General features: G+C 41.1%; 1 protein-coding gene and 1 long non-coding RNA gene across 4 annotated transcripts; one reads left to right on the forward strand and one right to left on the reverse strand.

Moving 5' to 3' along the window:
• Positions 1 to 29,718: 29,718 nt before the first annotated feature.
• Positions 29,719 to 243,074, reverse strand: LOC142099299 (complement factor H-related protein 1-like). 3 transcript variants are annotated; one of them, XM_075182619.1, is made up of 12 exons: positions 242,798 to 243,073; positions 224,404 to 224,592; positions 223,011 to 223,199; positions 201,456 to 201,629; positions 188,041 to 188,220; positions 174,206 to 174,388; positions 163,088 to 163,285; positions 158,018 to 158,197; positions 95,964 to 96,143; positions 67,923 to 68,105; positions 41,683 to 41,880; positions 29,719 to 29,960 (listed from the first exon to the last, which is right to left on the reverse strand). In XM_075182619.1, the coding sequence occupies exons 1-12, from the start codon at positions 242,868 to 242,870 to the stop codon at positions 29,956 to 29,958; spliced, it is 1,932 nt and encodes a 643-aa protein (XP_075038720.1). In that variant the 5' UTR covers positions 242,871 to 243,073; the 3' UTR covers positions 29,719 to 29,955. The 3 variants fall into 3 exon arrangements, with proteins under 3 accessions (XP_075038720.1, XP_075038722.1, XP_075038721.1); XM_075182621.1 differs by lacking the exon at positions 95,964 to 96,143 and having other exon boundaries at positions 242,798 to 243,074; XM_075182620.1 differs by lacking the exon at positions 188,041 to 188,220 and having other exon boundaries at positions 242,798 to 243,071.
• Positions 179,515 to 183,210, forward strand: LOC142099310 (uncharacterized). Its single transcript, XR_012678510.1, has 3 exons — positions 179,515 to 179,587; positions 182,749 to 182,855; positions 183,134 to 183,210. It is a non-coding gene; the product is annotated as an uncharacterized LOC142099310 (long non-coding RNA).
• Positions 243,075 to 243,793: the final 719 nt, after the last annotated feature.

Below are 243,793 nucleotides of genomic sequence, written 5' to 3' on the forward strand. Positions count from 1 at the left end.
AGGTGTTAAAAACTCCCCACTATCACCCCCGGCAACCACCAACCACTCCCAACTGTCACTTCTCCTTCAAGAAATATATAGGTCAGTGTATAACTCTGCCCAGCAGGTGGCGCTGCAGCTTGGTTTTTTTTTCCCACACACGCCACTAGGCATTTATATAGTAGATATATATATATATATATATATATATATATATATTGGGGCCCCCTTAACTTACCTTAAGTCCGAACCCCCTCTCTTCTTTTTTCTGCGCTGAGTCTCTCTGTTATCACGCTCCTCCGTGCTGTGCTTGCAGTGAATGTTGGGCGTGACATCACGCCCAACATTCACTGCGAGGCGGATCGCCAGTTGACGTGACCGCAAGGTAAGTATTTTATTTTTTTGCAGGATTTTTTTTTTCAGTGCTGCCTCGGACGGGCCCCCCTGCCTGCAGGGCCCCTGGGCACCTGGCCATTGTGCCCAATGAAAGAGATGGCCCTGGTTGGAGTAATTATGTTTATCGGGATTCATTGCATGAACTGCAGACTCTAGATGCTTCACTTTCACCTCACCAAACCCCACTCACACGTTAAGACTTAAACTGTCTGTGAAGACACTGACACCATAAATTTGGCATTTAAATATCTAAGTTTATTAAAAACAAGACATGGTGGTGGAGAAATTGCGAGTCAGCTACAACTAATAGCAGTAACCAAACAGTGTATGGCCATCCGACACTAACCATTGGTCTGACTATAATCCTTTACGATTAGCGATTGCTAAATCTGACATCAATGTGACTACCCCTCTTCTGGGGGAAAATGTATCAAGCTTAGAGATGCTCACTGACCCCCGTGAAGTGGTTTTGGTTTTGGTTTTGGATCTGGATTAGCTATCTGTTTTGGTTTTGGCAAAACCACCCTCATGTGTTTTGGTTTTGGTTTTGGATCTGTATTGTTTTTAGAAAAATTGCAAAATATGCTAAAATCACATAATTTTGCTCTTTTTTGATACTACATTATTATTAATCTCACTAACACTAATTTAAAGTCAATTTTGACTACCTCACAGATCACAATGTTATTTTCATACACTTTCAAACAAACATTAAAGCAGTTCTTGCCAGTGATAAGAAAAAGGCCATTGTCATGCCTGGTCATAAGACCAAAAATCAAATTATTGTGCAATTATTTTTATACAAATCCTGACAACAGTTGTCTAGCCACTTGTAGCATTTGTAAAGCCACACTCAGTAGAGGTAGGGACCTTAACCATCTAGGATCCACATCCATGTTACGGTATTTCAATCGAGTTCATGGAAAGCTGTTGGGAAAATCAGAAACTTATGTTAAAAAAATAACAACAAGCAATCCAGCATCATCTACCTCCCTTCTCTCATCTAGATCCCAGCACCTGCAATCTACACCCCAACACCTTCCTCATCAATATCCTCACAATAAATGAGAGTTAGTCCTGCATCCAAGTTGCTAAGGCTAGATGACTCCTCCACTAACCTTGATTACTCTGAAGAATTATTGAGCGTTAGTCCTGCTGCTGGTGCTGCTGGGGGTGGATCTTCAACTCAGAAGACGACTACAAGTAATTTACAACAATTGACTGTAAAACAATCCTTTGCTAGAGGAAGAAAGTAAGAAAGCTGTCAACCAGACAGGATCACAGACATCATGGGTGTCTGTGCTAGTATTAGATCTGCGTACAATATCCACTATTAATGCAGCTGGTGTTCGACAATTACTTGAGGTCTTGTGTCCCCGTTACCAAATTCCATCACGACACCATTTTACTAGAAAAGCTATTCCTCACCTTTACCAGAAGGTTCGTAAAAATGTAATTATTGGGCTACAAAATGCCATTCTACCCACTGTACACTTAACCACAGATATGTGGACAAGCGGAACTGGGCAAACTAAAGATTATATGACTGTGACAGCCCGCTGGGTTGGTGGTTCGCCTTCACCAGCAGGAACAGCAGCAGCATGTACCTAAGTACGTCACATTTTTCAGAAGTAGGCTACTCTGTGTATCAGCAGCTTAACTAAGAGGCATGCAGCTAACAATCTGTTACGAAAACTAAGGGATGTCATTTCAACATGGCTAATCCTGCTTGGACTCTTCTGAGGATATGTAATTTCTGCTAATGCCACCAATATTGTTAGAGCATTACAGCGGGGGGGAATTCTTACACATTTCCTGTTTTGCTCACACAATCAACTTGGTGGTACCGAACTTTTTAAAAAATTACAAGGACTTGCAGGAGATGCTGTCTGTGTCCCGAAAAATTTAGGGTAATTTTCGGGATTCTGCATCAGCATGTAAGAGAATGCAGCAGCTACAGGAACACTAGAATTTTAGGGGGAATGTACTATAGTCCAGTGAAGTAGTCACCTGTGAAAAGAGTGTAATTATACTTTTTGAGAAGCAGCTAGAGAAATTTAAGGATGAAATGAAACTAGGCAAATCCGCTAACTATATTGTAATTATCGATCTAGGACTTATTTTGCTTCACCAGGATCCTAGAGCTATCAACATGTTGTAATGACATCTCCTCCTTCAGTTTCTCTGGTAACTGTTTCTCGAAAAAAAACGTAGCTTTCCCAAGACACCCAGTGGTGATGCAGATGAGTCAGCACAACATTTTGACATTTGCTCTGCTCTAAAAGAATTGCCCAAAAATCGTGACAACTCTGCCATATAATGAACTACAAATTCCATGAAGCAGGCCATTATTGGCAATTACATCAAAGTACACAGACTTCTGTGATGGTGGATTCCATTGGGGATAAATTAGTATTGTTTGAGGAACATGTACACAATGATGAGGGTGAATATGATGACAGTGTAGATTGTGGGTTCTGAAATCTAGCTAAGAGAAAGGAGCTACCTGATGCTGGTATGCCTGGTAATATTTTGGGTAGAATGGCATCTTGCCAATTTTATGTTTTTCTACAGTAAACGTTCACCTTTTTTAGAGAGGTTTTTTTTTCTTTAAAAAAGGTACAAGCTTTTTATTTACATTTTTGCTTCCCTGACTTAAAACCACTATGCAATTGAACATAGGCTGTAGCACATGAGGTAGAGGGATTAGTGTCATCATGACTGAGAATGGAGAGTGACAACAACAATGTCATCCCTCCCGTTTATGACAATACTATGTCACTGGAGACTTTAAAGAAAACTGACAGCCCTATTATTACAATTTCTGTTTCAGTACTGAACCCTGCCACCTCTCCTGTTTCTGAGTTAGCTATGGTGCAGTAAAATGTAACTGTAGATTTAGACCAAGCCAGCCAGCCCTATAATTTCTATTTCAGCAATGACTGTTAGCAATGAAGCTATATATGTTACCTATATAAAGCAGTAGAATTTGCCTGCAAACTCAGAAGACAAGCCTGCTAGCTCTCCTATTTGTATTTCAGCGATGACTCTTAGCAATGGAGCAATCCTCTTTGTATATTACCTATATAACGCAATAGAATTTGCCTGCAAATTCAGAAGACAAGCCTGCTAGCCCTCCTATTTGTATTCCAGCAATGACTCTTAGTAATGGAGCACTACTCTTTGTCTGTTACCTATATAAAGCAATAGAATTTGCCTAAAAATTCAGAAAACAAGCCTGCAAAGACTAGTATTTGCATTTCAGCAATGAGAATTAGCAACGCAGCTCTTCTTTTTGTGTTACCTATATAACACACTTTTTGATTCAGAATGACAAGGTCTTGCATCATTATGACTGACCTTACAAGAAGATACCCCACTGAGTGCAGAACTAGCACTCATAGAGAAAGTTGAAGGCCTAAATCTTTCTTTGCCACTGCGTGTGTAGAATGGCAACTTAACTATGCCTTGATTACAGGTGTTTTTTTCTTGGCGAAGGTAAAAGGTGTTTTTTTACATTTTTGTTTGCCGGACTTAAAAACACTATGTACTTTTACATTGGCTTTACCAGATGACATCAAGGGATTACTATCAACATGACTGGTGGCAGCAGCTGCTTGGTGCTCCTGCTCTTCTGTGTACTGCTGTGAATCCATTTTAATAACACTTTACACTTTTTGGTGCAAATTCAGAAGAAAAGCCTTGAAGGGCTAGTATTTGTATTTCAGCAATGACAATTATCAATGGAGCAATGGAGCTCTTGTCTTTGGGTGTATATAACACCCTACACTTTTTGGTGCAATTTCAGAAAAAAAGCCTGCAAGGACTAGTATATTTGTATTTCAGCAATGACAAATTGAGCAATGGAGCTCTTGTCTTTGGGTGTATATAACACCCTACACTTTTTGGTGCAAATTCAGGAAAAAAAGCCTGCAAGGACTTGTATATTTGTATTTCATCATCCTCATCACCATTTATTTATATAGCGCCACTAATTCCGCAGCGCTGTACAGAGAACTCACTCACATCAGTCCCTGCCCTATTGGGGCTTACAGTCTAAATTCTCTAGCATACTCACAGACAGACACAGACAGACTAGGGTTAGTTTGTTAGCAGCCAATTAACCTACTAGTATGTTTTTGGAGTGTGGGTGGAAACCAGAGTACCCAGAAGAAACCCACGCAAACACAGGGAGAACATACAAACTCCTCACAGATAAGACCATGGTCGGGAATTGAACTCATGACCCCAGTGCTGTAAGGCAGAAGTGCTAACCACTAAGCCACCGTGCTGCCGGTGCTGTATTTTAGCAATGATAATTAGCAATGGAGCTTTCTTTAACACTGCTACCACCCTCCTCTTTAAATTCTGTAAGTTTGCCTACCCAACTGCTCTACACTCTATCCTACCCCTTCTGTATCCCTCTCTCAAATGGCACTACATTGCCGTGGAGAGCGGTATTTATAGATTCCAATACTCGCGAGATCCGAGATCCTGCCACGTCACAATAACGTTTTGCATCGCTTTGGAATCCGAAAAAAAGCGAAAGTACCGAGCCGAGTCAACTCGGTACTCGGATCCCCTAAGTTCGGGTGTGTTCAGTTTCCGAGAAACCGAGCATGAGCATCTCTAATCCAGCTCCAATTTTGAAAATTATGCGATTTTCTCGGGAGAGTTGAAAGTCGTTGATGCATTAACCTGAGATTTGATGTAAAATCGCCAGAGATGTGTTTTTGTCAAAATTACTATTTCAAAAATTTCTAGAGATTGAAGTAATGACTAATTGCTACTCTAGCTACACAAGTATCCAAATGTATGAAGCTGCGATTAAGCGAAGTCTCCCGAGTTTACCCTTAAAAATGCTAGATACAACACGCTGCCTCCTTGCTGCGTGATTAGTAAACACATCACTGTTACACTGGCTGTCTATAGAGCCGCAGGACCTGGCAGCTGTCAAAAGTTAAAAAATAGATAAATGCTGAAAAAAAGTGTGGGGGCCCCCGTTCAAGCACTATTAACCCTAGTGCTGCCTACCTACTGCTGCTTACGCGGAAAATCAGGGAAATATTTTCTTGGGGTCCCCCCAATTTTCATGCAACCAGCACTAGAAAAAACAGTTGGGGTGGTTATAGCAAGGGAAATATGGCAGGGGTCCCCCTGCCATAATGACATACCAACCCCAAGCTATTCAGCACTGGGCTGGATTCCCTAGGGAGTGTGGTCCGCAAAAAAAATAAGTGCGGGCCCCCCCTCTAGGAATAACCAGCCCAGTGCTGAAAGCACTAGGGCTCTATCTACACCCCTGGATGGTGGATGTAGGGTAAAAACAGTGATTAATGTAAAAAAACAAAACAAAAAAAAACGCCATTTAGTTTTGTGGAGCTACAAGTCCCAGCCATATTAGGGTGCCATAAACAGTATGGGCATGCTGATGCTTGTATAACTACCAGCACCAGCATACCCATGGCAACCAGGTCATGCTGGCACTTGGAGAATCACAAGTGCCAACATGGCCTAACACCCATGGCTGGCAGAGGCCTGAAGTTCTACAAACCAAAATGTTAGAAAAAAACAACCACGCCCTCATTAAAACCACACAATTTTAATAAAAAAAAACATAAAAGCAAAACAAAACATAACACAACCTCTTTATTACCACAATAATTTATTAAAGATAATAGATACCAATATATTGATTAATAAGATGTTTTCTTCTTTTGCCTGCAGCTTTTAATCCAAATTTGCACAATGTCCATGCTTGAACTCTTCTTATCTTCAGGTCAAAATGACCCCTATATTTGTAAATCCAAATCCGGAACATGCTTGTTAAAAAAATAAGCCCACTACACAAACGATGTGACCTCTTTGTGTACAGTGTACAAGGAGCCCGACGCTAATGAATATACTACAGCCGTGAGGTCTATTTATACTCTATGGGAATTTCCCAGGCTGTCATGCTCTTGGGTCTAGGCTAACTGGTACAGTTGTGAATGACATGGTTCTGAAGAAAGGTTGGAAATGTATTAACCACTCTATTACTCACTATAATTTGCTTTCTATCTAAGGGGCAGATGTGTCTGGGGTGTGACGTGTTTGGGCTTTTCTACACTAAGTGGGTTTTCTCACAAAGTGTTTGGAAAATGCACAGTTAAACAACACAGCTGGACAAACATTGGACAACATCTGATTACTCCCAGGAATAAGCTAGATATGCTGCAGCCTATCTCTGCACTACTTCCCTAGCTACACAGAACACTGCAAACAGGTATTTCTTTTAACTCCCTTCTCTCTGTGGCCTTTACGCTAAAATCACAATGTTTAAAAAATTTCTTTCACTACTCTACTTTCATGGCTTTATCTTTAGGACTGTATCATCCTTCACCCTTCCTACAACACAAACATTTGACCACATTGCTCCTTCATTACTCCACTCACCCCAAGTTACTACTCATGAACTTTTGTCCTATTTATTTTCCCTGTTGGGAACATCCTCCTCCTCTCACCAGAAAATGCAAGATCACACACTCTACAATCCTCTTACCTATCTTTCTCTCTCTCTACTTCTATTAGCTGGTGATATATCTCCTAATCCCGGTCCCCCACACTCCTCCACTACACATATAGCAGAACACCGCTGAAATCCAGGAAACCTCAAACAATCACCTGTCTCCCTTCTCTTCTAAAGTCCTTTAAATGTATCTTTTGGAATACACTCTCCGTTTGTAACAAACTTACCTCCATACAGGACCTCATTCTGTCAAACAACCTCAACCTTCTGGCAATAACTGAGACATAGAACAAATTTAGTATTATGAAGACCTACAGGCGCTTATGAATATTCTCTATAAAATAGATAGTATAAATAAGAGGAATACTTAAATTGTATGATGATAATCCTCCAATTCTTATTTCTCACAAGTTGTTCATGTAGTCATAGAACAAAGAGAAAAGAGCAACATAGTGTAATATAATTAAACATTTACATGGAACAATGAAGATATGTAGTGATAAATTGAAACAGAAGATCTTCTTTTACATGTAGACACCCCCTTTGGTGGGGTACTCACAAGAATTAGATGAAGTACAAGCCCGTCAAATTGTGATTTTTCTTTCCTTTTCATATAATCTTTATCCATGAGTCAATTCCATTGACATACATCATATATGATTCACCAGCAAAAAACATATAAAAATATATATCTAGTGTGATATTGCTTTTGATAAGATTTATTCATATAATCAAAAGGATAAAACAATAAAACAAAGTATATCTACTCATACCAGATGAACAGAATATTCAGGCAGTTGGTATAATTCCGCAGAGCTTCCAAAATGGTCACAGTGTAGAACTGGGGTCAGGGAACTTTTTGACCTTTTACCCCAAACTATATTTAGATACGCCGATGTTACCCCCTTGATTTAAAAGGATGGAAATCATATATTATTAACTATTGGAATTCAAAATTTTATTGAATCTATTGAAAGTTTCTTTGAAAGCTTCAACTTTTGATACGAGGGCATCCATATTGGGGCATTTTGATTTTAGAGCAATTTGGATACGGTCTTCAGCGTCCAATTGATTTCTCTGCTTTGTTTTTATGTTCGTTAGAGTGGAAAATCCTTGTTCGTAAAGGTAGGTTGTTGCAAAAGGCAGCAACTTTTTGACTGCCTCCTCATGTGCAATGTTGATGCCTTTGCAGCTGTTGACATCCGAAAATATGACAGATCTGCTTTGTTTTCAAATGCAATACGTGCTTCATTATTGCATCAAAGCTCAAGAAGTGCCTCTGCCAACCCTTCTGGTACAACAGCTATTTCACATTTAGAGGGGTCTACAATCCAACTGACAGCATGTGAATCGGCAGCATTACCCCCAGGAATTTCATTTTTACCCCATTTGGGGTAATTTACCCCTGTTCCCTGACCACTGGTGTAGAACAAGCCAGAAGTAAATATCCATTCAATAGAGGAGATATAATAAAAGCATCAGTAAACAAGCTCCAACATGTTTCGACCCAAACTCGTCTTTTTCAAGGTGCATAGTAAACTGATCCCTCCTGTGGGCTATTTATATTCAAACCCTCCAATAAGGGCATTCTATCAATTAAGCTGGTGAAGCATCTTAATGTTCTTATATCTAAAATTCTTAATACAATTCCTCTGATATATAAAAATCATAATGAAAGCACATATTGAGTGTAAAAAAGTAGTTCTTTTGAAAAACAAGAAAAACAACAAAAAAATAAAACAAACATTTCCGAATAAAACGGCGCAATGTCACTTCCGGTTTTCGGACATAGTGACATCATATCCAGTTCAGAGATATTAAACATAAAGTTGTTTACAATAGACTTCGTTACAAAGATGGATTTTCAATCAATAACACATACAGTAAAAACATGTGTAGATCTTACAAAAACTAATACACATTTCAAAAAAGACATACAAAACGGCGTTACATCACTTCCAGTTAACTACATTTTGGGTTTTGTGGTATAGATTTAAATATACATATGTTTATACCTTGGGACTTCTTTATAATTTATAAGAAAACGCAGTGAAAGGTATAAAATAGATGCACAAAACAATTCTTTAAAGTAGAAAGACATAAATCGCGCAACGTCAGTTCTGGTTTTAGAACTTTAGTGATGTCATATCGGGTTTGGCAATATTATGTTTACATAACAAAAAGGATAAATGTCAGTCCATAAAACATCATACAGATATACAGAACATGTACAGAACATTTGCAGACATCTATAGAATACATCAAAACAGCGCTACATCACTTCCGATTTTCGGGTTTACTGACATCACTTCCGGTACTGTAGTACAATGAAAAACTTCTTAGGGGCATATTGTTTACATCAGTTGCCATAGAAATGGGAAAAAAAGAGAAATAAGGTATATATATATATATATAATTAGAAGAAAGAGTAATGGTCTAACATACCCTTTGGTGGGGTACTCACAAGAATTAGATGAAGTACAAGCTCATCAAATTGTGATTTTTCTTTCCTTTTCGTAGAAGCTTTATCCATGAGTCAATTCCATTGACATACATCATATATGATTCACCAGCAAAAAAAAATCTAAAAAAATATATCTAGTGTGATATTGCTTTTGATAAGATTTATTCATATAATCACAAAGATAAAACAATAAAACAAAGTATATCTACTCATACCAGATGAACAGAATATTCAGGCAGTTGGCATAATTCCGCAGAGCAGAGCGTATCTTGGAGCGGGCCTGATGTCGTGGTTCAGGTATATAGATGATATCATCTTTTTTTGGCGTGGAGATAGAGATTCCTTGGATAAATTCTGTTCCCATCTGAGTGATAATGATGGGAATGTTCATCTAACTTTTGATGTTAGTAAAAGTAAAGTTAACTTTTTAGATTTACAAATCTATGTAAACAATGGAGTAGTACAAACTATGGGGTATAAAAAACCTACGGATAGTAATTCATATATTTTCAAGAATAGTGAACATCATGAAACATGGCTAATGGGATTCCATATAGTAAGTTTCTTAGACTTAAACAAAACAGTACTGACCCTAATATCCTGAAAAAACAAATGAATGATATGAAAGAAACTTTCCAGGCGAAAGGCTTCAGTCAACAACATTTAGAGAAAGCAATGGAAAGAACGTTGCAAATGGATAGACGTGACCTATTATACAAAAAAGAAAAGGATAAAGTATTGAATCATCAGGAAAATCAGAAAAACTATGAAACTGCATTTATTACACGATATAATAGCCAATTTGAAGGCATAGAAAAAGTAGTCCGGAAATATTGGCATATATTACAAAAAGATGAAATTCTTCATGAACTACTTCCAAAACAACCGCTCTTCATATACAGAAGAGGCCCTAATATTAGAGATAAATTAGTAAGGGGCACCTGTGAAGGTAACAAAATTAATGGTAAAATTGTAAGCAGAGGCTTTTATAGATGTGGAATGTGTCAAGGTTTTAGGGTAGTAAACTCTAAGACAAGTAAATTTGAGAAACTTGTCATTAACGAACAAGAATACCCTATTAACCATTTTCTTTCCTGCAATTCAAAAAATGTAATATACGTATTGGGATGTAAATGCAGGTTTCATATATGTAGGAAGAACATCAAGACCATTAAAAACCCGTATAAGTGAACATGTAAGAAATATTAAAAAATGTTTAATTACACATTTTGTTTCTCAACACTTTAAAAAAATGCATAATTGTTTACCTTCTGAATTATCTTTTTTTATGGCCATAAACTCTATACAGAGTAACTAGAAAGTTAGAGATATAGATAATTTATTGTCAAGAACAGAAATGTCTTGGATCTATAAACTTGACAGTTTAATACCTAAAGCCTAGGTTCCCAAACTGTGCGCCGCGGCTCCCAGGGGTGCCGCGGCGCTGTCACAGGGGTGCCGTGGACAGGAAGAAGAGGAAGGAAAAAGAAAAACAACTACTTACCAATCCGGCGGCGCCCGGGACCCAGCATCCTCCTCCTTCCTCGTTTCTCACTTGACGTCACGCCCGGCATTCAGTGAGAAACGAGAAAGAAGGAGGATACTGGGTCCCGGGCGCCACCGGATTGGTAAGTAGTTGTTTTTTTCTTCCTGTCCACGGCGGGGGCACAGCGAGGGGCAGATGCTGAGGGGACAGAGAGGGGAGAGGCTGAGGACACAGCGAGGGGCAGAGGCTGAGGGGACAGAGCGGGCAGAGGCAGAGTGGACAGAGTGGGCAGAGGCAGAGGGGACAGAGCGGGCAGAGGCTGAGGGCACAGCGAGGGGCAGAGGCTGAGGGCACAGCGAGGGGCAGAGTCTGAGGGGACAGAGCGGGCAGAGGCTGAGAGGACAGAGCGACTGAGGGGACAGAGCGGGCAGAGGCTGAGGGGACAGAGCGGGCAGAGGCTGAGGGGACAGAGCGGGCAGAGGCTGAGGGCACAGCAAGAGGCAGAGGCTGAGGGGACAGAGCGGGCAGAGGCAGAGGGGACAGAGCGGGCAGAGGCAGAGGGCACAGCGAGGGGCAGAGGCTGAGGGGACAGAGCGGCCAGAGGCTGAGGGGACAGAGCGGGCAGAGGCTGAGGGCATGGTGTGTGTGGATGCAGGGGGCACGGTGTGTGTGGATGCAGGGGGCACGGTGTGTGTGGATACAGGGGGTACGGTGTGTGTGGATGCAGAGGGCACAGAGTGTGTGGATGAAGAGGGGCACTGAGTGTGTGGATGCAGGGGGCACTGAGTGTGTGGATGCAGGGGGCACGGTGTGTGTGGATGCAGAGGGCACAGAGTGTGTGGATGAAGAGGGGCACTGAGTGTGTGGATGCAGGGGCACAGAGTGTGTTAGCTGTAAATTATTCTTTGACAGAAATATAATTGAAAAAAATATACATAAATAAATTCTTTTCCCTTGGATTTATGTGTATTATATTTATATACATCTAAATAAGTATTTCTGTTCTGACCTAAATATTTATTACGTCTTTTTGACTACTTATAAAACGGGACTGCTCTATAATTATTTTGGAGGGGTGCCTTGAAATTTTTTTGGAGACTCTAAGGGTGCCACGAACTGCAAAAGTTTGGGAACCACTGTCCTAAAGGGTTAAACAGGGATTTTGAATTAAAGTGTTTCTTGACATAAATTACCATCTATTGTTATTGTTATTAGATGTTTCACTGTCCCTGTATGATGTTAGACCATTACTCTTTCTTCTAATTATATATATATATATATACCTTATTTCTCTTTTTTTTACCGTTTCTATGGCAACTGATGTAAACAACATGCCCCTAAGAAGTTTTTCATTGTACTACAGTACCGGAAGTGATGTCAGTAAAGTTGAAAATCGGAAGTGATGTAGCGCTGTTTTGATGTATTCTATAGATGTCTGCAAATGTTCTGTACATGTTCTGTATATCTGTAGGATGTTTTATGGACTGACATTTATCCTTTTTGTTATGTAAACATAATATCGCCAAACACGATATGACATCACTAAAGTTCTAAAATCTGAAGTGACGTAGCGTGATTTATGTCTTTCTACTTTAAAGAATTGTTTTGTGCATCTATTTTATACCTTCCACTGCGTTTTCTTATAAATTATAGAGAAGTCCCAAGGTATAAACATATGTATATTTAAATCTATACCACAAAACCCAAAATGTAGTTAACCGGAAGTGATGTAACGCCGTTTTGTATGTCTTTTTTGAAATGTGTATTAGTTTTTGTGAGATCTACACATGTTTTTACTGTATTTATGATGTGTTATTGATTAAAAATCCATCTTTGTAACTAAGTCTATTGTAAACAACTTTATGTTTAATATCTCTGAACCGGATATGATGTCACTATGTCCGAAAACCGGAAGTGACATTGTGCCGTTTTATTCGGAAATGTTTGTTTTATTTTTTTGTTGTTTTTCTTGTTTTTCAAAAGAATTACTTTTTTACACTCAATATGTGCTTTCATTATGATTTTTATATATCAGAGGAATTGTATTAAGAATTTTAGATATAAGAACATTAAGATGCTTCACCAGCTTAATTGATAGAATGCCCTTATTGGAGGGTTTGAATATAAATAGCCCACAGGAGGGATCAGTTTACTATGCACCTTGAAAAAGACCAGTTTGGGTCGAAACATGTTGGAGCTTGTTTACTGATGCTTTCATTATATCTCCTCTATTGAATGGATATTTACTTCTGCCTTGTTCTACACTGTGACCATTTTGGAAGCTCTGCGGAATTATACCAACTGCCTGAATATTCTGTTCATCTGGTATGGGAAGATATACTTTGTTTTATTGTTTTATCTTTGTGAATATATGAATAAATCTTATCAAAAGCAATATCACACTAGATATATTTTTTTATATTTTTTTTTGCTGGTGAATCATATATGATGTATGTCAATAGAATTGACTCATGGATAAAGATTCTATGAAAAGGAAAGAAAAATCACAATTTAACGGGCTTGTACTTCATCTAATTCTTGTGAGTACCCCACCAAAGGGGGTGTGTACATGTAAAAGAAGATCTTCTGTGTCAATTTATCACTACATATCTTCATTGTTCCATGTAAATGTTTGATTATATTACACTATGTTGCTCTTTTCTCTTTGTTCTATGACTACATGAACAACTTGTGAGAAATAAGAATTGGAGGATTATCATCATACAATTTAAGTATTCCTCTTATTTATACTATCTACTTTATAGAGAATATTTATAAGCGCCTGTAGGTCTTCATAATACTAAATTTGTTCTGTGATTTGTTGGGAATTTGTGTATATTCCCTTTGAATTCCAACGGGCAGCTATTAAAAGTGAAGCGCTGTTTGGATCTCACTATTTAAATAACTGAGACATGGCTCACACAGTCAGACACTGCCTCACCAGCAGCCCTTTCACATGGTGGCCTCCATTTCTCCCACACCTTGTGACCTGGAGACAGACAAGGAGATGGGGTTGGACTGCTTCTCTCCCCACAATGCACATTCCCAGTTCTACTAGATGTCCCTTCACTGACATTCATATCTTTTGAAGTACATGCTATCCATATTTTTAACCCATTCTCTATGCATGTTGCTGTGATCTATCACCCCTCTGGAGCGCATCAATTTCTTGAGGATTTCTCTGCATGGCTCACTCACTTCTTATCTTCTGACATCCCCACCATCATCATGGGTAATTTCAACATCAATATTGCTAATCCACTCTCCAATGCTGCTTCTAAACTACTTTCTCCAATCTCCACACTTGACCTCTCCCAGTGGGTTGAATCCTCTACTTATCGGGATCGCCATTGCCTTGATCTTGTTTTCTCTAGACTATGCTTGGTTTCAAATTTCTTTAACACACCTTTCCCCCTCAGATCATCACCTTATCAGATAGATGCTCACTCCTAGTACTTTAACTTCTCTACCATGTCTCCTCATACCAGCAGAAATCTTAACTCTAATATTCTTCAATAGTTTTCCACCTCTCTCCAACATTTTCTTTCCCCAATCTTTACATTCTCCTCCACTGATAGGGCAGTACTTCATTTTCCCCAAACCCTAGCAGCAGCTCTTGATCAAGTGGCTGCAGCGAATATATATACTTTATGTCGACTTTGATGTCAGCTGTGAGGAAACGGGGTGCTACTGGACTGAGAACTTTGTATTCATCACCCGTTTCTCATGGTTTAATGTACTTTTTAATCCTTGGCTCAGTCTAAGTATATACACCAGAGCATCTCTGTATTTTGTGTATTATTATTTCAAGTTATTAGGTATTTTTTGCCCTTGCTATTACCTGCAATATTGTATGTAGTATAAATAAAAAGAATATCGCCTACTGTCAAAAGCAGTCATTTTGCTTGTGTTAGCTAATGTAATTACCATTTGTCTCAAATGTCTATTGTATGAGGTGCAGCTGATATTTGGTTTGTAATAAGAACAATGTCTGAGTTAACTAGTTGGCAGCCCATGTTAATTAGCTAGGTCAACAGGTATTCTGAGAGGTAATGAGGTTAGAACTTCTAAATGATATGCAATGTGCCTCCACAATAATATATTGGCTGAAATAGCATGGGGAAATGTATCAATATGTATCAATATAAATGTTATTGTATCGAAAGGTATCACAGACTTATATTGTGTAACATTGCTGATATAATGTGTCAAAAGTCTTATTGTTTCATGTAAACATGCAGTGTCATTCCTTGATGTACTATTGTAACCCCATGTGTAGTTTATCCAGCCAAAACAGCTAAATGAGTCATGTAATTCTATTGTATAATCAAGATAATAGGGACAGTATGTCTAGCAGCCAAAGTGTTGACTGTGAGACCCCTTCTGTAAGGGGGAGGTTTGAGACATTTGACCCTATTTCCTGTGTATACAGCAAATAATATAGGGAGAGGAGAATGCCAGGGGAGCTATTCTAGTTTGGAGGATCCTGGTGTACAAGACATCAGCGAAAAGGACTCTGGTCCAGGCATCGTGGTGCCGCTGAGGTAAACCCTACCAGGACAGGGTTGGTGTGAGCCTGTAACCCAAGCTGGGCGACACCATAACTTTTGATAATTGGTAGTGGTAATATTGCGGGAGGATAAGACTCTGAAAGAGACTGAGATTATTACTTTGGAGTGCTGACTGCAAGAGGCTGCTGGAGGATACATGCTACCATTTACCCTGTAACTTGTGAACGTCTGGTGGTGTTGTGCTGTCGTAATAAAGTCTTATTTTGGATATATTCTGGTATACCCAAGTGAGTTGAATCCCACAGAGGGTAACTGCCATCCCAGCTAAGGGTGGTATTCTCACATTTGGTGGCAAGCAGTGGGGTTACTCGGCCCGGTGTCGCAAGAACAAGGAAGGCTGCAAAGGACGCAAGCGGTTGCAGTCCAAGAGCCTTGTAGGTACAGCACAGCATGGGCTACACAGCACCCAGAGGAAGCCTATCAGAGGAGTTGCACTAAACGTGAGCCATGAACAAGTATAACCCCCTAAAACTGGATGAACTCTGGGAATTGTGCCCGTCAAGGGAAATTGCCACTACCCAGGATAACTTCAGGCCACAACTAGTGGAAAAACTACGCAGATGGGACCTGTGCCAAATCGATGATGTGGACAGGAAGGAAATAGCAGACATCCCAGCAGTGGAAGCCAACCAAGTTGGAACTTATGCAGAAATCCTGGAAGCCAAGGAGTTGGGTAAGGACCAGGAGCAACCTCGTATATTGGTGCTGAGTGATGGGGATTCATATGTGCAAAACTGTCTGAGGTGGACTTTATTAGGGAAAGTCAGGAGAACTTCCCAGATATAGTGGGGGAATGGTCCAAGGAGATTGGGGTGAGCTACTATACTACCTCACTGCCCGAAGAGCAGGTGCGACTGGAACCCTCAGACTTTGCCCTACTCTTTCAGGAGCAGCCAGTAAGGATTTAGGAGATTGCAGCTACCATACAAACATTCCTTATCCCAGGCCAGTCAGCAGTGCACAGTGGAAGCTATAACTATGGTCAGCTTCATCAAGAGCTGCAGCACGTCCTCGGCTGGAGAAAAGGACTTGAGCTGGTAAAAGCAGGGCTGACTGAAATATTCTCTAAGACACTTTCCTATCCTGGTTCTCATCCTACCAATCTAATCACTTTTTCAGTGTCAATTTCTCTAAATCTACCTCTGCTCCATTTCCTTAATCAGTAGGAGTCCCACGAGGCTCAGTACTAGGTTCTCTACTGTTCTCCATCTATACCTCTTGTCTTGGAAAACTAATAAGCTCTTTTAGATTTCAGTATCATCTCTATGCGGATGATTCCTAAATCTATCTGTCCTCTCCTGATCTCTCACCATTTGTGATGTCCCGCATTACTGACTGTATTTTTGTAATTTCATCTTGGATGTCCTCTCGCCAACTTAAGCTCACTGTTTCAAAAGATTAAATAATATTCCCACCCACCAACAGAAGTTACCTACCTGACATTTCTATTTCTGTTGACAACATTATCATAAATCCGAAAAATACCCCTGATGTGGCGCCAATATAATAGCAATAGAAATAAATAGAATAATGGAAAAACTGAATAAATTTCGAATTCCCAATATTATATAGGACAGAAGACAAGCTGCTGCATCTACCAAGTGGCTGCACCACCAACATGCAGAAACACCAAACAAAAAACGGATGCAGCGCTCAAATCTAACTGTCTCCCAATATGGCCTGGTAAAACATATATAGTAGATCACAAGTGGTCAAATGTATATAATAAACACAATGTTTAATATTGCATAATAAAATCATACATGTAAATACCTGTTAATGCTTACAATAATTGTAATATGGGGAAAGATATGAAAATACTACATCACAGTGCACTGTGACATAGGATAAATAGATGGGTACAAAGACTATATAAAAAACAATAATAAATAATGCTCAAAAAGTCTGAATTATAGAACCACAACGCTACTATTGGAAGTGATATAAGACAGCTGTATACCATGTAGCTTATGTGTGGTCAAAAAATGGTATTTGTAGACATGAGCATTGCTCTACAATTTCCCCAAAAAAATGATGCTGATAATTGCCGTAGTCATCAATCCACATATAGTAGTGAGCTTCTTTCGATAAGTAATAATGTCTATATGGCCATATGTATAACTCCATATGGAGCAAAGATGATCTGGAGCCTCAGCTTCAAATTGGCTTTATAGTATAGATTCACCATGAAAATATATTCCACTTCATACCCCATGAATGGAAAAAGACACATGAATGAAAAAAATATATTGTAGTACTCACTGTCTCTGATTGTAAATATGATGCGTCATTCCACAAACCCGTTTGGTTTACACCATTAGAGAATCGTCTCCTTGAGATCACTGTGTGTCCGATGATTGTAAATTGGAGTCCCGCTCCTCCGTAATGCGGACTAAAATCGTGGGTGAATAATAGTAAAACCTTTTATGCTTAGACGGGATGCTGACACGAATAACTTCAAGCGCTGCATCGAGTGAATAATACTTGTATAATCCACGGTTCACAGCTGTGTGTGTAACCGCCTCACACACATCTTGCTGTGGTGAAAATGAGCTCTGAACAGAAAGAGGGGTATGGGGAAAACATAAAGATCCAACGGAAACAATTGTTTGTCCACTTCCAGATTGGTCCGGTGATATCAACTCCTATGTATGTTAAATAGAGTAGAGCCGGCAATTGTAGCATATAACCAAATAAAAATAAAAATAGCACAATAAGGTTAAAGGTGTAGTGAGAGACCAACTAAATAGTTGACTCTAAGCCTCTAACGCGTTTCATTACGGAACGTAACTTCATCAGAGGGAATAACCATAATCATTAGAGGTTTATAGAAGCCTTTATATACACTGCAGTTTCAATCAACTAGCTGATTAGACTTTATGTAGCACACATTTGTGACGACTCGTGATCAGATCTAGCAGCACACAAATATAATTGTGTGTGCCTGCTTCAAAAAGAGGCAAGTTCTACCAAGGAGGATTTAGACCCAAACAATTATACACCATTACAATGAATCGTGCAAATATAGATCAACGATAAACCAACATAACTTTATTGTTTTCCTTATTGGGAAAATACATATCATGGATTGCAAATGAATAAAGGAAGAAAAATAAAGGAGGAAAAATAAATTGTGATAAAATACATAACATGAAAAAATGATAATAAAATATAAATGAAAATAAAAATAAAAATAAAAAATAAAAATAAAAATATAAAAATAAAAATAGAAATAAAAATGAAAATAAATATAAAAATGAAAATAAAAATAATAATTAAAATAAAATGAAATAAAAAATATTGAATAATAAATAATAATAAGGCAAGGATATAGAAACAAATAAAGTAGAAAAAAATGAAAATAAGAATAATAGTGAATAGGATATTATAATAAAATAATGGGATAATAGAAAACATTAACCCACTCCTTATAAATGACCATATCATTATAACCCTATGATCAGATTATCATACACAAATTATAATAGTATTAATAATCAGAGACAAGATGTAGTATTCAATATTCATCGATAAAATAGACAAGAGAGAAATTGTTATACAGAAATAAAATTCCTACTAGATCATAAAAAGCAGTTTAATTCCATGGATTCATTAAGACCATCTGGATAGATGGAGTTCAATTTATGCATCCAAACAACTTCCTGTTTACAAAGTTTGTTGTATCTATCTCCTCCCCTCTCAGTTGTTTTAACATGTTCCAAACCCAATACCGTGAGACAAGAGGAATCACTATCGTGAACCATTGCAAAATGCCTTGCTACTCCATGATTAAGAAATTTATTTAGAATGTTACGTCTATGTTCAACTATTCTTCTTTTGAGAGGTCTCATAGTCCTTCCAACATATTGAAGGTTGCAACTGCATTGTAGAAGATATATAACATATTCAGTATTACAATTCACAAATCCTATAGTCTTAAAACTATTTTTTGTAATGGAAGAGGAAACTTCCTTAACACTATGTTTTATATATCTACATGTGATGCAGTTCGTTTTAGCACATCTATATGAACCATTAGGTGGTTGTGGTAACCATGTTGAAGTTGAATCAGTATTATCTTTAGCTTTATAAGCTTTTTTTGGGAAACTTGGGGCCAATATGCTTTTAAGGTTACGATTCTTTTTAAATACCACTTTTGGTTTATCTGGAAGAATTGATCCCAAAGTAGGGTCTTGTAGTAAATTGGGATAGTGACTTGAGATAATCTTTTTGATTTTATGAGAAAGATTATTGTATTTAGAAATAAAAGCTATCTCCATAGATTCTGATTTCTTGGGGGGTTTTTCTTCATCATATGCAAGTAAAGAAGTTGTATTTTTTTGTCTAGCTTCTTCTAAGGCAGTGTATAGATTTTGAAGCGGATATCCTCTATCTTTAAAAGAAGTCAGCATAGCTTGAGATTGTTGTTCAAAATCTTCAATAGAAGAACAATTGCGTCTTAAGTACAAAAATTGACTCTTGGGGATGTTTCTCTTCCATGGTTTGTAGTGTGCACTATCAAAATGTAGAAAATTGTTCGTATCTACTTGTTTTTTATAGTTGCGTGAAGCAATCTTGGTTCCATCTATATACAATGTGAGATCCAAAAAATCTATGGACACTCTACTCAAAGTATGAGTGAATTTCAAGTTAAAAGTGTTTGAATTAAGTTGTGAAACAAAATCAATAGCTGACTGATCAGTCCCTTGCCAGACGATAAAAAGATTGTCAATATAACGGCCATAGAAGACCAGGCTCGCCCCAAGATCGCCCCCCCCAGATGCGCTCCTTCTCAAACGCACCCATATATAGGTTGGCGTAACTCGGGGCGAACCTGGTCCCCATGGCCGTCCCCATCAACTGGAGGTAATAAACCCCTTCATACAAAAAATAATTGTGAGTTAAAATATAAGTGCTTGCATCAACGATGAAACCCTGATGACCATCTGTCAAGGTCCCATCATCATTCAATATACTACGGATAGTCTCAATACCTAAATTATGTGGTATGTTAGTGTATAAGGCCTGGACATCCAGCGTGAGGAAACAATATACCTCCTGCCATATGATGTCTTTAATTAAGTGAAGAAGGTGAGAAGAATCCCGTATAAATGAATCCAAAGAACGTACCAAACGTTCTAAAAAATAATCTATGTAAAAGGATAAGTTCGAAGTAAGACACCCAATACCCAAGATGATGGGTCTCCCGGGGGGTGACACCAGTGACTTGTAAATCTTTGGTAGATGGTAATAGATGGGAGTGATAGGAAAAGGAATAAAGAGAAACCTCCATATATCCTTAGTAATAATATTGTGTTCAAGAGCATTGTCCAATATAGATTTTAATAAAGTGTCGGATAATCAAGAGAGGGATTTCTTGCTAAGATTGTATAGAACTCCTTGTCTAAAAGTTGCAGATGCACTTCTTTTCTGTAATCTACAATGTTCTGGGTGACCACACCGCCCCCCTTGTCTGCTGACTTAATAATGATGGAAGAATCTTCCATCAGATCTTTGAGAGCTTTCTTTTCTCCCCTTGATATGTTATGATCATAAATCCCACCCCTCAAGCTCGTTGCCTAGGTGTGATCCGCAACTATCCTTTGTTCCCCACATTGAATCTATATATAAATCATGTTACATACATCTAAAGAACATTTCCAGAATACGCACATATCTCACACAAGACACTGCAAAAACCTTAATTCATGCACACATCATCTCCTGCATCGACTATTGCAATTCCCTTCTTACTGGTCTTCCCCTAAACAGACTCATAACCCTATGATCTATTTTGCATGCAACAGCCAGACTGATTTTCCTTGAAAATTGTTATTTTTCTGCTGATTCACTTTGTCATTCTCTACATTGGTTGGCTGTTTTTTACCAAATCCAATGTAAAATTCTTCTAATAACGTATAAGGTCATCAACAAAAATGCACGAACATACATCTCATCACTGGTCTCAAAATATCTCCCAACTCGACAACTCCATTCTGCACAAGATCTGCGTCTTTCATCCACTCTCATTACATCCTACCATTCTCGGTTACAGGACTTTTTTTGAGCTGGACCCACTCTGTGGAATCCCCCCCCCTCACACATTAAGACTTTCCTCTGATCTACAAACTTTCAAGTTTTCTCTGAAAATCAACCTCTTCAGGCAAGCTTATAATATTCCTCAACCACCTTCTTAACCTCACTAGGCTACCCTATTACAACCCTTTATACACTTCACACAAGATGCCAACCATCTGATCCCAGACCAACATTGCTTTGTGACTGGTTCACATAGCATACAAAACACCTTTTACCCTTTGTAATCTGACTGGCCTGATATGCAGTATATAGATTTAACTTCATGTATCTAACTCCCATTGACCTATAGACTGTAAGCTTGTGAGCAGGGACCTCTTACCTCTTTGTCTGTTTTACCCAGTATTATTTATTACTGTTTGTCCCCAATTGTAAAGCGCTACGGAATTTGCTGGCGCTATATAAATAAATGTTGGTGATGATGAAATGTACTGTAACACCTCATGAAATTTACTTGCAGTCTTCAAAGACTATGTACTCTGTGCTTAACTGCACTACTTTGTATTAGTATTGGTTACCTGTATCTATTGTTCTTAAATGAAGTTAGGTTGTGGGAAAATTGGACAGGGTCTGTTGTGTAGTCTACAGATATAAAGCTGTATTCTACACAGCACCACTTCCTTCTCTCAAACTGTAAGCCCTAGTCACTTGAAAGCCCAGCTACGCTGTAAAATCATGTAAGAAGTTAATTATAGGAGGTTCTCTTTATCAAGAAAGCCACCATCCCTCATTTAGCTAAGTAGGTACCCATTTTTCTGGGAAGAGACAGGTAGAAGTTCTACGTAACTGTGGATCAACAAAGTATCACCCATTTAAGACCAGCGACCAATCCAGATGACTCCGTTATCTAAGACTAACCCGGGAGGTTTAGACATTGTGGTACATTAGCAGGGGCTAGGGGACTGTGGATCAATAAAGTATCAGGCCATTCAGGATGATGACAACTCCATTATCTACCTAGGGGGAGATCAGAGAATGTGGGAAGTTAGCTCCCTAGAAGAGAGGGCTCTGATAGACCCTGGGTTGATCTTGCGCTGGTGCCCTATACGATGACACTGGCTTTAAAATCCTGGTTCCTGACAAAAGGTATGAGTTTATGGCATTTTGGTGTGCTTCAGCAAGAGATACGTATAATTTGTGCATTGTGGAACTGTGGTTTTGGTCCACTACTAACTAGATATTGCTTATTGTGACGAAACGAGAGTGATACGGTAATCATTCTGTTTCTCGTTTCTCACATAAAGTGGATTATAGCAAATACTTTTTATAGCCCGTGCTTTTGTTCCCCAGCTCACCAGACTAAAACTGCATTGTCCAATTACATGTGGTTAAGGGGACATTGTAGTTCAATGTAAATATGTATATTGTATATTGATGACTTGCAGTAATGTTGCTATTCATTGTCTTTAAAGTGAAGCCAGGGGGATTGTGGGTAGGAATCAGGTTGCCATGTGCTGGAGTAGGAAAACTAATTAGTGTCCATTGTTCTCACCAGGCTAGTCCAGACAGGCCATCTAACAGGGGAGGGTCTCTGGAAGGACAGCTTATCTTCACTCCCCTGTCCAACCCCCCCTAGTCCAGCACTGACCAACGGTTAAGTAGAATAGACCCAGGGGTTTGCCCAGGGAGGGGAAAGACTGTGGAAATTAGACCTGTGATATAAGGAACAACTCCAGGGGCGAAGGGTGGTCATTCTGGGATTTCATTCATGAAGGTGCACAATCTAGCTTTTGAGTTGTTGTTCTCTAAGTAGAGTCTATATATGCAGCTGAGAGAAATCCATGGGTCGTGAAGTCTGGACAGCAGGTGACTATAATTCCTTAAGCTAGTGGGGTAAGGGACGGATGATGTGGTAAATCTGCCTGGCATTTATTTACTGTGTGTACATAAGATTCTAGTGTTGTTTGTATGACAATAAATATACTTTTGTATTTTTATAACTGCATTTTGCCTGAGTGACCATACGAATCCTAGAAGGTACTGGTTAGACTTCCCTGGCATAGGAAGGCACCCGTGGGTGGTCAGCCAGCGTGAAGTGGGTAGCATTGGGCCAGATAAACCCGGTATCTTCACATTTTTGGTGGCAAGCAGTGGGGCCACTCAGTCCCAGGTACTCTCTGGGTAGAGCTGCAGGGGAACTGTATTGTGATACATTCCTAGGGCTCTGCAAAGCAGTTAGTACTAGAAACCAGTTACCACATTATCCTGAACTTACTCCTAAAGGCTTTAAGGTAGAAAGTGTCACGAAAAGTGCTGTGGGCTTTAGGCGAGGGAAGATGCCGCCTAAGTGCCGATTTGATAAGGTAAAGCGCACCCCGTCAGAGGAGAGCGGAAGATGGAACCGTGTCTCAAAGAGGGGAAATCACAGTGAGGTGATCCCTGGAAGTAAAATGGGTGTGAGCTCTAGGAACAAGAGAGAAGATCACAGCCCAGTGTTGAAAAAGTTCCCAAAGGAAGGGATGAAGCAGTCCAGTACAACTAGGAGAAAGGTATACTGGGATGAAGGACTGTGGGAGTGTCTGCAGGATGGGGATATGGATGTGTTGCACCACCCCACGACAATGCAGCACATTTTGGATTATTCGGATGAGGAGTACCCAAAGATTATTATGTGGGAAGGAGCCAGTTTACAGGAGAAACTGGAGAACCTGTTGGATGTGTTCCTAATGTTGAAAGAGGAAGCAAGTAATTTCCGGGATGAACCAGAATGGGACGCTTTTACACATGAAGTTATTTGTACTATGCAGAATCTGGCCAAGGGAAAATCCAGTTACAACAATATTCAGCAGTACAAACCAGATGGAAATGGACTATTACAGCACAGGGACATGCCTGATGAATCCCCTGCAAATGTACTAATATAATCTGTCCCATTAGCAGATTATACAGATCCACTAGAGACAATGAGTATGGAGGAGCTGATAGTGGAATGCCAGATCCGGGGTGTACCTTACCTGTACTGCACGCACAGGGATATCCTCAAACGTCTTTTAAAAGATCAGGAGAATCCCATCAATGCCTTCAGTGTTTATAGGATAATGGATGCTCACTTTAGGTCCCCACATACCTCTCTAGGAACAAATGCAATGTCTGCAACTGAGTTTTGAAGAAGCAGAGGATGAGGTATGGCGACAAGGACTTACTGACACTGAAATATGGCTGGATCAGTGTTATCGAGTGAATACTGAAAAATGCCAATTGCAATATCTTTTGTCACACTCTAAAAAAATGGCTGCTCAGTCTGTTAATCAGGGGGAGGTCCATCCCAGTGGATTATACACAGTTGCCCAAGCTACTATCTTGGGGGAGACTGGAGAAGAACTGCTTGGTGAGGATGTTGTACCTCTGACTACTCAGAAAGAATTAGGAGAAATCCTCCCATTTGGTGACTTGGATGGAAAAGAGCTACCAAGTAAGTACCATGTCGTAGCATCTTCTGATAATTTGCCAGTGTTATTGGCACCTGAGACTGTGTCTGATTTAGAACAGAATTACAGAAAAGACCAGTTATCAACCCCTGTTGTGCCTGAAAATGTTTTGTTTAATGAAGTAACGCAGGATACCGTATGTGTGCTCTCCGGGGCAAGTGATGTACAGCTGTACCCAATTGTGACAGAAGAGAATCATAAACTTGCTCAATATATGATCTCAGCAGAAATCCTGATTACAGACTGTGTGACAGAATTATTGGGAGAGGATAATAGAATTGTAATGTCAGGGGCCACTACCATGGGGCCCTGGGAAAACTACTCCTACACCTTTCCCTATGCAGAATTGGCAGATGAGGAGATATTGGCTGAGTTGGTGTCTGAGGGGGCACCAGTACAGCAAGATTCACCAGCCCCACAAGCTTTGATGCATCGCACTCCAGCTCCAAATCTGGCAATCCAGGATCCAATACCAGAGGCCTGCACTGGACCATCCACTCTGGTTTGCTGCCAGGAGGACAAGTCTGTGTCGAATGAGGATTCACACAACCCTGATGCGTCAGAGGCGAGGGAAGTAGTGCAACAGTTGGATGGGGTAGCGAGGGAGGGGAGATGCACACCAACATACTTACAGGGGCACCCACAAGTGTTTTGGGAGGTGGGCAGAGGATTCCCCAGCAGCAAATAATTAATGGAGCCCCCATGTTTGCCTGCTACTGGGCAGTTGTCCCTTGAGTGTGTGGGGGAGGGGGGATTGGATCTTTGCCAGAAAAAACGGACAAGGAGCCAGAAAGTTTGCCTGCCACTTGGCAGTTTTCACTCAAATATGTGGGGGAGGGGAACATGGTCTCCAGAAGCAGAGGACAGGCCAAGGTACTATTTGCAGTTGGGCAATTAAGGGTGGACAAGACTCCCAAGGGATGCTGGACTACAACTCTGCTACCATGGATATGTGCACCGGAGTGGCCCAGTTTTATTGTTGACTCATCTTATGACACAGGGCAGCATAAACCCCCACTCCAGCTGGGTGGGTAGATATGCCTGCAGCCATGGGACCCTGGTGGGAGATTGAGGAACTGTGTACTGCTGTCTACCTTGCCATCAGACCCAGGAGTCACCACAGCAGGCCAGAGACTTTGGACTTGGAAGAAAGGTTTACTTGGGCTAGGGAGCCACTTGGGAACAAGGGCTAAAAAAGTGGGGGGGGGGTGTATGTGACGAAACGAGTATGATACGCTAATCATTCTGTTTCTCGTTTCTCACATAAAGTGGATTATAGCAAATACTTTTTATAGCCCATGCTTTTGTTCCCCAGCTCACCAGACTACAACTGCATTGTCCAATTACATGTGGTTAATGGGACATTGTAGTTCAATGTAAATATGTATATTGTGTATTGTATATTGATGACTTGCACTAAGGTTGCTATTCATTGTCTTTAAAGTGAAACCAGGGGGATTGTGGGTAGGAATCAGGTTGCCATGTGCTGGAGTAGGAAAACTAATTAGTGTCCATTGTTCTCACCAGGCTAGTCCAGACAGGCCATCTAACAGGGGAGGTTCTCTGGAAGGACAGCTTATCTTCACTCCCCTGTCCAACCCCCCCTAGTCCAGCACTGACCAGCGGTTAAGTAGAATAGACCCAGGGATTTGCCCAGGGAGGGGAAAGACTGTGGAAATTAGACCTGTGATATAAGGAACAACTCCAGGGGGGAAGGGTGCAGGGGCGAAAGCAGGATTTAGAAGGGGGGTTTCCGCCCCCCCCCGGAAAAAAAAAATATTGCGAGAGGGAGCTGCTGCGCATGCGCATCAGCTCAATTTCGGCGAGTCTGAATTCTACAGCAGCAGCGGCGCTGTCAAGCAGCATCCGCGGCAGTGCTGTATTATACTAAAATACAGCACTGCCGCGGACGCTTCTTTGACAGCGCCGCGGCTGCTGTATAGTTCCGTTGGTTCGCGGAGGGGAGGGGTTTCTGGAGAACCAGAAACCCCCCTGCGTGCGCCACTGGGGTGGTCATTCTGGGATTTCATTCATGAAGGTGCAAGATCTAGCTTTTAAGTTGTCATTCTCTAAGTAGAGTCTATATATGCAGCTGAGAGAAATCCATGGGTCGTGAAGTCTAGACAGCAGGTGACTATAATTCCTTAAGATAGTGGGGTAAGGGACGGATGATGTTGTAAATCTGCCTGGCATTTATTTACTGTGTGTACATAAGATTCTAGTGTTGTTTGTATGACAATAAATATACTTTTGTATTTTTATAACTGCATTTTGCCTGAGTGACCATACGAATCCTAGAAGGTATTGGGTAGACTTCCCTGGCATAGGAAGGCACCCGTGGGTGGCCAGCCAGCGTGAAGTGGGTAGCATTGGGCCAGATTATCCCGGTATCTTCACACTAATGATAGGATTTCCCGACAGTGTTACAATGGCTTCTATGCCTGCCAAATGTTAGTAGGCCCCATTTAACAGTTGGAACAATGGTATATCTCATTGCCTTAAATTTTTTACTCGGCAAGATTTAAGAATCAGTTTACTGAAAAATCTTACATGACTTCTGTTTTGAAAAATTGTAGTGCATAGAATAAGATATAGTTTGTGTTTTGTTTCTGTCTTCATATAAATGTGGATGATAAATTAATCATGTGGACATCACGGTGGCTAAGTGGTTAGACCTTCTGCCTCACAGCGCTGGGGTCATGAGTTCATTTCCTGACAATGGCCTTATCTGCGTGGAGTTTGTATGTTCTCCCCATGTGGGTTTCCTCCAGGTGCTCCGTTTTTCTCCCACACTCCAAAATCATACTAGTAGGTTAATTAGATGCTATAAAAATTGACTCTAGTCTCTCTCTCTCTCTGTGTATGTTAGACAATTTACACTGTAAGCTCTAATGGGGCAGAGGCTGATGTGCATGAGTTCTCTGTACAGAATCAGTGGCGCTATATAAATAAATGATAATGATGATGATATCATTAATTGTGAAATTTTCCGTTCAAGAATATGGCACATTATAATAGACAAGTTAACCCGTGCATGATACTCATGCATTCTAGTCAAATCAAGCTACTTAAGGTCTTAAAAAGGTTCTTGTCATGCATTTGGGCCTAGCCCAGGCCTCCTCAGGGGAAGAGCGTTACTTCCCGACGCAAGCGGCTTTTTTAATGTGTGTTCATGAGGTAAAATTACCTCACGAAAATGAGTTTGACCCCTCAACTCGTAAATTTAGCCTTTACTACCCATCCCACGGGGGGAAGGGGGAATGATGGAAGTAAACTGACTTGACTATTCTAATTTTTTTTGTCAAATAATGTCAGTATACCAAATTTCAGGTCAATTGGATGAGCCCTTTCTGAGAAAATAGTTTTTTCCACACACACACACACACTAACGCACGCCTCTACACATGTGTGTTCATGAGGTAAAATTACCTCACGAAAATGAGTTTGAGCCCTACCAAATTTCAGCCCTTTTTGAATTTTTTTTCCCACACACACTAAGAATTTAGTAGGTCAGTGTATAACTCCGCCCAGCAGGTGGCGCTGCAACTTGTTTTTTTTTTCACACACACACAGACAGACAGACGCCACTAAGCATTTATATATTAGATTCTGCTATATTTTCCTATCACCTGTATAGTCAATGATGGACTTTAAATTCACCAGTATTTAATAGTTACACAATTAGTAAAGTTCAAATAAAGACACTCAACCTTCCATAAGTTCTAAAAGTGTTGATCTAAAGGAAGGGAAAACAAAAAAATTAAAAATAGTGCGACATTCTTTGTCTATATTTAAACAGATATTAGAGCCAACTGCTGCCCTGACAGACAGCTCTCTTCCTGTGGTCTTCTTTCCATCCACTAGACCTTTACCCATGTATATACTTTTTCCAAGAAAACCTAATACTCTCATGTACCAGATTTATGTGGAACAGTATCAAACAACGGTGGCTTAGTGGTTAGCACTCCTGCCTCACAGCGCTGGGGTCATGAGTTCAATTCCCATCCATGACCTTATCTGTGTGGAGTTTGTATGTTCTTCCTGTGTCTGTGTGGGTTTCTTCCGGGTGCTCTGGTTTCCTCCCACACTCCAAAAACATACTAAGAGGTTAATTGGCTGCTATCAAAATTGAAACAACAATTGCACTACCAAGATTAAGCTTGTAACTTATCTGCTCCTACTCATATTTGTTATAAATGACTGTCTTTTGTGAAACAATGCTGACTCTGACCAAATTATTTTTGCACAATGTATTACAGAATCACATTCTACAGAATGCCTTTAATATTTGTCACGCAACAGATGTCAGACTCAGAAGTCTATAATTTCCTGATACCCATTTGGTTGTTTTTTTCTTAAATATTGGTATTATATCTGCATTCCTTTGTTATTGTGGTATTGATCTCTTTATGAAATAGACTGGTATTTTATGCAAATATAGAGACTATCAATTACTGAGCTTAGTTGTGTTAGCAGTTGTGAAAGGTCATTTTTTTTAAATCATTAAACATTAACTTCCTTTACTAGAGTCCCCAGTTTAATTGTCCCAATTTAGATCTGGAGAGTTGTAAATGCCCATGAATACAACAAAAAATTTTGCTGCGCTTTCAGTTTGTGATAATAATTGCATTTCAGTACAATTCTTTATGTTAGGTTGCTTAAAACAAACCCAAACAGTAATTTGCTGGTCCCTATTTACCATATATATATCCATAAGGTTTCTACATTTTCATAATCTTGACAGAAAACATGAAACAGAAAAGTAATGAATACAATACACAGCAAACATGTTACTTTATATAAGAGCATGACATTTATTTAAACAATTAAGCATTTCACTTTTTTAATAAGGCCATAATCAGTTTGTATTATTACTGTGCATCTATTACAATAAATCATTATATAATTGTCATTTCTGTGGGTCATAACATACTGTATATATATGTTTTGCCAGGAAAGTTGAAAAAATGCAAGGAAGCATCTCTCTGAAAGGTGGTATATTGTGTGTGGTTATCACATCTTCATGCTCATACTGGAAAAGAATGAAGATCATTAAATTATTGTAATATGTTGTAATAAAATGGTAGAAGTAATACATAAAAATGGAAATGAAACCATGCCATTAATTAATACTTGGTTGTCAGAGGAAGAAGTCCAAAGGCGACTGAAGACAATTAAGATAAATAAAGCTCCAGGTCCAGATGGCATACACCCAAGGGTCCTTATGGAGTTAAACTCGGAAATAGCTAGACCGCTATTCTTAATTTTCAGAAATTCAATCTTATCAGGCTCAGTACCAAGGGATTGGCGAATAGCAGATGTGGTGCCGTTGTTTAAAAAGGGGACGAGATCACAACCACAGCATTATAGACCTGTAAGCCTGACATCAATAGTGGGGAAACTACTGGAAGGTATTTTAAGGGATAGTATTCAGGATTACTTGGTACTCCATAAAATTATTAGTGGGAATCAACATGGATTTGTGAGGGATAGGTCATGTCAAACTAATCTAATTAGTTTCTACGAGGAAGTTAGTGGAAACTTAGACCAGGGCAGCACAGTAGATGTGGTCTACTTAGATTTTGCAAAGGCCTTTGATACAGTGTCACACAAGAGGTTGGTTTACAAAATTAGGAAACTGGGTCTAGGAATCAACATTTGTACTTGGATCGAAAACTGGTTAGAGAATAGGGAACAGAGAGTTGTGATAAATGGAACATTTTCTAATTGGTCAAAAGTCTTAAGTGGAGTACCTTAAGGTTCCGTGCTGGGGCCATTCCTTTTTAATATATTCATTAATGACCTTGGTGATGGTTTAGAGAGTAAAGTTTCTATTTTTGCAGATGACACTAAACTCTGTAAGGTAATAAAATCGGAGCAATATGTACCTTCTCTACAGAGGGACTTAAATAAACTGGAGGATTGGGCGGCAAAGATGGAATATGAGGTTTAACACAGATAACTGTAAGGTTATGCATTCAGGGATCAAAAACAAGAATGCAATCTATAAATTAAATGGAATTAATTTAGGAGAATTTATAATGGAAAAGGATTTGGGAGTGCTCATAGACAGTAGACTTAGCAATAGTGCTCAATGTCAAGCAGCAGCTGCAAGGGCAAAATATTGGCATGCATAAAAAGGGGCATAGATGCAAGAGAAGACAGTGAAATTTTGCCACTGTATAAATCGTTGGTAAGACCTCATCTTGAATATGCAGTACAGTTCTGGGCACCACTCTATAAAAAAGATAATCTGGAACTAGAAAGGGTTCAGAGAAGGGCGACAAAATTGATAAAGGGTATGGAGTCATTAAGTTATGAGGAAAGGTTAGCCAGTTTAGGCATGTTTACTTTAGAAAAGAGGCATCTAAGGGGAGATATGATTACTATGTACAAATACATTAGGGGTCAATACAGGGAACTTTCATGAGAACTTTTTATCCCAAGGACTATACACAGGACACGTGGTCACCCCCTAAGTTTAGAGGAGAGGAAATTTCACAACCAGCAAAGGAAGGGGTTCTTTACAGTAAGGGTAGTCAAGATATGGAATTCATTGCCAGGGAATGTTGTGATGGCAGACTCAATAGATATGTTTAAGAAAGGGTTAGACAAATTTTTAGCAGAAAGGTGTATCCAGGGATACGACCGTTAATTAAAATGTAGGATAGTAGTGGATATAGGGTAAAAATAGGACTGCAATATTGAGTCTGGGGGGATTTTCACGATTGAAACAGATTGGCGGTTGCTTACTCTGGATGAATTTCAAATATAAGTGCAGGATCGCAGGAGATCCAAAATAGGTTGAACTTGAAGGACTGGTGTCTTTTTTCAACCTCATCAACTATGTTACTATGGTACTATGTATATTAAGAAAACAATCCCCATTCAATAAACGTATACAAAAAAAACTATATGTATCCTTCAAATCCTACAAATTAACTAACATTATGTAAAAAGTATATTCTAAATACATATTAACGACAATGAAGAAAGGAATATGATGATCAACACATTAAATACTTTCATATATTGTTGTCCGCCTAAACGAACTGCTAAAGGGCGCTGACAAACTTCGACTCTTAAATCTGTACTTTATATTAAGAGTTAAACAATGTATACTTAATAATTAATAAAGGACAAATTACTTGATTATTTGCTGCTCCTTAGAGGGTTTTTTGTGTGACAATCCATTAATACATAAAAACAAAAATGTTTCCAAATTTAAAAAGCACAATCAATCAATATACCAAAATAGGATGCCACCACTTGATAACAATTCAAACATTTTCATTAATAACAAATTTAATAACAAATAAAATTCAGTAAAAGCATATAAAAAAACTCCACATAATAGAACAATTAATGATGTGTGTATCAATGATAAACTTGCAATTCTAAAGTGCTATATTTTCATCCAAGTTTGTAAACAGCACTGTATTTTATTTAACTGCAAGTATTAATTTGAAAGAAAAGGAAAAAAAAATCACAAACGCTTATTTTGTTACCATTAGTAGTGGCTTTAAAGAAGTATATTTATAATGTGGTTTTCAATTAAATAAGTGTTCAGATAGGATACCGTCAATACTTGGAGTAATGAAGTACTAGAATGTGTAGTGACATACTGCATTTGCTCTGTCCATCCTACCGACTCTTATACATGCAGCGTGAAGGCTGTGGAATGAACATAGTGTTCTGTGACAGACATGCCATCATGACACTTGTATAATTCCATGAAGCAGGACTGGGTGGACAGGTGGTGCAGATGTAGTTGGCAGTGTAAACCTGAGATAAGTGAGAAAGAGGAAAGGAGGAATTAAGAAGAGGTGAAAATGTATTGTTAAGTGCAGTTAAAAACAAATGTCAGGGTGAAACCATAGGGAGTGTGATAGCTACTGGGCCTGTCTGTGGAGGGGCCAGGAAATGCAGGGTTGCCACTTCCATCCACTTCCCCCTGAGGCCCCCATTTTGCTCTCAAAAATGTGTTTATAACATTTAACATATAATATACACTTTGAAATACCTAACCCAGTTGTTGTTTACCAACTAGGAACGGTATCAAAACACCAAGGGAGCATGCCTAATATACATGTAGACAGCAATGCCTAATATACACTAGATTAAGTGGCCCAATTAACAAACAGTGAAAAGCCTAAAATTCAGCGAAAATGGGTGTTTATGCCTGATTTAGGGCTTCACCTTACTTAATAAAGTCTTTGAGCGGGTAAAGGCTATTGCCAGGGAAGCCTATTTACCAAGGACAAAGGCAGCGCATGTTCTCCTCCTATCATTATCACCATCTCAGGATTGTGATAGCCAGGGGATTGCACCTGATAAAAATCTATTTAATTATTATTATTATTATTATTATTATGCTTTTTATTGTTATTAAATTATTTAACATTTTTCTATACTTTAAATTTTAGTGAAAATAGAACTGGAAACCCAATATCTGTTTCCATTTGCAATGCACATGTGTTAACCAATGCCATGTCACACATGCACAGAAGGACCCTGTATTGACATGGTGAGCTGTAAAAGTTCTGTTTCCACTGCCAGTCAGTATTGCCAGGTAGCTGAGCATAGCTCAGGTGCCACCGCAAAATATTCTTGTTAAATTGAACAAAAATATTTTCTATTACTGCTGTAAGCAGCAATAGAAAATGTTTCACATTGCAGGGCCTTTATAAATAAACCCCTTAATCACATAACTACTGCCCATACAATTAAAAGGGGAACTAGCCAGGAAATTTTCATAGTTCTATTTATCAGAGATGTTTTGCTCAATATCTATTGCTTCTGATGTAAACTAAACAATCTACCATATTTCATGATCATTTGGTAACTCTGAATAATGTCCTATTGATACTATTGGCATTGTATTGCCCCATGGAAGGCATTATGAGTATAGTACACTAAAAATACTTTTATAAAGGCTTTTTTCTCTCTGTTCTCCTAACTGTGTCCAGTGCTACTAGAAACTGGCAGGGTGTCATTGTGCTCATATTAGCATCCCATTATTATCTCTGCAGGGTATCCAGCTACACAAATATTCAAGATATTGGGTTTTCCATAACCTTCTTCCTTTCCCCCACTTTGTTACTGCACCCCAGCTTTATGCCAAAACTGGACAAACCAGTACCTGTTTTTTGAGAAGAAAAAGGAGAATGTGTGAACAGTGGACATCACCCAAAACTCTGAGTAAAGGGTTGCATGGGTATAAATATTTTAGCAGAAGAAAAAAGAATCTAACTATCATACTCTCATAAATCAGCTTGTCCAGAAGGAAAAAAGAATTAAAGAATTATCTTTTATTAGAAAATTCTATTGTCTGCATAGTGAACTTCAAGGTGCTTGCCTCCTCAAACTAAAATTGTGCCTTGAAGTTCGGAGAAGCAAAAACATCTGGAGGCGTGCTATGTAAAACTCCAACCTCCTACCCTTTTAGTGCTAATTAAATAAACTTTTAGCTTTTGCTCTTAAAATACTGCTCATATTTTGCTTAGATTGAAAATCATGAAAGTGTGGGCACATTGGGACTGTGTTTATTAAAGTTGGCTACTTTGCGCGTGAAGGATTTTATTACACTTGGAATTGCATTTCTCTGCTGAAATGCAATATACAGACTCAAAATGGGTCCCGTTAAGAGTATGAGGTGAAGCTCCAGCAGCTCTGAGCGGAAGCAAAATTCAACTCCATTTTATAAAGTGGAGGCAGCCTAGTTCCCCTCCACACACACATGAACAGCCCTAAAATGTGTCCTCTTTACCCCCATTAAATCCTGTTTCTACAATGTTATGCAAAACAAGGTACACTGGGGCATCTATTCCATATGTTACTCCAAGTCCCTGTCTGCGCAGACTACTGTTCCTCAAAAAATGTCCCTATCTTATTCTACCCTATTCCCCTGGCAGTAATTTCTGTCCATATGTGCAAATGGAAGGACGCAGTGGGTCTAAAAATGCATTTGCACAGCACAGCATCTGAATGGCTCTTCATAAATGACCTCCAGTGCTTTGATATGTGTGACACTTTCTCATGTACTTGAGAGAAAGATAATCAGAGATAGAAAATTGAAAATGTGTAATCATATTATAGATCAAAAACTCTATGAACTTTCACAGACAAGCTCTGAATTTAAATACCAAAACCCCAAAGTAAATTTAATTTATATTGCTATGGCCACGTAGACATACAAACCAAGTAACCCACAAATCTGTAAAGGTGTGAGCTCAAACAAAAGTACCACAACAGACAGTAATTAAGAGACACGCCTGATGCTAGGAGGCACTATGCAAGTAAGAGAGGCAACAAAGGCTGCTATGCTAGGAAGGCAGGCTCAATCTGGGCCACCTAGGTAAAAATCGGAAATGATGCAACAGCTGCTTCATGAAGCTTTTCAGTAGAAGGGAGAGACAGAAACACAATAAGGGAAGCTACCCTACTTATTTCCAAATAATGCTTCATCAGGGATGTGGCCTCCAGAATCTGTTAAGCAGGGCCTGATCAACCACTAGGCTGACCAGGCTGCAGCCTGGGGCGCTGGGTCCCGGGGGGCGCGGCGCTGCGGGTATTTTTTTTTTTTCTTCATTCATTTTTTTTTCTGGGTGGGGGAGGGGGGGGGTCGCCGCAGGGGGGTGGAGGGCTCGACGATCAAAAGCATTGGTGGTCAGTGGTTAGCAACACACAGCCAATCGCCAGGCTGCCTGTTGCTGTGCAGCAGACAGGAAGCAGGACTTCTTCACTTCCTATCTGCTGATCTACAGGTAAGTGAAGGGGGGAACTGCCCTGCATATCTATAGGGAGGGGGGGAACTGCCCTGCATATCTATAGGGAGGGGGGGAACTGCCCTGCATATCTATAGGGAGGGGGGGGAACTGCCCTGCATATCTATAGGGAGGGGAGGGAAACTGCCCTGCATATCTATAGGGAGGGGGGGGAACTGCCCTGCATATCTATAGGGAGGGGGGGAACTGCCCTGCATATCTTTAAGGAGGGGGGGAACTGCCCTGCATATCTATAGGGAGGGGGAAAACTGCCCTGCATATCTATAGGGAGGGGGAACTGCCCTGCATATCTATAGGAAGGGGGGGACTACCCTGCATATCTATGGGGAGGGGGGGAACTACCCTGCATATCTATAGGGAGGGGGGGAACTACACTGCATATCTATAGAGAGGGGGGGAACTACCCTGCATATCTATAGGGAGGAGGAGGGACTACCCTGCACATCTATAGGGAGGGAGAGGGGGGACTGTCATGCATATGTATAGGGAGGGAGAGGGGGACTGTCATACAAATCTATAGGGTGGGAGGGGGGGTGCTGCCATGAAAATCTATAGGGAGGGAGAGAGGTTGATATGTATGAAGGAGGGCAGAGGAGGGGGGCTGATATATGTGACTGGGGGAGTTTTGATGTGACGGGGGGGATAGCTACAGAGTGGAGGTAAGGAAAATAGCTGCAAGGGGGATGGATGCAGGGTGGGAGGTAAAGAAAATGGCTGCAGCAGGGGTTAAGGAAAATGGCTGTGGGGGGGGTTGTGGTTAAGGAAAATGGCTGCAGGGGGTATTTAAAAAATAGAGCAGCTTTGGGGGGCAGAATCTCATGATTGTGTGGTGGTCACATGGGTGGTCTCAGCAATCACTAGAATACTAAATATTAGTGAGATGGGGCTGGTAGAGGTTTGTATTTGATTGACAACAAATATTCAGATATTGCTGATATATGCCTGTCCAATGGGGTACTTTTAGCTGCCCATAATGGAGTGTTTTGTTTTAACTAAAGGGCCTAATCATTCAGGGTCTGCATTATAATAAATTTTTGCATTTTCAAAACAGGACGCCAACTTTCCAGAAGCCAGCGAGAGGATAACAAAGTTGCAAGAGAGAAGAGCAAGAACAAGTAAGAGACAATGGCACAATCTGTCTAAATTTAAATGCTGGAGAATACACCTGAACATTCATATTCAGGAGTGTTCCTATACACCTGTCTTGTCCTACCTCTTCGGGTTGTTCAGCCTTGTCCTGAATCTCTTCCTTTACCTTACCATGAGTTCCACGACGTGTTCTCTAAGAAGGAAGCAGACTCTCTGCCCCCACATCGTAGCTACGACTGCTCCATTGATCTGGTTCCGGATGCCAAGCTTCCTAAGGGAAGGTTATATGCCCTGTCCATTCCTGAGACTATGGCTATGGATGACTATGTGGAGGAAAACCTACGTAAGGAATTCATTCGACCATCTAAATCACCCGTAGGAGTGGGTTTCTTCTTTGTGGCAAAAAAAGATGGGAGCCTCTGCCCGTGCATTGACTACCGGGGTCTGAATGGGATTACCGTGAAGAATACCTACCCGTTGCCGCTCATCTCCGTTCTCTTTGATCAGCTCAAACAAGCTACAATCTTTTTCAAGATTGATCTGAGAGAGGCATATAATTTGGTCCAGATCAAAAAAGGGGATGAGTGGAAGACGGCCTTCAACACTCATTCAGGCCATTATGAATATCGGGTCATGCCCTTCGGCCTATGTATTGCCCCCACAGTGTTCCAAGATTTTATTAACAATGTGTTACGAGAATTTCTGGGAAAGATCATTGTGGTATACCTCGACGACATTCTGATCTATTCCAAGTCAATGGAGCAGCACCGTATTCATGTCAAAAAGGTCCTCCTCCAACTACGCCAGCACTGCCTCTTTGCCAAGCTTGAAAAATGCGAGTTTGAAGTCACCCAGGTCATGCTCTTTGAATACGTCGTCTCTCCTTGTGGTTTCTCAATGGATCCCAGCAAGGTCCAGGCAGTTCTCGATTGGATCCGGCCAAGCAATCTAAAAGCCATTCAGAGGTTTTTAGGATTCGCTAAATATTACAGGCGATTCATCCGGTCATTCTCAGTGTTAGTGGCTCCTATTACTGCCCTTACCCGAAAAGGGGCCGATACTGTTAATTGGACTTCCACTGCCTTGACATCTTTTAAAGCCCTCGAAGAGGCCTTCATCTCCGCACCTGTCCTCCGACACCCCAATCCGGAACTACCTTTGATTATTGAAGTAGACGCCTCTGACGTCGGGGCTGGTGCCATCCTTTCTCAGAAGGATCTCAATGATCAATGTCTGCACCCCTGTGCATTTTTCTCCAGGAAATTTTTCTCTGCAGAAACCCATTATGATGTTGGTAATCGGGAGTTGCTGGCAATCAAGTGGACGTTTTCAAGAGTGGCGTCACTTGCTATAAGGGGCTAACCATGTGATCACAGTGTATACCGACCACAAGAATTTACAATATATCCAATCTGCCAAAATTGTGAATTCCAGACAAGCCCGGTGGGTCCTTTTCTTCTCATGCTTCAACTTCACTATTACCTTCCGGCCCGGATCCAAGAACACTTGTCTCGCAGCTTTTTTTTTTTTTTTTTTTTAAACATATTTTATTAGGGTGATTTTTCAATTTTTCAAAACAGTGTAAAGGTTAAGTTACATTGATCAAACAACAAATACATTGCGAATGAGAAAAACAATGTGAACTTTGTCAATAAAAGCAAAAACCGAGAAAGGGAAAGAAAAGAGAGAGAGAGGGGGACAGGGGGGAGGGAAGGAAAAGGGAAAGGAAAGGAAAAAAATTTAGTATGGTGAGAGGGGGAAGGAGAAGGGGAACCTGACTTGGCATCTAAATGTATTACAGGTAGAACCATATATTGAGCGTCTTCTGACGCTATGTACATTAGTCTCCATTCTAATCAGGCCTTGACTGTTCTGCACCATAGGAGGCGAGCCAAGGATCCCAAATCGCACAAAATTTATTGGGATGGTCATTGAGAATGCTTGTAATTTGTTCACAGCTATAGGTCTGCCAAATTCTGTTGATAATTTCATGCAGCGATGGGGATTCTGAGTGTTTCCAATTTGCTGCTATTGCGCATTTAGCTGCATTGAGTATATGGCCTATAAGCGCCATTGAATATTTGTTAACGCCCGGTATAGGCCTATGCAATAGTGAGTATGAGGGGCAGGGGGGGAGTTTTACTGAGGTGACTCTATCAATTAAATTGTGAATTTTCCGCCAGAATTCCACAAGTCTCGGACAGGACCACCAAATATGTTGGAATGAGCCTTCCTGCCCACATAGTCTCCAGCATTGACTAGAGGAGTCAGGATATATGGCTTTCAAGCGGGTTGGGACCAAATACCATCTATATAAGAGCTTATAAGAGTTCTCTTTGGTACGGACACAGATAGAGCTCTTAGCGACTCGTGACCTGATCTCAGCCCATTCCTCTATCTCCTGTTCAACGCCAAGGTCTTCTTCCCATTTCAGCTCATACCGATCTTTGGCAGGTTGAAAAAATGCCACCATGAAGCTGTAAAAAGTAGAGATTAAACCAGTAAGAAGGGATTTACAGCTGCAAAAAGTTTCTAAAGGTGTAAGTTGGTATTTAAGCGTTGGGATCGATTGATATAAGTGTCTCAACTGAAGGTATTGATAGAAACGGTCATGGGGCATGCCATATCGTCGTTGTAAGTCAGCAAATTCGGGAAATATCCGCATGGCCGTTATGTCAGTAATGAATCTTAGACCTCGTCAGGACCAGTGGTAAAAAGAGGAGTGTTGTTGTCCTGGTGGAAAAGCTGAATTGTTCCACAGTAGAAACATGGCTTCCAAATTTTTTATTAGCTGAAACGTGCGAGTACTGTAGTCCCACATCTGGAGGGAGAAACGGGTGGTGGATAAGAGTAACGGGAGTGGCGGTCTATGTTTGATTGAAATCCAAAGTAATGTATAGGGCGAGAGTAATTGCAAAAAGGTAGCCTCAATGTCTACCCAGAGCCTTGTGAAAGATGGAGAGTGAAATAAAACTAGCTCGGTCAAGTGTGCAGCATTATAGTATTTGGAGATGTTTGGGAGGCCCACCCCTCCTTCTGAATTTCGTCAGAAGAGCGTGCAGGCCCTTACTCGGGGTCACTTGCCTGCCCAAACAAATCTAGTAATTTGCTTCTGGAGGGTCTGTAGCGCAAAAGAGGGTACTCGAACAGGTAGGGTTTGAAACAAATAAAGAATTTGTGGCAAGAGGTTCATTTTTACAGCCGCCATGCGGCCAAGCCAAGAGATATATAGTTTATCCCATTTTTCAAGATCATGTTTGAGTGAGTTTAAAAGCCTGGGGAAGTTAGCTGCATATATCTGATTATAATGGGTCGTTAAGTAAATTCCCAAGTATTTAAGTTTATCTCGTTGCCATCGGAAATTTGTTTGGCTCTTTAGGGTATCTATTAGGTGGGGAGGTAGGTTAAGAGGGAGAATTTCCGATTTGTCCACGTTGATCTTGATTCTGGTCCACTGGAAGGGCTATGGACCGGAGGAATGGTCTTGGGTGCCACACAAACATCTCCATGCTAACAAACTAATTAAGGACTTTTTTAAAAAGTATCCTGGGAAACCTGGTAGTCGGGGTGCATTGACCCCTCCTCAAGGGGGGGTACTGTTAGGAGTTGCGGCTCCCTGACGGGCCACCGCGACTCACTTCCGGTGCCTCGGACGTCCCGGCCGTCTCCATGATGACCGGGACGTCACTTCCGCCCCCCCTGTCCCGGTTGCTCCTGTTCCTTGTTTCCCTGCTCCTGTGCTGTATTCTAGTTTGGATTTCCCGTGTATGACCCCTGGGTTGTTTCTGGACCTTGCTGTATTGCCTGTGACTTCTGACCTCGGCTCGTTATCTGGTATCGCTGTCTGCTGCTGGCCCTTGACCTTTGCTTGGATCTCACACTGCTGTGTACAACTTCACGCTACCCCTGGGTTCTCCCCAGTCAGTGCACATTTCACGACCCTCCGTTCATCTGCAGCCAAGTCTGTCCCCACCAATAGGGGCTCCAGCGAACACCAGACTTCGGAGCAGACTCCGGGTTTTGTCGTACTGACTGGAGGGGTTCCTAACAGTCATGGCAAAGAGGGACCTTGAAATTAATTGCATCTGATCACTCTTCATGACATTTTGCAGTATATGCAAAATGCCATCATTAAAACTGAGGCAGCAGACTATGTGAAAAATAATATTTGTGTCATTCTCAAAACTTTTGACCATGACAGTACAGCTGCTGAACTTCCAATGAGGCATTTCCCACATACCTTATGTGGTTGACTAAGATTCCTGAACATGTACAGTATGCAAATAAATTGTAAAAAGGAAAAAAAAAAATCCACAAATGTAAAAAAACTCGGACCGACTGGTATCTTGCCAGTAGTATTCTCTTCACATGAAAAGGGATGGAACTTTTACTTATAAATTGCCTCCAGGAGATGACCCTCAAAAGAGCAAATGTAGATTAATTTGAAAATGATGTGGGGCAATTGACACACTTACTAGAACACTTGCTCAATAACTAGGTGCAAGTCGCAGAAATATGCTATAAACAGTGGTTGAAGTGAGTCAGTATACGGTGTTATGCCATACCTCCACTTCTCCTACTGCTTTGATTGTAAAACCATCAACTTCCATTCACCACTTACATTTTCTATTCCCCACTTCTAAATTTCCACTTTCACAGCTGGCTATAACCATAAAAAGACATAATATTGCATATTCTTGCACTATAATGTTGAAAGATTCTGTTTACTTGATAGTTACAGCACATGGGTGCTATTTTCACCACGATAGTAAGTATTGTAAGTCTGTGAGACTATTAGTACCTCTTAGTGGTGCAGAAGAATGTTCATGTTTATGCATTTTTTTTTCCCTTTCATTACCTTCTGTCAATGGTACTTGCCTTTTTTGAAGCATTTAGGATACTGCAGCACTCCCTGGTCACACGTTGCTCTCATATTAGTGCCAGGAGGAGAATCATATCCATTTAAACAAGCAAATGAAACTGTGTCACCATGTTCACTGTACAGCTTCCAATTTACTCCATATCGCAGCTGTATATTATTTTGCTTCATGTCGGTTTCCTTTGCAGTACATGGCTCTGAGACAATAACAAAAGTATAGCAGCTTTCAGTTGATTTTTTTTTTTAATTGTAATTTTTAAAACATTATACAAAAACAGACAATTTATCCATTCGATCCCAGGCTGTATTATATCAAGAAATGCAGAGACTTATGGAAACTTTGTGCTGTGTAGTACTTCTTTGATACTTTGATACATCTTTGATTTACGCTGTTATTCCATTTTACATTTGCTCCACAGCGTACAATACACTATACAAAATGCATTCTGGACATAGATAATAGAATAAGGCAGATTGCCCATATACATAAATTATACAATTATCTGTGAATTATAACTGTAATGAAGATATTTCTAAATTCTAACTCACAGCTTATATCTACATTTTAATTAATCGACAGTACACATCGGACCTTAAATACCTTATAATAACTTCTCACAGGGAAATATTTCTAATTATTATTTTCTTAATGGGATTTGGAATACTAGATGAACAATCCCTTTGGTTCAACAAACTATTATTTTTACTAGAGCAATATTGTTGCATCTGTCAAGGTTTACTGTGTTTACGCAAGAGAGTCTTCAGTACCTGAAATGTTTGTTAACCTGTTATTTCATGTAATGTTTATTAGACCTCTGCTATTGATGTCCAATTCACCTGTTCTTTGTCCAAATAATGTGTGTAATTGTGTACATTATTTTTTGTTCCACCTGCATTTGTGACAATAATAAATGGCTACAAGGACATGACTTCAGACACTAATGTATCTATTAGGCTGATTTAGAGTTAGGTGAAAATTTTGTGTAAAAGTGCAGAATTTACAGCTGACCAAACCAGGTTGCACTGCAAGGAGTGCACGGGCAAACTGCTCTATTTTTGCACTACATTTCAGAGTTGGGCTAGGTCATGCCCCCTCTCCTCTCTAAATCACGGTGTGCATATTACATTTCTCCCATGCAGCACAAAACAGTTCAAGTTCAAATTTTGCACCTAATTGCTGTATTTACTACAAACTCTACATTAGCTTCAATAAGTGTAATGTTAATGTTTTACAGAACATTGCAATAGATGTGCACAGAATATTGAACAGTTAATCACCCTTTAAAAGGGTGAGGGAATTGTAATTTAAATCAGTTGATTTAATCAAGCAGGGGGCAAAGACATGGAGTTGAGAAGGGGAGCAAGATAGGATATGGATATGCTAACAGATGTTTTCTTTAAAATGACAACAATGTCTTCTGCATGTGCAAATATTCTTAGAGCTGTATATAATGAATATATGGGTCAGAAAGAGGTAACAAACTTCATATATATATGATTACAAGCAATAAAAAAACCAGAATATTTGTAATGAAATTATTTAGCAGGGGTAATATGTATATATATATATATATATATATATATATATATATACTGGGATGCTCTTGTTTTGGCATAATTGAAAATGCTCTGTTCTTTCACTTATTAACTAACAGCTGTTCACTTATGCTGCACACAATCAAACTAATGGGTTTATTATAAAATAATGAAAAGCCTTAAAGCCAGCGAACACAACAGTTTTCCTCAGATTTATAGCTTCTCCCTATTTATAAAGCCCTTCTTCTGTATGATAACTTTCACTGGCTATCTCCCTGTCTGTCCAGTGAAGCTTCCCATGCAAAGCACAGGGAAGATTAGTTATCATGAACATCAACATGCACAGAGGGACCCGGCTCTTGCCCGGTGAGCGGTAGGACTACTCTTAATGCATCGCTCAGCTGCCCTGGTGACATTTTAATTATAAACTGTGTGCACAATGATTTTCTATAACTGAAAAACAAGTAATCAATTTAGCAGGGTAATGATAAGTAGACCCCTATGTTTAATTGTTATGCTGTGTAGTGAACATAGAGGAACTACAGCTATAAGGATTAACCAATAACATAATTGTGATGAATAAGGCCTAATCATAACTGCAGTGTAAATATGTATATCAAATTAATCCATTGATAAACTGAGCTACTAAGGTGTAAAATGTGAAGTCAGAGGATCTGGTGTGTGTTTATCTGGTTATTTTGCCCACCTCTATGTTAAAAGAGAACAGAACCTCCTACCCCGACCTCGCCCAATGACCTGGCGTCTAAATGACTCCCTTCTTCACAATACGAATATAGTATCTCAGATTAAGACAAGACTGGAGGACTACTTTGAGCTAAATGATCTTCCAGAAGTTTCCAAAGCCACCTTATGGACAGCGCACAAAGCGGTTCTTGAGGGGGCACTTGATCAGCATGGCCTCCAGACACAAAAAAGAACACCTCACCCGAACCAACGAGCTCTCCATCGAACTTCAAACCCTGGAAGCCCAATACAAAGCGGCCCCTGACCCAGCAAACCTGACAGCCCTCCGGGAAACCAGAGATAAACTAAACTTCCTTCTCTCTAAACAAGCGGCCACACGTCTTAAATGGCTCCGTCAGACTTTTTATGAAAAAGGAGACAAAGCTGACAAAATTCTTGCCTCACACCTACGTACAGCTAGAACGCATAGAAATTTTATTGCTCTCCGTGATTCACACAACCAGTTAACTCCCTATCCAGCAGATATTAGGTCAGCATTTCAACACTTTTACACTGCTCTTTATAACCTCCCAGCTCCGGCTTCCTCCCCAACACTGAGAAACCCCTCCGCCCTGATCACTGACTTTCTTGCCAAAGCCAGGTTACCTAAATTATCTCACCAAGCCCTCACACTTCTCAATGAAGAGATCTCGACGGACGAGATCCATCAAGCCATCAAGGGACAAAAAAATGGTAACTCCCCAGGAGTCTAACAGGCAGGTGGTTTTCACCAGGAGCCCCCGCAAGGAGGTATGGTCTTTTGCGGCAGGAAACCTGCAGGTCGCGGTCCTGTGAGTGGGTGAACATCAGAATGGTGTGGAGGAGCCAGACGAAGTGGGTAGAGACTAGAACCCACAGGTATATGGTATGGGAACAGGAACACTAGAGATAAGACTGATGGGCAGCAACAAACAAGGCACTCGGAGAATGGAAGTCCTGTGGTATAACAGGGAAAGAGCAGGAGCTGTCACAATGGTGTATCCAGGAGTGATTGGTAGAGATACTGGAACAGCGGGAGTACAGCACTGGAGTTATGCTGAGCACACACGGGAAAACAGAGGTAGCTTAGGGAAACAGCCAATGAGTCACCAAGGCACTTGCGGCTCACAGTGATAGCGGTTAGAGAACTGGAGCTGTCACGATGAAGTACATCAGAGATGATATAGTAGTACTGGAGCATCAATAGTTCAGTTAACAGGAGACTGAGAGTAAACTGACGTGGTGAAGGTAACTCGTAGTAACAGCTGATGAGTCACAATAGTAGTAATGGCTTTGAGTGGTGGCGGTGAGAGAACTGGAGCTGTCACGGTGAAGTACAGTTGAGATGGTAATACCAGTACTGAAGCAGCAATAGTTCAACACAGCCAGAGACTGAGAGCAGACTGAAGTAGCGGAGGTAACTCGTAGTAACAGCTGATAAGTCACAGGTGTAGTAGCGGCTCTGAGTGGTAGCGATGAGAGAACTGAAGCTGTTGCAATGAAGTACACTGGAGATGGTTGTAGCAGTGCTGGAGCAGCAATAGTTCAACACAGCAGGAGACTGAGAGCAGACTGAAGTAACAGAGGTAACTCGTAGTAACAGCTGATGAGTCACAGGTATAGTAGCGGCTCTGAGTGGTAGCTATAAGAGAACCGGAGCTGTCACGATGAAGTACACTGGAGATGGTAAGAAAGGTACTGGAGCAACGATGGTTCAGCACAGGCCATGAACAGAGAGCAGGCTGAAATAGCAGAGAACCACAAAGAGAACAGGAACCAGAAAAACAGGCTACAGGAAGTGAGCTTGAAGAACAGGCATCAGACAGGTGAATCCAGGAGATTTAAATAGTGCTCCAGGAATGCTCAGCCAATGGCAAGAGGAGGGAGGTCCAGAAGTGCAATAGACTTGCACCTGTGCAGAACTGAATGTAGCTGAATGAATGAAGTTTGTCTGATGCTGGAACATGGCAGCTTCCAGATGAATGAAATGCGGGTAACGAGACAGGTACTATTTGCGGGACCGAATTGTTACACAGGCCCTGACAGCTTCATGGCCGCATACTAAAAGAAATTTTCTGATCTGTTGGCCCCTCATCTCAAATCCCTTTATAACAATACTCTCCAAGGTGACCCTCTCCCATCAGAGATGCTGGAGGCCAAAATTGTAGTTATCCCTAAAGACGGTAAAGACCCGCTCCACTGTGCTAGCTATGGGCCAATCTCTCTCCTCAATCTTGATTTGAAAATTTATGCCAAAATCCTAGCAAACCATCTGAATACTTTCCTCCCTTCTCTGATCCATTATGACCAAGTAGGGTTTATCCCGGGGCGCCAGGCGAGGGACAATACCAGACATGCCATCAACACTATCCATATTGTAAATACCAAGAGATCCCCAACTATTATGCTCTCTCTGGATGCTGAAAAAGCATTTGACAAGATCTATTGGGACTTTATGTAAGCGGCTCTTGAGTCGTTCGGCTTCTCTGGTGACTTCCTCACTGGTGTCCTAGCATTATACACCACCCCTACTGCTAAGGTCCTCATTAATGGCACTCCCTCAGAATCATTCTTCATTTGAAATGGAACACGACAGGGTTGCCCCCTTTCCCCTCTGATATTTGCTTTGATAATTGAACCCCTGGCTTCCCAAATTAGGTCTAATCCTAGCATACAGGGGGTCAAGGTGGGTAATACGAACTCCAAGATCTCTCTCTTTGCAGATGATATCCTCCTATCGCTTATCCAACCGGGGATCTCCTTGCCCAACCTATATGCCATCCTTCAGAACTACAGCAATGTTTCGGGCTACAAGATAAACTACACCAAGTCAGAGGCCATGCTGCTTCACGTCTCCCCTACCGAGCTCCTCCGGACTAACTTTAATTTCAAATGGCAGAACAGGAAGATAAAATACCTGGGTGTTTTCCTCACTTCTCGTTACGACCTCCTCTTCCGTGAGAATTTCCTACAGCTTATCTCCAAGACTCAATCCGATCTGACCTCCTGGAACAGCCTTATTATTTCATGGCTGGGCAGGATCATAACTGTCAAAATGAACATACTCCCCAAATGGCTGTACCTCTTACAAACCTTGCCGGTAGCTGTCCCTGCCTCTTTCCTCACCAACACCCAGAAGGCACTCACCCGCTTTATTTGGAACCATAGACCTCCTAGTATCTCAGCCAATATCTTAAAATGACCAATCCCTGGAGGAGGAAGAGGCCTTCCCGACATCAAATTATACTATTTGGCTTCCCATCTTTCACAAATCGTTTCCTCCTACGGTCCCTCTGGCTCCACTGCATGTAGAATCGGCCCACCTAACCCTGCCCGATCTCTTCTCTCTCTGAGGCGTATCATCCGCTCGTCACCCTGCTGTTAAAGCACTCCCTTCCATCAAATTTGACTCTATGTTCTGGGACTCCAACTTCTCCAAACTAAAACTTTCAACTGCAATATCTCCTTTAACCCCCATCTGGCACAACCCGGTGTTCCCTCCTGGATCTGCCTCTACGACTCACCGTAACTGCTCTATATCAACTAAACTAAAGGAAACCTCCTAAAAAATTTATTATCGTTGGTATTACACTCCCACAAGACTACGTAGAATGTTTCCCTCTTCCTCGCCCTGCTGTTGGCGGGACTGTGGCCAAAGGTGTGCGATGTTTCATATTTGGTGGTCCTGCCCGATGATCACCACCTTCTGGGATTCAGTCCATAGTTTTCTAAATACCCTTTTTGAATCCCCCATCCCGAAAGATCCCTGGATATTTCTTTTATGTTACCCTCTCCAAGACCTGGACAAATTCTCCAAGAAATTAACTGCCCACATCCTGACAGCAGTCAAATGACTCATAGCCCTTAATTGGAAAAATATCTCATCTCCGTCCCTTTTAGCTCTCAAGAGGCAGATTTGGCAGATTTGGCAATCAAGTTTGGGCTCCATGGCTAGCTGTGGAACACACCTTTCCCCTTCAACCCTCCGCGTCCTCCGACCTGACCCATGTGCAATGACCAAATCTCTTCCCGACACGTATTCCCCCCTCCTCTACTATAGGCTCAACACACCCTAATTACCTTCTAAATACTTACCCACAATCCCTTTTGTTCCTACACCCATTTTATATTACTCTTTAAAATGGTAAAAACTGGTCATTTTTTGTCTAAAGGTTCCCTAGTATGCGATATACCACAATTACTGTTGTGACTTTATTGTGTATGTTACACAGTGTTATCGTTTTGCTGTCTGTATTTTCTTGACTGACCACTGAAAATTAAAAATTATTAAAAAAAAAAGAGAACAGAAAAACTTTTAGGGAATGCAAACCAGCTTCAAAGGCCCCTGGGGTGAGACATCTCTTGACATAGGAGAGTTTTCTGATACCTAGCGAGACTTTGGACAGATGGGAGGGAGCTGTTTACAGCTTGTGGTCTTACACAAGGAGACCACGTGATGACTTTCTGTATATTATGTAGATGAAGGAAATACATGAAGGCTATCTATGCAGGTATATAGAAATATGAACTTCAAAGAAAAGGCCTTCATATTTCCTATTTTTGGAAATGTGTGTGCTACTCCAGACTGAGGGGCAGAAAACACACCATGGTTGTGAATTATAGTTACCAGTGGTACCAGGGACCAGCTGTAGTCACATGTCTCTGGGAAAGGTATGTCATATCGTTATAAATTCGTCATGTTTGGTATTTAAATGTGCATGAGATTATGACTGGTCTATTGACACAGGAGTTATGTCTCTGGGATATATCTGAGAAAAGTTAAGACAGGTCAAAAATGTAGGAATAGTTGAACAAACCCTAGGTAACACCCAAGAGACATTTATACCCCCACATCAGCATCCACAATGCTCCTGTGAATGCCGTCCAATTTGATTTTGCCTAAAAACCTGTGTTGTTAAAAGGCCAAATTGTCAGTCTTTTGGGAAATCAATAATTATTGAAACAAATTATTTAGGAGTGGAGAATGCACATAGGCAGTGTAAGGTGAACATTGTATGAGCTGCTCTGTGGGAGGGAGATAACCAGTCTCCTAGGTAGTGATATGGAAGAGGATGATCCACTGAGTGCTCAAGTAGAGCAGGGGGAGGGATAGCAAGTGTATTGTTGCTTGCGTATATGAGCTGGTAAGTGCTCAAAATGGCATATGTCTGATGAGTGACCTAACAGTATGTGGAGAGTAGAAAAGGTGTGATGGCTCTGCTGTGTTTCAAATGAGCAATAAACTTAGGGTTGCGAAGATTGATTGCTGCGATGTCTGTGCTGGTGGCTAACCGTTGGTGGGGGCCAGGATGTACTGAGGTTGGAGACCACTGTTACTGTGGTTCTCTGTGTGTGCAGCGATGGTTTTGCAATTACCTTGGCTGGGTAGTATGTGTGCCTTGAAACTACCGCTGGTGGCGGTGCTGCTGATCCTGTTATGAGCTCTCAGGTGGTGTCCCGATGCTGCTTTACCATACGAGTGCTGTGTGCTTCGTGTCAGCTTCTGATGCTGCCGGGTATCCGAATTGCGCTGGTGACCTCGCATGTGCTGTTGGAGGGTCTCGGACAGAAAATAGGTCTACATAATGAAGTACTGTAGTTCACTTTATTAGCGATATACGAAAACCTTCACTTACAAGAGGTTAGTGAATACAAGGCAGATAAACATAGATTGATGATGTGGAGATATGCTGTGCTCCGACGCATTTCGTCCTGGTCTGGACTTTCTCAAGGAGTTACTGAATGTTTGTAGAAATGGGTGTTATAAAGGTAGGGGAGTCGGTGATTGGATTGGATAGCGGGGAGGTGATTGGCTTACAGAGTAGATAGATCGTATAGATTGTTCAGCTTGATGTGAATATAAAGTGGCCGGGTAACATGTATAACAGATGTATCAGTATGCGGGACATTGTGTGAAACATAGAATGTGACTATAATGGATACAATATTCGGCGATTGTATGGGGCAATATTTGTGGCTTGTGAGTTGCGGGCCATGGATGAAAAGTGAGATGGTGATCGGGCGATATCCTTTTTATTAACAAATAGAAATGAATGAATGAGAAACATAATAAAAAAATATATATAAAATAATAATAATAATAATAATGAAAAAAGGGAGATGTCATATGAGGGCTGTAAAACAGTGTTCCGTAATGAACAATTGAATGGTGTGGACTAAACTCAGATAGTCTCCGTAGCTATTCGTAGGTATTAGTGGATTAGATATTAATATTTTGCAGGCAAAACTAGACCGGTCTATACGGCTTTGGGACCGGTGTGTGGTTGGGAATGCGGCAATAAGATGTAGCTATGTTGGTTGGGTGTGTGGACACATGGATATAGAAGTGGCCATGTGGCATGTTAGGCATAATGTAGTGAAATTGCATATGGGTATAGCCTATGTTCATATTTACGTGGAGGTATGTATGGAATGTGAAAGGAATGATTGTCAAGGGGGAGATGTGATAGCCATGGGGGATATGGAATCGGGATGAGAATGGGAAATGTGGTAGGATATTCTCCATAGAGTGATGGAGAAAATGAACACTAATTGAAGTAGACATGAGCTAATTCAGGATAAATTGTGACAGAATAATGGCAAAAAAGTGACATAAAAATATAAACATAATCAGAAACACAAAAGTAGAAGCATATCATTATTATATCTGATATATCAGAAATACAGTTCATGAACATAATATGCAAAATGTAATGGTATTTGGGGCCTGGATAACGTATGCGTGACCGTACGTGCAGGGAATTTGATTGTGTAGGTTATGGAAATTCGGAGTGTATACCATGTCTATACCCAGAGAGGTGAATTTGAGTGTGGCTTGTTGCTTTGGGCTGCGGATCTGAGTCCTATAGTTGATAGTGAGAGGTATGAGCTCTAGAAGCTGTTGAGGGCTAGGGGGATCGTGGGTGCCGGTCTGTAATTTGTGGGATTGAGGGGCTCATTAGTTGAGTATGGATTTTAGGTCAAAATCAATGTTTAGTCCTCTGGGGGTGAGAGTTCTGAGGTTGTAGATCCAACTTACTTCTTCCCTGTTTATTTGTTTAATGAAATCCCCACCTCTCCATTTTTTTCCAATTTGTTTGATTGCAAGGAATGTGAGGCGCTCGGGATTGGAATTGTGTGTTTTATGGAAATGTTCTGATACACTGTGAAGTAGAAAACCCTTTTTGATGTTGCGGATATGTTCATTTACTCTAACTCTCAGTGTTCTGATAATCCGTCCTTCATATTGTAATTTGCATGTACATGCTAGTATGTAGATGATTTTGTACTGTTGAAGGACAGGAACTCGTTGATTGGGAACTGTTGGGTGGTGACCTGTGATTGGAAGTTTGTTATCGATTTTGTGGATTGGATGTGCATGTTCTTGCATCCCATGCATTGGCCACAATGGAGGAATCCCTTAGTTTCAGAAAGGGTATGTGCAAGTGTTTGCCATAGTTTGTGGGGGGTATGTGATTGCGTACTAGGGTCCTGTTAAGGCTAGGCACTTTCCTGAAAAATACTTTGGGGTTGACGGGTAGAATGTGGTTTAGGATGGGGTCTTTGAGAAAGATGTTCCAATGCTTCCTGATGGCTTTAGTGATTTTATTGGCTGATGTGAAATATTTGGTTAGGAAGTATACTTCTTTGGGGGGGTCCTCTTTGGTTTTCTCTTTATATGTAATGAGGGTGTTCCTGTCTAGTTCCCTGACTTGGATGAAGGCTCTTTCAACCATGTCTATGTCGTATGCTTTGTCAAGAAACTGGTCTTTCATTGTCCTACCTTGTGTGTTATAGTCAATGATGTTCGTGCAGTTTCTGCGTATGCGGGTAAATTGGCCCAGAGGGACACTGGACAGACAATTTGGGTGATAGTGACTAGAGGCTAAGATGTCGCTATTGACGTCTGCCTTCTTATGAAAGTTTCTGGTGGTGATGGAGTTGTTGAGTATAGAAATCTCCAGGTCTAAAAATTTTACTTGTTGTTTACTGGTTTGTGAAGTGAATTTTGTTTTGCTGTCATTATCATTGATGTAGTCCATGAATGTGTTGAGGGAGTTGTTGTCTCCTTTCCAGATGAAGAGTACATCATCGATGTATCTCTTCCAGAGCACCAAGTTTGCACCAAGGACCTCCTTGCTCCAAATGCAATCTTCTTCCCATTTGGCCATAAAGAGGTTGGCATAACTTGCCGTGAACTTGGTGCCCATAGCAGTGCCTCTGTGCTGTAGTTAATGGTTGTCGTTGAACCAGGTTGTCACGACTCTGAATGGTTTTGTAGATCCCTTGCCTCTGTTTATATAGGACTTGCCTAGGAGTGTGGCGTCTAACGGATAGGAGCTATTCACCAGGAATGCCCTCAAGGGAATATGGACTGCGCTGCTCCTATTCCACAGGTCGCGGTCTCCCAGACAAGAACTAACATAGGGTAGTGGAGGCAACACACAATGAAGCTGAGGATGTTGATATCACAGGATTAAAAGTTCAAGGCTCACAGGCTTAAGTAATAGTAGTAATAAAACACTGTAGATAGCTGTAATGCTGCAGAATAATGTATTGACTGATGGTACAATAGAAATGGAGGAATATATATATATAAAACGGCAGATATTGAACACACGGCAATTTGGACACAGGCAAGATGCAGATCACATTATGCTACTTCATAGTTGGTAACTCTTGACAACTGCATGGGATGAGTGAAACAATAAATCAAACGTGAAGATGATAAACGGAGAATGCGTGGATCCAATAACGGAACACATGGCAGATAAATGTGAATCACTGGTCAGCAATAGTCCTGACAGAATGATAACGTAGAACTGCTGATCCGAAGACAGAGATGATTCTACATAGCAGGTGGGTTACAGGTATCACGATAATTCTCAGGATGGAAAAGCAATAATCATTGAACTAGTTGGTTCTACAGGTAATAATCCCAAATGATGAAAATGAACAGAAGACACATCAAACAGTTCGTTACCTAGAAGTAGCAGAGGAACGAAGAGTATCTAAGCCGAGTGTAGAACTACAGATGACAGGTATCCTCAGTAATAAATTTATCAATGAAGAAATAGCGCTGTTGGATCAGCCAAGTAGAAACAGAAACTTGAGCCGTAGAACTAGCTTCAGATGCAGCAGACAACTCACAGAAAAAGTTAAACATGCAGGTAACAGCGGAGAGGAGTATCCGATGAGCCCAGTGTGGAACTGCAAGTGACAGGCACCCTTAGCTGCAGACCATAGTAATTCAGCAGGCAGATTAATCACAGGAAGAGTCTCAATAGAACCCAGCATGGAAGTACAAACGACAGGTGTGCAGGAATGGCCGCAGGTGCAGCAATCAAGTCACAGTGGATGTTCAGCGTGAAGGTTTGACAGCAGCGAGGAGTTTCAGAGGAGACCAGCGTGGAACTACAAGTAACAAATATTCGATCGTAGATAGCTGTGGTCCAGCGAACAGGTAACAGCAGCGAGAAGTTCAGCAGACCAGCGTGGACCTACAAGTATCAGGTACCTCGGCTGTAGACAGCAGCAATCCAGCGAGTGGATAACAGCAGCGAGAAGCCCAGCAGACCAGCATGGAACTACAAGTAAGAGGTACTATGGCTGTAGATTGCAGTAGTCCAGCGAGCAGGTAACAACAGCGAGAAGTTCAGCAGAGGACAAACGGGAGGTCAAGTAATGGCAGCCAGAACCTAATGCAGACTGAGTAACACGAAGAACAGGCAATGAATGAGCCAAGGACCATAGATAGTTTAAATAATACTCCAGAGCCAATGAGAATCGGGAGGAAGGTCCAGAACAAGGTAGCAAGGAACACCTGTGTAAAAGTAGTGTCTCAGAAACAGGAGAAGGCTCAATCACAGTTTCTAGAGGAAAGTCACAGTGCCACCACCTATCTATGGGACCGACGTGTGACACAGGTGTAGTTGTGTGTAAGTATGAATTTGATGCCTTTGAGCATGAAGTCAATTTGGTCTTGGTGTAGTATGCCTTCGAATTGTAGGAAGTGTTGTATGCTGTTTAAACCAATGTTATGTTCAATGATGGTGTATAGTGATGTGACATCGGTGGATGCTAGCCACATGACTTCAGTCCAATCTATGTTTTGTAATGCCTGTATGCCTGTAAGGCTGCAGTTAGGACCGTTGTTTGGTGACATAGTCTTATAGTTAGTGGTCGAGATATTGTGACAAGTTAGATGTGAGTGATCCTATCCCAGATATGATGGGTCTTCCTGGGGGGTTGGTGGGTGGTGGTTTGGTAGATAGTAGAAGACTGGTATAATGGGATGTTGTGTGTTAAGGAAGTTGTATTCCTTGGTGTTGAGGATACCGGTCTCCTTCCTGGATTTTAGTAGATCCGAGAGTTCTTTCTGGAATGTGAGTGTAGGATCTTTGGGGAGTCTGCTGTATGTGGTGGTGTCATCTAGAATGGTTTTTGCTTGCCGTTTATAGTTATGTTTGTTAAGGATGACTAGGCCGCCACCTTTGTCCGCAGGTTTGATGATTATGTGAGTGTTGCTCTTAAGATTGTTGAGTGCCAGTTTCTCTTTCTTAGTGAGATTGGGTTTGTTCCTAGTTGATCTCGTATCCATGGTTTCTAGTTCATCAGTAAGGAACTTTTCGAATGTGTCGGTGAAGCTAGATTTAACCTGAATGTGATAAAATAAGGATTTGGGCTTAAGGTTGGTGTGTATATATTGGTGGTCCGGACACTCGGCAGATCGCAGATCGGACACCCGGCAGAGTCAAGCTGACACAAAGCACACAGCGCTCGTATGGTACAGCAGTTTTGGGACACCACCGGAGAGCCGGTAACAGGATCAGCAGCACCCCCGCCAGTAGTAGTTTCAAGGCGCAGACACTACCCAGCTAAAGTAATTGCAAACCCATCGCTGCACACACAGAGGAACACAGGAACAGCGGTCTCCAACCTCAGTACATCCTGGCACCCACCAGCAGTTAGCCACCAGCACAGACATCGCAGCAATCAATCTTTGCAACCATAAGACTATTGCTCATCTGCAATCTAGCAGAGCCATAACACCTTTACTACCTCTCCACACACCGTTAGGTCACTCATCTGACACATGCCATTTTGAGCACTTACTGGCTTATATACGCAATCATCATTGATAAACTGTCCATCTTCAAGCCAATTTCTCTTGGTGCAGAATATACCACTTATCTGTAGGTTATACTCTGAATTCAATCCCTTTATTTTAAACTGTTTTGCTTATGCATTGTGCATGTATATTAATTGTTTATGAATTGATTTTTTTAACCTGTAACTTAATAAATGATGTCCTTATTGTTCTAAATGAATTCACTGCCTGTTTAGAAGAGATTGCTTGGCTGGGTTAACTCTTTAGAAACCAGTGTGTGGAGTGTTAACTATTTAGCTACCAGAGCACAGAGTGTGCGCAATTGGATAATTAAGTCATAGGTTTGCTACGGGCCGTATACGTAGCTGGTGGCAGTTGCGGAGAAGTGTGGAAGTGTGTGTCTGTGTTGGAAAAGGGACCAGCAATATCTGTAGCCTGAGAGATAGGTGAAAGTGAGGTTTAGGCTGAACTCCTCTATGTTCCCTTACAGTAAGCTTCCAAGTCACGAGTGCGGTTTGTGACATTTACACTATGATGACAATATACAGATGTTAAAAAAGTCAGATACAACGCACAGAGAACATATAAACCCCTTAATGAGTATATGATCATATAAATAAATATCCTGAAAATATATGAGGGGAGGTGCACCCACACAAATTAAAACATTTGAGAGAAACTAAAGAGAAAGCAGAAATTGTGTTTCCAGGGCACTCTTTTATTGTAAGAAAATTATTCCAACATTAAAAAATATATCCTTTATTGGTATGCTTTAAAAACAATTATAGCAAAATATTTAAAAATAAATGATGATTAAGTGATGAGATGATGCACAATATACAGTTTAAAAGGTAGAAAAATTACCCAGCTGGCTCACTGTTCTAATGTTTGTATATATAAATGATATTCCACTCTTTTAAGATTTCATGATCAAGATGTCAGTCCTGTATTCACACTTGGCAGACTATATTAATTCATTCAATCAGTATGCTACTTAGTGTGTTATTTTCATGGACTATAGGCACCATATGGTATTGTTCCAGATTCAATAAGCTGTATAACAACAATTAGTTCCCTTAGTCAAGCTGTCATAAAAATATCTCCATATATTAGCATTCCAGAGATACCTGTAATTTGGATCTCCTAGGCTAAACCAATATAAATGTTGGCCATTATCTTACAATAATAGAATGCTGCTGACAACCTGTATGGTTTCATAACAACCATCCCTACAAGAACACATGATAATTAATGTGGCTTACAATGCACCATCGTAATTTTAGTTAACATCTGGCACTATCCTGATAGACTATGTTTATGTGATTGAGTGTCAGTTCCCTTGAATCCCTTCAGCTGCATTAACTGGCAGAGGTTTGATAATCCTGTTTTCTCAGGAATCACATAATATATTTGTTCTTCACATTAACAAAATCAGGTCATTGGGGCTTTGTGACTGGATCACTATTAAATAACTTTTGGTAAAAATTTATTTAAAGCAAATAGCGCAGGGCACTTATTTATGTAATTGCATTTGCACTTATTTTTTGATATTGTGTATATTGTAAGATAGGAAATCGTTATTTCTGAGACCAGGGGAAGAAATTTGTCTCTTGTCTAAGCTTGGTGTATTGTGATTTGGGGAAGTGGCTTGTTGTGGGTCCTTTTGTTGTTCTGTCGAAATGTGTATTTGGCGACTGTCTGAAGTATTCATGCCAGTCAGACCTTTTGACTTGCTAGTGAGTCTCCTGTCTCTGAAATAAGATCCAGGAAATCACAGCCAGGTTTTTAAGAATTTCAAAGCTAAGTATAAATATTAGTGGCTTTGCAATTTATGTAAATCAATGTTTTGGTAAACGGGGTTACATACTGATTCTAAAAATAGCCTATGTCAGAACTGTGTAAAAGATGAGCTGTGTGAGCATGTAATGTATCGTTCTTCTGATTCTCATCTGACCTGATCACACTGGTATCTCAAACCAGTGTGTGTGAGCAAATAAATCATCTTGCTTCAAAGACCTGCTTGGAACCATCTTCAATATAGTTGTATTCCTGTGATCTACAGATTAGACCCTAAACCTAATCCGTTCTCCGGCTGTCTCTGAAATTTTGGAACCAAGCGATTCCAGTACCACCACTCTGCCTGCTACCCAGCAGCCCTGGTCCATGTGATAGGCCAGGGGGGATCCATTCACAGCAACCCGGATCCATTGTAAGAGGTCCGGAGTAACCAGCCCAGGTACACCAGCAACAAGACACGCTAGCAGCGTCAGTGACCCAGAAGAAACCTGGTTCTGGATGCCGGTATAGGAGTCCAGTGGTGGCAGCATTATAAGCCCCTCCTACTGCGGCAAGAGGGCGCTTTTGGGATAACGAAAGGGAACAGTGGCAAAGTAAGCCCAGCCGGTTCCCAGCAACAACAGACAGGGTAGCATAGGCGGTCCATCCTGTCACAGGCTTATAATACTAACTGCTCATATGATCCAGAATCTAGATAGGTTGAATGTTAATTTGGGGAAAACATTCATAGACAGCGAGTGCAGCGACTGCCATTGCACGTTTTGCTATAGGCTTTAACGAGACAACACGATGGCATGCCTTGATTGGTCTTATATAGTTTAGAACACACCCCCATTGATGACGTCCCCTGCACGGCAATGTGTATTACTTACTGAGACACATTGTCACTCACCGGACTGTGAGTGCCACTTCCCGTGTATTCAGGAACCGTGGCCGTCCGCCATCCTGAGGGTCTGCGTATGTGCAGCCCTTATCAAACCTTCAGTACCTGTTGCTTTTAATTGATTGGATGATCAGACAACCCTCCCTATTTAAACCACCTGTGATCATTACCTGGTTGCCTGATCTTGGAGTCTCATTCCCCATGAGCCTCTGAAGGTGTTTCTGTGTTCCTCGTGTATTCAGCTCCTGCTGATTCCTGTTCACTTCAACTCTCCTGTGTTCATCGTGCCTGCACTCAGCTGATTCCTATCCGCTGCCTCCGTTACTACTACAGAGTTCCTGTTCACTTCAACTCTCCTGTGTTCATCGTGCCTGCACTCAGCTGATTCCTATCCGCTGCCTCCGTTACTACTACAGAGTTCCTGATCGTCTCAACTCTCCTGGGTTTATCGTGTCAGCGCTCCGCTGCCTCCACCTCTACTACTGGATACCAGACAGCCTCAACTCTCCCGTGTTCTTCATGTTTCCAGTTCCACTTACTACTGCTTCCTGAGTATTGCTTCGTTCATTCTGGATTACCTGCCGTGCGCTGCACCAACCTGATTACCGCTTCCACCCTCCAGTGGTCTCTCCTCCTGCCGGCCCTCAGCCGTTCAGGTATCCCTGCACGTCTCTCTGACAGCCTGCTCTCCTGAACCGCGGTATGCATACTTTCCATTGACTTTGCTTGTGTATTGCATATCCATCTGGACTGAGTTGTGATCTCCTCCGGAGCCTCCTATCCACTGAAGCTATTGTTACTATTGACTTTGTTTCCTATTGCCTGGATAGTTATTGTGACTTTGTATACTTAAGCAGTGCTTCTCAGTTATCGTTGTATTGTGGACATCATCGTGGGATCAAGTTCTGTGTGCCCCGTGTATACTCTGCTTTACATTCATCTCCTCGTGCCCCCCCTCACATATATATAGCAGTGGTACAACTTGCTGACGCAGACCACTGACTCCTGTTCCCTGTGACACCAGTTTCAAGTATCCTCTCACATAAGCAGTGGTACAACTTGCTATACGCAGACCACTGACTTCCCTGTTACCTACCTTCACCTGGATTCCATTCCTTCACCTAGACAGCGGTACAACTTTCTATACGCAGACCGCTGACTCTCACTACCTCCTCGTTACTCCTGGACATTCCACCTCACTATAGCAGTGGTACAACTTGCTATACGCAGACCACTGACTTTCCTCACGTTCCCTTGTCCATCTGGTTCCTCGTGTACATTCATCTACTCATTACCAGTTGCTGCTAGTCATAGACTTTCCTCGAGCATTCTCTCACCATCTGCTGTTTCTCCTGTTCCGTTGTCACCCTGCTACCAGAGAACCATATTACCAACTATATTACTCTGGTAAGTCCATCATCTGGTGATATCCTGGGCAAAGACTCCTAGTGCCTGTGACACACATCATCCTTGAGTGACATACAAAACCATGTATGGCGTTCCTAGTCCTGCCCATATTTTGTACTGATTGCAAATCGCTAAAGTAGACAAGATAAATTAATTCTTAATCATGCAAATACCAACTGGTAGTTATTACACCATGACATTGTAAATATATAGCTACCATTGTTCCCGAATGACATCCACATCATATTTGTTACTTGTTATTGATTCAAGGAATGTGAACTTGTGAATACAGCTAATACTAACTTGTTTTAATCTAAGCAGGTGAGTAACAATAATATAGGCTGAAGGTCAGCAGCCAATGAGTCACTAGGAGAATAGGTGCTATGTGGCATACAACGAGAGGACAGAGGCTGTCACTATGAAGTACTCTGGAGATGGTAATGGAAGTACTGGAGCAGCAATAGTTCAACACAGCCAGAGGCTGAAGGCTGACTGGAGTTATGGAGGTAACTCGTAGTAACAGCTGATGAGTCACAGAGAGAGTAGCGGCTCTGAGCGGTAGCGATGAGAGAACTGAAACTCTCACAATGAAGTACACTGGAGATGGTAATAGAGGTACTGGAGCAGCGATAGTTCAAAACGGCCAGAGACTGAGAGCAGGCTGGAGTAGCGGAGGTAACCCGTGGTAACAGCTGATGAGTCACAGGTGTAGTAGCGGCTCTGAGTGGTACCAATGAGAGAACTGAAGCTGTTGCAATGAAGTACACTGGAGATGGTAGTAGCAGTGCTGGAGAAGCAATAGTTCAACACAGCAGGAGACTGAGAGCAGACTGGAACACAGGCAAACCACAAGGAGAACAAGAACCAGAACCACAGGCTGCAGGAAGTGAGCTTGAAGAACAGGCATCAGACAGGTGAATCCAGGAGGTTTAAATAGTGCTCCATAAGTGCTTAGCCAATGAAAAAGAGGGAAGAGGTCCTGAAGTGCAATAGGCATGCACCTGCACAGATCTGAATATAGCTGAATGAACTGGAGTATGTCTGATGCTGGAACATGTCAGTTTCCAGATGAATGGACTGCAGGTAACGAGACAGGTACTATCTGTGGGACCGGAGCATTACAAATTCCCGATAGAAAGCAGGATTATCAAACCTCTGCCAATTAATGCAGTTAAAGGGATTAAAGGGACTTGACACTCAATCACATATTCATAAACATAGTCTATCAGGATAGTGCCACATGTTAACTAACATTATGATGGTGGATTGTAAATCACATTAAATATCATGTGGTCTTGTAGGGATGGTTGTTATGAAACAATACAGGTTGTCAGCAGCATTCTATTATTTTAAGATTATGGCCAACAATTATATTGGTTTAGCCTAGGAGATTCTATTTACACGTATCTCTGGAATGCTAATATAATGGAGATATGAGACCCTGACTAAGGGCGCTAAATGTTTTTATACAGCTTATTGAACCTGGAACAATACCTTAGGGTGCCTATAGTCCACACTAAGTGGGATACCGATTGAAAGAATTAATATAGTCTACCAAGTGTAAATATAGGATTGACATCCTGATCATGAATTCTTAAAAGAGTGGTTTATCATTTATAAATACAAACTTTAGAACAGCGAGTCAGCTGGGTAGTTATTCTACCTTTTTAACTGTATTTTGTGCATCATCTAAGCACTTTATCATAAATTCTTTTTAAATATTTTGCTATAATTGTTTTTAAAGCATACCAATAAAGGATATATTTTTTTAATATTGGATTAATTTTTTTACGATAAAAAAGTGGCATGGAAGCACAATTTCTGCTTTCTCTTTAGTTTCTCTCAAATATACCAATGTTAGTTTGTAGAGATGGTCACTGACCCCCGTGTTTTGGTTTTGGATTCGGTTTTGGAATGGATTACCGTCATGTTTTGGTTTTGGTTTTGGTTTGGCAAAACCGCCATTGCGTGTTTTGGTTTTAGTTTTGGTTTTGTTTGGTTTTGTTTTGCTATTTTGTTGGAAAATCAATGTTTTTGGGCCTAAAATATCCCAATTTAGTGCTACAACTGTTGCATAGATAAGTAATCTAATTGTAGAGGTAATAAATCATCCAAAAAACAGTTTAATTCCTGGTAGGTAGGCCTTCATTTATTCTACACACAAAACAGATTGTCTTCCTCTTCATCTATGCAAATTGGCAATGCAGCCATCGTCTTTGGATGTATATTACACCCTACACTTGTAGTTAAATATGTAAAGAAATGGAAAAAGGCAGTTTGCTTTCTGTCTCTAAAGCCCCCCTCCACTTGTTAAAAAAAACAAAAAATTCAGCCGTTATAGACTGTACAATATTAATTGAAATGGACAAAGCCAGTTTGGTTTCTGGCTCTCTAGGCCCCCCTCCACTTGTCGAAAATACAATAAAATTCAGCCGTTATAGACTGTACAATATTAATTGAAATGGACAAAGCCAGTTTGCTTTCTGTCTCTATAGGCCCCCCTCCACTTGTTTAAAAATACAAAAAATTCAGCCGTTATAGACTGTACAATATTATTTGAAATGGACAAAGCCATTTTCGTTTCTGGCTCTCTAGGCACCCCTCCAATTGTCGAAAATACAAAAAAATTAAGCCGTTATAGACTGTACAATATTAATTGAAATGGACAAAGCCAGTTTAGTTTCTGTCTCTATAGGCCCCCTCCACTTGTCGAAAATACAAAAAAATTCAGCCATTATAGACTGTACAATATTAAGAGAAATGGACAAAGCCAGTTTGAGGTCACTCTGTCTATGACACCCTACCCTTAAGAATAAATTGCCCAAACAGCAGCCTTTCAAGATGGTACGTGAAATGGAAATGCCACAAGTCCCTTTCCTCTTTGGGGGTAGATTGCACCCTACACTTATATAGAAAGTTTTAAAAAGAAAAGAACTGCTGCCACTGGTGCAGGACTTACACAAACAACCTCATCCTCATCAACATCCTCATTAGCGCCCTCGTTGCCTACACAAATCTCCCCCTCATCCTCTTCTAATTCCAAAGTGGCATCTTCAATTTGTGTATCACCGGCTACACTCGGGCTATTAAGGCACACATCAGCAGAATGCTCACGATTAGACATCCCACTGTTGGATGGACTCTCCACAGGGATTGGTGTCATTTGTGAATCAGAGCAAACATTATCCTCTAATGCCTTACTGTTATCTTGCAGCACGGCTTTGACACGTAACAGTAGTTGTGCACCAATTGTAGGCTCTGTAACTTTTTGGGAAATGCCACTAATAGAGAAAGGCGAAGGCCTCATTCTCTCTTTGCCACTGCGTGTGTAGAATGGCATGTTGGCAATTTTTTTTTTATCGGCACTTAACTTTTGCTCAGTAACACTTCTTTTTCGCTTCAACACAGTAAATATTTTTTTTATTTAGTTTTTTGGACTGATTTCGAAACACTCTGTAGTTTGACATCGCCTTGCCCAGATGACGTACTGGGAACACTAACATCAGGACTGGTGACAGAACCTGGTTGCTCATTCTGATCATATGTGAACTGCTTTGAATCCATTCTGAGCGCAAAGCACTTGTAGTGGTAAAAATTATTTGGTAAGATACTGTTGACAAATATGACTTTTGACAGCCAGAAATATTTATGCACAATTATGGGGGACACCCCAAAAGCACTGGGGAGTGCTAAAAATTATTTGGTAGATACTGCTGACTAGGAGTGTGCACCGGCTACTTTTGGGGTTTTGGGTTTTGGGTTCTGATTAGCTTGAGGTTTTGGGTTCTGATTTGTTTTGCCAAAACACCCCACGAAAGGTTTTGGTTCTGATTTTGGGTTCTGATTTTTTTTTAAAAAGCATAAAAAGTGCTAAAATCCATATTCACACCTCACAATATTGTTTTTAGTCCAAAAGGTTGCACCGAGGTAGCTGGATGTCTAAGCTAAGCGACACAAGTGGGCGGCACAAACACGTGGCCCATCTAGGAGTGGCACTGCAGTGGCAGACAGGATGGCAGTTTCAAAAGCTAGGCCCCAAAGAGCACATAATGCCAAAAAAAGAGGTGCAAGATGGAATTGTCCTTGGGCCCTCCCACCCACCCTTATGTTGGTGAAATAGGACATGCGCACATTAACAATTTTTGACTGCAGGAACAGTGAACGTAGTTTAATATTGCAGTAATAATATTTCTGGACTGCAGGAACAGAGAACGTAGTTTAATATTGCAGTAGAAATTCCTTTTTACTGCAGGAACAGTGAACGTAGTTAGATATTGCAGTAGAATTTTTTTTTATTTTTTTTTTTGGACTTTTTTTATAACTCTTTTATAAAAAAAATTTATAATTTTTTTATAATTTTTTTTTATTTTTTTATATTTTTTTATAACAATGGACTTAGCAGGACAGAGCTTTCTCAGCATCTAGTATAAGATACTGGACCAATAGTTTGCACATGTACATTTTACTCTTCCATTTCCCGCTTAGTTATGTGCAAAGTTGCAAATTCATTGCAACACTGATTATCTCCTATTCTTTTTATTTTGTATGGTAGTAATCATCATTAATTCTTAATATATACTGGATAGGTAGATGGCACAATAACACTTCTGGTCTTCAGTTTGCAATTCATAGACTACTAACTAATTGTGTGTGTCTGCGCAAATGGGCATCACCATTTATTTTGCTCAGTACACTGGAGTGCAGTATTTATCTACCTTTTAAATAGGAGGGCTCCATCATTAATATTGCCATGGGCCTCAGCTAGTGTAACAGATAGTGAAGTGTAATGTAATATCTGCAGCATAGCATCCAATTAGCAAGACAATATATGCAGTGTAAGGGCAAACTGAGGCTGGGCTGCTGCAAACTATTACAGAAGTTTATAATCTATTTGATCCTCTGTACACTGAGTATCGACAAATCTTTTGTTAATAAGACCATAGTGCTCTTTTGACTTGCTTATTTCTCATATATATTCAGCTACCTTCAATGATTTGCCACTTAACACAAAAAGTACAACTCTTTTCCCTTCTAACCTACTGTGTTAAATTTCATCTTTCAATTTTTAATGACACATTTGCAAAGTGACATTTCATTCCTTGTGGCTGCTGTAGGGCATACTGAGGCATATGTGACTCTTTCAAAACCTATGCATGCACCCTTATATAAATATCCCACACACAATACAATACAAGCAGTCTTTAAAATAAATTTTTGTCATTATAAACCCAACCTCCCTCTTCCCTGATCTGAGCCCGACTGAAGATGGCGGCGGCAAGCGGGGAATTTATAAAATCCGAGTCTCGCGAGAATCCAACGGCGGGATTTGGAGCTCAGCCTCGCTTTCAGTGTTTCTCCCCGCCGGAAATACCCGAACAGTGCTCGGATCGCCGTCGGATCCGCACTGTTCGGGTGGGCTCGGATTGCGATAATCCGAGCCCGCTCATCTCTACTGCTGACAGATATGACTTTTGACAGCCAGAAATATTTATGCACAATTATGGGGGACACCCCAAAAGCACTGGGGAGTGCTAAAAATTATTTGGTAGATACTGCTGACAGATATGACTTTTGACAGCCAGAAATATTCATGAACAATTATGGGGGGCACCCCAAAAGCACTGGGGAGTGCTAAAAAATATTTGGTAGATACTGCTGACAGATATGACTTTTGACAGCCAGAAATATTTATGCACAATTATGGGGAACACCCCAAAAGCACTGGGGAGTGCTAAAAATTATTTGGTAGATACTGCTGACAGATATGACTTTTGACAGCCAGAAATATTTATGCACAATTATGGGGGACACCCCAAAAGCACTGAGGAGTGCTAAAAATTATTTGGTAGATACTGCTGACAGATATGACTTTTGACAGCCAGAAATATTTATGCACAATTATGGGGGACACCCCAAAAGCACTGAGGAGTGCTAAAAATAATTTGGTAGATACTGCTGACAGATATGACTTTTGACAGCCAGAAATATTTATGCACAATTATGGGGGACACCCCAAAAGCACTGAGGAGTGCTAAAAATGTTTTGGTAGATACTGCTGACAGATATGACTTTTGACAGCCAGCAATATTTATGCACAATTATGGGGGACACCCCAAAAGCACTGAGGAGTGCTACAAAAATATTTGGCAGATACTGCTGACAGATATGACATTTGACAGCCAGCAATATTTATGCACAATTATGGGGGACACCCCAAAAGCACTGAGGAGTGCTAAAAATTATTTGGTAGATACTGCTGACAGATATGACTTTTGACAGCCAGAAATATTTATGCACAATTATGGGGGACACCCCAAAAGCTCTGGGGAATGCTAAAAATTATTTGGTAGATACTGCTGACAGATATGACTTTTGACAGCCAGAAATATTTATGCACAATTATGGGGGACACCCCAAAAGCACTGGGGAATGCTAAAAATTATTTGGTAGATACTGCTGACAGATATGACTTTTGACAGCCAGAAATATTTATACACAATTATGGGGGACACCCCAAAAGCACTGAGGAGTGCTAAAAATTATTTGGTAGATACTGCTGACAGATATGACTTTTGACAGCCAGAAATATTTATGCACAATTATGGGGGACACCCCAAAAGCACTGAGGAGTGCTAAAAATTATTTGGTAGATACTGCTGACAGATAGTAATTTTGACAGCCAGAAATATTTATGCACAATTATGGGGGACACCCCAAAAGCACTGGGGAGTGCCAAATATTGCAAAAATAAAAGCAACCTCTATCCTCTTCTCTTCTCTAGCGATTTTTGTTACAGCAATTGGAATAAGAATATTGTATTCTCTGTCCCTGCTCTAATCAGCCTGTGACTACACCCTGCTCTCTCCCTCTGTCAAATGGCGATGGATTGCTGTGGAGGCGTGTATTTATAATCTTGAAGTATCGCGAGAAATGAGCCACGAGATGACGTCACGATGATGTTCGGCCTCAATTTGGATTCGGAACAGGCGGTACTCGGATACCCAAAGTTCGGGTGGGTTCGGTTCTCGGGGAACCGGACCTGCCCATCTCTATTAGTTTGTCTTGGGTCAATATATATGTGGAATGTCTGTTTGTTGCAGATTTAAATGCTGTGATGTATTTATTTTGTTTGGGGCATATATTTGAAACATGAAAATACTTCCTCCTTTCATTAAATTAGAAGCTGCTGTACCTTAGTTTAGTTTAGTTTGGCTTGTTGTAATTTAATGCAGATTGTTTGCATATCTATATGCTGTGATACATTTGTTTTAGGTATATATTTCTGAAATATGAAAATACTTCCTCCTTTCATTAATTAGCTGGCAGCTGTACCTATGACTTCATCAGCTGATATATATGTTGACTTTGTTTTGCAGATGTATATGCAGTAATGCATTTACTTTTTTCTGGATATACCTTTGAAAAATGGGAACGCTACCTCCTCCCCTTAATTAACTAGCATGTGTGATATACATGCTAATCTTATTGTTTTAATTCTAGTATATGATTCATGACTCCAACAATTTGAATGTTCTCTGATATATTGATTTTAACTTCCTTTTTTAATAGTAACTTTTTAAGACTAACTTTTATTAAGCTTGGACTTTAATTGTACCAGGTGTTGTCACTGAGGCATTATGAGTACCGTTGGTATGTAAGACTCATGTATTTAGTTGTTGTTTGTATGTCCCAAAATATAGTTCTAGGACCGAAACATAAGTATAAAGGACAACATTTTCTTCACCTTAAAATTTTGATGTGGACAAGGTAGACAAAATAAATGCAGACATGAAAACAAAGGGTAGTGGGTGCATCAGTTGTTGCTCTATATATATATAGCAAGCTAATAACCTAATAATGAGATGGGTTTACAGATAATATATATACACTATTGAATAATATGACTTGAAAAAACTAATTTGTGTCACAATTTGAGTAAAAAAAAAAAATATTTTTGTGTATGATTTGATAAAAATAGAACCATTAAAAAAAAATACTCAACTTAATTTGACAAATGAAATTTAATAAGTCCTTATATCAATTATTAAGGTAAGAAGTGCCAACATATTCCAGAAAGCTCTAAATATCAGAAGTCACATACAATCATGACTATTAATGAACAACTGCACAGGAACTAAATGTAACATATGTCCAATGCAACAATATTCAGTATGAGAGTATATACTTCCTGAGGTTAGCAAAGGACGTTGGAGTCATGAACAACTAAAGGAGTGGCAATGATTAGTAAAGATGCTGGATCAAAAAGTATGTTTACTCAAAGAAGATATTATATTGCAGCCACAGTTGGAAAACAAGCAGCAGTTTTGAATAAGTTACCATGGCCAAGATTTACTAAGCTGCGGGTTTGAAAAAGTGGGGATGTTGCCTATAGCAACCAATCAGATTCTAGCTGTCATTTTGTAGAAGGTACTAAATAAATGAAAGCTAGAATCAGATTGGTTGCTATAGGCAACATCCCCACTTTTTCAAACCCGCAGCTTAGTAAATCTAGCCCCATAAGTCTTCAGGGGTTAACTGAGGCTTTGAAAATATAAGAAAATATAAGAGATGAGGGTGAAAGGAGTAACAGTTTGGATGCTTTAGAAATACCAGGATCAGCAGGAAATATTGACTTTCTTGAAAATAAAAGGGAATAAACACAATTATTATAATGTGATTAAATAATAAAGTAATACAAATAATTCACATGATCAACAAATAGTTATCTATCCTGAATTTGGTTGTACTGTACATGGAAGAAGAATGGACAACTATGAACATACCTAGACATACTGGTTTCGTTTCCCACACTCCATTCAGACATGTAACAATTTTGTTTCCTTGAAGTACATAGTAAGCTGGACATGTATATTCCACAGAAGAACCAGATTCATAGTCACTTTTTCTTATATCTTTGGTGTCTCCAAATTGTACTACTGGTGCCGGACCACAGTGCTCGCCAATTCCTAAAAAAAGAAAAAAGAGATATAAGAGTAATCAAGCCAATAAAATATTCCTACTGAAAATATTTCAATAGAAGTTTTAGAGCCAGCAGACAAATATATATATATATAATGATTCGGAGTTATGCCGGACTTCATTTTAGCTATTAGTTATCTCCATACCAGTTTATGAGAAGTGACTGATCTCTCTGTATCCTCTCTTTCATCAATGGGTAATTACTCCTAGCTTAGTTGCACCAGTGTCAGAGCTATATTTAGAAAGTGCATTTTTATTTCAAACTCCACAGTAATCATTCCTACCTTAGTTGCTCCAGTTTCAGAGCTGTATTAAGTAAGTGGATTTGTATTTCTAATGTCATGGTAGGCTGTCCACTCATTGCTTGTTTGTTCAAAACTTTTATTGCTAGTCTTTGCTGGGGGAATTTATTGGGGGGTTTGATTGCAGACACTGATCATATGTGCAGGGGCGCACGCAGGATTGTCAGGATTTCCCCCCTGACCCCAAAAAAATAAAAAAAACCACACACGCGAGAGAGCTGCTGCGCATGCGCCAGCGCAAGGTGGCAGTGATCGGGAGCTGGAATGTGGATCAGTAAAGTTACAGTACCCCATCCCCTGCGGGTGAACTCCGAGCACCCTAAAGGATTTGTGTAGAAATTTTTTATGGAAACGTTTTAAAAGATCAGGAGCATGGACATCTCTAACAGCAATCCAAGAGCATGCTTCGGGTCCATATCCTTACCAAATGGCCAAGAATTGAAGGATACCTCTTGAAATACGTGAGTTGAGAATTTTATTGACCTCATACTGTTTTTGGTCTTGTACAGAGACAGCAGAATGAGCCTTCCTAGAAGAGGAAAACTTGTTAATAGCAAGCAGCTTTAAAAGAGAGATGTGAAAGACATTGGGTATCTTCATGGTGGCAGGCAATTTTAATCTTGATGCCACAGGGATGATGACCTCCAGGATCTTGAAGGGCGCAATGAAATGTGGAGCAAACTTCCTAGAAGGAACTTGAAGTTCATAGTGGACAACCATACTTCATCTCCAGGAGAAAGTAGGGGAACTATCTAATCGCTCTTTCAGTGCTGATTTCTCTGGATCCACCTCTGATCTGCTTCCCTTATCAGTTGGAATACCACAAGGCTCAGTCCTAGGTCCTCTGCTATTCTCTATCTACACCACTTCACTTGGAAAACTAATAAGCTCCTTTGAATTTCAGTATCATGTCTATGCGGATGATACACAAATCTATCTATCCTCTCCTGATCTTTCACCATCTGTGTTGTCTCGCGTTACTGACTGTCTTTCTGCCATTTCATCTTGGGTGTCTTCTCGCCAACTCAAACTCAATCTTTCAAAAACTGAATTAATAAAATTCCCACCCAAAAACAGAAGCCTCCTGCCTGACACTTCTATTTCTGTTGATAACATGACCATAAATCCCACCTCGCAAGCTTGCTGCCTAGGTGTAATCCTTGACTCACAACTATCATTTATTCCCCACATCGACTATACATCTAAATCATGTTACATACATATAAAGAACATTTCAAGAATACGCACATGTCTCACACAAGACACTGCAAAAACCTTAATTCATGCACTCATCATCTCACGCATCAACTATTGAAATTCCCTCCTTACTGGTCTTACTGGTCCTTGACTGGTCAGACTTGAACCCCTACAATCTATTTTGCACGCAGCGGCTAGATTGATTTTCCTTGCAAACCGTTCTTCCTCTGCTGAGCACTGTGTCAGTCTCTACATTGGTTGGCTGTATTTCAACGAATCCAATATAACATTTTTCTACTAACATACAAGGCCGTCAACAAAATTGCACCGACATACATCTCCTCACTTGTCTCAAAATATCTCCCAACTAGACATCTCTGTTCTGCACAAGATCTTCGTCTCTCTTCCTCCCTCATCACATCCTCCCATTCCCGGTGACAGGACTATTTTCGGGCTGCACCCACTTTGTGGAATTCCCTCCCTCGCACAGGAAAACTTTCTTTCAGTCTTCAAACCTTTAAGTGTTCTCTGGAAACCCACCTCTTTAGGCAAGCTTATGGTATTCCTCAACCACCATCTTAATCTCCATAGGTTACCCTACTATCACCCTCTACACAGCTAACACAAGACAATAATCCTCTGACCAACATTGCTCTGTGACTGATCACACAGCCCACTCAATACTTTTACCTTTGCATTCTTCTGTTTCAAACTCCCATTGTCCCATAGATTGTAAGTTTGCGAGCAGTTTTCTCTTATCTCTCTGTCTGTATGTTACCTAGTATTGTTTTATTAATGTTTGTTTCCAATTGTAAAGCGCTATTGAATTTGGTGGCGCTATATAAATAACTGTTGATGATGATGATGAACATGCGAAGGAGGTTTAGGTGCAATGAAAGGGAGATATCAATACTATTCAGTTTATTATTTTTTTAATTGAATTAGAGAAAGCAAATGCAATGATGGCAACGTTTCAAAATCCTTCATTAAGACAGCTCGTTGCAGACTTTGGCCAATATTGATGAAAATTTGAACCGTTGTGAAGGGATCTTTAGAAAATAGACTGCAAATGACTGTAAATGAATGTTACTGCTATAAATGTTAATATAGGAGGAAAAAGAGCTCAAAATGATTTGACCTAATTTTCACAATTTTCAATTAAATCCAGATCCAAAACCAAAACCCTTTGCATAAGTTCAACAAAACCGGTAGGAAAGCCAAAACAAAAAAGTTAGGTTGGAACAGACACCGGTTTTGAAACCGAAACACGAGGGTCAGCGCACAACTCTAATTACTAGCCCTCACATTTCCACCAAATGGTTGAGGAATTTTGGAAGGAGGCAGGAGGCTCTTCTATAATGACAGTGTCAGAATTTGAAACATCAGACAAATAGCACTCATGAATACTCTCTTTAGACTCTACTCAGGATTCTGTGAGTGCCAAGTTGTTCTTCATTCTAAGTATTATTTTCAGGCAGTGATTTGGCTATTTTGGAGGTGATAGTAACAGACCTACACTCTGAGGGAGAAGGTGGTGCATGGGAAGTTAAGGAAGATGCATGAACGTGTTGGCCACTCTCTTTTTGCAATGGCAATTCTGGTACGTATACCAGTACCATCAGAAATGTCGCTCTTAATCTTCCTCCTTACATCAAGAGCTGATGTTTTCTTTGAGATTGAATATGAAAAATTGTGTTTGAATTTCTGAGGACAACTTCTCCTACTTTCTTACCGCATGACCTTTATTACAACTAGAGGTAGTAATGGTAAAAGTACTACTACTGTTAGTACTTGTACTGGGATGCTCCTGATCTGTACACTGATCCATGGTTGCCAAGAGGAGTAATGAATGCTATTTGAACAAATTGAAACTGTAGCTGCCTGCAATCACACACACCATGGCAACTCCCAATGAGATAGGGAAAGGAGGGAATGTCAGCTTACAATTCATATGACACTGCTCCCCAATATACTTCTAATTTAGAAGATTTGTGCTTATTTCTTAACAAACAAATTTTATATTTTTTTGGGGGGTTGTGCTGCTCAAATTCAAAGAAAAGAACACCATGTTTTTTATGGGGTACTGCTGCTCACACTCAAGCACAATATTTTTTGCCCTCTTAATAAAGATGTCACAGCCTACCCCTCACAAAAGCGAAAAAAACTTTAGATTTTAGAAGAAAGAAATATATTGCTTCTTTGGGGGTACTGCTGCTGACAATCAACCATAACACCCTGTTTTTTGCCCTCTTAATAAAGATGTCACTGACACTGAGACTGCCCCTCGCCAAATTTAAAATGACTTTGACTAGAAAAGAGAAATGATCTTCAAATAAATAATTATATTTGTGTTTTGGTGGATGCAGCTCACAGTCAAACCCTGTTTTTTGCCTGCTTCATTAAAGATGTCAATAAAACTGACCCTCACAAGATTGCTTTTTTCACTTTGGATTTTAAATTAAATAAATCACATTGTTTTTTGGGGTGTGCTGCTACCAATAGACAGTAGCCAGTACTCTATCTAAACTAGAGATGGGCGGGCGCGGTTCCCAGAGATTCGAACCCACCCGAACTTTGCCTATCCGAGCCGAGCAGGCTGGGTACTCTCCCGCCCGTTCAGAATCGAAATCGTGGCGTAGTCGGATCTCGTGGCTCGGTTTTCGCAATATTTGAAATGCATAAATACCCTACATAGCAATCCATCGCCATTTGACAGAGGGAGAGCAGGGTTAGGTCACAGGCAGCATTAGAGCAGGAACAGAGCAATTATTGTATACCTTATTCTTTCAACTATTATTGAAATTCTGCTACCAATTCTTATAACGATTGTTAGAGCAGGAAGAGAGGAGAATAGAGGAGATATTTTCTGGAATATTTTGAACTACAAGTGCTTTGGGGTGTGCCATATTCCCAAGTGTGAAACAATAAATTTTCTGGCTGCAAAAATTCATATCTAGCAGCAGTATCTATTGAATATTTTGCACTACAAGTGCTTTGGGGTGTCCCATATTCCCCAGTGTGAAATAATAATTTTTCTGGCTGCAAAAAGTCATATCTAGCAGCACTATCTATTGAATATTTTGTACTACAAGTGCTTTGGGGTGTCCCATATTCCCCAGTGTGAAACACAAATTTTTCTGGCTGCAAAAATTCATATCTAGCAGCATTATCTATAGAATATTTTGCACTACAAGTGCTTTAGACTCATTAAAATGGATTCAAAGCAGTCCACATATGAGCAGGATCAGCAAGCAGGTGCTGGCACCAGTCCTCATGGTAGTGTTCCCAGTATGTCATCTGGTAAAGCGTATGTAAAAGTACATAGTCTTTTTAAATCAGGCCAAAAAACACAAAAAAAAAAATTGTACCGCGTTGAAGCGAAAAAGGAATGTAACTGAGGAAAAGTTAAATGCCGATAAAAAAAAAAATTGCCCACATGCCATTCTACACACGCAGTGGCAAAGAAAGAATGAGGCCTTCGCCTTTCTCTATTAGTGCCAGATCAAAAAATGTTACTGAGCCTTCTTCTTGTACGGTCACTCTTGACCAAGCAAAACCAAGTATTTTGCAGTCCAAAAGTGGTGCACAACTACTGTTACGCGTGAAAACCGTGCTGCAAGAAAACAGTAAGGCAGTAGAGGAAAATATATGCTCAGAATCAGAAATGACACCAATCCCTGAGGAGAGTCCATCCACGAGTGGTATGTGTAATCGTGACCATTCTGATAGTGTACCCATAAAGAAGAGCCCTTTCAGCATTTCTGATGATGTGTGCCTGAACAGCCCGAGTGTAGCTGGTGATACACCAAGTGAGGATGACACTTTGGAATTAGAAGAGGATGAGGGGGAGATTTGGGTAGACGACGAGGGCCTTGATGATGATGCGGTTGATTGTGTAAGTCCTGCACCAGTGGCAGCAGTGTGGCACCAGTGGCAGCAGTTCTGGCACGTGAGGTTCTGGCACCAATTTGTACTTTCCAAACACAAGCAGGGATGACGCAGGTGGCAGGCCACAACAGTTTGACATCTGGGCTGGTTTGAAAGATTTGACCAAAAAATGTGTGACCTTGCCCATAACTCCAACCAATCCTACTATTAACATGCAAAGGATGGTGGAGGGCCTAGAAGGATTTAACTGTATTTTTTCTAATTTGCACTAATAAGGTTTGGGTGTAATATACACCCAAAGACGAGTGCTCAATTTCTAAGAGTCATTGATGAAGAGGAATTAAGCAGGCAAATTCTACTGCATTATATAGGTAACACCCAAAGAGAAGAGCTCTATTGCTCCATTGCTAATTGTAATTGCTGAAATAGAAATAATAGGGCTGACAGTCTTGGTCTAAATCTGCAGTTACATTTTATTGTACCATAGCTCACTCAGAAACAGGAGAGGTGGCAGGGTTCAGTGGTAATCTTTCTCAAACAATACTAATTCATCCCCACTGGAATCCAGCATCTTAGAAGTCTGTGTAGTATGATGTAATTGCTGATAATGGCCTTCCAAATGGAATTAGTAGTTCATTTTAGGCCATAGCTGTCATGATTTTTGGGCAATTCTTTTAGAGCAGAGCAAATATCAAAATGTTGTGCGGACTCATCTACATCACCACTGGCAATTTTTTTTCCAACAAGCAGTTGCCAGAGAAACTGAAGAAGATGTCCTTGCAAGATCTTGGATCCTGGCGAAGCAAATTAAGTATTTAATCTACAATTTAAATATAGTTAGCACATTTACTTTGTTTTATTTCATACGTTAAATTTCTGTAGCTCTTTGTCAAAATGTATTATTAAGGCAATCACTTGACTCAAGCTAACCGTGTCTGCACTTTCTTCACAGGTGACTACTTCGCTGGACTAAAGTACATTCCCCTCAAATGCTAGTCTTCTTGCAGCTGCTGCATTCTCCTACAAGCTGTTATAGAAACCAGAAATTGATCCTAAATTTTTCGGGACACAAACAGCATCTCCTGCATGTCATTTTTTAAAAGTTCTGTAACATCAAGTTGATTGTGTGAGCAAAACAGGAAATGTGTTGGAATTGCACCCCGCTGTAATGCTTGAACAATATTGGTGTCGTTATCAGAAATTACATATCTTCAGGAGAGTCCAAGCAGGAATAGCCATGTTTCAATGACATCCCTTAGTTTTTGGAACAGATTGTCAGCTATATGCCTTTTAGTGAAGTCTCTGATACACAGAGTAGCCTACTTCTGAAAAATGTGACGTACCTGGGTACATGCTGCTGCTATCCCTGCTGGTGTGTCACTCACCGGACCGTGAGTGCCTCTTCCCGGACATTTAGGAACCGTGGCCGTCCTCCATCCTGAGGGTCTGCGCATGCGCAGCCCTTTCCTATACTTCAGTGTATGTTCCTTTAACTTAATTGGCAGATCAGGCAACCTCCCTATATTAAGCACCTGTGGTCAACACCACGTTGCCTGATCTTGGAGTCTCATTCCCTATGAGTCTCTGAAGGTGTTCCTGTATTCCTCGTGTTTTCAGCGCTGCTGATTCCTGTGGTTTCCAAACCACTTCTACCTCTGTGGTTTCCAAACCACTTCTACTACTGTGGTTCCCATACCACTTCTACCATCAACTGTATCATCGTGACTGTTTGCTGATTCCTATCCGCTGCCTCCGTGCACTACAGTCTTCCAAACCACTTCAACGCTATTACTTATCATTGTGACTGTTTGCTGATTCCTATCCGCTGCCTCCGTGCACTTCAGTCCTCTAATCCACATCATCGTTATTATATTTCACTGTGACTGTTTGCTGGTTCCTACCCGCTGCCTCTGTGCACTCCAACCGTTACTTTACATCCACTCACCTGTTCCTCATCAAGTCCGTGAGCTGATTCCTATCCGCTGCCTCCGTGCACTACAAGCCTTCAGCCTGCAACTCGCCTGTGTTCATTATCGGGATTGTTAGCTGATGTCTACCCGCTGCTTCCGTGCACTATAGCCTCCAGCCTACAACTCGCCTGTGTTCATCATCGTGACAAGTTAGCTGATTCCTATCCGCTGCTTCTGTGCACTGCAGTCTCTTCTCAGCTCTCCTGTGTTTCCTCGAGACTGCTGCTCTCATTGCCATTTGCTACTCTCCGTGATCAACAGCTCCTGGTCTACTCTGCTCTTCCGTGTTCCATCGCTACTGACAACTATTGGTTGCTACTGGTTACCTCCGTGTACCGCAGAGCCCTGCTGCTACTGACCGCGCTATCATCCATCTACTGCTGATCCGCTCTCCACGCCTTCACGTGTCCCGCAGGTCTACCCTCCTGTCTGCATTGGATTTATATCTCAGCTACTACTCCTCTGCTGGATCATCTCCACTCTCCTGGGTCCTGCGTGAGTCCAGTTCCACGTGTTATTGGTTCCTGTGGATTCGTGTCCCTGTTGGTCTACTTATCTGTGCGCTGCACCTACTGACCGCTGCCTCAGGTATCCTGGGACTTCTCATCCAGCCGGCCTCCTGCCGCTCAGGTATCCCTGCACTCCTATCTGACTACCTGCTTCTGAACCACGGTATGCATACTTCTCATTGACTGTGCTGGTGTATTGCATATCTTGCTGGACTGTATTGGTTCTCCTGTGGAGTCTGCTATCCGCTGAGTCTATTGCCATCATTGACTGTGTTAACTTGTGCTGGACTACTTCAAGAGACTTCCTATATTTGCAGACCTGTTCAGTCATTTATATATATATTGTGCATGTTACTGTGGATCGTATATAAGGTGCCTGTGTATATCCTGTGTTGCAGTCTCTCCCCGTGCACCTCCTCACATATATATTCAGTGGTACAACTTGCTAGTAGCAGACCACTGATCCCTGTTTCCAGTATCACCTGTTCCAGTATCCTCTCACATAGCAGTGGTACAACTTGCTATCGCAGACCACTGACTCCCCGGATACCTCCACTTGGATTCCATTCCTTCACTCAGACAGCGGTACAACTTGCTATCCGCAGACCGCTGACTCTCATCACCTCCTCGTTTCTGTTGGACATTCCTCCTCACTATAGCAGTGGTACAACTTGCTATCGCAGACCACTGACTACCTTCACGTGTCCTTGTCCTACAGTTCCTCGTGTACTATTACCTCCATATTACCAGTGCTGCTAGTCATAGACTTTCCTGAGCATCTCATCATCTGCTGTTTCCTGTTCCGTGATCACCCAGCTACCAGAGTACCCTATTACCATCTACATTGCTCTGGTAAGCCTACCACCTGGTGATCCCTGGGTAAAGACTCCTAGTGCCCGTGACAGTAAGATCAGGCCATGACAGACCCAGATACGGAACCTACAGCCAAAGAGATGCTGCAGCATCTGGTCAGCCGTGTAGAGCAACAGGATGCCCGCCAACAGCTGTTACTTCAGTGTTATCAATCGTTAACCTCCCAAGGAACATCTGGACAGACAGTGACAGCTACTACTGAGGCTCCTGTGCTTTCCTCCGTTTCCCCAGTGCCATCCCAGGTGTCTACAGCTTCTACGCTTCACGTGCCTACTCCGTCAAAGTACGATGGGGACCCCAAAACTTGTAGGGGTTTCCTTAACCAATGTTCAGTCCATTTTGAGCTCCAACCTCAAAATTTTTCTACCCATCGTTCCAGAGTGGCCTATCTTATCTCTTTGTTTTCTGGACAAGCCCTGGCTTGGGCCTCCCCTCTGTGGGAAAGAAACGACCCAATATTGCAAGATAGTGCCAAATTCATTGCTACATTTCGAAGTGTGTTCGATGAACCAGGTCGTGTGACCTCCGCTGCTTCTAGCATCCTCCGTCTGCGACAAGGATCTCATACAGTAGGACAGTACGTCATTCAATTTAGGATCTTAGCCTCTGAACTTCAGTGGAACACTGAAGCTCTAGTTGCCGCCTTCTGGCAGGGGCTCTCCGATAAAATTAAAGATGCACTGACTACCCAGGAGCTTCCTTCGTCACTTGAAGATCTGATCTCTCTTTGCCATCGTGTTGATATGAGATTTCGTGAAAGAGAGGCTGAGAAAACAACTTCTGCTAAAGCACCTCTTCGTTCTAACCCTCAATTTCGTCCAGTTTCACCCTCTGTGATTCCCATGGAGATAGGACGTTCCAAATTATCTTCAGAGGAGAGGAAACGAAGAGTAAAGAATAGACTCTGTATCTATTGTGCTGATTCCACTCATATGCTCAGCTCTTGCCCTAAGAGATCGGGAAATGCCAGGCCCTAACTAGTTCTGGAGAGGTGAAGTTAGGGTCCCTGGAGTCCTCTCCATCTTCCATGAAATCTAAAGTCTGTGCCTTTGACGTTACGATTTCCTGTGCTTCCAAAACCTTTGAGTCACAGGCATTGATTGATTCCGGAGCAGCAGGAAATTTTATTTCCAAATCATTAGTAAATCAATGGTCCCTACCTATGATTACCTTAAAAACACCCATTACTGTGACGGCTATAGATGGATCACGTCTTATCAACGGTCTCATCACTCAGAGTACGTCTCCAGTAACCCTTCAGATTGGTGCCCTGCATCATGAAGAAATATCGTTTTTAATCCTTCCTGTTACGGCAAGTCCAATTGTCTTAGGCCTTCCATGGCTTCAGTGTCACTCTCCCCAGATTGACTGGCGCACCCCCCAAGTCACGTCTTGGGGGTCTGAATGTCACCATCATTGCCTTTCCCAAGTCATTCCTCTCAAAGTACAGCAATCTTCCATCTCATCTACCTCACCGGGACTCCCTCCTCAATATGCTTCATTTACTGATGTTTTTGATAAAGCTCAGTCTGAACGTCTTCCTCCTCATCGTTCTTGGGATTGTCCGATCGACCTTCTACCTGGCAAGACTCCCCCCAGGGGCCGGGTCTATCCACTCTCGTTACCTGAAACTCAAGCTACATCTGAGTATATACAGGAGAACCTCCAGCGTGGGTTTATTCGACCTTCCACCTCTCCCGCTGGAGCTGGGTTCTTCTTCGTTAAAAAGAAGGATGGATCTTTACGCCCTTGCATAGATTTTCGTGGACTCAATGCCATTACTATCAAGAATCGGTACCCCATTCCGCTGATCACTGAGCTATTCGATCGCATCAAGGGAGCCCGTATCTTTACTAAGTTGGATCTTTGTGGTGCCTACAATTTAATCAGAATCCGTTCCGGTGACGAATGGAAGACAGCGTTTAACACCAGAGACGGGCATTACGAATATCTGGTAATGCCTTTCGGGCTGTGTAATGCCCCCGCTGTTTTTCAAGGTTTCATTAATGAGATCTTCCGGGACTTATTATATGTATGTGTCGTCGTCTACCTGGACGACATATTGATCTTTTCACAGGACCTGCCTTCTCACCACCAACATGTGGCAGAAGTCCTTTCCAGGCTACGGAAAAATTCATTGTTCTGTAAATTAGAAAAATGTTCATTCGAATTACCCCAGATTCCATTCTTGGGGTATATAGTTTCCGGAGTTGGCCTGAAAATGGATCCCGACAAGGTGAATGCTGTACTACATTGGCCCCAGCCAACTACTCTTCGTGCCATCCAGCGTTTTTTAGGTTTTGCCAATTACTATAGACGCTTCATTCAAGACTTTTCTTCCATTGCATCTCCTATTGTGGCCCTGACTAGGAAGGGGGCTAATCCTAAGCAATGGTCACCTGAGGCTCTTCAAGCCTTTCAAATACTAAAAGAGTCCTTCTCTTCGGCTCCAATCCTTCGACAGCCTGATGTGACACTCCCCTTCTTCCTGGAAGTAGATGCCTCTAATGTGGGCTTAGGAGCTATTCTCTCCCAACGCTCGGAACAGCAAAAATTTCATCCTTGTGCCTTCTATTCTCGGGGTCTCCTGCCCGCAGAGAAGAATTATACTATCGGGGACAAGGAGTTACTGGCTATCAAAGCTGCATTAGAGGAATGGAGATACTTATTGGAAGGAGCTCGCCATCCGGTGACGATCTTCACAGATCATAAAAACTTGTCATATCTCCAGTCTGCCCAATGCTTGAACCCTCGTCAAGCAAGATGGTCTCTTTTCTTTCCCCGTTTTGAATTAATAGTAACCTTCAAACCAGCTGCCAAGAACAAAAAAGCTGACGCTTTATCTAGAGCTTTTATGACGTCCTCTGATATAGAAGAGGTTTCCAACCATACCATTCTAGACCCCAAATGTATCTCACTGGCTGCTTCATCCACCAAAACGCTACCATTTGGGAAGACCCTCGTGCCTCCTACTCTAAGGAGGAAAATCCTTTCGTGGTTCCATGCCTCTCGTTTTTCTGGACACGCCGGTGAACACAAGACCTTTGAGATTCTCTCTCGAAGTTACTGGTGGCCTTCAATGAGGAGAGACGTCAAAGAGTTCATTGCTTCCTGTGAGCTATGTTCCCAGTTTAAATCCTCCCGCAGAACTCCAGCAGGGTTGCTGCGACCACTACCCATTCCGTCCAAACCGTGGACCCATATTAGTATGGATTTTGTTACTGACTTACCACCTAGTAAGAATCATAACACTATTTGGGTGGTGGTGGACAGATTTTCGAAGATGGCTCATTACATTCCTCTGGCTGGTTTGCCTTCCTCGTCCATTCTGGCTGAACATTTCATTAAAGAGATCTTCCGTATCCATGGATGTCCGTCTGAGATTGTGTCGGATAGAGGAGTACAATTCGTTTCCAGATTCTGGCGAGCCCTTTGTAAAACCTTGGGCATACGATTAGCACTCTCATCTTCTTACCATCCGCAATCTAACGGACAAACTGAACGTGTCAATCAGGATCTTGAGACTTTTATAAGGATGTTCTCATCAGCCAATCAAGACAACTGGGTAGAGTTGCTCCCTTGGGCTGAATTCGCCCATAACAACATGTATCACGAGTCATCATCCAAAACTCCATTTTTTGTGGTCTACGGTCACCATCCGTCTTTTCCGGAATTTCCTGCCCTCCCGCCCACCCAAGTTCCTGCGGTGGAGATTGCTTGTCAGACCTTTAAAAATATCTGGTCTCAGGTCAAAACCTGTTTAAAGAAGACATCTATCAAATATAAATCTTTCGCAGATAAGAAGAGGCGGGCTATTCCACCACTAAAAATTGAAGATCGTGTCTGGTTATCTACTAGAAACATTCGTTTGAAGGTTCCATCTATGAAATTCGCCCCTCGTTTTATTGGTCCATATAGGATCATTCAAGTAATCAATCCAGTATGTGTGAAACTTCTTCTTCCTAAGAATCTTCGGATTTCCAACGCCTTCCATGTGTCTTTACTCAAACCTCTTATCATCAACCGTTTCTCAACTCCTCCCTCAGCTCCGCAGCCAGTTCAAGTTCATCAGGAGGAGGATTTCGAGATTACTGAGGTATTGGATGCAAAAATTTCGCGAGGAGTCCTCCGTTTCCTCGTTCATTGGAAGGGCTTTGGTCCTGAGGAACGCTCTTGGATCAAAGCTGAAGATCTTAATGCTCCTGCCCTTTTGAAGAAGTTCTACTCCAAAAATCCGGACAAGCCCGGTTCCAGGCGTTCTGTGCCCACCTTTAAAAGGGGGGGTACTGTCACTCACCGGACCGTGAGTGCCTCTTCCCGGACATTTAGGAACCGTGGCCGTCCTCCATCCTGAGGGTCTGCGCATGCGCAGCCCTTTCCTATACTTCAGTGTATGTTCCTTTAACTTAATTGGCAGATCAGGCAACCTCCCTATATTAAGCACCTGTGGTCAACACCACGTTGCCTGATCTTGGAGTCTCATTCCCTATGAGTCTCTGAAGGTGTTCCTGTATTCCTCGTGTTTTCAGCGCTGCTGATTCCTGTGGTTTCCAAACCACTTCTACCTCTGTGGTTTCCAAACCACTTCTACTACTGTGGTTCCCATACCACTTCTACCATCAACTGTATCATCGTGACTGTTAGCTGATTCCTATCCGCTGCCTCCGTGCACTACAGTCTTCCAAACCACTTCAACGCTATTACTTATCATTGTGACTGTTTGCTGATTCCTATCCGCTGCCTCCGTGCACTTCAGTCCTCTAATCCACATCATCGTTATTATATTTCACTGTGACTGTTTGCTGGTTCCTACCCGCTGCCTCTGTGCACTCCAACCGTTACTTTACATCCACTCACCTGTTCCTCATCAAGTCCGTGAGCTGATTCCTATCCGCTGCCTCCGTGCACTACAAGCCTTCAGCCTGCAACTCGCCTGTGTTCATTATCGGGATTGTTAGCTGATGTCTACCCGCTGCTTCCGTGCACTATAGCCTCCAGCCTACAACTCGCCTGTGTTCATCATCGTGACAAGTTAGCTGATTCCTATCCGCTGCTCCTGTGCACTGCAGTCTCTTCTCAGCTCTCCTGTGTTTCCTCGAGACTGCTGCTCTCATTGCCATTTGCTACTCTCCGTGATCAACAGCTCCTGGTCTACTCTGCTCTTCCGTGTTCCATCGCTACTGACAACTATTGGTTGCTACTGGTTACCTCCGTGTACCGCAGAGCCCTGCTGCTGCTGACCGCGCTATCATCCATCTACTGCTGATCCGCTCTCCACGCCTTCACGTGTCCCGCAGGTCTACCCTCCTGTCTGCATTGGATTTATATCTCAGCTACTACTCGTCTGCTGGATCATCTCCACTCTCCTGGGTCCTGCGTGAGTCCAGTTCCACGTGTTATTGGTTCCTGTGGATTCGTGTCCCTGTTGGTCTACTTATCTGTGCGCTGCACCTACTGACCGCTGCCTCAGGTATCCTGGGACTTCTCATCCAGCCGGCCTCCTGCCGCTCAGGTATCCCTGCACTCCTATCTGACTACCTGCTTCTGAACCACGGTATGCATACTTCTCATTGACTGTGCTGGTGTATTGCATATCTTGCTGGACTGTATTGGTTCTCCTGTGGAGTCTGCTATCCGCTGAGTCTATTGCCATCATTGACTGTGTTAACTTGTGCTGGACTACTTCAAGAGACTTCCTATATTTGCAGACCTGTTCAGTCATTTATATATATATTGTGCATGTTACTGTGGATCGTATATAAGGTGCCTGTGTATATCCTGTGTTGCAGTCTCTCCCCGTGCACCTCCTCACATATATATTCAGTGGTACAACTTGCTAGTAGCAGACCACTGATCCCTGTTTCCAGTATCACCTGTTCCAGTATCCTCTCACATAGCAGTGGTACAACTTGCTATCGCAGACCACTGACTCCCCGGATACCTCCACTTGGATTCCATTCCTTCACTCAGACAGCGGTACAACTTGCTATCCGCAGACCGCTGACTCTCATCACCTCCTCGTTTCTGTTGGACATTCCTCCTCACTATAGCAGTGGTACAACTTGCTATCGCAGACCACTGACTACCTTCACGTGTCCTTGTCCTACAGTTCCTCGTGTACTATTACCTCCATATTACCAGTGCTGCTAGTCATAGACTTTCCTGAGCATCTCATCATCTGCTGTTTCCTGTTCCGTGATCACCCAGCTACCAGAGTACCCTATTACCATCTACATTGCTCTGGTAAGCCTACCACCTGGTGATCCCTGGGTAAAGACTCCTAGTGCCCGTGACATGGTGAAGGCGAATGACCAACCCAGTGGGCTGTCAAGGTCATATAATCTTTAGCTTGCCCAGTTCTGCTTGTCCACATATCTGTGGTTAAGTGTACACTGGGTAGAATGCCATTTTGTCGCCCAATAATTAAATTTTTAGGAACTTTCCGGTAGAGGAGAGTAATAACTCTTCTAGTAAAATGGTATAGTGATGATATTTGCTAACAGGGACATAACACCTCAATTAAATGTATTAAACCAACTGTATTAATAGTGGACATTGGACGCAGATCAAATACAAGCATAGTACCCAGGTCGTCTGTGATCCGCTTTGCGACTGGGTGACAGGTTTCATACTTGCTTCCTCTTGCAAAGGACTGTTTAACTGTCAATTGTTGCTTCTGGGGATATTGATGACGAAGGTGTTGGGGGTGTAGATTGCAGGTGCTGGGATGTAGATGAGAGAAGGGAGGTAGATGATGCTGTACTGCTTGTTGATATTTTTTTTAACCCAAGTTTCTGATTTTCCCAACAGCTTTCCATGAACTCGCTGAAAAATGCCGTAACATGGATGAGGCTCCTAGATGGTTAAGGTCCCTACCTCTACCGAATGTGACTTTAAAAACGCTATAAATGGCTAGACAACTGTTGTCAGGATTTGTGTAAAAATAATTCCACACTTAAGAGGTGGATTTTTGGTCTTATGCCCAGGCATGATAATGGCCTTTTTGTTATCACTGGCAAAAACTGCAGCAATTTTTCTTTGGAAGTGTATGAAAATCATATTGTGACCTAGGAGGTGGTCAAAATTGAATGGAAATGACTGGAAATTAGTGTTAGTGAGGTTATTAATAATTTAGGTTCAAAATAATACCTACATTTATTTTAGCCCCAAAAAATTGATTTTTAAACAAAATTGCAAAACAAAACCAAAACCAAAACCAAAATACGCAAGTTCGGTTTTGCCAAAACCAAAACCAAAACCAAAACCCGAAGGTAACCCAGATCCAAAACCAAAACCAAAACACGGGGGTCAGTGACCATCTCTAATCTAAACGTGCTGACAGACTGACATCCAGTGGTCGAAGTGGGAATTTAGAAGTGCTGGTATGGAACACTGAAGTGAATGGCCAGGGTCCTGGAGTCCATCGTGGCCTCTAGAAGTTGTAGGGATGAAATTTTAATTTTAGATTATTTTTAACACTATATAGTTTAATATAAAACATATTAAATGATATAAGGCTATCCGACCTGTGTGCCCCGCCTACTTTTGCACCCACTTCTCCTACATGTCTCTTGTGTTTCTTCAACTTTCCTTAATGTCTCCCCTGTATTTGTTCACCTCTTAGTTATGGCTTCCATGTGTCCAGTCTCCTTTCCCTTATTGGTTTCCTTTGTCTGTCCACACTAACCATCCCATGTAACCCCCTCTCTCATTCCCCATCTTCTCTCCTCTGTGCCTCATACCCTGCTTCTCTCTCTCCCTTATCCTCTGCTCCTGCCTATCTGCACCTGCTCCTGCTTCTAATTTCCCCTCTCACTAGTGATGTGAGGAAAGGAAGTGTTTGTACAAGTATCACCCGCTCCCTGTCGATATTTCTATCTAAAACATAAACAAGATGTATAGATGCAAAAATAACAAATAAATAATGTTTATGAAGTAAATCGCATACTGAGTATCATGTGCTTCTGGAGAGGGCAGAGTGGGGTTGTTTATATATACCGTATCACTAATCGCAGTGTGTCAGGACAACTTGATGCTGAAACCAGCAATCTTAGTTTGTCACAGGTTATATTTTAGAGATGAGAAGCAGAGGTTCATTACATTTCACAGAACACTGTACATTCATTGCAGAGTACTGTATATAAATTAATACAGGATCTAAGTTAGTCTCTGAAATTCTAACATCTGGTAAGGTAAACATAGGTAACACAACAGAGTATCACAAATAGAAGCACAGACGCAGACAGCATATGGCCATTAAAGTGACACTTTAAAAAAAAAATCATCTGCTTCTAATGTGAGCTTTGAGATTTTCATTGTTTTGGCTGTATAATTGGAAATGTAAAAGGAAAATATAAAATTCCACAGGTATTTTTAAAGCATAGTTTCCCTGTTGTATTTACAAATCTTCCTGATATAGGTACATTGTGGTCAGAAATTTAGTACCTGTAGGTTAGGGGGCTCCTTCAGAAGCAGCTTACTGAACTTGCTGTACACACAAGGTGCTATCATAGCGGCACATAACACCCCACTCTGACCACTGCTGACACCCAATCGATCAGCAAACTATTCTAGCTGAACAGTTTACAACCTGAAAGTCACCTTCCTCCCTAAATTCTGTCTGTTCTAAAATGGCAGATGAGAACAGGGAGAGATATCGATCCAGAAATCATTAGAGTTTTGAATTTTGTTTTCTTGGAAATTACTTTTTGCCTCGTTTTCAAATCCAATTTTGGCACAAAGAATCAAGTTGTGTTTTGTTTATAATCAGATCTACAAATCTCGGATCTGTCGGATTAACTGAAGACGAAGTCTCTGCACTCCTCTCTTCATCTCACCTTACAACCTGTTCCCTCGACCCCATACCCTCCCAACTTCTCCGCACCCTCTCCTCCACTACATGTCCGCCTTTATCTTACCTCTTCAACTTGTCTCTTTCCACTGACATATTTACATTCTCCTTTAAACATGTACTCATCTCACTAATTTTAAAGAAACCATCTCTTGATCCAGCCTCTCTCTCCAACTACCGTCCTATTCCCACCCCCCTTTCCCTCCAAACTATTTGATCGATTAGTGTACAAACGCCTGTCTCGCTTTCTCTCCTCTCATTCCACGGTGGCTAAGTGGTTAGCACTTCTGCTTCACAGCACTTGGGTCTTGAGTTCAATTCCCAACCATGGCCTTATCTGTGTGGAGTTGGTATGTTCTCCCCGTGTTTGCGTGGGTTTCCTCCGGGTGCGCCGGTCTCCTCCCACACTCCAAAAACATACTAGTAGGCTAATTGGCTGCTATCAAAATGGACCCTAGTTTCTCTCTCTCTCTGTCTGTGTGTGTATGTTAGAGAATTTAGACTGTAAGCTCCAATGAGGCAGGGATGATGTGAATGAGTTATCTGTACTGCGCTGCAGAATCAGTGGTGCTATATAAATAAATGGTGATGATGAAGATTCTCGACTCTCTGTAATCAGGCTTTCGCCCCCAACATTTCACTGAAACTGTGCTCACAAAAGTGATCAATGATCTACTTACTGCAAAGTCTATGGGTCAGTTCTCTATACTCATTCTCTTGGACTTCTCTACTGCTTTTCACACTGTTTATCACCCTCTTCTACTACACACCCTTCACTCCATTGGCCTTTGTGACACAGTTCATTCCTGGTTCATTTCCTAACTATTGAACCACTCCTTTAGAGTTTCTACCTCTGGCAACTTCTCCTCTCCACTGCCACTCACTGTCTCACTAGGCTCTATACTTGGCCCTTTACTTTTTCATTATACACCTCTTCTTTTGGGGCACTAATTCACACATTCAGCCTCTAATACCACCTCTACGCCGATGACACCCAAATCTATATATCTTCCCTTGACCTCCCCCCTTCTGTACTATCTCCTGTAACAAACAGTCTTTCTGCTATCTCCACATGGATGTCTCAATACTACCTAAAGCTCAACATGTCCAAAACAGAGCTTATTATCTTCCTTCCTGCCAGAGTCTCCACCTGCCCTCAAATCTCCCACACTGTCAATTTCACCACAATTTCTTCAGTCTCCCAAGCCCTCTGCCTTGGTGCCACAATTGACTCCACCCTTTGCTTTATTCCTCACATCCAGACTTTCTCCCATCACTGTTGATTCCACCTTAATAAACATTGCCAGAATATGCCCTTTTCTTACTCCTCTTGCTATCTAGCATTCCTGACACCATATATTCTTCAATTAATCGCAAATGCTGTTACAAGGCTGATCTTCCTCTCTCACCACTCCACATCTGCTGCACCACTTTGCAAATCCTTACGCTGGCTCCCTGCTTCCTCCAGAATCAAATTCAAATTACTCACCCTTACCTACAAACCTCTCAACAATACTACCTCAGCATGCACCTCAAATCTCAAATCAAAATACTCTCCCTCCTGCCTTCTTAGATCTACATCTAACCTTCGCCTTGTCTCATCTCTGGTAACCACCTCTCACTCCCGCCCACAAGACTTCTCCCGTGCTATTCCCCACTTATGGAATTCCCTACCACGCTCATTCAGACTTTCCCACAGCCTTAAAATCTATAGATGCTCTTTGAAAACCCATCTCTTTTTTAGAGGTAACCTGATCCCTGATAACACTAATACACCGTCACAACTGTCCCAATCTCCACTTTTAACCACATTTGCTCCTCTTGTTTCATTTATGCCCTCTTCCACTTAGAATGTAAGATCTCTAATGAGCAGTGTCCTTTATACCCTTAGTTTTCATGTCTGCATTTATTTTGTCTACCTTGTATGTCCCTGTTTTATATATGTATTGTTTTTCCTTTTGTACGGCGCTGCGAAGCACTGTGGCACCTTACAAATCTATGATAATAATAACAATAATAATAATAATTACTCCAAATCTGAACCGCTCATCTCTATTTAAAATAAATATGTTGCCTATTAAAGATTTCATTATTAATTACTTTCAAGAAAAACATTAAAATAGTCCAGATTTGATGAGGTATATTAACCTTGAAATAGTAGACTGGACTTGAAGACATTATAGGAAATAACAATTTTGTATTAATTTAAAATATTTACTGGCAAAAAGTAGATTTCTTTTGAAAAAACCCTCCCCAACTAGAAGCACTGAGACAGACCCATTCTGTGGACGCCCCCATAGTTTGGTTGAAATCGCCCCAGACAAAGCTACACTGGGCCTTTTGTTTGAATCGACACCAGGCTGGGTGGGAGGTGCAGAATTTGTTTGGATTTCACATCTTCTAGGTTGTGAAGGTGGACAGTAATCTCATTATTGAAATTTAATTCTTCTGTACTTATGTACTGCTACTTGGGGTAGTCACTGATGATTCATATTTACTATTTATCTGGAAATATCCCATAAAAATTATATTCTTGTTAATAATGTAATTCATGGCAGTGTTTTTATGCTATATGTGTAGCTCCCTGAGAAAACTTACACTAATGGATAAGTGCCTTATAGAATACATAATACTACACCCATAGGGTGTAGTATTAAATACAAAATAAGTATAAATTGAATCTTGTAGTTTGCTATTGCGTTAATATTCGGAATATATTCAGCATGGGGCTGGTTAAACCTTAAGAAGGGAGTCTGCATATTTTTCAGGTTCGATCACTCCCTAGGGAATCCAGTCCATGCTGACCAGCCTAGAGATGGTTTTCTCTATGGCAAGGCGACCCCATTCTTTGGGTTTCCCTGCTATAGTGCCACCAGACATGGCTGGCATTGCCTAGTGCTGATACTGGTCATTTTGCGGGGTCCCAGCCATGACAGTTTTGCCTGCAAGAGGTAGGGATTGCTATGCCCTTAGTGTATTTAGAGGGGGAACTAAGCCCTTATTGAATTTAGAGGGTGCACTAGGACCTTAGTGTATTTAGGGCACAATGCCCCTTAGGTTTAGTGAGGCGCTAGGCCCTTGAGATTGTTAGGGCACTACATCCTTGAGTTGCTAAGGTACTAGGCCCTTTTGAAAAGCAGGCATAAATCTGTTTTGCTAGTAGGACACCATAGGAAGGGCAAAAGGCCTTTGAAACAGGGAGGCATTCGAGACCCTGTGTGAGTGTGGAGGCACTAGGAACCCTGTGTGAGGGCAGAGGTACCAGGGACCCTGTGTGAGGGCAGAGGCACCAGTGTCCCTGTGTGAGGGTGGAGGCTCCAGGAACCATCTGTGAGAGTGGAGGCACCTAGGACCCTGTGTGAGTGCATAGGCAGGTGGCCTTTCAGTAGGTCCAGAAGGGCACAAAGTGTTGAGTTCCTAAAGGGTGGGCTTGGAGCCCATGGATTCAGGTAGCAGGCAGAGGCCTGCAGTGCAGTAAGGTGTCGGCCGATACTGGTAAATCAGAAGTGTAAAAGGATCCAAGATTCAGGCCCCTATCAAAACCTGTATTGAGGTGAATGGTAGGGGGTCCATCGTGAACAATGTCAAGGCATCTCATAGCTGTCCTTCGGGATCAGGTAAGGACCGAGGGGGGGCTGGGAAAGGAATTGTGGTTTGTGTGATCTTCTCCCATAGCCCCTCTGACATTTTACATAAGCAAGAAAACCATTTTTTTTATTCATGGCCGAAAGGCGCTATGGACACTTGGTGTCTGGTTGAAATGCTTAGGCCTTTGGTCACTTAATTTATTGAACACTGAAGACCTAATGCAAAGTTAAGGTTATACTAGGTTGCATAGCATAATTGTTAGAGTTGTTCACTGACCCCTGTGCATTGATTTTGGTTTTAAATCTGGATTAATTTTGTGTTTTGGCTTGGTTTTGGCAAAACCGCCCTCACATATTTTCATTTTGGTTTTGGTTTTTGTTCTGTATTTTTTTAGAAAAATTGGTAATATATGCAAAAATCACATAATTTTGCTTTTTTTTTGTTCCTACATTATTATTAACCTCAGTAACACTAATTTCCAGTCATTTCCAGACAATTTTGACCACCTCACAGGTCACAATATTATTTTCATCCACTTTCAGACAAAGACTGCCGCGAGCTGACTTGATGCTAAGCGACAGAGTAACAACACAAGCACATGGCAGCTCATAGCACATCTAGGAAACATTGCCACACAGCAGTGGCAGAAAATAAAAGTGGTGCAAAATGGAATTGTCCTTGGCTCACATTCACCCTTATGTAAGATACTGAAAAGGACATGTACAGTTTAACAAACCAAGTACTCCAGCGACAAGGATTGCCACTTTTGTGGCTGACGTGCTTGGTTTGTTTGGGGCCCCCACAAAAAAAGCTACCAGTAGCTTAGCTGCCTTAAACCCAACAGTGCTGTCAATTAACTTTACATTATTAAACCATGTCTGCTCATGCTGCATCTTTAATCTCCTTCTCCTCTGTGGATACCTCCCTCTCATCCCTGAAGAACTGCCAAACTTATGTAGACACAGGAATGGATATTACAACAGGAGTGGCATTACATATGCTTCAGACAAACTGTGACATGGAACATGTGGGCAGCATGGAATCCATCATTTTGGAATTTACTGCATTGAACAGAGATGTAAACCAATATATAGACGCAGTTGAGGAGACCGTACTTAAGTTTAAACGTGACCCACCAGATGAAATCCCGAATTTAAGAGAGCTTGTACACGAGAGATAGAAGAATAATAAAGAGGAGGCCCTGAGGTAGGACAAAAAATTTGTCCAGTTTAGAAAACAGCTAAGAGACCTGATAAAACAAATGGGTGTGTCACCGGCCCCTACAGACAAAGCTTTGGAAGATAAAGACAGGAGATCGCCGTCACCAGGAGCACTCCTATAACACAGTTTGAGATGGTGAACCCCGTGAAAAACAAAGTATGTGGACACACGTATGAAAGAGAAACAATTGAAAGGACAATTGAAAGCAAACTTCAGAAGGGTAAATCCGCCAGTTGTCCAAAGATTGGCAGAATCACTGACATGAGTATATCAGATCTTGTTCCAGACAATGCACTAAAAAGAGCCATTGACATTCAGAGCAAAAATCAAGGTCATCACTGAGTCCCAATCCCAAACAAAATAAAATATAGCTAGGTTCCTTTGACGTAAAGTGCAGATTACAAACACTTTGTGCAATACTGATGAAACAGCAGCGGAGTGGAAGGTTTGAGTAATACATATACATGTCTGGACTGTTTGGGGTTTTTTTTTAGCATAAGTTTCAGATTTTCCCAACAGTTTGCCATGAACTCGCTTCAAATGGCGTAACATGGATGAGGTTCCTAGATGGTTAAGGTCTCTCTACTGACTGTGGCTTTACAAGAGCTACAATGGCTAGACAACTGTTGTCACGATTTTGGTAAAAATAATTCCACACATAAGAGGTGGATTTTTTGGTCTTATGCCCTGGCATGACAATGGCCTTCTTATCACGTGCAAGAACTGCTTCCACTGGTGCATGACTTACACAAACAACATCATCGTCATCAACATCCTCATTAGCATACATGTAGAAAAACGATACATACATATGGCGCTGTCTTCACACACACTGGGAAGAATAATGTATATACATATGGAATCAATGTCCAAGATTCAGTGCTCTGAAATATAAAGGTAGACAACACAACAAGAGCTGATAGTGTAGTATGTTAATCATATATATGATATATATTTTAAAATCACTCCAGCAATACAATGCCCGTGCATGAAGGATAATAGTGCACACAACACCCGTGTTTCCACTCTGATGAGGTCCCCTATAGGGTATGCGCTTACTCAAAAGTGGAAATATTCAAGCCCTCAGAGGATATATCGATGTTTCACTTTTTCCCGATTTCCCGCGGTGGCGTCTTGCACTCAAATATAAAAGGAATGGAAACAATCTGGTGCATTATCTTTTTAATGTATAAAACAATCTAAAACTCCAATTCATATTGCTCGTACCGGAAGGCAGTTAAGACACGCATAGAACAAAGAGGTAGGTATATGCACAGTCCCTCACCACAGTCAGTTCCATATGTCCATGCGTGCTCGCCACGTTCCCGATCACCCAGCAGTTAAAACCAACGCGTTTCGACCTATAAATGGTCTTTTTCAAGGTATAATGTTCCATAATCCCGGCGTCTTTTTTATACCCCTCCGGACACGCCCATTTTTCCAAAACGAGGCTTGATTGTGTGGTTAAAAAGGAAGTCCCGGTTTCCTATTGTCCGGACCCGATCTACGTTTCCATAGTTACTTAACCAACTGTATTACAATTGGGCATTCTTTTTTTGTTTTTCTAGAGTCTGTATCGGAGAACGATCTGGGACTCTCAAATAAATAAAAAATGCACAGAAAAAAGGGGTATAAAAAGGACGCCGGGATTATGGAACATTATACCTTGAAAAAGACCATTTATAGGTCGAAACGCGTTGGTTTTAACTGCTGGGTGATCGGGAACGTGGCGAGCACGCATAGACATATGGAACTGACTGTGGTGAGGGACTGTGCATATACCTATCTCTTTGTTCTATGTGTGTCTTAACTGCCTTCCGGTACGAGCAATATGAATTGGAGTTTTAGATTGTTTTATACATTAAAAAGATAATGCACCAGATTGTTTCCATTCCTTTTATATTTGAGTGCAAGACGCCACAGAGGGAAATCGGGAAAAAGTGAAACATCGATATATCCTCTGAGGGCTTGAATATTTCCACTTTTGAGTAAGCGCATACCCTATAGGGGACCTCATCAGAGTGGAAACACGGGTGTTGTGTGCACTATTATCATTCATGCACGGGCTTTGTATTGCTGGAGTGATTTTACAATATATATCATATATATGTTTAGCATACTACACTATCAGCTCTTGTTGTGTTGTCTACCTTCATATTTCAGAGCACTGAATTTTGGATATTGATTCCATATGTATATACATCATTCTTCCCAGTGTGTGTGAAGACAGCGCCATATGTATGTATCGTTTTTCTACATGTATGCAATTGTGAAGTTTTGGTGAACTTTATTGATACAAGCAGGACGGCATATCTTAGTGAGGCACCATTGACACAGCTCAACATTGTTAAACGTCCTCATTAGCGCCATCGTCAGCTACACAAATATCCCTCTCATCTTGTTGCAATTCTAAAGTGGCATCCTCAATTTGTGTATCACCGACTACAATTGGGCTGCTCATTCACACATATGCATAAATGCTGACAGGAATATTCTTTATACAGATAGCACTCGTGAATAGACTCTCTTCAGGGATTTGTGTCATTTCTGAATCTTAAGATACAATTTCCTCTAATGCCTTACTGTTTTCTTCCAGCCCAGCTTTTACACGTAAAAGTATTTGGACACCACTTTTTGTGTCAGAATGACAAGGTCTTGCTTGGTCATGACTGACCTTACAAGAAGATGCCTCAATTACAGTTGCAGAATTAGCACTCTTAGAGAAAGGCAAAGGCCTGATTCTTTCTTTGCTACTGCGTGTATAGAATGGGATGTTGGCAATTTTATTTTTTTCTGCAGTTAACTTTGCCTGGATTACAGGTCTTTTTTTCTTGACCAAGGTAAATGGTGTTTTATTTACATTTTTTTTTCTCTAGCTCTCTAAACACTAAGCACTTTAATATACGCTTTACAGATGACGTAGAGGGATTACTATCATCATGACTGGTTCCAGACGCTGCTTGGTGCTCCTAATCTTCTGTGTACTGCTGCAAATCCATTTTGATGACACAGTACAATGTGACTGCAGATTTTGAAGAACACTGACAGCCTTATTCCTTATTATTTCTATTTCAGCAATGTCAATTTGCAATGGAGCATGGCACGTAGATTGTAGACGGACAACAACACTGGCAATCAATAACCCACCAAAGGGCTGAGTCCGGCGCTCACAGGAATAAGCAGATCAAGGTAACTATATGAATCAATATTCTATAAAATGGATAATCCCCCCTGCAGCTCATTAAGGGTCTATTGAAATCCTAAAAGATTAAAGAACACCTGGAAAGAAAATGGTGCTGAGGAAAGTAGCCAACAACATACACATAAATATGTATAATAAATAGAACAAAAAATTGAAGAGATTGGTTCATTCACAAATAAAAAATATTTAATACAAAACACTATAAAATAAAATATGTATAAATTATTAAACTAAGAACAATAGACTGATGGTATAGCTACTGCAAAAGAGCTCCCTAACTCAGGAGCACAAATCATGCAGTACAATGCACCCAAAGCCCAATAAGTCCTCTTCTGGGGCCCTCCATAAATTTAGAGAATCCAAAAATCCTCAGATGGAATCATATATATGGAGAAACGATCCCTGCAAATTTATAAGAGTGGAGCTCCAATTAAAAGTCCTCCAAACAAGGGGCTTTAGCAACGTGAAAGCTTAACAAGGCAGTGCTGTTCCCCAACAGGATAGAGAGAAAAGGAAACTTCTTACTGGTAAAAACAAAATCAAACCCTCTGGAGGGAAATAGAAGTAAAGCTCGCAAAATCCCATGATGCAACATTGACATTTTGCCTTGTTTCCAGTTCCGAGGGTGCATGACAGTAGCGAGCTGGCTCTGCTCGGTACTCAGATCTCTGAGCCTGAGCAAATCCAATAATTGCGTATATGTGCCAATGCAGACTTCTGTGTATCTGGCATCTATTTACGACTGGAGAAGCGGAACGGGAGAGGGAAGAAGCTTGCAATTGCAGGCCAAGTACAGTAAGGGCATGATACGTAAATACATATCATGCAGACCTGCAGAAACATGCATACACACATTTTGTATTTTGCAAATACATGCTGATGATGATTACTTGGTGTAAACTAGGCACATATGCTGCTGATGCAGTGCCGGACACATCTCTAGATATGTATGGCTCTGCATATGGGTGGAAAATTCAAATTTGTGTGTTTTTAAAAAAAAATTGCATCCATTTTAGGACCAACACTGCATCAGCTCCTAAGCACTTAGCACATTTTTGCACTTTTTTTGTTTTTGTTTTGTTATGTTAGGTGGGGATGGATGGTTGGACCCATAAGGACCGCCTTCTCTCTAATATTGTTGGAGGCTAACTCTGTAAGGGATGCTGAAGTTTCCTGACCCTGAGGAGAGTTTTGGCTGACCTTAGCTGGTAAGGATCCTGGGGAACAGGATGGGCAACAGGATATTTAACAAAAAATAAACTAAGAGAAAACTGCTGCAATAATATAGAAGGGAAGCGTAGTGGAGATCAGGTTAAGCCAACATATATGAATGTTATGTTGCAGTGAGCTGAGCTACATTCCAAGTCTGCTAACATTACAATCTTAGCTGTACTCAATAGATAGGTAAGTAATTAATAAAACATGTATCAATATGAGGGTGTCTAAAAAGCTTGGTGGGATCAGTACGAACCAAAAAACAGTAGATAAACCCTTTATATATACCTCCCTTTTCATTTTGGTGACTCAAAGATCCCTCTCCTGCTAGCACAGTGGCTAAGTGGTTAGCACTACTGCCTTACAGCACTGGGGTCATGAGTGAAATTCCCAACCATGGCCTTATCTGTGTGTCTGTGTGTGTGTGTGTGTGTGTGTGTGTGTTAGGGAATTTAGACTGCAAGCCCCAATGGGGCAGGCACTGATGTGAGTGAGTTCTCTGTACAGCGCTACGAAATCAGTGGCGCTATATAAATAAATGGTGATGATGATGATGATGATATGCTTTCCCCATAGGATTGAATGGCTAACGCCATTTTCAGACGGGTCATGCTCCAAAAAGCTAAGCTTTAGGAGCTTGATAAATTTAAACAGATTGTGGTCCCCATTGGAAATTATAGGGAGTGCAGTATTATGCAATACTTTGCATAATGCAGGAAATATCTCCAACATCTCCTGCATTAGGCATTTGTTAAATAGCTACTAAACTTAAAAAGACCTAAACCATGCAAAAATATCTGTTTCTGTTTAGTTTAAAACTTGATAAATAGGCCCCCTATATCTTAAAAACATTGATAGCACTTCAGTAATTTATTATCCAGAATTTGATACCCCAGTACATATTCCATTTACAGGAGATCTCAAAGCTATGCAGCAAGGTTCATTCTATACACTGGAAGTTGTATATTAGTTTTTTTAAATGAAGCCAATTAGTACTTTGAAAAGGTATGTCTGATTGATATTACTTACTTCTGCATTCTGGTATATCCTTCCACTGTGTATTCTCACAAACCGCTTCTGGTTTCTTAAATTGTTCCAGAGAATAACCAAATTTACACTCATATAATGCCTTTTCACCAGATGCATACACATTTTTCTTTGTTCTGATATTGGCATTAAGCACTATTGGAGCAGGTCCACAAGATGTAGCTTCAAGTAAAAATGATAAAAACATTTCATAAATATTTTAGATTTTCATCTTCTTTTGTGCTAAATGCATTAAATGTTAGAAGTTAAACTTATATATTAAACTACAGGGCAGCCCAGAAATAGCCACAGGGCAAGGGTGACTCACCCATTGAATACTCAATGAAATGACAAGTCACAAAGGGCTTTAAATTGTTTTTTTTAAAAAAAGTGGAAATGTAGGTCCGCAGCACCAATGCTATTTGTGACATAATTTGCCTATTTTTGCACGAATGTGTCTGTTTAAGAACATAGCTAAATGTGTCAAGATGGTAAAGATCAGTGTCAGACTGGAGCATTAAGGACACATCAGGGGAGTACAATGAATACTGTAAAAACGGTCTGTTCTCCCTATAAGGCATTGTGCTGCTATGGAATTAGTGTTTTCTATAATGTAAAAGATAAAACCAATTGCGCTTTGTACCTTATAAGTGATTTTATTGCCCTCAGTTTAGTTTAGTTGATTACATGTTTCCAACAGTTCATTTATTAACCAGTGTCTGGAAAAAGTGTTTTTATTATACCAGGTGTCGAAGTAAATAATTGGATGAAATAAACCAAATTGATTAATATTGTTTTACTGTGCAATTTCGATTAATACGGCACGTGTTATGATGCAATCGCACGGGTTCATAACACACATTTACATTCGCACTTACACTTGTAAATAATACACATTTATTAAGGTTGCAATCCACATTTATTTATTATTAAAATGTATTAGCTTGTTTATTTATGCATAAATAACACTATAGTAAAGGTATTTATGGTTCAGGTCTTGTAAAAGGTAAAGAGTTTGGTCTCATATTAAAGCTTATTTCACCAGCATTAACTCAGTTTGAACAGAGGTAGCGATCGCATCTAGCGGTCGCAAGATATAAGCAATATGAGATTAATACTCAAAAGTACTTTGTGTGTGGGTTAGTTTGAACTGGTTAATCAGAGGGAAAACGTAGACAACAGTGGGGGGAAGTTGTCCCTCACCCTTTGAAAGGATCAAATGAACTGACCTATGAGCAGCAGGGAACTGGAATATCATTAATCCTGGACCAATGAAGTAAGTGTTATCTGTATAAATAGTGACATCATTAGTGTTTTGTTCTATACTGAAACTGCATATAAGCAAGCTGCTCCCCCTGATAGATCTCTTAGTCTGACTCCAGACAACATGACCATATCTTATGGGCCTGGGCAGGGCCGGATTAAGGGAATGGAGGCCCCTGGGCTAAGGGGCCCTCCATTCCCCGCGAGGCCCCCAATGTGAGCTGTCCGCCGCCCCCCACCCCCCGCGAGGACCCCCCCAAGCACTTACCTGTCAGTGCAGTCCTCCGTCCCGGCGCGCTGTAAGCTCCTTACTGAGGAGATCTCGCGAGAGTTCATGAACTCTCGCGAGATCTCCTCAGTAAGCAGACTACAGCGCGCCGGGACGGAGGACTGCACTGACAGTACTCAGCAGCATCGATCGGGCCGGGGGCGCCCCCGCCCCCGACCGATCAATAATGCTGCTGAGGAGTTTGAAGGGCCCCCTGGATGCCCGAGGCCCCTGGGCTATAGCCCAGTTAGACCTCGGGTTAATCCGGCCCTGGGCCTGGGTGAAGCACTACTTAACATGTAATGTATTCGGTTTATGTTTATACTTTCCTGTTTGATTATAATATTGTGTATTGCTTCATTGTAACATCTTTTATGCATTATGATGGCTTGCTGTAAATCCTGCTATATTTTGCAATTAAATATTGTCATGCACCGTCCCTGCACTCACCAACAGTGCCAGAGACGGACACCTTCCTCTGTCGGCAGCATGGGCAGTTGCTAGGCAGGTGGACGCCGGCCTCTCTCCTCAGGATTGCTGTGTGCATGTGTGTCTGTCTCGAGTCCCCGTTTCCTAGCAATGGAACTCTTCTCTCTACTCCCTGTCAGCAGTCAGCTGTTTGGACCGCCTCCTCCACTGCCACCAATCAGGGATAGGTTACCTCTATTTAAACCTGCCTCTGACACTAGGTAGACGCCAGAGTATCTAGGTTTTCCTTTGCTCTGGCATTCCAGCCTGTTCTCCCTGCTCTCTGACTGATCTCCTGTGTACCGACTCGGCTATCCCTGGTTCTGCTTCTGGATCTCCCTTCGGCCTGATTGCTCCTGCTGTATTTGACCTTTGGCTTGCTGACTCCGAATTGCATTACCCCTTGATACCACGTTTGCCAGTACAGTTTGACATCTGCCTGCATGACCATGTCTGTTCACCATCCACTCTGTTGAAAGCTAACTTGGAGGGCCGCGACCTGCACGTCCCTTGCAGCAAACTCCCTGGCGTGGGTCCCTGGTGAAGACCGTGGGCATGTTTAGACTCCGCGCCTCCTAGCTTTGCAGAGCAAATATCAGCAAGTGGCCTTCAGTCCCTGTGACTCATGACAAATATCTTTGTTCGTTGGAACCACAACAATCGCATTGGACAATGCTTATTTGTAAGCGATAAAATTACTTTATTACAGGTATTCCAGGTAAAAAATAGAAGAAAAAAACCCATAAAAAATAAGCCGAGGAGTGTTTATAGCATTTAGTGAGTATAGAGTGGATTCCTACTCCACGTCAAGTGTCAATTCATACTAAATTGTTCTTACCCTACATTTTTTCTCTGTTAGGTTTAGGACTGTAGAAACCCGGGCCCATTAAATTTTGTGTGTGCAACCACGTAGCTGAGGTGTACTGCCAAAGGGATATGTCCAGCCACCAAACCAAACTGTAGATGAAGTCATTCCTGGAATGCAGGAAACTTGATATTTCTAAAGCTTAAACTCAGTGCAAACATTTTTCAACTATGTAATACTGTATGTTAAAAGGGGTCAATATTTACACCAAACCATTTATACTTATACATGAATGCTAGAGTCCCAAGCCCTCAATTGATCCTTTTCCCTCAGAAATTAAGAGATTTAAACATTTTCTGCCAACTTGATGAAATTGACAACTTATGAACAATATTTTACAGGCAACATAAATATAATGGACACAATGTTCTAATTTTTTCCATATTTTGATACTAGAAAATTAAGGTTCATTTTACAATATGGCTGGCATTTGCCAACTTGTAGGAAAATGGGCCAGCCACTCCTGAAAAATTTGCAAATTTATAATACTATGAAAAGCCTGGTTGTCTCCAAAACACAATAGAACATATGCAATAGATAGCAAAAGAAATGTGCATCATATTGAAAAAACATGGATCTTTTTAGTTTAGCCAAATAATGCTCAGTACTCTCAAATAAAAATCTGAGTACCCTTTGCTGGATCATGAAGTACATAAACATACTATAACATAAACATACTCTAGCATAAAATTTGACATGGGCTTCCAGTCCTAGATTCCATTCATTTATATATATATTTAGCCCACAGACAAAAAACCTTACAGTTACACCTACACACCATCTAAAATGTAAGAAAATTATTGAAACTCTTTCACTCAAACTCCAAAAAGCAATGAAATTATGACAATTAAGGCAGAAGCCTTAATGGTCATGTTCCTTGCTCAGTACAGACATGGTATGTCATCACATCCTGTGGTTAGCTGCAGATTCAGCACTATCGTGGAGTGAGATTGTTGTCCTTCACAACATGGTGGAGCTGCTAATTCACAGATTTGTGTGTTCAATGGAATACACACATGAAGTCTATGCAATTGGAGGTCTGACCTTAAGAATGACAGAAGAAGTCCCCGACAGTCTCCTAACAAATCCCGACCACCAGTAAGAACGGCATCTTGTTTTGATGTCATAATCAATTGCGACCTGTATATCACTATATTTAAAGCGGCAATGGAGCTTGTTATCCGACCTAACTCTTACACTCTTTTCACTGCCACACAATACAGGGGGCACCCTGGTCACCGCCACACAATACAGAGGGCAGACTGGTCACCGCCACACAATACAGAGGGCAGACTGGTCACCACCACACAATACAGAGGACAGTCTTGTGATCACCAGCTTAAGTATTTAAGACCAGATCCAGTTAACATTGCAGCAATAGATCATCAGATCACATGAAAAAACATGTTGCAGGTATTTTGTCAATGAAGAAGAGTACATATAGTCTATTACTTTATATGATAAGGGCATTCAAAGTCTAATATAATATAATATATTAGTTCTGCCATGCTTGAATCAGAGAAATGGCTCTAAACAAAACTCTCCTCCCTCACTACAAACATGAGGTTAGTGAATTCTTGTGCAAGTCTGTTTAATTGCTCAGGATTAGCATATGAAATACTGTGATCTATTACCTATGGAAAGGGAAACTCCGCTCATAAGAAAGGTTTTTGATATCCTGTAACACAAAACAGAAAGGTCCTTTTCCTGCCCTGCTCCCAAGGTGAGATGGCTTAGCTTGTGGAGACTGCAAGCTTAATGCCATGGAGGTCTATATATATGATATGGCCTGGAAAGCAATTTATATTAGAATCTGGCTAGCAGGAAAAATGTAGTTTTAATGGAAATTGAATAGATTGATTGAAGGTGGTTTAATGCAGCTATAATGTTATAATGAAGTTTTGAATAGATTGAATGGAATACAGATAGAGGACCTGATTCATTAAGGAACTTAAATTAAGAAGTTTCTTATTTCAGTCTCCTGGACAAAACCATGTTACAATGCAAGGGGCGAAAATTAGTTTTCTGTTTTGCACATAAGTTAAATACTGACTGTTTTTTCATGTAGCACACAAATACTTGATAGCTTATTTGTAAACTGGAATTTAAAGTTGATATTTGTGTGCTACATGAAAAAACAGTCAGTATCAGTCACTATAGCAGTCACTATACCACCTATTTTAGAAGAGTAAATGAAATCTGTTGATTTTGCGTAAAATGCTGTTACACTTTCATACTGTTTTATAATATATGAATTTTTACAATTACAATGTTAATTAATAATACAACACATTTCAAATGAAGCTGCATCTTGTGTGCACTTTTTTAAGAGATAAGCATATGTTATTAGATGAATGTTGGTCCTTTGGATTTAAAGCAAAATAAGATTATATTTCTTAGGTTAAATCAGAATTACCTTTGCGAGGTTAAGGGTAATAGTCATAAGCAAAGTTATTAAATGGTCATCCATACATTTGCCAGCCTATTAGGGAGATTAGAACCCCATACCCCTCAGATCACCCTTTTACAGTCACCGTATTGATTTTTGTAAAGAAAGTCTCTTTTAACAGGGACCTCAGGACAATGAGGGATTGCAAGGTTTTTTTGTTTTTTTTACCTGGAACCTTTGAAATACACATTGACCTCCAATGTACTTGATAAACTAACAGCAATATATTTTAGGCATAGAATTCCAGGAAAGTTTGTATAAGACAACTGCCATCAGTATACTTCAGCAGAGTTTGCACAATTTACCAAAGGCCATGGTTATCCCACAATTTATAGCCCTATCAATCTGCTTTCAAATGGACAGATTGAGGAAAATTTAAACTGACAAGCAAAGAAGGTCACGTCATAGCCATAGTGGAATACATAAATACAGCTAATCACACTGTATGCTGCCAATTACAACTAAACTGGATCCTATCTTTCACATGCCACCAGTGTCGGACTGGGACATGAAGGGCCCACCGGGGGAAATGCAGCGGTAGGGGCCCACTACAATGGGGTGTGGCCAACTGTAAGAGGGGTTGTAGTCAGTCATTAAAGGGGATGGGGTCAGCCCATGGAGGACAACGTATAGCACCATAGTATGGTCCATAAAAAAAAAGTGGACATTTGCAGTGAGGAGCCGCGACGGACAAGACAGAAGAGAAGAAAGAAGTCACTGCTGAACAGCCTGGCAGCCTCAGATGTCAAAAAGGGGGCGGGGCCTAAATCGCCCCCCCCTACATCGCCCCGGGTACATATAGTCTCTAGATCCGCCCCTGCCATTCATCATATGAAAACCGCAATATAAGGGTATAGACTAAAAATTAATATATCCATGAAGCACTATAGAAACCACTATAGAAACCACAAATTTATTAGCATAAAAATATATGCACATTTAAAATATTACATAAATCGAATCACACTCCCTACACTCTAGACACTGGCAAATAAAAACAGGACTCTAAAAAATGATCTATCCAAAAATGTACAATCAATAATAATCCAATGCCACTACAAAGGACAAAAGCAAAACATTAATATTAAATCATATAGCACAGGGGTTGGCAACGCCCGGCACGCAGCCCCCTGAGTCCTGGCACGCCGGCTGTCTGACTGTTCTAAATGACAGCCGGAGAAGAGCTGAACTGCTGCGCAAGCTCTTCTCCGGCTGTCATTCCTTCCCCGACACTGAACTGCTGCGCAAGCGCAACAGCTCAGCACTTCTCCGGCTGTCATTTATTAAAAATGACAGCCGGAGAAGAGCTGAACTGCTGCGCAGTTCCTCCCAAGCACCTTTGAGGACAGGATCACTGCTAGAAGAGGTAAGTATAAAATTATATAATTTTTTATTAATTTATTAGTGTCCTAAAAAAATTTTTTATGCAATTCTGAGGCCATAAGAGTCAATGAGGCATAAAAGATATTGGGGACATTACTGTGGCATAAAATGTATTGGGGGCAACTGTGGCATACTATGTGTTTCTGGGGCAACTGGCATATTATGTGTTTCTGGGGGCAACTGTGGCATATTATGTGTTTCTGGGGGCAACTGTGGCATACTATGTGTTTCTGGGGCAACTGTGGCATTCTATGTGTTTCTGGGGGCAACTGGCATATTATGTGTTTCTGGGGGCAACTGTGGCATACTATGTGTTTCTGGGGGCAACTGTGGCATATTTTGTGTTTCTGGGGGCAGCTGTGGCATACTATGTATTTATGGGGGCAACTGTGGCAAAGTATGAATTGGGGGCACAACTATGTGGAATACGATGAATTGGGGCCACAATTATGAGGTATGATGTGAACTGGGGCACTACTGTGCAGCATAACATTTTTTTTTGCTGGTCCCTTACTGTTAATATGATATTAGCCTCATAAAATGAGAAATAATTATATATATATAGCCGCCGAGAGGGGAGGGGCGGCTACAAATTGCCTGGGCCTGCTTGGTCCACCGAGCCCCCTCTGGAGACCTAATTTTGAAAAAAAAAATATATTTTAAAAGTACTTTTTTAAAAAAAAATTTTATTGAGTGCAGGGGGATCGGTAGTGGCTAAATCCCCTTCAGCTCAGGTACCTTCAGACACCAGGTCATGTGACTGCAGTGGTCACATGGTACTCGGTGGGCTGCTGGATATCTTCCCATACTGTGCAGTGGAGAATAAGGTAAGAAGAAGGTGTGATGGAGAGGGGCATGTGTCACTAAAGGTGCTGGGCAGAGGGGGGGGCAAGTGTGATTAAAGCATGTGGGCAGAGGGGACATATGTGAGCAAAGCTGCTGAGCAAGGGGGCATGTATGAGTAATGCATTTTTCTGTAAGAGGGTGGCCTGGTGCTTTTCACCTGCTAGACATGCCCCCAATGATGCACTGCCACACCCCCAATTGTACGACCACTCGCATGGGGAAAAAATGTCGGCGGCGCCACAACATTTTTTTAACTATGCTTAACTATAAGGGAGGACCCATGGAGTTGCTGTACTGGGGCCATGAATTTCTCTAGGCAGCTCTGTATGTGTATATATATATATATATATATATATATATATATATATATATATATATATTATACACACACACACACACACACACACACAACTGGCACACCTGGGCTTGACTAGATTATAGCCGGCACTCCGATAGAAAAAGGTTGCCAACCCCTGATATAGCAGATGCAATCCTATAAGGACCTAACTGTCTCAATGTGTTTTATTCTGATTAAGATATGCTTCTATAGGGAATAGAGTCCCAAAATTGATTGAAAACAAATAAACATGGAACATGATATAAACAGTGAATTTGGTACTAGTTTATTAGGAATCCATTCATTGGTCAGCTGCAATAGGATCCTTTTATAGAGGCACTGAAGACATATATCACCATGAAGCCATTCTAATTTATCTCCCTCCCTCCGATGTCACACAGTGAAGAGTTCTAGAGAAGTTTGCACGATTTATTACACTTACTGATTACACGGACTCACACTGCAGTTAGGACCGCAACTTTATGACTACAGGACGCCTGCAACTACAACAGAAGGAGTAATCTGAGATCTGTGTCACTGTGCAGCATTTCTGTCTCGGGAGCAGGAAGTGTTCTCACGTGCTGGCTGTAGGGAGGGATTTATTAGTTTTACAGTCTCCGTTTCATATGTAGACTGACCACAACTCAGTAATTCTCTGCTCCGCCCCACCAACAAAGAGGGCGGAGTTATCAGGCAACAGGGCCTCCCTGGGGATACCCCGGCTACCCGGCAGGCCAGTCCGACACTGCATGCCACACTTCCATACACAATGCCATATACATAGCTACACACACATCTACACACACAGCCATATATATACACACACACAGCCATATACACAGCTACACACACACACACACACAGCCATACACATAGCTACACACACGCACACACACATTTTCACACACATTTTACTCTTTACTTTTTACATTTTACTAAAGCGTTGGTCCAGAGGGTCTCTCTCCAGCCAGGTTCAGCCCAAGGACTGAGAAAGCAGCAAAATACCTTGGGCAGGTGGGTGTGAAATAATCCATTCTTCCTATTCCCACCCCCAGTGTCAGCAGCATGTTTCCTCCAGTGTCTAGCCCCCAGCTCTAACAGCATGAAATGGCAGCCTCTCCTCTGTTCTATTTACTAAGACAGGAGTTGGCCAACCCTACAAAAAGCATACACCAAGCGTTGTGTATGCGCATGGTAAATATACAGTGTTTCCACGATAATAAGACACTGTCTTATTTTGTGGGGGGGCCAAAAAAACTGCATAGGGCTTATTTTCGGGGTAGGGCTTATTTTAATTAACATTGACAGCAATTTCAATAAACAGGTATGTGTGAGCAAAAAACCTGCCTTTATTCAAAAATGGTTATGTCATCTTCTTCAACAACATCATCATAAATGTCCATACCCCGAATTCCGGCCTGGATTTCTTGCGCCTCAATTTCCTGCTGAAGCAGTGGACCTAATCTGTCATGTCCAGCAATATAGCTCTCCTTAAATGAGCATGTCTTGTCCAGGTAGGCTGCTCATAGTGCATTGGCGACACAGCGGTCAGTAATTTTATGCCATGACTTCTTCACCCAAGTCACGACCTCTTGCAGATGGGGCTTCACTAAGTTTCCACGCTGATTTCTTTCCATTCTATTTTTAATGTAGTCATTGACTTCCATGCCCAAATGGTCCTTGAATGGCTTGTTTATTTCAATATCAAGAGTTTGGAGATAGGCAGTCATTCCTGCGGGAATCATTACTTGATCTATTCTTCTCTCTGCAAAGAAGATCATTGTGTCTTTAGCACGGTGAGTGCTGGCTGAATCCCAGACTAGCAGACCTCTTTGGTCACCTCGCAAAACAAGTGGCAGCATTAAATCCAGCCACTTCCTTATAACTGCTTGTGTGCACCAGGCTTTTTCTGTTTCAAGAACGTAAATGCCTGGAACACGTTCAATCTTATCTTTCTTGCCCTTACTGATGATTAGAGGTGTGGCTTTCTTTCCATCCAAATGAATTGTCAAAACAGAGGTAACCCATGCCCTTTCGTAGCCAGTTGGGGGAATGTAAATTGACGTGGTTCCCCTGTGATGAACTGCTGTTTGAGATCCTTGACCCATAAACACTAGAGTTTCATCCATAGCAATCATATTGCAGGTTTGGTATTTAGAAAAGTCGATCCCATCAACAAAGGACTTTAATGCAAGTGCACGTTTAATTACTTCAACATCTTACAGCTTAAACAGTGTTGTTGATCTTTATAGAGACAGTTCATATCGCTGAAAGAAACCGTCCAACCAGTGTCGTGATGCTTTGAATCCTTCTGGGACCATTTCGAACTGTGGTGGCATTGCAAGGGCAAATGCTTGAATATCAGCCCTGCGCACAATGCCTTTGCTCTCCTGTCAGCAATCCATTCACCAATGATGTCTTCCAGCTCAGGATATAAGGGTTGCCGACCTGATCCAGATATGCGCTTCTTAGCTTTTCCCTCATCCACCTGTTGACTGAGGTTATTGTACTCCCCTCGCCATTTTCGGACCATTCGTAGATCCAACATCTTTTTTTTACAGAAAGCTAAAAGATTCTTGCCCTGTGAGTCCTCTACAATTGCTTTCTTATACTCAACGGTATAGCTCTTTCTTTTTGCACTCAAGTCTGGGGATCAAAACAGACAGGATAAGAAATAAAATGATGACCATTATGCTCCCCAGTCCTGCTTTTATTCCCATCATGCCCCTCAGCCTTGCTTTTGTCTCCATCATGCCCCTCAGTCCTGCTTTTATCCCCATCATGCCCCTCAGCCCTGCTTTTATCCCCATCATGCCCCTCAGTCCTGCTTTTATCCCCATCATGCCCCTCAGTCCTGCTTTTTTCCACATCATGCCCCTCAGTCCTGCTTTACAATACTTTACCAGACTTACCGTTTTTCGTTTTTCTTCACTTTCCTCTTTTTCTGTACTCTCCTCCACGGCGCTGCTGTAAATGACGCTGGCACGCATGCCAGCGTCATTCACAGAAAACTAGGGGAGGGTGCGCACTCAATGTGAGACAGTGAGATGCTGCAGCTGTGATTGGATACCACTGTTAAATCTTTAACAGCGGCATCCATTTCATGCGAGGGGTGGAGGGGCGGAGCTGGGGGCATTGTATTGTAGTGCAGGGACCGGGCAATGGGGATTTAGCTAGGGCTTATTTTTGGGGTAGGGCTTATTTTGGACCGTTCGGGGAAAGTAATGGTAGGTCTTATTATCGGGGTAGGTCTTATTATCGGGGAAACACGGTAACAGAAAAGAGGATGCCAGTTTGTGTGGTTAGAGCTAGGGGATAGACAGCTGTTTTCCGCCTGTGAATCGCAGCCTGCAAACATCATGTGGTCCCCAAATACAAGTTCTGGGGCAAACAGGAGGGAGGTGTGTGGGCTGCTGTAAGGAGGGCAGTTATGTTGCTTGCATATTAACTTATTGCTAATACTCTTATTCACTGCATGCCTCATTGGTTTTGGGTACAGTACACAGGTACAAAAGCTAGAGTTAGAGCAACAAACTAAAAAACTAAAATAGTGACAGAAAGTGTGTTTCTTGTTCTGCAGTTAGTATAAAATATCTAGAGTATGTAACCTATGCAAGGGGGTTGGGTGCTCTAAATTCAAAAGGAAAGTAGCATATTCAGTTTAGTGAAAAACAATGTATTAAGGGACATATTTATATAGCACCACACAATATGAAAAATAGTTTTCAATCCTCATCACATAGATAAGGATCTTTAATATGTATCAAAAAAATTTCACAGGGACAGCAGACACGATAAACTGCTGTCTCTGTGAAGTCTAACACTAACCTTTACACTGTGCTTTCTCTTCCGATGATTCCGAAAATCGGAACTTAGCAAACTGCATTATGAAGAAGTAATACATAATAATAATACACTGTTATGGGGACTGCACTGGAAAACGAAAATGAATGCAAAGCAGAAAATATCGTAGATATCTGCTGCAATGCAATGTTAATAAATTTAAATGTTCCTTCGAATTGTGGTGAATCTGTTTTCGAGGATTTTAGATGGTAAAATTGATAAGTAAATAGGCTTCATTGTGATTTATCACACATCTTTCCTGCTAGCTATGTATGAGATCAGTGCAGAACTACAGAGAACTTTTAAATCTCCAACCCCCAGCTCAGTGTATTGAGTAAATTATTATTATTATTATTATTATTAATTTTTATTTATAGGGCGCCACAAAGTATCCGTAGCGCCATACAAGGACAAACAATGGCATAGTACAAGGTGAAACAGCACAGTACAAGTAACAGTAAGCACTATAACTCTGGGGGCTCAGGCACAGCATGAAAGAGAGGGAGGGAGGGGAAAAGTGAGTACAGGCAGGTAACTATGGCCCAAGAGGGTGGGCACGGATGACAGGTTGAGAGTCACGGAGGGGAGCGGAGAGAAGCGAGAGGAGACAGAGGGCAGAGGGACTGAGAGGAGGTGAGCTGAGTAGCTGGAGAGCGCAGTTAAAAGTGATGGAAACAGAAGGTAGGAGAGCCCTGCTCAAAGGAGAGAACAATCTAAAGGAGGGGAAGACAGACAGACACGTGGATGAGACGGAGAGATGGGAGGAAGGGGGAGAAGGGAAGAAGGGATGAGAAAGAGAGGTAGCCGACCGGTGGGAGTTTAGGCATGGGACTGGAAGGCTTTAAGGAAAAGGTGGGTTTTTAATGTTCGTTTGAAAGAGGACAGATTAGGGGAAGTTCTGATGGAGCGGGGGAGCTTATTCCAATGGAGGGGAGCGGCGCGGGAGAAGTCTTGGATACGTGCGTGAGAGGAGGTAATCAGAGGGGAAGAGAGGCGACGATCGTTGGACGATCGCAGTGAGCGGGAGGGAGTGTGAATAGGGATAAGGTTAGAGATGTAGGGAGCAGTGGAGTTGGCGAGGGCCTTGTAAGTCAGAGTGAGGAGCTTGAAAAGGATTCTGTAGGGGAAGGGAAGCCAGTGAAGGGCTTGGTAGAGTGGGGATACAGAGGTGAAACGGCGAGAGAGGAAAATAAGCCTAGCAGCGGCGTTAAGTACAGATCTAAGGGGAGCGAGATGAGAGAGGGGGAGGCAGATAAGGAGAAGGTTGCAGTAGTCCAAGCGGGAGATAATCAGAGAGTGGACGAGAGATTTGGTGGCATCCTGGGAGAGGAAGGGCCGAATGCGGGCAATGTTGCGAAGCTGGAAACGGCAGGATTTGGCGAGAGAGTGAATGTGAGGGGCAAAGGAGAGAGAGGAGTCGAGGATGACACCTAGGCAGCGGAGTTGGGGAACAGGGGAGATAGATGAGTTGTCAACAGTGATGGAGAGGTCAGAGGGGAAGGAGGTACGAGAGGGAGGAAAGACAATGAGCTCAGTTTTAGCAAGATTGAATTTAAGAAATCTAGAGGACATCCAGGAGGAGATAGCAGAGAGGCATGCGGATACCCTGGAAAGAAGGGAGGGAGAGATCAGGAGAGGAAAGGTAGAGTTGAGTGTCATCAGCATAAAGGTGGTACTTGAGGCCGAAGGAGCTGATGAGTGCACCCAGAGAAGAGGTGTATAGTGAGAATAGTAAGGGTCCAAGGACAGAGCCCTGAGGGACCCCGACTGGAAGGGAGGAAGAAGGGGAGAGAGAATCAGAGGTGGAAACAGAGAAGGAACGGTCGGCAAGGTAAGAGGTGAACCAGGAGAGGACGGTACCGGAGAGGCCAATGGACTGAATTAACTGAAGTCACTGAGGGGCTCTGTAACAGCTGTTTCTGACACCGCATGGACCCATTAACCTTTCCAATGTGCGGTGCCAGGGCTAAAAATTTTACTTTGTGCCCTTCACAGCCCCAAAACCCCAGCCATCTTCCCTGTAGCTGGCAAATGTGGCTAATTCCTCCAGCTCAGAGAAGAAATCTGTTAGCCATATGTGTACTCTGAAAAGAGAAGCCACACTGAGTACACCAAGCACACACCCAGGGGCGGGCTGGCCCGGGGGGCAGGGTGGCATTGGCCCCCCGGGCCGCTCGGTCAGGCCGCTATTAGGGCCAGGGGGTAGGCTGGCCGGACGCCCTCCGGCTGCAAAATAGTATGTTTTCCCCCACGGCCGCATCTGATGATCTGATGACATCAGATGCGGCCGTGTCAGCGCACAGGCGGCCGCATCACATGACAGGGGATGCGGCCGCATCATCAATGACCCGGCCGCATCCCTTTTCATGTGATGCGGCCGCCTGTGTGCCCCCCAGCCACGCCTCTCCAAGCCCGCGCCTGCACACACCTCTATTTGACATGTGCAATGCTATGTAATCCCCTATCTTTTCAATGGGATATATTTTACCGAATTGTAAAAAAACTATAACTTTCTCAAATTTGTCACCCCTCTAAGGCACTCCTTAGTCACAATCGATTACCACCAAAACAAACCAGTAGTTTTAAGAAGCCTGTACACTAAGTTACATTCTCCCCAAAAAACAAAAAAATTATGATTGTGCAAAACAGGAAGTGGGAAAGAATGGCGATAGATTATATATATATATATATTTTTATTTATTTTTTGAGCAATCAGGGGAATAGGTACCATCTCCTTGGGTAGATAACAGCGAATAGCAGCAATAGAGTCATACAAGTCCCTTATTTTCGATAAAACTGACCTCAGCCATTTTTATTAAGCACATTCAAATAAACCAAACATTAATAAAAATCCTTGCCTGTCTGGCACTGACTAAACATTCTCCAGTTAGCTCTCTCAAGTGTAGAACCTGTGTCCGAGACACATACCAAACACAATAATATCTGCTCACCACTTGCAGGTACTCTCAGGAGGCATCCAACCTACTACCCAGGTCTGAGAGACTAATTGAAGCAGAGCTACAACCTTTTACAGAGACCACTCAGTTGCAGCTCCTAATTAGACTGCTATGAGCCTGCAGACCAGAAGACCCGGACTGCGCCCACCCTGCTATCTCCATACAAAACACCATTGACCATTAACAGCTTTTCCTGAAGCCAAAACCCTCTTTTGGACAATGCTTCCTATACAGAGAAATTTTTCTGGGTTTAAAAGCATATAAAGGAGACATCCTGGGACATGGATACATGCCATTCATTATCAACCCAGTGACTCTGGGCCTGATTCATTTAGGAAAATAAGGCAAAAAACTGAGTAAGTTTTCTCCTGGACAAAACCATGTTACAATGCAGGGGGTGCAAATTAGTTTATTATTTTGCACATAAGTTAAAGACTGGCTCTATTTTCATGTAGTGCACAAATACTTGATAGCTTTATTTACACATTGAAAATTAAAATTAAAGGTAATCCACGACATGCCCTATACAACTATAAATTTGTCCCCACATTTTAAAATTACCTTCCCCTCCATTGCAACATGGTATTGCCAAGGTGAAAAGATACTCATTTTTTTTGCTTTACTTTCCTTAATGAATCAGGCCCTCTGTCACTATATATGTATGTGTGAGCAGGATATATCACAACAGGAAGATACAACACATGGGTAGCAGGATACAACACGTGGGGGGCCAGGATACAAAACAGAGGGGGTGTAGGATATAACACATGGAGGGTGCAGAATACAACACATGGGCGGACAGGATATAACATAGGCGGGGCAGTACCTGTCTCGCTCTTGCTGTACATGGAGCAGTTGCTAGTGGGGGTATGTGGAGCAGCAGGGCAATAGCGGTGGTTGCTGTGTAACGTAACATCACGTTGTTGGGGCGGTAGTCGGGTCTCTGTGTTGCACTGATAGTGACGTCACTGGAAGCCTACAGTGATATGTCCATCTGTGGCCATTGAAACGGGATCTCCTCACACAGGAGGTCTGCACCTAGACCCCCCCAATATTGATAACTGCCCCCATCCCCTGCTATACTAACATCCACTGTCACCTTGCCCTTAACTGACCCCTGTACCGAGATATACTACTCCTTATACTGGTAATTACCCCCCTATAACGACATCTACTATCTCCTATACCAAGATCTGCCCCCTTTTAAGGAGATCTGAACCCCTATACCAACATCTACTTCATCCTATTCCGAGATCTGCCCCCCTTAACTAGATCTACTACACTTATACAGAGATCTTCACTGTTTATGATCCATATTCATTGTTTTATTCAGATACATAATGTTTTCTCAGCCTCTCACTATTCTGATCACACCCTCTCTAGTTGAATGTGTGAGGAATTAGACACAGCTCTGTTTACTTTAAATTTTCTGCCCCAGCTCAGTGCAGTGAATAAATTAACTGACCTCACTGAAGAGATGGAAAGTTTAAAACAGTCTCTGTCACACCGCTGCTCTGGCACCGCTCTGAGGTATTAAACTGTGAAATGAGAGCGCTGCCAGGGCAAATACTAGCATTTTGTGCCCCCCCTCAGCCCCAAACACTAACCAGACCCCTTGTGGCCCGGAAAATATGGCTAATTTCTCTAGCTCAGAGATAAAAATCTCTTAGCGAGAGGGGTCAGCCATATTTGTACTCGCAAGTGAACCCACTCTGAGTAAACCCAGCACACACCTCTATTTGACATGCACAATGTTTTGAAATTCTGTGAAATCCCCTATCTTTAAAATGTGGCATATTTTACCAAATTGCAAAAAAAGTTTAACTTTCTCAAAGTTGTCACCCTTCAAAGGCACCCTTCAAAGGCACTTCTCAGCCTGAATTGCTTTCTAACAAAAGAAACCCCTTGGGGTAAATGTATTGGTTGAAGAAACCGGAGGTTAATACATTTACCCCCTTGTCTTAAAACGCCCTATACACTAAGTTACGCACTCCCAAGAAAACTGAAAAACTGAGACTTTTTGCAAAACAGGAATTGAAAAAAAACGGTGAGATTTTCAGCTGTAGATTATCCCTAATTTGTCATTTTTTATTCATATTTTCTGAAATTTGGCAAGCGCACCCCTAGATAGTTCTCCATCTGCATGCCAAATTTCAGCTTAATAGCTATAAAACTTTTAAAATTACTAAAAACATTTTATCTGTAATGTGTGCTGTTAGTATTAATATGGGAACTAGCTGAGAACGGAGACAAAAATATACTGACCATGCGCAGACCTTTCATTGCACATGCGAAGTTAAATCAATAGAGCAAAAATGAGGAAGAGGTACATTTTTCCATGGTGATAAAGCCGGGCAGAAGTTATCTCTGCAGGAGATACAATTCGCAGAGTCAGACACTTCTTGGTGGCGCTGTCCTGACGAGATAGAATTGATAACTTGCAGTGATATTATTTTGATTATCAATGAGATAAAAAAATAATAGCATTTATAACACTATGATAATAGGCTAATGTAAGAGAAGGCAGTATTTTGGAAGAGATCTGATTAATGGCTTGCCAACAAATAAGTACCACCTTCTCCAGTTCACAGCCAATCAAATGTAGACCTCTCCAGCCTGGAACATTTCCACACACATTTTCAAACTTCTCCGGACCGATAATTGTCAAAAACAGTGACTGACTATGATTTAAAACTAGAGATGGGCGGGTCCGGTTCCCCGAGAACCGAACCCACCCAAACTATATTGGCAATCCCCAGTGCTTTTAGGGTGTCCCCCATAATTGTGCATAAATATTTCTGGCTGTCAAAATTACTATCTGTCAGCAGTATCTACCAAATACTTTTTAGCACTCCCCAGTGCTTTTGGGGTGTCCCCCATAATTGTGCATAAATATTTCTGGCTGTCAAAATTACTATCTTTTAGCAGTATCTACCAAATAATTTTTAGCACTATAAGTGCTTTGGGCTGAGAATGGATTTAAAGCAGTCCACATATGAGCAGAATGAGCAACCAGGTTCTGTCACCAGATGCAGAAGATGGTTTGAGGATGCACTGGACAGTAGGTGAAAGTACGAGCTGCGGTATGGATGGGGTAAACCAATCCCCTAAATACGTAGAGTGAATAGGATAATCCAACTGCGCTCAATACTGTATGAACAAAGGCAAAAGAAAACAAAAAAAGCAAAACAAAACCAAAACAAAACAAATTGAATAAATTGAAATAAAAATAAAGTGTAATCCAAAGCACATGCAGATATAATGGGAGGGAAACAAAGAAACTGTCACGGTCACAAACAGGAGTACAGCTAGGAGTCACGAATATGGTGAAAACACTCTGTTTATTTGCAGAAAAGTATAAACAGCAGGTAATCGAGAGCAGTAGTAAATACCAGGTGCAAGCTGATGCAGGAAATAATACGAATGTTTAGAAGCCAGCAGGTAAGCAGCTAATGCAGGGAAGCAGGATGTATGAACAGGTTTTAAGCAGGCATGAACCAGAGGAGCAAGGCAGGAGGAAGAATCCACAGGTTGCAACAAGGATATGACATCACAGGATGGGACAACAATAACCAGCCCTGTGTGCTGGGAGTAATAGGTATATAAAGGGAAAAAGAGACCACACCCAGGTGCATGGAATAATTGGAGAACAGAAAAGTTAACCCTTAAAGCACAAGAAATGCACAATAGCAGCACCTCTGGACATCAGAGGTACTGCTGCAAACACATAAAAAGAACAAATACAAATAATAAAGTCCAAAAGATAGGAGCTGCCAGGCGGATCGTGACAGAAACAAATAAAACAAATAAACAAAAAGATCAAAGCAGAAAACAAATGGAAACAGATCAATCAAAGCAACAGGCAAATACAATGAATATGCGATCACCGGCAGACTAAAAGTTGCACTGCGGGTGTCTGGAGATGCTAATGTATAGGGACACTAGTCTGAAGATTGGTTAGAATTTTTCTGTCACCAGTCCTGATATTAGTGTTCCCAGTATGTCATCTGGGCAAGGCGATGTCAAACTACACAGTGTTTCGAAATCAGTCCAAAAACCAAAAACAAACAAAAAATTTACTGTATTGAAGCGACAAAGAAGTGTTGCTGAGCAAAAGTTAAGTGCCAATAATTTTTTTTTTGCCAATATGCCATTCTACACACGCAGTGGCAAAGAGAGAATTAGGCCTTCACCTTTGGCTATTAGTGGCAGATCCCAAAAAGTTACCGAGCCTACAGTTGGTGCACAACTACTGTAACACGTCAAAGCCGAGCTGGAAGATAACAGTAAGGCATTAGAGGATAATGTTTGCTCTGATTCACAAATGACACCAATCCCTGTGGAGAGTCCATCCAACAGTGGTATGTCTAATCGTGAGCATTCTGTTAGTGTACCCATAAAGAAGGGCCCTTTCAGCAGTTCTGCTGATGTGTACCTGAACAGCCCGAGTGTCGCCGGTGATACACAAATTGAGGATGCCACTTTGGAAATAGAAGAGGATGAGGGGGAGATTTGTGGAGGCGACGAGGGCGCTAATGAGGATGTTGATGATTATGATGCAGACAGATACCAAATTGCCTTTCTCAATTTCTATTTATATTCTAGATTATATAACGGCTGAATAGTTTGCTATTTTACTCCTAGTGGAGAGGGGATCTGATGCAGACAGATACCAAACTGCCTTTGTCCATTTCTTTATATATTCGAATTTTTAGTTCTACAGTCTATGCAGGCGGGTTTTTTTTTATTTTACTACAAGTGGATGGGGGGGGTGGGTCTGATGCAGACAGATACCAAACTGCCTTTGTCCATTTCTTTGTATATTCGAATCTCTAGTTCCACAGTCTGTGCAGGCTGCTTTTTTTATATTCAACTACAAGTGGAGGGCGGGGGAGGGGGGGGGCAAAGATAGCCACCAAACTACCGTGGTCCATTTAATTTTACTTTCTAGTTCCACAGTCTGTGCAGGCTGTTTTTTTTATATTCAACTACAAGTGGAGGGTGTAATATACACTCAAAGACGATGGCTACATTGCCAATAATCAAAGATGGAGGAGGTAGACAACCAGGTTTGTCTGTATAATTTGCAGACAAGTGTTCGAATTAAGGACGGCCTACCAGGGATTAAACTGGTTTTTTTTCATCATTTATTAGCTTTAGAATTACCTCACTTATCTAAGAAACTGGTGGAGCACTAAATTAGGTTATTTTAGACCAAAAAAATTGTATTTTTTTCAAAAATAGCAGAACAAAACCAAACAAAACCAAAAGCAAAACACGCAAGGGCGGTTTTGCAAAACCAAAACCAAAACCAAAACATGAAGGTAATCCAGATCCAAAAACAAAAACAAAAACAAAACACGGGGGTCAGTGACCATCTCTCTTTAAAACAATGATTGTATACAACACATGATAAATGAGCATGTTGTAAAAATTAACATTTCCTAAAATGATCTAGTAATGTTAATCTTGTTAACACAATGCTCTGAGTGAGAGCTGTATTAATATTAATATTAAAATCACTGCAGTTTTAGATTCTTAAATTAATGCTTACATTACCTTTTATATTCCATTATGAGGGTCCAACTAAAATGTTCAATCAACTTTAGAGGAAATGTAGTGAAGCATTAATAGAGTGCTGTATTTGTAAATTTCTATTCTGTAATTTGCGGAATTTATAGCCATAACTTGAACTGGGAGGACAGTGTAAAATCATTCTGCTATGTTTTGTGGCTGAGGCAGGGCCGGATTAACGGAATGGAGGCCCCTGGGCTAAGGGGGCCCCCATTCCCCCATGAGGCCCCCCCGTTAGCAGACTGGCCCCCCTGTAAGCTGACCGCCCCCCCCCCTCGTTAGCTGACCGCCCCCTCCAAGCGCTTACCTTCTCCTGTCACTGCAGTCCTCCTTCCGCGGCGCGCTGTAAGCTGCTTACTGAGGAGATCTCGTGACACTCTCGCAAGATTTCCTCAGTAAGGAGATTAATAAGCGCCGGAGAAGGAGGAATACAGTGACAGAGCTCAGCATTGATCGGGCCGGGGGCGCCCCCGCCCCCATCCCGATCAGTAATTCTGCTGAGCTCTGTCAAGGGCCCCCTGGATGCCCGAGGCCCCTGGGCTGTAGCCCAGTTAGACCTCGGGTTAATCCGGCCCTGGGCTGAGGTATAACAAATGAGAACTTTGGGCAGAAAAATAATGATAGGGCAATAGGGGAATTTCATGTGGAATAAAAATGGTAGGAGGAATTCCACAAGGACCATTTAAGATCAAATTCTGCTGGTTGAAATGTGAAATTGTGCATAATACAGAAAGAGGCAAATTTTCTGTAGAATAGTTTTGAAGGCTTCATTAATTTCAATTTATTCTCCTTTTGCATTCTGTTCATAGGTGGTGTAGCTTGGCATACTCCATTACTCTGTTCATTGTTTTAGCAAGATGTTAAACAATCTTTATCACTATATACATTTATAGTGTATATGTACCGGTGAGAAATATTACAGAGGTACACCAGGGGAAATTAGGCAAGCTAGATATTTTTAGTTTCTGATACTTTATATATTAATGTACAACTATATAATTTACAGGTATTTTAAGTATATTAATAAAATTTCCCATACTTTTAAAATCACTGAACTTTTTGGGCCTCATTTAGAGTTGAACGCAATGTGCGTCTAAGACATGCAGGAGGGGGTGTGTGCCACAGCTTGGTAGGGTATTACGAGGGGCATCCCACTCGTAAGACCCTACCGAGCTGCGACCAGATCGTTCAGCTGGCTAACTTCTTGCGCCACCTAATTCCTGCTGCACATTTTTAGCCCTGTTTTTATGTGTGCTGCGTCTGCGCCTTACTATATCCAGGATTTACTTATGGGTCACACCCCCTGTGTCTATATTATACAAGTTCACACCTTCACAATTCCGCGTTCCATTCATTCCCTCGTACTAAGCCGCAAACTGTCGCAAGTATAAATTGCGTCCGAGATGCAGGCAAATATAGTGCTTGCTGCGCATGCGTGAAAGTAGTTCTGTGGTTGATGCGCCTAAAACGGACTTTGCGTCCGACTCTAAATTAGGCCCTATGTGTACCAATTACATTTTCTACATTGTATGAAATCAGCACTAACTGAGGCAAGTTGGAGTTTTCCACCATTTTCCTTCTATGCATTCTGCTGAGCTGCCTCCAGCAAAAGTGAAGTCATTTTTACACTGATAGTTTACATTTTCACCATGCTTGTAGTCAGTCTTTTCCCCTTGAATAACTGCATTTTCAACAGATGGAGCATTTCCACATGACTTATCTGAATAAATAAGGAATACTTTTCACACTCAGGTATTATGAAACCTCTACAAATATATTCAGAATTAGAGTTATGCGGACTTAGGGTTTAATTTCTATTATTTGTGACCACTTTAATATTGTCAATATGTTATTTTTCTTCTTCAAACATGTTCAGGTTATTGAACTTGGGGGATCAGTTAATGAAAGTAATGTAATATTTACATACCTCCCAACATTTTGGTAGACAGCATCAGGACAGGGGGTGTGGTCACAGCACAGTGGGCGTGGTCATGACTTGATGGATGCATGACCACACCCTGGGTGCGTGCCTAGCAGTTTTGAATCGCTAGGCTGCCCCATTCCACGGAACATGATAACTGCTGCTCTGACATGTAGAACATCAGTGAACAGGCAATTCGTTCCTAATTTACCACCTATCGGAACAAAGCTGTCTAACTTAGGATGGTTAGATGTATGTATTTATGCTGCAAAGTAGAGATGGGCGGGCTCGGTTTCCTTGAAACTGAACCCTTCCGAACTTCGGGAATCCGAGTACCGAGCCAAGTCAGCTCGGTACTCTCGCACCTATTCGGATTCCAAAATGAGGCAAAACGTCATTGTGACGTCGTCGGATCTCTGCCACCAGTCCTGATGGTAGTCTTACCTGTATGCCATCTGGTAAAGCCTATGTAAAAGTACATAGTCTTTTGGAGTCAGGGAAAAAAAACACACAAAAAAACACCTTTTAACGTGTTGACGAGAAAAAGAGCTGTTATATAGGAAAAGTTAACTGCTGATAAAAAAAAAAATTGCCAGCATGCCATTCTACACACGCAGTGGCAAAGAAAGAATGAAGCCTTCGCCTTTCTCTGTTAGTGTTACAACAATGATACTGAGGCTTCTTCTTGTAAGGTCACTCTTGACCATGCAAGACCAAGTAATTCGGAGTCCAAAAGTGGTGCACAACTACTGTTACGTGTGAAAGCCGAGCTGGAAGAAAACAGTAAGGCATTAGAGGAAAATGTATGCTCAGGATCAGAAATGACACCAATTCCTGATGAGAGTCCATCCACGAGTGGTATGTGTAATTGTGACCATTCTGATAGTGTACCCATAAAGAAGGTCCCTTTCAGCATTTCTGCTGATGTGTGCCTGAACAGCCCGAGTGTAGCCGGTGATACACCAATTGAGGATGCCACTTTGGAATTGGAAGAGGATGAGGGGGATATTTGTGTAGCCGACTAGGGTGCTAATGAGGATGTTGATGAGGATGAGGTTGTTTGTGTATCTCCTGCACCAGTGAAAGCAGTTCTGGCACGTGACAAGAAGAAGGCCATTGTCATGCCAGGGCACAAGACCAAAAAAGCCACATCTTATAAGTGAAATTATTTCTACCCAAAACCTGACAACAGTTGTATAGCCATTTCTAGTGTATGTAAAGCCACAGTCAGTCAAGGGAGGGACTTTAACCATCTTGGAACCTCATCCATGTTACTCCATTTGACGAGAGTTCATGGTAAGGTGTTGAGAAAAGCTGAAAGCTATGGCAAAAAAATAACAACAAGCACTCCATCATCAGCTAGGACCCTTCTCTCACATACATACCGATCCCTGCAATCTACACCCACAACACCGTCCTCATCAATATCCTCAGTAGCGATTGGAGTTAGCCCTGCGTCCAACTTGGTAAGGCCCGATGACTCCTGCACTATAATTGTTTCCTATGAAGAATTTTTGAGTGTTAGTCTCAATGCTACTGCTGTTGCTGCTGTTGGGGGTGAATCTTCCTCCCATAAGAAGTGAGGTTAGACTCTGCGTGCTTTACCCAAGTCATTCCCTTAATTCAACTTTTGGAAAAGCAACTTGACAAACTGAAGGAGGAGATGAAAGAAAGCAATTCCGCAAAGTATGTTGGCCTTGTAGATCAGTACTTCATTCGCTTCGCAATGATCCAAGAGTTATTAAAATCTTGAAGTTGGATCAGTATGTTTTGGCAACTGTGCTTGATCCAAGGTTTAAGACCTTCATCGATTCTTTGCTTTCAAATGACCGAGATCTGAACAGTTGCAAGGAGTTATTGGTCAGCAAGTTGTCCGCTGAACTGGGCTGTGGCTTGACGACGTCTCCTCCTTCAGTTTCTCAGGCAGCTGCTGCTCTGAAAAAATTGCACTTTCCAAAGAGAAGCAGGGATGACGCCGGTGGCAGATGTTGAAGTTGTATATATAATAATAATAATGTTTATTGTCAGCAACCTGATTTGCAATATTATTATATATTATTGTTATAATACATATTATTATATTGAGGAATTGCTGGTAAAATACTGTGAAAAGGCTAGGAACTATATATTGTGCAAATATCTCTACTGCTAAAGTAGATCCGTGAATGTAATACTGATTCTCTGTAAGCCATTGACCTCTGTGATGACATCATTTTGTGAACACACCCACCATTGTGAAAGTTTTTAAATTGACTTGCACTCAATTGAGTGCAGACACTCTGCTAAAGAATCCTGGTCTGCAGGCTGGTAACTATGTAAGATCTAAAAATGAAGTAAACCTCTTTTTATTGCAAAATCTACGATTGGACTGGACAATATTTATTTATTCTGGAAATTACTTTAACAAGATAGGGGCTCTGATCGGATTTTTCAATCTTTCTGCTATGAACAAACCTTAGCATATCAACAAGAGAGTGGAAAATGGTAAGAAATTGTTTTATTTGTTGAAGAGCTGAAGGCTTGTCCATTAGTTGAAAGTTGCTAAAATGAATTCTGGGACACTGAAGGTAAACTTTTGTCCTGAAATAGCTATTTCAATTGTAGATTTTGCTGTAAAAATGTAAGTTTAAATGTAGTTTTATATGAATTTTCTCATGCTGTCGCAAATCTAATATTAAGTTGGTAATATAAATATAGAAAAATAGGTATCTTATTTAAGCATGCCAATTGAGAAAACTGTACTATTTGATTTAATGTATATTTTCAGGCCTCTGTAAATTTGAAAGTAATGTGTTAAATGTATATTGTTGCATCATACCAATAGCCTGCTGCTTAAAATTTTAGTTTAAGTTAAGTTGGAATTAAAATGGCTGCTGTGTAAAATGCCACATGTGTCGGCCATTTTAAAGTCAAGCATGGTGTTCTTGCAATAATATATTGTATAGTTTATGAAAAACGTTTCCTTTTGTTGACATGTTTGATAAAGATATATATATATATATATATATATATTGTAAAGTATTTTATAGAAATGAGAGGTGGAGTTGTGACAGCATGGAAAAATTCAAAATTGTAGTTAATTAGGAGATTTGTAATAGATTAAGAAACTAAGTAATTTCAAACATTTTTTTTCTGTGTGTAGTTTCAAAGAAGTCTAAAAATGAACTCATAGTTAGCAGGCTTACATTAGAACTTTGCAGACCTGTTTTTAAAATCTAAAAAAATAGGAAAAGTTGTTTTTTTGTAACTTAGAAAGAGAATTATGTTGTCTGTGCAGGGTCAGTACAAATCAAATTGGCAGTTTAAATCTTGTAGTGTTCATTTAAAATTTTAAACTGGCAGTTGGAATCTTAAATGAGTAATCTGCATATCTTTGTTCCTAGTATTCAATAGCATTGTTCTTCATAAAAGGATATGTTTACTGTATAAACAGATACTGCAGACCATTGAATAGGGCCAGACTATTCCTGAGGGGGGTTTCAGAAACTCACAATGGAATGCTTATGAATGAACATATAGCTTGAATACTGCATCTGATTAACATTTGATTAGAAATACTCTTGTATAACTTCTTTTGTTGTTACAAGAGGCCAAGGATTCCAGCTGTGAATTAGTTTATTAAAATACACTTTAAGTAATTACAATATATTTTCATAGATTTGTGTTGTAAGTTGTATAACTATGATTTTGCAAGCATACTAGTGACGATAAATATAAATACGTTTAGAAAGATACTAAAATATTAATGATCAATTATATAAAGTTTTTGGTAGATTATATCCAAGGAATGAACAAATAATAACACGTATGCAAGTGTGAAATAATAGATATAGACATACAGTGAGAGAAAATTTTTATGAAGTCATGTTTAGTCTTAAATTAACAAGCTTTTACTAACATATCTGATAAAAGCATTTTCCAAGATTTTAAATTATTTTACTTAAAAATGTATATATTATTAAGATTTCAGTCTTCTGACTATTTCAATGTTAATGAAGTCCATTTTCTCAGGGAAACATTTCCTTCCACACCTAAGTATTTAACATATGTTTGTGGATGCTTACAAAAGGCTGTGCATATAGATTAAGTTACAAGATATCTTTTGTTTTTCTTTGCTAACTTAATTAACACTAACCTATTCATTCTTTGTTCCCAGGGTTGGATCCAAGGCCAAATGTTAATTTCTTTTCAAAGGAGACAGCCAAAGTTATTTGTTGTTTTTTTAAAACAAGTAATTTAATCTAGTTTGAAACATATAGTTCAAATTGTTATGAAATACTGATTATATTTTATTAATGTTTTTCTCAATTCATTTAGGATACAAAAAAAAATGCTTTGCTTGGATATTACTAGGAAATGAATTGATAAAAGTATACTGGATACTAAATTTGGACATCTTTATGTATCAATAGAATTTATATTTATATTTTTGTCAAATTTAAATAACCACTGATATAAGTACATTTGCTAGAAATAAGTGGATATGAATTAGTGGATATTTATACTTTTTACAGAAATCATTTTTGTTGATCTAGTTAATTTTAAGGTTTAAGCACATAGATTTAAGAAATAACAAATTGTGCAGAGATACAGAATTTGTGATATGTCTGATACATATGAATATATGAGATGTATGAATACAGTATACTAGTGTGATTTTAAAGATATATTGATAGAACTATTACCTGAACAAAGCATATGGGTAAGTGTGTTAATGAGTAAAAGGAAAAGACTATTTGAATAGATATATATTTTGCTATTTAATGAAATTTGGTAGTTTGAAAAAAAAAACAGGTATAGAAAGATGGTGCATATCAGTTGGAAATCACAGTAAAATGTCAAAATTATGTTAATTTTTCTTTGTTTTCTTTTGTTCTCTCTCCTTTCCCTTGAGTAAGTTCCGGATATGTTTTAGAATGAAGCTGCTTATGTCTTTAAATAATTATAAATGTTTTAATGACAGAACCTTTGGTTTATAATTAAATTGGGAATTAAGAATTAAAATTAATCATGTTGTAATAGCCTTCTGTGGTCAATAGGGGCACTCTAACAACTCAACTGGGGTTTGATTTATATGGTTGAGTGAAATTTATTTTAAACCTCCCCTACTGTGGGGATCTGGGGAACTCGATTTATCCACAGAGAGTTGATGAGGTAAGAAAATATCATTCTATACTGTTATTAAATCTTGTGTGGATAAACCGAATTCCTGCTTTGAGAGTCTATCAGAGGTGCTGGTGCTAAAGGGACAGCGGTAATATTGGTATAAATAGTCCTAATGCGATTCTTATATACAGCATTGGTTTGCTTGCTTAGCAAACACATATTGTGTTCCTATATTGCCATGTATTTTTATACAATCGTTTTGATAGCTATTATACATGCATAGTATAATTACTTGTGAAAGCCTCTGAGACATTATTACTATTGTTGGGAACTTTTGATTTTCTGCGCAGAAAAGGTGTATAGTGTGTGATTTTGTAACGTAGATACACTGTTTATTATTCATTGTGCTCAGTTGCTGTCTGACGAGGCGGGTTGCCCAACTGAAGGACGGTATACAGGGCAGGTATACCGAATGCGAAAACTGGGTTTTCGCAAAGCGCTACCAATAGACCACAAGGTTTGCTAATAACTAGTATTAGTAGGCGGTGCGCTCTAACCGCACGACAACCGTTAGTGCGAATTGGTGAAGCAGCTAGGAGGAATTATATTGGAAAGGCTGGTTGATTGTATCGACTTTGTTCTCCCAGTTATAATAAACTGAAAAGATTTTTGCGGTTGAGCCGGGGTATCGAGGAGCTGATACCCCGTGGGGCCCACAGTGATATTTCTGTGTTAGTGGTCCTCGCCAGGTGCGAGAAGAAGCGAGTGGACGCGGCTAGTGGAAATACGTCCACCGGGGCATTAGAGATCTCTAGCGGTGATTGTAGGGGAAAGAACAGAGCATTGCGGTGTGTCTGTGTTCCACAGGGTTGAAATTATTTGGTGGAAGGAACAGAGCATTGCGGTGTATCTGTGTTCCACATAAGAGTATTGTTTGCAGGAAAAAACAGAGCATTGCGGTGCGTCTGTATTCCGAGTAGAAGGTATTGTTCAACATGGGTGCTAAGCAGACGCTAGAGATGGCCGAAGTACTGCCTAAGGAAGGGCCTATAGGTTCAGCGAGGTTTCTTATGTGTAAGAAATATAATGAATAAGCAACGGTTTATTGCGACACATGGGTCAAGATGACCAAGGAGTGTGTTAGGCCTTTTCCAACAATAGAAAGTTTTAATTCAGAGGTACTAAATAATGTTAGAGATAAGGTACGGTTGATTAAACCAACAAAAGTGAGAATTGAAAATGATGACTGTTTAAATCTGTGGCAACTTCAAAGGGGCATGTAGCAGGATAGCATGCAAAGTAGGGATGTGCACCGGCGACTTTTGAGGTCTCGTGTTTTGTGTTTTAGATCCGGATTTTCATTATTTTTGGGGTTCGGATTTGTCTCGCAAAACACTTGACGAAAGGTCTCGGTTCGGATTTAAGGTTTTGGATTCGGATTTTTTTTGAAAAAAACATAAAAAGTTTAAAAATCAAGTTTTTGGGCTTATTTTCACTCCTACGCTATTATTAACCTCAATAACATTCAATAACAAGCATTTCCACTCATTTACAGTGTATTCTGAACACCTCACAATATAGTTATTAGTCCAAAACGTTGCAACGAGGTATCTTTCTGGACGGCGTAGAGGAGTGGGTCACCACAATATATATAATAAGAAAACCATCAACTTGTATGATTCGCACCAATAAATGTACCTGGACTGCGTAGAGGAGTGGGTCACCACAATATATATTAAAAACCCTGAACTTGTATGATTCGCACCAATAAATGTACCTGGACTGCGTAGAGGAGTGGGTCACCACAATATATATTAAAAACCCTGAACTTGTATGATTCACACAAATAAATGTACCTGGACTGCGTAGAGGAGTGGGTCACCACAATATATATATTAAGAAAACCATCAACTTGTATGATTCGCACCAATAAATGTACCTGGACTGCGTAGAGGAGTGGGTCACCACAATATATATATTAAGAAAACCATCAACTTGTATGATTCGCACCAATAAATGTACCTGGACTGCGTAGAGGAGTGGGTCACCACAATATATATAATAAGAAAACCATCAACTTGTATGATTCGCACCAATAAATGTACCTGGACTGCGTAGAGGAGTGGGTCACCACAATATATATATATAAGAAAACCATCAACTTGTATGATTCGCACCAATAAATGTACCTGGACTGCGTAGAGGAGTGGGTCACCACAATATATATTAAAAAACCCTGAACTTGTATGATTCGCACCAATAAATGTACCTGGACTGCATAGAGCAGTGGGTCACCACAATATATATTAAAAACCCTGAACTTGTATGATTCGCACCAATAAATGTGTCACGGGCACTAGGAGTCTTTACCCAGGGATCACCAGGTGGTAAGCTTACCAGAGCAATGTAGATGGTAATAGTGTACTCTGGTAGCAGGGTGATCACGGAACAGGCAATAGTAGATGATGAGATGCTCAGGAAAGTCTATGACTAGCAGCACTGGTAATATGGAGGTAATAATACACGAGGAACTGTATGGACAAGGGCAAGTGGAGGTAGTCAGTGGTCTGCGTTAGCAAGTTGTACCACTGTTATAGTGAGGAGGAATGTCCAACAGAAACGAGGAGGTGATGAGAGTCAGCGGTCTGCGGATAGCAAGTGGTACCGCTGTCTGAGTGAAGGAATGGAATCCAAGTGGAGGTATCCGGGAAGTCAGTGGTCTGCGGTAGCAAGTTGTACCACTGCTATGTGAGAGGAATGGAACAGGTGATACCGGAACAGGAATCAGTGGTCTGCCTTCAGCAAGTTGTACCACTGAAAATATATGTGAGGAGGTGTACGGGGAGAGACTGCAACACAGGATGTACACGGGCACATTAAACACGATCCACAGTAATATGCACAATATATATAAATGACTGAACAGGTCTGCAAATGTAGGAAGTCTCTGAAGTAATCCAGCACAAGGTAACACAGTCAATGATGACAAAAGACTCAGCGGATTGCAGACTCCAGAGGAGAACCAACACAGTCCAGCAAGATATGCAATACACCAGCACAGTCAATGAGAAGTCCCTGGATGTAAGAAGCAGGAGTCTAGTAGGTGCAGCGCACAGGTAAGTAGACCAACAGGGACACGAATCCAATGCTGACAGGAGGGTAGCGACCAGGGGAACCAGGAAGGCGTGGAGAGCGGATCAGCAGTAGATGGACGATAGGACTGGCAGCGGCAGCAGGACTCTGCGGACCCACGGGAGAGATGAGATGAGGCTGAGGTGCACAGGAGCAGCGGATAGGAATCAGCTAGCAGTCACGATGATGAACACAGGCGAGTTGCCAACTGGAGGCTGTAGTGCACGGAGGCAGCGGATAGGAATCAGCTCACAGTCACGATGATGAACACAGGCGAGTTGCCAGCTGGAGGCTGTAGTGCACGGAGGCAGCGGATAGGAATCAGCTCACGGTCACGATGATGAACACAGGCGAGTTGCCAACTGGAGGCTGTAGTGCACGGAGGCAGCGGATAGGAATCAGCTCACAGTCACGATGATGAACACAGGCGAGTTGCCAGCTGGAGGCTGTAGTGCACGGAGGCAGCGGATAGGAATCAGCTCACAGTTACGATGATGAACACAGACGAGTTGCAAGCTGGAGACTGCAGTGCACGGAGGCAGCAGCTAGGAATCAGCTCACAGACTTGATGATGAACAGGTGAGTGGATAAGGAGAGAAGGCTGTAGTGCACGGAGGCAGCGGATAGGAACCAGCAAACAGTCACTATGGAATATAATAGCGTTGAAGTGGTATAGGAGACTGTAGTGCACGGAGGCAGCGGATAGGAATCAGCAAACAGTCACAATGGAATATAATAGCGTTGAAGTGGTATAGGAGACTGTAGTGCACGGAGGCAGCGGATAGGAATCAGCAAACAGTCACAATGGCATATAATAGCGTTGAAGTGGTATAGGAGACTGTAGTGCACGGAGGCAGCGGATAGGAATCAGCAAACAGTCACAATGGAATATAATAGCGTTGAAGTGGTATAGGAGACTGTAGTGCACGGAGGCAGCGGATAGGAATCAGCAAACAGTCACGATGATACAGTTGATGGTAGAAGTGGTATGGGAACCACAGTAGTAGAAGTGGTTAGGAAACCACAGAGGTAGAAGTGGTTTGGAAACCACAGGAATCAGCAGAGCTGAATCCACGAGGAAACACAGGAACACCTTCAGAGGCTCATGGGGAATGAGACTCCAAGATCAGGCAACGTGGTGTTGACCACAGGTGCTTAATATAGGGAGTGTTGCCTGATCTGCAATTGAGTTAAAGGGACATACACTGAAGTATAGGAGAGGGTTGCGCATGCGCAGACCCTCAGGATGGAGGACGACCACGGTTCCTAAAGGTCCGGGAAGAGGCACTCACGGTCCGGTGAGTGACAAAATGTATCTGGACTGCGTAGAGGAGTGGGTCACCACAATATATATAATAAGAAAACCATCAATTTGTATGATTCGCAGCAATAAATGTACCTGGACTGCGTAGAGGAGTGGGTCACCACAATATATATAATAAAAAAACCATCAACTTGTATGATTCGCACCAATAAATGTACCTGGACTGCGTAGAGGAGTGGGTCACCACAATATATATAATAAGAAAACCATCAACTTGTATGAATCGCACCAATAAATGTACCTGGACTGCGTAGAGGAGTGGGTCACCACAATATATATTAAAAACCCTGAACTTGTATGATTCGCACCAATAAATGTACCTGGACTGCGTAGAGGAGTGGGTCACCACAATATATATTAAAAACCTTGAACTTGTATGATTCGCACCAATAAATGTACCTGGACTGCGTAGAGGAGTGGGTCACCACAATATATATTAAAAACCCTGAACTTGTATGATTCGCACCAATAAATGTATCTGGACTGCGTAGAGGAGTGGGTCACCACAATATATATAATAAGAAAACCATCAACTTGTATGATTCGCAGCAATAAATGTACCTGGAGTGCGTAGAGGAGTGGGTCACCACAATATATATAATAAGAAAACCATCAACTTGTATGATTCGCACCAATAAATGTACCTGGACTGCGTAGAGGAGTGGGTCACCACAATATATATATAAGAAAACCATCAACTTGTATGATTCGCACCAATAAATGTACCTGGACTGCGTAGAGGAGTGGGTCACCACAATATATATTAAAAACCCTGAACTTGTATGATTCGCACCAATAAATGTATCTGGACTGCGTAGAGGAGTGGGTCACAACAATATATATAATAAGAAAACCATCAACTTGTATGATTCGCACCAATAAATGTACCTGGACTGCGTAGAGGAGTGGGTCACCACAATATATATATTAAGAAAACCATCAACTTGTATGATTCGCACCAATAAATGTACCTGGACTGCGTAGAGGAGTGGGTCACCACAATATATATAATAAGAAAACCATCAACTTGTATGATTCGCACCAATAAATGTACCTGGACTGCGTAGAGGAGTGGGTCACCACAATATATATATATAAGAAAACCATCAACTTGTATGATTCGCACCAATAAATGTACCTGGACTGCGTAGAGGAGTGGGTCACCACAATATATATTAAAAACCCTGAACTTGTATGATTCGCACCAATAAATGTACCTGGACTGCGTAGAGGAGTGGGTCACCACAATATATATTAAAAACCCTGAACTTGTATGATTCGCACCAATAAATGTATCTGGACTGCGTAGAGGAGTGGGTCACCACAATATATATAATAAGAAAACCATCAACTTGTATGATTCGCAGCAATAAATGTACCTGGACTGCGTAGAGGAGTGGGTCACCACAATATATATAATAAAAAAACCATCAACTTGTATGATTCGCACCAATAAATGTACCTGGACTGCGTAAAGGAGTGGGTCACCACAATATATATAATAAGAAAACCATCAACTTGTATGAATCGCACCAATAAATGTACCTGGACTGCGTAGAGGAGTGGGTCACCACAATATATATTAAAAACCCTGAACTTGTATGATTCGTACCAATAAATGTACCTGGACTGCGTAGAGGAGTGGGTCACCACAATATATATTAAAAACCTTGAACTTGTATGATTCGCACCAATAAATGTACCTGGACTGCGTAGAGGAGTGGGTCACCACAATATATATTAAAAACCCTGAACTTGTATGATTCGCACCAATAAATGTATCTGGACTGCGTAGAGGAGTGGGTCACCACAATATATATAATAAGAAAACCATCAACTTGTATGATTCGCAGCAATAAATGTACCTGGAGTGCGTAGAGGAGTGGGTCACCACAATATATATAATAAGAAAACCATCAACTTGTATGATTCGCACCAATAAATGTACCTGGACTGCGTAGAGGAGTGGGTCACCACAATATATATATAAGAAAACCATCAACTTGTATGATTCGCACCAATAAATGTACCTGGACTGCGTAGAGGAGTGGGTCACCACAATATATATTAAAAACCCTGAACTTGTATGATTCGCACCAATAAATGTATCTGGACTGCGTAGAGGAGTGGGTCACCACAATATATATAATAAGAAAACCATCAACTTGTATGATTCGCAGCAATAAATGTACCTGGACTGCATAGAGGAGTGGGTCACCACAATATATATAATAAGAAAACCATCAACTTGTATGATTCGCACCAATAAATGTACCTGGACTGCGTAGAGGAGTGGGTCACCACAACATATATAATAAGAAAACCATCAACTTGTATGATTCGCAGCAATAAATGTACCTGGACTGCATAGAGGAGTGGGTCACCACAATATATATAATAAGAAAACCATCAACTTGTATGATTCGCACCAATAAATGTACCTGGACTGCGTAGAGGAGTGGGTCACCACAATATATATAATAAGAAAACCATCAACTTGTATGATTCGCAGCAATAAATGTACCTGGACTGCGTAGAGGAGTGGGTCACCACAATATATATTAAAAACCCTTGCGTAGAGGAGTGGGTCACCACAATATATATTAAAAACCCTGAACTTGTATGATTCGCACCAATAAATGTACCTTGACTGCGTAGAGTAGTGGGCACTGGGCGCCACAATAAAAAATATATAGAAAACCTTCAACAGGTCTGAATTACACCCAAAAATAGTATCTGGACTGCATAGAGGACTGGCCACTGGCCACCACAATATAATATATAGAAAACCTTCAACAGGTCTGAATTACACCCAAAAATAGTACCTGGACTGCGTAGAGTATTGGGCACTGGGTACCACAATAAAAAATATATAGAAAACCTTCAACAGGTCTGCATTACACCCAAAAATAGTATCTGGACTGCGTAGAGTAGTGGGGACTGGGCACCACAATAAAAAATATATAGAAAACCTTCAACAGGTCAGAATTACACCCGAAAATAGTATCTGGACTGCATAGAGGACTGGCCACTGGCCACCACAATATAATATATAGAAAACCTTCAACAGGTCAGAATTACACCCAAAAATAGTATCTGGACTGCATAGAGGACTGGCCACTGGCCACCACAATATAATATATAGAAAACCTTCAACAGGTCTGAATTAGACCCAAAAATAGTACCTGGACTGCGTAGAGTAGTGGGCACTGGGCACCACAATAAAAAATATATAGAAAACCTTCAACAGGTCAGAATTACACCCAAAAATAGTATCTGGACTGCATAGAGGACTGGCCACTGGCCACCACAATATAATATATAGAAAACCTTCAACAGGTCAGAATTACACCCAAAAATAGTATCTGGACTGCGTAGAGTAGTGGGCACTGGGCACCACAATAAAATATATAAAAAACCTTCAACAGGTCTGCATTACACTGCACATACGGCTGCTCCTCCATCCTCTCCATCATATACATGTTGTAGTTTCAGCGTGTGAAAACCTCTTGTTTTTGATAATGTCAGTGCATTTTGAATATTTTTCAATTTGCCCCACACCACTAAATGTACTTTATCTATGATACGCATCTATCTATCTTGACTGCGTAGTGTGGTGGCCCCGGTACACAATTTGGTACCGAGGCCACAATATAATTAAAAAACCCTCCACGGGTCAGAATTCCACCAAAAAAGGGTATGGACTGCATAGTGTGGTGGCCCCGGTACACAATTTTGTACCACAATATAATTAAAAAATTGGGCATCAACTGTCACCGTTGTCTAATATCTGATACACCTAAATATGGACTGCACAGTGGAGTGGCCCCGGTAGTAAATTTGGTGCCGGGGCCACAATACCTCCTCCAACTTCCAAGTGTAGTGTTTATAAAGACAGACAGCGTCGAAGTGTTATTAGTTGACTTTCTTAACCCTAAAATTGTCCCTGTTGCAAATATTCGTGCAATGGACAGTTACTTTTTTATTGAAAGACTCAAGCTTTCAAGTGTAGTGTTTATAAAATATAAACAACAATACAGTAGTTTTAGAGCACGTCAATACCTCTTGTTTTAAATTATGACAGGGCATTTTACTTTTGGTTTAATTTCTTGAATTTGTTTAAATTTGGTTTTACTTTTTGAACATGGCAAACGACTGTTGATTGGTCATATAATGCAAAAAAAAAAGTTCCAAGATGGAATTGTCCTTGGGCCCTCACACCCACCCTTATGTTGTTGAAATAGGACATGCACACTTTAACAAACCAATCATTTCAGCGACAGGGCCTACCAAACAACTTTGGCTGAAATGATTGGTTTGTTTGGGCCCCCACACCAAAAAAGCTATTCATCTCTCCCTGTACAGACTAAACAGGCTCTACTGAGGCAAGATGTCGTCCTCATCCTCAACCTCTGATTCCTCTCCCCCTACAGTGTGTACTTCCTCCTCATCACACATTATCAATTCGTCCCCGCTGGACTCCACAACCACAGGTCCCTCTGTAGTATCTGGAGGGCAGTGCTGTACTTCATTGAGGAATTGATTATTCATTTTTATAAACATCATTTTTTCAACGTTATGAGGAAGCAACCTCCTTCGCCGCTCACTGACCAGGTTCCCCGCTGCACTAAAAACTCTTTCCGAGTACACACTGGAGGGGGGACAACTCAGGTAAAATAGAGCCAGTTTGTACAGGGACTTCCAAACTGCCTTTTTAACCTGCCAGTAACAATATGGACTGTCTGACATGTCTACTTGGATGGTGTCAGCAAAGTAATCATCCACAATTTTTTCTATTGTGACAGCATCCAATGCAGCGAGAGTAGACATGTCTGCAATGGTTGGCAGGTCCTTCAGTCCGGACCAGATGTTATCAGCATCCCCGCCAGCGCCTCTTTTGGGAAAACTGAGCTTTTTCCTCGCAGCCATAGATGTGGAAGAAAATGAGGGTGGAGCTGTTGGCATGTCACGGTCCTCTTCAGAGGACAATCTCCTGACCAGCAGGTCTTTGCACCGCTGTAGACTTGTGTCCGCCGGAAACAGAGACACAACATACGCTTTAAACCGAGGATCGAGCACGGTGGCGAGAATGTATTCCTCTGACTTTAAAAGAGTGACCACCCTCGGATCCTGGCAAAGCGTACGAAGGGCTACATCCACAAGAGCTACATGCTTGGTGTAATCGCAATGGCTTACCAGCTCCTCCCTCACTTTCTCCAGCTGCTTCTGCAACAGCCTGATCAGGGGAATGACCTGACTCAAGCTGGCAGTGTCGGAACTGACTTCTCGTGTGGCAAGTTCAAATGGCTGCAGAACCTTGCACAACACGGAAATCAGTCTCCACTGCGCTTGACTGAGGCGCATCCCCACTCCTTTGCCTATGTCGTAGGTGGCTGTGTAGGCTTGAATGACCTTTTGCTGCTCCTCCATCCTCTGCAGCATATAGAGGGTGGAGTTCCAGCGCGTCACAACCTCTTGTTTGAGGTGATGGCAGGGCAGGTTCATGCTTTTTTGATGTGCCTCTAGTCTGCGGTAGGCACTGGCTGAATGCTGAAAGTGTCCAGCAATTTTGCGCGCCACCGCAAGCATCTCCTGCACACCCCTGTCACTCTTGAGGTAATGCTGCACCACCAAATTAATGGTGTGGGCAAAACATGGGACATGCTGGAAATTGCCCATATTTAATGCCCGCACAATGTTACTGGCATTGTCTGACACCACAAATCCCCATGAGAGTCTAAGTGGGGTAAGCCACTGGGAGATAATTTCCCTCAGTTTCTCTAATATGTTGTCAGCGTTGTGCCTCTTATTAAAGCCTGTAATACACAATGTTGCCTGCCTTTGCACGAGCAGCCATTTTGTAGTTGCTGCTACTGATGCAGCTGTTGCTGTTGCTGCGGAAGGGGATGCATCTACCCAGTGGGCTGTCACAGTCATATAGTCCTTCGTTTGCCCAGAACCACTTGTCCACATGTCCGTGGTTAAGTGGACAGTGGGTACAACCGCATTTTTTAGAGCACTGAGGACACTTGATCGTACTTCTCTGTACATTTTTGGTATCGCCTGCCTAGTGAAGTAGAATCTCGACGGGATTTGGTACCGGGGACACAATACCTCCATCAACCCTCTAAATCCCACTCCACTGATGGCGGACACCGGGCGCACGTCTAACACCAACATTGCAGTTACAGCCGCAGTTATACGCTTTGCAATAGGGTGACTACTATTGTATTTTGTGGTCATGGCAAACGACTGTTGGACGGTCAATTGTTTTGTGAAAGACTTAGCGGTCTTACGACTTCCCCTCTGGGAAGATGACCGACTAACAGCAGCAACAGCAGCAGTGGCAGTAGTAGGCGTACCGCTGCAGGATTCCTCGGATGAATCCCGTATTGAGGAGGACTCAGTCTGGCTACTGACTTGGGCTGCAGGACTGAATCTGATGGAGATTGTGGAGGAAGTTGACGAGGAGGGTGTTGCTGGTGTGTATCCAACTGGACCACGGGATTTAGGTGTCCCTGTACCGATGAGGGTCCTAGCCCCAGTTCCTGAACTAACCACTGAACTATGAAGGTTATTCAGGTGACGTATAAGGGAGGATGTTCCTAGATGGGCAAGATCCTTACCCCTGCTTATTTGAGCTTTACATAAGCTACATATGGCCATACATTGGTTGTCTGGATTTGGATAAAAATATTTTCAGACCGAAGAGGTGCATTTTATGGTCTTCTGACCAGGCATGACGATGGGCTTTTTCATCCCATGGACATCAGCTGTTTCCCCCCTGGTGCCTTATTTACAATAACCACATCACCATCCTCATCATCAAGTTCCTCCACAGCGCCAGCTACATCATCAATAGGCTCCTCCCGAGCCACCTCTTCCCGTACAGTGATGGGAAGGTTAGGCTTGACAACCACCAACATCCTTGGACTCGCCTTGGGGATTTGTGATAATTTCTCTTTAGAAGGCAGAGTTGTTTGCTGTTTTGTTGCTGACAGCATAACTCTCTTCAATTTTTTGTAGGGGGGGAGGAGGAGGAGGGCTAAGATCCGTGGGTGAAGCTGAACCACTAGTCATGAACACGGGCCAGGGCCTAAGCCGTTCCTTGCCACTCCGTGTCGTTAATGGCATATTGGCAACTTTACGTTTCTCCTCAGATGATTTTAAGTTTCTCTTTTTGCTACTTTTTCTTAACTTGGGCTTTTTGGATTTTACATGCCCGGTACTACGAGATTGGGCATCGGGCTTGGAAGACGACGTTGATGGCATTTCATCGTCTATGTCATGACTAGTGGCAGCAGCTTCAGCATTAGGAGGAAGTGGGTCTTGATCTTTCCCTACTTTATCCTCCAAATTTTTGGTCTCCATTATATGTAGCACAAGATACTGCAGAATGTGTGAACTTGGTAATATTGCAGTACCAATGGACTTATACTGCTGGATTGGTTTTGCAAATTTGGTTATAATTACTTTTTTTAAAAAAAAAAATATTTTAATATTTTTTATAACTTTTTTTTGATTTTTTAAAAACTAGGGAATAATGGGGAAATAAGTATGCCCTTAGAAGCACAGAGCACAGGACACAGCACCACTGGACTGAACAGGACACAGCACAGGACCCAGCAGCACTACTGAACTCAGCAGGACAGAGCACAGGACACAGCACCACTGGACTGATACTGCAGAATGTGTGAACTTTGTAATATTGCAGTACCACTGGACTTTTACTGCTGAATGTGTGAACTTGGTAATATTGCAGTACCAATGGGCTTATACTGATGGATTGGTTTTGCAAATTTGGTTATAATTATATATTTTTTTTTAATTTTTTATTTTTATTTTTTTTATAACTTTTTTAAAATTTTTAAAAAACTTGGGAATAATGGGGAAATAACTATGCCCTTAGAAGCACAGAGCACAGGACACAGCACCACTGGACTGAACAGGACACAGCACAGGACCCAGGGGCACTACGGAACTCAGCAGGACAGAGCACAGGACACAGCACCACTGGACTGATACTGCAGAATGTGTGAACTTTGTAATATTGCAGTACCACTGGACTTTTACTGCTGAATGTGTGAACTTGGTAATATTGCAGTACCAATGGGCTTATACTGCAGGATTGGTTTTGCAAATTTGGTTATAATTATATATATTTTTTTAATTTTTTATTTTTATTTTTTTTATAACTTTTTTAAAATTTTTAAAAAACTTGGGAATAATGGGGAAATAACTATGCACTTAGAAGCACAGAGCACAGGACACAGCACCACTGGACTGAACAGGACACAGCACAGGACCCAGCAGCACTACGGAACTCAGCAGGACAGAGCACAGAACACAGCACCACTGGACGGATACTGCAGAATGTGTGAACTTTGTAATATTGCAGTACCACTGGACTTTTACTGCTGAATGTGTGAACTTGGTAATATTGCAGTACCAATGGGCTTATACTGCAGGATTGGTTGTGCAAATTTTGTGGTAATTAAAAAAAAAAATTAATTGGTTTTTGGTATTTTTTTAAATAACTTTTTTTTATTTTTTTAAACACAGGGGGATATTGGGGAAATAACTATGCCCTTAGAAGCACAGAGCACAGGACACAGCACCACTGGACTGAACAGGACACAGCACAGGACCCAGCAGCACTACTGAACTCAGCAGGACAGAGCACAGGACACAGCACCACTGGACTGATACTGCAGAATGTGTGAACTTTGTAATATTGCAGTACCACTGGACTTTTACTGCTGAATGTGTGAACTTGGTAATATTGCAGTACCAATGGGCTTATACTGCAGGATTGGTTGTGCAAATTTTGTGGTAATTAAAAAAAAATGTAATTGGTTTTTGGTATTTTTTTAAATAACTTTTTTTTATTATTTTAAACACAGGGGAATATTGGGGAAATAACTATGCCCTTAGAAGCACAGAGCACAGGACACAGCACCACTGGACTGAACAGGACACAGCACAGGACCCAGCAGCACCACTGACCTCAGAAGGACAGAGCACAGGACACAGCACCACTGGACTGAGCACAGCACAGCACAGCACTGAACAGCACGAGATATAGCAGGACAGAGGACCACCTAACACACCCTCCCTCTACCCTGATCAATGCCCGAGTGAAGATGGCGGCGACTAGCGGGGAATTTATAGGATCCGAGTATCGCAAGATCCGACAACGGGATTATGAGTCAGAGCCTCAGTTTCAGATTTGAATTTGGCGCCAATACCCGGATCTGTCTCGGATCCGACTCGGATCGGCAGCGTTCGGGTGGGCTCGGATTTCATAAATCCGAGTGCGCTCATCTCTAATGCAAAGCGAAAGGTAGCGCAGCAAAATGAAGTGAGCGCAAGCTGAAAAGTTTAAACAAAATAAAAAAAAAACTTATATAGATCATATTTGTATTTTAAGTTCACAAAAAAATAAAATAAAATGGTGACTTAAACATAATTGCGTGTTTACATTTTTGGCAGTATGCATCCGCCAATACCCTTGTGCTCCACAGCCAAAGTGGCCGACCAGAGCAGAGGGGAGGAGCAGTGCACGGCTCAGCCCCAAAACTATGGTTGACCATCAGGAAGTTGGCACATCTGGGTTAAGTACACAAAGCATGGCTACAAGTAAAGAGGTGATAACAGTAATTACAATAGTGAATATTACAAAAAAAATTGTAAATGCTAATATGTAGAATCAACTCATGTGAGTTGTAACCTAGAGAAAAAAAAAATGAATGTTTAGAAATATGGCAACATGATGAAATTTAAAACAAAATATAGTTGCGCCAGCGTTTAGTGCATAAGGATTATTTATGAGTTATTGGAAAATTCTTAATGTTAAACTGTTTATAAAACAGATTGTAGGGGAACTGTCATTATCAAATGTTCTGAATATAGTAGGCATGTCCTTGGAAAATGATATTAGTGTAATGTGTAATGGAATAACGTGTATTATGAATTCTCATATTTTCTCTCTATTATATATAAATTTGTTTTCACAGGTCAGCAGCAGAAATCCTTGCTTGGTTGTTTGTTTTTCTCCTCCCCAATAGATATTAGGAGAAAAAGAGGGGGGGTGTGGGTTTGAAAAGTTGTGATAAGAAGATGCTAAAATCTGCGATTTTTGGACGAATGACAAGACTCCATCTTACCTTGCCAAAGATTGACATCATGATGTCACAACAATGAAAGAAAATATTCTCTTAGACATTTTTGACAGGGATAAGATATAGCTTAATTAGGAGTTGTTCAAATCTGTGTTTCACTATCCAGAGGTTAGCCTGGTGTCAGAAGCGAAATAAGGCAGATGTTTTTGTTTTATCTCTGCATAGTGTAATGTGTTGGAAGACATTTTGTATCTTCTCCAATAGTCAAAGATTACCGTGAATCGTAAAAATGTATCTGTATTACCACAACTAATTTCAAAATTGTATTATATGTATATCTATGAGTCAACGATAGTCAACAAAATGCGCACGGACACATTCTGGACAATCCATATTTGCATTAGAAATTATTGAGTAGATATCTGATTGCACCTTTGTCACTTGTGATATTGCACGCACAGATTACTGTCTTTTAGAATTTCTCATCATTTATGTTAGGTGTGGGATTTGTGAAAACGTATGTGTATAGTACAGAAAATTTTTATAGTCTAGTGGTATATATATAAAGAAAAGGATTAATTATGTAGACCTGATCAGGGAAATGTTTTGCTGTATAATAGATTTAGAAAATGTTAAGTAGGTTGTCATATCTTAGGATGTCTTATTACAATTTAGTTCAGAAGGTTATCATTATGTCTTTACATTATGTGATTACATCTGGATTTATACTGGTCATTATATAACATAGTACTGGATACATATATATTGTGAACAGTGTAACTTAGGTGAGGGATAGAAGTAAGATTGTTTAGAGGGGTTAAAGTTAGTTTATTGTTTAATTACCTTAAGAAAAATGTATTGATTTCATTGTTTTAAGAAAGATAGCATACACCTTAGCTTAATGAAGGACAAGGGAACTGTGATCAATTATTGAATATATATATTAGGTACTGCCGTTAGAATTGAGCAAAGTAATGACTGAGCCAAGCTTGGTGTGGCCAGAGGGTTATCTTTTGGTTTTGCACAGCATCATAATCACTTTCAGACCTCTATCTAACTTTCATTATTTTAAAAAAAACTATTTTTGTTTGGGGAAGCAGCCACATGTAATGACATTTTGAACTGTAACAATGAAGTGACTGTCAAATATTTTATTACCATAAGTCAAACAACGGGAAAAAAAAGGGAGTTTGAAGATCCTCTCCCCAGACTTGTGAAACACTGACTGTTACAAGTAGAAATGTACTGTGTTCTGGTTGTGTAATAAAGCAATGGGAATGATATTACCAGGTGTTGAAGACCGCTACCACATTACTGAAGGTTGTGAAAGAGACACTTGGATCCACTCTACCATTTGTAATAGGAACACCAAGCCATCAAAAGACCAAGCAGAAGAGGGAGAAATACTTCCACAGCTTGAGAATGTGTTTCAGGAACTGAAAGATTGATTGGTACAAGAAATACGAATCAGCAAAGAAGAATGAGCCGTATATGGCCGCCACCACGTGTTTTTCTCCTCATTGATTTCTATATGTTCCAGCAACATCTATTTTCAACTACAGAACGGGGGGTTTTGAGAGTGATTCTGAATATGTTGTTAAGGTTTTAAAAAGGTAAAAGGTGAAGTCCAGTTCATTTCTTTGTTCAATCCACAAATTTAAAAGAAATTCATTAGTTTAGAGATTAGATTTGGGATGATATATGGAGCATATCTCACTGGTTGAACAGATGAACAAAAATGGAAATTGATAGAATAATCAATAGTCAAAAAACACACTAGTATAAACATCTGGTACAGTGGAAGGGTCATACTTAGGTTAGGACAAATTGAGTTAAGCACTACATGGTCAAATCAAAGGAAGAATTATTATTATTATTATTATTAATACACTTTTTAAAATTATTGTAGTATTGGGTACTACAAGAGAGTGGACTGTTGAAGTTGTATATATAATAATAATAATGTTTATTGTCAGCAACCTGATTTGCAATATTATTATATATTATTGTTATAATACATATTATTATATTGAGGAATTGCTGGTAAAATACTGTGAAAAGGCTAGGAACTATATATTGTTCAAATATCTCTACTGCTAAAGTAGATCCGTAAATGTAATACTGATTCTCTGTAAGCCATTGACCTCTGTGATGACATCATTTTGTGAACACACCCACCATTGTGAAAGTTTTTAAATTGACTTGCACTCAATTGAGTGCAGACACTCTGCTAAAGAATCCTGGTCTGCAGGCTGGTAACTATGTAAGATCTAAAAATGAAGCAAATCTCTTTTTATTGCATAATCTACGATTGGACTGGACAATATTTATTTATTCTGGAAATTACTTTAACACAGACCACAACAGTTTGACATCTAGGCTGGTTTAAAAGATTTTACCAAAAATGTGTGACCTTGCCCATAACTCCATCCAATCCTACTATTAACATGCAGAGAATTATTTTCAAGAGTTAATTGATATGGAAATGTCAGACAGTCCCTTTACATACTGGGAGGGAAAAACAAGCCATTTGGAAACCTCTGTACAAACTTGCTTTACAATTCCTAAGCTGCCCACCCTCCAGTGTGTATTCAGAAAGAGTATTCAGCACAGTCGGGAACCTTGTCAGTGATCGACGTAGGAGGTTGCTTCCCAAAAATGTGGAAAAGATGATGTTCATAAAAATTAACTACATCTTCCACAAGGAAGGCCTTTATGGCAAATACATCCAAGTACTGACACTTCTCTAATGGCGGATTCCAGCGGAGATAAATTAATAGTCTGTGATGACTAGCAACCAGGGGAATGGTCTCTCCAGCTTAGAGGGTACCAAAGTTACTCAGTGTCCCAGGCAGATTGTGGTGGTAGGGGATTCAATTATTGGTAAGGTAGATAGGGCAATCTGTTACCGGGACCGTGCATGCCGAACAGTGTGTTGTCTCCCAGGTGCTCGGGCTCGGCATATTGCGGATCGGGTGGACAGATTGTTGGGAGGGGCTGGGAATGACCCAGTGGTTTTGGTGCATGTTGGCACCAATGACAAAGTTAGAGGAAGAAGGGGTGTCCTAAAGAATGAAGGGTTTTGGATTCTTAGAGCACTGGGCTGATTTCTCGGTCAGTTGCCATCTTTATTGTCATAATGGATTGCACCTGAATGAGGAGGGGGCAGCAGTGCTAGGGGAGAGGATGGTTAGAAGGTTGGAGGAGATTTTAAGCTAGGCTCTGGGGTGAGGGGCAAGCAAATATTTATGGGATAGACATTGAGGGCCTGAGTCATTAAGGAGAGTAAAGCATAAAAAAGGAGTAACTTTGAATCTGGGCAAAACCATGTTGCATTGGAGGGGGAGGTATATTTTAAATGTAGGCATAGATTTATAGTTGCGGTAGGGCATGTCATAGTTCAACTTTAAATTTCAGTGTGAAAATAAAGCTATCAAGTATTTGTGTGCTAGATGAAAAAACAGCCAGTATTTATCTTATGTGCAAAATAATAAATTCATTTACACCCCTTCGATTGTAACATGGTTTGTCCAATAGAACATTTACTCCTTTTTCTTGCCTTACTTTCTTTAATGGCTCAGGCCCTGAGAGTAGTAGGGAGGAATTTAACAATAGTCAAGGGGGTGGAAGGGGGGGAAAGGGAAGCATAGCCGATAAGGAGAGGCCATTTTTAAAGCAAAAAGAAATACCTAAGGGAGGCAATAGACTTAAGTGTATGTTTGCAAATACAAGAAGCCTGACAGGTAAAATGGGGGAGTTAGAGCTAGTAGCAATGAATGAGCAGTATGATATTATAGGTATTACGGAGACCTGGTGGGATGATACACATGACTGGGCAGTCAACTTGGAAGGCTATTCTCTCTTCAGGAGGGATAGGGTAAATAAAAGGGGAGGAGGAGTATGTCTTTATATTAAGCCAGAATTAAAACCAAGTATTCAGGAAGTTATATATGAGAATATTGTTGATATGATAGAGGCATTGTGGGTGGAAATATCCAGCGGAGGAAAAAGTTCAGAGAAGTTGCTGACAGGGATATGCTATAAACCGCCAGTTATTAGTATGATTGAGGAAGCCCAACTTCTACAGCAAACTGAAAAGGCTACACAACTAGGTCAAATTTTAATTATGGGGGATTTTAATTATCCGGACATTGATTGGAGTACTGAGACCTACGGTACAGCTAGGGGAAATAGTTTTCTGAGCACGCTAAAAGACCATTACATGTCCCAATTAGTAGAGGAACCAACTAGGAACCGGACTATACTGGACCTAGTAATAACAAACAATGTAGACGTAATATCAAATATTCAAGTAAGGGCATACTTGGGAAACAATGATCATAATATGGTCTCATTTGAAATTAGTTTCCAGAGGCAACAGTATAAGGGATCAACTAGGACTTTGAACTTTAGAAAGGCAAATTTCAACATGCTATAGGAGTCTATAAAGAGCATAAACTGGGACAAAGCCTTTAAAGAAAAAAATACGGAAGAAAAGTGGGCTGTCTTTAAAATGTTGTTGGAAACATATACGTATAAGTTCATTCCTATGGGAAATAAATGTAAAAGAATTAAGTCTAAACCAATGTGGCTAAATAAAAAGGTAAGGGAAGAAATGCAAAGGAAGAAGCGTGCATTTAAATTGTTTAAGTCTGAAGGGTCAGAGGAGTCCTTCCGTAGGTACAAGGAATGTAAGAAAACATGCAAAAAGGAAATTAGATTGGCTAAATTAGAAAATAAAAGGCATGTTGCAAAAGAAAGTAAGACAAACCCCAAAAAGTTTTTTAAGTACCGTATATACTCGAGTATAAGCTGAGTTTTTCAGCACATTTTTTGTGCTGAAAAAGCCCCCCCTCGGCTTATACTCGAGTGATGCTCCAGGACAATGAAAAGTCCCTGCTTGAGGTGGCCGGCGGCAGCAGAGTGAGGTGCCGTACTGAGCGCAATGCAGGTTGCAGCAGAGCGGGCAAGGTGGGTGGTGCAGGTGGAGCCTGTGCAGAGTGACCTCTGACATCACGTCACACTGCGCAGAGCCACGTCAGGAACAGCTGAGCTCAGACGCTCTCTCTACTACCTCCGTGGATTACCGTCTTCAGCGTGGAATTAGCGCTGTTGTTTCAAATGGGGATCCCCTTTTCTGTCACCTAGGGTACATCTTAGGAGAACCGCTGGACTTCCCTACCTCTTTGTGGACTATCAAATTTATAAGGTTGGTTTAAGACTGTTCTTACGGGACCTACTACATAGACTTGTTATTAGCAGCTTTCCCGGGCTCAATCACGGAAGTACCCATTGGATACATTATGCCATGCACTGGACATTGGTTTCTTTTATATATAAATTTTAACCTTGTGCCTTATTTATATGGTAGCATTATCACAATTTTATCATAATTCAATTGCATGCCTCATCTTTTGATTGTATTTATCCTCTTATGTTAAATTAAATGTCTGGTCAATTTTTATATCTACATTTGTTTTTCTATTTCTCACCAGTATATAAAAAATTGAGCGCTATCATTATTAAGATTCAGCTACAGTCTAATCCCAAAATCCCCTTGATTTATATTATTATTATTTATTTATTTATGAAATAGCAGCCATCGCCCTCTCTCCTTCATTAGTCTAGCAATCTCTCTTCTTTCAACTAGCCCACATTACACTGTTACATTGTAGTGTGGGGAAGTGATATAGTGTGGGGAGGTAGCACAAGGATATAGGGCATGATTCAGACCTTATCGAGGGGCCAGCATTCAGTTAAGTTATCTTTTTTTATTTTTGAAATTTACCAGTAGCTGCTGCATTTCCCACCCTAGGCTTATACTCGAGTCAATAAGTTTTCCCAGTTTTTTGTGGTAAAATTAGGTGCCTCGACTTATATTCGGGTCGACTTATACTCGAGTATATACGGTATATAAATGGTAAAAGGATTAAAAAAGATAATATAGGACCCCTAAGAAGTGAGATAGGTGAATTGATAAATGATACTAAGGAAAAAGCAGAGGTATTAAACACATTCTTTTATTCAGTATTCACCAGAGAGGAACAAATGGTAGAAGTAATACATAAAAATGGAAATGAAACCATGCCATTAATTAATACTTGGTTGTCAGAGGAAGAAGTCCAAAGGCGACTGAAGAAAATTAAGATAAAAAAAGCTCCAGGTCCAGATGGCATACACCCAAGGGTCCTTATGGAGTTAAACTCGGAAAAAGCTAGACCGCTATTCTTAATTTTCAGAGATTCAATCTCATCAGGCTCAGTACCAAGGGATTGGCGAATAGCAGATGTGGTGCCATTGTTTAAAAAGGGGACGAGATCACAACCAGGGAATCATAGACCTATAAGCCTGACATCAATAGTGGGGAAACTACTGGAAGGTATTTTAAGGGATAGTATTCAGGATTACTTGGTACGCCATACAATTATTAGTGGGAATCAACATGGATTTGTGAGGGATAGGTCATGTCAAACTAATCTAATTAGTTTCTACGAGGAAGTTAGTGGAAACTTAGACCAGGGCAGCACAGTAGATGTGGTCTACTTAGATTTTGCAAAGGCCTTTGATACAGTGCCACACAAGAGGTCGGTTTACAAAATTAGGGAACTGGGTCTAGGAATCAACATTTGTACTTGGATCAAAAACTGGTTAGAGAATAGGGAACAGAGAGTTGTGATAAATGGAACATTTTCTAATTGGTCAAAAGTCTTAAGTGGAGTACCTCAAGGTTCAGTGCTGGGGCCACTCCTTTTTAATATATTCATTAATGACCTTGGTGATGGTTTAGAGAGTAAAGTTTCTATTTTTGCAGATGACACTAAACTCTGTAAGGTAATAAAATCAGAGCAAGATGTAGCTTCTCTACAGAGGGACTTAAATAAACTGGAGGATTGGGCGGCCAAATGGAATATGAAGTTTAACACAGATAAATGTAAGGTTATGCATTCAGGGATCAAAAACAAGAACGCAATCTATAAATGAAATGGAATTAATTTAGAAAAATCTTTAATGGAAAAGGATTTGGGAGTGCTCGTAGACAGTAGACTTAGCAATAGTGCTCAATGTCAAGCAGCAGCTGCAAGGGCAAACAAAGTATTGGCATGCATAAAAAGGGGCATAGATGCAAGGGAAGACAGTATAATTTTGCCACTGTATAAATCGTTGGTAAGACCTCATCTTGAATATGCAGTACAGTTCTGGGCACCACTCTATAAAAAGATAATTTAGAACTAGAAAGGGTTCAGAGAAGGGGGACAAAATTGATAAAGGGTATGGAGTCATTAAGTTATGAGGAAAGGTTAGCCAGTTTAGGCATGTTTACTTTATAAAAGAGGCGTCTAAGGGGAGATATGATTACTATGTACAAATACATTAGGGGTCAATACAGAGAACTTTCATGGGAACTTTTTACCCCAAGGACTATACACAGGACACGTGGTCAGCCCCTAAGGTTAGAGGAGAGGAAATTTCACAACCAGCAAAGGAAGGGGTTCTTTACAGTAAGGGTGGTCAAGATATGGAATTCATTGCCAGGGAAGGTTGTGATGTCATATTTAATAGATATGTTTAAGAAAGGGTTAGACAAATTTTTAGCGGAAAGGTGTATCCAGGGATACGACCGTTAATTAAAATGTAGGATAGTAGTGGATATAGGGTAAAAATAGGACTGCAATATTGAGTCTGGGGGGATTTTCACGATTGAAACAGATTGGCGGTTGCTTACTCTGAATGAATTTCAAATATAAGTGCAGGATCGCAGGAGATCCAAAATAGGTTGAACTTGATGGACAGGTGTCTTTTTTCAACCTCATCAACTATGTTACTATATGTTACTATGATGATGTACACACTGATGAGGGTGAGGATGATGCTGAAGATGATGACGACAACATCTTTTTGAAACTTGTACTATAAGTGTAGGGTGTAATTTACCTCCAAAAAGAAAAGGTGCTTTGGGCATTTCGATTTATCGTACAGTCTTTGCAGGCTGCTTTTTTTTTACTTTCACTGTAAGTGTAGCGTGTAATATACAGTTAGACACCCAACTGGCTTTTTACTTTGAATTTCAGTAGCTCTTTTAAGAGCATTGTCTGGCACCCTGGATTGGTGTGTGTCTGATAAAAGCACACTTCCCGGGGGGGGGGGGGGGGGGGGTCAGCGCTTGTTGACATTTATTAGCTGTAGAATTACCTCGCTTATCCAAGAAACAGGTGAAGTGATCGATCGTATCCATTTATTACCTGTAGATTTAACTCAGTTTTCCAAGAAACACGTGAAGCGCTTGTTGCAATGTTTCCTAGATGTGGTAGGAACTGCCGTGTGTTTGAGTCATTGCTCTGTCGCTTACCATCTAGACAGATCGCTGCGCTATTTCGCTGAAAGTTTATGAAAAGCATATTGTAACCTGTGAGATGGTCAAAATTTTATGGAAATGACTGGAAATTAGTGTTAGTTAGGTTAATAATAATGTAGTGTGACAAGAGCCCGCTACTGCTGAAGCACACGCAAAAAACGTCTTCTTTTTATGCAGCTTTATTGTCAGGATGGTAAAATGTTTTGACACCGAATAAATTTCACAGCAATTCTTGGAGACCCTAAACGCTAGCTAGACATAGACCAGCTTTCTCAAGACCAGCCAGCTTCCCTAGTGTTGGTCTCACTGAACAAATAACACAATCAAGCTTTTATACATGATACTCCTCCCCCAGCCTTAGCTTGATGGGCAGGTGGCACAGCCACCTTCTCTTTAAAAGGAAACACCCATCACTGGCTCTGTTTGCACTAACAGACACATCCTGTCTGTTTGCTGAGAGGAAGGAGCTTTCAAAATCATGTAAGTTAACCAAACTTTAAACTATACATAAGTCCTTACCTGGTTTAATCTCAATCTAGGTGCATAACTGCACCAATGTTTTATTCTGTTTCTATACTTTATCTGCATCTTGTCAGATAAATGCCTCCCTTTGTTACATATCCCTCCCCCTAGCGTCTCCAAGTAGGGGGACGCAGACTTCGCGAGGAGCACATATTTTCGTTACAATGCATCTGTATTCTTGTGCAGAATCCCAGGTTAATGTTCTACTGAGAACTTGAAAGGTTGCAGTGCCAAAAACCAGCGTGTTACCTTGGCATTTACCTCCCGGTTGTTCTGCATCCATCTCAATGGTGCATGGTATGTTATTAAGGTGAACTCTCTGCCTAGGAGATAATAGCGCAGAGCTTCTGTAGCCCATTTTATGGCGAGACATTCTTTCTCCACAGTGGCATATTTTTGTTTCCTTGGAAGCAACTTACGACTTGGGTACAGGACAGGATTTTCTACTCTATTCTTCTCTTGTGACAAGACTGCACCTAAGCCAACACCAGAAGCATCAGTTTGGAGGAAGAACCTCCGGGTAAAATCCGGTGCTTGTAGAACTGGGGAGGAACAAAGAGCTAACCGAAGATCAGACCAGGCGGTTTCTGTAGAGTCAGACCAGGTTAATCCATCTGGACAACTTTTTTTAACATGTCCGTTAGTGGAGCAGCTCTAGTCTCGAAGTGGCTTACAAACCACCTGTAGTAACCTAATAAGCCTAAAAAGGTTCTTAACTGCGACTTTTTTTCTGGTCTTGCCCAATTTTTGACTGCCTCTACTTTATCTAGCTGGGGTTTTACTCGCCCTCGACCAACAACGTACCCCAAATATTTGGCTTCTCTCATGGCTATGGCACATTTCTCTGGGTTAGCTGTTAACCCTGCTGACCTTAATGAAGCTAAGACCGCCTCAACTTTGGCTAAATGTGATCCCCAGTCTGGGGTATAAATCACTATATCATCCAGGTAAGCGGCTGCATAAGCTGTGTGAGGTCGTAGCAATTTATTCATGGCCCTTTGGAAGGTGGCAGGTGCCCCATGCAACCCAAAGGGTAGGACTTTATATTGATAGAGACCATCAGGGGTGGAAAATGCAGTCTTTGGCTTGGCCGTGGAAGTCAGTGGAACTTGCCAATAATCCTTTGTTAGATCAACGGTTGTCAAATAGTTGCTACCAGCAAGATTTTCCACTAGTTCATCCACACGTGGCATAGGATAGGCATCAAACTGCGACATACTGTATTAGGTGCCAAAAGTCTTGCAGAACCTAATTGTCCCATTGGGTTTCGGGACAAGCACAATGGGACTAATCCACTCACTAGTGGACTCTTCAATCACATCTAACTGGAGCATCTTCTCGATCTCCTTTCTCACGTCCACCCGTCTGGCTTCTGGAATACGATACGGCTTCTGCTTTACAATGACTCCTGGTGCAGTGACAGTGTCGTGTACGATTAAAGTAGTGCGCCAAGGAATGGAAGAGAAGACATCCCTGTTCCGGCGAATCATTTCTCCAGTCTGTTGTCTCTGCTGAATGGACAAAGCTGGCTCTATGGGCACTTCAGACTTTTCAATGGCAGTAATCACTACCTGAGGAGAGGTTTCCTCATCATGCCAAGGTTTAAGGAGGTTAACATGATATATTTGCTCCTCCCTTCTCCTACCTAACTGGCGGACTCTGTAATTGACAGGACCGACAGCCTCTAGAACTTCCTATGGACCCTGCCATTGGATGAAAAGTTTGCTTTCCTGGGTAGGAACCAGGACTAGGACCTTGTCCCCAGGCTTGAAAGATCGAACAACAGCACTTTTATCATAACTTTTCCTCTGTCATTCCTGAGCCTCTTTTACATGTTGCTGTGCAATGGGCCCTATCTTTCCTAGCCTCTCATACATTTTGGTCACAAATTGTACCAGATTTGGCTCCCTGGGACCTTGCTGCTCCCACCCTTCTTTTAACATATCCAAGATACCCCTGGGCTGTTTACAAAACAATAACTCAAAGGGACTAAACCCTGTTGAAGCTTGAGGTACCTCACGAATGGCAAACATCAAATAGGGAATAAGAGTGTCCCAATCTTTTTTCTCTTGAGCCACTGCTTTCCTGAGCATGTGCTTTAATGTGCGGTTAAAGCGTTCCACCAAGCCATCTGTTTGTGGATGGTATACAGAGATGTGAAGCGCCATAACCCCTAGCAACTGGCACATGTCCATCATCAGTTTGGTCATGAATGGAGTACCCTGGTCTGTGAGGATTTCTTTGGGTATTCCCAAGCGTGTAAACATCAATACAAGTTTTCTAGCTATGGTGCTGGACTTAATGTTTCATAGGGGAATTGCTTCTGGATACCTAGTTGCATAGTCAAACACCACGAGTATATATTGGTGCCCACGTGCAGATTTTTCCAGTGGCCCCACAAGGTCCATGGCTATCCGTTCAAGAGGAACTTGTACTATTGGATTGGAATGAGAGGTGCCCTGTACATGGGTTTGGGAGACAGGTTCGCTGACAAATGGGACAGGACCGGCAATACTTTTTCACTGCCATGTGTACACCGGGTGTCACTCACCGGACCGTGAGTGCCTCTTCGCTGGTGCGTGGCTCCCTAGCCTTCCTGCCAGCACCTATCTTGAACTGCGGCTGTCCGCCATCCTGATGGACTGCGCATGCGCAGCACCCAAGAACTCTTGTGACTGTTGCTTTTAATCTAATTGGTTGATCAGGCAACTCTCCCTATTTAAGGCACCTGTGCTCATTACCTCATTGCCTGATCTTGAGTCTCATTCCCTGTGAGTCTCTGAAGGTGTCTCCTGTGTTCTACTAGTGTCTTCAGTTTCCTGCTGATTCCTGCTCTACTCATCGCTGGTCTCCATACCCGCTACAGTCTCCTGTGTACTACTAGTGTCTTCAGTTTCCTGTGGATTCCCTGTGCTACTCATCGCTGGTTTCCATACCTGCTACAGTCTCCTGTTTCCTGCCTGTGTCCTCAGCTGGACTCTGATTACCGGTTCTACTCACCTGTGGTTCCTACACTCGTCTCTGCCGTTCAGCGTCTCTGCAGTCCCTGCATTTTCCAGTGGGCAGACTGTTCTTCTGAATAGCGGTATGCCTATTTGTTATTGACTTTCCACGTTTACTCTGCATATCCGCTAGGACAGTGGTTCCCAAACTTTGTGCTACGGCTCCCTGGGGTGCCACTGAGATCTCACAGGGGTGCCGCAGCAAGGGCCGGTGGTAAGCAAGGCGGGGGACTACTTGGTAATTATTTTGGCTTAGGGGTGCCTTGAAAAAATTATTTAGACCCTAGGGGTGCCTCGAAGTAAGAAAGTTTGGGATCCACTGCGCTAGGACAAGTTTCCCTTCTCAGCAGCGGTATCTATACCCGCTATAGACTGTTATTGTTACGCTGCATATCTGTTTGGAACTAACCGTACTACTCAGTCGTTATATGCATAATTGTGATTGACTATCCGTTATTGGCCTGCATATCTGTGCTGAGCAAGTCTCTACCAAGCAGCGCCACACATACCGTTATAGACTCTGCTGGATACGCTGCATATCTGTTCCTCTGTGCTCTCAGTCTCTGCATCCTATTATCCTTTGTATGCCTCCACTCATCGACACCTGTACACATCCTCACCTATTAAGCAGTGGTAAAACTTGCTGTACGCAGACCACTGACTTCCCCGCTACCTACCTGCACCTGGACAAGTCTTCTCACCATAAGCAGTGGTACAACTTGCTGTATGCAGACCACTGACTTCCCCGCTACCTACCTGCACCTGGACAGGTCTTCTCACCATAAGCAGTGGTACAACTTGCTGTACTCAGACCACTGACTTCCCCGCTACCTACCTGCACCTGGACAAGTCTTCTCACCATAAGCAGTGGTACAACTTGCTGTACGCAGACCACTGACTTCCCTGCTACCTCCCTGCATCTGCTCACGTCCATCCTGATCTCCGTGTTCAAATCTGCCTTTCCACAATATCAGCTAGTCGCTGACTCATTGACCAAGATAGCTGCAAGTCACTGACTTTCCTATTCTTTATTGGCATTCTCTCTCCATCTGCTGTGATATATGTTCCACTAGTCACCCTGCTACCAGAGGACCGTTGTGTTAACTTCACCACTCTGGTAAGCCCAGTCATCTGGTGAATTCCTGGGCAAGACTCCTAGTGCCAGTGACACCGGGCCAGTAAAACCTAAGCAGAACTCGTTCCCGTGTTTTATCCTCCCCTAGATGTCCCCCACAGACATGTGTGTGTGCTGCTTTTAACACTAGGGGTACATGGACCTGAGGAGCCATCAATTTTTCTACTTTTTCACCCTGTACAATAGCAACTCTATACAGGAAATTATTTTTGACAATAAAATATGGTATACCTTCTGCAGGCTGGGTGGCTTTCGCTACCCCATTTACCTCAGTCACACTTTTAAGGGCATGTTCCAAAGTGGCATCATTAAGTTGGTCTCGAGCAAAGTCCTGCAGAGGAAACAAAATTGGTATTGCGGACCAGTCCGTATCCTCACTGACAGGCGGGGTGGGCTCATCTGCGACATCATTGTCCAATGCTAGTTTGGACTGTCCATGTTTCCACGCAGGTGGATGCTTTTGTGGAACTCCTGCTATGACTCCCAGGATGCCATTCCAGTTTGGCAGTTTCCAAAGATCGATGTCCAGATGTTGTGGATTCTTAGGCGGTTTTTTTTTAAGACCGGGCTTCCGACCGTTGCATTCACCTTGGGCAACCGACAAGTTATGATTTCGGGTAAGGCAGAGCTGGAAACCAATGAAAGTTCACTCCCCGAGTCAACCAAGGCCAGAACAAGGTTTTGGTTGATTAACACAGTCACCCGGAACAAACAAGGACTTCCTGATGTGGGACTCATGGTAAAACAGCTTGGAAATGCAGGTCCAATATGTGCCACGGAACAGTCCATCACCAGAAATTCAATAATCCGAGAAAGCTAATTCTCCTCAGGCTGCAGCCATTTCTTTAAAACTTTAGAAAGCTCAGCCACTTGCGCTCTGACCGTTTTTTCTTTATAAAAGTGCCATTGGGGATATCGATGGGCTCGGCCTGGCCCAGAAACTCCAATGCGAGCCAATATCTCAGACTTTAGGCACAAATAATCAGAGGCCAGGCCCTAATCTAGATCCATATAAGCTTGTTGAGCTTCACCAGTCAGATATGGCGCCAGCCTCTCAGCCCAATCTTTAGGATGCCATTTTGCCCTTTTTGCAAGTCTCTCAAAGGACACCAGATATGCTTCTATGTCATCACCTGGCGACATTTTCTGGAGAACAGGACCAGGTGGTTCATTTCTGTCATGCCTCACCTGGCTTAACTCTTCCCTTAAGAGCATTGTGTTTTCCACCTGTGCCTCGGCAACTCGTAGCATCTGAGCTTGCTGTTGTTGCTGCGCAGCAGCCACATTCACAAGGGTTCTCAGTACTTCCTCCATGTTGACGTCTGCGCTGGTTGGGTAGTGGAAACTGGCTTCCCGGAGTATCCCACTCCTGACACCACTTGTGGCAAGAGCCCGCTACTGCTGAAGCACACGCGAACAACTTCTTTTTATGCAGCTTTATTGTCAGGATGGTAAAATGTTTTGACACCGTATGAATTTCACAGCAATTCTTGGAGACCCTAAACGATAGCTAGACATAGACCAGCTATCTCAAGTCCAGCCAGCTTCCGCAGCGTTGGTCTCACTGAACAAATAACACAATCAAGCTTTTATACATGATACTCCTCCCCCAGCCTTAGCTTGATGGGCAGGTGACGCAGCCACTATCTCTTTAAAAGGAAACACCCATCACTGGCTCTGTTTGCACTAACAGACACACCCTGTCTGTTTGCTGAGAGGAAGGAGCTTTCAAAATCATTTAAATTAACAAAACTTTAAACTATACATAAGTCTTTACCTGGTTTAATCTCAATCTAGGTGCATAACTGCGCCAATGTTTTATTCTGTTTGTATACTTTCTCTGCATCTTGTCAGATAAATGCCTCCCTTTGTTAGGGTAGGTATAAAATAATACCTAAATTATGGTTTTTTTAGCCCAAAAAATGGAATTTTGTAAAAAATAGCAAAACAAAACCAAACAAAACCAAAACCAAAACATGCAAGGGCAGTTTTGACAAAACCAAAACCCAAAAGGTAATCCAGATCCAAAACCAAAACCAAAGCCAAAACACGTGGGTCAGTGAGCATCGCTACTTTCAGGACCATAAACACTGAAATTATTCTTCACTGCGTTGGACTAAAATATTTATAATTTTTTCCCATGGGGTGTAGAGTAAACGTGGATGGCCTTTCGCTGTTCCTCCATCCACTTAAGCATACAAAGGATGGAATTCCACGCTGTTACCACCTCTTGCTTCAGTTGGTGACAGGGCATATTGTATTATTGTGGTAGCAGCTGCAATCACCTACATGCTGTTGGAGAATGGCGGTAAAGTCCAAAAATTGTTCCAGCCACAGACAGCATCTCCTGCATGTCCCTGTCATCATCCTCATCAGCAGCAGCTAATTGTATAGCGCCAGTAATTGTGTTGCGCTGTACAGAGCAGATGAGAACTACGCATAAACCATTATAAGTTATGTTAGTTATGTAGATAGTTACAAGATATAGTTATAAGTAGGTTAGTTATGTAGATAGTTATAAGATATAGTTATAAGTTATGTTAGAGTTATAAGTTATTTAATTATGTAGATAGTTATAAGATATAGTTATAAGTTATGTTATCTCACATCAGTCCCTACCCCATTCGGAGCTTACAGCCTAAAATCCTAACATATACACACACACACAAATACAGCCAGTTAACCGAGTAGTATGTTTTACAACTGTGGAAGAACACCGCAAAGGCACCGTGCTGCAAGGTCTTGCATTGTCAAGACTGAACTTACAAGAAGATGCCTCAAGGTAAGTTACAGAACTAGCAGTCATACAAAAACGTCTGACTCTTTCCTTGCCACTGCGTGTGTAATGGCATGTTGGCAATTTTTTTTTTTTCTGCAGTTAACTCTGCCTTGATTACAGGTGTTTTTTAATTTACCAAGGAAAATTGTGTCTTTTTACATTTTTGTTTCCCTCACTTTAAAAACACTATGCACCTCAGTCTTTAACATAGGCTTTAGCAGATGACATAGAGGCATTCCTATCATCATGACTGGTGCCAGCAGCTGCTTTGTGCTCCTGATCTGCTCTTGACTGATGTGAATGCATATTGATGGAACAATACAATGTCACTACACTTTAAAGAACACTGCCAGGCCTATTAATAATGCTATGGCCCAATACAATGTGAGTGGAGACTTTGAAAAATAAATTCAAGGCCGATTACTTCTGTTGAAGCACTGATCACTGGCAACTATTTGGGGGTGAGCTCTGGCACAGTCTTTTGGGCAAAGGTATATGAAAATCATATTATGACCTGTGAGGTGCTAAAGATTGACTGGAAATTAGTCTTATTGAGGTTAATAATAATGTAGGTACAAAATAATAGCTAAATTATGTGATTTTCGCCCAAAAAGTGGCAGTTTGTCAAAAAAAGCAAAACAAACCAAAACTAAAACATGCAAGGGCGGTTTTGGCAAAACCAAAACCAAAACCCAAAGATAATCCAGATACAAAACCAAAACCAAAACACGGCGGTCAGTGGGCAAATTAACATTTAGTTATATATATTTTGTGGTTTGAGCCTGTCATGTTGAAAAATTATCTATCCCGGTTTCCATTCTTGCATATGACAAGTTTTTCTAAAAGTGAATCTGGGTGTAAAACCACAGTGGTGTATGTAAAGCGGACCTACCACCTACACAATACTTTACATTAAACATATATCCATATCTCCCAACTTTTCTGTGGATAAAATCAGGACATATTAAAGGGAACTTAGTCACATCACTATGAGGTCACCCATAAATGTAACACAGTCAAGAGATTGATCTTGTCAGTGGCTGAGAACAGAACTTCAACCTTTTCGTGGACTGGTCTATTACTGTACTGTAATCCATCAATCATTTGAACGTTTACAGTTCTGAAGACTCTGCCTCAAAGAACCAGCTATTCAGGAGATTATATTGGTGGACTAAAAAAGAGGCAAGCAGCATTTCTTGGCCACTAAGAGTGATGTGAATCACTAAGTCTAAAAATAACAAACGCAGTGTAATAACACCATTTTAGCAAAGGACAAGGAAGCGGACAGAACATCAACAAAGGAAGAGGTGATTACTCAATCTAATCAGGAGAATCAGCTTACATTCTGCTGATAAAAATGGTTTAGGACAATACTCAATAATACATGTTTGTTCAGAAGGAGACTGCTGTCTGCAGTGGAATACATTGACACGCATTTAAAGGGGAAACCTGAAAGGAAATTAAAGCACCAACTAAAAAACGCACAGGAGCAATGAGGGACATATGACACAGCTAGGACAACATTTCCAAAAAAAGAGATTTGAGCACTGTGCATAAATTTAAAGAACTCCAGAATTCCAGAATAAGCCTCTGCCAAGTCAGGAACAACAACAAGCAGGACTTTGAGTAAGATCAGACTATCCATATTTAGGGGCATATTTATGAAAGCACGGTAGTGCACTATCGTGCACTTACCGTGAAATTAAGCTCCCTGGGTGTCCTCCGGATATTTATGAAAGGTGCATCACAGCAGATATCATGGATATCTGCTGCTTTGCACTCCTCTTCGTTTTTGGGAGCAGTCACCATTCTACAGTATGGTGACTGCTCCCAGCTCAAATCTAACAAGTTCCGAAAAAACATTTTTTTTGGAAACTTGTCTTGATAATGTACGCCAGCTGAAGCTCCGAAGAGCAGAGCTGGACAGCGCATGTGTGGAGGAATCACATGATCCCTCCCTGTCACTCAGCGCTCTCTCTCTGCAACGACAGTTGCAGAGACAGAGAGGGGATCTTTGTGCGCATGTGCAGTTCTTGGAACTGGACATGCGCAATTGAAGAATGAAAAGAACGAGGAGAAGACCCGGAGACAGCGCTTCCGAAGAGGGGGGTAAGTATGATTTTTTACATCACAGAAACAGCAGTTTTTCGGAACTGCTGTTTCTGTGCAGGGTTGTACATAAATGTGAGAAATATTTTAATCCTTGTCATTGCGATAATTATTGAAAACTACTTTTCACTTTATGTGAATATTGATAAATGTGCCCCTTAATCTTTTTCAAGCACTGTTAAGACTAACCAAGAGCTTTGCTTTAGTTATTGTTTTCCATTTTATGGTTTTTATGGAGAGTTTTTGTAGGAATTTATAAACTGACTGTTATATTAAAGACTCTTGGGAAATTGGTACTATTTTTGGTGTATGATTGAAATGATTAGGTCTCTAGAGGAATATTAAAATTCTGGATTTTTAGACCTAATAACAAATTTAAACAGTTACGATAAGTGTACATATCCATTCTGTTTCATTTAGATACCGATTAATGTTCTTATTTCCCTCACTAGACACATTGGTCTTACACAGGGTGTAGCGCTAAGTTTTGAATGACAATATACAATTTAAGAAGGCTGGACATCCTGTATAACTGCTTCAATTTTCAAAAGATAGATTTCATCCTGTTAAGGGCAGTGAGCGCAGATGATTCTTGTCACATGTGATTCTGGTTCCCTCGCTAGTAGTAACATGACATGTGTCATCTTAGTATTGGGCTACTTAGTCCCAGAGGGAGAGGTTATCAACATCTGGAATCTAATCCTGCTTACACTCAAAAAAAGTTCCTGACAAGCATCCCTTGAGACATCATGGTGATAGGATAATACAGTTAATATTTAACAAATGTGATTATCACAATATATGATGCAGTATATGAAGCCACAAAATAAGAGTTCCAAAGACTAATAAAAAGCGTTAGTGCTAGCAAAATATATTATTTTAGGAGAAATGTATTTTGTATTAATTAACAAAGTATAACTTGGATTTCAGTTCTTTTGTTGCATTGGAATATGTATTATTGTATGATATTTAAATAGATGTTTTGTGTTAGCTTAAATATTTGAATACTGTGCATTTTTGCTATAAAGTTATGATAAAAAGAGTCAAAGTTTCTGTTCATTTAACTTTGACCTCGATAGGCACCCGCAAATGTAATAAAAAACTCTTGCAGTCATTGTGGGCCTCTTTTACTAAAAAAACATAAATATTGTTGCATGTAGTATTTTGTGTTACGTTGCTCTGCACATGCCCAGAAATGAACTACACACCAGTTAACACAAGTGTAAATGCAATTCATCTACAAGCACAAAGGATACTTGTGACATTGTACCATTACTTGGACGGAACGTAAAATGCTAAGGGGCGTATGCATATAGTCAACGTACAGTAAGGGCGTACCAAGCTTGAATGCACATAGTAGTGTCCGATTCAAGCTTTGGGGATCTCACAGGTATGTGTGTATTTCTTGTCCTACTTGCACCAGCTACAGGTCAGGTGTCAGTGCAGAGTGATAGTGATGATAGTTACGTATGCATGTTGGAACATGTTTTTGCAATCAAGAGCAACTGTAAAAATGCATTTTATGTACAGTAGACATTAATGACATCATGATAAATGTATTTCATGACAAAAAATGTTTATTCTATTAATGACTACTATTAACAGGTGACAATAAATTAATCCTTTTTTTTTCTGATGGGTCTTTATATTCCACATATGAATTGTACATATAATGAATCATGCCCTGTATGTTTAAAAAAAAGAAACAATAAAGGGTTGAAGCGTTGTAGCATTTGGGTTATAGAACTACCCATCATGCACATGAATATACCAAAGTGCAAACATTGTTGAAAATTCTTGTAAGACAGGAGTGACCTTATAACTCCTCACATACATACAATACTACTTAATTGTGCAATGTGAAAAGCCCAGTCTGTGTCTTCCCCTACTTAGTAGTTCATTTCTCAATAAAGCTATAGAGGAGTTTGTGCGATATGTATTTATAAAGGCAACAGTATGTCATAGCCATGACTCTTGAGCTACCATCCAGGTATGTAGGCATTGTTTCAAGGACCTAAAGCATTGACATTTTTATTATTATGACTAATATTATTAGTAGTAATAGTAGTATATCAACACTTAAACAAAAATTAAGCAAATGATGTATCAAAAAATCCCAGATATGCATTACATTTACATTGTGGCACTAGACAAGAGCTAAACATGAAATAAGAGAGTGATTGTAAATTAAATAGGTGGACGGATAGGTTAAGATATAACACATGTATTCTAGTCTAGTGACCACAATTCCTTTGCTCAGTATGCATTATACAGCCACTATGATGCAAACAAACACTTACTTGTAGCAATACATTTAGGGTATTGTATGCCGTTCCATTCACATTTGGCTTGTAGACCATTTTCTGGAAACATTCCTTCATTGCATTCAAATGCAATAGTTTCTCCAAGTTCAACTACTGTGCTTTTATTGTAATAGATGTTACTGCTAATCATTATTGTTGATTGTAATAAACAAAAACCTGTAAAATGACAAGAGGTTCTAATTAAACTGCAGCACTTAATGCAACAATTTATATGGCAGCAGTGTAAATAGGTCAATGACTTCTAAAAAGCCACAATACATTGAGCCTGATTCTTAAGGAAAGTAAAGCAAAAAAATGAGAAACTTTGTACCTGGCAAAACCATGTTGCAATTCGAGGGGTGAAAATTAGTTTATTATTTTGCACATGAGGAAAACACTGTCTGTTTTTTCATGTAGGACACAAATACTTGATAGCTGTCACTCACCAGACTGTGAGTGCTTCTTCCCGTGTGTTTAGGAACCGTGGCCGCCCACCATCCTGAGGGTCTGCGCATGTGCAGCCCTTTCAAACCTTCAGTACATGTTCCTTTTAGTTAATTGGCTGATCAGGCAACACTCTCTATTTAAAGCACCTGCTGTCTATACCTCGTTGCCTGATCTTGGAGTCTCATTCCCCATGAGCCTCTGAAGGTGTTCCTGTGTTTCCTCGTGTGTTCAGCCCAGCTGATTCCTGTGGTTTCCAGACCACTTCAACTCTCCTGTGGTTTCCAGACCACTTCAACTCTCCTGTGTTTCATCGTGACTGTATTAGCTGATTCCTATCCGCTGCCTCCGTACACTACAGTTATCTACTCACTTCAACTCTCCTGTGTTTCATCGTGACTGTATTAGCTGATTCCTATCCGCTGCCTCCGTGCACTACAGTTATCTACTCATTTCAACTCTCCTGTGTTTCATCGAGACTGCTCCAGCTGATTCCTATCCGCTGCCTCCGTGCTCAACAGTTCCTGCTCATCTCAACTCTCCCGTGTTTCCTCGTGACTGCACCAGCTGATTCCTATCCGCTACCTCCGTGTACCTGCAGTGTCCTGCTTGCCGCTACCCTTCAGTTCTACTCGTGTCTGCAGCCAGCTGATCCGCTCTCCGTGCTTCTACAGTGTTCCTGCCTGTGTCAACTCGCCTGTCTGCATTGGATCACGCTCCGCTGCTGTCTTCTCTGCCATACCGCTTCTACTCTTCAGTGATCTCCAGGTGACCAGTCCTAAATACTACTGCTTCCTGAGTATTGTTCCATCGTTGCTGGTCTACCTACATGTGCGCTGCACCTACTTGGATACCGCTCATACTCCTCAGTGATCTCCAGGTGACCAGTCCTATATACTACTGCTTCCTGAGTATTGTTCCATCGTTGCTGGTCTACCTACCTGTGCGCTGCACCTACTTGGATACCGCTTCCATTTCCCTGGGACTCCGCACCCTGCCGGCCTCCTGCAGCTCAGGTATCTCTGCACTCCTTTCTGACAGCCTGCTCTTCTGAACCACGGTATGCATACTTATCATTGACTGTGCTCGTGTATTGCATACCTTGCTGGACTGAGTTGTTCTTCTCTGAAGTTGCCTATCCACTGAGACTATTGCCATCATTTGACTGTGTTACCTTGTAGTCTGGATAGTTCCTGTGACTTTGTATATTAGTGCAGTGCTGCTCTGTTATTACTACTTTGTGCATATCTTCGTGGGATCAAGTTCAGTGTGCCCGTGTATACTCTGCTTTACATTTGTCTCCCCGTGCTCCTCCTCACATATATATTTCAGTGGTACAACTTGCTAGAGGCAGACCACTGATTCCTGTTTCAGTATCCTTCCATATAGCAGTGGTACAACTTGCTAACGCAGACCACTGACTTCCCGGATACCTCCACATGGATTCCGTTCCCTCACCTAGACAGCGGTACAACTTGCTAATCGCAGACCGCTGACTCTCATCACCTCCTCGTTGCTTCTGGACATTCCTCCTCACTATAGCAGTGGTACAACTTGCTACCGCAGACCACTGACTACCCTCACGTTCCCTTTGTCCATTCAGTTCCTCGTGTACTACTACCTATATATTACCAGTGCTGCTAGTCATAGACTTTCACGAGCATTCTCTACCATTTGCTGTCTCCTGTTCCGTGATCACCCCGCTACCAGAGTACCATATTACCATCTATACTGCTCTGGTAAGTCCATCACCTGGTGATCCCTGGGTAAAGACTCCTAGTGCCCGTGACAATAGCTTTATTTTTACACTGAAATTTAAAGTTGATCTAGGAAATGCCCTGCGCCAATTATAAATCTGTCCCCACATTTTAAATTTACTTCCCCCTTCAATGCAACATGGTTTTGCCAGGGTGAAGAGTTACTATTTTTTTTTGCTTTACTTTCATTAATGAATCAGGCCCATTATTTTTTGTTCTTGTGAAATGCTCCAAATTCTTCTATTAGTTTACTTGAATTTGGAATACAATTTCTAGTCAATCCCTCCTACTCCAGCTCAGGATTTACCTGATGTGTAGCACAAGAAACTTTCATTTTGTGTATTTTTTATATGGGAAGATCCCTTTTGGATGTATAGGTTTAGGTGTTGTAACGACATGGGCACCATCAATTTTAGCAACATTTAAAATGTTATTATTGATGTGACAGAGTGGAAGATACATAGGAAAGTGGTCTGCAGATTATCTCAATATACTAAAATAATATTTCTCTGAGGAAACCAAAATCAATAGACAGACTTGATAGATAAACACATTCCCTACCTCCTAGCAATAGCAAACCTCTCATTTACTAGATATCCAATTAATATATGTGGCATTCCAAAACCATTGCTTGCCTAATAAGTAAAGCGATAAGCGTGGATGCATGAAAATAAAATGCTAACTTGTAGTGCTAGTTCATATTACACATATATACACTAGCGGCATGACAACATACACAAAACATTTTATTTATATTTTCTTCATTACAATGAAATTTATTAGCACCAGGATTGTGCCTACCAGAGATATGTGAATCTATAATGGTTCATTAAAACATAACAACACCTGGGGGTAAATGTATTAAAGTCTGGTTTCTTCAACTCGCCGATTCCCGGTGCGTTGACAGCTAAAATTTAAAGCGGCGCTGGCTTGTAAAGGCAAGTGCTGCCTTTACAAGCCAGCGCCGCTTTAAATTTTAGGTGTCAACTTGCGAATTCCCGGCGAGTTGAAGAAACCGGACTTTAATACATTTACCCCCTGGGGACTTTTTCTTAATCCCCAAACTGGTCCTTTGGTGCAACTTTTGCCAAACAAATTCATTTAGTTCAAATATGAAATTAGCTGCTGACAACATTTCTGATCAAATATTGTATACAGCAGTGTTAAAATTGCAACGTGGAAATGCTCATACACATTTTTTTTTTCATGAAGTGTTTATTTCATATGCATCCACCTATAAATAAGCACCATTATATCTTGCTGGGCAATTATTGAGCACATTTCTGCAGCTAAGCATTATTTGGCATTCTATTACTATTAGTCATGTTACTGTTTATTATTCTTTGGTGTAGCAGGCAGGAGTCAATGTTTAATGTTCAGGTGTAATGCTTTGCATTTTTAGGGTATATTATCAGTTTTTCTTAGGTAGTTTTAGTGAAAATCAAAAAAACCCAAAACATTTCTTTTTTAAAATCTAGCACTATTTTCCTCTCTATACAGTTCAAACTAATTAGGCAAAAATAGTACTTTCTGCTTGAGTGGGCATTTACTTTGCATCCAGATAGAGAAAAAATTGACAGCTCTCCACAATAATGAACTCTCCATCATCTTCATTGACTGGAGTGTCGTGCACAGCTGTAGGCTGGCCATTGATCAGATACAGGGGCACTTGAGTGTCTGTGCTCACCATGGTGATCTGTGCGGCTATTTCTGCAAAATCCTGCAAAAATTCACATTGCAGAAAACTGCAGCTTAGAGAAAGTATGATTACCATAGTCCACAACTGCTGACCTTTCAATGAGGCGTTTCCCACATACATTATATGGTTGCCTATGATTCCTGAACATGTACAATGTGTAAATAAAGTGTAAAAAGGAAAAAAAAATTCCTTGAGTGTAAAATAACTCGGACTGGCTAGTATCTTGCCAGTAATATTCTCTCATATGAAAGTGGTAGAACTAATAGTTATAAATTACCTCCAGGCTATGACCCTCAAAAGAGCAAATGTAGATTAATGTGAAAGGGATCTAGGGCAATTCATACACTTACTAGAACACTTGCTTAATAACTACGTGCAAGTAACAGAAATATGCTATAAATGGGTGGGGTATGGAATAATGAAGGCGATTATTCCGACAAGACTTACCCCAACATGGTCACACCGAACGGCTCCTTCACTGACCAGGATCCAGAACATTATGTCACCACCGACTGCAAGGCATTGCGACGAATGAAGAAGCCGGCGAGAGTTGATGACGTCACGGGTGACGGCGCTAAGTACATTGTCCATGCCCGCATACTTACATTACCCCCTTAGCAGCACCGATAACATCGTCCGCGTCACCAGTGACATCGTTAACTGTCGCCGGCTTCTTCATTCGTCGCGATGCCTTGCAGTCAGTGGTGACATCAGTCGTCCTGGAGCCTGGTCGGTGAAGGAGCCGTTCGTTGTGACCACGTCTTGGTAAGTATTGTTGGGGTAATCAGCATTGATGTGCTGACTACCACCGCTATAAACAGTGATTGAAGTGGCCAGTATATGGTGGTATGCCATGCCATCACTTTCCTTATTGCTTTGATTGTAAAATCATCAACATCCATTCACTTACATTTTCCATACCCCACTTCTAAATTTCCACCTTGACAACTGGCTATAAAAATATAAAAGGCATGATATTTCATATTCTTGCAGTAGACTGTTAAAAGAGTGCTTATTACTTGATAGTTACAGCACATGGGTGCTATTTGCACTAAGGTAGTAAGTATTGTAAATCTGTAAGACTATTGGAACCTCTCAGTGGCACAGGAGCATGTCCATGTTTATGCATTTTTTCCCCTTTCATTACCTTCTGTCAATGGTACTTGCCTTTTTTGAAGCATTTAGGATACTGCAGCACTCCCTGGTCACACGTTGCTCTCATATTAGTGCCAGGAGGAGAATCATATGCATTTAAACAAGCAAATGAAACTGTGTCACCATGTTCACTATACAGCTTCTGATTCCTTCCATATCTCAGCTGTATATTATTTTGCTTCATGTCGGTTTCCTTTACAGCACATGGCTCTGAGACAATAACAAAAGTAGAGCAGCTTTCAGTTGATTTTTTTTTTTTAATTGTAATTTTTAAAACATGATACAAAAACAGACAATTTAGCCATTTGAAATCCGATCCCAGGCTGTATTATATCATGAAATGCAGAGCCCTATGGAAACTCTGTGCTATCTTATACTTATTTGATAATTTAATACTTCTTTGATTTACACTGTAATTCCATTTTACATTTGCTGCACAGCATAAATACACTATACAAATGTATTTTGGACATATATAATAGAATAAGACAGATTGCCCATATACATGAATTATACAATTATCTGTGAATTACATATCTAATGAAGATATTTCTAAATTCTAACTCACAGCTCATATCTACATTATTATTAATGGACAGTATGCATTAGACCTTAAATACCTTATAAAAACTTCCGACAGAGAAATATTTCTAATTATTATTTCCTTCATGGGATTTGCAAATGGACCCCAACAATCCTTTTGGTTCAACAAACTATTATTTTTACCAGACATAAGAGCAGCAGTGTAATCCACAGAATTGAACCAAGCACTTACCATTTTCTCCTGGCTCCTCTACACTGGCAGTGTAGTGACATCATTACTTGCTGGGGGATAAGATTCCACCCTCTAACTAGTACAGTATCCAGAACTATGTCGAGTGGCACCTGGCTCCCTACACTCCATGTAGTCTTATCCCTTCAACATGTTGAAGATGGATGTTGAGCACATGCTGCAAGTCTATGTCATGTCACATTACAAGCCACAGTTGCTCCAGGGGCCCCCAGTAACCGCCCCCCTTATTTACTCCGGGTCTGCTGCAACCTGTGATTTTGCCAATGTACCGTAGGTTCTGTGTATTAACCTGTCTGTTGTTTTATGACGTCGCCGATTTCTTCACTCCCTTACAATGTCTTCTCTCCTTGGACTGTGTTTATTGCTAATTTCTACTGTTCTGTGTTTGCCGATACTGAATAAACCCTGGACTTACCGTCTAACTGTTAAACATCTGCAATCTGTGAACATTTCTTTTATATATTTCTGAATCTACCTGCATCTGTATTGTTGTATCTGTCAAGTTTTCCCGTGTTTACCCAAGAGAGCTTTCAGTTCCTGAGATGTCTGTCAACCTGTTATTTGATGTGATGTTTGTTAGACCTCTGCTGTTGACGTCAAATTCACCTGTTCTTTTTTTAAATAATGTGTGTAATCTTGTACATAATTTTTTGTTGCACCTGCATTTGTGACAATAAGAAATGGCTACAAGGACATGACTTCAGACACTAATGTATATAATAGGCTGATTTAGAGTTAGATGCAAATTTTGTGTAAAAGTTCAGAATTTGCAGCCGACCAAACCATGTTGCACTGCAAGGAGTGCACGGCAAACATTGTGCTGCAGGCAGGACATATCATCTTACATACTGCACACTTTCCGGATTGCTCTATTTTTGCACTACATTACAGATTTGGGCTAGGTCATGCCCCCTCCCAGCTCTAAATCACAGTGTGCATATTACATTTACCCCATGCAGCACAAAGCGGTTTCTCCAAGTACAAATATTGAACCTAATTGCTGGATTTGCTACAAACGCTACATTAGCTCTAACATGTGTAATGTTACTCTTTTCATATGACAGAACAATGCAATAGATTTGCAAAGAATATTGCACAGTTAATCACCCTTAAAAAGGATAAGCTCCAACACTACATTATGAATAAGATAAATTACAAAAATTGCATGGAACACATGGAGACCAGTAGGGACATACCATCAGATACCATACATAGAGGCAAGTCATTAGAGTGTTTTGCCTTTAGTCAAATTGCTGTTTCAAATCCAACAAAAAAAAATCATACAAAATTGTTGATTTAAAAAAAAAATGATCCTTGATAAATAATGCCCTGTGTTAACAAAAAAACAAATGTTAGTTTGTCCTGGTTCGATATACATGGGGAATGTTTCTTTGTTTGCAGATTTATATTCTGTGATGCATGTGTTTTGGGCATATCTTTCGAACATGAAAATACTCCCTCCTTTCACTTATTAACTAACAGCTGATTACTTATGCTGCACATAATCAAACTATTGAGTCTATTTGTCAAATAGAGAAAAGCCTTAAAACCCAGCGAAAATGGGAATCTTCATCGGATTTAGAGCTTCTCCCTATTTATAAAGCCCTTCCTGTGGATAATAGCTTTCAATGTCTGTCTGGCGAAACTTCCCAAGCACAGGGAAGACTATTTCTCATGAACAATTGCATGCACAGAAGGACCCTTCTCTGGCCTGGTAAGCGTTAGGACTGCTGTTAACATTGCTGACCAGTGTTGCTGGGGAGTTGAGCATAGGTCAGCTGACATGGTGACATTTTAATGAAAAATTGTGCAGAGAATGATTTTCTATCATAGCTATAGAAAAAAAAAAATCAATTTAGCAGGTTCTTTATAAGTATGTTTAATTGTTGCGCTGTATGAACCAGTCAATACAATTACTTCTCAACTGGTCTATTGCATTCATTTATGCAATACACTTTATGCTATGATGACAATATACAAGTGTTAGTTTGTCTTAGATCAATATAAATGTGGAATGTCTGTTTGGTTGCAGATTCAAATGCTGTAATGCATTTATTTTGTTTGAGTTAAATTTTGGAAACCTGAAAATATTCTTTCCTTTCATTAAATAACTAGCAGCTAATTAATTATGCTGCTCAATATTAAACTATGCTTTATTATGTATTTATTAGTTAGTTTGTTGCATTTCTTTAATTAAATATAACTTGTATTGCTTTAGTTGCTGGCCTTGATATCATGATGACAATATACAGATTTTAGCTTGGCTTGATTAAAAATAATGTGAATTGTTTGCGTATCTATATGTTGTGATGCATTTGTTTTGAGTATATTCTTGAAATATGAAAATACTTCCTCATTTCAAAAATTAGCTAACATTTGTACTTATAGCTGTATCATACACATTTTAACTTTGTTTGTTTGCAGATTTATATGCAGTAAAGCATTTACTTGATTTTAGATATACTTGTGAAAAATGTGAATGCTACCTCCTCCCCTTAATTAACTGGCATGTGTGATATACATGCTAAACTTATTGCTTTATTTCTACTATGTGATTAATGACTCCAACAATTTGTATGTTCTCTAATGATATCTTGATTTTAACTTCTTTTTTTTAATACTAACTTTTTTATTAAGCTTGGACTTTAATTGTACCAGGTGTTGTCACTGAGGGATTAATGGTACTGTGGGTATGTAATGCCTATGTGCTTAGGTGTTGTTTGTATGTCCTTAAATATAGGTCCAATTAAAGAACTGAAACATCAGAGTAAAGACATTTTTTTCACCTAAAATGTGGGGGTGGACAAGGTAGACAAAATAAATGTAGACACGAAAGCAAAGGGTAGCGAGAGCCCCGCTCATTAAAGAGCGCTAATTCAAATTGGGCACAGCTGATACAAGAGGAGCGAGTGTGGTTCAAAGTATAGATTGGGACAGCTGTGACAGTTGTGAGGGTGCATTAGTGTGGGTAATACATGTGGGAATAGGGTAAGCTAATAATGAGATGGGTTTACAGATTATAAATATAACAACTATCTCATTATATGAATTATAAAAACTAATTGATGTCACAATTTGAGTAAAAAATTTAATATTTTCATGTATGATTGGAAAAAAATAGAACCATTAAAAAAAATACTCAAATTAATTTGTAAACATATATTCAATAAGTGCGTATATTTATTATTTAGGTAAGAAGTGCCAATATATTCCTGTAAAATCTAAATATCAGAAATCACATACAAGCATGACTAATAATGAATAAGTGTACAGGAACAAAATGTAACATTTGTTCAAAGCAACAAAGTTCCATATGAGAGGATTTATACTAACTGAGATTTTAGCAAAGGACGTTGGAGTCATGGACAACTAAAGGAGTGGAAATGATTAGTAAATATGTTGAATTAAAAAGGATGTTTACTCAAAGAAGACATTATATTGCAGCTAAAGTTAGAAAACAAGCAGCTGCTTTGAATAAGATACAATATTTATTTGACAAAGAGTTAAGACTGCACCAAGCTCTCCATTCATCTTCCTCTGATTATAATACCAGTTTGGCTTGAAAATGTATTGTATCTAACGAGGAAGGGTGCACCCGATCATTTTACAAGTACTGATCCAAATTATCAAAAGAGAAAAGAGAATGATCATCTGGGGCACTCAGAATGGAAACAGCATAAACGTATATTTTGTGTTGCTGTGTACTGAAATCATTAAAATTATTCTTTATTAATTAAATTGATTTAAAATTGGTCTAGTAGCGAAATATTAAAAGATGCAATGGATTGAAACACTGAGATTAACAAAAATGCTGATAAAATAGACAATAATTCCTTGTCTAACCGCTATCCTGCTCAGAAAAAAATGTTTACTTTATTAGGATATAAATTCCTATGTTTGATATATATCAAGAAAATGTTGTTCTTAAATGATTCCCCTATTGCTGAATACTGATTGTCCTCTGTTGTAATAATTCACCTCAATGATACATGGTTGATATTACTCAACTTGAGCTCAATATTATAAGACAGATGGATTAGTTAAACACATTTGACATATAATTGATCATTAATAATGATGCTTAATAGGGCTAATAGGTCTTATGATAACTCCTCTGTAATCTATTTAATATAAATTGAACAAATATATATCAGTCCTATACTCATAATTGGATTATTCCCTTTTCAGGTACTCCTATTCAAATAACATGAAGTGTCTAGTGTTTGATAGCTAGGATATAGATAGAAGCAGTCTTGATTCTTTATTGTCACACTATATAACTGCCTGCAAAACCTTCTAGGGTTAATCCACTCAGTGAGGCTGGGGTTTGTTACATTGTAATCAGTCTACTCCCACTAGCCTCTATTCTATCGCTACACTATTATGCCTCCACATTTAACAAGGCAAAATAACGCTAAACTAATGATTGGTCAACTAACATCTGCACTTTAGGACTTAGGACTTAATCGGTATACATAAGAGAAAACTGAGCAGCGATCGCGGCGTCCGCCGACGCGCGTTTCGCTATTAGCTTTAACGAGGCAAGCCGAATTCACGGCTTGGTAAGCTATTTGAAGTGAAGAGCCCTCCCCTTTGATGACTACTTCCTTAGCAACGTTTTGGTAACCAAGGGTGCCAGACTAACAACGGATATAGCTATATTCTTTCACCGATCGGCTGGAATTGAACTGATACAACTAAACTATATCATATAAGAGATTCTTAACTGAACATGTATGGATGGAATTACCAGATTATGTGTTTGTTATAAACGGGGAGTAAATTTGTTAATTTAATTCCTACAAGCCATATTGACTGGCGATATTGATCTTATACATCTATGTGGGAAAATCTTCATAACTTTACTAAATATGTCAGTCTTTATGTAATGTCTGCGTGATCTGTGTTACATTATTGATTTCTTTAAACTTTATTCCAAAACATTATGAGGACCTTGAAGGTAAGTATAGTTACTAATATTATAATCATCTTTTAATTTTCCTCCAGAAATCCCTAGATGTCCAAATTATGACTGTGAAATAGGTGCAATTAGACAAACATATAAAGTGATCTACTTTTTCTATATTAAGTTATTAGTTACTTTAACCTATATTGCAGAGCATTATAAAGGGTAAAGATACCGTGATGGTGATCCATTCAACTGGGTGAGTATATAAAAATTAATAAATTACACGGAATGTGTGATAATTGGGTCAAATATACTTCTAACCCATACATTATACATTAGGTTGATATAATGAGACAGCATATGTATGTTAAGAAAACCTTCCTATGTAAGACGATCAACCTTGGCCGATATGCTTTATAGTGATAAACGTGAAAAAAACAAACTAAAATATAAAGGGTAAAGCCATAAAATTGTGCAATATAAATCAAAAAGAATAGTCATAAAGTTTACTATTGATATCATAGTGTATCCAAATATCTTATTAACCAGTATAGATCCTTTCTATGGCTATAAGATATCTACAGGTTAGAGTGAAGGTATTGTTAGACACTTCAATTCAAAAACACTGTATAATTACTATGATCATTCAGACCATATGGTACCATACTGCCCATTAAGAAAATTTGTCTAGTCTCCTTCCGTAGTAATTCATTGGTAATATCCCCCTCTCTCAGACCTAGATTAGCTTGTTCCATAGCAAAGGCTGTTAACATCTTGGGATCACTGTGATGGAATTTTAAAAAATGTTTAGCCACCACTGTTATTTGTTTTAAATTGGCTTTATCATTGGCCGTCCTTTTTATACTCCCTATGTGCTCCAAAACTCGCTTCTTAAAAGGTCTGCTCGTCATTCCTATATACTTCAAATTACACGGACAGGAGAGGCAGTAAATAACATTGACTGAATTTCAATTTAGATATTTTGAGATCTTCCAAATTTTTCTCTGTATTCTTTAGTTTGATGCATATTGGGACAAGCCTTACACGAACCACACTTAAAAATGCTCTTGGGAATATTGGAAATCCTTTTCCTTGGCGTTAAAAAGCTATGGACTAAGTGATCCCTCAAATTCCTCGATCATCTCCATGTGATGGAAACTCTATCTTCCAATGTTTGTCTGAGATCATTGTCCAATTGTAAAACATGCCAATGTTTCTGTAAGAGTTGTGTAATGGCTCGCCACTCTGAGCAAAAGGTTCCTATTACTCTCAATTTGGAGTTCTTTAGTCCCATTGAACTTTTATTGGTATTTTGGTGTATCAAGGTGTCCCTCTTTAATTTGGATACATTTTTTTCCGCTGTCTGGATGGAGTTAATGTTATAACCTCTTTTTATTAATCTGCATTTTAATTCAGCCGATCTTTGTTTACAAACATGTTCATCCGAACAGTTACTTTTGGTTCTTAATAATTCAGCTTTTGGGATTCCCTTAATAACTGACGGATAATGAGAGCTAGATGCGTGTAATAAACTGTTTGTGGCCGTTATTTTTCTATACATATCAGTCTGTAATCTACCGTCACTAGTTTTAGAGATTGTTAAATCCAAAAAGTTGATTGCCACATCTTGTATCTCTGATGTTAATTTTAAATTAAGCTCATTATTATTCAAGGTATCAGTAAATTCCTGAAATAGTTTAGCATCCCCATCCCAAAGGATGATCACGTCATCTATGTATCTTAACCACAATAATATGTGGTTGGTAAATTTTTCATTCTGCTGGGTGAAAACTACTTCTTTCTCCCACCAGCCTAGGTATAGATTGGCATAGGTGGGAGCGCAAGCTGTTCCCATCGCAGTCCCCCTAATTTGCAGATAAAATTTCTCTTCAAATAGGAAATAATTCTTCATAAGAACAAATTGTAATAGGATGATCAGAAATGCCTCTATATCATATGACGCCAGCTTGGTAGTAGGGTTAACTGTAATGTTATCCAATTTGGATAATACATCTTTTGTGTCTCTGACCACCGACCACATATTATTGTGGTTAAGATACATAGATGACGTGATCATCCTTTGGGATGGGGATGCTAAACTATTTCAGGAATTTACTGATACTTTGAATAATAATGAGCTTAATTTAAAATTAACATCAGAGATACAAGATGTGGCAATCAACTTTTTGTATTTAACAATCTCTAAAACTAGTGACGGTAGATTACAAACTGATATGTATAGAAAAATAACGGCCACAAACAGTTTATTACACGCATCTAGCTCTAATTATCTGTCAGTTATTAAGGGAATCCCAAAAGCTGAATTATTAAGAACCAAAAGAAACTGTTCGGATGAACATGTTTGTAAACAAAGATCGGCTGAATTAAAATGCAGATTAATAAAAAGAGGTTATAACTTTAACTCCATCCAGACGGCGGAAAAAAATGTATCCAAATTAAAGAGGGACACCTTGATACACCAAAATACCAATAAAAGTTCAATGGGACTAAAGAACTCCAAATTGAGAGTAATAGGAACCTTTTGCTCAGAGTGGCGAGCCATTACACAAATCTTACAGAAACATTGGGCACGTTTTACAATTGGACAATGATCTCAGACAAACATTGAAAGATAGAGTTTCCATCACATGGAGACGATTGAGGAATTTGAGGGATCACTTAGTCCATAGCTTTTTAACGCCAAGGAAAAGGATTTCCAATATTCCCAAGGGCTTTTTTAAGTGTGGTTCATGCAAGGCTTGTCCCAATATGCATCAAACTTAAGAATACAGAGATAAATTTGGAAAAATTTGGAAGATCTCGAAATATCTAAATTGTAATTCAGTCAATGTTATCTACTGCCTCTCCTGTCTGTGTAATTTGAAGTATAAAGGAATGACGAGCAGACCTTTTAAGAAGCGAGTTTTGGAGCACATAGGGAATATAAAAAGGGCGGCCAATGATAAGGCCAATTTAAAACAAATAACAGTGGTGGCTAAACATATTTTAAAATTCCATCGCAGTGATCCCAAGATGTTAACAGCCTTTGCTATGGAACAAGCTAATCTAGGTCTGAGAGGGGGAGATATTACCAATGAATTGTTACGGAAGGAGACTAGACAAATTTTCTTAATGGGCAGTATGGTACCATATGGTCTGAATGATCATAGTGATTGTACAGTGTTTTTGGATTGAAGTGTCTAACAATACCTTCACTCTAACCTGTAGATATCTTATAGCCATAGAAAGGATCTATACTGGTTAATAAGATATTTAGATACACTATGATATCAATAGTAACCTTTATGACTATTCTTTTTGATTTATATTGCACAATTTTATGGCTTTACCCTTTATATTTTAGTTTGTTTTTTTCACGTTTATCACTATAAAGCATATCGGCAAAGGTTGATCGTCTTACATAGGAAGTTTTTCTTAACATACATATGCTGTCTCACTATATCAACCTAATGTATAATGTATGGGTTAGAAGTATATTTGACCCAATTATCACACATTCCGTGTAATTTATTAATTTTTATATACTCACCTAGTTGAATGGATCACCATCACGGTATCTTTACCCTTTATAATGCTCTGCAATATAGGTTAAAGTAACTAATAACTTAATATAGAAAAAGTAGATCACTTTATATGTTTGTCTAATTGCACCTATTTCACAGTCATAATTTGGACATCTAGGGATTTCTGGAGGAAAATTAAAAGATGATTATAATATTAGTAACTATACTTACCTTCAAGGTCCTCATAATGTTTTGGAATAAAGTTTAAAGAAATCAATAATGTAACACAGATCACACAGACCATTTTATTTGTCTGTATAAATGTACTTTATTCACTGTCACACCTATGTTATTTGAGAAATCTGGAAGAAAATAAAGGATTAAAGATCACCCAACAATCATACCCATCTCTCAGTATTTTACATAAAGACTGACATATTTAGTAAAGTTATGAAGATTTTCCCACATAGATGTATAAGATCAATATCGCCAGTCAATATGGCTTGTAGGAATCAAATTAACAAATTTACTCCCCGTTTATAACAAACACATAATCTGGTAATTTCATCCATACATGTTCAGTTAAGAATCTCTTATATGATATAGTCTAGTTGTATCAGTTCAATTCCAGCCGATCGGTGAAAGAATATAGCCATATCCGGTGTTAGTCTGGCACCCTTGGTTACCAAAACGTTGCTAAGGAAGTAGTCATCAAAGGGGAGGGCTCTCCACTTCAAATAGCTTACCAAGCCGTGAATTCGGCTTGCCTCGTTAAAGCTAATAGCGAAACGCGCGTCAGCGGACGCCGCGATCGCTGCTCAGTTTTCTCTTATGTATACCGATTAAGTCCTAAATCCTAAAGTGCAGATTGTAGTTGACCAATCATTAGTTTAGCGTTATTTTGCCTTGTTAAATGTGAACCCATAATAGTGTAGCGATAGAATAGAGGGTAGTGGGAGTAGACTGATTACAATGTAACAGTTATATAGTGTGACAATAAAGAATCAAGACTGCTTCTATCTATATCCTAGCTATCAAACACTAGACACTTCATGTTATTTGAATAGGAGTACCTGAAAAGGGAATAATCCAATTATGAGCATAGGACTGATATATATTTGTTCAATTTATATTAAATAGATTACAGAGGAGTTATCATAAAACCTATTAGCCCTATTAAGCATCACTATTAACGATCAATTATATGTCAAATGTGTTTAACTAATCCATCTGTCTTATAATATTGAGCTCAAGTTGAGTAATATCAACCATGTATCATTGAGGTGAATTATTACAACAGCGGACAATCAGTATTTAGCAATAGGGGAATCATTTAAGAACAACATTTTTTTGATATATATCAAACATAGGAATTTATATCCTAATAAAGTAAACATTTTTTCTGAGCAGGATAGCGGTTAGACAAGGAATTATTGTCTATTTTATCAGCATTTTTGTTAATCTCAGTGTGTCAATCCATTGCATCTTTTAATATTTCGCTACTAGACCAATTTTAAATCAATTTAATTAATAAAGAATAATTTTAATGATTTCAGTACACAGCAACACAAGATATATGTTTATGCTGTTTCCATTCTGAGTGCCCCAGATGATCATTCTCTTTTCTATTTTGATAATTTGAATAAGATACAGTAAGTCTTTACTGGGTATTGAAAATATGTGAAGATATGAGGATGAAAGGAATAACAGTTTTAGATGCTTTTGAGGTACCAGGAAGAGCAGGAAGTACTGACATTCTTGAGAAGAAAATTTAATAAACACAATTATTCTAGTACAATCAATTACTAAAGAAATAAGTATAATTCACATGATCAATAAATGAGTGCATATCCTGAATTTGGTGACAGTGAACATGGAAGCAGATTGGATACCTATGAACATACCTAGACATACTGGTGCATCGCCCCAGAATCCGTTCATACATTTAACAATTTTGTTCCCTCGAAGTACATGAAAAGCTGGACATTTATATTCCACGGATGAACCTGATTCATAGTCAATTTTTCTAAGATCTTTGGTGTCTCCAAATTGTACTACTGGTGCTGGACCACAGCTCTCGCCAATCCCTAAAAAAGAAATATAATAGAGGGAACTTAAGGCAAAAAATTCACAAATATGTAGGACATTATTTAACTAGATAAATATAGTACAATAGCTGAAAATTGCATTATTTAATGTTTATGTATGGAATGTGTAAATGTAAATCACTAAACCTTGCAATTTATCGATGCACAAATAGATTTGTACTTTTATACTAAACAGTGGTTTTAACCTTTGCAGCTAAATTCTCCTTTTTACCACTTATTACTAAATCATTGCCAATCCTGTAAAAGGAGGGAAAGAGGAGCAATTAGTTGGTAGTTTAACCCCAGTAGCATTCAAATATGGGCAGTAGAAATGGCAAATAAGAGGAAGTGAGGAACCGTCTATTTATGCCAGGGGCGGATTGGGAACTTAAAGTGGCCCTGGAAAAAATTATTGAAGTGGCCTCATTTGGGCGGGACCAAATCAACTGTAGGTGGGGCCAACACAAAAGTAGGCGGGATTTAGAACGACTGGAATTTGGTTGTAGTAACATTTAGGAAACCCTAGATGTCATGACTTAATACACAGTGGGTCATCTCTAAAGCAATGCAGGGCAAAAGCTGCTAATCCTGTGCTATAAAAATACATGAATCCTTTTATATCCTTTACATTATCTGCGACTGGTTAATGCCTCTGTGCTCCAAATTGTTTAGTTGCCTACTAACACATCCTTCCAAAATTCCCTTCATTGAAACATATCTGACTGTTTAATAAGTGTAACTATTATGAAACATGTTGGAACAATCGTATTTGATCAGTCTGCCAGAGCAGCATATGAGGACCTCAAGCACAGTTGCATCTTTCCCTGACATCATGAAATGCAAGCTACCAGTCTAATCTCTCTCTATACATAATATATAAATATGTGTACTGTGTGTTTCAAAAATGCATTAAAAATAATCCTTATAATAAATGGCTGTCCAGGTGCGATCAACACAAAGGTGAAAAAACATCTTCAAGAAATCAATTCTTTTGTAATGATTGTGTATGAGCCCTAAATGTGCCCAGTTATTGGAGGTGGTTTGAATTATCAGTGTAGGGGGGGTTGCCAGACAATGGCATAAGTAAAGGGGAGAGCTATTCCAAGGGTTTGCTGGTGATATACTAAGTACAAAGGAGGAAGGATTAATGATATTGTTAGTGCAATGGGGCTGGTCATATGTACAACAAAGTGATCTGAGAATGGTAGAAAGCAGGCAATGGAATCAAAGCAAGAACCACTAAAGTATCACCAGAGCTGGAATAAGGCTCTGGGGGGCCCAGGGCACTTAAGACAGGGAGGTTATCATTTTAGATACATTTTAGATAAAAACACAAGCAATGGCAGACTGCTCTCTCCTACCTGTTCTTGTCACTTTCTCCACCTGTGGCTGCTGGTGTCTTTAGCTCAGTTGCTGCTTGTCTGGATCCTGGAATGCTGGAGTCCCTATTTGGAAAAAATAATGGGTACATGAAATTTCGAAAACACCATCCAGCCCCGGCATTAAATCAATAGCGCACACATTTAATAATTAGGCTTCCTTCCAGCCCAAACGTTAAAATAATAATACTCACATTTAATAAATAGACCTATTTTTTTCCAACCAACCCCAGCAAAAAATTAATAGCATTTACGTTTAATATTACCATTTCCCACAACCATCCCACGGCATTAAATAATTCATATTCACATTTAGTAAATAACCCTTCTCCCCAAATTCAGCCCCACATTAAATTAATAGCCTACCTCTCTCCCAAGTACTATTAAGACAGCCCCCCTCCCAACCCCCATATCATACATTAGATTAAGAACGCCCCATTCCCTCACACATTATAGTAACATACCCCCCTCCGCACACATTATAGCAGCCGCTCCTCCTTTCCTTCACACATTATAGCAGCCTTCCATTTCCCTCAAACATTATAGCAGCCCCCACTCCTGTCCTTCTCACATTATAGTAGCCCCCCTTTCCCTCACACATTATAGCAGCCCCCCCTTTCCCTCACACATTATAGCAGCCCCCCCTTTCCCTCACACATTATAGCAGCCCCCCTTTCCCTCACACATTATAGCAGCCCCCCCTTTCCCTCACACATTATAGCAGCCCCCCACCCTATAGTTTTGTATGTGCAGCCTCCCCTCTATATAGTTTTGTAAGTGCAGCTCCCCTCTCTATAGTTCTGTATGTGCAGCCCCCACGCACCTATAGTTCTGTATGTGCAGCCCCCACTCCCTATAGTTTTGTATGCGCAGCCCCCACTTCCTATAGTTTTATATGCGCAGCCCCCACTCCCTATAGTTTTGCATATGCTGCCCCCTGCAGTACCTAGACTAAGCTGCTACAATCTTATATTTTCCCTGATAAAGTTATCTTAAAATGATCTTAAAGTGAAGACAAGAGAAAATTTCTATAGCTTGACATCTCAATAGCATTACAACATTCAACATTCTGGCAAAAATATATATAAAAAAATTAGCCATGGCACCAAAAAGGTAAACCCAGCCTCATTTTTGACCATAAAACATTTCGGATGAATTGAATGAATTTGATTGCTCGGTTATTTAATATGTGGAGTATGACGCTTCATTTTAGCAAATGTCTATGATCGACAGACATTAAATTGATTATTTAATAAAATGGCGCTATGTGCACAACTAAGCTGTAACCTATTGTAGCAAATTAACTGGAGCCCAGTCAGTGGCCAGCGGGTCACCTTCAGCACTTCTGTGCTCACCCTGTGGCCTGAGACATGAAGACAACAAGTGCTTCAGCACAAAAGTGTATTTTTTTACCTCCTTCTCCTAAGTGACTGGAGGTGGGAAAGGGAAGAGGTAGTAGTAGTTCTGCTTGAGCAGTTATAATTATCCCTCATCATTTGGGCAGATGCTTGATATGGGCCTGTAGTATCCAAGTGACCATATAACCCTCACATCATGTCAAGTGACATGAGACACTAAGTGCCGCTGGGGCCATGCCAAGATGCTTGACTGAGAGTGAGAGGCAGGAGGAGGTGGCAGAAGTGTAATATGGATAATGTAACTTGCGGCTTATTACTCTGCTTTGTTGGCACTTTATTGTGCATTGTTACTACCTGAGAAAATTTGTATTTTACTTATCTATAAAGTCTTCAACTGATGGTATTTAATTAGGCATTTCTCCTAGTGGTATTACAGGCCATTAATTAAAACTATTTGTGGCATAATACTAGGTACATCTCCTGCCTTATATATTACTGGGCAATATAGCTACTGTTAGTATACTGCAAGCTCCTGATACTGTCTACATCACTCACTTACCTTTAAATGTGGTGATCGTTGTCACTCCATGCTCCTCACATCAGACAGGAAGTAAAGTAAACACTGCCTGTCTGAGCACCCAGATAGCAACAAGCAGCCTCACGATTTTCACTGGCCACTAATTCTTTTGATCTCCCCCTCCCGCCCGGCCGCGGCTGCACTCCCCGCGACCCCCCTCCCCCGCACGCAGAAACATTTTTCAACCATTACTGGACAAAAAAAAAATTTGTGAGCTAAAATATAAATGGAGATTTACTGTTTGCTGTAAGTACAGATAGCAAAGTATATAATTTCAGTCATAAATAAATATCACTTACTGATAAACATAAACAGACCTCTTCTTTCATTTTGACAATGTAAGACAATTGGTAATATTATAGAGAAATTTTGTAGAAGACACAAAAACAAAGGTGGCTTAAATGCTTTACACCAAAAGGAAATTTCAAATAAGAAATATGTTCCATTTTTCCTTTGATGTTGAAACAAGATAATGTTGCTATTAAAAATTATGTACACTTTTCACCGAATTAATTAACTATAAAGTCAATTTTCTTGCATATGCCATTTTTACCATTATTTCTATTGGGAAAACAAACACAGTATAAAATATATATGCAAATGTATTATAAATCACTTACTGATCAAAGATTCATTACTAATTACTTTCAAGAAGAACATTAAAATAGTCCACATTTGATGAGGTATAATAACTTTGAAATAATAGACTAGAAGATGTTATAGGGAATAACAGTTTTGAATTCATTTAAAATATTTACAGCCAAAAAGTACATTTTAAACAAAAACCCTCCCCAACTAGATGTACTGTGGCAGCCCAATTCCACTGAACGCCCACAATTTGGAAGAAATCGCCCCTGTCGACGTTGCACTAAGTCTTTTTTCTGCATCAACACCAAGGGGTATACTTACTAAACGGCAGTTCCAACGAACAGCCGATTCTCTGAGCTTTCCTGTTATTTTTTTAAAACGGCAATCTTAATGAAGGCACGATGGATTTTACCTTTAATAAGATTGCCGTTTTAAAAAATTTGCAGGAAAGTGCAGAGAATTGGTGCTTCATCGGAACCACAGTTTAGTAAATATACCCCCAAGCCTGGGTGGGTGGTGCAGAAGCTGTTTGGATTTCACATTTTAAAGATTGTCAATGTGAACAATAAACTCGCTGGTGGAATTTAAATCTATTGTACTGTAATACTGCTTCTTGGGGGGAGTCACTGATAATTAAGATTTACTATTTAGGTGGAAATATCCCATAAAAATGTTATTTTTGTAAAAAATGAATTTCATGTCAGTGGTTTTATGCTACAGTATATGTGTAGCTCCCTGAGAAAACTTACACTAATGGATGCTTGTCTTATAGGATACATAATACTACATCTTCAGAAGAGTTGGATGCAATTTACGATTACAACATAAATACATTTGGTAAGAGGCACTTTCAGCATATTATATGCAATTGCCTATAAAGCCGTTAAAAAAAAGTAAATAGCAGAGTGTGTCCCCTCCCCCCCAAAAAAAACCCAACATAACGAAAATATGCTGGCACCTGTGGTTTACCAAGTGCCAACATGCCCTGGCAGCCATGGGTATGCTGGCACACAGGGCCGCCATCAGGAGGGTACAGGGGGTACCAGCGTATGGGGCCCGGGCTCACCAGAGGGCCCGCTCTCCTCTAATACCGGCGTCCCCACTGCTGCATTGATCCTGGCTGTCACTGACAGCCAGGCAGCTTTCAAACACAATCGCAGGGGAATGATCGTTCCACCCCTGCGATCATGTGATCCGCCCCCCCCTCTTCCTATCAGCTGACCTCTCACTGAAGTCCCTGCCGATGATATAGGAAGAAGCAACAGAGAGGCTGCAGCCTGCAGGAATCAACATGTAGGTAAGTATTTTTTATTTTAAAAGAGATAGAAGTACTTAATGGAGGGATAAAGACAGCTAGGAGTTACACAGAGAGAGAACTGGATTAAGGGCTGAGCACACAAAGGGAGATTTATTGTTCATATGCAAACCCAGGACAGACTAAGACACCACTTCCATCTGTTGGTGAGGTTATTTCTGGGTTCCTGTATGTACACCACTGAAAAATCATACACACCACTGCCTGATACATGTGTCATTATTAATCAGAAGTGTAGTTATCCAGAGGGTCAGGTGTGAGAGTAGTTTATAAGTGATTCATACTGTATACTGAATTAACACAATTAGAGTAAGGTACATTACTGTGATCAGCCACCTATACCAGTTAGGAACTGCATGATAATATCTGAATTTAGTAGTAATTATGTTATTAGAGTTACTTGCCTGTTACTGTGATTTACATTGTATGCTAATACTCCAATCTTCAACTGAACTGTGTGTATTACATTGTTGTCTAAGTTTGCATCCATTTATCTGCTATTTTACCCAAGCCACTGCACCTCTGCTTATTAACAACCATGCTGTGTTAGTTTGCTCCTATTTACAGGGTGTGTGGGTCGACGTCTGTATATATACACGCAAATTGACCATACCCCCCAACCCTACCTCTTTTGTCAATCAGGCTAGGGGGTGTGACCACTCCTGATATTCAAGCTTATATCCATAATCCAAGCAAAATAAATATCTTTGCATTTTATATTCCACTTCATTTTACATCCATATAAACCCATTATCACTAATAGGAGATATATATATATATATATATATATATATATATATATATATATATTGTGAGATCTATACCTGCTAACAAGGCTCCTTGTCATAGTGTGATAAAAGCTGACTCTGCTTTTCCCACTTATTAGGATTTAGCAATAACCTAGGCTAATGCTTAGGATGTCTTGAAGGGTTGATATCATTTGAGATGGAGGTATAGTTTTTAATAAATACAATATTGAACAAAATTCAAAAATTGTACTTTGAGGGAAAAGGCGCATAAGGGAACAATAAAGAAAGCAAGGAAATGATGTTGGTGGATATAAATACATATCCGGTTGCCTAAAACTATGTTAATTTTTAGATTAAATAATATTCCTCTCCACACTACTTGATGCACAATCACAAATCTATATTTGAGATTTAGTTCAAGTAATTCAATTTCACAGGTATATATGGCAAATCCAATATAACAATAAGTTTATATCTGAGATTCAGTCCCACAGTCCAAAATAAATCCCACTTCCAATAGCGATTCAGAGCACACAAAGTTCAAATATACTGCTCTTAGTAATTAATGTAGATTTGCATCAGTAATTGATGATAATGCAGTTCAGCGTAGTTCGGCCACATTTACATCTGCCTCCAAATACATAAACTGGGACAGTGGTTGGGAGGGTGCAGTCGGTTAGCGCTGGGGGGGGGGGGTATTTGGCTTCGGGAAGGGGGGAGGTTGTTGTGCTGGAGGGGCCCATACCTGTTTCGTTTGTACTGGGCCCCACGATTTCTGATGGCAGCCCTGCTGGCACATATAGTACTACAAGCACCAGCATATACAACCATGTAGTGGAAGCCTGGGCATGCTGGGACCTGTAATGTACCACAGACAAAATGCTTAATTAAATCTATTTTTTATATATTAACCCTCACCCACTGCTCCAGAGGTGTGGAATAGCCCTAATGATATTCAGCAGGGGGCTGGTTAAACCTTGAAAAGGGGGCCCACATTTTTTATCAGATCTGATTACCCTAGAGAATCCAGGCCTGGGGCTGGTTGTCACTCTGGCTGGCATAGTCTACTGCTGTAGCACTTGCCTTGTATATCAAACCATTGTCTCATAGATTGAAAGCTTGCGAGCAGGACTCTCTTACATCTCTGTATGTATTACCTAGTATTGCTTTATTATTGTTTGTTCCCAAATATAAAGCGCTACAGAATCTGCTGGCGCTATATAAATAAATGTTGATAATGATTATGATGCATTAACAGTACAAGTTTCATCAACAAACACCAATTAGTGCTCTACAATAATTGGGCTTTACCATCTATTATTGGCATCATTCTTTCAGCATCTTCAGCATTCCTGATGCTGTTAAAATATTGAATGTATTGACTGATTTTACACTATTATCTCCATGTATGTAATTTTCTGACTAGCTTATAATATGCATTAAGTGGTTAAGCCTTGTTCCATACAACACCCTTGGTACCTGCAGATGTACTTTTCCCTATCCTATCCCTATGCACCTAGGACACTATCCCGATGTGCCTAGGATATCTGCTGTATAAGGAATCTCATAAGCAAAATTAGGACCTGGACACATTCATTATCATTGCCACACTATTGAACCCATCAAGATCAGTTATAGTATAGTAGTGCTATCATTACATCATTATGTGATATTTAACATGTGCTTAATTAACCAGCATAGTTTGTTTTTATTTATATGATACATTGACATGTAGGTTATTTGTTTTTTCGATCCTTTGAATGAAAAAAGTTTATTTTTACAATTATCACGGTCATCAGCAGTTTCTGTTTATTGAAGTACCCTTAATTGTGTTTTTTACTGTTAATGTTATCATTAGTGTATCTATTGATTTCACCTGTAACCTAGTAACATATGTCAACATCCGGTAATTATATCCGGTAAACTAGCAACTTATATCAACATCCGTCAAAACGCATTTGGCAATCACAGCCTATATATGGAAGGTACCACCATGGATATTTACTTATCTCAATTCCCCTGAAGAAACCACACGTCAAAACTTCCACTGGAACTTACAGCATGTGTTCCAATGTGGAACGCACGCTGTTTTCAGCCACACGTTGTATGGCATTGCTCCTACTGTTTGGACAAATTGCGGAAAATCGTTTGTCAACATCCCTTCATCATCATTTTGGATTTATCTGGGACATTAATTCTATTGTTTATGTTATTGTTTTTATTAGTACAAATTAAAGTGTTCTTATTTAAGACACGTTTGCAATTTTTTGGCAACTCAAACCTTCTCCCTGATTGGTTCAGGATTGGATTCCAGTTTTGGGTTTTTTTCTGTTCTGATTTACTTTGTTGTGTTTTATTTTATTATTATTTTTTCATAAACACTTGCACCCCTAGGACATTCTTGCATCAGAGTTCAGAGCACACATCAAACAATTCTCCTGTTTTGGAATCATAAAGACACCAGAAGAACGAAAGTAGCACCACGGTTTCATCTAAAATAGGTACTGTCTTTTATATTTGTCTGCAGTTTTTTTAGGAATACTTCTCATGGTCTGGATTTCTATCATTACTGACTCTTTTCAGCATTGATTTTTTTCTTTATTAATTATTTGAACCAAGCTTTCATTTTTTTTACTTTAGCGATTGTATTTATTCCATATTGAGTACATTTTGAGATTTGGTCACATAGCTACCTTCGTTAACCTGTGTTATTAGTATGCTGTTTTGGTAACTAATTTAGTGCTGAATCAAACCAATTTGTATGTATCTTTTTGTTAAGGTTCTGGACTACTTTGAAGACTCTTAGCAGCTGTTGGTACCATTTCATTTTCAGATTCTAGTAAGCTACCTGTGTGCATTTATTTGTTATCATCCTTGTGCATCTATCCTAATTCCACAAGACTATATACTACATTTACAAACCTGTATCCTGTATTCAATAAACCAACATTCTGATTCAGAGACAACATGTGGATTAACCTCCTTACATCTGCTGACACCTGTTATAGGTAGTAAGTAGGAGGTTCCCAGGCGCTTGATGTGAAAGAGATGATAAGATATGGGGTGGGTGTCAAATGGCTGCGAGCCTGTTTTATTCTATACAATAACAATGGTCAAAACCAAAAAGTAGTGTGCCGGCACATATAAAATGATCAAGATAAACACAATTCCACAATAACTATGTACAGTGAAACAGATATAACAATGATGTACAGCTGTATTATAAAATGAAAAGAACAATAATGGCTGAATACCTGCATTCACCAAAAACATGTGGCAGCAGGGGATCCAATAAGTCCAGTGCTGGGGTTTTGTAAATACACCAAATCCTTATTGATGAAGGAACTGTACACAAAGAGTTACCAGTCCTGATTATATGCGCTGGCAGTTGAAAAATATACACACTGCGTGTGATAAAAAAAAACAGTGAGTTCATACACATAGTGTAAAATCAGCGAGAGCTGAACAGGCACTAACCTAAAATCGGATATATTCCCCAGAACAGTCCTGGTCCAGTAGAATGGTCTCTATGTGCAACTGAACGGTTCTCCTGAGTCCTACAGCAGAGCGATGAGGAATTCCTGGCCAGGCGCCCCTCCTCTCTGAACAGCTGGTTGTTCGCATTGCCCCAGGTGATGTGCATGCGCAGAGCCGCGATACCGCTGATGTATTGAAAAAAGATTAAAGTATTGCTCATGAGCTAAAAAATGTGTAAAAGAAATGTGTAGTAACGGACCTACGCATTTCGCCCACGTGGGGCTTCGTCAGGGACAGTAGAACTGTGTTAAATTGCAGTCTTCAGTTTTCTCTATATAAGGGGAGGCGGCCATAGAGGAACAGCTTTCAATTGGGTCCTCCGCTGGATTGACATCCATGTGGGGCAGTCTCTCAGACCCATATTAAGTGTGGTAATCACAATCCTTGTTAGTAAGAGCATATTTAACAAGTTAAGCTCTTAGACTGGAGTACGTAAATTAAAGTGCGATAAACATGTAATAAACAATAAAAATAAAAATAAATAAATAAAAAAAGGTTGAAATAAGTTAGCAGAAAGCTACTATGGAGTTGAAATAAAAAGTAGTATATAAATGACATAGCAAAATATGTAATAAACACTGGCGCTCACAACAGTATTGTATGAGGTTAATATATAGATAGTCCACAAAAACACCTCTTCCACATGTGGAGGCAGCCTTCCTTATAATTGGTAGGTAAGTCCAGAATCATATAGAAAGTCAAACAAGGATACAGCGCACAATTGTGTGTTATTAGGAAAATATCCCAAGTTCAGTGGGGAGTAGTAATATAGTCAATAATTCAATGTTCCATGCTTGCTAGACGGTCCTCTAGGACCAAGGGTATAAGTGCAGTGTAGCATATATAAAAAGACAGAATAATATAGGCATAGGATTAGTAGGAGCAGTGTGTTAGTGACAGCCCATCACCATATTGTTACACACCCAAAGGAATTATATCGCTTATCTGTAAGATTAATCCAAGTACTGGAACACAGTTTATAACCACTTCTCTTTCAATAATGTGTGGTCAGCACTCTCAGCAACTGCAAGTCTGGTCTCCAATCATAAATCATCAGCATACTGTAAACACCATATCTCTCTTCCACTCAGTGTGTAAGAAAAAGGAGATAATACACTATATGGTGTAGTATTCAATGGTAACAGTATTTAATCAGAATAACATATAAATGCACACTCACAAAGAGTAATGAAAATACAAGCTTATCTGTAATTCAGGTAACAGATATACCATGTCCTCAGGTACAACAAGAACCTCCCACAGTCTTCCGCACAGGACTAACTGATGGTATGGTGATCCAAATATACACAGGAACAATAGAAAAGAGCCTCTACGCGTTTCGTCCTCAGCAGGACTTCCTCAGGAGGTGATAAGTGTGGCCTAAACCAGGGATGTATTTATAGCGAAGCGCATCGCCATTTTGTGCATACGCATTGCGCTGAACAAACTGCGCATGCGCGACCCATCGGTCTTACTGCGCATGCGCGGCTACGGTACTGTCGCGATTCTTTTGGGTGTGTAACAATATGTTGATGGGCTATCACTAACACACTGCTCCTATTAATCATATGCCTATATTATTCTGTCTTTTTATATATGCTACACTGGACTTATACCCTTGGTCCTAGAAGACCGTCCAGCAAGCGTGGAACATTGAATTATTGACTATATTACTACTCCCCACTGAACTTGGGATATTTTCCTAATAATACACCATTGTGCGCCGTATCCTTGTTTGACTTTGTATATAAATGACAGTTTACAAAAAACTGTTAATATCAATGTCGATGTTAAGACCATTGGGTGATAATGTTTTTAAACTATAGATCCATTTTGTTTAAATTTTTGAAATGTGTTTGATATAATCACCACCACGCCATAATTTCTTAACCTTACAGATTCCCAGAAATTTTAGTAATGAGGGGTCATGCTGATGGTGCGTGGAAAAATGTTCGGAGACACTATGGGGTATATTTACTAAACTGCGGGTTTGAAAAAGTGGAGCTGTTGCCTATAGCAACCAATCAGATTCTAGTTATCATTTATTTAGTACATACTATAAAATGACAGCTAGAATCTGATTGGTTGCTATAGGCAACATCTCCACTTTTTCAAACCCGCAGTTTAGTAAATATACCCCTATGAGTCAGAAGTTGGTTCTTAATATTTCTGATGTGCTCTCCTATTCTGATAGAAAGTTTTCTGATTGTCCTACCAACGTATTGGTGGCCACAGGGACATTGGAGGAGATAAACAACTCCAATGGATTTGCAGGTAAGTTTGTCTTTGATATTACACCCACCCCATATCTTATCATCTCTTTCACAGCAAGCGCCTGGGAACCTCCTTCTTACTTCCTGTAATCTTGGGGATTAGGACTAGCCCCATTCACATCCCGTTGGCTGCTCATACATAGGTATAGAAGCGCGGACCCCACCTTTGTTTATTTCTGACACCTGTTATAAACTAATCGGCATCTGCCAATAGTTATATGCGAATATTTAAAGAGAGAGACGACCGCACTTCCCTTGCGTATGAAGAAATAAGTGCTACCTAAATGGGAAACTTTATGTTAGAGAAGGGTCCCTTTCCTCTAGTAAAGGAGAACTGAAAATATGGTTTCCCTGGCGCAATAGTGGTGTGTAGGGAGTTGTTGGATGCAGTGTTGGAAGCTAATTGCATAGAAACAAATCAGCATAATCATAATACAACTTCAAATAAAACAGTGTTTCCTGGCTAAATAGGTAGTATAGCAAACATAATAATTTAATACATATATGCCAACAATTAAAACACAATTGTGTGGTCTGGCCCACACAAGGGAGCTATCATAGGTTATGGCAATACCTACACAGTTTAGTGATAATTATATAGCTCAAAATGTCCAAGCAGTCAAAGTACCACAATGATAAAAGAAGTATAATGGAACATGAGCTTCAAGAGCATAAGCCACAAGAGTAAATGTATATTACTTCAATACCTATTTGTGGATATCATAGTCCATAATAAATTATTATTATTATTATTACAAAAAAATAAAGTAAAAGACAATTGCTGCAGTAATGGAATATATCAGGGAGGCACAGTGAAGATCAGGATATGCCAACATATCAAATGGATGTTATTTTGCAGTGAAAGAGCGACATTCCATGTCTGCTAACATTAATTATAACCCTAGCTAGATTCAACAGATAGGTAGGTAATTAATGAAACATGCATCAATATGAAGGTGTCTTAAAAGATTGGTAGCAGTTAATAAAGTAAATAGTAGATACACCCTTCATATATATCTCTTTTCATTTTGTTATAGTGCTGCTGCTAAGGTGATGTTTTTTACAGTATGTACAGGGTTGTTATATAAAAAGATATTTTACAGATTGTGAAACCCATGTTAGGAAGCTTTGAAGCCTATTTAACATTATTCGGATGTTTTCCTTGTTATGTGTCATCTGTCATTGCAGCCCTGACAGATGGCTTAACAAGACAATTTACTATAAAAGTCACGTCAGGACAGAGCATCTGATAGGAGACTGTCTCAGTGATGACTCATTTCTAATGCAGACTCAAGGTTCTGACCCGGAGTCTTTACTGGAAGCACATGTGCAGTTGCCAGTTGTGTTAAACAGCAGGAGCAGGCAGCAAGGCTGTCGGAGAGGGATCCAAAGATCCCTTTTCTGCGATGCTTTCTCCATAAAATTGAATGTCTGATGCCATTTTCAGAAAGCGTTAGCCATCGACGTCAAGCTCCGAAGAGCTAAGCTTTCAGAGCTTGATAAATGTAACAATTGAAAATGATGGCGACTAGGGTATAATGCGATACTTTGCCTAATGCAGGAGATATCGCTGATATCTACTGCGTTATGCATCTTTTAATTTTTTTTCATATTTAAAAATGCTAAACAATGCAAAAACATTTTTTTCCGTTTGATTTAAGGCTTGACAAATAGTCCCCTATATCTTAAAAACATTGATAGCACTTTAGAAATGTAAAATCCAGCCTTTAATACCACAGTATATATTCCATATACAGGATATCTTAAAGTTGTGCAGCCAGGTTCATTGAATACACTGGAAGTAGTATATTTCAATGTTTTTTAGAATTAAACCAATTAATACATTTAAAAAGTATGTCTGATTGATATTACTTACTTCTGCACACTGGTATATCCTTCCATTGTGCATTCTCACAAATCGCTTCTGGTATTTTAAATTGATCCAGAGAATAACCAGAATTACACTGATATAGTGCCTTTTCACCGGATGCATATATATTTTTCTTTCTTATGAGATTGGCATTATCCACTTTTGGAGCAGGTCCACAAGATGTAGCTTAAAGTAAAAATAAGAAAAACATTGCATAAATGTTTCCGATTTTCACATTCTTTTGTACATCATTTTTTTTGCTTTAAATGCACTATTAAATGTTATAAGTTAAATCAATATATTCAGGGCAGCTCAACAAAGCCACAGGACAGGTGTGATTCTCCCATTGAATACTCAATGAACAAATCAGGAAGGGGTTTTATATTTTTAAAAAAAAAAAAAAAATAAGTTAAACTGTGCAACAGCAATTTGACATAATTTGCCTATTGGCCTGGAGCATGAAGGGCACATCGGGGGAATACAATGTATACTATAAAATGTCTGCTCTTCCTATATAAGGCATTGTGCTGCTATGAAGTTAGTGGTTCATTTAATGTAAAGATAAAAACAATTGCAGTCTGCTCCTTATATGTGTTATTATTGCCCTCAGTTTAGTCTGATTATATGTTTCAAACAGTTCATTTATTAACCAGTGTGTGGATAAAGTGTTCTTAATATATCAGATAAAAAAGGAAAACAAACAAGTAAAAAATAAACCTCTTCTAGTGAGTAAGCATACAATGGATTCCTGCTCCATGGCAAGCGTCAATTCATACTAAATAGTTTTTACTCCACTTTCCTTGTTAGGCTCAGTTACTGTAGACATCCGAGCCCATTAAATCATATGTGTTGCACCAAGTAGCTGTGGCGCACTGTTAAAAGGATGTGGCCATAAGGGATCTGTCCAGCCACCAGCCCCCTCCCCTTCCCCCAAATAGGATGCCGGATTGTAAATAGAAAAATATTTGGTACAATCTTCTTCACTTTAGATGCAGTCATTCCTGGAATGCAGGAAACTTGATATTTCTAAAAATTTTAAACTGAGTGCAAGCATTTTTCAACTATGTAATACCGTATGTTAAAAAGAGTCCATATTTACAGATATAGAGCCTGATTCATTAATGAAAGCTAAGCAAAAGTAAGTATATAAGGCAAAACCATGTTGCACTGGAGGGGGAGGTAAATTTAAAATGTGATGGTAGATTTATAGTTTGGGAAGGGCATGTCCTAGATCAACTTTAAATTTCGGTGTACAAATAATGTCACTCACCGGACGGTTAGTGCCTCTGGTTTGGGACATGGGTTTCTCTCTCTCTCTTACCGGCGCCTGTTCGCCATCTTGACCAAGGATTGCGCATGTGCAGAAACCACGGACTGTTAAAACCTTGCTCATATTCTCATTAGTCAATCAATCACCTCTCACTACTTAAGGCACCTGTTACTCTATTACCGTTGCCTGTTCTTTGGTTCTCATTCCCTGGTGACTCCGAGGTGTTTCTGGTTTCTACTCGTGCTCTCTGTTTGCTGTGGAACATACCTGCGCCTGGACAAGCCTTCTCTCCATATCGTGGTACAACTTGCCAGCCGCAGACCACTCCACGCTACCTTGTTACATACCTGCACCTGGACAACCCTTCTCTCCATATCGTGGTACAACTTGCCAGTCGCAGACAACTCCACGCTACTTTGTTACATACCTGCAACTGGACAAGCCGTCTCTCCATATCAGTGGTACAACTTGCTAGTCGCAGACCACTCTACGCTACCTGATAACATACCTGCACCTGGACAAGTCGTCTCTCCATATCAGTGGTACAACTTGCTACTCGCAGACCACTCTACGCTACCTGGTAACATACCTGCACCTGGATAAGTCATCTCTCCATATCAGTGGTACAACTTGCTAGCCGCAGACCACTTCACGCTACCTTATAACATACCTGCACCCGGACAAGTCTTCTCTCCATATCAGTGGTACAACTTGCTAGCTGCAGACCACTTCACGCTACCTTGTAACATACCTGCATTTGGACAAGTCTTCTCTCCATATTAGTGGTACAACTTGCTAGCTGCAGACCACTTCACGCTACCTTGTAACATACCGGCACCCGGACAAGTCTTCTCTCCATATCAGTGGTACAACTTGCTAGCCGCAGACCACTTCACGCTATCTAGTATTCTACCAGCATCTGCACAAGTCTTTACATCTACCAGCGGGAACATATGTCAGGAGCAGCTTACCCTACTATGTTGCATGGTACCTGTTATTAGGACTAAAGCCTATAGTGCCTCTGAAGTATAGCTGCGAGTCGCTGACTCTCCTGCTTCATTATTGATTGGTCCTTCCATAGACTTTATCCAGTTGTCATATGTTGGTCTGCTGTATGCTACCTGTGTGCTAATGCCTTTGGAACTTTCTCCTCCTTTTATTACTGCTCATCAGTCTACCGTGTTACCATTGTTTCCATTGTTCAGAGACTCTGCATTTATATCATTGGCATTCTCTTTCCTATTCAGTTATACCGTTTTGTATATTCACCACACTTCCCAGAGGGCCGTGACCTGCACAGTGGCCGCCGCTAAAACCATACTCCCTTGCGAGAGTTCCTGGAGAAGACCAGCCACTGTGTTAGACTCCGTGCCTCTGGTAAAGTGAAATTCCACCTGGTGAATTCTGGGTAAAACTCCTAGTGCCCGTGACAGTAAGAACAGGCCATGACAAACCCAGGATCGGAACCAACAGCTTAGGACATGTTGCAGCACCTGGTTACTCGGATTGAACAACAAGATGTTCGTCAGCAACAATTATTTCAATGTTTCCAGTCTCTAGTTTCTCGGGGAGATCCTGTGCAAAATGTATCCTCTACTGTTAATCCTCCAGTGTCTTCGCTCCCAGTGCCATCCCAGGCGTCTACTGCTTCTACTCTACACCTGCCTACTCCTTCAAAATTAGATGGTGACCCGAATGCTTGTAGGGGCTTTCTCATTTAGTGCTCCATTCATTTTGAGTTTCAACCTCAAAATTTCCCTACTCATTGCTCTAAAGTGGCCTATCTAATTTCTTTGTTTTCTGGACAGGCTCTGGCATGGGCCTCCCCTCTGTGGGAAAGAGATGATCCTCTATTGGAGGATAGTGCCATATTTATTTTTACTTTCCGAAGAATTTTTGATGAAACTGGTCGTGTTATATCTGCTGCTTCTAGCATTCTTCGATTACGCCAAGGATCTCGTTCCGTAGCACAGTTTGTAATCCAATTCCGCACACTTGCCTCTGAACTCCAATGGAACAATGAGGCATTGATAGCTGCCTTCTGGCAGGGTCTTGCTGACAAAATTAAAGACGTACTGGCCTCACAAGAGTTACCTTCTTCTTTGGATGCTTTGATATCTGTGTGTAACCGAGTGGACATGAGATTCCAAGAAAGAAATTCTGAAAGGGAGTCTTTATCTAAAATACCTGTCCGCTTGGCATCCCGATTTCATCATTCCTCACCACCAATAGAACCCATGGCGGTGGGACATTCTAGATTGACTCTAGAGGAGAAGGAACGATGATTAAAGATTAAACTCTGTATCTATTGTGCTGATCCTAATCATACCCTGAACTTTTGTCCTAAAAAGTCGGGAAAACGCCAGGCCCTAACCTGTTTTGGAGAGGTAAGGGTGGGGTCCCTGGAATCCTCTCCATGTCATATGGATTCTAAAACTTGTTTGTTTGCTGTTACTATTTCTACTTCCACTAGGTCTTTTACAACTCAAGCACTTCTGGACTCTGGAGCCGCTGGAAGTTTTATTTCAAGTTCTCTAGTGTGTCAGTGGTCCTTACCAGTGACTCCTTTAAAAACAGCTATTGCCGTCACGGCCATAGATGGTTCACGAATTATCAATGGAATTATTGCTTAACATACTATTCCTTTAACCCTTCAAATCGGGGTCTTACAGCAAGAGCAAATTTCTTTTTTGATTCTCCCTGCTACCACTAGTCCTATTGTACTTGGCCTTCCGTGGCTTCAACTCCATTCTCCACAAATTGATTGGAACATTCCGTAAGTTATTTCCTGGGGTCCAGCTTGTTATCATAGATGTCTGACTCAAGTTGTTACTGAGAAAATAAATAAATCCTCTATAGCACCTTGTTTGCCTGGTCTTCCTCCACAGTATGCTTCATTTGCTGATGTATTTGATAAAGCCCAGTCAGAATGTCTTCCGCCTCATCGGGCTTGAGATTGTCCAATAGACTTACAACCTGGTAAGAATCCTCCAAGGGGTCGTGTTTACCCTCTCTCGTTACCAGAGACTCAAGTGATGTCCGAGTATGTCAAGGAAAATCTCCATCGTGGGTTTATTCGGCCGTCCATTTCCCCCGCTGGAGCGGGTTTCTTTTTCGTTAAGAAGAAGGATGGGTCATTAAGGCCTTGTATAGATTATCGAGGTCTCAATGCCATAACCATCAAAAATCGTTACCCTATTCCGTTAATTACTGAACTTTTTGACCGCATCAAGGGAGCTTGGATATTCAACAAGCTGGATCTTCGTGGTGCTTACAACTTAATTCGGATTAAGGCCGGAGATGAATGAAAGACAGCTTTTAACACCAGGGATGGACACTATGAACATCTTGTCATGCCATTTGGGTTATGTAACGCCCCAGCTGTCTTCCAGGGATTTGTGAATGAGATTTTCCGGGACTTGTTATATGTTTGTGTCGTTGTCTACCTAGACGACATATCAATATTTTCTCAAGATATTTCATCTCATCGACAGCACGTGGCAGAGTTCTTTCTAGACTTCGGAGAAATTTACTATTTTGTAAGTTGGAGAAATGTTCCTTTGAATTATCCCAGATTCCTTTCTTAGGATATATTGTGTCTGGTGTAGGTCTAGAAATGGATCCGGAGAAAGTGAATGCAGTCTTACATTGGCCCCAGCCAACTACACTCAGAGCTATTCAACGCTTTTTAGGATTTGCTAACTATTATCGATGTTTCATTCAAGGATTTTTTTCCATTGTCTCTTCTATAGTGGCTCTTACCCATAAGGGTGCTAATACCAAGCAATGGCCTCCTGAGGCCCTTCAAGCATTTCAGTTCCTCAAGAAGGCGTTCTCAACTGCTCCTATTCTTCGACAACCTGATGTGACTCTTCCATTCTTCCTGAAGGTGGATGCCTCTAATGTTGGACTAGGGGCCATTCTATCTCAGAGATCGGTACAAAAGAAATTCCATCCTTGTGCTTTTTATTCTCGAAGTCTAGTACCTGCTGAGAAGAATTATATTATTGGGGATAAGGAGCTATTGGCCATTAAAGTGGCTTTGGAGGAATGGAGATACCTGCTGGAGGGTGCTTGTCACCCCATGACTATATTTACTGACCACAAAAATCTTCTCTATCTGCAGTCAGCTCAATGTAGATAGACAAGCAAGATGGTCACTTTTTTTCTCTCGTTTTTATTTAAATATAACCTTCAAACCTGCTTCCAAGAATAAAAAAGCGAATGCATTGTCTCGGGCGGTTGCTCCTTCCTCCGATATTGAAGATTGTTTTGATCGTCCTATACTTGATCCTAAATGTGTGAGTTTAGCTGTTTCTTCCACCAATGTTCTACCATTTGGAAAAACCTTTGCGCCACCACTTCTTCGAAAGAAGATTCCGTCATGGTATCATTCCTCTCATTTTGCTGGACATTCTGGAGTACGAAAAACATTAGCGATTCTCTCTCGGAGTTACTGGTGGCCATCTATTAGGAAAGATGTCAAGGAGTTTGTGGCCGCTTGTGATGTTTGTTCCCAATTTAAGTCTTCCCGTAGAACACCGGCGGGATTACTTCAACCACTACCTATTCCTTCCAAACCATGGACCCATATAAGTATGGATTTTGTTACTGATCTTCCTCTCAGCAAAAAATGTAATACCATTTGGGTGGTAGTCGATAGATTCTCTAAGATGGCTCATTTCGTCCCTTTGATAGGGTTACCTTCTTCCTCTACATTGGCTGATCATTTTATCAAAGAAATATTTCGACTTCATGGATGTCCGTCTGAAATTGTTTCGGATAGAGGAGTACAGTTTGTCTCCAGATTTTGGCTAGCCCTTTGCAAGACCTTAGGTATTCGATTGTCATTATCATCCTCATACCATCCTCAATCGAATGGACAGACCGAGAGAGTCAACCAAGACCTAGGGACTTTCATTAGAATTTTTTCTTCAGCCAATCAGGACAATTGGGTAGACTTGCTTCCATGGGCTGAATTTGCCCATAATAACATGTATCATGAATCATCTTCTAAAACACCATTCTTTGGTGTATACGGTCACCATCCGTCTCTCCCAGAATTTCCTTGCCTCCCTCCCACCCAAGTTCCTGCTGTTAATGTATTATGTCAAAAGTTTAAATCCATTTGGGCTCAGGTTAAATCCTCTCTGAAGAAAGCATCGTCGAGATATAAATTCTTTGCCGATAAAAAGAGGCGAGTGTCACTCATCGGACTGTGAGTGCTACTTCCCGTGTGTTTAGGAACCGTGGCCGTCCACCATCCTGAGGGTCTGCGCATGTGCAGCCCTTTCAAACCTTCTGTTCATGTTCCTTTTAGTTAATTGGCTGATCAGGCAACACTCCCTATTTAAAGCACCTGTGGTCAATACCTCGTTGCCTGATCTTGGAGTCTCATTCCCCATGAGCCTCTGAAGGTGTTCCTGTGTTTCCTCGTGTGTTCAGCTCCTGCTGATTCCTGTTGTTCGTTGTGGTTTCCAGACCACTTCATCTCCCCTGTGTTTCATCGTGACTGCACCAGCTATTCCTATCCGCTGCCTCTGTGCTACTTCAGTTTGCAGTCCACTTCAACTCTCCTGTGTTTCATCGTGACTGCACCAGCTGATTCCTATCCGCTGCCTCCGTGTATCTACAGTATCCTGCTCACCTCTACTCTCCCGTGTTTTATCGTGACTGCACCAGCTGATTCCTATCCGCTGCCTCTGTGTATCTACAGTATCCTGCTCACTTTAACTCTCCCGTGTTTCATCGTGACTGCACCAGCTGATTCCTATCCGCTGCCTCCGTGTATCTACAGTATCCTGCTCACCTCAACTCTCCCGTGTTTCATCGTGACTGCTCCAGCTGATTCCTATCCGCTGCCTCCGGGTATCTGCAGTTCCCTGCTCATCGCAACCCTCCAGTACTCCTCGTGTCTGCAGCCAGCTGATCCGCTCTCCGTGCTTCTACAGTGTCTCCGCTCGTGTCAACTCGCCTGTCTGCATTGGATCAACGCTCCGCTGCTTTCATCTCGTCTAGACCATCTCTACTCTTCAGTGTTCTCCAGGTGTCCAGTTCTATATACTACTGCTTCCTGAGTATTTGTTTCCATCCCTGCTGGTCTACCTACCTGTGCACTGCACCTACTTGATTACCGCTTCCACCCTTCTGGGACTTCGTATCCTGCCGGCCTCCAGCCGTTCAGGTATCTCTGCACTTCTGTCGGACAGCCTGCTCTCCTGAACCACGGTATGCATACTTCTCATTGACTGTGCTGGTGTATTGCATATCTTGCTGGACTGAGTTGTTCTCCTCTGGAGTTTACTATCCGCTGAGACTATCGCCATCATTTGACTGTGTTACCTTTTGCCTGGATAGTTCTTGTGACTTTGTATTATTGTGCAGTGCTGTTCAGTCATTACTATATTGTGCATATCATCGTGGGATCAAGTTCAGTGTGCCCGTGTATACTCTGCATTGCATTTCTCTCCCCGTGCTCCTCCTCACATATATATTCAGTGGTACAACTTGTTAGAGGCAGACCACTGTTCCCTGTTTCTTGAGTCACCTGTTTCCAGTATCATTTCACATAGCAGTGGTACAACTTGGTAACGCAGACCACTGGCTTCCCGGATACCTCCTCCCGGATTCCATTCCTTCACCTAGACAGCGGTACAACTTGCTAAACGCAGACCGCTGACTCTCATCACCTCTTCGTTACTTCTGGACATTTCTCCTCACTATAGCAGTGGTACAACTTGCTATCCGCAGACCACTGACTACCCTCACGTTTCCCTTGTCCATTCAGTTCCTCGTGTACTATTACTACATATTACCAGTGCTGCTAGTCATAGACTTTCCACGAGCATTCTCTACCATCTGCTGTCTCCTATTCCGTGATCACCCCGCTACCAGAGTACCATATTACCACCTATACTGCTCTGGTAAGTCCATCATCTGGTGATCCCTGGGTAAAGACTCCTAGTGCCCGTGACAGCGAGCAATTCCAGCACTCAAATTAGGAGATCGTGTATGGCTCTCTACCAACAATATTCGCCTGAAGGTTCCTTCTATGAAGTTTGCTCCACGTTTTATTGGTCCATATAAAATCATTCAGGTGATAAATCCTGTTTGTTTTAAGCTGTTATTGCCTAAGAACCTTTGTATCACCAACTCTTTCCACGTTTCATTACTCAAGCCTCTTACCATCAACCGATTCTCTGTTTCTTCTTCAGCACCTCGCCCAGTTCAAGTCCAACAAGAGGAGGAGTTTGAGATTACTCATATACTTGATTCTAAAATTTCTAGAGGAGTTCTTCGTTTTTTGGTGCATTGGAAAGGCTTTGGTCCGGAGGAGCGCTCTTGGATCCGTGCGGATGACCTTAATGCTCCAGCACTTCTAAAAAAGGTTTATACCAAATATCCGGGCAAACCCGGTTCCAAGTGTTCTGTGCCCACCTTTAAAAGGGGGGGTACTGTCACTCACCGGACGGTTAGTGCCTCTGATTTGGGACATGGGTCTCTCTCTCTCTTACCGGCGCCTGTTCGGCGCCGCGGCCGTCCGCCATCTTAACCAAGGATTCCGCATGTGCAGAAACCACAGACTGTTAAAACCTTGCTCATAATCTCATTGGTCAATCAATCACCTCTCACTACTTAAGGCACCTGTTACTCTATTACCGTTGCCTGTTCTTTGGTTCTCATTCCCTGGGGATTTCGAGGTGTTTCCAGTTTCTACTCGTGCTCTCTGTTTGCTGTGGAACATACCTGCACCTGGACAAGCCTTCTCTCCATATCGTGGTACAACTTGCCAGCCGCAGACCACTCCACGCTACCTTGTTACATACCTGCACCTGGACAACTCTTCTCTCCATATCGTGGTACAACTTGCTAGTCGCAGACCACTCCACGCTACTTTGTTACATACCTGCAACTGGACAAGCCATCTCTCCATATCAGTGTTACAACTTGCTAGCCGCAGACCACTTCACGCTACCTTATAACATACCTACATTCGGACAAGTCTTCTCTCCATATCAGTGGTACAACTTGCTAGCCGCAGACCACTTCACGCTACCTTGTAACATACCGGCACCCAAACAAGTCTTCTCTCCATATCAGTGGTACAACTTGCTAGCCGCAGACCACTTCACGCTATCTAGTATTCTACCAGCATCTGCACAAGTCTTTACATCTACCAGCGAGAACATATGTCAGGAGCAGCTTACCCTACTATGTTGCATGGTACCTGTTATTAGGACTAAAGCCTATAGTGCCTCTGAAGTATAGCTGCGAGTCGCTGACTCTCCTGCTGCATTATTGATTGGTCCTTCCATAGACTTTATCCAGTTGTCATATGTTGGTCTGCTGTATGCTACCTGTGTGCTAATGCACTTTGGAACTTTCTCCACCTTTTATTACTGCTCATCAGTCTACCGTGTTACCATTGTTTCCATTGTTCAGAGACTCTGCATTTATATCATTGACATTCTCTTTCCTATTCAGTTATACAGTTTTGTATATTCACCACACTTCCCAGAGGGCCGCGACCTGCACAGTGGCCGCCGCTAAAACCATACTCCCTTGCGGGAGTTCCTGGAGAAGACCAGCCACTGTGTTAGACTCCGCGCCTCTGGTAAAGTGAAATTCTACCTGGTGAATTCTGGGTTAAACTCCTAGTGCCCGTGACAAATAAGCTATAAAGTATTTGTGTGCTACATGATAAAACAGCTAGTATTTTCCCTATGTGCAAAATGATAAACTAATTTGCACCCCTTGCCTTGCAACATGATTATGTCCAGAAAACATGAGTAAGAAAGCTTACTCAAATTTTTGCTTAACTTGCATAATGAATCAGTCCCATAAATAATGCTTACAAATGAATGCTAAAATCCCATGCCCACAGATTATCCTTTTTTCTCAGAAATTAAGTGATTTAAACATGTTTTGCCAACTTGAATAAATTGACAACTTAGAAACAACATTTTACAGCCAACATAAAAAGAATGAATACAATGATCTAATATTTCCATATTTCGATACTAGAAAATTAAAGATCAATTTACAATATTGCTGTGGTTGCCAACTTGTAGTAAAACGAGCCAGCCACTTCCCTAAAAATCACAGACTACAAACTTTTTATGTAATTATTTATGTATTGATTTTAACATTTTTTGAGGTTCATTGGTCATCAATACATAAAAATTACATATATTTTTTTATATCTGCAATGTGTGCTGTTAGTAATAATATGGGAAGAAGTTGAGTACAGAGAAAAAAATATACTGAGCATGCACATACCTTTCATTCCACATTCTAAGTTAAATTAATAGAGGAAGAGGAAGAGATACATTTTACCACAGTGATAAAGCCGGTGGAAGTTATTTCTGTAGTATATAGAATTCGCCTCTAGCCTCAGCCGTTGTCATGGCGAGGTAAAATTGATAACTTGCGGTGAAAATATATTTATTAATTAGATAAAAAACATTAGTATTCGCCACGCCTTGACAAATAGACCAGTATAAGAGGAGGCATTATTTTGGGAGAGATCTGGAATTAACTGGTTGTTTGTGAGGCAATGCCAAGAAACAAGATCCACCTTCTCCAGCTCACAGCCAATCAAATGTTGACCTCTCCATCCTGGAACATTTTCACACACATTTTCAAACTTCTCCGAGTGGATAGTTGTCAATAATTGTGATTGACAATTAAAGCAATGAACATATACAATCCATTTAATAATTTCGAAGCAATGATCGTATACAATACATTTAATAATATGGGCATGTTGTAAAAATCATTTGTTTTTTAAAATCAACTAGAAATGTTAATCTTGTTTAAAAAAAACACTCAGTGAATGCTGCATTAATCTTAAAATGATTTTAGTTTTAAATTCTGAAATGAATGCTTACATAACCTTTCACATTCGATTTTGAGGGTCCAACTAAAATGATCAAACATCTTTAGAGGAAATGTGAAGCATTTATTTACCTGTGATACATAGTTTAAATAAACAAATAAACTAAAATTACAGCATAGCAAACTACAATGGTCTAGACTGAGAAAGGAATTTAATTTCATGCCACATGGCGTAACAGAGGCAGAAGTGAAGAGCAAGCGCATGAGGATGTTGAAACTAGTTAGAACTAGAGATAAGAAAAATTGCTGTAAAATTTCACACAAATCCGAGTTTTGCAGTGGGACAGAATATTTTGTTTGAGGTGAGAATTCCAGCTACACAATCTTTGAGTTCTATTCTTTTCTGCAAAATAGAGTGCTGTAATTGTAAATTTTCATTCTGCATTATGTGGAATTTATAGTCTATACCTTGAGCTGGGACTACAGTGTAAATTTATTCTGTTAAGTGTTGTGTTTGGGGTAAAACAAATGAAAACTTTGGGCAAAATAATAATGATAGGGCAAAAGGGGAATTTCAGGTGAAATGAAAATGGTCGGGGGATCCTGTGTACTCTTTGTTCTACCTCACTTTTGCTTTCTGTACCCCCCAATATGCCTTTGAAAAACTTCAATAAAAATACTTGATGAAAAAAAAAATGATACACAATGAGTTAAGTATTCAGTGAAATAGTTTTGAAGATTTAATTCATCTCAATTCCTTCTTCTTTTAGTATATTTGCATCATGTTCCTAGGTGGTGTAGCTTGGAAGGCTCCCTTACTTATAAACAATGAATGTACATAGTTATAAAGATTCTTTATAATTTTGATAAAACAAGAGTTTGCATCGATCAGCCACAGCATTAAAATCACCTGCCTAATATTGTGTCTGTCCCCCTTGTACCGCCAATCCCACTCTGACCTGACTCAGGCATGGACTCCACAAGACCTCTGAAGGTGTCCTATGGTATATGGTACTAAGACATTAGCAGCAGATCCTTGTAAGTCCTGCAAGTTGCAAGGTGGATGCCTCCATTTCTCTGACTTGATTTTTCAGCACATCCCACAGATGTTCGATCGGATTCAGATCTTAGGAATTTGGAGGCCAAGTCAACACCTTGAACTCTTTGGCATGTTCCTCACTCCACCCTTGAACAATATTTGTGGTGTGGCAGGGCGTATTATCCTGTTGAAAGAGGCCACTGCCATCATATATATCATTGCCATGAAGCGGTGTATTTGGTCTGCAACAATGTTTAGGTAGGTAGTAGGTGTCAAAGTAACAAACATAAATGCCAGGACCCAAGGATTCCAACCAAAACATTGCCCAGAGCATCACACTGCCTTTGCTGGCTTGTCTTCTTTCCATAGTGCATCCTATTGCCAACTCTTCCCCTGGTAAACAACGCACACACACCTGGCTATCCCCATGATGTAAAAGAAAATGTGATTCATCAGGCCAGGCCACCTTCTTCCATTGCTCCATGGTCCAGTTCTGGTACTAACGTGCCCATTGTAGGCACTTTTGGTGGTGGACATGAGTCAGCATGGACAGTCTGACCAGTCTGTCGCTATGCAGCCCCATACACACTGTGTGTTCTGACACCCTTCTATTATAGCTAGCATTAACTTTTTCAGCAATTTGTGCTATAGTAACTCCTCTCTGAGATTGGACCAGACAGGTTAGCCTTCACTCCCTACGCGCATGACTAAGTCTTGGGTACCCGTGATCTTGGTTCACCATTTGTCCTTCCTTGGATGACTTTTGGTAGTTACTAACCATTGCATACTGGGAACACACCACAAGACCTGTCATTTTGGAGATGCTCTGACCAAGTCATATAGCCTTCAAAATGTGGCCCTTGTCACAGTCACTCAGATCCCTTTGCTTGTCCATTTTTCCTGCTTCTAAGACATCAACTTCATGAACTGACTGTTCGCTTGCTGTCTAAAATATCCCACTGCTTGACAGGAGCCATTGAACAAGTTAATCAATGTTATTTAATACACTTGTCTGTGGTTTTCATGTTGTGGTTAATGGGTGTACAGGTGAGAAATATTACAGTGGTCCATCACAGGAAAATTATGGAAGTTACCTATTTTTAGTTTATGCTACTTTATAAATCCACTTAAGAGTATTTAATATACAGGCATTTCATGTATATTGATATAATTTGTCTATCAAGAAATACAATTTACATAATAGTATACATTTAAAAACACTGAACTTTGTGTGTACAAATTGCATTTTCTACATTGTATGAAATAAGTACTTACTGACACAAGTTGGAGTATTCCCCCATTTTCCTTCTATGCATTCAGCTGAGCTGCCTCCAGCAAAAGTGAAGCCATATGTACACTGATAGTTTGCATTTTCACCATGCTTGAAGTCTGTCTTTTCCCCTTGAATAACTGCATTTTCAACAGTAGGAGCATTTCCACATGAATTTCCTGAATAAATAAAGAATAATTTTTACACACAGGTCTTATGAAACCTTTAGAAATATATTTGGAATTACAGTAATTGGGCCTAGTGGATTAATTTCTATTAATTGTGACCACTTTAAGATTGTCAATATGTTATTATTCTTCACACCAATTCAGGTTATTGAACTTGGGGGAACAGGGAATGAAGGTAACATAATATTTACATACCTCCCAACATTTGGGTAGACAGCATCAAGACAGGAGCATGGCCACAACATGGCTTGGGCTTAGTCATGACATGATGGCGGTGTGGCCACACACTGAGGGCATGCCTAGTGCTTTTGAAGTGTTAACCTGCCCCATTCTCTCCTACCCCCCAGGACACCATTTACTTATTTAGATTTGTGATTTGAGTCACAGTCATGTTAAAAGATGATCTATCCTAGTTTCCTTTTCTTGCATATTGTCACGATCTGCATCCTGCAGCTCCTGTCTGCCAGGTACTTTGTTGGACCTTTGTATGTATTTGTATTCTGCCTGTAATACCACTGTCCACCAAAGGGGCCACTGTGGTACTTAGACTGCTCTTACCTGCCAGAGCTGCTTTGTTATTGCTGGAAGCTTAAACACCTGCCCCTGGCCTATATAAGCCTGCCTGTCACAAGCAACCTTTGCCAGATCATCTGTTGCATTTACCTGTGTTTATGTTCCTGTTTCCTGGCTCCTGTTTGCTACCTGTTCTCTGAAGTCTCCAGCACATCTATCCGCAGATCATCACAGCCACTGTGTCTACTCCATTATCCTGTGGTAACGCTCTGCAGATTATTGCTACATGTTCTCTGAATCTCCAGCACATCTATCCGCAGATTATCACAGCCACTGTGTCTACTCCACTATCCTGAGGTAATGCTCTGCATATTATTGCTATCTGTTCTCTCAATCTTGATTTTGTTTTGTTCCCTTGATCTTGTCTTCTCCTACCTATATAATCTCTCCGACTTCTCCATCTCTCCCTTTCCTCTATCCGACCACCATCTCCTCTCCTTCTCTCTCTCCTCTTCTCCTGCTCCCCTCCCCCTGCCCAAACCTACTCTATCCATACGCAACCTCGATGCTCTTGACCCTGCCTCTCTATCCTCCTCTCTCGATACCCTCCTTTCTCCCCTTTCCTCCCAGGCCTGCCCCAACCAGGTGGTCTCCCTCTACAATCACACCCTCACCTCCGCTCTGGACGCGGTCGCCCCTGCCCACTCCGTCCACCCCCGCTGCTCCAAACCCCAACCCTGGCACTCCAAATTTACCCGCTTCCTCCAAAAATGCTCCCGTTCCGCCGAACGTCACTGGAGAAAATCCCGCTCCCTGGCTGACTTCCTCCACTTTAAATTCATCCTTTCATCCTACAGTTCTGCCCTCTCACTCGCTAAACAATCTTTCTTTAAATCCCTCATCTCTTCCCAGTCCTCTAACCCCCGCCGCCTCTTTGCCACCTTCAGCACTCTCCTGGCCCCCTCCCCTCCCCCCACCCCCTCCTCCCTGACTGCCTCTGATTTCGCCTCCTTCTTCTCCTCTAAAATCGAGGCCATCCGACTTGAAATCTCCTCCTCCACTCTCTCTTCCACCCCTCCCACTCTTCTGTCCTCCCCCCCCAACCACCTTCCCCTCCACTCCTTCCGTCCCACCACCGGCGAGGAAGTCCACTCTCTCATTTTATCCTCCCCCCCACTACCTGCCCCCTGGATCCCATCCCCTCCCACCTTCTTCGCTCCCTTTCCCCCACCACCTGCTCCCACCTCGCTCACCTCTTTAATCTCTCCCTCTCCACTGGCATCTTCCCCTCCTCCTTCAAACATGCTCTCGTATCCCCCATTCTTAAGAAACCTAATCTCGACCCCACTTCTCTCTCGAACTATCGCCCCATATCTCTTCTCCCTTTTGCCTCCAAAATTCTCGAGAGGCTCGTCTGCAGCCGTCTCACCTCCTACCTTTCTGAATACTCCCTCCTTGATCCTCTGCAGTCTGGTTTCCGCCCCCTCCACTCCACTGAAACTGCCCTGGCTAAAGTCACCAATGACCTCCTCTCTGCAAAAGCCAGGGGCCACTTCTCCCTTCTCATCCTCCTTGACCTCTCTGCAGCCTTTGACACCGTTGACCACCCCCTCCTCCTTCACACCCTCCAGTCTTTCGGCCTCTCCGGCCCAGTCCTGTCCTGGTTCACCTCTTACCTTACTCACCGTTCCTTCTCTGTCATCACCTCTGGGTCTCTCTCCCCCCCATCCATCCTTCCAGTCGGGGTCCCTCAGGGCTCTGTTCTGGGACCCTTACTCTTCTCTCTATACACCTGCTCCCTGGGTGAACTCATCAGCTCCTTCGGCTTCAGCTACCACCTTTACGCTGACGACACTATACCTCTCCTCTCCTGATCTCTCTCCCTCCCTCCTCTCTAGGGTGTCCGCCTGCCTCTCTGCCATCTCCTCCTGGATGTCCTCTCGATTCCTCAAACTTAACCTTGCCAAAACTGAGCTCATAGTTTTTCCTCCCTCTCATACCCCATCCCCTTCTGACCTCTCCATCACTGTCGACAACACCTCTATCTCCCCTGTCCCCTAACTTCGCTGCCTAACTTCCTCGACTCCTCTCTCTCCTTTGGCCCCCACATCCTCTCTCTTGCTAAATCCTGCCGCTTCCAGCTGCGCAACATCGCTCGCATCCGGCCCTTTCTCTGCCAAGATGCCACCAAATGCCTTATCCACTCTCTGATCATCTCCCGCCTGGACTACTGCAACCTCCTCCTCACTGGCCTCCCCCACTCTCATCTCGATCCCCTTCGATCCGTCCTTAACGCTGCAGCTAGGCTTATTTTCCTCTCTCGCCGCTCCTCTTTTGTTTCCCCCCTCTACCTAGCCCTTCACTGGCTCCCATTCCCCTTCAGAATCCTCTTTAAGCTCCTCACACTCACCTACAAGGCCCTCGCCAACTCCACTGCGCCCTACATCTCCACCCTCCTCTCTATTCATGCTCCATCCCGCCCTCTCCGTTCTGCCTCTGACCGTCGCCTCTCTTCCCCCCTTATAACCTCCTCCCACTCGCGTATCCAAGACTTCGCCCGCGCTGCCCCCCTCCACTGGAACAAGCTCCCTCCCTCCATCAGAACTTCCCCTAATCTGTCCAGCTTCAAACGGGCCCTAAAAACCCACCTTTTTCTTAAAGCCTTTCTGTCTCCCACTTAACTTCCTACCTTATCTTCTGCCTCTGTCCCCCTACTCTCCCTCTCTCCCCTGCGTCTCTCTGTCTGTACACCCCTCCCCTTAGATTGTACGCTCCTCTGAGCAGGGCCATCTCTCCTCCTGTTTCCACCACTTCTAACTCTGCTCTCCAGCTACTTAGCCCTCCTCCTCGAGGGTCCTCCACCCCACGTCCACTCTCGCTCCCTCCTCCCCCCTGGGGGTCTCCCTGTCTTCCGCGCCCTCCTTCTTGGGCCCTGTCATTTGCGGATCCTCACTCCCCCTTCCCCGCCCTCTCTAGCTGTGCATTGAGCGTACTGAGTTGCTTTGTTTACTGTACTGTGCTGTCTCCCATTGTATTGTGATTTTGTTTGTCTCTGTACGGCGCTGCGGATGCCTTGTGGCGCCTTATAAATAAATATTAATAATAATAATAATAATAATAATCTTCAGTGCCTTGCTCAGCAGACCGCCGCACCTTGTGTGCCATCTAAACTACTTTGTGGTAAAGTCCTGCTGACCATCGCATTCTGCAGCTGTTATCCATTGTGTTCTTTAGCTATTTCTGCCATACCCTACCGTACTGCAACCTGAAACCTGTGTAACCGGTGTTAATAAAAACCACTTCAATTCACTACGCTCTCTCTGTGGTTCTTATTGGGAATCCTGACACATATGACAGCAGTTTTTTTTAAAAGTGAATCTGCATATAAGTAGACCACTGTTGTCTACTTAAAGCGGACCTATCACCTACACAATACTTTACATTAAACAGATATCCATACCTCCCAACTTTTCTGTGGATAAAATTAGAACACATATTAAAGGGGGCTTGGCCACATCACTATTAGGTCACGATTGAGGTGTGACCACACACATATTTTCAATTATAGTTATATAGTTGCTTGTATACTCACCTTTTAAATATCTACATAAAGTAGATTACCTTCTGGACAGCTATGAACATTACTGTGAGAATAAAGCCATATGGTGGCAGGAGCATGCTCAGTGTGTTCCTGAGAAACATCTTGTGACATCATCTTGTGACAAACTGCCTGCTTTTACTTTATCTCAAAGTACATTGGCTCTGAATGATCATATGAGCTTAGCATCATAGGAATGTCTTCCCAAACCAACAGCTCATTTAAATAATGCTTAAAGCATTTATAGTGGATTTCCTTCAATTGGTATATGTGTTATATATAGTATAATGTTATAGGCTTTTACACAAGTTATACTATTAATGTTAGATTTTTAAAACTGCACGACCAGGACACTTCAAAAACACCCTGTAATATTTTCTCATACATTTTGAACATGCAATGAAAATATACTGGAAATGTTACCTTGTATTTACATTCTCTTAAGCTGCAGTGTCTGGTATCTTTCTTTTTAATTCTGTCAAGATGATTGTTTAAGGATAACTCGATTTACAGTAAAATTAAATTTTTACCCAATATCATCCCCTCTACCTGAAGTGTAGGGGTTTCATTATGTGGGCCCCTGCAGTTCTTTGGAAGGTGAATTCATCACCCACACTAGTATTACAATGTTTATTGTCCAGGTGTTAACAACCAGGAGCAGGTGAGGCTGAAACAGCAGATAATAATAACAATGACTATTTGTTGGGAACCCCTCCAGCCGGCACAACACAACCCGGAGTCTACTCTGCCACTCAGGTGTTCACTGGAGCCCCTGATGGTGGGGACAGACTGGGCTGCAGACTGACAGAGGGTCGTGAAGTGTGTACCGGCTGGGGAGAACATAGGTAAGCGGAGTGGAATCCAAGCATAGGTCAGGGGCCGGCAGCAGACAACAGTACCAATATACAAGCTGAGGTCAGGGGTCACGATAGACAGGGAGGTCGGTATTCAAGCCAGAGGTCAGGGTCACGAGATTCACAAGCAAAGTCCAAATCCAAGCCAAGGATCATACACGGCTAAACAACAGCAAGTCCAATAGACAGGAACAAGGCAGAGAGCAGGTTTAGCAGACTGGATACAGAAACTATAACCGGCAATGAGGCAGCAGAAGTGACGTCCCGGTAGTCATGGTGACGGCCGGGACGCTGGGGCAGACAGAAAGCGAGCAGCGGCGGCTGCGAGTACCGCCGTGGCTCGTGACATTACCCCCTCCTTGAGGAGGGTTTAAGGAACCCCGACATCCAGGTTTCTTTGGAAATTTTTTGAAGAATTCCTTCAGCTGTTTAGGAGCATGGAGTTGTCTCCGCGGAATCCAAGACCGTTCTTCTAACCCACGATTCCTCCACTGCACTAAGAAGTGCACCTGCCCTTGCACTTTTTTAGAATCCAGGATTTTCTGAGCAACGTATCTCTGTGACTTGCTTGAAGACTGGCCTTGAGTTGGATATAGTACTGGCTTCAATAGAGAACAATGAAATGTGTTGGGGATTCTCAATGAGCCCGGAATTTTTAGCCTAAATGCGACAGAATTCACCTGCTTAATGATAAGCAATGGACCGATGAACTTAGGGCCCAACTTCTTGTAAGGCTGTCTGAGCTTAATGTTTTTTGAAGACAGCCACACTTTCTGGCCCACCTTGAGGGAGCAGATGGTACGGTGGCGGTCCGATTTTTATTTTTGCGACAAATGAAACTTGTCTCAAAGATGACTGTACTTTCCTCCAGATAAGTCTGAGATCCCTTGCAGTGGAGCAGATCTCCTGGACACCAACTGACTTGAGTGAATACAAGAGTTAGATCTGGGGTGAAAACCATAATTGCAAAAAAACGGAGAGGTCTTGGTAGATGAGTGACAGGCATTATTACAGGCAAATTCCGCCATGGGTAACAAGGAAGACCAGTTATCATGGAAATCCGATGTGTAGCATCGTAAAAACTTCTCTAAGGACTGGTTAACCCTTTCAGTTTGCCCATTTGACTGAGGGTGGTATGGGGATGACAAACTGACCTTGATTCCGAGAAGGGTACAGAAGGATTTCCAGAATTGTGCTATGAACTGAGAACCCCGATCAGAGACGATGTCAGTAGGGAGTCCATGGAGCCGGAAAATATGTTGAATGAATAAGACAGCCAAATCCCGAGCAGTAGGCAGTCTGGTTAATGGAATGAAATGTGACATTTTGCTGAACCGGTCTACCACGACCCAAATGGTATTGTGTCCTGCAGAAGGTGGTAGATCAACTATAAAGTCCATGGACAAGTGTGTCCATGGTTTTGCAGGATGGCCAAAGGAACTAACTGACCTACTGGACGGATCCTGGGGACTTTGTTTCTGGCACAAACCTCACATGAGAGGACATGACTCTTGATGTCAGCAGACAAGGAAGGCAACCAGACCGTACGGGAAAGGATTTCCAGCATCTTGTGAATTCCAGGGTGTCCAGCAGACCTACAGTTATGCGCCTCTGCAAGAACTGCCTTCCTTAAATGGACTGGAACAAAGAGACATCGCTCCGGAGTAGTATCAGGGGCTAATCTCTGGAATCTCTGAAGTGTGATACTCATATCTTGGGTTAACCCAGCATGGATTACGGAAGGAGGAATAATAGGCTCTGGGTTTGTGACTGGAACGTGGTGTGCCAAAAAACTTCTGGACAGAGCATCTGCCCGGACATTTTTGGAACCTGGTCTGTAGGTGATCAGGAAATTAAACCGGGTAAATAATAACGACCAACGGGCCTGTCTGGGATTTAAACGTTTGGCAGATTGTATATATTGCAAGTTCTTGTGGTCGGTAATGACAGAGATCTGATGTGATGCACCCTCCAACCAATGCCGCCACTCCTCGAAGGCCCATTTGATTGCCAATAGTTCTCTATTACCGACATCATAGTTGACTTCTGCTGAAGAGAACTGACGAGAGAAATAGGCACATGGGTGTAGACGATTAGTATGAGGATCCTTCTGCGATAGGATGGCACCAGCACCGACGTCCGAGGCATCGACCTCAAGAACAAATGTCTTAGCTGGATCCGGGTGTCTAAGGACCTGAGCGGAGACAAAGCCCTTTTTCAGGCTTTTGAATGAGGCTACTGCTTGTAGCGACCAATTAGTTGGATCCATTCCTTTACGGGTCAGGGCGACAATGGGAGCCACAATGTCAGCAAAGCCGTGAATGAATCTTCTATAATAGTTGGAGAAGCCCAGGAACCTCTGCATCGCCTTAAGATTGTTTGGTTGCACCCAAACCAAAATAGCCTGAACCTTAGTTGAATCCATGGAGAATCCCTCAGAAGAGATTACGTAACCTAAAAAGGATACCTTCTGCACCTCGAACTCACAATTTTCAAGCTTGACGTAAAGGTGGTTCTCTCGCATTTTTCGTAGAACTTGTTTGACGTGACTCTGATGTGCGGACAAAGATCTGGAATAGATGAGGATATCATCTAAATAGACGACCACGAAACAACCAAGGAAGTCCCGAAGAACTTCATTGATCAAGTCCTGGAACACTGGAGGTACATTGCTAAGGCCAAACGGCATGACTAGATATTCGTAGTGGCCAGAGTGCGTATTAAATGCCGTCTTCCTCTCATCTCCTAACATCGGAATTCCAGCAGCAGATTGGGCATCCCCGATGTCAAGGAAGTTGCCTGCAGCTCCACTATCAATGAAGGCCGACAGGTCAACAGAACGAGCACTGAACGTGAGCTGTGCAGGATTCAATACAGCATTTTTCGGGGAGACAATTTGCAGACCTAGGTGAACTTTCCCCTCATTCCCTAGGCATGCTCTTTTACCGGCTTATTTGGGCAGGAGTGGGAGAAGTGGCCTTTAGTGCCACAATAGAGACATAGACCTTCTGATCGTCTCCTGTCTCTTTCCTCAGGAGAGAGACGATACACTCCTAATTGCATAGGCTCCTCATCATCTGTGAAAACAGGAATTAAAGCAGATGGAGGAGAAGGTGCCTCCTTTTTAGATTTTCGCTCTTTAATTCTCCTGTCAATTTTAATGGAGAGGTGCATCAGATCTTCCAGTGAGGTAGGAGACGGATATTGCACCAAGGAGTCTTTAATCTGTTCCGACAGACCTAGACGAAACTGACTGCACAAGGCAGGGTCATTCCATCCACTGTCAGGTGACCATCTACGAAATTCAGCGCAGTATTCCTCTGCCGACCGCCGGCCTTGTTTCAAGGCCCGTAGATGAGCTTCAGCTGAGGCCATTCGATCCGGGTCATCATACAGTAGACCTAATGCCTCGAAGAAAGCGTCTACTGACTGCATGGCAGGACTGGTCTGCGGCAAGGAAAAGGCCCAGAACTGAGGGTCACCCTGTAGGAGGGAAATGATAATCCCGACTCTTTGTTGCTCTGAACCGGAGGAGCGGGGTCTCAAACGGAAATAGAGATTGCAGCTCTCCCTGAAATTCCGGAACAGGGATCTATTTCCAGAGAACCGATCTGGCAAATTCATCTTAGGTTCACAGGTGGAACTCGGAGTGGGTTGTGAGGTTTTCGCAGCTTCTTCTTGAACGGACAAACGCTCAGACAATCCCTGGATCATTTGGTACAGGGACTCCACATGGCCCGCTAGAGCTTGCGCCGGAGACCGTGAAGTTCCGCTTCCATCCATCCGGAACATCTGTTTAAGGCCAGTCATAGTGTTAGGAACCCCTCCAGCCGGCACAACACAACCCGGAGTCTACTCTGTCAGTCAGGTGTTCACTGGAGCCCCTAATGGTGGGGACAGACTGGGCTGCAGACTGACAGAGGGTCGTGAAGTGTGTACCGGCTGGGGAGAACCCAGGCAAGCGGAGTGGAATCCAAGCAGAGGTCAGGGGCCGGCAGCAGACAACAGTACCAATATACAAGCTGAGGTCAGGGGTCACAAGCAGACAAGGAGGTCGGTATTCAAGCCTGAGGCCAGGGTCACGAGATTCACAAGCAAAGTCCAAATCCAAGCCAAAGGTCATACACGGGTAAACAACAGCAAGTCCAATAGACAGGAACAAGGCAGAGAGCAGGTTTAGCAGACTGGATACAGAAACTATAACCGGCAATGAGGCAGCAGACCTCATTGCCTTAAATACAGCAAACAGCCCATCAGAACCTGCCCTTAGACAGAGCACACTTGCAGGCTAATTGCCAGATACTCAGAAACACCAATCAGGGCATAGCCCTGGAATCCACTCTTGCAGGCTAATGCCTCATAATTCAGCCACAGGCTGAATCTAATTGCTTGCCCCCAATGCGCGTGCGCGCCCGGCTGCCGAGACGCGGCGCTGAGGAGGCGTCCGACCGTTGCCTTGAAATCAGGTGTATGTATACCCGATTTAAGTGCGTTTTAAAACAAACACACATAGCACTCAGTATGCATCTCTTAATGAATCAGATCCATAGACTTGCTCTACACGCAATTTTCTTTACCTGATGGCTGCTGAGTTTTAAACACAGGAGGCTGAAAATCTAATGCGGTGTCCATTCAAACACTTTTCAAAAAAAGTGATTGATCCGAAGCTTATAACAAAAATCAGTACCGCCTCTATGACACATGTCTAAAAAGTAGCCCGGCATATCGAGCATGTTGACACTTAAATTTTCCAAACACTCGAAGGAAATGCGCATGCAAATTGAACATCTTCAGAATAGAGGTAACTTTGCGCATAACTCTGTGGCAGTAAGAACAGGAAGTGGCCTTCTGATTCCATGCAAACAACCATAAAAAGATATGGTTCCCGAAGGTTTCATGCAGTGTGCTGCTTGCCAAAGCTTGTTTGCAAGAAAATACCTCTGGTGACACATGAAGAAATGTAAGCTAAATCAAAAGGGTGACAAACCCAAACCTGGCAAGTCTATGTGCCTTTGCCCATCCTATTCCACCTGACATTGATGGTGCCTACTGGAAGCATTTAAATGACATGACCTAAGATAAAATTTTCCTCAGAATTAAAATGACAGATGCATCATGCACATGTGACTGCATCTCCAAAACCAGGTCAGATCAGACGTGTGTGTAATGATCACCTCCTTCAGAAACTTTGAGAAGTGGGAAAGCTACTTCACATGCCAGAAGAGCTACCCCTTTGGACAAAAAGGAAGACTTTACCATTCAATCAAACTTTTTACATGTAATAAACTCTGTAAAGCTGATAGCTGGCTATGATAATTAAACCAGTACAGTCAAGACACCCTCGTTGGCATTGAAGGTTGGACATGGCTTGCAAATATATTGAAATTCAAGGAAGACATGGTAGTAAACTTTCAATCCTGCTGACACCAGCTTTGTAAAATGTAACTGAACTTCTCACAGAGAAGAATGTGGAGAGGTAGCAGAAAATGCCTATATGTTTGTAAGACCAGCTGCTTTGTCACATATCAGAGTTTCCAATTATATACGCCTCTTTGCTCAGGAATGTGGAGCTGAAAATCCCCAAACACTGTCTTCCACGAAGCTTTGAAAGCATTTTGCTACTCTCACAATTTTTCTCAACCTAAATAAAACAGAAACTGATGAATTGGCAGACTTCTTCGGGCATAACAACAGGGTGGACCAGCAGTATTACCACCTCCCAGAAGGTTCCCTCCAACTCGTTAAGATCAGCAAGCTTTTAATGGCTCTCTAGAAGGGAAGGCTGGCTTAAGTCAAAGGCAAGAATTTGACAGAGATGGACAGTGATCCAAATGGTAGGACTGAAATCTTATATCCAATATAAGGATTATATTTTTACCTTTTAAATCAGTTTTTTTATATATCCATTCTTATTTAAACTCATTTCAGCAACAGAGTGATGAATCAGAGGATGAGCAATCCCCTAAACCAAAGAGACAAGTGGGCAAGCATTTAAGCCAAGTTTTTGTTTCAGAAGACAGACGATGTAAGGTTCCAACAACACTGGACCAAAGATTCTAAAGATTGGTGTAGCACGGTTTTACTACTCAAAGCATGTGTTTTTTTCTGTGTTTCACAGATTCACCTGGAATAGACAATTATGCTTTCTATCAGGTCGTATAGAAGTAGAAAAAAAGATGTGGACAGAGAAGAGGTCAAAGCTGTGGAGAGGCCCATAATAAAGTTAATTCAAACATGCAGTGTGCCTTGATTTCGGCTCATGCATCATGGCTGAGCCATCCACATTGAGAGGTTGAAACTGCTTAGCTGTGAAACTCTACATGAAGTACCAAACTATAAAGAGAAATAAAAATAGATAAATTGATATACAGTGGTTGACCATGACTATAACCTATTTGACATGGCTAGGAGTTGGTGTATGCCTTGCTAGAGGAAATGCATTATTTCTGATGTATACATCTGAAACAATAAGCCTTTGTTGAGGAAGTCTTTTGTGTATCCTTTTGTAAGGAGAGGCCTTGTTTTGAGTTTTGCAACTTTTCTTGGGGAATTCTTTTCCTTGGAGGAAATGTGTATTCTGCAACTGTTTGAAGAAAGAGCCCATGTTAATCAGACTGCTGTTAGATTTCCTGTGTCCAAAATAAGATGCAGGAAATCACAGCGAGTTTTGGGATATCACAGATAAGAGTAAATATTGTTAGCTTTGCATTGCATGTTTGGTTAAACAATTTGCATCCTGATTCTAAAAATAACTCAGTGGGCTGGCTTACCTTTGAGGCTGTGTTCAAATTTGTATAAAAAGACCTGTCTTGTATTGAAATTTGTTCTTATGCTTCCATCTGACCTGAGCACTGATACCTTCAATCAGTGTGACTGCAAATAAACATCACTTGCTTCAAAGACCTACTTGAGAACATCTTACATGCTGAAAATTCTCTGACCTGCAAATTAGACCCAAAATCAAATCCGTCCCCGGCTGTTTCTGAGGTTTGGACCCAGCATCCTGTACCACCGCTCTGCCCGCTACCCAGCAGCTCTGGCCAGTGCAATAGGCCAGGAGGGATCCATCCACTTCAACCCTGATCTATAGGAAGAGGTCAGGAGTACCAGCCCAGGGGCACCAGTAACAGGGTACATTAGCAGCATCAGTTATCTGACTGCCAGTAAAGGAGCCCAGTGGTTGTAGCACTTGTAAGCCCCTCCTACTGCAGTGAGAGGTCGCATTTGGGATAATGAAAGCGAACAGTGGCAAAGTAAGCCCAACCAGTTCCCATCAACAGCAGACAGGGTGGTATAGGTGGTCCATCCTGTCACATGCATCTATTGTCTTCCCTTGGAAGAGAGTTCCACACGATGCTCCCTGGGTCTTTGCATGTATTGTGGCATCAAGGAACATCAACTTCGGCCTGTCCTTATAAGCTGGGAAATCATCAGGCCTAGGTGTCTGTGTCTGTGAAGAGGTGCGTCTAGGTCTTCAGATAATCTCTTCGAAAACTCAGTTTTGATTACTGCACGGCTCACCTATGGGGCCCAGTCCTTTGATGTTTCATATTTTCTTGAAAGCAGTGCAGCCAGAAGCTTCCTTGACCTTGAGCTGGCTAGGACATTTGGAGTTCCCTCCATTAAGTTGAACTCAAGCTTTACAGTCTGTGGTTTGGGTGACAATCGCTTGACGGGGGGCAGGATTTTGGCCAAGACTCCAGCTCTGCATCTGTTTGTGGGTATCCTCCACCATGAGGCCCTCTCATTCTATCTGATCTCGTGCCCTTCCCTTCCTTTGATTTTGGGCATCCTTGGTTTCAAAGCCATAATCCTCTCATCGATTGGAAGAAAAGGGAGATCATTCGCTGGAGTTCTGAGTGTTCCTCCACTTGCTTGACTTTGCCTCTCTGAGCTCTGCAGCCTACTCTGAAACTGCTTCCGGCTCCATACCAGGACTTTCAGGATGTTTTTTCAAAGAAAAAAAAACAGACTCTCTTCCCCCTCACCAGGAATAAGACTGCAAAATCGACCCTATACTTGGGTTCAAGTTGCCTAAAGGACGTCTTTATGCCCTATCTATTTCTGAGACTCAAGCAATGGAGCAATATGTGGAAGAAAACCTCCTGAAAGGGTTCATTCAATCTTCTAAATCTCCGGTAGCATCCGAATGCTTCTTTGTAGCCAAGAAAGATGGCAGTTTGAGACCTTGCATCGACTTTCGTGGTTTGAACAATGTTACGGTCAAGAACACATATCCGCTTCCCCTTATCTCTGTACTCTTCGATCAACTTAGATCATCCACTGTATTCTCTAAAATTGATCTGCGGTGCAACTATAACTTGGTGCGCTTAAGAGAAGGGGATGAGTGGAAACAAATTTTAATACCCACTCTGGGCACTATGGATACCTGGTCATGCCATTCGGTCTCTGCAATGCCCCTGTAGTGTTTCAGGATCTTATCAATGATGTTCTGTGCAAATTCTTAGGAAAATTTGTCATGGTTTATTTGGATGACATTTTGATTTCACAGTGTTTGGCTCAGCACCGTCCGCATGTTCGTGAAGTGCTTCAGAAAGTTCGCCAACATCAGTTATACACAAAACTTGAAAAGTGTGAGTTCGAAGTTATCCATGTAACCTTCCTGGGTTATGTTATCTCCCCTAGTGGGTTCTCTATGGATCCGGACAAAGTCAGGGCAATCAAGGACTGGGTGCTTCCTACCAACTTAAAAAACATTCAGAGATTCCTTGGTTTTGCCAATTATTGTAGAAGATTTATCTGCTCATTCTCAATGTTAGTGGCACCTATCACTGCTTTCACTCACAAAGGAGCCGATACGACTAATTGGTTTCCAACAGTTTTGGCAAGTTTTCAGCCCTAAAAAACACTTTTACCTCTGCTCCAATCCTTAGACACTCGAACCCAGAACTACCTTTTATTGTTGAAGTGGACGCTTCAGACATAGGGGCTAGTTCTATTCTTTCCCAGAAGGACCCGCGGAATCAAAGACTGCATCCCTGTGCGTATCTTTCCCTGAAATTCTCGCCCGCTGAAATCAACTATGATGTGGGCAACCGTGAATTATTGGCCATCAAATGGGCCTTTGAAGAGTGGCGACACTGGTTAGAAGGAGAGACTCATCTTATTACCATCTTCACTTCATAAATATGTTCAATAGATCCAGGCCACAAAGACCTTGAATCCTAGACAAGCCAGACTAGCCCTCTTTTTACCAATTTCATGTTTTTAATCACCTTTTGGCCAGGTTCTAAAAACGCCAAAGCTGATGCATTGTCTCGGAGCATCATGTCTTGCCATGCTCTGCCTCATGATCCTCGACCCATCATTCCGTCCTCCTTAAACCCTGCTGCTTTGACCCAAGACCTTGGTAATGTGTTTCGCCATTTTCAAAGAATTGCTCCTTCTCAAACTCCTACAGGCAGGTTATTTGTTCTTGTTCATCTTTGGAAGCCTGTACTTGCTGAATGCCATGAAAACAAACTTGCGGGGCATCAATAAATCTCTAAGATAATTGAAGCCCTCTCACGTTGGATTTGGTAGCTCACCTTGTCTTCCGATGTCAGGAGTTATGTTCTCTCTTGTCAAGGATGTGCCAGAAGATAATCTTCCAGAAGTCGCCCATCGGTTTAATTGATACCTTTACCTTCTCCAGTTAAGCCATGGACACACTTCTCGATGGATTTCATTGTGGATCTTCCATGGTCCTCTGGCCACAATACTATCTGGGTGGTTGTGCATCGCTTAAGCAAGATGACCCACTTTTTACCTTCAACTAAACTACCTGATGCTCAAACCCTGGCCTCGTTGTTCATTCAACATATTTTCCGCTTACACAGTATTCCCAAGGACATCGTCTCTGACCGTGGTTCCCAGTTTGTCACTCACTTTTGGAGATCCTTCAGCAGTCTATTGAGAATGAAGGTTAGACTGTCATCTGCTTACCATCCGCAGTCCAACGGTCAGAAAGAAAGAATAAATCAGTCCTTGGAAAAGTTTCAGCGTTTGTATGTCTCCAAATTTCATGATAACTGGTCCCTCTGTGGGCTAAGTTTGCTTATAATAAATCTTGTCAATCTTCAACTTGCATATCTCCAATTTTCTACAAACTTTCTATTTACTGTTGTACTCCTGGTTTTTCGTAATTCCTTCTACCACTTCACGGCTCAGATCTTTCTGGAAGAAGGTCCACTCTGCATTACTTCAGACATTCTTCAGATTTAAATCCCTATCAGATTGCCACCGGAGAGCTTGCCTTTTAAAAGTCAGTGATAAAGTTTTGCTTTCCACCTGGAACATCTAACTCAAGCAGCCTTGTAGGAAATTGGGACCCAGATTCATTGGACCTTTTACGACTATTAAAAAAATCAATCCTGGGCATTCAGTCTCAAAGTGCCATCATCGTTAAAAATTCCGAACACATTCCATTGTTCTCTCTTGAAACATGTTGTTGCCCCTAGTAAGTTCAATTGGCATAGATCACACAGACCGCGGCCAGTCAATATGAATGGGGGTCACAAATTCATTGTGGAAAAATTTCTTGATTCCAAGAAAGTTCATGCGACCAGGCATGAAGGGGCTCTGGGTGGTGTGCAATATGTTTAAATAAATTAGCAGCTTCCTGAGGCTAATTAACTCTGCGGGAGTTCCTGGGTCCTGATTGGTCTAACTATGTATTTAAGACAGGGAGAGCTCTCTGTCGGTTATAGCATTCAGTTCCTGGCTGCTGACCTGCTCCTGTATACTGTGCTGACTTCTGTATTGATTTTCTGTGTATGACCTCTGGATTGTTTCCTGGACCGTGATCTATTGCTGATGACCCTGACCTTTTGCCTGTGTCTTGGATATCCTTGTTTTCTGCCAGCCCTGAACCTTTGCCTGAACCTGACCTTGTTGCCTGCTTATGCCCTTGAACCTCGGCTTGCCCCTGACCACGCTTATCTCCTGTCATCACCCTCTATACCATGCTATGGTATTATTCATAAGCTTGTACTACATTCAGTTTAAGACCTGGGGATGTCAGGTACTTATGAGCGCACAAAGCTCTACGGGTGTCAGGGTTCCCAAGGCAAGACCACTTAGAGAAAGTAGGTGAACAAACTGGTTTATTAGAAACACAGGTAATACAGGTTCAGGATGCAATAACTGGTAAGGCAGAAATATATTCACAGTTCTTAACAGTGGAATGGGCAATACTGTAAAGTGATGGAGAGATGCAGTAACCAGCGGGTTGCAGGGTGTATACCTCTGGAAGAGGTGGAGAGATGCGTAGCCTGCGGGCTTCAGAGTTGAATACTTCTGGAAAGAAGGTGAGATTAGTAGCCTGTGGGTTGCTGGGTTGGATACTTCTGGAAGAGGTTGTGAGACGAGTAGCCTGCGGGTTGCAGGGTTGGATACCTCTGGAAGAGGTGGTGAGACGAGTAGCCTGCGGGTTTCAGGGTTGAATACTTCTGGAAAGGAGGTGAGATGAGTAGCCTGCAGGTTGCAGGGTTGGATACCTCTGGAAGAGGTCGTGAGATGAGTAGTCTGTGGGTTGCAGGTTTGGATACCTCTGGAAGAGGTGGTGAGACGAGTAGCCTGCGGGTTGCAGGGTCAAATTCCTCTGGAATGGTGCTGAGATGAGTATCCTGCGGGTTGCAGGTTTGGATATCTCTGGAAGAGATTGTGAGATGAGTAGCCTGTGGGTTACAGGGTTGGATACCTCTGGAAGAGGGGGTGAGATGAGTAGCCTGCAGGTTGCAGGGTCAGATAACTCTATGAAGGTGGTGAGATGAGTATTCTGCGGGTTGTAGGGTTGGATACCTCTGGAAAGGTGGTGAGATGAGTAGCCTGCGGGTTGCAGGGTTGGATAGCTCTGGAAGAGGTGGTAAGGTGAGTAGCCTGTGGGTTGCAGGGTTGGATACCTCTGGAAAGGTGGTGAGAACAGGTAATGCTGAAACACTTGAGAGCAGGCAGCAGGTACACTGAGAAGCAATCAGCTGAAGAGAACAGAAGCACAGAGATCCACACAAGTGTTTAACTCAGGAACCAGATAGATGATGATCTGTGTCTGCAGCAGTGGAATGAACAGCAAAACCACAAGGTCAGGTACACAGGTAAGAATAACCAGGAACAGGAGTCAAAGGACTGCTTCCGATCAGGTTGAGTGACCTGATGATCTGGCCCAGACTGCTGGGCGACGCTGTCTTATAAGAAGTAGTGGCAGGTGTGAATCATCCTTAGAATACGAGCTTAGCTCAGCAGGAAGGGAAACAGTTCAAGCGCCACAGTGGCCCCTGTGGTGGCATGGTGGTACTTCATGCTAAATGTATCTAGAAAAACCAACATAGCTCCTGGCAAACAGGAGTCAAAGGACTGCTTCCGATCAGGTTGAGTGACCTGATGATCTGGCCCAGACTGCTGGGCGACACTGTCTTATAAGAAGTAGTGGCAGGTGTGAATCATCCTTAGAAAACGAGCTTAGCTCAGCAGGAAGGGAAACAGTTCAAGCGCCACAGTGGCCCCTGTGGTGGCATGGTGGTACTTCATGCTAAATGTATCTAGAAAAACCAACATAGCTCCTGGCAAACAGGAGTCAAAGGACTGCTTCCGATCAGGTTGAGTGACCTGATGATCTGGCCCAGACTGCTGGGCGACGCTGTCTTATAAGAAGTAGTGGCAGGTGTGAATCATCCTTAGAAAACGAGCTTAGCTCAGCAGGAAGGGAAACAGTTCAAGCGCCACAGTGGCCCCTGTGGTGGCATGGTGGTACTTCATGCTAAATGTATCTAGAAAAACCAACATAGCTCCTGGCAAACAGGAGTCAAAGGACTGCTTCCGATCAGGTTGAGTGACCTGATGATCTGGCCCAGACTGCTGGGCGACGCTGTCTTATAAGAAGTAGTGGCAGGTGTGAATCATCCTTAGAAAACGAGCTTAGCTCAGCAGGAAGGGAAACAGTTCAAGCGCCACAGTGGCCCCTGTGGTGGCATGGTGGTACTTCATGCTAAATGTATCTAGAAAAACCAACATAGCTCCTGGCAAACAGGAGTCAAAGGACTGCTTCCGATCAGGTTGAGTGACCTGATGATCTGGCCCAGACTGCTGGGCGACGCTGTCTTATAAGAAGTAGTGGCAGGTGTGAATCATCCTTAGAAAACGAGCTTAGCTCAGCAGGAAGGGAAACAGTTCAAGCGCCACAGTGGCCCCTGTGGTGGCATGGTGGTACTTCATGCTAAATGTATCTAGAAAAACCAACATAGCTCCTGGCAAACAGATCATGACAACGGGAAAGGTTGCTGTTATAGGTGAAGACCTCTACAACCTGTTCTACACGCTTATGACAATATCGGTTATCAGTCCACAGACAGCTCCTTTGTCTACAGTAGAGGAGATTAGCAGAGCTCTGTACACAAAGTCAGAGCACTAAGACATAGACTGAGACCTTGAGACCTACACCATGTATTAAATGTCTGCTGGCTACTTGCGTAAGCTCTAATACTGTAAATAGAGCTTATGCAAGTAGCATAGCGCATGCACAATGAGCTACGCTACTAGCGTAAGCTCTATTTACAGTATTAGGTGATTCCCCCACTAGCGTGGGAAAATCACATAATACAGTATATAGATCTTGCGCAATGCAGCCAGGGGCAAATCATGACACAGACATTGACATCATTCAGATTAAGCCCCTTCATGACCTCTCTTGGCATAACCTAGCCATGGACAGAGCACTGTGGCCTTTGTTTGAGATGCTGTCAGCATTCTATATTGGTGGAGCTACCCTTTTCAGCTCTAGGCATAGAGCAATGAGTGATCAGGTGACTGTTGATATAAGGCCCACAAATATCTATTTGCGCTCCTGCTCAGAGATCTTTCTCTTCTACGAAAATTGTTAAATAAAGTAAACTTCTTACTAAAATCTTACAAATAGACTCTTCTGATGTGCAATGGGAAAATATTGATTAGATGTAATACCAAATTGTACACAGTCGTGCAATATGAACAAAACCTTATTGCAGTAAATGGTTTCCGGAAAATAAATCTCATCTTTTGAATAAATAAGAATCTATTCTTATGGATCTCATATTATTTATTCTGAAAACAAATTATTTTATGTTTGGGAATACATTTTACAGACAATATGTTGGGGTATCAATGGGGAGTCTGACTACTCAGAATTTGGTCAATCTATTTTTTGGTTATAGGGATAATAACTGCATTTAGGAGAATAATCCTTTTAGTGCTTCACTATTTATGTGGCACAGGTATACAGTGGATATAAAAAAATCTGCACATCCTTATTGATATTGCAGGTGTTTGCTAAGTACAGCCTGAAATCAACATAAATCTTATCAGCCATTTTTTAGCATATAAAATGATCTTAATTTTTAGGAAACATAAGTGAAATAAAAACCTACACTGGTTGCATAAGTGTGCACTTCCTTTCATATTGGTTCTGTAGTTGTGTTCAGAAATAGCCAATCACATTAAAATCATTGTCAAACTTAATTAACACACACCTATCAGCAATAATAGTGACTGTGATTAACCCCAGAGTGCTGTTCAGCTTTTGTGTGGTTTATGCTACTTAACACTGAATTGCAGTGCAGTTAGCAAAGTCTAAGTGGATTTAAAGTTGCGTCTTATTCTTAATCCTGAAAATGCAAATAAATGTATTTCCACCACATTTCTCTCACATGTGTAAACAGACTTTAAAACAGCAATCTCACATTCATTGTTACAATTTGTCTGATACAGAGCTGTCCCTGCTCCCAGAAGAATAACAACTAAGGCTCATGTGTACTCATTTCTAAGGGACACGTAGTGGGCAAAGAGGCAGCAACACAAGAACTCTAACCCTATATACATCAGGTAACCTGACAAATAACAGTTCAAACTCTTTGCTATTCAAACCAAGCTGTGATTTATCAAGTGAGTCTCCATCTAAAAGATTTTTTGTTACCTACTCAAACTGAATTTATTTGAAACTGACTGTGTTACATTTCAACAAGCCACCAGTTTCCATCAATGACTGAATGTATACATATATGTCATCAACTACATTTGTTTACATTTAATTATATACAGTATTTTCTCTCTCACTCTATGTTAGAGGAATAAGATTATATTACCAATTGAGAATGATATTAATGTTTTATGTTATCGTATATATAAAATTCACCTTTAAATCAGAGAACGGCCACTTGCAGTACATACCATTTGAACAGGGGTGTAAAGATTATTTTCTTACTATATAAACCACAACTGTGTTTATTATTTAAACATAGATAATTAATTTGTATAAAATATACAACACATTAAAAGCACACATGACCAAAATATGTTTAGGATCCCCAAAATACATATTTTCTTCTCCTTTGTTTAGTGAATTTCAGATAATATTTCGTAAACTAGAAATATACTTATGTGTCTTGCTTAGCAACAAATATATTCTTCCTCATATAGAAGTCTAAGGATACCTAGATCATTATGAAACCTCAATCAGTCTAATGAGCAAGATTTTGGGGGAAAAAAATAATAGTTAAAAAAAAAAGAAGTTAGCTTTCCAAATGTAATAGTAGGTGGCTCATAGAGGTGATTTTCTTTTTGCTGACCAAACACACTTCATACCATGAAAATAGAGAATGAGGGTGTCAAACTAATAAAATAAATGCACCTAGTTAGTAAAAAAAATGTGCTGAACCACCACATCAAACATAATTATTAATGTCCTGTATAACCCCATTTATTATATGCATTTATAATTATTTTCTATATCAAAATGCAATGCAAGAATTGTACAATTAACAGAAGAGTTGTGAAAATATAGAGGAAAAATGTTTACTAAAAATGTTTACTGAAAATATTGTCCTATAGCAAAAGGATGACTACCCTTCTAATAGCAGTAAGATAAGGTTCCACCCAGAACACCCATCAATTACCTCTATATGACTGCTTGACCACCTATTGCAGTTGATGCTTACAGGAGATTAGAAGTTATGCAAACCATATAGAGATTGAACAGTTGCCAATAAAGCATTGTGACTGAAGGTATCATTTTATTGGATGGCCACAACACCTGTTAAAGCAGGTGCTGCTTTCAGTGACATTACTTTCTTCTACTTTTAGAGCTTGATCTGCAATTGGATTTCAGAGTCTTTACCTAGGAATCATGGAAGGTCCTAGCAAGGAACCCCCACCCTTACCTTGGGGAATGGTAATAATAACTAAGAGGAGTGTTCAATGTGGAAATAGTTCTCCTTTCTTTAAATATATTTCAGAGATAGCTGTCATTGTGAACTATATTACAAGGGATCGTAGACTTTTTGGCCTGTCTTGTCTCAGAGCACCTCTGTTATTTGCAATACCTTCTATATGTACAATTACGATTAATAGTGCTACATTGTATTTTACAAAGATACTTACTTCTGCATTGCCCGCTTGTACCGATAAATTCCCATTGGCCCTCAATGCACACCTTTCTAATGGATCCAATACTACTGTATCCAGGAAGGCAAGAATAAATTGCAATTTTACCAGTGGGATATCTGTCTTCATTCCAATCACCATGTAGTACTGCTTCTGACATTCTCTCTGGGGCTGTACATCCTAACTCTAAGAAAGCAAATAATAGCATTAAAGTATAATCAATAAAATGATATGTTTGAAAATTATGTATGAATTAACATTGTAAAGAACACATTTGTATGCTTTAATTTTATGACTGTGATGCCAATTCTATACAATATGCTGCATATTATCTCCTTGTAGAATGTTAGAGACTCTACTCTGTTTGACATCTATGATGTTAGTTATCAATTTCTAGTTCTTCTAAGACAGTAATAGCAGCAATTACCCATGTAGGCTATAGAAAGTCAACATTTATATGCTGTAAATTGCATAACATCAATATAATAAAGAGAGTATTGCATTCCACCACAAGAACATTTACTCTTTTGCATAGTCATTGCAGACTCATGTCATGTTTTCTCGTTTTGATCCTAACAATTTTTTTGCATTTTAATTACACTCATTCAATAAATACCAACTTATACATGTTATACTATAAGAATAGATGGAATTGAATTTAAAAGGCCAAGAAAAGGAAATTGATGTGTAGCTCGCCAGTACTCAAAAATAGTGAAATTTTCAGGGTCCAAAGTGCCCATGGACAAATATCTAAAACCTGTGACATCACATGGAAATTAGGGATTGTTGGCAACTATTTCTCTGGTAGAATTCCATACTGAAAGTCTATATTTTTCTCATTGTTAAATTGTCTTTTATTGGGTGAACTGTACCATCATTTCTGTTCTGAATTCATGTTTTTAATTGGACCCCCGAAGTGTTTGTTTATTGGGTGAATAGAATTGTGTGAAAGTAGTAACAGCCAAGAAAAGGAAGCAAATTAATTAGTTGAGAAGTGAAGAATAGCAACTAGCTTGATGTATTCCATAAAGGAGGGAATTTGTAAGCCTACAGTATATCAAGGATATTCATTGTTGATCATGCCTGAGAGAATGTACTGTGCATTGTTTTCAATGCAAAATGGGAGAATGCTGACTAAACAAAGGTTTATGTAAGGAAACTTCTTATTAAACAACATATTGGAGATATAGGATTTGACCTTCCCTTGAACTCTATGTTGGATGCCCAATTTGCAGTCAATTTACTGAAATAAATATATTTCAAGGATAGTCGTCAGTATTAACTATATTATAAGGTATCCTGTCTTATTTCAGTTCCTCTATGATACTTGCATTAACTTTTTTGTGTACCATTTGGGTTAATAATGTTACATTTTACTTAACATACTTACTTCTGCATTGCCCCCTTGTACCGATAAATTCCCATTGGCCTTCAATGCACACCTTTCTAATGGATCCAAGACTATTATATCCAGGGAGGCAAGAATAAGCTGCAATTGTACCAGTGGGATATCTATCATCATTCCAATCACCATCTAGTATAGCTTCTGACATTCTCTCTGGGGCTGTACATCCTAAATCTAAGAAAGAAAAAATAGAATTAAAGAATAGTCATTGACATGAAATGTTTTTAAATTAAATATGACTTACGCAACATCGCACGCATTCGGCCCTTCCTCTCCCAAGCTGCCACTAAAGCTCTTATCCACTCTCTGATTATCTCCCGCTTGGACTACTGAAACCTTCTCCTTTCTGGCCTCCCCCACACTCATCTCGCTCCCCTTCGATCTGTACTTAATGCTGCCACTCGGCTCATATTCCTTTCTCGACGCTCCTCTTCTGTCTCCCCACTCTCCCAAACCCTTCATTGGCTTCCCTTCCCCTAGAGAATCCTGTTCAAGCTACTCACACTCACATTCAAGGCCCTTAACAACTCCACTGCTCCCTACATTTCCAACCTTATCTCTATTCACGCTGCATCCCACCCTCTGCTATCGGCCAATGACAGTCACCTCTCTTCCCCCCTAGTTACCTCCTCCCACACATGTATCCAAGACTTCTCCCGCACTGCCTCCCTCCACTGAGACCAGCTCCCCCGCTCCATCAGAACATCCCCCAATCTGCCCAGCTTCAAACGGGCTTTAAAAACCCACCTTTTCTTAAAAGCCTTCCAGTCTCCCACTTTATTATCCACTTTGTCATACTCCTCTCCCCCACTCTCCCCCCTTCCCTGACTCAGCCTCCATTCTCTCCTTTCTTTTTCTCACCCTTGTGTCTCTCTGTCTGCCCCCCCCTCCGTTTAGATTGTTCGCTCCTTTGAGCAGGGCCACCTCTTCTCCTGTTCTCCACCACTTATAACTCTGCTCTCCAGCTACTTAGCCTCCTCCTTGAGGACCTTCTGCCCTTATACCCCTCTTGCTACTCTCATCACCCCTCTGTGGCTCTCACCTGTCATTTGTGCCCTCCCTCTTGGGCTAAGTCTACCAGCTTATGCAGACTATCTCTTTCCCCCACCCCCTCTAGCTGTATTTTGAGCTTCCTGAGTTACTGTGCTTCTTGTTAAACGTACCATGCTGTCTCACCCTGTACTGTGATACTGTCTGTCCCTGTAAGGCGCTACGGATACGTTGTGGGGCCCTTTAAATAAAAATTAATAATAATAATAACATTGTAATGAAAAAATTTGATTGCTTTAATTTTAGGGCGGTGGTGCCAATTCTTTACAATGTGTTGCATAGTACCTCCATGAAGTGTGTTAGAGCCTCTGCTCTGATTGAGATCTATGAAGTTAGTTATCTATTTCTAATTCTTCCTACATGGTCATAGTAGCAATGACGCTTGAAAGGTATAGAAAAACAACATAAATATGCTAAGAAATTCATAATATCAACATAATAAAGACAATATTGCAGTACATAAGAAAAACATTTACACTTTTGCATATCTCCCTACTTTTGAAAAATAAAAATTGAGACACACGTAAGCCCTCCCCATAATGCGCCCAAACTATTGGTCGATGTGGAAATTTAGAAGTGACGGTGTAGTATACCACCATATACCAGTCCACTTCTACTAAATGCCCAAACCACATCCCGATCTTACTTAGTTTGCCTCACATAATACATTATTTCTCTGCATAGTTTCCAACATTTAAAAATAGTTTCCAGCTGTTCTGGTCTCATGTCATGTTTTCTCATTTTGTTATAACAATTTATTTGCATTTTAATTACATATCTTCAATAAATATCACATTATAAAGGCTAGAATATAAGAGTAGATGGAATTGTATTTAAAAGGCTAATGAAAGGACATTTACTGTGCAGCTAGTCATTATTGAAAAATAAGGACATTTCAGGTTCCCAAATGTCCATGAACAAATACGTAAAACCTATTACTGTCCCTGTAAATTACTGACAGCTGACAACTATGTCTCTGGTGGGCTTCCATAATGCATGTCTATACTTTTCTCATTGCTGAATTATCCTTCATTCGGTGGTACCATAATTTTTGTACTGAATGCAAGTTCTTAATTGGAGCTTTTTGTGCTTTTTGTTTTGTGAAATTTTTTTGGTGAAAGTAGTAACAGCAAAGAAAAGGAATAAAATGAGAAGTTAGGAATAACTAGTGTGCTGGGTGCCATAGAGTAAGAGATAGTTTCTAAGCCTACAGTTTGTCAAGAATATTCATTGCTGATCATGCCTGAGATAATGTACTGTACAGTGTTTTCAATGCAAAAAGAGACAATGCTAACTGAAAAAAAGGTTTGCATAAGGTAGAGATGGGTGGGCTCGGTTCCCCGAGATCCAAATTCATCCGAATTTAGCCTATCCGAGTACCGAGCCGAGCACGCTTGGTACTCTCCCGCCCGTTCGGAATCTAAATCGAGGCAAAACGCCATTGTGACGTATTCGTATTTCAGAGCTCGGTTCTCGCAAGATTTGAAAAGCATAAATACCAGCCTCCACAGCAATCCATCGCCATTTGACAGAGGGAGAGAGCAGGTCACACAGGCTATATCAGTACAGGGACAGAGCAGTAATTGGACACATTATTGTTTCTATTCAATACCATTCTAATCTTAATACCAGTTGTTACAGCAGTAAGAGGAGGATAGAGGAGGGGTTTTTTCAATTTCTGGCACTACAAGTGCTTTTGGGGTGTTCCCCATTCTTTTTCATTAATTTTTCTGGCTGTCAAAATTCATATTTGTCAGCAGTCTAAATAAAAAATATTTAGCACTCCAAGGGCTAGATTTACTAAGCTGCGGGTTTGAAAAAGTGGGGATGTTGCCTATAGCAACCAATCAGATTCTAGCTGTCATTTTGTAGAAAGCACTAAAAAAATGAAAGCTAGAATCTGATTGGTTGCTATAGGCAGCATCCCCACTCTTTCAAACCCGCAGCTTAGTAAATCTAGCCCCAAGTGCTTTTAAGGTGTTCCCCATTCTTTTGCATTAATTTTTCTGGCTGTCAAAAGTCATATTTGTCAGCAGTCTAAAAAAAAAATATTTAGCACTCCAAGTGCTTTTGGGGTGTTCCCTATTCTTTTGCATTAATTTTTCTGGCTGTCCAAAGTCATATTTGTCAGCAGTATAAAAAAAAATATTTAGCACTCCAAGTGCTTTTGGGGTGTTCCCCATTCTTTAGCATTAATTTTTCTGGTTGTCAAAAGTCATATTTGTCAGCAGTCTAAGAAACAATTTTTAGCACTCCAAGTGCTTTTGGGGTGTCCCATATTCCCCAGTGTTTTACTGTAATTTTTCTGGCTGTCAAAAGTCATATTTCCCAGCAGTATCTAAAACAATTTGTAGCACTACAAGTGCTTTTGGGGTGCCCCATATTCCCCAGTATTTTACTGTAAATTTTTCTGGCTGTCAATAGTCATATTTCTCAGCAATATAAAAAACAATTTGTAGCACTACAATTGCTTTTGGGGTGTCCCATATTCCCCAGTGTTTTACTGTAATTTTTCTGGCTGTGAAAAGACAAATTTGTCAGCAGTATCTAAAATAATTTATAGCACTACAAGTGCTTTGGCCTCATTATAATGGATTCAAAGCAGTCCACATATGAGCAGAATCAGCAACCAGGATCGGTCACCAGTCCTGATGGTAGTGTTCCCAGTACGTCATCTGGGAAAGGCGATGTCAAACTACGCACTCTTTTGAAATCAAGCAAAAAAACAAACACCCAAAATTTTTTTACTGTGTTGAAGCGAAAAAGAAGTGTAACTAAGCAAAAGTTAACTGTCGATAAAAAAAAAATTGCCAACATGCCATTCTACACACGCAGTGGCAAAGAGAGAATGAGGCCTTCGCCTTTCTCTATTAGTGGCAGATCCAAAAATGTTACCGAGCCTACAAGTGCTGTACAACTACTGTTACGCGTCAAAGCCGAGCTGCAAGATAACAGTAAGGCATTAGAGGATAATGTTTGCTCTGAATCTGAAATGACACTAATCCCTGTGGAGAGTCCATCCAACAGTGTGATGTCTAATCGTGAGCATTATGTTAGTGTACCCATAAAGAGGGGCCCTTTCAGCAGTTCGAACAGCCCGAATGTAGCCGGTGATACACAAATTGAGGATGCCACTTTGGAAATAGAATAGGATGAGGGGGAGATTTGTGTAGGCGACGAGGGCGCTAATGAGGATGTTGATGAGAATGAGGTTGTTTGTGTAAGTCCTGCACCAGTGGCAGCAGTTCTGGCACGTGACAAGAAAAAGGCCATTGTCATGCTTGGCCATAAAACAAAGAAATACACCTCTTATGTTTGGAATTATTTCTACCCCAATCCACACAACAATTGTATAGACATTTGTAGTGTATGTCAAGCCACAGTCAGTCGAGGGAGGGACCTTAACCATCTTGGAGCCTCGTCTATGTTACGCCATTTCACGAAAGTTCATGGCAAAGTGTTGGGAAAAGCTGAAAGTTCTTCCAAAAAAATTACAAGCGCTCCATCATCAGCTAGGACCCTCCGATCACCAACATCCCGACGGCTACAAAATACACCCACCACACCATCCTCATCGATATCCTCAGTAGCGCTCAGAGTTAGCCCTGCATCCCACTTATTAAGGCTGAATGACTCCTGCACTATAATTGATTCCTCTGACAAAAGCGTTAGTCCCACTGCTGCTGCTGTTGCTGCTGCTGGTGGTGGATCGTCAGCCCAGAGGCAGGCCAAGAAAAAGAGCAGTCCTACATTTCAACAATTAACTGTGAAACAATCATTTGCTAGGGGAAGCAAATATGACAGCAGTCACCCAGTCGCCAAGCAAATCACAGACGCCATGGCTGCTATGTTAGTGTTCGATCTGCGTCCAATATCCACAATAAAAGCAGCTGGATTTTCACAGTTAATTGAGGTTTTGTGTCCGCGTTACAGAATTCCATCGTGACACTATTTTTTCTGTAAAGCTATTCCACAACTATACCAAAAAGTGTGTACAAATGTAGAGATTGCGCTGAAAAATGCCATTCTGCCCACTGTCCACTTAACCACAGATATATGGACAAATTGAAGTGGGCAAACCAAAGACTTTATGACTGTGACAGCCCACTGGGTTGGTCATTCACCTTCACCAGCAGGAACAGCAGCAGCATGTGCACCACTACGTAACATTTGTCAAAGGCATGCCACTCTTTGTATCACCGGCTTCACTAACAGGCATACAGCTGACAATTTGTTATGCAAACTAAGAGATGTGATTGATACTTGGCTTATACCACTTGGACTCTCCCCAGGATATGTCATTTCTGATAATGCCAACAATATAGTGCGAGCATTACAGCTGGGTAATTTCCAGCACATTCCCTGTTTTGCTCACACCATCAACTTGGTGATGCAGAACTTACTAAGAAATACCCTTGAGGTGCAGGAGATGCTTTCAGTGGCCCCTAAGATTTCAGGCCATTTCAGGCATTCGTCCACTGCATGTAGGAGATTGCAGCAGCTCCAAGAGCAGTTTAACTTGCCCTGCCACCAACTTAAGCAAGAGTTGGTAACTAGGTGGAATTCCACCCTGTACATGCTGCAGAGGATGGAGGAACAGCGCAAAGCCATCCAAACGTATTTCACAAGCCATGACATTGGGAAAGGAGGAGGCATGTATTTCACTCTTGCACAGTGGGGAATCCTTTCAGTCCTGTGCAAGGTGCGGACACCATTTGAAGTTGTGACGTGTGAAGTGAGTGCAGATTCTGCTAGTTTGAGCCAAGTCATTCCTTTAATTAGACTATTGGAAAAGCAGCTTGAGAAACTGAAGGAGGAGATGAAATCAAGCAATTCCGCAAAGTATGTTGGCCTTGTCGATCAAGTACTTAATTCGCTTCACAATGATCCTCGAGTTATTAAGATCTTGAACTTGGATCAGTATGTTTTGGCCACTGTGCTTGATCCAAGGTTTAAGACCTACATTGAGCCTTTGCTTCAAAATGAACGAGATGTGAACGTTTGCAAGGAGCTATTGCTCAGCAAGTTGTCCGCTGAACTGGAACTTGGCTTGACGACGTGTCCTCGTAAAAAATTGAATTTTCTAAAAACAAGCAAGGAAGACGCAGAGGGCAGACCAGAACAGTTTAACATCTGGGCTGGTTTGAAGGATTTTTAAAAAAAATGTGTGACCTTGCCCATAACTCCATCCAATATGAGTATTAACATGCAAAGGATGGTGGAGGATTATTTTCAGGAGGTAATTGATATGGAAATGTCAGACAGTCCCTTTCCTTACTGGGAAGAAAAGCAGGCCATTTGGAAACCCATGTACAAACTTGCTTTGCAATACTTAAGCTGCCCACCCTCCAGTGTGTACTCTGAACTAGTGTTCAGCACAGCAGGGAACTTAGTCAGTGATCGGCATAGAAGGTTACTTCCCAAAAATGTGGAGAAAATGATGTTTATAAAAATGAACTACATCTTCCACGAGGTTGGCCTTCACCATACAAGACATGCAAGCACTGACTGTTCTTTAATGGCGGATTCAAGCGGCGATGAATTGATAGTCTGTAATGATGACGTACACACTGATGAGGGTGAGGATGAAGCTGAAGATGATGACGATAACATCTTTTTAAAACTTTCTATGTAAGTGTAGGGTGCAATCTACCCCCAAAGAGGAAAGGGACTTGGGGCATTTCCATATCACGTACCGTCTTGAAAGGCTGCTGTTTGGGCAATTTCTCCTTAAGGGTAGGGTGTCATATACAGAGTGACACCAAACTGCCTTTGCCCATTTCTCTTAATATTGTACAGTCTATAACGGCTGCATTTTTTGGTATTTTATACAAGTGAAGGGGGGCCTATAGAGACAGAAACCAAACTGGCTTTCTCCATTTCTATTAATATTGTACAGTCTATAGAGGCTGAATTTTTTGGTATTTTATATAAGTGGAGAGAGGCCTAAGAGAGACAGAAATCAAACTGCCTTTGTCCATTTCTTTACATATTTAAGTGTAAGTGTAGGGTGTAATATACATCCAAAGACGATGGCTGCATTACCAATATGCATAGATGGAGAGGAAGACAATCTGGTTTGTATGTCGAATTAATGAAAGCCTACCAGGAATTAAACTGTTTTTTTTTAAAATTTATTAGCTTTACAACTACATTACTTATCAAAGAAACAGGTGGAGCACTAAATCTGGTTCTTTTATGACCAAAAACATTGATTTTTGAACAAAATAGCAAAACAATACCAAACAAATCCAAAACCAAAACACGTAATGATGGTTTGGCAAAACCAAAACCAAAACACGACGGTAATCCAGATCCATAACCAAAACTAAAACACGGGGGTCAGTGAGCATCTCTAGTATAAGGAAACTACTTATTCCACATCAATTTGGAGTAATAGATTATGACATCCCCTTGACTATGCTGGATGCCCAATTGGCAGTAAATTTACTGAAATAAACAAAGTAGGTGGATCATAACACTATCAGACAGAGAGCACATTGAAACACATTTCTAAATGAGAGGAATGTAACATAGTGCAGTTGAATGCTCCAGCATGATTTGTGCAATCAGCCATGAATGCCAGATCACACTATTAGTCTAAAAATATTGTGTGCTATATGTATGTAATATAACATCTTACTTATATTGTAACCTACGATAATATTAATGATAATAATAATAATAATAATAATAATAATAATAATAATAATAATGATAATATTACTGCACTAGTGGCTTTGTCCTGAAGTGTGTTTTTAATAATTTTTATATTTTTTGAGACCTTTTGCCTTCTAAATTGCTTTCAATTTCATTTTTGATATATTTCCATATTACATAAATAATATTTCAGTAAATACATTTTAGTAAATGGGATGTTTCCTTATTAAAAAAAAATACAAAAGTATAGGAATGTGTTTAATGGCATAAACAAAGTATCATTAATGCACCAAACTTGAAAGCAACCTCCCACGAGGTTAAAGTGAGAGAGGTTGTTAAACTCAACAACTTTTTATTAATAAATTCATAACTGAAATGTTGGTTTTGCAGACTAGCATGTTAAGGACCTGGAGAAATTAGAAAGAGATGGCGAGTGTACATGCTACTGTCAGCAGCCACTTCATCACACATCCTTTCAATCTGTTCCTTGGTGTCCAACTTGTTCTGCAACCACTACTGTAAATTTCAATACTAACAGATAGAGAAATATTTCTATGATTTATTCTGCACATCTTAGTAAGCAAAGGGTTAATATATAATATACAGTACTGTAGTTTATAACTGTCCCTAATATCCAGGGATAACTCCAGCAGTTACAAATGTGCCCTGGGAAATTTCTACTGTCAGTTGTTTTGCCAAACTGACCAACTGTCCAATAAAATTTCTCTCATTCTATATATAATGCAAGTTTCAGTATATTTTGTTATTTTCATTTTAGTAAGTTCATATTTATTAAAAAACAGGTATTTTTTTTTAAAAAAATGACATAATAACTATAATTAATTAAACATGTACTGATGCAGAATATAGTGCATCAAGGTCTGTTTGGATTGCATTATGTGTTACACATTAATGCAAAGTGTCTGCAAATTAATTTCATATGTTGGCAACTATGATATAGGGCTTTGAAATAAAAATAATTGATTCTTCTGTATGTGATGCCACATCCTCATTCCCAATAACCTCATTCCCAGTAAGTGATAAACTAGATCCAGTCCCCATGTCTATATCTTCCCTCTAATAAAGTACCACAACCTGTGCATGTTAAAATTACCATCATGTTAATGTGAAGAGTGCTCCTGGTAGCCTATGATGTAGATACCAGTGGTAAGCGTATTAATAGTGATGTAAACACCGACAGTGTTTACACCTATATAATTAATACGATAGTGAAGAAAGCGACATGTAAAAAATAACTTCTTACCTGTAAACAGACACACTGAAAATCCGATATAAGGAGAGGGCGACACTTCCAAATTACGTCAATTGCAAGCGCGACTTGGACATTTCAAATTTTAAAGCAGAAACGCACAGACCTATGTATTACCTTTACGTTAGGGGTTAGGGTTAGGTGTTAGGTTAGGGTTAGAAATACAATTAATATTACCGTAATTAAATGTGTTCGTTTGTTGCCGATTTAAAAAACAAAACAAAAACAAGTCGTATTTGCTAGTTACGTCATTGGAAGTGTCGCCCTCTCCTCACATTGCTTTCCAGTGTGTCTGTTTACAGGTAAGTAGTCATTTTTTTACATGTCGCTTTCTTCACTATCGTAATAATTATGTAGGTGTAAACACTGGCGGTGTTTACATTTTCGTTAACTCGTACTACACCCATAGTTACATGCAGTCCTTGTTGCCCCTACTGGTTAGTGGTTACTGGCAAATATTACCAGGGGACACCTCTCCCCCAAATACACGTGTGTTTAACACAGTCAGGACGTGGAGTGGACAATAGCGTGTGCATGGTGCAGTACATATAGTGCTAGTCACCGGGCCATCTCAGATCAAAACAAAGATTATTCACTTAATTACACCACAAAAAGCATGATGGTATACATTTAAACACCAATCTCCTCCTGCAGATTTTCTCCACAGATATAATTGCAAGCTACTCTCACCACATTCCTGCACAGTACTTATAGATTCACAGAATGATACATTCCAGCTTCTCCTGCTGGGAGCAGTAGTTCACAGATAGAGACCACAGGTGCCTCACACAGGCTTTGCAAATTATGCAGCTCCCCAGATTGCAGGCTTGCAGACGAACAATTCACTTATCCACAAAACCTCCATCCCACTTTCTAGAGACTCCTCAGCTCCAACCTCCATACAAGCTGTACTTCCCAAATAGCCGTGCTCCAAATTTACCCGCTTCCTCCAAAAATGCTCCCGTACCGCTGAACGCCACTGGAGAAAATCCCGTACCCTTGCTGACTTCCTCCACTTTAAATTCATCCTTTCATCCTACAGCTCTGCCCTCTCACTCGCTAAACAATCTTTCTTTAAAGCCCTCATCTCGTCCCAATCCTCTAATCCCCGCCGCCTCTTCGCCACCTTCAGCACTCTCCTGGCCCCTCCCCCTCCTCCCACCCCCTCCTCCCTGACTGCCTCCGACTTCGCCTCCTTTTTATCCTCTAAAATTGAGGCATCTCCTCCTCCACTCTCTCGTCCACTCCCCCCCAGCCACCTTTCTCTCTACTCCTTCCGCCCCACCTCGTGCGAGGAAGTCCACTCTCTCATCTCATCCCCCCCCCCCTCTACCTGTCCCCTGGATCCCATCCCCTCCCACCTTCTTCGCTTCCTTTCCCCCACCACCTGCTGCTACCTCCCCCACCTCTTTAATCTTTCCCTTTCTTCCGGCATCTTCCCCTCCTCCTTCAAACATGCTCTCATATCCCCCATTCTTAAGAAACCTAATCTTGACCCCACTTCTCCCTCCAACTATCACCCCATATCTCTCCTCCCCTTTGCCTCCAAAATTCTCGAAAGGCTCGTCTGCATCCGTCTCTCCTCCTACCTTTTTAAACACTCCCTCCTTGATCCTCTACAGTCTGGTTTCTGCCCCCTTCACTCCACTGAAACTGCCCTGGCTAAAGTCACCAATGACCTCATCTCTGCTAAAGCCAGGGGCCACTTCTCCCTTCTCATCCTCCTTGACCTCTCTACAGCCTGCGACACCGTCGACCACCCCCTCCTCCTCCACATCCTCCAGTCCTTTGGCCTCTCCGGCCCAGTCTTGTCCTGGTTCACCTCTTACCTTGCTGATCGTTCCTTCTCTGTCACCACCTCTGGGTCTCTCTTCCCCCCCGTCCACCCTTCCAGTCGGGGTCCCTCAGGGCTCTGTTCTGGGACCCTTACTCTTCTCTCTATACACCTCTTCCCTGGGTGAACTCATCAGCTCCTACGGCCTCAACTACCACCTCTACGCCGACGACACTCAACTATACCTCTCCTCTCCTGATCTCTCTCCGTCCCTCCTCTCTAGAGTGTCCGCCTGCCTCTCTGCCATCTCCTCCTGGATGTCCTCTCGATTCCTCAAACTTAACCTCGCCAAAACTGAACTCATAGTCTTTCCTCCATCTAACACCTCGCCCCCTTCTGACCTCCCTATCACTGTCGATAACACCTCTATCTCCCCTGTCCCCCAATTTCGCTGCCTCGGTGTCATCCTCGACTCCTCTCTCTCCTTTGGCCCCCACATTCTCTCTCTTGCTAAATCTAGTCGCTTCCAACTGCGTAACATCATTCGCATCCGGCCCTTCCTCTCCCAAGATGCCACCAAATGTCTTACTCACTCTCTGATCATCTCCCGCTTGGACAACTGTAACCTCCTCCTCACTGGCCTCCCCCAAACTCATCTCGCTCCCCTTCATTCTGTACTCAATGCAGCCGCTAGGCTCATCTTCCTTTCTCGCCGCTCCTCGTCTGTCTCCCCCCTCTACCTATCCCTTCATTGGCTCCCCTTCCCCTACAGAATCCTCTTCAAGCTCCTCACTCTTACATACAAGGCCCTTCGCCAACTCCACTGCACCCTACATCTCCACCCTCCTCTCTATTCATGCTCCATCCCGTCCCCTCCGATCTGCCAATGACCGTCGCCTCTCTTCCCCCCTTATTGCCTCCTCCCATGTGCGTATCCAAGACTTCGCCCGCGCTGCCCCCCTCCACTGGAACAAGCTCCCCCCCTCCATCAGAACTTGCCCTAATCTGTCCAGTTTCAAACGGGCTTTAAAAACCCACCTTTTTCTTAAAGCCTTCCAGTGTTCCACTTAACTTCCTACCTTTTCTTCTGCCTCTTCCCCTTCATTCCCCTGCCATCATAGTTATCCTCCGTTCGTCCTTCTCTCCCTTTCTCCCCCGTGTCTCTCTGTCTGTCTACCCCACCCCTTAGATTGTATGCTCCTTTTGAGCAGGGTCATCTCTCCTCCTGTCTTCACCACTCTTAACTCTGCTCTCCAGCTACCAGCCCTCCTCCTCGAGGACCCTCTTCCCCCCCGTCCCCTCTCGCTCCCTCCTCTCCCTCTGGGAGTTTCCCTGTCACCCGTGCCCTCCCTCCTGGGCTCCGTCGTATGCGGACTCTCCCCTCCCCCTACCCTAGCATTGAGCTCATTGAGTTACTGTGCTGATTGTTTACTGTACTGTGCTGTCTCACCTCGTATTGTAATTTTGTTTGTCCCTGTACGGCGCCACGGACACCTAGTGGCGCCCTATAAATAAAAATTAATAATAATAATAATATATAATTTTTCTTCAATGTGTTCATTATTATACTATATTTAGTACTTTGTAAATTAACATGTAAAATATATTTTACTCAATATATGATTATTTCTAATTAAATAGTTCATTGTGTATACCTTCCTCCCCTTCAAAAGACCTTTACATACATATCTATCTTATCTAAAAATAAGGACACAGAGACATAAATGAAGTGGCTAAAGAAGGTCCCAGTTTTATTAATTAAATTTGGTGGTGGAGAAAGAGCACTGTGGGACAGCTACCAGACTGATACCCAAAACCAAGCGCTAACATTGTGAACTGCTGTGCATTCACTTAAAAAGGAAATAGTCCTTAAATACCTGGCCAGCCCTAACCTGGCGTCAGAGTAACTCTACCCCCTCTAAACTCACATGCCCTCCCTCACTGAGCCGGACAAGGACCCTCCCCACTGAAGGGCCAAGAGTTACCGTTGCTTTGAAGAGTAGTGCCGTATATATCAGCCGCTGATCGCAGTGCCTTCCTGCCAACTGTGCCTGCTCTATGGCGAAGGGAAAATTAGGTTAAAACAGGCCTAACTATCAAACTGGCACCAGGCGTGGGTGGGTGGGATATTGTAATGCAGAATTAGGCAAACTAAGAAATGAGAGGATCTATAAAAGTACCCAAGCCCTACCATTAGACATTCATGGGTCGGGCCTGAAACCAAGTTAACCCCTTCAAGGTAAGTGTAAGCTTGAATGCAACACTGTCACTATTTAATTACGTTTGTCTCTAGGGACTCTCTTGTAATACTTCACACAATTTATACAGTATTTTTTCGCATACTTTTTAACCACACTTTTTCTCAACACTTAAAATTTTGCAATTTAACATTTCAGCTTGATAAATATGCCTATGACTATTTGCATATTTGAGTGGGTGAAGTGTAGGGAAAGGTAGTTAAGGGACAGAGATTGAGTGTAAACTGAAGATAAGTGCAGCAACCTCTATGATCACATTCCTTATCTGTGGGAAAGCACTATAACTGAAAATTGGAGTACCAGTGGTTGCTAAAGGAATGGTATCCCTACGTAAAAGAGGAAAAGAGGGAACTGCATATGTGTTACCTGTGTTCTGCATTCATATGGAATAGGAGTAAAAACAAATAAGAAAGTGTGTTTTACTAAATCGGGAGGAGAAATTAAACGTTTTGTGGAAAATAGGAAAAATGCAAAGTGCTGTTGTGTGAAATCCTATGTGTTAGTCTGATGTTGAGGAATACAGAGAGCTATGCCATTGCTCTGTGCCATTTGTACCCATAATGCCTGTTTGCTCTATAAAGGAGAAGGGGAGATCTGGATTTGTTCTACTTTCTAAAACCGCATAATTGCATTCATCTGTTTATTATACAAATTCCTATGTATGATGTGTGCTAGTTAAATTGAAGCAATTGTGACTGAGTTTAATTTATATTGCTATTGAGAGTCATTGTGGCTAGAGGAATATTGCAGGATAGCAATTGAAGGGGTTAGAGGTACTATCTTTTAGTGGTATAGAATGTGTGAGACATGCACAAATTGTGTTTAGTATAGAGATGGGCGGGTCCGGTTCCCCGAGATCCGAACCCACCCGAACTTTGGGTATCTGAGTACCGAGCTGAGTAGCTCGGTACTCTCCCGCCTGCTCTGAATCCAAATCGAGGCCGAACGTCATCGTGATGTCTACGGATCTCGGGGCTCGGTTCTCGCGATACTTCAAGATTATAAATACACGCCTCCACAGCAATCCATCGACATTTGACAGAGGGAGAGAGCAGGGTGTAGTCACAGGCTGATTAGAGCAGGGACAGAGAATACAATATTCTGATTCCAATTGCTGTAACAAAAATCGCTAGAGAAGAGAGGAGGATAGAGGTTTCAATATTTGGCACTCCCCAGTGCTTTTGGGGTGTCCCCCATAATCGTGCATAAATATTGCTGGCTGTCAAAATTACTATCGGTCAGCAGTATCTACCAAATAATTGTTAGCACTCCCAAGTGCTTTTGGAGTGTCCCTCATAATTGTGCATAAATATTTCTGGCTGTCAAAAGTCATATTTGTCAGCAGTATCTTACCAAATAATTTTTACCACTACAAGTGCTTTGCGCTCAGAATGGATTCAAAGCAGTCCACATATGATCAGAATGAGCAACCAGGTTCTGTCACCAGTTCTGATGTTAGTGTTTCCAATACGTCATCTGGGCAAGGCGATGTCAAACTACACAGTGTTTCGAAATCAGTCCAAAAAACAAAAACCCCAAAAAAATTTACTGTGTTGAAGCGAAAAAGAAGGGTTACTGAGCAAAAGTTGTGCCGATAAAAAAAAATTGCCAACATGCCATTCACACACGCAGTGGCAAAGAGAGAAAGAGGCCTTCGCCTTTCTCTATTAGTGGCAGATCCAAAAATGTCACAGAGCCTACAAGTGGTGCACAACTACTGTTACGCTTTAAAGCCGAGTAGCAAGATAACAGTAAGGCATTAGAGGATAATGTTTGCTCTGAATCAGAATTGACACCAATCCCTGTGGAGAGTCCATCCAACAGTATGATGTCTAATCGTGAGCATTCTGTTAGTGTACCCATAAAGAAGGGCCCTTTCAGCAGTTCTGCTGATGTGTGCCTGAACAGCCCGAGTGTAGCTGGTGATACACCAAGTGAGGATGACACTTTGGGCTAGATTTACTAAGCTGCGGGTTTGAAAAAGTGGGGATGTTGCCTATAGCAACCAATCAGATTCTAGCTGTCATTTTGTAGAAAGTACTAAATAAATGAAAGCTAGAATCTGATTGGTTGCTATAAGCAACATTCCCACTTTTTCAAACCCACAGCTTAGTAAATCTAGCCTTTGTCTTTAGAAGAGGATGTGGGGGAGATTTGGGTATCCGACGATGAGGATGCGGTTGATTGTGTAAGTCCTGAAGCAGTGTGGCACCAGTAGGAGCAGTTCTGGCACGTGAGGTTCTGGCACCAATATGCAGGGATGACGCAGGTGGCAGACCACAACAGTTTGACATCTGGGCTGGTTGGAAGGATTTGTCAAACAAATGTGTGACCTTGACCATAACTCCAACCAACATTTACATAAACATTTAGTAAACATTAACATGCAAACGATGGTGGAGGGCCTAGCAGGGATTAAACTGTATTTTTCCTAATTTTCACTAATAATGTTTGGGTGTAATATACAGCCAAAGACGAGTGCTCAATTGCTAAGAGTCATTGATGAAGAGGAAGACAAGCAGGCTTGTCTGTAGAATTTGCAGGCAAATTGTGCTGCGTTATATAGGTAACACCCAAAGAGAAGAGCTTCATTGCTCCATTGCTAATTGTAATTGCTGAAATAGCAATAATAGGGCTGACAGTCTTGGTCTAAATCTGCAGTTACATTTTATTGTACCATAGCTCACTGTGAAACAGGAGAGGTGGCAGGGTTTAGTGATAATCTTCCTCAAACAATACTAATTCATCCCACCATCATAGAAGTCTGTGTAGTATGATGTAATTGCCGATAATGGCCTTCCAAAGGGAATGACTAGTTAATTTTAGGGCAGAGCTGTCACGATTTTTGGGCAATTCTTTTACAGCACAGCAAACATCAAAATGTTGTGCGGACTGATCTGCATCACCACTGGGTGTCTTGGGAAAGCAATTTTTTTTACAACGAGCAGTTGCCAGAGAAACTGAAGGAGAAGACGTCCAAACAAGATGTTGATAAGTCTGGAATCCTTGCAAAGAAAATTAAGTATTTAATCGACAATTAAAATATAGTTAGCACATTTACTTTGTTTTATTTCACACTATAATTTTCTGTAGCACCTTTTCAAAATGTATTATTAAGGCAATCACTTAACTCAAGCTAACTGTGTCTGCAATTTCTTCACAGGTAACTACTTTGCTGGACTAAAGTATATTTCCTTCAAATGCTAGTCTTCTTGCAGCTGCTGCATTCTCCTACATGCTGTTGCAGAAACCAGATATTGAACCTAAATGTTTCTGGACATAAACAGCATCTCCTGCATGTCATTTTTAAAAAGTTCTGTAACACCAAGTTGATAGCGTGTGCAAAACAGGAAACGTGATGGAATTCAACCCCGCTGTAATGCTTGACCAATATTGGGGTCGTTATCAGAAATGACATATCCACAGGAGAGTCAAAGCAGGATTAGCCATCTTTCAATTACATCCCTTAGTTTTTGGAACAGTTTGTCAGCTGTATGCCTCTTACTGAAGCCGCTGATACACAGAGTAGCCTACTTCTCAAAAATGTGACGTACCTGGGTACATGCTGCTGCTGTCCATGCTGGGGAAGGCGAATGACCAACCAGTGGGCTTTCACAGTCATATAAACTTTAGTTTGCCCAGTTCCGCTTGTACACATATCTGTGGTTAAGTGTACAGTGGGTAGAATGCCATTTTGTCGCCCAATAATTAAATTTTTAGGAACTTTCCGGTACAGGAGAGAATTAGCTTTTCTAGTAAAATGGTATAGTGATGACATTTGATAACAGGGACAGAACACCTCAATTAAATGTCTTAAACCAACTGTATTAATAGTGGACATTGGACGCAGATCTAACACTAGCATAGTACCCAGGGCGTCTGTTATCCGCTTTGCGACTGGGTGACAGGTTTCATTCTTGGTTCCTCTTGCAAAGGATTGTTTAACTGCCAATTGTTGGTTCAGGGGATATTGATTATGAAGGTGTTTGGGGGGAAGATTGCAGGTGCTGGGATGTAGATGAGAGAAGGGAGGTAGATTATGCTGGACTGCTTGTTGTTATTTTTTTTAACCTAAGTTTCTGATTTTCCCAACAGTTTTCAAAGAACTCGCTGAAAAATGACGAAACATGGATGAGGATTCCAGGTGGTTAAGGTCCCTACATCTACTGAGTGTGGCTTTAAAAACACTACAAATGGATAGACAACTCTTGCCAGGATTTGTGTAAAAATAATTCCACACTTAAGAGGTGGATTTTTGGTCTTATGCCCAGGCATGATAATGGCATTTCTGTTATCACTGGCAAGAACTGCAGCAATTTTTCATTTCAAGCGTATGAAAATAATATTGTGATATAGGAGGTGGTCAAAATTGAATAAAAAATTACTGGAAATTAGTGTTACTGAGGTTAATAATAATGTAGCTACAAAATAATACCTAAATTATGTTATTTTAGCACCAATAAATGTAATTTTTTTAACAAATTGCAAAACAAAACCAAAACCAAAACCAAAACATGCAAGGGCGGTTTTGCAAACCAAAACCAAAACACAACGGTAATCCAGATCCAAAACCGAATATAAAACCAAAACACGGGGGTCAGTGACCATCTCTAGTTTAGTATCAGTTAGTTAGGTTAATAAGATATAAATAGAAAAATGTCTATCTCAATTTCTGTGTATTTATTGAGTTTGCTGCACCCAAAATACCCTTACACCACTGTTTCAATCAAATAGATTTAATACATAAAACTTGTAAAAAAACCTTTAGGAGGCCAAGTCTCACTAATAAATGTCCCAGTGTGGCTTCTAAAGACCATCCTGATGTATTACTATTTAATGTGTGCCTGTGGTCCTAAGTAGAGGGGCTGGAGGGTTCCTTAGTCTCCCTTTGGTGTTTCTCACTTCCAGAAAATTACTCCAGTCTTGGTATCTCTCTTGGCCTCAGTACTACATAATAGTGAAAGCTAGCACTGAAATTCAGTCAATATTATCAATCTATATTTTTATTATTCATTATTATTATTTTTATTTATTAGTCTTGGTATTCAGACTAAAGTGGATACACTTTGCAACAAAGGAAACAAGGTAAAAAGTTTACTTAAAGACAGGACACACAAATGCATACACACACCAGGGGGTAAATGTATGAATCTCCGGATTCTTCATCTCCGGCGAGTTCAGCGTCTTCAGCGCTTAAATTTAAAGCGGCGCTGCCTTGTAAAGAGAGACTTCCCTTTACAAGGCAGCGCAGCTTTAAATTTAAGCGCTGAAGACGCTGAACTCGCCGGAGATGAGGAATCCGGAGATTCATACATTTACCCCCAGAAATGAAACTAGGGGTGTTACACGAGGTAGTTATTGTCTTACCTTTCTCAAGTGTTGGTGCTGCACTACAGGATAGAACAGATGTAAGAAGAAGGAGGAATCCAAATAAAGGCATCTTGTAATCACAGTAACAGAACTTCTGTTTCTCACACTTGTCGCTTCTTCTGCAGTAGAAAAAGTGAAAAAGCAACTAGCAGAATCAGCGTTTTTATATCTCTGACTAAATAAACGTGTATCTTCTTTTAATTGTAATCATGTCACAATCATCTTCCCCCAGTGAATGTTTTTTGAAGAGAAAAGTATATAGTTGGTTGCTTGAACCAATATTTGCTTTGGGATAATGTAGGCAGTCTGTATACCTTTGTTGCTTAAGCAAAAGATCAGGCGTTTTCAGCAGAACCATTACAAAATATATTTGTACATGTTAAATATACACAGAGTCAAGGCTGGAGGATTTATTTGTGTTTGCCAAATATTTTAAGAAATACATTGTTTACTACATACTGTTATTCTACAAATTTAAAATGTAAATCTATTAATATAAAGTCTTTATAATTTTTGATATTATGTTGTGAAAGATATTTAAAATTATTTGAACATCCTGCAAAAACATGTAACAATACATCTTAGTTTATTAGGTTTTTTGGTATTAAAATTCTGTACTGTACAAATTATATAGAGCTAGATGTATTCAAAACATTTTAATGCAGTGTTGACTATAAAATGCACTTTTTAAATAAGCCAATCTGTATACATACAATGTTAAATAAAATGTATCAACCCCGGAATATCCATTTTACCTTCCAATGTAGAACATTGTCTTTTACTGCTTATTGTTGCGATCACTACCAAGTGAAATAGTGAACTTGTACTAATCTAGCTGCTTTCCTTTGGGAGCTGCAATTAAAGGTAAGCAATGAGATTGGTAAGGAAGCAACTATTTCAGATCTGTAAGGGTATTAGGGAAGGAAGAAAGGTCTGACTAAAGCTGGGTACACACTACAGGTTTTTAACCCAATTATACTGCCAATCACACAA

This window comes from Mixophyes fleayi, chromosome 8 (genome assembly GCF_038048845.1).
Source record: "Mixophyes fleayi isolate aMixFle1 chromosome 8, aMixFle1.hap1, whole genome shotgun sequence".
NCBI classification, from domain to species: Eukaryota; Metazoa; Chordata; class Amphibia; order Anura; family Limnodynastidae; genus Mixophyes; species Mixophyes fleayi.

Excerpts from the sequence above, each read along its gene's own strand:
- LOC142099299 (XM_075182619.1), bottom strand. The coding sequence starts at position 242,870 with ATGCCTTTATTTGGATTCCTCCTTCTTCTTACATCTGTTCTATCCTGT. Across the intron at positions 223,200-224,403 it reads TACAAGGGGGCAATGCAGAA|AGTTAGGATGTACAGCCCCA; the intron begins GTAAGTATGTTA and ends TTGCTTTCTTAG. Across the intron at positions 188,221-201,455 it reads GAATACTCCAACTTGTGTCA|CTACATCTTGTGGACCTGCT; the intron begins GTAAGTACTTAT and ends TTTTACTTTAAG.